A 234,450-nucleotide genomic window follows, 5' to 3' on the forward strand; every position below is an offset into this window, starting at 1 on the left:
TCACCTTGGTAGCAAATGCTATTCATGTGATGAAGTGTTTTTTTCTTGCACTCTGTTGTGGCTCTTGACATAATAATCCACATTCATCCTTTGTGCATCTGTAATGGTTACATTGGAGGACTAGTTAACACACAATAGAAGATACTTCCTGAGATGCTATAGATTTTCCTATATGATTTAGGATTCAATTGTCATTTAGCCAGAGACTTTGGTAAAGTGCAGCTAGGCTGTACCACCTTCTTTGGAGACATGTGCCTAAATGAGTCACCTCAAATCTCTTATTTCTTGGAAAAGAGAGAGCTGTTAAGGACAACTGAAATGCTTTCCTTAAAGTTGAGGCAAGTTCTAGCTTTGCCTACATAGTTTTGCTTGTTAAAACTTTTGGCATGAGATTGGATTGGCTCTGCTTGCAGACAGAAGAGGGCAATGAATGATAAGGCAGACTGAAAAGTGCAAGTATTACCAAAAGCTGCTTCAGCCTCATGTAAATGAAATCTCATGCTGAATCACTATCATATAACAGCATGACTCCTTTGGACATACACGCTTGTAAGATATGGTGATTCAGATGAAAAATATCTGAACTTTTCACTTTCTGGATATCAGCTTTGGATTTTTAGATAGGTTAAAGCATATACTAAAATTTTTTCAAAATTCTCAGTTGTTGTATCCACTTGATTAAAGTGCCCAAATAAATCTATCTTATCACTCACAAACATAGTTCTAAACCACACAAATACTTTTAAGTATATGATTACTTTCTTTGCTTAAATTTTTGGTTTCCATAACAAAATTCATGAATGCAACCAGTTCCAGGCTTCAATTAGGAAATATTTTGCTGGAGACAGATAAAGATACCTGTTTTAGTTAGCTATTTTAAACACAGTTGGTTTAATGTAGTTGTGTGCCACAACTAATCAGCTTAAAGTTTAGGGAATACTCAGTACAGCTACTCTCACATATTTATAAGATTATGTAAGTCTTTCAAGGCCATCTGATAATGTGACATTTAAACTGACTTAAAATGAAATCTCATGAGAAGAAACTTACCTTGTAAGATAGAAAACTAAAGCTTTGAGAACAAAACTAAAGCTTTGAGAACAAAACTAAAGTTCCTAAACTTCAATTAGGAAATATTTTGCTGGAGACAGATAAAGATACCTGTTTTAGTTAGCTATTTTAAACACAGTTGGTTTAATGTAGTTGTGTGCCACAACTAATCAGCTTAAAGTTTAGGGAATACTCAGTACAGCTACTCTCACATATTTATAAGATTATGAAAGTCTTTCAAGGCCATCTGATAATGTGACATTTAAACTGACTTAAAATGAAATCTCATGAGAAGAAACTTACCTTGTAAGATAGAAAACTAAAGCTTTGAGAACAAAACTAAAGAGCTGGACTTATTTTTCATTTGATCTTGAATTAGGCATGGAAATGGCTTGGGGGGAAAATCTCCATTTTTTCTTAGAATTTGAAGGGTTCTAGGGCTATGCAACTACATGGATATTAGGTACTATGGATAGCTGTACGTAATCTGAAGGGACAATGCAGTTCTCAAATGAGTCACCCATAGGTGATCATTCTTACCTATAAGATGGAGAAATGAAGTTCTGACATGGAATGCTTACAAAAGTTTACAGGGGTTATGAGGGCATCAATGTCAGTACTCATTATTGTACATTAAGGCTCATGATTTCTTTGTATATTGAATACTTAGCATTTCTGAACTGGCTCTTTATAAGGTATCCACAACCTGTGCATCTGAAGATTTCAGTAGACCATGTGGTGTATGTGGTATTGTATAAGATTTTTTTTTCCTCTTGTTCAGGAGAATGTTTTGTTTCTACAAATGACAATATCTAGAAGAAAAATGTGCTAATCTCCAGGGCATGCATAATTATTAAACAAACCATGGGCATGTTGACAAGGATGCTAGATAAATAAAAGTACTTTTGAGAGCATCCTTTTTGGGTGACAGCAGTGAATCTGAATTTAATAACTTCATTTTGATAGTTGGTAATAACATTGCCACAGAAGCCTGTTTGGCCCTATGTATTTATCTTCTGAAGCCAGACCAATTCCTAAGAAGAACAGAGGGAAGCAGAGGCAGAAACAGAGGCAACTAAGGTCCTAGGGTGGTACAGTGCGCACACTTGTTTGTCCTCATTCTCATAGGCAGAGCCTGACCTTGCTGCTGCTGGTGTACTCAATAGCTGGAAATGAAAGTAAATAGGGAGTATCTCATAGGCTGCTGCAAAATGCAAACATGAGGCAGAGGCTGGACTTCATTAGTCCAGACTGGACAAAAAGCAGTATTTTGCTGCCCTGCCCAAAGAGCTGCTCTGGCATGGAGGTTTACTCTTTAAGACTGGTGCCTCTTCTCCCACCAAGCATGCACTTACAGTTTCCTGGGGGAGTTGATTATTAAATCATTTTAAATTGGTTTGCCCCTTTCTGTCTGGTTGCAATGAGCACATAAGCAAGGAGGCACAGGCAGGCTACCAGCATCCTTACCCGCTCCTTTATCCCTGCAACCTTAAACATATGTGGGAGGCAAAGAGCAAGACCTGTCATTCCTTCTGTAGCATGCCCCCTGTGGAGGGCTCTATAGTGTGAGTAGGCCCCTTATTTGCTTGAAGTAATTTACAAATGCAGAAAGAAGGAATGAGATATTGGATGCAGCCATCTTGCACACATCTGCCCTAAGCAGAAATCATGCGAAACAGGTCAGGAGTCAAGGGGAATGGTGCAACATCTGGTTGCATTTGGCTTCTTCCATCTGTACTCAGCAGGCAGCCTTGGTACCTTCATCAAAAAATATGAACCTTCACCCATGCCCCATCCTATCTCAGCCCCATTACAACTGCTTCCTGGCAAATCATCTGAATAAAGCAAGATTGCAAGAAAGAGTAGAAAACAAATGTCCTACAAGTAGAAATTCTCAGTGCTGCTGCTCTGTACTCCAAACCTTTAATTACAAATTTTGCTATATGTTTAACATTATTCCACTGGAGTGATGCCTTCCAGGATACAGGAGACAGGAGACAGTGTCATGTTAATGCACAAACATTCTTCTTCAGTTACTTGGGCACTAGGCTGCTCTCCACAGGCACTCTGTCAGATTATTCACTTTTAGAAAGCATATTTAAATCTTCTTAGCAAACACTTTGATATTTGAAAGCCTGATCTGAATGTCTCCCTCTATCCAAAACTTTTGCTACTAATAATAATAACATGGGTGCAGAAGTACCACAGAATTGTCTTCTCACAGACAATGTGCTTCTGGATTCTATTTCAAAAATTGTGGCTGGGTGGTAGACTAATTCCCACTACTAGCTTGTAAAATAAACTCGTAAAATAAAAACATTTATTTGTTTGATTGAAAAAATGCAGGATACATTTTCACAAGTTCTGGTTACAAACCTTTGTCTTTGGAGAACATAAAAAATACAGTCTTCCCTAATTTTTTCCTCGAGGTACCAATTAACCCCTTGCACATGCCAGACTTAGTAATGAGATAAGAAGTCCTTATACTAGCTCCCACTTTGCTGACTTACAAATTTGGTTGTGAACTGTCCCATCAGTTAGTGTTTTAGTTTGCTCTAAAATGCTCTCTTCCCCATTTCCCTGTCCACAAATTCCAGACTCGGTTAGGTCATACCTCAACTTTCCCCACACAGGACCATCCCCAGCTCATTCCCTATGCAGTAGGGACCCTGTGCTTTCCTGCTCATCCCCAGAGGTGATAAGGCAACTTGCTGGTGGTGGCTGCTAAAACAACCCAAAACAAACAAACAAACAAATCCTCACACCCTCTCAAAAAAAAAAAAAAAAAAAAGAAAAGAAAAAAAAAAAAAAAGGAAATCAAGAAGCCAGCCAGCTGGGAGGAAAACACATTGCTGAAGTACTTACTGAGCAGTGTGAGGGGAAGGTGCAGTTTGTTGTCGGGGCTCACTGGAGGATCTTTCTCTACTGGGCCAAAGGAGAGGCAACAAGATGCGTGGGAAACCAGCAGTGCCTCAAGGCTGAGGCATCATTCCTGCCAGATGACCAAGAGCCACAGATGCTGATGCTCTCAAAGAAGAAAGAGAGGATGTGAAAGCTTTGGCACAGAGAGCCAAGAGGTGACCTGCAGCTGCTGTGTCTAGAGCTGCAAGAAAATCACAAGGGCAGGGAGTAAGGCTGATGCCATCAGGGTCCCAGGGGAAAGTTGAGAATAAAAGTGGAGCAAGAAGGCAGGGCATATATCCAGAGCAGTACTATAAGCATAGAAACTGATGGACACTGTCTCCAGAACTGAGATTCAGTGATGACTGCATTTTTTTTGTGTGTATATATAGCACAACTGGTTATACAAATATGGTGTTTATGGGGCCAGGCAGGGAGTCTTCCATGGCTGCCAGTTGTTTGCCAGCAGTGACCATTCTCTCCTATTTTAGCCCATGCCTTTGGATGGAACTGTTATTTCAGCTGAGAGAAAAACATGCCCAACATTGGAAAAGCTCTGGAAGAAATACTCTAGTCTGTGGTGGGACTGTGAACTACCCCTCTCTTAGTGTTCATTTGCAACAAAAATGCCTTTATCTATAAAAACTCTGGTGGCTCACAGTTGTCATTATCTTCTCTTCTTTTCCCCCCACTCAGTGACTGTAATTCAAAAGTGCTGGTGTGCATGGCATACTTTCTTTCATAAACAGTATATTGTACAGAAAGCCCAAACAGGCAAACTGCTAATTGCCAGCCCTGCAAACTATGCTACACCCGTGGGTTCTTTAGGTATCATATGTGGTTCTACAAAATGCCAAGGATGTTAAATGATCTAAAGGAACCACCTAAAAGAACTGTAAGATTTCTTCATCAGTGCCTGGAAGAGACAAGTTCGTTCATTTGCTTGCAAAGTGTAAGTCACCTGTGCTTATGTGTCTCAGTGGCCCACCTTAATAGCAAGTTCATAAAAGCTTAAATTATTCCTGAAAAAAATGGAGCAGAGGTTCCTAAGAATTTTTTTTTGGTGAAGAATAATATTTCTAAATTTAAAAAAACCCCAAAAACTTAAAACCCCAAACCTCCAAGCTCTTCAAATCACACAAAGCCCAACCTTGTTTTTTATGAGTTGCCCACTTCCACCATTGTCCAGACTTCTATGTTGCAGTGAATTTTAAATTTAAAACTCTTTAATTTTCACTGAAATGTATTTTACTTAAACACAATTATTTCATATTTTTCTATGAAGTCAGAAAATCAGAATGAGGTGAATGAAACAAAGTGGTCAAATCAGAAATATATTTTGAAACTCAGCTGAAGATGGCCTTTTTATTGTCCTGATTGAAAAAGTCAGCCAGTCATTTATAGCACTAAAGAATTCCCTGAGGACAAGAAAATAATTTCCTGTTCTAGGCACCAGATCCCAAGGTTGCTTTGGGAATGTTACAAAATAGGTTTAGTCACAAGGAAAACAGCCTATCAGCTATCTCAGCAACATTACACATCCAGCCCTGATCACCTTTTAGGTTTGTTAGGTACCATAATGCCATGAGGCATTTAACTGCACCAGTTGATTTATCCCAGTCTCTATAGGATGTCTGTTGCTTTATCAGTGTGATGGAGGATTTACTGTCAGATGTGGTCTTTTAAATGTTTACAGTTGTTGTCCTGCTTGTAGGAGGGTTGGGACTCCTGCAGTATTTCTAATCTTCTCTGTTCAGTTATTTCACAAACACAACCTGGAAAATAGTCTGAGTTTGTAATAAATCTGCACTTTAGTCCTCTTCACACGTACACAAGCGCTCCCAATCTTGGGAAAAGTAGTTTTTGGAGAACAACTAATGTAATTAAAGATAAGAACATGTCTAAAAGATTCCAGGCTAATGCTTTAGAAGACAAGCAATGCAAAATGAAAGTACACACACACATATATATACAGACATGCACATATGTACATACATACATGCATGTATGTATAAAAACCTATAACCTTACTGTGCATTTGGGCTTGGTCATGGGTGTGGAACAGAGCATCTGATGTTACCTGAAGAGGCTAGAATGAGTCTGCTGGAAAGGAGAGAACCAAGAACACTAGAGATCACCAGGTAAGTCACATCACAGTACCTTCCCATACAAAAACCTGTCTCTAAAGAGTTAAAGGTGAGCATTATTATCAGTACCAGGAAGGTCTGTGGCCTTGAAGATGACATAGTTGTCACCTCTGTATGTTCCATATCCACTGCACATGGCTATGAAAATCTTGCAAAGTAGTATACAACTAATCTTGTGTATGATCCAAGACACTGTGGCTCTGTGGGGGTTTGTTACATTAAGTTTACATTAAGGTAAGATTTTACTATCAATCCTGGCACTACTTTCAGATGAAACAAGAGATGCTGATAAGGTGAAAGTGAAGTGCTATTTTATTTTAACAGATCATAGGTATCAGAAAACTGTTGATATTCAGCCTGAATTTCCTTCACTATGCTGTAGCATGTGGTAACATCCAATATAATACTCACTTCAGGTAAAAAAATTCAGGGCTCACACTCTCCTGAAGTGCTTAAACCCACCTTCAGCCTGTGCTCTTGTTCTGGATTGCAAGGCAGGATGTATTCTATTACCATCTGTATGGCAGTTGTCTAGGTGTTAAGTGGGCAATTTCCCCTTATCTCTCTCCCTGAGAGATCACAATCACTCCTCCCTCAGCAGGGGGCATCCCGTGATAAGAGGCTATTGAATGTCACTGCATGGCTGATAAGAACTGTAACATCCCATTGTGAGATGCTCCGCCCAGAGGGAGGAGCCGAGAATTGCTATCCAGATATAATCAGGAGATTCTGACATACCAGCACAGCTTCTCCGCTGGATTCACCAGAGGAACAGCAGCTGCTTCTACTTCCACGGATCTGCGGAGGAAGAATCACCCTTTTTCTACAGGACCCCCTGCTCCAACAGAACCACACCTGACACCTCAGGAGGACTGCAGCCACTTTTCCAATTGGACTGCTGCCAGCACCCTGACCAACAGGGTGTCAGGTTGAGTTCTGACTCTGTCATTTTAGTGTACTGCATTGTTTTTATTTTATCATTTTATGTTTTTTCCCCCCTTCCCTATTAAAGAACTGTTATTTCCTGCTCCCGTATTTCTTTTGCCTGAGAGCCCCTTAATTTAAAATTCATAGTAATTTGGAGGGGTGGGGAGGGTTTGCATTCTCCATTTCAGGGGAAGCTCCTGCCTTCTTTAGCAGGCACCTGTCTTATCCAAACCAAGACAACTCTTCTTGTGTGTGGAGCAGTACATAAAGTTTGTTCCAGATTTATGCTAACTCATAAGCTGCTGCATGTATGTTCACACCCAAAGTAAATCTATTTGTGGAAAATCAGGGAATTGTACCTTGTAAGGAACAATTTATTAATTTAGCCCCATTATAAATGTTGCCATAGGTATAAAACAGATTAAAAAAAACCCAGTTGATTAAATAAAACAGTTGATTAAATAATTTACTTTGCAGCTGCAACAGTTTGATCAATAGGTCAATGGGCTATGCTGGATTTTTAATCAAACAGATTGCCTCCTGTACTGTCAACACTTGTCTTTGGCAGTTTCCCTTAAAGTGGAGGTTAAATGTGCAGAAGATCAAAACCTGCACTCAGTGCACCTCACTTTTCAGACTTACTGTTATAAACTTTTACATTTCCCCCATATATAATTGTATATCCACACAGGAACACAAGTTGCATTTATCACGGACATAAACATAAAGATATGTCATATTTTTGAAAAAGAAGGCTTGATGAAAATCATTGCCACATCCTGAAAAATGGCATATTTGTCCCAGGTCCAAGAGGGAAAAAATTTGTATTTATTTTACTGCTGAGTAAGGTTTTACTGCACAGTTTACAGCTGTAGCACTAAGGCTCAGAGGAGTCTGGGGTTTGTATCTACCCTGACAGATGACTCTGATGGTAAGGTCTTTCCTGCTGCCCCTAAAAAGGTTAGAGGCATTACCAAGGAAACCTAAAAGTCTGGAAGACAGTAGCCCCATTTGGAGTGCCGAAGGAAATTTCTGCGTCAAGTATGAGGGACATGCCCAGATTCCCTGTGCAAAGCCAAGGGGAAAAACCATCACACTAAGCTGACATGAAAATTATTATAGTTTAACCTGTGCTTCACATTTAGACTAAAAATTAACATTTTCTGATATAACCAGTTTACAACAAAGTCTTCCTTCTTTTTTTTCAGAAGAAGCATGTAGTATTGTCCACAAGGGTCCCAGGATGAAGGAAGAGACGAGAAAGTTGACTCCATGTATCAGCAAGCTAGGTTTATTATTTTATGATAGAAAATATATTAAAACTATACTAAAAGAACAGAGAGAAAAGATTTCATCAGAAGGCTAAGCTAAGAATAGGAAAGGAATGAATAACAAAGGCTTGTCTCGGACCGAGACGGTCTGGACAGGTGAACTGTGGTTGGCCGTTAATTCCAAACAACCAGATGAGACCAATCATAGATTCCCCCTGGTGCATTCCACAGCAGCAGATAAGAATTGTTTACAGTTTGTTCCTGAGGCCTCTCAGCTTCTCAGGAGGGAAAAATCCTAAGGAAAGGATTTTTCCTAAAACATGTCGGTGACATCTCACCCTTTTTATTTTAAATAAATTAAAAGGAAAAAGTGTTTGCAATTTCATCTGCTGGCCCATGCAGAGGAAAGAACAAGCACCTGAGAGGCTTAGTGTTGCCAATCAAAACATCAATCACCGCTGATGTGGAACCGTCAGGGAAATTCTTCACCTGCAAAACACCAAATTACATCACACACCAAAACAATCTTAAGATATAAGAAAATGCAAAAACAATGAAAAGAAAGTTCATTGCTTCAAGTCCAAACAGCTGAGTTTCAGGAAAAGTCCAGACTGAAGATGTTCCTCTCTGACATCGCTGAAAGTCCCTTTTGGTCCTGAAACAGGCTTGCTTGGCTTTTCAACGCTTTTTGAGCTGCTAGCTCTTTCAACTCTTTTTATTTAATTTTTTTTTTTTTTTTTTTGACGAAAGAGCAGCAGCAGAGAGGAGCCACTGAGGCCCTGCGGGGGCCCTGGCCCTCGTGGAAGGAACAGGGACCCCAGACCTGGCTCACAGAACGGTGGTCCAGGTCCTGACGGGGGAAGCAAAGCCCCCAAACCAAACAGCCGCTGGCCGGGCGGAGGCCCTGGCCCAGGGAACCGAGCCAAACGGCCCAGACCCGGCCCGCGGAGCGGGCTCTGTGGTCTCACAACCCGGCACCCTGCTGCCAATGCCTGGGCAGCACGAGTGACCGAACGCTTCATCCCCTCTGAACCGGTGCACACCAGCAGCTGGGGAAAAGAAGCTTTCCCAGGGATCATCACCCCAGATCTGGGGGTGCTTTGTCCCCAGAGCAATTGAGCGACGCTCACTTTCCACTGTTTCTCCTGTCTCTGCAACGCAAATGCAAAAGGTGTTCCTCCTTTCTGCCCCTCGGTACCACCCCCACTCCCTGCGGGCTGGGGACCAGAAGCAGAAGGCTCAGGAGCCACCTCCCCCACGGTGCTGGGGCGCGCAGGGGGAGTCAGGCATTCCACCCCCCAGCGGGAACCTCCGAAGCAAACCCGCGAAAAACGCTGAGTTTGAAAGCAGGCAGACGGGCTGAGCCCGCAATCAGCTGTCGAGCCACAAGCCCTCCACGGAGGGGCAGACCGGCATCCCCTTCCCCTGTCCCAGCTCCCCCCGCAGGGGCAGCCTCGGGACAGCCCGGAAAGCTCGGGGGGGAATCCAGGCTGATCGCAGGCGCCGCGGTGGCCGCCGCGGGGAGCGCGGGGCCACGGGCGGCTCCAATGATGGTTCCGCTTGGTGGTTCTCAACCTCAGCCTCCTCCACTGGCATGGCAGGCAAAGGCAGAGCCGCCACGGTCGGAGCCCTCACGGGCTCTGCTGGAGGGTCGAACGCGGGAAGGGCTGGCGCGGGCGGCGCGGCATCGACCCCCGCCGGGCTGGGGACAGCAGCCGCGTCTTCTCCGGGTACCGGAAGCTGCATCGCGGGCGCAGACAGCAAAGCCGGCGGAGCCGACACGGGAGGCGGCGGGACAGCCGCGGGGGGAGGCAGGGGCGCGGGGCCGGCGCCCACCGGTGCCGCCTGCACTGTTGTCTCACATTGCTCCGGGAGCGGCAGCGCAGTCGCGAGCTCTTGGCGATTGCTGTCGAGTGTGTCGCCTAGCAACTCGGGAGAAACCGCGGGAGGCGGTGCTTCTGCCACGGGAACGCCAACTCCGCTGGAGGCGGCGAGGCCGGTCCGGCTGCGAGCGGTGCCGCGGAAGGGGCCGCGGGGACTGGCACCTCCTGCGGGGCGGGTTGGGGTGGGGCCCGCGGCTCCGGCTCGGGCGGTGGAGCCAACTCACCTCCCCCCTGAGAGCAGCGAGGCGGGGGAGGCGGTTCCGTCGGAGCATGCTCCAAAGGCGCAGAAAAAAACTTTTCTTCTGTCGCGGGCAAAGCTTCGCCCCCCCGCCGCGATTCGGGGGGGCTGGGAACCTGGAGGCTGTGGATTTGCACTGGTTCCCCTCTTGCCAGCGCCAGCGAGAAGGGAGACATACCTCGGCAATCCGCAATCCACTGATATGTAGACGCTTTCCGTTTCAAAACTGGGAAGAGAGTTCTGAATGACGGATAAACCCGAGGAAATCCAAGTCCCCGGTAAAGAAGGTCTCGGATAATGAATTCCATGCATTCCCATATGTATGAATCAAGGGCATACAGCACATCAGTGAAAAAGCCATGGTGCTTTGCCCACCTGAAAAACTCATAGAAATGTATCTTCAGCATAGGAATTCTGTCCTCATGACCCCATTTTTGCCAGAGGCCAATAAGTTTCTCCTCTGAGGGAGAGAATGGAACCTCCGCCTCCGTAGGCACCCTTGTCCAGATCCGAATCTGCCTTGTAAGAAGGGAAGCATTTTCAGGAAGGGAAGTGTAAACTGTACCTTGTGACAGTGTCCTCTCGGCTTCGGCAGACTGCTCTGTGCTGCAAAGACTTCTGGACATCTCGTCTCGGAGACTTTTCAAAAGGTTCTCTTTGGGGGCAGCTAAATTGAAATGAACAGGGCAGGAGATTTTCCTCCTTTTAATGCCTATATTAAAGTAATCAGCTGAAAGCAGGGCTTTTGGCAGATCTGCAGAGCTCTGCTGCCACTCTCAGCACTGACTCAGAAGAGGATTTGTAGCTCTGTCCCCTAGGGTTCATAGCCAGGAGTCCTTTCCTCGCAAGGGCAGTGAGAGTATACCCAGATTTCTCAGTTTGGGTTATCAGTCCAGGGGGTCCTGGGTCCGACTGGCATCATTTTAGTTGGGGCCGGGAGTGACCGAGGTTTTCAAGCGTCTCTGCCGGCTCCGGACCTCGGCTTTGATGTCCAGACACCACACTGACTTCTCAATTCTGCTTTGGCTCGTCTTTTTTGGGGTATTTTCCAGGATTTGGTGAAGGTCCCGTCCCAGTGCAGTTTGGGTTTGAGATAAATTTGCATGTCTCCTGAGATGCAAATTTCTCCCTCTCCCCACCGTCTGAGGGGAGGTGGTCATCCTGCTGGCAACAGGCTAGGGTGGTTCTGAAAAACAAGAATTCTCCACAATAGAGAGTTAAACGGCGGTACTTAAGGATACTTAAGGGGTGATTCCAACATTTCACTAACAAAGAACTCTTGGCCAGCGATCAATTCCTAGCTCAACTGAAAACTCCTCTGCAGCTCCTTCTCTTAAAAAGAAACGGTAACTTTTTTGTTCATAACAGTTCCCCCCTCTTTTTCTTTGATCCAGCTTAAACCTAAGCTCGCATCAACTTAAATTTTTTGTATTGATTATAAATTTCCTGAGCAGTCTTGTAATCATAGTTACTTAACTTTGTTACATTCTTTGGTTTCTTCAGGTTGGCTTGAACAGCAGGTACCACTGTTTTAAAGGCACAGAGACATATGCACAGTAAAAAAAGCAATCCTCCAAGTATACACAGAGTGGGGAAAGTCACCTCTCCCCATAAATCTTTTTTGAAAGTCCATAGGTTATCCTACCAACTGGAATCAAGTGTAGGAGTTTGTTCTTGGTTGTTTACATGTGCTAGTTTCCTTATCTCTTCTGAGAGGTTTCTAATAATTGCATTCTTTATTTCTAATACTGCCTGGAGCTTGATGATTTTATTTAACATAGATATCGGGGTCTGAATTGGGCCCTTACAATTTTGACTTCTCTCAATTTCTATTGTACTTTGCTTCTTCTGTTTGGTTTCTCTTAAACCTTTGTATATAGGAACTCCTAAACTTGATCCAGACTCTTTGTGTAATGAAGAGAAATGTTGTGTTATCATTCCAGTAGTACAACTACCAGATCAATCTTTTGACAATTTAGTGTATGCTGTAATACTAGAGATCAAAACCAGGGGTTTAGGGCCTTCCCAACATTTACACAGTTCTTTCATTTTCCTAAAGGGGTTTATCTCTTTTTCAGTATACTCATATGCTTCATAGTAAATACTCTTGTTTTTTTCTTTTTTCTTAACAGACAAAACTGCTAAATACTCTTTACAAACTATTTTTCTTACCACTTTTACCATCTCTTGTCTTTTTACTAGATTTACCAAGCTTGCTTCAGTAACATCACTTTCAAAGCTCAAACCGGCTTCTCCTATAGGGCACTCTCCCAGGAGTTGCTGCATAAAAGTGGCAGTATTATGGGCCATCCATCTTTTCTCATCTTTTTCACAAAAGACCAATTGGGAGAGGTTAACACATTTAGCGTTAAAACTTGTATGGACTCTCGACAAGGAGCTTATTTCTCCCTCCTCGAGGGGTTGGTAGCACTCACAGCAGACTTTCCTGGGCTCCCCAGAGCACCAGCAATTAAAGCCATCATTACTACCCTTCCCAAGAGTCCGGTATGGGTCATCTTACACAGCATGCCCCCACCCGGTCTTGCCTCTTGAGGATTTCACTTAGATGAAGTTTTCTTTTTAAGCCCTTCAAGAGTCCTTTTTTTTTTTACCCGCTTCTCTGGTTACCTCTCTTGGTCTGTCCTTACTAATTTTTATTTCACCTAGGGAGGGTACTCTGTAGAAGATTACCTTGGTGTCCTTGGTCTCAATTTGGGGGAACTTAACTGAAATTACTCATTAACAGCCGTAACTTTTTGCAACCTTTTTTTCAAACACAGAACTTTTTAAAACACTAAGATTTGTTATGATTCTGATACCAATCTATTTCCTCATACAGTTCAGTCTTTTTGACTCTTCCTTCTGAGAGTCAATTTTAAGTCTTTTGGTCCTTTTATAACAGTATACTCTGCTGAATTGACTTGTGATGTGGTTGACTCTTGTCCTGAGTTAGGGGGTGAGTCATCTAGTCCAATGCTAGAAGGTGAGAGGGAGAAGGTGAATCCCGGTCCAATACCAGAGGAAGACTGTGGTGTAGATTCTGGCCCAATGCCAGAGGGAGAAGCTGATGTTGAATCTTGGTCCAATACCAGAAGAAGCCAGTGGTGCAGATTCTGGCCCAATGCCAGAAGGTGAACCAATGCCTGGAAGGGAGAGTGGTGTGGGATCTGGTGAAGTGGGTCCAACTCTTTCTTCTGGTCTTCGCAGTCGAATTAGCAATGAGGAGTACCTGAAAGGGGCTTGCAAGTATAGCCATTAATGATTTCTTTAAAACTCAAATCTCCTGGGTTAATGTTATGTATAATTGGTTAATTTCTCTTTCTTCTATAGCTTGCATGTTTCTCTCAACTTTTTCATTCCTTGTAATTTGCAAGGAATCATATTCATTTCTGTTAGCTAACTTAACTCCAAGATAATGTTTTGGGAGTTCTCTTCTGGTATGCCTTTTTCTTCTTTTTTTTCTTTTTTTTTTTTTCTCTAACTTACTAGTTTTTTATTCTATTTTCAAGGTCTTATCTACTCATCTTTTGCCTCTGTTTCTCAATTTCACTAACAGCTTAATAACTACCTTTTTAATCACTTACACTCATAACAAACTTTTTTCACACACTACTTTTCAACACAATACACTTCCCTCTAAGGAGATGTGCACAATCCACATTACCCGTACTTTCATTCATCTACATTCACTCAATTTCTCATTCACCTTCCCACATTCCTTCACACTCTCAAGACACATAGTGCATCTCTGCAGGCCATACACACACTCTTTGGCTGAAGCCCCCACCTGCTCGGGGACTAAAACCTGGTTTGCAGGTCACACACACACCTTTGGCTAAAGCCCCTACCTGCCCAGGGACTAAAACCTGGTTTGCGGGTCATGCACTCTTTCCATTGCCCCTCACTTTCCACCCACCCGGGAAGTTGAGGCCGACTTTGTGTGACTTCACTTTCACACACTGCAAGAAAACAATAAGGTACCTTTTGATCTCACACCACTTATTACAAATTTAGGTGTTACTACCCAATCTTGGTGCTATTGGATATCTCTTCACCCAGCTGTTTTGTCCAACCCTAGATGTCTTTGGGCATTGCACTATATCTTTTGCTACATTGTTAAGACAGGCTTTATGTGCTCTTGTATCTACCACAAATTCAAATCCTTCATTTAGGGGTCTCCTAAAGTATACCAAGGGCTCCTTTAGATGTTACATCGGGTCCCCTAAAGTATAAAGCCCTTGACACCCCTAATCGTCACCCCTAAGAATCCTCCCTAAATTGTCTTGTTCCCTGGCTATTGCCTCATCAATACTGAGCTTTCTACATGACTTCCTAATGTGTCCAGTTTCCCCACAGTAATAACAACGCTTTTCACTCAAAGGGACTTGAGGGCTTGTCATTCCTCTAGTCCCTGACTGTACTTGCCTATCCTTGCCTCCTCCTGGTGATGGACCCAACCACTCTTTTGTTTCCCTTATATCGTGGGATGGTATTACTTGCCCCTACACTTTCTCTAGCTGCTGTCACCATGATCTTAGCCTTAGCCTTTGCTCTTTCTTCTTCCCTCCTTAAATACACCTTTAATGCTTCTCTCAGTAACTCATTAATGTCCTTCTCTTGCCAATCTTCAATCTTTTCCAGTTTTCTCCGTATATCAGGCCAAGATTTGGTAACAAATTGGACCTTTAGTAACACTTGGCCTTCCGTGGTGTCTGGGTCTATTTTGGAATACAGCTGGAAATTCTGCTTTAGGCGATTAAGCCAAGTAGCAGGAGTTTCGTCCTTCTCTTGTGCACCCTCAAATGCCAATCTGGTATTAGTTCCTTTGGGGACTGACTCTTTGATCCCCCGAATTATCAAAGACCTATATTCCATCATGGCCTTCCTCCCCTCCTTCTGATTAGGGTTCCAGTTGGGATCTGTTAGTGGCAATTTCTGTTCCCCTGATGGCACCTGGGGTCCAGGACGGTTATCTTTCTCCCAAATTCTTATGCCAGCCACCCTAATCATCTGGATCTCTTCTGGGGAGAATAATATATTCAGAATGGAATTCATCTCCCCCCAAGTGTAGATATTTGGACCTAAGAATTGATCCACTTGGTTAGCTATGCCCACTGGGTCCTCAACTAAATGTCCTAACTCCTTAAATCCTCTCACCTCAGAAGCAGTTAGAGGAGCGTTCACAAAGCCAACACCTCCTGCTACCCCTCCCATAGGAACCTCTCTGAGGGGAAAAAGTCTCTCTACCTTGGATGTCTTAGATCGGGTATTGCAGTATGGCCCATCCTCAGACACTGAACTACCAATTTGAGAGACATCAGGATTCCCCTGAACTCTCTGCAGGTCACCAGGTGTATTTGGTGATAACGGTTTATCAGGCAAGGAGGCATTTGTGTCCCAGCTAGGAGGAGGTAAAGGGACAGCAATAGGAGGGGGAGAAGGGCCTTCATGCATATTAAGTGAAGCTGGAGAAGGGGTGGAGAATGCAGCCTGTGGAGTAGGCGCTTGTGGTGGTGCAGAAGGAACTGAGGGATCTGAAGGGGGTGCCGAGGGAGTGGTTACTAGGGGAGATACTGGGTCTACCGCAGAGGAAGCCAAAGGGATAGAAGGAATACAGGAGGTGGTAATGAGATAGCAACCGGGGGAAAGGCCGAATCTGCTCTTTGAGGTGCCCGAGGAAGAGGATTATAAGGTAAAGGGGCACTCGGCGGTAAATAATCCAGGGGATCCCATCTTTTACTAATTCCAACATTCCCTCCTTCATTCCCCTCTCTCTTCCTCTGAACCTTACAAATTCTCACACTCTCATCCCCGATAGCATTTTTTAACCAACAATCTACATACAATAATTGCTCGGGATCAGTGTCCTCCCGAGCTGTCAGATATTGACTCAGCTGCTGACACATCCACTTGTCCTTTGTCCCACACTAGGGCCATCCTCCCTGCACTTCTAATTCTGGCCAAACTTCTACACAGTAATGGATCATCCTAACCTTATCTAATCCCTCTGTGGCCTCTATAGAATCCCATCTCTCTAACAGTTCTCCTAAGGGACTATTGGGAGGTATATTCCTCAGCCTCTTGCCGGCTTTCTTGCTGTTACATCCTCCCATTTTTCAGGTCTCAACAGAAAAAAATCTCAAGAAAAAATTGCCTGAAGCTCAGGACTTTATATTTATACTACTGCCTGATCTCTTGACTGCCTAACTTAATGTCAGGTCTTATGTCTATCAGGACTTTAAACACGAAACCCCGGCCCAAGAGCCCGATTCGTGCCTGACTTCCTTTGTCAGGAAAAACCACTGCCTGATTTCTCTACGTATCAGGACTTAAAACCCGGCTTCCTTCGCCGAGGCCTGACTTCCTTCGTCAGGACTTAGTTTGCCTGCAGGGCTTTGGGCTTGCTCGAATCCTTCTCGAGACTTACAATCTGCCTAACTTCCTTCGTCAGGACTTAGTTTGCGTGCCACTCACACAAAATTCCTCTGCATGCCCGGGAGGGGGGGGGGGGGGGGGGGGGCCTCTTTCCCCCTTCAGAGGCTCTCACTCACACTAATTCCACACGCTTCCCTCCGTTCCCGGCCGGCCCCCTCGCGGGAGTCCGAAAACGCGGTACAAGGAGGTCCCACTCACTTCGAGGATCTGAGCTACCAGTCCTCGTCTTATTCACACTCCACTCACTCGCCCCCACTCCCGCCGCCGGTATTTTCTCACCAATCAGCGTCACTGGTCCTGAGCTGATCTCCTCTGGTCCTGATAGCCAGCTGTCCCAGAGATCACAGGGTGGGCAGCCGTCCCAGTCCTGGTGTCCTCTTCAGGCGTGGCACTCCCGGACGAGTCCCCAGCTGAAATGAACAGGGCAGGAGATTTTCCTCCTTTTAAGGCCTTTATTAAAGGGATCAGCTCAAAGTGGGGTTTTTGGCAGATCTGCAGAGTTCTGCCGCCGCTCCCATCAGTGACTCAGAAGAGGAGGATTTGCAGCTCTGTCCCCTAGGGGTCATAGCCGGGAGTCCTGTCCTTGCAAGGGCAGCGAGAGTATACCCAGATTTCTCAGTTTGGGTTATCAGTCCAGGGGGTCCTGGGTCCGACTGGCATCATTTTTAGTTGGGGCCGGGAGTGACCGAGGTTTTCAAGCGTCTCTGCCGGCTCCGGACCTCGGCTTTGATGTCCAGACACCACACTGACTTCTCAATTCTGCTTTGGCTTGTCTTTTTTGGGGTATTTTCCAGGATTTGGTGAAGGTCCCGTCCCAGTGCAGTTTGGGTTTGAGATAAATTTGCATGTCTCCTGAGATGCAAATTTCTCCCTCTCCCCACCGTCTGAGGGGAGGTGGTCATCCTGCTGGCAACAGGCTAGGGTGGTTCTGAAAAACAAGAATTCTCCACAATAGAGAGTTAAACGGCGGTACTTAAAGATACTTAAGGGGTGATTCCAACATTTCACTAACAAAGAACTCTTGGCCAGCGATCAATTCCTAGCTCAACTGAAAACTCCTCTGCAGCTCCTTCTCTTAAAAAAAAACGGTAACTTTTTTTTTCATAACACAAATGAAGAATTCTTCCTCACTCAGGGTCCAATTGTGGTGATTTCACTCGAGGCACCATCTGTCAGTTCTGTCCTCGGTGTTCACCTTCTGTGGTGGTGCTCCTTTTTTCACTCGGGGTCACCATTTTTAGTATTGTCCACAAGGGTCCCAGGATGAAGGAAGAGACGAGAAAGTTGACTCCATGTATCAGCAAGCTAGGTTTATTATTTTATGATAGAAAATATATTAAAACTATACTAAAAGAACAGAGAGAAAAGATTTCATCAGAAGGCTAAGCTAAGAATAGGAAAGGAATGAATAACAAAGGCTTGTCTCGGACCGAGACGGTCTGGACAGGTGAACTGTGGTTGGCCGTTAATTCCAAACAACCAGATGAGACCAATCACAGATTCCCCCTGTTGCATTCCACAGCAGCAGATAAGAATTGTTTACAGTTTTTCCTGAGGCCTCTCAGCTTCTCAGGAGGGAAAAATCCTAAGGAAAGGATTTTTCCTAAAACGTGTCGGTGACAGAAGCAGCCCAGGAGAAAACATGGAAAGAATAAGTTGTGGCTTTTCATTAGGGAGAAAGATTTTCAAGTTTGGTGCTTGTAAAGACTCCAGTGCACAGTTTTCATTAATCTTTATGTCAGAGGGTTTTGGGAGAGTTAATTTTAGGGAAAGACAGATGTAAAATCCAGCAAATGGCAGATGGTAGGGAAAAATTATATCCCAGGGAGACTTAGAACAAAGCAGTAGCAGATGACCTCTGACCCATGTAATTTGTGCTTCTCCTTATATCCATCAGTCTTATGCAGCATGGCGCAAGGTGAGAGTTGGTATGAGGTTAAAGCTAGCGTTTACCTCCTAGAGAAGTCTTTCTCCCTCCCTTTCCAGGGGCATTAGATCTGTAGAATTGAACTCCTTTTCCTGGAGTTGCTGTTTCTCACTCTAAGTTCTTGCTCTGGTTAATTATGTGCTGAACCAGTGTCTTCCTGTGTATGGATACAAAGGGGTCTGTCTCCTAAACCACTGTGTGCTTGTCAAGATTACATAATTTCCAACTCTACATCCAAGGATCTTTTTAAATAGCATCACAGTCCTCCTGCATTTAGAACTTAAAATATTAGACCGCTTCTAAAACACCACTGTGTTCACTCTTATTTTTACCACCTTCCACATGGTGTGCTTTATTTTATCAGACTGAGAACCTGGAAAGAAAATAACTTCTCTGACTGGAAATTGCACATATGAATGTGAGAAACATCAGAGCCTACAACATATGCCTATCTCTCAGATTAGAGACAGAAACTCATTGGTGAACTTGGGCTGTTCCTCAGCCTTTTTGTGCCTTGCAGAAGGATGGCAAGAGTTGTGGATGTCTGACACAGTCTCTGAACTTCCCTGGCAAAGAATATTTCTGCATGTGTTATCCAATAAACAATTTATTGAAAGGGGAATACAATAGACATGATTGAAACCACACCAAAACTCTATCAATGCAGGACATGAAACAAAGAATCAAGGAGCAGAGTGATCCACATAAGAGAGTCTTCAAAGAAACTCAGGGAGTTTCTGCCTCCTCTTAGACTTCCCTGAGTTCTAGTTTACTGCAAGCATCTTGAAAAACCCTTACTCTCTGTTCTTAAGATTACAGCAGCACCACAAACATTTTGGTAGTTACTGCCCTGTCATGTAATGAGACTGCATTGCTGTGCTGACACACATCCAGTTTGTGGGTGACAAAGGTCTTGAGAAGGATATAAGGCTTGTTCAGCATTGCTCAGTGGTAAGGCATAAGCTGCATCTTTGCATTTTTCAGCACTTCTCCTCCATAGGAAGAGACAAGAGCATACTTTTCCATTCCCTGAGTGTTTGGTTTTTTCCTTACATCTTGAGAAAAAGACTTAAGTTCTGAAAAATTCAGTAGGTGAAAAACTGAAATAGCTTAATTGTTGCTGGTTAGAGAATATAGAGGATGAGATTTCAAGGGAGAAGTCTTCTACATGTCATGGCCTTGTTACATCATTCTGGGTGTCATCAGGGATTACTCTAAGTCCTCACCTGGTCAACTGGCTGGCCAATTGGAGCCATGATAGCCATCATGTAGTCCTGATTTCTTAGGAGCGTAGCTCCTCTGAAAGCTGTCCAAAGAGGTGAGGGGAAACAAGGGGATATTGCAACCTGTGCTGGATCCTGAGAAATCTTAACTGGTCCAGAGGACAACACTGGAGATATAGCAGTGGTGGAGACATACAGGGCTTTTGCCATTGTCTTCACCCTACATCCCCAGACTTTCAGACCGATGTTCCAGGCCATCCAGCAAAATTGAGGGAAGGAGGAAGGAAGTGTGCTAGTGGTTCTTTCTTGGTTCCTATTGCTAAGCAGATTACTGCCTGCTATTCAGAGCAGGATGGTGTCCTCTGTCTGAGAACATGTCTCCCATTACAAGAGTAATATGAAGTATTTCTAAAGGAGAGAAGAACCCTTCCATTGGGTAGAATTTGAAAGCAAGTCTCAAATGCCCCTAAAATTTCACTGCCTGCATTTCAAGCTTGCAACTGTAATGGCAAAAAGCCGTGTTAGTCTTTAGCATTTTATCATTCTTTTCTATAGTTTCAATAGAAAACCTAGCAAGCTGTTGAGCCCAGCCTGAGTACAACACATTACATTCATTCATGACATACAAGCTCTGCATCATGTGTATTTGTGCAGACAGAAATTTGTGCTCCTATAGTTTCCATTTCAATTATTACAGAGTGCACAACATACTAAATCTACTGCAGTTTAAGACAAAACTTCTACTGGTTTAATAGGGCCAAGATGTCACAAAGTAAATTCTTTAAGACAGCATAAAACCTGAACACTGTTCCAGAACAGTGAGTTCAATGGAGTCTGGGCCTCAGGAAATAAAATGCACAGTTGGCTCAGAAGGGCAAATTTTCTGCCTTACCAGAAAGATGTTCCTAATGACACAGTCGTTAGAATAAGAAACATTGTCATGATACACATAAAACACGCCTGATTAAACAGCTAATGTGATCCTTTTTTTGTTGTGCACACAGAGTTTGGACATCACGAGGATAAACTGGGTAACTTTTCTTTCTCTAAAGGCAGTCACAGATATTTTCAGTTTCAGCAGTACTATTCTGACCCACAAGACATTGAAGAAAGGTCTTTCCTGAAGTAGTATCATAGTGAAAAGTGGCTGTTTAGGTTATGTAGAGAGAACAATGCCAGAGTAATGTCATAGAGAGGGATGTTTGTGAAGCTGATACACAGCTGTTGGTATCTATTTCTATTACATTAATAAAGACTTCAAGCAGTGCCCAGCCATAAAGTACCTCTTTGCCTGTTGTTTAATTAAATGCTTCTTCTTTGGTTAGGTTATTTGAATAACTAATCAATGATGAAACAGCAGAATAATATCTGCTGATATCAGGAAATTTTGAAGAGACAGATAAGAGCTGCCTCTTTTTTTTAATGGTCTAGAGACATCACAAATGACTTATTTTTCTTTGCCAAGGCTAGGAAATAATTAATATAAAACATGAAAGGAAAGGCAGACAGATCTTTCAACAAGTTGCTTTGAAAGCAAGTTTGTTACCAAACATTTGGTAAAATAAATAACTCCTTAACACCAATGTAGCATTAAAAAAGAAGCAGACATTCTTTATTCAGCCAGATGCCCAGGGGGATAGCTCCTCCCAAAAGCCTCCCCATACAGGGTACAAGAAAGTTTCTATTCATATGTTGCATTTTGCATACATATTCATTGATTGTCCTGGACTAAATATACATATGATAAAAATTTTTCCAAAATCATTAACATATTTCCCTCCCCTTTACGCATACATTCTTCTATTCTGGGGATCTCCCTGGTAGACCCCAATATTCCAGACCAGCTGGCTGAGTTGGCAGGACACTGAGGCTGGTGAACTTCCAGTTCTTCTTCAATGGGCATTGTATGATTTCCATGGGCCAGTAGTTTTGGAGAACAAGCATTGTGTTAGCTCACCAGGTGTAGGCCATTTATCATCTGGTAACAAGTTGAACTAAACCCTCTTTTTACTACATAAAGTCTTGTTCATCAAAGGTGTGATGCCTGTTAAAACCAAACATTGGGGGAATTTCCAGCCACAAGCAAACCTCTATAAGGATCTTGCAGAAGAGTAATAGCAGGGTGACCACTTTCTAGAGCCACTTTCAGAAATGCTCTTATATATGTGGAAGGAGGACCAAAGCTACTGTGAAAGCAGCAATGTGGGTTCCTGCTGAAAGTGCTCCAGTGAAAGTAAAGTCAACCTTTCAGTTAAACATTTGGATGCATTTAAAAACCCCAAATAAATGCTCAGGTGCATTTCTGTAAAGCCAGGAGGGAGGAGAAGAGCTTACTCTCCTCCCTGCTCCCTCTGCTGCCCTCCTCTGGAATAGTATTTTTACAGCTTCCCCATTAGAGCAGCAGGAAGAGGAGATGATGGTATTAGAAAGATGCAGGGGAAAAGGGTGGACATATGCCAGTGTGTGTTCCATTTAATATTCAATTATTTATATAAAGTGAAACAGCTCCATCCATTTTGACAGCTTGCATTAATCCAGACCAGTTGTATTACACTAAACCCACTAACCCCTGGGTGTTGGGGTTAACCCCCAAGGCCTTGGGAGCTGTGAGGTGTGGCAGACAGACATCACACACATTCCCAGTTTCAGTCACATGAAATACGTACACGTCAGCATAGATACATACTCAGGTGCGGTTTATGCCTCTGCCCACACAGGGGAAAGGTCTGCGCGTGCTAAACAACACTTGCTGCAAGCCTTTTCAGTATTGGGGGTCCCTAGGCAGATTAAGACTGACAATGGCCCTGTGTATGCCTCCAAGGAGTTCTTGGAGTTTGTCCAGCAGTGGGGAGTGGATCATGAGACAGGCATTCCCCACTCCCCCACAGGTAAAACTGTGATCGAGCATGTCCACCATACACTCAAAGAAGTCCTGGCTAGGAAGGGCAATTCTGCAGCATGGATGACTCCACAACAAAAGCTCTGTAAAGCCTTGTTTACCATCAATTTTCTGAATTGTTCATTTGAAAACATGAATCCTCCAGTAATACGTCATTTCAATAATAACAACCGGTTTAAGTTGTCACAGCGTCCACCAGTTCTCATTAAGGACCCAGAAACTTGGAAAACCAAGAGTCCTTATGAGCTCGTCACCTAGGGGCATGGTTACGCGTGTGTATCCACCCCCTCAGGCCCTCAATGGATATCCCAAAAGTGGGTGAAACCCTTCATCCCTAAAAATCCAGCTCCAGCAGACGGGGATGAGAAGCAAGCAACTGTCGCCTCCAAGAGAAGACGCCGCTGGAAAAAGAAGGAAGAAACATCCTAAAAGAGTTAGCTGCATTCCAGCAGACCCATGAACTTGTATGTGTTTTCTTTAAAAAAAATTGTCTGCTTTCCTTTGTAGAACAGAAAATCTACCTCCCACCTAACCTCATGAAGAGCCCTGTCCGAGTTGTCATCCTGTTTGCGCTGAGCAGTCTGACAGTTGTGTGGATCGTTCCTCAGTCGCGCCAAAACATCTGAGCGACCCTGGCACAGAAGCTCCAACAGGACTGTGCTGCATGAACCTAGCATCAAAAGCATCCAACATCCATGCAGCCCTCCGAGAAGTGAAAAGCCTGATTGGACAAGTCAAGCAGGAATCCGAGGACTGTTCAAGGACTGGGGACTCTTGAGGTGGTGGACAAATACATAATCAGCAGCAGAAATAGTCCAACACATCTCCTTTCAATTTTAGTTAACAGAAAAGGTGGAGGTGTTGTATTGCACTAAATAGTTTATTTAGTTGTTGTTGCACTGGGTGATGGAAAATTTTTACTGAGCATGTTAGGTCAGGTGGATGGGTTTTCCCCCTCCCTCATCACATGGTCTCCCCCTCACACCCCCCCACCCTGTTATACACACCTGGTCTGTCCCATGGATACCTTGCCCCTCCCCAAGGGCATCCCATTGGCCGCAGTCCTCTCTCCCCCGCCCCCATCCCCTAGGGTATAAAACCTCTTTTGTGAGAGTCCCACATTCTCTTTTCTACCTGGGTGGCCTCATCACTTGAGTGTCTTGCACCAAGCCAATAAACAAGAAACTTGCACCCACGTGGAGAAGAGCGCCTTTTACTTTCGTCTATGCAGGTCCGTGTGGGCTAGAGTCTTAAGCTAGCCGGATTGGACTCATATAAGGCCCAGGAAAACCACGGAATACCACACAGACCCTGTCATACTCCACAATCCTGTCTGTAAAATATTTACCAACTTGGTTCAGGATTTGCTGGAGATGGTATGCATAGAATGGAGATGGAACTCCATTTCCTGAGGCCTGTAGGAGCCAAAGAAGAAGAATGTCTCTCTCCATTTCACACACCTTTTTTTTTTTTTTCTTTTCCTAACAATCTTCAACCTATCTCAGAACCAGGCTTTGTGAAATGCTTAGCAGGCACGGTTGACCACCATTTTCTGAACAGCAATACTTGTTCCCCCTCCTCAGCCAGCACAGGCATTGCTCCATTTGGTACAGGCAGCCCCTTTCCTTAATCAGCATGGGGAGATCAGGGAAATCAACCCCATGAGGTAAGTTGAATTGCAGTGAATTTGACTCTGCACATCTGACTCGAGTTATTTATTGCCTCTTGTGGGATAGCAAATGAGTAGTTGCTATGAACTGCACATAGCAATGCACAAAACAGACTGGAAAGTAGCTTTTTGCTTTAACTTAGCTAGGTTGACTTCTGCCAGCAACAGTAGAAAAAGCCATTAAAATTATTTTGGTTGTTAAACTGAGTTTGTCTACTTCTGCAGGGAGCATATGCACTGATTAAGATAAATGCTAATGAGGACCCTCTAAGACCAGAAATAAATACTCAGACATTTGTAAAAATTTGCAAATCCATTTCTCTCCTTTATGAATATTTTTTTTCATTACACACAAAATTTACAGTAGTCTTACATGGTGAATCAGCACTGGAAACATACTAGCCATCCCTTACTTTACGTAAAAGGACTTAATTTTAGCCAAAAGGGGAATGGAGGATTATTTTTGCTAATTAGTTCTGAAAATCATTCACTTAGACAATCACTGACTCTTTTGGGCTTAATGGGCAGTGTGAAAGTGATGCTATATCATTCTTCTTGGATCTCTACAGGATTCATAAGGGCCCAGGTATGAAAAGTCAGCTGGCTGCATTTATGTCATGGTTGGCCTGGTTATGAGCATCTCTTCTTTATACCTTAGCAAGGTATAAATAATAATGTCATCATTGAGAACATCAGGACTTCTTCCATGTTGTAAAATTAGGAAGAGGGAATAGCTTTGTTAGTTATTGAATTCCAGCTGCATAATTAGTGTTTATAGTATCTCTCCTTGAAAATAGCCACATGTATTTCATTCCTTATTTGCTTGTTTAATTTAACTAAATCAATTGTTGCAGACTTGATTCCACTTAATTAAAACAAGCACTAACTTCAACATATAAAATATGAAGTAACATTAAAAGTAATTAATATTTATCCTTTAAATGTTTCTTTCGGAATGATATTATTAAGAGCCTATATAAAATTAATCAGATAGCAGGTTTTGTCCTGGTTTAGGGCAAATTTGGGAGAGAATTCCCAAAGGTGGGCCCTTCCAGAAAACAAACCCACACCGCCCCTCCCCCCAACCAGTTTGGGAAGAATTCCTCGGAGAGAAGTGGAAAGAACCTGTTTATTTAAAAGGCACAGCACCCCCCAGCACACAAAATGAACAATAATGGATGACACCACTTTTCACTGCTCTGGAAAAGATGACAAATTCAGAAAGTCTCTCCTGGGGGTGGTCACTCTGTTATCAGTCCCTCCAGCACTGGGGTAGCTGCTGCAGGCCAGAAGGTGCAAACTCTCAGTGTTTCCCAGGTCCTAGTCTGGAGCAGGTTTGAGTAGGTCCAAACAGGAAAGGAGAAACAGTCCAGGAAGAAATTTGGACTGTTTAGCTAAACTAAGTAATGAGAGGGAGCAAAAAGCAAGAGCAAGCAGAAGCAAAGCAGAAGCAAGAGCAAAGCAAAAAGCAGGGCAAAAAGCAAAGCAGCATTATGCACTGTACTGTCTGTATGTCCCACCGGCCATGGGGGAGGGGCTGATAAGAAGCCAAAACAAAACTTTCACTCTTCAGAGCCTGTCTTGAAGGCACAGAACATAATATCCAGCATAAACAGCACACACGAATGTGAATACAAGCATCCTAACATCACCCTAGGACAAGTTTATACCTTTGAACACCAATAGATGCATAACCTTATTTTGAACAGTACAGGCAAATTTGAACAGGCAGATGCACAGAAACAAGACATCTAGAACATTTCAGAGGAGATTGCAGAAAAACCTTTTCTTTCCCTAAAAACTGATGCACTGTTAATGAGTGCTGGGAAGAAAGCTTCAGAGGACCTCAAACAGGTGTTTTGTAAGCTATAACAAGGAGAGAGAGGCTCATCTTTGGTGGATGGACCTCATGTCCAAGAACATATAAACATGTATGCCACTTATATTCCTAATAAGATACAGAGTGACACTACTAATTAAGTTCCTAGATTTTCTGCTTATTGGAAAAATCTCGAACAAAATCTCGAAAACCATAAGGCAATTAAAAAAACACCAGACATATATTCTCTACCTCCGCCCCCCCAACACCTTTTTCTTTTTTTTCCATTTAATTATCTTTGGGGTGAACTTTAACTAACCTGACATCTGCTGGAGAAGAAACAGAGTCTAGGACATTCCTGTTCCATCAGTTGCCACTGATGACAACTTCCTGACAGAGGTAATGAAGAACCACAGAAGGAATGGTGTGATGCTAGATCTTATACTAACAAACAGGGAAAGCATTGTTGGAAGTTGTAGGCATGTAGGTCTTGGCCTCTTCTCCCAGGCAACTAGCAATAGGACAAGACAATATAGTTTTGAGCTGTGCAAGGGGAGGTTTAGGTTGAACATTAGGAAGAATTTTTTTCACAGAAAGGGTGATGGAATATAGGTATGAGTTGCCTAGGGAGGTGGTGCTGGTGTTTAAGGAAAGACGTTATAGTTGACATGGTGGTGTTTGATTATAGGTTGGACTCAATCTCAGAGATCTTTTCCAACCTAATTGATTCTATTAGATGTGAAAGCTGGGAGCAGCCTAGGCCATAGTGACCATGAGACTGTGGAGTACAGGCAAGGAAGAAACAGACCAGCAAGCAAAATTATGAACATGGCCTTAAAGACATGTTCATACATTAACTTTAAACACTTCTAGGATCTCCTGGGAAGAATCCCATAAAACAAACTCTGGAAGAGAGTAAATGTCACCTCAGCCTTCAAAAAGGGCAAGGAGTACTCAGGGAAATACCAGCCTGTCAGCCTAACTCAATCGCTGGAAAGGTGATGGAGTGCCTCATTCTGAAGGCCATTTCTATCCACATGGATGACAAGAAGGGGATCAGGAGTAGTCAGCATGGATTCACTAAAGGTAAATCATGCTTGACCAACCTCATGGCCTTCTATGATGAGACAACCACCTGGATAGATGAGGGGAGAGCAGTGTGTATTGTCTACCTCAACTTCAACAAGGCTTCTGACACTGCCTCTCACAATGTCCCCATATGCAAATTCAGGAAGTGTGGACTGGATAGGTGGATAGCAAGGTGGATTGAGAGCTGGCTGAATGGCACATGACAGAGGGACGAAATCAACAGAAGAGGGTCTAGCTGGAGGCTTGTCACTAGTGGTGTTTCCGAGGGGTCAATATTGGGTCCAGTATTGTTTAATTTGTTTATCAGTGACTTGGGGAAAGGGGCAGATGCCTCCTCAGCAAGTTCACTCATGACTCAAAGCTGGGAGGAGCAGTCAATCCAAGAGTGTTGTGCTGACATTCAGAAGGATCTTAACAGTTTGGAGAGAAGGGCAGAGAAGAACTATCTGAAGTTCAATGAAAACAAATGCAGAGTCCTGCACCAGTACAGGCTAGAGGCCAAACCACTGGAAAGCATCTCTGCAGAGAAGGACCTGTGGGTCCTGTTGAACAACAAGCTGTCCATGAGCTAACAGTGAGCCCATACCAGTGGCCAAAAAAGCCAATGGTATCCTTGGGTGCATTAGGAAAAATATTGCCAGCAGGTGGAGGGAGGTGATCCTGACCCTCTACTCTGCCCTTGCCATATCTCTAGTGCTATGTCCAGTTCTGGGCTCCTCAGAACAAGAGTGACATGGAGTTCCTGGTGCAGGTTCAGTGGAGAGCAACAAAGGGTTGGGACTCTTCCACCTTGAGAAGATGAGTGAGAAGGGACTTCATCAATGCATATAAGTATTGGAAGGGAGGGTGTCAGGAGGAGGGAGCCAGGCTCTTCTCAGTGGTGCCAAACAATAAGACCAGAGGCAACAGTCAAAAGCTGATGCACAAGAATTTCTACCTGAATATGAAGAAGAACTTTTTTACTGTGCAGATGACCATTCACTGAAACAGATTGCCAAGAGAGGATGTGGAGTCTCCCTCTCTGGAGATACTCAGGAACCCTCTGGATGCAATTCTGTCAATGTGCTCTAGGATGACCCATCTTGAGCAGGGAGGTTGGACCTGATGACTGCTCTGGTGATCTCTTCCAACGTGTCTCATTCTGTGATTTTCAGCTGTTGTTGGTTCCAAGCATATAATTCAGAAGTCAGGCAAAGCCAGGGTTCTGGTCCCAACCACTATCTGCCTTCAGCTGCCCTGGTCTGTGGCATATCTCTCCTACAACTCTCCCAGAGGACATGGTGGACTACCCCAGCACATCCTTACAAAACAGCTTGTAGACTCTTTTTCCCTTCTGGAAAGCATTATGAAAACATTATTAGCCAGTATTTCACTTTAGCTGATAAACTATCAGCAGCATAGGATTAGAGAGCCTGCGAATCCCTGTATTTTACAGAGCCTCTGAGATTCTTCGGCTTTCTTAGACATTTTAAGTTCCTACCTCTCTTCCTCTCAGACTTCATCTTCTTTCCACATACGTTCTAAAGATAGCAATTAATTTTTTTCCTCCAAAGCTCTTCATTGACTGTTTCACACAGTTCATGAACACCCTGGTGAATTGTCACTTTCCTTTCCCCCTGTAGATCCAGTGAAGAAAAGTACAAGTTACTAAAAAATGCAAATTAGGTTAAGATTTTAAAATAAATACTTTTTAATTATATTTTTCTTCCAGATTTGATTTCCTTATTTATTTCTTTCCAAGTGTGAAAATCCCCAGAAAATCTGACATAAATCCTCAACACATTTGTTTATTGCATTACATGACAGTTCATGCTTCACTGACAACATTCTGTCACCTAGCAGTGCTAACTATGGATGAGTGTTTATCTTTACATATATTTTGATAGGTATTTTATTGTTTTGACACATTTCCTTCCATCTTGTTTATCTAGGGATTAGCAGTGACATGTCTAATTCATTCTGAGCCGTTGTATTGAATTTGTTGCTGCCTCACAGTACTAGCTCACTTTTGCCTAGCAGAAGACCAAGATATCCTCTCGCTTAAATAGTCCCACCAAGATTCCCTCATCTTTTGTTGAATGTAAAGCTTTACCTGACAAGTTAACTATGTTCCAACACAGAAAATTACTGATTCTGAGAGTCTACAATTAAAAAAAACCAACCCAACCAACAAAATATCCCCAAAAGCTCTACCAAAACAACACAGTGGAGTTCCCATAGGAGAAGTAAAGGAGTAAAACTATTGTCCTAGGATGAGTGGTGTCCCCATTCGTCTGTGTTATTTATGCTGGATATTATGTTCTGTGCCTTTAAGACTGGCTCTGCAGAATGAAAGTTTTGTTTTGGGCCTCTTATCAGCCACTCGGCGGGACATACAAATAGTACAGTATATAGTGCTGCTTTTTTGCTTTTTACCCTGATTTTTGCTTTTGCTCTTGCTTCTGCTCTGCTTCTGCTTTGCTTTTGCTTGCTCTTGCTTTTTTCCCTCTTCTCATTAGTTAATTTAGTTAAACAGTCCAAATTCCTTCCTGGACTGTTTCCCCTTTCCTGTTTGGACCTACCAACCTCCAGACTAGGACCTGGGAAACACCGAGAGGGAGTTTGCATCTTGTGGCTGCAGCAGCTGCCTCAGCGCCGGAGGGACTGATAACAGTGACCACCCTCAGGAGAGACTTTCTGAATTTGTCATCTTTTTCAGAGCAGTGAAAGAGTGGTGTCATCTGGTATTGTTCATTTTGTGTGTTGGGGGGTGCCGTGCTTGTCAAATAAACAGGTTCTTTCCACTTCTCTCCGAGGAATTCTTCCAAACCGGTTGGGGGGAGGGGTGGTGTGGGTTTGTTTTCTGGGGAAGCTCCTTTTTGGGGATTCTCTCCCAAATTTGCTCTAAACCAGGACAACTATAAACTAAGGAGAAAATAGTAATAGAAAAGTGTCTGTACAGTCATACAGCACATGGGGAGAATCATTTATCTATCTGCCAGTCTTAAAAGGAATCTGCAAACTCTTTCCAACCACGTGTTTTGATGATGTCCATCCCTGTATTTTCTCCACTATAGATAGGTGCCTACTGTCCAGGAAATGCATCAGGTGGGTAAGTATCATGTGTGACCTTCTCTGTAAATTCCCAAGACAGACAGGATTCCTGCTCCCAATAGCAATTCTGGCACAGAAGTGTGGCCCCAAGCAAAGGGACCCAGGCCTTCTGTTTTTCACGTTTGCAGACACCTGTGTGTCTGACTGAGTTCCTCTTTCTTTTATTTCCTCCTCAGTCCTCTCTGTTTCTCACAGTTTTTTTCTCTCTACCTCTTGTCTTCATTCTAAATCCATATTTTTGTCAACTATATGTCTCCTTCTTACATGTTTTTTTTGCATTTTGATAAGACGAAACTGTATGTTTTGCATAACATTTCCAGTGACAATAGAGACTCTTCAGTTTGGAGATGCTAGACTCCTCAGGTTTGCAGAATCCAGAAAGTGATGGAGAAAATAAATGCATACCACTTTTCATTAAATCCTGCTGTTCTAGAGTTAGAGGATATTCATTAGAGGTAAGACATCAGTTTAAAATGGATTAATAAAAAAGTTCACACACCAACTAGCAAATTTTGGGATTTACTCTCCACAGGAAGCAGTGGAAGTTTATGGTAGGACAATACAAAAAGGTATAGACATATTAGGAGAAGGAAAGCTAGTCCCTCTCTTGAGTGGGATGTTGGATTAGCTCAAAATCATAGAATGGGTAAGGTTGGAAGGGACCATCTGTGCAGTCAGCTGGTCCAATCTCCCTGCTCAAGCAGAGTGATCCTAGATCACATCGCACAGAATTGCATCCAGACAGTTCTTGAGTATCTCCAGAGAGGGAGACTCTACATCCTCTCTTGGCAGTCTGTTCCAGTGTATGATCATCTGCACAGTAAAGTTCTTCAAGAGCATTCAAGAGCAACCTTCTGTGTGTCAATTTCTGACCTTTTGCTTGGCACCACTGAGAAGAAAGAAGCCTTACCTGGATCCTTCTCAGCTTGGAGGGTATTAACCTGTTTGTTAATGGCAAATCTTCAGGAGAAATAGGAGCATTTCTCCTTGCAGGCAGTGAGATTGGAGAATGGCAGCATTCTAGCCAGCCTTCCCTCCTACTGACTTCTTGTGAGATAGCGCAGAACTCACCTACATTTCCAATATAAAGAAGGGTTGAGGCTCCTGAGTCTGTAGGGTCTCTGAAAATACACTGTCTCTCATCCTCATGAAAAATATGCAACTTACTAACTCCATCATGTAACTCCTTGATCTGGTGATATAGCTCCTCAACACAAACACACTTTCTGCAGAGCAGAAGACTCTTGATCCCAGCTTCCCAGACAAGCACCAAACACTCTTTACAAGCAGAGAGCTGCAGAGCTTCATCTACTGTTTAGGGGTAAACCTCCAACATCACTCGCGCAGCAACTCCAACTGCCACTGGGGAACAAGATCTACATCATATCATTTGGAACTCAGACTACTTATTCCCCTCAATATTAATTGTGGCTTTTATACATTGCTCTCTGGTTCTGCAACAATGTTGACCTTCTTTAGGAGAGGAACCATTCCTCACAAACTACCACACCACTCACCCTTCTCACTCACACTCCCAGGATGTTTAGATCTGTCACAGTTGCTCCTGGCAACCGCCACCCAAGCTTCAAGCCTTGCTCTTGAGCGCTGTGGGTTCCTGTGGGTACCATAGCTTTTGTTCATGTTTCCCTGACTCTGGGAGCCCCCTACTCAGCCCAGTTTAGTGCTCAACCCCCAGAGTTTCCTGTAGCCACTGCTGCTGCTGAAGCTCACTTTACCAACTGACTCAAGATTTCCAACTCAACCTGTCTTCCTGTGATTCTGTAACATCAAGAGATACTAAATGAGACAGGTAGAAACATACACTCAAATTTTCCTCATCCAGTCGTTGTATCTGATGGGAAAAACATGAGGACAGCAGCCTGCAAAAAATTAATCAGGCTCTCTCTCCCCAAAACCCACCACATTTCCTAGTTTCTCTTGTATGAGACAAACATCTCCCGGTTTCTCATTGTCTTGTCACAGGTGGGCTGGCCCTGTAACCCCTTTCTTACGGTCTTAATCACTGGATGCTATATCAAGGTTTAGGATAGCCTTAAAATGACTGTTCTTTTGAGCTTTCACTTAATCTGACTATTGCCTTAACCCCTCTGCTCATCTGTGATCCTGACATGCTGACAAATGTCCTTGGAAAGATGAACAAGTGAATTTGTTTAACTGGACTTCTGAGCAAGGTTTACACAGGTTATGTATTTAATTGAAGGAACTCTATGTATGGATATCTTTAGGCTACCTTTAATCTGATTAATCTACACATAGAAGAAGAACTGTTGTTGACTTTCAGGCTTCTTATGTCCATTACACCTCCTCAACTGTTGTTCTCTTTCTGCTTTTCTTCCCATGTCTACCCTTTGTTTTCATATTCCTCTGTCCCATCAACAGCTACAACATTACTGCTATGCTGCTTACAGGTCCTTTTCTTCACCTCCTCTCTGGATGGTTGTCAGCCCAGCTTCTACATGCTTTGTGTTGTGGTTTGAGAGGAAATGAGTTTTTTAGGATGGTGTGATCAAACAAATAGGTGTTCAGATTTTAATATTGGTACCTGGTTTGTCCACTGAGGGTATGGATACGCCTCTGAGAACACAGGAGGTTAAAAGCTGTGAACTCCTGGGGAAAGCTCTCTTTGGGTTCTGGTCTTGGAAGAGAGCACAGACCTCCCCTGCCCAGCTCTAGGCTGGGTGGGGGAGGGGAGCCATGCCGGCAGAGGAGGTAGGCCAGGCTGGGAAGAAGGGAAGAGGCCCCTGCGAGACGGAAGGGTGGAGGAGCACAGCAAGGCTTCGGGCAGCCATTCTCCACCCCCACCCCCACCCCCCTCCCCCAGAGGGAGAGAGAGGGAGAGAACCTATGCCTGTGATAGCAGGGCAGCCAGCCGTGGGAGTTCATGGACAGGCAGAGCCTGGGACTTTTAACCCTTCTTGTGGATGATGGAAACCTTGCAAATGTTGATTCCTCCTGGAGTTGATGAGATAGAGTTTGGGATAGCAGGAAACAGGCAAGTGAAAGATGTTGAGAGAAGCTGAGAAGAACCCTAGGTGGAAGGAGATGATGGAGTGGCCTTTGGCTGGACTTTTCTTGGATAGCCATGGGCAGAACCACTTGTGTTCCTGTGACACAGAGACTGCATCTAGGGAGAGGCAATGGCTTAGAGCCAGGAGAGTGCGGTGATGTGAAGGAGCGCCTGAACAGAGACAACAGGTGAGGAGGGTGGTGGTGGTGCCCTCCGTCTTCAGAGAAGAAGAAGAGGAAGATGATCTCTGTTCAGGAGACCCCTCGGCCCCAGGGGGTGAAATCTGGGGGGGGACAGGTGTCCCAAAAGGAGAGAGACTGTGCTCTTTTTGGAACTGGACAAAGCATCCTTAAAAGGGAAAAACCCTAGAAGCAGCTCTGGTCCATGTGCAGTGGTGAGAGCACTGGACATGGAAGGAAGAGGTCACGATGGCAAATGTTCTCCGGGCGGTGCCACATGTGACACGGAAACACGAGAAGTTTCGACTGTTTCCTGGGTGAAGTCTGTGGTGCAAGAGGGACTCCTCTCTTCTCAAGGAATTGTTTATCTGAAGGGTGGTGATGGACTGAGAGTGGGTGATCTACGGGGTAGTAACTGAATTGAAAATCCAAGGTTTTGTTTTACTTTTATGTGTTGGGAATCTGGTGGGGGGAGGAGGAGGAAATTTGGAAGGTTTTCATCCTGTGTTCTGTGTGTTTCTCTTATAGTCTTAGGTTAATAAAGTTTTTTTCCTTTCATTCTTAAGCTGGAGCCTTCTCTGCTCTGTCTCTGATCACATCTCACAGTAGATACCAGGGAAGAAGTATTTTCATGGGGGCACTGGCATTGCGCCAGGTTCAAACTATGACACTTTGGCAGCAATTGCTAACCAGTGCCAGGATGGGCTCACCAGGCAGCAGATGGACACCACCACCTCATGACATCAAAAGGCTATCAGCTCCCAGAATGAGATTTCTTTGGCACTAGCTGCTCCAAGTTTCCCCAGATATTTCATTCCAGCTACCCTCCACCCTCCGCTACACATACACACACACACACACACACACAAAAAAAAAAAAACCAAAAACAAAACAACCAAAAAACAAAACTAACCACCGGAAAAAAAAACCAAAAAAAACCCTTTTACACTCCTGTGGATTAGCTTACCCTGGAACCCAATTCTTAGAAGGGTGGTTGTCACATTTGTCTGGCCTGGTTTGCGATGACTCAGTTGCCCTTGCTTCCACTTCTCTGTTTGTTAAATGGGACAAGGATGTGAGGAATCCAGGCTAATGTGCTTCCAACATACTTTGCTCTGGTTAGAGAAACCATAAATCTGGAATAGCTCTCCTGAGGTAATGAGATCATTATTGCTATTCTTTGTAGATGAAAAAATAAGGACAGTGAAGCCCTTATGCAGGACATTACCAAGGTGTCACTAATACAATTGACTCTAGCTTTCAAATAATTAGGTTTTTCATTTTTCCCCCCAAGTGATTATAACTATTTACTACTCTCCCTAATTTCTTTCTCTGCCAGTATCTTAGAGAAAGCTCTGTTAAGTCCAGGCAGCGTTTAAAAAGCTAATTTACCAGTAAGACAATACTTGACTACAGACTTTCACACCCACCCTTCCCCCCCCCCCCCCCCCCCCAGCCCTTGTTTCACTATAGGTTTACAGTAGCTTGGCTTTTCTGTTGTAAGAGAAACTGTACTTGTTGGGGAAGGTGCACATTATTGTACCTTCACAGACTGGGAACTGACTGAATTTCCCAAAAAATATGTACAGAGGAATGAAAATGGTGAGCACCACAGCTTTCTTCAACACTTAGGACTATAGCTGTTGTTCTTTTCATGATTTCTAGCAGCCTTGTCACCCTTGACAGATTCTTGCATTATCTAAAATACATCTTGTTATGAGTAAAAAGTTGTCTATATTTTTAAAAGTTGCAAAGTTCACAAGTTAAACCAATTGCTGTCAAGTTGGAGTTCTAACTGTTGTTAATAATTTCAGGTTGTAATCTCCTGTTGTTAATAATTTCCTTTTAATTGCTGATTCTTGGTGGTGCCCCAGCCAGCACGCCGCTGCCTTCCCGGCCCCGCGCTGCGGGTTGGGGTGGCCCGGGGGGTCCCGGGAGCCCCGCGGGGACCGACCCGCCCCAGGAGCGGACCCCTCCCCCCTCGGCACAAGTCCTAGCCGTGCCGGGGTGGGCCCCGCGGGGATGGAACAGAAGGTCCTAGGGGCGGGGACTGGCCCGGGTCCCCGTGTCCTGCAAGGGCAGCTGCTGGGCATCGCCCTGCTGTCTCCTGGGAGATGGCACCCCGACGGTGAAAGGATGGGACATCGGAGTGACATGCAAATGAACTCGGAGCCAGAATGCAACAGGAGAGATCTCCCACCAAACCCAGGAAAAATACCCCTAAAAACAACAAGCCAACACAGAATTAAGAGATCAAAGTGATGCCTAGACGTGAGGAACGGAGTCCAGACCCTGCTGGGATGCTCAGACCCTTTTTGCCTCTCGCCCTGGCCACGGGGAATGTCGGCTAGAGGGAGGACCCTGGGGGTCAAGTCAACAGCATGATGGAGGGGTATTCCTAGTGCACTTGTGGAGACAGATCTTCTAGATCTGCTTAGTAGTAGCCAAAGCTGCACTTACCCCCTTCTCTGAGCCACTCGGGGGAGCAGCTGTGGTGTGACTGCAGAGTTAGGCCTTCCCATCTGAGCTGATCACTTTTAATGAAGGCATTGAAAAGGGGAAAAATTTCCTGTCCATTTATTTCACGTCTGATAAATACATACTGCAGTCATTCCTGGAGGCAGCTGGGTTATCAGAGAATACAGAGAAACTGGAATGTTTTAGCTGTCTGTATTTGCAGAAGCCTTTAGCAGGTGACAATGCCAGAGACTTACAGTGATATTCAAGGGAAATATGTGGCAAATCTTCAGGTGAGGTACCAGAGAGCCCTCACACTCCCTTAGGATAAGGGGTGGGGGGATAGAACAGACAACTTAGCTTCCAACTTTTGATCTTGCCTTCTCACTATTTCTGTGATTGTCCTCACAGACTTTTGTATTTCAAGGGGTGGGAGAGAAAGAAATCAGGAAAAGGCTGCCTGTGTTTTGTTACTTGCCATGGTACTAAATGTTTCCCCTATCAATGTTAAATAGCCCAAATGGACTACACCTGTGTACCTCCTACTAGCTGTGATCTGGGGTAGTTGAGAGAGTACTTGAAAAACAATGAAATTAAGATGGATTAATTCAAATGCACCTCTCTAGGGAGGTGTGATCAGTGTTGTTTAATAGTGCTTTAATTCCTGGTAGTCTCAGATGTGATTCTGAATTTTCCCATTTAATAGCAAAATTGCCCTTGTTCAGGCTTTAGCCTCTTTTACCCATATTCATTTCTGCTGGGAAGACTAAAACCTTGTTTCTGTAGCAGAGAGTTAAAACAGTCAACAGCCTTATAAAGTGACAGTGCAGCTGTTTCTTAAGTAGCAATGAATCTTAAAGGAAGTCTGCTCATAAAATTATTATTGCAGCAGAAAGTAAAGGTCCCAACTGATACTAGGACCCTATTGTGCCAGGCACTCTAGGAACATATAAAGAGAGAATAACTTCACTGCAATGAATTTAAAAGTTTGTTAGATAAGACAGAAGGAAGCTGTGCCAAGGATAAGGGTCCCCCCAGGGCAAAGATAAAGACCTCAATCACAGAAAAAACATATGGTACAGCCTGGAGTAAGACAAGGGGTTCTTGTCACCAGGTGTTACAAATGGAGATGGGAGCTTAGATAAGCCCCTGGTTTTTGCCTGGGCCTCCGGCAGCAGGCAGTAGCTTTATTGAGGTGGCCAGCACCTCAAAACCCTCTCTCATACACAAGTTCTTTAATGATAGCAAATTAGGTCTATTACAAAATGAATTATTATTTAATAGACACAAGATTAACAGACATAAGATTTTAAGCAGACTATTTACTACACAGGAATAAAACAAAAAGAGCTACTAGTAGATAACATACACTGCATGATTAAGGTTCCTATATTAGAGCTAGTGAAGAAATAGTATAGATTAGGATTCAATATATCTTACCATCCAATTGCTGATGAAGCACACATCAAAATCCTTTGCTTTCAATTTCTAGAAAAGTAACAACAAAGTTGCATCCATGCTTTGGGCAGAAGCTGCCCCACACATTTCCAGAGTGTGTATGAGACTTCTACCTCTGTTAATTTGTGTGACTTTTATAGTTGTAAAGGACAGTGTCTTTGGTCAATTATATTTATTTTTCTTTTATCTCTTCCCATATCTGCTCTCCATACCAAGATGTTGATTCTTGGTCGGGGCTGCAGACTTTTTGGCACCAGGAGATGACCTCTTGCTGGGCCTTTGACCTGGCCTGCATTATCTCTTCCATCTGCATCAGCCATCTGTGGTAGAGAGAGGGGGAGGACCAAGATAGCCCTAGAGCAGAAAGCCATTCATATCTAGCAGCTCAGAACCAGTTTATTTGTATTGCTTGAGGCCAAGATTTGAGACTTTTTGTTTTTTTTCAAATACAAGTTCCAGCATAGGGGAAGTCCCGGACCTGACCTGGGGCAATGCATCACCATGCATTGGGATGCAAGAGGGGGGCAGTATGTCCAGGTTGAGTAGGGCTGGGCTGTACATTTAGCAGGAGGTCAAAGTTATGTTTAAAATAGCCTATGCCCACAATTTTTTGGCTGTCACATCCCTTCTCATGAACTCTGCCTTCTTCTAAACCTGTGTTAAATCATCTTTGGACTTGAAGTTGAAGGGGCTGAATTCCCAAGATAGTACTTTCCTTGGAAAGTCATGGCAGCATTGACAATAAGGCAACTGATGCATTAACATGCCAGAGAAATTTTGATGTTTATTCACGTGATGGTCTCAAGGGCTGATTGAATTGATGCCTGATACAACAATTAATGGAAGCTCTTGGCAGAGTACCTTAGAATAATGTCGTTATTATCTGACTAGATTTTATACTCTTTAGCAAAATTAATACTGAAGCTGGTGCACAAAGCAGCCTCTTTTAGCTTCAAGGTTTAAAGATTTATGGGGGCCTCAGGGAAAACCTGATGGGTTTTTAAAGGCAAAAGACAATGACGAAAGAAGTAAAATCCAAGTGACACAAATTTCTACTGAACAAGAGTAGGTAAAAGCAATCATTAGGTTTTTAATTTTCTATCTTCATTAGGGAATATTTTTTTTTAATATATATTCCCTTCCTTTTTTTTAATATATATTCCTCCCCCTTCCTGTCTCCTGACTTTCCTCTCCTGCTTTACTGGGGCTGCACGTGGCCTTTGCACTCCTGATACTGAAACCAAAACAAAGAAAATGCTAAACTGTCTCTTTAACAGAGAGTTAAAGGATTTCAGGTGCTTTCTTCAAGTGCTAGTAGAGGTAAAAGATACTGAAAGAGCACCAGAGAGCAAGGATAAGAACACTGCTGCAACGCTATGTGTCTTATCCTTTTCCATACCTGATGTGAAAAACACCAATCACTTGGTTTTAAAATTTTAAAAGTTTAATAGTAATAAAATGGTTATAGAAATAGTAATACAATTACAGTCATAATAAGTTGGACAATTTTAATTAGGACAATATGAGACAATAGAAACAAAGAGGTATGGATGTTTGGGTACCTTTTTCTGGGCCTCACAAGCGCGAAAAAGGACACCTGTTAACAAATTATTAACCCTAAAAACAGTAGCCTGTTGCATATTCATACACTTCATACATGATGCATAGATTCCATTCAAATACAGGAGTCTGTCTGGTCATCCTCAGCTTCTTCCTCTGAATCCTAACAGCACCTTTGAGGCGGGAAGAAGTTCGTTTCTTCTGATAAGAGGACAATAAATTCTTTCTCTCTGAAATATTTAGTTGTCCTGTGGCTGCTATTTCACTGCAAGTCCTTTCTTTAAAAAAAGTATCCTATATAGCATAGTTTTTATTTTAACATTTTTCATAACCTAAAACTATATTTAACACACTACTTAAGAGAATTAATACAGCATTACTTTCTAACACAACACACATAATATTCATTTTAATATTTGCAAAAAGCCAATCATAAAATACGCATTTTTCACATCTGGTCTGATATATATTGTATGGACCTTTATGAAGCCTCACCACTTCTGTAGAAAGAGCCAATGGTTCTACCTGCTTTAGTTTTGGAGAGGTAAAATGGCTAAGAAAGCATAATTTTATTGAAATCCTTCAATTTCTTTCTTTTTTTTTTTTTTTTTTTTTTTTTGTCAGAGGTCCTACAGTGTCACAAGGTCAGTTTTCTTCAGATTTCAAATTTGCACACTGCTTAATGCTAATTAATACTTTTCACAAGTAATGTAGCTTCCCCAAGATATGAGCTTGCAAGCTAATTTGTATTTTAGCTAGCTAGAGCAATTGTGATACTCAATCAGATATATTATTATTTAATCAACTATTTTGCATTGTCATTAAGATTGTCATCATATTTGCATATGACTGCCCAAAAGGGAAATAAATGATGGATTTTAGAATGTTGGTAACACTCTGAGTTTAAATAGGACAGCTGGCTGTCACATTCACCAGCACTACCCCTGCACTTTCCTGATGCCAAAATTAATGTTTGTTTTCTTTTTTCTCCAGTCTTCAACAACAGCATTATAAGACGCAGTCCAGTCCTTGTAACATGCTTGGAGGAGTTATGAAGTGAAATACCACTTGTGCTTTAGGATTATTCAGAAAGAAATACTTTCACATTGCTTAGTATGTTTTTTAATTTTCATAAGATTGTGGCTTAACAATTAAAACAGTACTGAGGGTTTGAAAGGTTTCTCTAGCTATATGTGCAAACACATTCACATTAACAATATTTGCATCTAAGTGTTGCATATGGGGGAACCATACCATTCATATCATGCATGAAATAATTTTATAATGGAATTGAAAGGAGGAGCTGGACTGCACATGCCAATGTAAAGATCATTCAAACACAAAAGTTTTGTTAGCTAGAGTCAGATTCAGTCCTCATCAATATAAAGAGTAGAATTCAAATGACACAAGAGGTCCTGCATGATCTTTTTAATCAAGAACAGCTGCCACCTGCCAGTATCATGTTTTCTACATGTAGGCATAAGACAAGGCAACAGTAATTGCTACATCAAAACCCTACGGTGGTTATATGCATTGGGTTGCAGTGACTCTTGCAAAAATCATCTTATTTCATGGGAGGAATCATGGTATCACTGAGGCAAGGAAGCTTTTAAGCCATCCTTTCTTCCAGGACATCTTCAGCAGTGACATTGTTGTTTGTTCTTCACCATGCTCTTGCTTTTTTCCACAAGATGAGAGACAACAACTGCAAGTGCAGTTTCTAAGCCAATGGAGAGAAAAAACACTATACCATATTTATTGCTTATTTCACAAAACATTTCCATGGAAGATGTTTTGGTCCTGTTTTCATGCTGCCTAAAGATACTCTCACAATCACAAACCTTGACATATAAACTCTTAAAAACCTGATAGTATGGAAGTGGTGTACAAATCCCATGTGGGGTCTCAAGAAAGGGGCAAATTTCAACCAGAAAAATTCATAGCCCAGAAGGCTGCAGAGTATCTTGTTAGTTCCTATGTTATGTACCTCTCTCTTCTAATCATTTCATTACCCTGAACATCTGTGGAAACATAGAGGTGTAAGCACGCACTGCTTTGAAGATGAACCAATTGCATTTCTTTGCTGTGATCTAAACTTGAAGGGATTTTCTGCATAAATACAGGCTCTGTGTATTTCCCAGAAAACCACCAGGATTCTGATTCCAGGCTTATAATGTAGAAAACCATATGTTTCTTATCTCATTTTGGTTTTAGTTGGATTTATATGAAGCAAACATGAAGAATACAGCTAGGTGACTTTGCACAGTAATAGTTTGACAGTTTAACTTTCTATGCACTGTCAGCAAGCTTCTAATTTGATACTGACAGTAATAAATAATCAGAGGCAGTTAGTAGCAAATTAAAATTTAGAATGTGGCTAGGACTATATGAGGTACTTTGCACCTGAAATCAGCATTGGTTGAAGGACTATTAAAATAACTGACTATAAGGAGAATACCTTTAAGCACTATTTCCTGGTCTGTCTGCAAGTTCTTAAGTTTCTTCAGATGAAATAAGCCTTCCCCTCTTCTTTTTAAATGTTTTTGAAAAAGACTGCCCTATGTAATTGCTACTAGGGAGCATTATTAGTTTAGTAATCGCAGAGTAGCAAAATACATAGCACCTCCCTTCAAAACTTCCTTTAAAAATGTCTGCTTTTCTGGTCACTTATCTTGTGGCACATGAAACTGCTATGACCAGAACTTTATATAATGCAAAGTTTCATTCATTTGCTCCTGTCATAGTCCATGCCTTTCACGAAACAGGCCACAACTATTAAAAACAAAATCCATTAGTCTGACATCCATCAGTCTTTTCCTTCTGCTAAATCATTACTTAAAATAGTTTGGAAAGATTTCTTCAACTGGAGGGGAAAAAAAAAAAAGGAAAAATATGCTATTTTCTTTGTATGTTGAAAGAATGACCAAGACCAGACTTAAAAAGAAATGGGTGAAAAAGATAACAAAACATTATTTCAAATATTTCAGTTCCTCACTGTCTGTGTATGAGGAACTGGATTTTGCTTGATAACATCAGTGTTAATATAAACATAAATCAATACAGTAGTATAAGACTACAATGAAGAGCATAATTTAACCCTAATTTTTCATTTAAGAGAATGGTAAGTTCTTTAAAAATTGTACACTTGTTCAGATGGAAGACACTATTAATTCATAAGGCAGCTATTTACGATATTTTCTAGGTTTTTAAAATCAGGCAGCATTTTTTATGGTTACATTGTGGGATACATGCTTATGTGGAATTTGTTCAGAAGAACAACAAACCTTCCAATTCATTGCCCTTACTGCCCTTGTAAAATTGCTTAATTAGGTCTGAAATTTGAAGTCATAAATTACTAATTTCACCAAGAGAGAGAGGATTGAATATTTTAATAAGTCAAACAGTTGTCTTCAAAGTTCAAGCAAGCCAAATACAATCCATGTATTTATATGTTCTTCTCTCTGGAGCATCTAGACCATTGCCAGAGCTTACTGAGAAATATCAAGGCAGATCCAGTCTCAGTTCTGCATGTGTTTTCTATGCAGACTGAAAGCACACCAAAACACTGACTTAATCTCTTCAGATAAATGCATGGCTTAGAAGGAAATGGTCCTGAGCTAGACTGTGGCAATGAGACAGAGAATAGTAAAATTATACTGCTGGTCAACAATCTCTTCCACTTAAAACCTTGATAGTGAGACTGAAACTTTAACATTGTATATGAATATCTTAAACTTCATTTTTGTTTGTGGATGTTCTTTAATTTCCTTGTTACTGTTGGAGAGCTTAGCTGAGTTTGGATCAAGTACTATCCTGGTAGAAAACTACACTGAGGATGTCCCTTGCTGTGGGGCAGAGAGAAAGCCTATTGCTGTCATGTTTTTGCTAGGAACTCATTTGTGCATCATTTTTGAGCACGGACTTCCAGAATGCACAGTGTCAGCAGCATCTGGAAACATTTGCTTATTTTGGGCTTTTCTTTCTTCCTTTTAGTGAGAAAGTCTGAGCTCAGAAAACAGATGGGATTGTTCTGCTAGTAATTGTTCCAGCTGCTGCAAAGAAAATAGAAGGAAAAGCATATTGCAATAATTATAATAAAAGGAATCAGACAAGATACACAAGAGTATAAGAAGCATGCTTGCCTTTGCTTACTCTGAAGAAGACATGCAGTATTTGACTACTGAGATGCTGTTATAAAAAGTAGGTGAAAACCCTAAAGGACATTTCATTTCAACAAATCTAATTGCCTGAGGGACCATTTGCAAACAGACTTCAATCCCTGGCCAATGCAATCTTGTCTGAAGCATCTTACAATTGAGAAACTGCAGGAGTTGGAACTGTTTAGCCTAGAGGGGATCTAATCAATACATACAAATATCTTATAGGAGGGTGTTAAGAGGATGGTGCCAGACTGTTTTCAGTGGAGCTCAGCAACAGGACAAGGAGGAAAGGCCATAGAGTAAAACACAAAGAGTTCCACTTCAATATAAGGAACCCCTCTAATCCAAGCTTGTCAGGAAAGAATCAAAAGACAAGTCCCCTAATCATAATTTCTTTACTCTTCCTTATCAAATTAAGAGATGATCCAGAAAAGAACTAGGCTAGTAACCATTTCCCAATAATTGTGTAGGCTGACTGCATGTCACTGTTTTTCTGGAAATCAAGAACAGGATAGGATACAGACCCTTTTATAAATACTGTCACTTTTCCTGGGTAGTTGAGTTCAAGTAGCGTAGCCAAGGAGAAAGAAGGTCAAGTACATAAACTCTAGGTCTTGTATTTGAAAATCCTCTTCTTGGCTCTGAAAGGATTTTCAGATGTACCTTCTGAGTTAGCAATTCAAATACAAATTAGGACATCCCATGAATGTGGGACATTCAATTCTTCCCACATGACCCAAAGCAGTGGTTGTGCAACATACCATAAGGATGTTCTCTCTGACCTGACATGCTGAATCATTCTGCTGAAATTCCAAATCTGCAACCACCTGACCAATGGCTTGCTGTAACTGCAGATGTCTGCTTTCTTTCCTGTAGGGACAAAAGTGAAAGCACATTAAAGTGAGCCGTGAACATTCTCCTTTTTCTCAGCCCCAGCATAATGCCTTTTGCATTCCTCTGTTGCAGTCTTGTATAAGAATCTGTATCTGGGCAGGCTGTTCAGGTCTACTCCGGCCCACACGATCTGTCATGGACGAAGGGCAAAAGACCAGAAGTGCTCTTCTCCACGTGGGGATGAATGTCCTCTGTTTATTGACGTGAGACAAGCCAACAGACTCAGGCAACCCCTAAGATAGAAAAGATGGGATTCTGTCATGGCGGAAGATTTTTAACCTGGAGGAATGGGGGGAGGAGGAAGAGGAGCACAGCCAATGGGATGCAAGTGAGGAGTGGCAAGGGGAGGGGCTGACCAGGGGAGAGACCACTAGGGGGTATTGGGGAGAGGGGTGGGTGAGGGAAAAACCATGTGATAAGAGGGGGGAAGAACAAACCATGTGATATAACATAATCTATTCAGTGCAATATAAAGACTACTCAGTGCAAATCTCCAATCACCCAGTGCAAAACAACAAATAAATAAACTATTATGTGCAATACAATAGTCTTGTTTTTGTTAACGATGACAGGATACCTTACAAAACAATGAACAAGAGTCCTTGTCTGCTTGATTCTCATTTGCTTGATTATCGCCGTTGCAAAATTTAAAATACAGTTGCAGAGCCATTTTGAGTATGCTAGACCTGCTCTTTGCAAACAGAGATAGACTGGTGGAATATGTGAGGTGGTTGGAGCCTGTCTGGTGCACAGTGATCATGAAATTATTGAGTCTTCAATATTTGGTGAAACAAGGAAAGGCATCAATAAATCTTAATAAATAAACTATTATGTGCAATACAATAGTCTTGTTTTTGTTAACGATGACAGGATACCTTACAAAACAATGAACAAGAGTCCTTGTCTGCTTGATTCTCATTTGCTTGATTATCTCCGTTGCAAAATTTAAAATACAGTTGCAGAGCCATTTTGAGTATGCTAGACCTGCTCTTTGCAAACAGAGATAGACTGGTGGAATATGTGAGGTGGTTGGAGCCTGTCTGGTGCACAGTGATCATGAAATTATTGAGTCTTCAATATTTGGTGAAACAAGGAAAGGCATCAATAAATCTTCCACAATGGACTTCCTGAGGACAGGCTTTGGCCTATTCAAGAGACTTGTCCAGAGAGTTCCTTTCAAAGCAGCACTTAAAAACAAAGGAGTCCAGGAAGGGTGGGCATGCTCCAAAAGAAATCTTGAAGGCACAGGAACAGACTGTTCCTATGTACCAAAAGATGAGCTGACAAGGAAAATGACTGGCCTGGATGGGCAAAGGAACTTTTGAAGGACTAATAGAAAAAACGAGGGTGTATCCCCTTTGGAAGGAGGGTCAGGTATCTCAGGAAATGCTTAAGGATTTGCTACGTCATGTAGGAAAAAATTTAGAGAGACAAAAGCCCAGTTAGAACTCAATCTGGCCACTTCTGTAAAGGATAATAAAAAATATTTTTATAAATATATTAATAGCAAAAGGAAGTACAAGGACAACCTCAATTGTCTTAGATGCAGTAGAGAATTTAGTAACTAAAGATGAGGAAAAAGCAGAGGTACCGAACACCTTCTCATCCTCGATTTTCAACAGAAAGACAGGTTGCCCTCAGGACAACTGGCCTCCTGGGCTGGTAGGTGGTGTATGGGAGCAGAACAGCCACCCTATTATCCAGGAGGATGCAGTCAGAGACCTGCTGAGCCACTTAGATGCTCACAAATCTATGGGACCAGATGGCATCCATCCCAGAGTGATGAGGGAGCTGGCAGATGAGCTTCTGAAGCCACTCTCCACCATTTACAGTCAGTCCTGGCTGAGTGGGGAGGTTACAGATGACTGGAAGCTGGCCAGTGTGGCACCCATCCACAGGAAGGGCTAGAAGGAGGATCTGGGAAACTACAGGCCAGTTAGACTGACCTCAGTGCTGGAAAAGATTATGGAACAGATCATCCTAAGTGCCATCACATAGCACCTACAGGATGGCCAGGGGATCAGACCCAGCCAGCATGGGTTTAGGAGGGGCAGGTCGTGCTGACCAACCTGATCTCCTTTTATGACCAGCTGACCATCCTGGTGGATGTGGGAAAGGTGGTGGTTGTTGTCTACCTGAACTTCAGCAAAGCCTTTTACACTGCCTCCCACAGCATATTCCTGGAAAAGCTGGCCACCATGGCTTGGACAGGTGCATTCTGCTAGGTTAAGAACTGGCTGGATGGCCACACTCAGAGAATGGTGGTGAATTGTGCCGTATCCAGTGGTGTCCACAAGGGGTCAGTGCTGGGCCCAGTCCTATTTAATATCATCATTGATGATCTGGACGAGGGGATTGAGTCAACCATCAGTAAGTTTGCACATGAGACCAAGCTGAGAGCATGAGTTGATTTGTTGGAGGGTGGTAGGGCTCTGCAAAGGGACATGGACAGGCTGGATAGATGGGCCGAGCCAAACAACATGAAGTTTAACAAGTCCAAGTTCCGAGTCCTGCTCTTTGTCCACAACAACCCCCTGCAGTGCTACAGGCTAAGGACAGAGAGGCTGGACAGAGGCCACACAGAAAGGGATCTGGGGGTACTGGTTTACAGCCGACTGAACATAAGCCAGTAGTATGCCAATGTGGCCAAGAAGGCCAATGGCATCCTGGCCTGTATCAGGAATAGCGTGGCCAGCAGGACCAGGTAAGTCATTCTTCGCCTGTACTCAGCACTGGTGAGGCTGCACCTTGAGTGCTGTGTCCAGGGCCTGGGCCCTGCAATTTAGGAAGGATGTTGAGATGCTTCAAGGCATCCAGAGGAGATCAGCAAGGCTGGTGAAGGGTCTGGAACACAAGCCCCATGAAGAACAGCTGAGGGAGCTGGGGTTGTTTAGCTTGGAAAAAGGGAGGCTCAGAGGAGACCTTTTCCCTCTCTACAGCTTTCTCAAAGGAGGTAATGGGCAGGTGGAGGTTGGTCTCTTCTCCCAGACAACCACCGAGAGAACAAGAAGACACAATCTTAAGCTGTGCCAGGGGAAGTTTAGGTTAGATTTCAAGAAAAAATTCTTCACTGAAAAAGTGATTGGGCACTGGAACTCCCAAGGATGTAGTGGAGTCACTGTCCTTGGACATGTTTAAAAAAAGGAATGGCCATGGCACTCAGTGCTGTGGTTTAGTTGATGAGGAAGTGTTAGGCACAGGTTGGACTTTATGATCTCAAAGGTCTTTTCCAACATAGTCCATTCTGTGATTCTGTGATACTGTGATTCTGAGTATGGGCAGGTTTATCACTTCTGATTTATCACAAGCACAAAGACTGTATAAATTCCCTACTTTAAGGCAACTACAGGCTGGAAACCTGTAGTAACTTTTTATAAACTTGAGGCTTCTTGGCAATCACTGTGAACTTGTGCTGAATCCATGAAGAGCTAGTTTAAATTTTCCTGCTTTGTCACTGCATTGATCATGAGCACTGATTACATGGCCTGAACCCAGCATTGGCCTGAGACACCAAGCTCCAGCTGACAGATATCTGTTGCTGCATTCTTAATGCTATTAGAACATAGTATTTCTGTGCTAAAAATCCAGCCAAAATTTATGTAGCAGTCTTCCCTTTCAAAATGCTCATGTTTAAATGCCTTGAATGATGTGGAAAGAATCTTGACTTTCCTCTGAGCAAAAAAACACATCACAAAACATTTCACCTCTGCCTGTGGGACATCCACAGCTGTACCTCACTGACCAGAAGTCATGCAGTAACACAAAGATATGTTTGGATTTAGGTAAGTGTGTTTGTTTGCCATTACCTTTCTTCATCTGACATAGCACCAGAAAACAGTGTCTGCTGTTATCAGGCACTGTTCAATCTCATTCGGCTTCTCCTGGAAGTGCTGACAAGAGCACTTCATCACTTCTATTTCATGAAGGATACACTATACAGAAAACCAAGAAGACATTCCACTTTACCATGTTTATTTGAGCACTCCCATGCTGAGTGCATTTAAAGCTGACATCCTGAATGGAATATGTCCTCCTCTTACACTCACAATAAGATCTCTCTGAGCAGCTGCTGTGAAAATTTAGGTGGCACCTCAAGGGAATTTCCTCTGGGTGCATCACTCACATTCCAGTCACCCTGAGTCATGTAGGTTTAAGTTCTGGCACTATTTGGGCCAATAAGAATGTCATTTTTGCCCTTGAAGGGGAAAAAGGCTTTGATCAAAGATCTGGTACCATGAATTCTGATGTTACTGCACAGATATACTGTCAGACATACTTGAGCAGGATGAGTTACTACGGAGCTAAAGACAGGTTAAATTTCTGTCCACTGGAAATTGAAAACTGTTTTTAAAATGAGAAAATGGGAAAGAAGGAAGAGAGGAAAGAAAAATAAGAACTATGAAAAGGAAAAGCCTCTATCATTATGGATTCTGCTAAATATTACGTTGATAATTTCTCATCTATCACCAGTTAGAAGTGTAGAATTGGATTTATCTGGCCAAGGGCATACATTTACCACAACAGATTTACATGCAAGTATTGCAACACAGCAGTTGGTCTGATCAAGACAGCAGACATCTGTAATAGGTCAGAAGATCTATGCTATAAATGTCAAAATTACTCTTCATTGTAAGAAGGTTTCTAGTATAATGTGTCATCTACATCTGCCCCAGGAATTTCTTGAACAAGGGGAGGTGAATGAGCAAGAACAGACAGGAAAATGTATAGACAAATTTTCTATTTACTACTTTGTAGCACAGGACTAATGCAATGGCAGCCCTCTAGTGACATTTAAATAATTCCTTTAACTGGTATCCAGCAGTGTCTGAGCTCCTAGAAATATTAAAAACTTTTTTTCTAAAAGCTTTTCATACCTTGTTCAGGGTAGTAATGCAAACAGTATTACACAAGTTATTCTGGAGACAGTGCCATCTTCTTTCTGAAAGCATGCTTCCCCATCAAGTTGAAACTGCTCTGAGTGCAAGAAGGTGTTCGACATGTTCCCATTGTAACACTTTTAGGTCTCTTGTAAGCCATGGAAAGACAGTACATAAACCTACACTTCACTGCTGACCATTTTAACTGATAGAAAAAAATGGGCATGTTTGCAAAGCAAAGAAATTCCCAGTCTCTTTGGATTCCTGCCATCACGTCCTTTGATGATTTCTTTATGTTTGTATTTTTGAATGTATCCCTCAGATCCAACAAGGCCTGAAACATGATGAAGCCCTCCCTACTAGGAGATCAGTTTCAGCTAGAGGGCAAAAGATGCTAGCCATGCATTTCAAATTCTCATTTTCAATCTCAATTTCAATTCAACTGCTATACCTGGCACGATCCTGATGTGTGTGATCCTGGAATAAACCATCCCATAGTAGTAAATTAAAAAATCTAGCCCCAACAGTCATGAGACTGCACCACAAACAGCTAATTAGAGACCAGCAATAGTCTGGTAGGGTGTTCTTCACTGCAGTGGAGGTGAGGTATGTCGCTCTGATTTTTTAAGATTTTTCTAAGCGTTCTAATATTGACATTCTGGTAGAGAACTTTCTCACACACTTTCTGTAAATTACTCATTGTTTTGCATTCTTTTGTAGAGGAGGAGAAATTTGATGGACTGTTGGTTTGTCCAGTGTCATTGGAGAGGTGGCACTGTCACCCTCCAACCCACTGCCATTTTTGGAAAACTATAAATGTTGGAGTCAGAAAATAAACTTCCCTTTTTTGTCTTCACCTTGAGAACAGCGATGTGTGCCTGTGTTCTTTCGTGTCCTATAGCGACAGAGGTCTCCTAATAGTGCTTTCCATGTGCAGCACAACTGGTGCTTTTAATCATAGAATTATAGAATTGTTCAGTTTGCAAAAGGTCTTTAAGAACATCAGGTCCGACCATTAAACTAGCACTTACAATTCCACTGCCAAACAACGTCCCTAAGTGACACATCTACACAACTTTTAAATATCGTCAGGGATGGTGAGTCAACACTCAGACTAACTGCCCCTTTGTCACCCACAACAAATTTTTAATCTTGATCCTCAAACAGTTTTCATGTTCTTAGATGGGAGTATATTGGCTGCAAGTAAGCTGTGCTCACCCAGTAAAATTATTTCTACCTATTGCTAAAACTGAGCATCAAAATACAGCCATCAAAAAAATGTGCCCAAATGACCTTGAAGAGCTTCTGTTCTTCAGGTCACTAGGAAGAAGTCAATGGGCCACAGACAACTTTCTGTGTGGTTCCTCAAGGCTAACATAGATGTGGAAAGCACCATGCAAATGGCACTGTGTGGGCAGGTTTGGTAAAAAGTTGTACCAGCCCTTCTAGCTGAGGTACAGGCAGCTCCCCTGGCACTGGTCTTTGAGCATATCACATGGCCCAAGTTTAACATATTAATTCAGTGCTCATGCTCAGCAGGGATGGAGACAGGCACTAACTCTCATCCAAGACTTTGTTTGAAGTAAGGTGATGATAAACAGGACAAATTTTTTGTCTAACAGTTGCTTAATGGGGGTTGTTCCATGCATGTCCTTGGTTAATAGGAAGTGATACCTTGAGTTTTAGCTTTTTATTTTTTTTAAATTCTGTGCTGCTTTGGTGTGTGGGTTGTGGTTTCATATAAGGGGATAGTAAGCTCTCTTCACTGAGTAGGTAGACACAACAATTCCTTCTATAGCCAGGGACCCAAGGACAGCCAATCAAGATCTCAGGCCCTAGAGTATAAACAACAGTGGACTGAAAAGAGAAAAACAAGAAGGATGGGACTTCATGGGCTGGGGCTGTAATTGGACAGTTAGCTCCAATATGCTAATGAACCAAAACTTATAAAAATGTGAGATCTTGTGACCAACCCCTCTTTTTGCTTTCATCTTGGAGCCATCCAGGCAGAGCCACGACTGTGGCTCCGGTATTACCAGGGTGTGGCCTATGAAGGCTCTTCAATAAATATCCTCTTTATTCCCCTTAACTCCATCTAGCCTCCATTCTAGCTGCTTAAGACATCAGATGTAACCTGAAAAACTTCTCCCAGTTAAAGTTATAGATACTGAGACAAAGTAGACATTTTCCAGGTTCCGGGGTAGAAATCCATTTTGATTTAAGTTAAATGTGCATCTTTTAGTTAAGCCTTGAATTTGAACCCTTAGCTGTTTAATTCTGACTGCCTGTTCTTGCAAAAGCCTAACTCAGAGAGACTGTTTCAGTGAAAGACAGAGATAAAAGGGAGACAAGTCAATTTGGCCTAAGAATTCTTTCTGATAACAAAAGAACTAGCGCTAAATGTCACACAAAGTCTGTAAAATGAATATGTATGAACCTATTGTAAAATTGTATGCATATGTATTTGAAGAGAAAGATAAAAAGAGACCTGAAGATCCCAGAGGTACGCATGCCTTTTAAGGAGAGCAATCCCCACATGCGTCCAGTGCTGCAATAAACATACCAGCTTTACAACTTTTACAAAGTTGTGGAGTTTTTGATTTTCTCCACAAAACAATACTACATTACCTGCAATACAAAGTAGACATGGGTGTAATCTCTGTATAATGACTAATATTCAGTAAATTCACTCACTTATTGCACAGTGACTTAGGTGTGAAGCTATATCCCTAAGAACAGATTTTGGATAATGGTACAGTGCAAATCTGTTCCTCACATATTTCCTGTCCGCAGACTAGAGAAGAAATATCCCATTATCCCCCATTAGAAGGGTGATAAAATAGTATGAATAAATGAGAAAGGGCTTCACAGTCCTGCTTAAGCACTGACTCCACTGATAGTGGCGCCCTAGAAAATGCTAAGATAAACTCTGAAATGTTAAGCCTTGTGTTTTACCTGCATAAGTAGTATAATTGCTAGCTGAAATAATTGTTTAGTGATTAAAATAAATATTGTATAATCATAAGAAGAACACTGAGAAACTATGTTCTTAGTCTAAGGTGGCCATGCTTGGCTGAAATCTATGTATACTATAGAACAGTGTAAGTTTAATAATTAACATGAAAGTTATATAACAATAGAATATAAAAGCATATCCATCCCGAACCTATGTCGGAGTCAGATTTGGGTCTTTACCCCTGACACCCAGAGCTCTTCAATGAAAGCACCTGCATATAATCATTTCTCGTGATTATGTGCTCCTGAACGCTAACATTTTTGGCGACCCAAGTGGGACCCTGTGAGTGCTGCTGAGCGAGTTTGCGACTCGATCACGCTCCAGCCGGCACCGAGGGATTCTCGGGGAGCCTATTGGCCACGACCGCCTCTGCCGCCCACAATGTCCCCGGGAGAGAGGTAAGGTGCTTTTATTCTGGTTTGGGTGCCTGCCAGTAAGACGCAGCAAAAGCTATGCTTGGTTGGGCTAAGGAATTCCTGGTGGTATTGCCTAGGCGCCATCCGTAAGACAATCGCGAAATCGTTGCTGGTTCGGCATTTGGTATTCTGGATGGAGAAACTCAAAGGAATTTTGGGCAGCAATGCCTCTATTCCACAAACTTCTCCTTTGGGGTGCTTAATAGCACATTGGAAACAGGGTAATTTTGGGGAAGAATTATGTAAAGCTAAGTTGATTAATTACTGTAATACATGGTGGCCAGAATGTGTCTTGGAGAATGGCGAAAAATGGCCAAAATACAGGACGTTGCAATATAACAGTATTTCACAGTTAATGTCGTTTCGTAAGCAAGAAAGAAAAAAAAAAAAAAAGGAAAAAGAAAAAAAAAAAGAAAAAGAAAAGGAAAAAGGAAAAAAAAAAACCAACAATGGATGAGGTTTCGAATGTTGATTTGTTTTTCTATTTACAGGAAAGCCAGAATGGTGGGATGAATGTAGATTAATGGTGGTTAGAGCATCTGCAAGTGATAAGTGTGGAGTTTGCGAGAAACATTGTCTAAAACGTTTGGCGTTGAATAGGGAAAATTATACAGATATTGATTTACAGGTAGCTCCAATAAGACTAAGAGAACCTAACCCTATCCACCTGCTTCATCTTTCCTTGTCCCACTGCCTGCCCCTACCTCACCTGATCCTAACCCTGTCTGATCTAGTACACCTTTCTATCTTTATCCTCCTCTCCCATAGTCACCTGATTCCTCTTCCTCGAAAGTTGGGCAAAGCCTGGCTATGATAGAAAGGAGGGAGAGGGATGCAGGTGAAAAAGATGGTGGTGGTAATGAATCAGCGACCCCAGTGGCCCACGGAACCCGAAGCCGGTCGGTGCTTGCCCTGGTTGTGGAAGGAAAAGACACAGGCAGACAAAAACGGACTGTGATTGCTCCCTTGCGACAAGGTGTGGGAGTGGAGGGGTCAGTGTTTGTAGAAGTGCCTTTTTTCCTGCAGATTTGATTGTTTAGAGGCGCTCAGCTAGAACTTGTAGAGAAGGTCCTGGTAAGGTGGCACGAGTAGTGAAAATAGTTATGAAAACTCAGAATCCTGGGGGTGGCCTGGAGGGTGTATAATAATTGCGAAAGAGAAGCTGGTGGGGGGCAGCAGCAAAATCTTTGGCAGTGGTAGAAGTTAAAGAGAACCCAAGTTTTGGGGGACGTGGCGGAGGTAGTCGTGGTAGAGGACCAGTTATGCAAAGGTTAAGCCTAAATCAATGTGCATATTGCAAGCGAGAAGAGCATTGGAAACGAGAGTGCCCAGACAAGTTTCACCAGGGCAATCAGTTACAGCAGGAAAACGTTACCAAGGCGATGGTATTGAGAGAATATAGCAGCTGATTAGACATAGAATTTGTAAAATAGGTTAAGACATTATATTTCCAGAAAAGGAACCAAATAGTGAATATAGATTAGTGCAAGATTTGAGAGCAATAAATAAAATAACAAAGCACATTTAGCCAGAGGTAACAAATCCCTACACATTGCTAACATCCATAAAAAGATATATATAAATAGTTTACAGTAATTGATTTAAAAGATGCCTTTTTCTGCATCCCCCTTGACAAAGAAAGTAAAAAACAGTTTGCCTTTGAGTGGAAAACCCAGGGAACGGAAGAAAGACCCAACTCACCTGGACACGACAAGGGACAAGAACTCGCCAACCGTATTCAGAAACCAACCGGCAAAAGAGCTGGAGATTTAGAATGAAAATGGGCAAGTACCAAGAGACCAATACCTATTGTTGCAGTATGTTAATGATATACCAATAGCTACAGAAGAAAAACAACCTGTATAAAGGTAACCATTGAGATTTTAAATTCACTGGGAATGGGAGGTTACAAAGTATCCAGAGGAAAGGCACAAATTGCCCAACAGACTGTGATCTACCTGAGATGTGAAATTTCACAAGGGCAACGAAAACTAGGTACTAACCGTATCCAAGCTATCTGTGCTATTCCAGAGCCCCAGAACTTACATGAGCTGTGAGTCTTCCTCGGGATGGCAGGATGCTGTCGCTTGTGGATCATGGACTATGGACTGATTGCGAAACCCCTGTACGAAGCTCAGAAGATGCAGCCATTCACCTGGGGCAAGCCACAGAAGGAAGCCTTCCTAAAACTAAAAGAGGCACTGACGACTGCTCCAGCATTAGGGTTACCTGATCTGTCTAAAGATTTTCAGCTGTTTGTACATGAAAGGCTATGCCTAGCACTAGGAGTCCTGACCCAACGTCTGGGAAGTTGGAAAAGGCCGGTGGGCTACTTTTCCAAACAACTTGACAACATAAGTGCGGGGTGGCCTCCGTGTCTGCGGGCAGTCGCAGCCACCGTGATGCTGATACAAGAAGCCAGGAAGCTTACTATGGGAAGACACATAGATGTCTATGTACCACACATGGTAACCACTGTCTTAGAACAGAAGGGGGGCCATTGGCTATCTCCAAGCAGGATGATAAAATTCCAGGTAGTCCTGACTGAGCAAGATGATGTCACATTAAAAACAACTAACCTTTTGAATCCAGCTTTGTTCCTAGGTACCACAACTGAAGAAGGCCCATTGGAACATGACTGTGTAGAGGTAATAGAGTACACCTATTCAGCAAGAGAAGACTTGAAAGACATCCCGCTAGAGCAGCCAGAGTGGGAGCTATTTACAAATGGGAGCAGCTTCGTGGAAAACGGAACCAGATACGCTGGATATGCGGTAACAACAGTCAGCACAGTAGTGGAAGCAAAGGCATTACCACCAAATACATCTGCCCAGAAGGCAGAACTGGTTGCTCTAACCAGAGCACTAGAATTAAGTGAAGGAAAAAAGGTAAATATATGGACTGACTCAAAATATGCCTTTGGGGTGGTGCATGTACACGGAGCACTGTGGAAAGAAAGGAGATTATTGTCTTCTCGAGGTACACACATTAAACACCAAGATGCAGTCCTGCAATTGATAAAAGCAGTACAAAAACCTGAGCAAGTGGCAATTATACACTGTAAAGCACACCAATCAGGAAACTCCAAAATCTGTGAAGGAAATCGAAAGGCAGACTAGGCAGCCCGACAAGTTGCTCGAGAGGTACAAACAACAATGGCATTGATACCTTCAAAGCTCAATATATCCCAATTTAATCTGCCCCCAAAACCAAGATATTCAGTAGAAGATGAGAGACTGGCACGTTTACTAAATGCACAAAAGAACTCAGAAGGATAGTATTTAACTGCACAAAGACAAATAGTGGTACCTCCCTTGATAATGAGAGAAGTTCTACAAATTAAACATAACGAATGTCATTGAGGCGCAGAGGCATTGGTAAAATTGCTAAAGCAGAATTTAATTTCGGTACGGATGTTAACAATGGCAAAATCAGTCATGTCAAAATGTGATATCTGCTTGAAAAATAACCCAGTAGCTAGGCAACAGGCACAGCTAGGAAGAATTCGGATAGGAATAGAGCCAAGAGATTATTGGAAGGTAGATTTCATAGAATTGCCAAGAACTCGAAGATACAAATACCTGTTAGTAGGGGTTGACACATTTTCCAGATAGCCAGAAGCCCTTCCCTGACGCACAAACCAAGCAAAGGAAACAGTTAAGTAGTTACTACAGGAAATTATTCCCAGGTTTGGGGTACCCCTAGGGGTATCATCAGATAGGGGGCCCCATTTCATAGCTACAGTAGTAAAAGAAGTAAGTAGATTGCTGGAGATAACTTGGGACCTCCACACACCGTGGAGACCCCAGTCAAGTGAACAGGTAGAGAAGATGAATCAGACACTAAAAAGGCAAATCAGTAAAATATGCCAAGAAGCCAAGCTGCAGTGGCCCAAGGCTTTGCCAATAGCACTGTTGAAGATTAGGATAAAACCTAAGAGCGAGATGTCAGTCAGTCCGTATGAGATATTGTATGGGAAACCATATGAATCTCCTGAGCCTAACCCTAATGTACACGTTACAAGAAAACAAGAAGTGTATAATTATGTTCTGTCTCTTGGGAAAACTTTAGCTCGGCTCCGGAGCATCCTCGTGTGGAATAGACCAATAACTCTCGAGAACCCAGTTCATAACATACTTCCAGGAGACGAGGTGTACATTAAAAACTGGAACGAAGAACCGCTGAAAGAAAAGTAGAATAGACCCTATCAGGTACTGCTGACCACCTTTACAGCAGTGAAAGCAGCTGGTGTGGACCCCTAGGTTCACTATACCCGAGTAAAGAAAGTCCATCCTGGATCACAGACTGTGTAAACTGTAGAACTGAGACTGCAGATAAGATGTGTTTAATTACTTTGAGAATGTTATTAGTAATTGTGCTAATGTTATGGTCATTAACGTCTTTGGGATGTGAGATGCAAAAAGATCAACTAACCACTCTTCATTCTAGAATGAAGAGAGAGGCAGAAACACAAGTAATAAAAATTTCTAACGCAGTTCGAGCTAAGAATGTAATGATTGGATTAGTTAAAGATTTTTGCCAAAATACAAAACACCAGTAGAATAACTGCCTGTCTGCCAATACCTAAGGCAGCAGGAGATCCAGTAAATTGGGGAATCATAACATCAAAACTACCTGAAATACAAAAGAACAAAACAATTGCATGCAAACAGGTACTCGAACCGAGACAGGTGGTCAAGGAAACTTGGGAGAAAGTAAGAACATGGATGAGACCTATGAGCCAGAAAGACTGTATTCTAAGTGATAGCATACTAAGACCCCCTTTAGGACAGTCAAGAGGCAACACACAATGGCAATGCTATTTGCCACATTATAAAAAGATCATAGAAAATGTTACAGAAACTACTCTGGTATAGAAGTGTGAGGCCGAGGATCAGAAAGATCAGATAGAGCCTTGGGACAGTGCGTGGTCTGTGAGTATACTTCAAAAATTCCAATATATTTCAAACACCCCTTGGTGTATTAAGTGGGAAAGTTCTGAGAGTGAAACAGGTCCAGCAGTAACATACACTGCCACTAGTAGCAGAACATGGGCAGACAAAGTAAGTTGGTGGGCATGCAATAAAACTTATGACTGCACTTCTGATGATGCAGAGATAAAACAGATACCACCCCTGGCAATAGCCCTACAGATTGGTTGTGCTTGCAGAGAGATCAAACATAAACAAGGCAAAATGAATTATAAAGTGATTATAAGATGTACCAGGAGTACAATTAAAAGTCCAAGACAATTTGTATGGGCAACAAGGGATGGTACCTGGACAACACATCTGCCTGTAGATGGGAAAGTAAAGGAAATTACTTTGGGCCTCCCAACCTTATGTCCAATTTAGAAAAAGTTCCCATTTAATGGAAAACATGAACTTCTGCAGATAAGAGCAAGACGAGAAGTTTTAGACAACAAAAATCCAGATGACACTTAGCAAGAACCCTCTAGTGGAGTAAAACTTAGGTGGGCCCTAGAGTCTTTACTCAGTCCTATAGCAAACTATCAGAATAGAGAGATGCTGTACAAACTTACAGGCCAAGTAGATAGACTAGCAAGAATCACCCGGGAAAGATTTAAAGAATTAAACGTACAATTACAAGCCACCACAAAAATGACTTTGCAAAATCGATTAGCCTTAGATTTGTTACTCCTGAAGGAGCATAGAGTATGTGGATTTTTAAAGGGACGAGTTGATCATTGCTGCGTTCATATCCCAAATGTAACTGCAGATGTAGAATATTACATCAATCAGTTGAAACAAATAGAGCATGAGGCACAAGAAGAGCAAAAGGATTTGACTACAAGCTGGTTAAGAAAAATCTTTAAAGGGTTAAGGGTAGAATGTGAGTTCATAGATTAAATCTATCATTGAGAGTGGGATAATCTTACTAATTGTATTCTTAGCAATTTGGTTAGTTTACAGCATTTTAAGGAGAGAAATACAGAAGAAAACATCCTGAAACCAGAAAATAATAAAGGCACTGACACGAGATCCACACCCACTATCTTCTAGTTCTCCAGCCCATAATAGCATCCACGACAACTTTTACATCAACCCTGGATTTGAAGAACATCAAACATAAATTGAGAAGTAAAGGACTGTATCAAGTGAAAACATTTACACCTATAGTGAAGTGAAAATGCTTTCAAAGGGGGGATAATGATAGTGGCGCCCTAGAAAATGCTAAGATAAACTCTGAAATGTTAAGCCTTGTGTTCTACCTGCGTAAGTAGTATATTTGCTAGCTGAAATGATTGTTTTGTGATTAAAATAAATATTGTATAATCATAAGAAGAACAATGAGAAACTGTATGTTCCTAGTCTAAGGTGGCCATGCTTGGCTGAAATCTATGTATACTATAGAACAATGTAAGTTTAATAATTAACATGAAAGTTATATAACAATAGAATATAAAAGCATATCCATCCCGAACCTATGTCGGAGTCAGATTTGGGTCTTTACCCCTGACACCCAGAGCTCTTCAATGAAAGCACCTGCATATAATCATTTCTCGTGATTATGTGTTCCTGAACGCTAACACCACCATCTTCTGGAAACTGCAAGATAGTCAACAAAGAGCATCTTTTGAAGATAAATCTGTAATGTCAAATAAAAGACATTACAGATTTATATTTTCAATGAGATAGCAGCTTAAAATTCACCAGTTTCACTTTCTAGAACTTTATCTAATAATTTTCTTCCCCAATTTCTACAACAGTTTTGTTTCATTTTCTTATGAAGAGAGAATTGAAGAGGAAAAATGGAAATGCCTGAAAACTAGCAGGTGGTGATGCTGCTCCTTCAACTCTTTTCAGGATAAAAAGTCACTCCTGATTCCCTTCCTTGCTTTCTTCCCTATCACACCCTGAGTCTTTTACAACTTTGGAGAATACTCAGCATTTCTGAACAAAGAAATGAAATATGTGATGACTTTTTACTATTGGTATTTTTATTGGAATAATTCGTCTTACTGGGACTTTATGTAGGCTTCTTATTGTACCATAGTAGAATAGCTTGAAGTTCTGAGAAGTCAAAATTCATTTTGATTTACAGTAGTTTGGCTTATGGTATATATCTGAATATTCACAGTTAGTCTTGAATAAGCAATAAGGAATATAACCTAAATGAGTTTTATTTTATTCAAAGGATTACACCGAATCATGTAACCTCTCATTTTCTGCAATCCAGTAAGTTATTATTAACTCAGCTGATTCACTGAAACTCATTCTCATTTCTCAGCTCTTCATTTGAGTGCATACTTTACCTCCCTGTTGATTTTTAGCCATTTTAAGATTGAACTGATATATATAAGTTACTAAATGAACTGATATAAGTTACTAAAAGAAGCAGCCTAACAAAACTGAAGGTACAAGGTATCTTGGTTTGAAAAGACAGGCGTCTGGAAAGGAAGGCAGGAGCTTCTCTTGAAATTGAAAATTTCCAGAGAAAACCCCTCCCTCTGAATTATTATAATTTTGAAATTAAGAGGCTCTCAGGCAAAGATATGGGAGTAGGAATACCAATTCTTTATTAGGAAAATAAAAATAAAAGTGCAGTAATACAAAATAATACTGATAGGATCAGAATATAACCTGACACCCTGTTAGTTAGGGTGTTGGTAACAGTCCAATTAAATGGTGGCTGCAGTCCTCCTGGAGTGACAAATGTGGTTTTGTTGAAGCAGTGATCCTGCAGAAGGGTGTAGTTTTCTTCTGAAGATCCAGTGGTGGTGTAGATGGGTCTGGTTTTCCTCTGGGAATCCAGTGGAAAAGAAAGCTGCTCCTCTAGGAATCCAGTAGGAAAAGGCTGGCTGTAGTGTTCCAAATATCAGATTATATCCATGTAGGAATGCTTGGCTCCTTCCCCTGGGTGGAGCATCCCACAATGGGATGACATAATTTTATCAGTCATGCAGTGAGATTTAAAGGCCCATTAACAGAAGATATTTCCCCTAAGGGCGGATGGGTCATGGAAGAGATAAAGAAAACTGCCCCACCTGGTTTTAACAGGTGGCCCAATTAACAGAAGATAACTGCTCCACCTGTAACAGATGGCAACAGAGTGGCAACACACCTCTTGAATTTGCAACCCAAGACACACAGATGTGTTTGCTGTCTTTTTCCAGAAGGGAATATTTATTTCCCTAGCAATTTTCTTGGTTGTTTTCCAAAGATATGTACCACTAAGGAAACAAGCAGTGGGACAGATTAAAGGAAAAGGCAGCTCATAAGTGTGTCAACTGTCCACATCTATGAAGAACTGGCGTATTTCGGCAGAAGCGGCGCTCCGGAGCGCACTGCGACCGGCACAATGCTCTGTGCACAAAAAAGCTGCTTCTTCGCCTCCGGGAGACGGAGAGCTCAGCAGATGCTGAGACGCCAAGAACGAAGCCGCACAGCACCGAAATTGATTGCGCAGCTCTCAAACTGAGACAGGACAGGAACTAACCACCTTCCAGAAGTTTAAACTTACTTTAACGTATGAAGAAAAAAAAAGTTCTTGGACAACTTTGTTTTGCATCCTTCTAAGCCATTTGAAGCACGCCGTGACAAATCTTACTTTTTCTTTTTGTCTCGGAGCTGGTAAGAACTCGACTAGCTTCACGAAAAATGTCGAGGGACGCTTGCTGTGCTAGCACAGTTTCTTCTTGAGAGAAAGCGTGGGAAAGCTTTTCGCTAAGGGTAGGCAGCAAGAGACGCAGAAGACGGGCATACGCAGCTCTCCGAAGGTAGGTGCCGGTCCCCGGCGTCTTTCGGCAGAAGCAGCGCTCCGGAGTGCACCGCGACCGACACAATGCTCTGTGCACAAAAAAGCCGCTTCTTCACCTCCGGCAGCCGGAGAGCTCGGCAGATGCTGAGACGTGAAGAACGAAGCCGCACAGCACCGAATTTGAGTGTGCAGCTCTCAAACTGAGACAGGACAGGAACTAACCACTTTCCAAAAGATTATGCTTACTTTAACATACAAAGGGAAAAAGTTCTTGGACAATTTGTTTTGCATCGTTCTAAGCAATTTGAAGCACGCCGTGGACATTCTTACTTTTTCTTTTTCCCTCCAAACTATTAAGAGCTCGATTAACTTTCTGCAAAATGTCAAGGGACGCTTGCTGTGCTGGCACAGTTTGTTCTAGAGAGACGTACTGTAAAAGCTTTTCACTAAGATGCAGGTGACAAGACACGCAGAAAATGGGCATACGCTGCTCCTAGAACGTAGGTGCCTGTCCCGGGCATCTTTCGGAAGAAGCGGCGCTCCGGAGCGCTCTGTGACCTTCAGAATGGTCTTTGCATGAGGAAGCCACTTCGTCATTTCCGGGAATACCGAGAGAACAAGCAGAAGCTGAAGACGCTATTGCCTCCATTGTGTAGACTTTTGCGCCTTCCAGTAGCAAGACTGCGTCATTCCTTACGCTAGGTGTCGCTGCTTATCAAGGTTTGGCTGCTTTTAATCATTTGGGAGGTTGGATGTTCAAACAACTAAACGTAACATTTTCTATTTTAAATCAGGTGCTCACTGACGTCGATACTATTAGACATAGCACACTGCAAATAAGAGCTGTAATAGATTTATTGTTAGTAGCACATGGGCACGAGTGTAAGGAATTTGAAGGAATGTGTTGTATGAATCTTTTTGACCATTCTGCAGCCATTCATACGAAACTCACACAACTACAAGACAATATGAAGAAATTGACTGGGAATGAGTGGGGTTTTCATGAATGGTTTGAGGGATGGGAGAGAACTGGATGGTTGAAAGATCTCATAAATGGAGCTTTTTTTTTTTTACTAGTAGTTATTATTTCATTGCTTTGTGTTATTCCATGCGTTGTGAAACTGGTGTGCCTCTTGGTAGAAAATACGGTGGAAAGGGTCTGGCTGGTGCAAGAAGAAGGGGGAATTGTGGCAATGTATCTGAACCGCTTAGACTACAGGGTGAACCAGCCATCCAGCTTGGAACGGTTCTTCTCAGAATTTTCTCAGGGCCCTCTGGAATTCATCAAGACATAAGCCGTGCCAAAACAAGAGAGGAGAAGCTGAGAAACCAAATTCCAAGATCACAAGAACTCCAAAACGAGGGGGGGGAGCTGGGCAAAGTACCTGGACTCTAAGGAGACACATCTTCTGAGAGGTGCACGCAGAATGCGTTGACAAGACAAAGGCACCAATAGGAATTGCGTGACTAGCGTGTGCAGAGAGTCAGAATGTGTAAGTGCATCATGTAAACCATAAACGGCTTCTGCTTAATCCTCTCGATTCATTGTGCAGGAGTCCTGAATTTCCCATAAGTGATACTTACTAAAAGGGCTCCGATCTTAATGCTAGAGTTACTGTCTATACGATGATTCATGGGAATGGTTTTTTAAAATCCTTTCTTTGCTGACATCAGTCAATTTCGTCTTTTCTTGATTGTACTGGTGGCTATACATTAGTTATGAATAGACGGGAATGAGTTTTAGGGATATGTTGTAAGGAAATAGATTGGTAGCTCTGCTTCCATTTCCATTGTCTAAGAAGAATTCCAATTATTTTTGGCCCTTTCATAGACCTCTGACTAAATTAGCATTTGTCTTTGATTGACCCCCTAAATTTTAGGTTACTAGGCTTGACCAATGAATGGAAAGGGGAAAGTCACAGAGCTTCGGTGGTTCCCTTGTCAGCAATTTCTCAGGGGCAGGGAGATTTCTGTCCTCAGGTTTGTTACTTCAGCTAGCAGATTATGCTCATACCAAAAGGGGGTGAGAAGGTTGCTTCCTTAAATGGTCAAATAATTCTTCCTGCTATTTGTGACGCTTTTGTATTACTGGAGTTTGTTACAGAAAGTTGGATTAAATTGCATGCATCCGATATTGGGGAAACAGAGTATTTAGCCAATAGCATGTAAGCTTTTATCAACCTGAGATTGTCTTAACGGACCGGAGGCTTAAAACACAGTAATTCCTGCTAGTTCCAATTCCACTTTTAGGCACAACAAACTGAATAGTAAACCTGCATCAGCAGGGAGGGACATTTAATTGTTTTTTCTCCTTTTTAGAGAGAAGCTAACGAAAAAGTTTCACCAGAATCAGAGCAGGCTGTATAACAAGAAGAGCGTCATGAAAAGAGGCCAATCCTATCCTCTTCGTATTGCTAGCTGTGATTGGGCTTAAATGAAATATGTCAACTCTGTGTTCCTGGGTATCGCATCAGTAATAGGTACTGCAGCTGCTGTACGTCTCTCCTAAAGCTAAGAACAGAATCCCAAATAATCTTAATTCCAAGGTCCCAATTCACCCTGTGATGCTGACAGGTGAAAAAGGAGTGGAAGGTGCACCAGTAAATGAACTTGAATGGCCTGTCTAAATCAGCGGCCACTGATTTCCTGAAGGCCTAAACAGGTCAGTTGCCCCTATTTTTCTTGGGATTCTTTTAGTCTTTGGTCATGTTTTTCTTGGGATTCTTTAAATCCTTCCCCATGAGTTCAGCCTCTGCTCTCAAATCTTTTGCTGCCATTTAAAGTATCTCGATAGCCTGGAAACGTGTTGTCTTTATTTTTCACCTCATTATTCCCTTCAAAAGGTTGTTTGCCTCAAGTCTCATTTTTGCTGTTTTTCTGCTAGTTCATTGTCAGATGGCAGCAGGTGTTTTGTAAGAGCAAGTACACAATCCCATAGCTTGCTTTTCTTTGGATTTGGCCTGTCTAGAAAATGGAATGACTGAACATCTCTGACAGGATTTTCTCTCCCCATTATGTTTCACCAGAAGGGCAGATGCAAATCCTCTACCTAAACTCTTGCCGCAGAAGAAACTAGTAGTTTGCTGTTTCATATAGGTAGAACCTTCAAAAAGGAAGGCCTTGTAAAACCATGGCCGAGGCCCATTACTTTGGCTAAGTAGAAAAGGACTATGGGAAAGTGAGGCAGCTGAATTAGAGGTAGATCAACAAGTTCTAGAACCATTGCGTGTTCACAGCGTGGTGTATGTCGCTTGGTTGAATTATGTTTGTTATGGCTTAAAGCTATGCAACTGATAAAGGCCTGACTGCTTCAAAAGCCTAGCTTTTGCCATAAAGCAGCTCTCCTTTGCACCTGCCTGGGGACTCTGCATCACTACGGACCCTCATGCCCAGTTTGCCAAGGAGATGATGAGTAGGAATGTTGCAGAGCTGCTGTGTGCATATTAAAGGAACGGCAGAGAGTGAAGCGGTGGACATTTCTGGGCTTTAGTACAATGCTGCTGCATTGGTGCCAGTTTAGTCGGTTTTCCATCAGTAGCATTTCTGCCTAGAAGTACACTGCCCAGATTCTTTCTAGTATTTGATGCCATTTCCTTACTGCCGTTTTAATACCTTCCTTCAGTTTAAAGGATGATGCAATCTTTACATTTTGAAGATCCCTCTTAGGAAACACTATGCCAGAGGCGTCATCACTCCCTTTTCTTTTGCCTCCTTTGTAATTTTGATAGACTCATTTCACATTTCTGCTAATGTCAATAAGAATACTGAGACTACTTAGCAGGGTTGACACTCTCAGCTGCTTTCCTCTTTCGTACTGCTTCATACCGGATGTGACTTAATGGCCTTGTTTTGCAATCAGAATTTTGCTGTGGTTTGCTAAAACCTGGCATGCACTGCCAACTCACAGCTTGTGTGTTGGCATTTCAGGGGCTTTGATGGGTTCCTTTCTGAAATTGCCATGCACTGGACTTTCACAGTCACAAAGACTTCATCTACCATTGCTCGAATTTCAGTATTTAATACTCTTTCCTGGAATGTAGGCAACCTAGCAGCAAGTACTAAATTCGCTGCAAGCCCTGTCTTCCCAAAGGACCATTCAAAAAGATTGCTTTTCCCCTCTGACCAATCTGCCCGTATTTCGATGGAGAATTTGGTACCTTAAATGAACCTCTTAGAAGTGATCTCATCACAGACAATATTTCAGGCTTTCTTGAAATACTGGCTCCTTTGGATCTCAATTCCATTCAGAGTGCATTTAAGCATTTTTTTCACTTAAGCCATTCAACAATGCCTCTTCTCTTATAAAACGTGATGCACCTGACAAAGATGGATCCCTGTGAAAGGTTCTACAGGTATCAAAGTTCATCGTACGAATGGTGGCTCCCTCCTGCAGTTCCATTTGTAACCGAGTTGATATTCCAAAGTTAAATATGCCAGGCCTGTGAACACAAAAGGCAGTCTTTTTGTCTTTTGCAAGAATTACCCCTAGGAGGATTTGTGTTAATTTTGATTTCTACGGTGTTAGCCCTGTTGCAGAAAAAAGTAGATTGTACTCTCTTCTTGTATACTCTCTTCTCGTGCTCTCATTCCCCTCTCTCTGCTTTGCATGCCCTAGTTGATCTACCGGCCTGACTTATTTGGCATCATCTCATAGTGCAAATTCTGCATAGTTTCATGTACTTACAAATGCTAGTTGCCAGGGAGCTTATATAACCATTCAAGGGGTAAAGAATTGTAGGGCTGGGCAACTTCAGGTGCTGAACCTGGAAGTGGTTAAGTCATGCCATATTAAAACGACAGAGCAAATCAGTAGCTATAGGACTTTCAGCTGGACACCTCTGAGAATGGCAGCCTGTCAGCAATGACACTGCCAATGGTGATCTTCCAAGCTGTATTCCAGAAAGAGAAAACGGACACCTTCAATGGTTAAGATTTTTGGCATGAGAAAACAGCAAAGAACGTACCACAAAATACTTGAGCCAGAAAAAGCGCATTTTCCTAGTGAGAATTTTGCAGTTGTTTTTTCTTGTCTGTGCCTTTAAATTTCACAGAAAATTGGGGGGGGGGGTGTTAATTGGTATTGTTCTTTTGTTTAGTTTTGTTGGCATCCCTCTTTCAACCTGCAGTTAACAATTTTGCCTTTCTTTACTGGCTTCTCTCTCTTCTATATCCAATCGTGTCATAAACATTCCTATACACTGGAAAGAAGGAGAAGGTACATCTAAATGGTTAAAGCAAACCCACAAAAATAGAGGTTTATTTACAGACGTCTGTGAGAACATTAGGACAAAGATATCTTGAACTGAGATATGCAGAATTGCTTTAACTTTTAGTCCACACATTATTATTATTACAAGTGTTTGGACATTAGTACATAGCCTTTGAAATCATCCAGCCCAATATTTTGGTTACTTTTATTTCTAGTGAGACCCTGACAATTAACATAAGCCCTTTTCCCTGGGAAAACAAAACTCACCTGCCCAGGTTTCCAGATGGCAAATTGCAGGAGCCTCTTGGCACTCTCAAACCAGCCCGAGTTAGCACTGGTGCCAGCATGGGTCTGGGAGGCATCCTGCGCAATGTGGAATTTCAGAAGCCAGCCAGCCACTCCGGGCCACAGGCCCTCAAAAAAAACACCGGTCCTTTTCCCTGGGGAACCAATCTAACCCGCCCAGGTTTCCAATGGCAGATTGCAGGAGCCACCTGGCACTGTCAAACAAAACAATTTGCAAGTGGTGCCAGCTTGGGTCTGGGAGGCATCCTGTGCAATACGGAATTTCCGAAGCCAGCAGGCTACTCCTGGCTACAGCCCCCTGGACATGAATGCCAGTCCTTTTCCCTGGGAAACAAACCTCATCTGACCGCCATCCTGATGGTAGATTGCATGAGCCACTTGGCTCTGTCAAACAAGCCCTAGCTGCAAATGGTGCCAGTTTGGGTCTGGCAGGCATCCTGCACAATGCGGAATTTCAGGAGCTAGCCGGCCACGCTGGGCCTCAGGCGCCGGAACAAAAATACCGGCCCTTTCCATGGGAAAGAAAACTCAGCGCCCGGGTTTCTGATGTCAGATTGAAGGAGCCACTTGGCACTGTCAAACAAGTCCGAGTTGCAAGAGGTGCCAGCTTGGGTCTGGGAGGCATCCTGCACATGGTGTAATTTTAGGAGCCAGCCGGCCACTCTGGGCCTCAGGCCCCGGAACACAAACGCTTGTCCATTTCTCTGGGAAACCAAACTCACCCGCCCACATTCCTGATGGCAGATTGCATGAGCCACCTGGCAATGTCAAACCAGACCAAGTTTGTGCTGGTTCCAGCTTGAGTCTGGGAGACATACTGCCCAATGTGGAAATTTAGGAGCCAGCCAGCCACTCCGGGCCGCAGGTCTTCAAACTGCAACGCCACCTATTTTCCCTGGCAAACAAAACTCACCTGCCCAGGTTCCTGATGGCAGATTGCTGGAGCCACCCTGGACTGTCAAACCAGACCAAATTGCAAGTGGTGCCAGCTTGGGTCTGGGAGGCATCCTGCGCAATGCAGAATTTCAGGAGCCAGCCAGCTACTCAGGGCCACAGGCCCCGAACACCAACAGCAGCCCTTTTCCCTGGGAAACAAAACTCAACTGCCTTGTGTCCTGATGGCAGATATCAAGAGCCACCTGGCACTGTCAAACCAGACCGAGTTACAAGTGGTGTCAGCTTGGGTCTGAGACACAATGCGGAATTTCAGGAGCCAGCCGGCCACTCTGGGCAACAGGCTCCTGAAAACAAGCGCCTGCCCTTTTAACCGGGAAACAAAACTCACCCGCCTGCATTCCTGACGGCAGATTGCAAGAGCCACCTGGCATTGTCAAAGCTGTCCAAGTTGCAAGTGGTGTCAGCATGGGTCTGGGAGGAATCCTGTGCAATGTGGAATTTTAGGAGCCAGCCGGCCACTCTGGGCCACAGGCTTTCAATCACAGAAGCCAGCCTTTTTCCCTGAGAAACGAAGCACACCCACCCACCTTCCTGATGGCAGATTGCAGGAGCCACCTGGGATTTTTAAACTAGCCCGAGTTTCAAGTGGTGCCAGCTTGGGTCTGGGAGGAATACCGCGCAATGTAGAATTTCAGGAGCAAGCCGGCCACTCTGGGCCACAGGCCCCCAAACCCTAACGCCGGCCCTTTTCTCTGGGAAACAAATCTCAGGCGTCCGGGTTTCTGATGGCACATGGCAGGAGGCACTTGGCACTGTGAAACCAGCCAGAGGTGGTGCTGGTGCCAGCTCGGGTCTGGCAGGCATCCTGCGCAATGCAGAATTTCAGGAGCCAGCCAGCCACGCTGGGCCACAGGTCCTCGAACACAAACACGGCCCTTTTCCCTGGGAAACAAAACTCAACTGCCTGGCTACCTGATGGCAGATATCAAGAGCCACTCCGGGCCTAATGAATAGTCTAGAGCAAGACCGTTCACGGTAGAGTGATGAAAAGCGTCTTAACTTCTGGTATAGTTTGTGTTGGTAATATGTATAGAAATGAAAGGTTTCAGATTTTTTTTGCTTGCAAATGTAACCATTTTTTGAAATAGTTGAGTTAGGTGTTCCACCCCCTCCACCCCCCCCTTATACTTCTCTCTGAAATGTTACTCAGGGATTACAGACAAAAGCTCACCCTGTAAAATATGTTGCAGATAGTGCCCGCACTTCTGCAGGAAGTGCCGCTTAGCAGCTAGAGATGATAATGTGGGTTAAATGGCATTCCTTCTGCAGTGATGGAAACTCTGTCTACGCAGACATACTCAACAAAGCTTATGATGTCTTAGCTTCTGTCCTAAAGTTAATGTGCATTTTAAAACTTCCCCAGAAGTTGAATTCAAGCAATTTCAAGTTGAAATCGCTTACACAAGATATAATTTTCCTAGAATAATGAAGCAATTTCCACACGTCACACTTCGTAATTCAGCTCCCAAATCTATTTATGTTTCACATTCAAAGTTCAAGGAGGCTTCCTATGTGTCTGCTAAGAGTGTATATCTAAGTCCCTTGTTTCTGTAAATATGTCTTGTTTGTGCTTGACTTTGATAAATATACCACAGCTTAGCATCTTCTCCCAGCTGCTTATTAATTGTGTGGCTTACCTTGCATAATTTAACAGCCTTAGAGGGAGGAGTCAACAGCCTAGGGAGGGACAGACAGCATAGGACAAAGTAGGATACTTGTACTATACTAGTTAATGATACCTCTCATTAACTCTAGGAAAGACTGCACTTGTATTGAATTGCTCTGGAGTAGCAAGGGAGGGCTGCAGCAGACCGTGCTATGTGGCTCCTATTATAGCCCCTTGGAAATCATAGGTATATGCAGTCCCTTCTGTCTCCGGTCCAGGTCTTCAGCTGGAGATAGTTTGGGAAAGACTCTCAGTTACATGTGGGTTTCTCTCATAAGGATTCCCCAGCATTTACTTCGCCTTCCCAATTCACACCTGGACATCATTTTCTTCTTCCATTTCTCTGGGTTTTGCATCTATAAAGTTGTTTATCCTGGGGTAAAACTTGGAAACTGCCACAGGACATGTAAACTCAGCAATTTCATCCAAAATTCCCTCTTTCCCCTTTGTCATTTAGGATTGCTCTTCTCCCTTCCTCCTTTCCCCCATCTTGGATGTCCCCAGTTTCCTAACAAGCACTTCCTGACATTTCTGGCTTCTGTTTTCCCATGTGTAGACAAAGAAGTTGGCAAGTCTCCATGCAAAAATTTCATGTCATTTTTTGATCATTCTTCTGCAAACACATTACAGCTGCAGTAAATGACTGAGGTTGAGGGAATGGTTGTGGGTGCAGTCCCACACCATGCAGTGAGTGATAACACTTGCTGAGTTGGTTGTCCAGCTCATGCACCGGCAGCATGCAGGCCTCTGTGTGGGTAGATACTTCTTTTGGAGGAAATCTATGATTCCAATTAATATCAGACCCAGAAAGCGTGATACAGACCAATCTCTGTGTATATGTAGAGGGGGTCCCAGGTGACATTTGGTACCAGTGGATGTAGGTGAACTGTGACCACCAGTTACTTTGCAGATAAACTTGACAGTGTCCTCTGGGAGTGACTGGGCTGGCTCCTAGTAAAGGGCTGGTAAAGGGCCCAGAACACATCTGAAGGGAGAGCACAGAGAAAGCAGCAGTGATGAAGTTGCATTAAGAAATCCCCATCGCTGGCTTCAAGGAGGCATCCTCAAATAACAGGCAGCCCATCCATGAGGAAGAGAGTTTGACCTTTACTCTGTGCTTGTGCTGGTAAAGACAGAGAGTGCTGCACAATATAAGGAGGAAGAGAAAGCAAAAGCTTTTCTCCACCTTTTGGCTTATATTGCTCACATTTCTCAACCATCACATAGGGTAATCAAAGTATTTGTGCTCAAGTTATCTGTCAACTGTAATTTGAACTTGAGACTTGGGTAATAGGACATTGTGGATATTAAAATATGCAAGTAGGCTGGGTGACAATGGAAGTGTGATATAAACCCAAGAAGAAATATCTGACACCCTTAAGAATAGCTAATAAATACCATATACTTACAAGGCCAGAGACAAGATTGGAAGGTTTTAAAGAAGCCTGTAATTTTATCTACTTCTGCTGTGGCTCCTCAGAAAAGGAAGTTCAGAGATACTGAGATCAACATGTCTGGGTTGAACTGTGATGAGATAAAAACCCCCCCAGATATATACCCCCTCAAAAAAAAAAAAAATTAATTGTTGAAGAGACAAGTGATTTTTAAATCATGTTAGCGTAATTTCCTGTTAAAAAAGAGGCACAGAGGTGTGTGTTGATGTGAAAACTAGATGATGTCATTCACAAATGCTGCCTGTGCGTGGAAGACTCTAACCAAAGCAAGTCACCATGCTGTTGTTTTGCCTGTTTGGCTCCTGCATCTTTCTCTTCTTTGCCTCTCTCTCCCAGGTTATGGCAACTTCTGAGCTCCCTCATGGCTCTTCTGGATAATAACAGAGAATTGACTGAGGATTTTTGAGAGCTGAGAAGCACCCACAGAGGTCTTACTGGGCAGAGATGTGCTTTTTTCTCCTGACATCCAGCCAGCACACCTTCCCAAACCCAAACCGGCTACATGTACCTTTGTATGAGCATGTCCTCCTTCCTGTCCTCTGTCCTTAGCTTGTTGCACTGCCCAAGATTGTTAGTGCTCAGATATCTATGTATTTAGACGGCTAGCCTAGGCATTTTTTAACATACTTAACATAGTTAACATGCTTGCTGGTTAGTCTGATATTGTGTGACAACATAACAGTGGTAAGGCGTTCAGTGTACTAGGATATGAGTAGGAGATCGTAAATAAAAATAGGCACAACGTCCTTATATCATGGGAGAAATACTTTGTGCCCAGGGTCTTTTCTTTCTCCACTATACCGTTTCACTTCTTCCTGTGCATACTTCCTCTCATCATGGGCAGAGAGAGCACAGCTCCTGGTGGCCAATACTGATGTCTTAAGTTTTAGCTTTCATATTTTTCAGATTCTGAGCTGCCTAGGGGTGTAGCTCTTAGCATCTTAGTAGGCTCTCTTCACAGGGCAGGTAGACAAAACAATCCTTTTCCATCTTGAGACCGAGGACAACTGTTACAGACTTCAAGCCAAAAGGTATAAACAATGGGGAACTGAAGAAGAGGCAAGCAAGGAGGATGGGATTTCATAACCTGAAGCTATAATTGGACAACTAACTCCAATATGCAAATGCACCAAAACTTATTAAAGTTGTGACTGGTCATCCATTTTGTGACCATTTTGGATCCATCTTGGGTGTAGCCCTTGCCAGGCTCTTGTACTGCCCAAGGTATATCCTTTAAGGCCTTTCAATACATACCTACTCTACTCCTTTAGCTCTGTCTAGTCCCTGTTCCAGGTTCAGCCTCTCAAGGCATCAATACTCCTCCCATTTTATCTTATAAAGCATAACACAATAAGCAACATGCCTTCACCCTCACCCTATTAAATCTCCTGCACCACCCAGTGTCTGGGACATAATCAGTGAACACATCAGTTATGTTTTAGTGAGAAGTGATACAGTTTTGACAAATCAAGGGGTATTTAAAATTTTACAGTAAAACAATGGTGGAGGAGGGTCATGCACACTATGCAGCTGTGGTCTCATCAGACCATGTATTGAATAGGGATGTATCTCCAGACATCTCCCTCCTCCTGAGGAAGGGCTTAATGATCTGGCTCTTTCCTCCCTGCTGGCACAGGCATGCCCATGAACAAACTAGTGAAAGAGCTGGCTGCAGCTCTCTTCACAGAGAGCAGCAGGCACAAGTTTCCCAGGATTTTTCCTGGGGAAGGCTGTGAAAAAGCTTAGAGAGAGAAGAAAAACAGTTCTTATCTTAATTTCTGTGTCTGTTTTTGTGCACATGTGGAATGTGTTATGGGGATTGTTTACCAAAAGGTAGTTTTCTAATTGGACAGTGGTGATGGTGGTTTTGATTGATTGACCGATTAGGTCAAAGCTGTGTCATGACTGTAAGGGTCACGGGTTTTTCTTTAGTACAGTATTAATGTAGTATGTAGTATAGTATAGCATAGCATAGCATAGCATAGCATAGCATAGCATAGCATAGCATAGCATAGCATAGTATAGTATCGTATAGTATAGTATAGTATAGTATAGTATTGTGTAGTATAGCTTAATAATGCAATTTTTCAGCTTTCTGCAATCACGGAGTCAAGGCTCATTATTCCCCACATTAGGGACACGTTGCCGCAATAAAAGAGCCCTGCTGGAGCCTGACCTCAGCCCCCTCTCCCTCTCTGCTAACTCCCAGGTCAGTTGCAAAGTCTCGGACTTGTGGCAGTGGAGAAGGCTGCAGTGAGCTCAGCTGGGCTTGATGATACCCTGCCAGAAACTTCTCGGTGTTGAAGTGCCACACTTGAAAAAAAGAGTAATTCTGCATCCTTTCCCTAGTCTTCATCTGTTTTCTTATTGACTGGGAGCATAACTCCCCAGAGGTAGGGATGGTTTTACAGAGATTACTTCTGAAGCACCAAACACAGCAGTGGGCCCACTGCTCACAGTGGACCCACTGTCACTTACAGACGGACATAGCCATGACAGCAAAGACAATAACTGAACTAAGTTCCTGCTAAATATTCCTTTTATGACACAGGGGATTTTGTTTAAGATAGTTGGTTCTCTGTTTTGTTTGGAGAGCAGTGTGGTTCCTGCCTGGAGTACTACTAATGAGATTGTATCTAGCAGGCTAATGAGAAAGGGTCAGATTGAACATAAAGAAAACCCTATTTTCATTGAATGATAAAATCAATAGGAGAGCAAAGTTTGGACCTTTTCATGACTAAAGCAAAATATCTGAGCAGTGCAGGCACTACACGGCACTTACTCACTTGGATGTAGGAAAAATATTATTACACCTTAAAGCATATGGAAAGGTGTACCAAAAGCATATGCACATATCTCTAGCCACATTCATAGTTACAGGGAAAGACGTCCTGTGTTAACCTGGGCATATTAACGACCATGAGCAATCGTGACTATAGTATGACTGCCAGCTTTTCCATCAGCACTGAAAGCAAAGATATTTAATTCTATCCTCTTCAAAGTGAGTACAAACTGTATGAAAGAAAACACTCACTTTGGAAACCTGTCATGTTAATCAACTATTACAGCTTTTGCTAAGGTGTCACCCCCTGCACCCACCTTTAGAGTCATTGCATTTTGTGGCCATTTGGTAACAGACTCAGAGCAACTGACCACAAAAATAAATCTTTCAGTAGTTTTACAGGGTGTGAGGGTTTGCTCAAAAGGTAATTTCTAAAGAGTAAAATCTTTGAATAGATGAAGAAAAGTTATGTAAAGCAGATGTTGTTTTCATCTGATCATTCATGATGAGAACATAATTACATTAAACTTCAAACTCATTTCCCTGCCATTTTATTAGGGAGAGTTTTAAGTCTGTCAAAAAATGGTGGAAACTTGCAAATCACTAAACCTGCTAAGCTCTGCTCAAAGTGTTTAACACTGGAAGCCAAGTTACTTCATCAGTCCATTCTTTACTGTGCTGATAGAACTTGCTGCCCACTACCTACCAATATCTCCAGAGTTGATGCAAAGAGAACTGCTGTCAGGCCTGACAACCTTAAGGGAAGCCGTCTGGAAATACGTTTCTAGAATTTCATCTTCTTACCAGTCTCAGCAGCAGTGCTTTTCTTAGCTTGGAGAGGCCAGGATGGCTGGGATGCCTGTCACGACAGCAGCACTGAGGCTCCAGCATGGAGGTTGTGAGCCAGGAGGAAATGGGGGTAAATGGTTGTTGAGCTGCCACAATGAGGCTGCTGATGATAGGATGATGATAGCTTATGCTGAACAGAAGACTTGCACAGGCATCCAGAGAGGCATCCCTTTGGGAACCAGCCCCTAAGGATATTTTTGGGGGGATCTCTTCTGGCTTGTTTGGCCCCTCTTGATCTTTCCATCCTTTGTATAAAGTGCCCTTGGGCACAATTTTAAATATTCCTAGGACTTTCTGCAATGGCAGGGCATGTTACATAATACTGAAAGATAACTTTTCTTGGTTGTTTTAAAATACTTTCCTGCAACTAATAATTTAGCTATTTACTCAGCCACAGGTAGATTATAAAACTATTTAAAGCAGAAATAGCATGTAATTTTTTTTTTCCTCTTAAACCAACATTGTCACTTTGAATTGAACCAGCTGAACAAATAATTTGGTGCAGATTTACCATGTTTGGTATACAACATGTTTCAACATGTATGAAATTCAAGGATATGTTGCTCTAATTACTTGAGCTGCAGCTTGATAAAGTAGTTTTCTGTCTTTGTTTGCCTGCAGATTGAAGAAGCCAGTTAGCATGCATAAAACTGTTTGTTTTTTCTGGTATGGCACTGAATTTGCTGTATGTGGCTGCAGACATTAGCCATCTTCAGATAATGAGAGATATTAATGAAACAAACTCATAGTTGAAGATTGAGCCAAATGACAGTTTATTTGGCCAATGCAAATTCTAGCAATCTACTACCCTCTGCTGGGTATAAAGGAGTAAAACTCTCAGAAGCTCTTTGTGAGCAGCTGCACAATCCATAGGCATGGATGGGTGCCAAGAATTCCTACTCTAAGATTTTTAAGCAAAACTATTTAACATCTGTCTTTTAAATTTGCATGAGTTTATTTTTTAGGTGGACACTAGTGTGATATTCTTTCTTGGGCTAGGAGATACCTAAAGATCCTCAGTATTTGCACAGCCTCTCATGTGAAACATCTTACAGACTTAAAATACAGTGTTCTGAATCTCTGCCAAAGACTATTGACAACCTCCACTATTGTGTATATTTCTATGACACCATGGGAGTTACAGAACCCTGACAGGTCTGTCAGATTTTAGCCACTCAGAGAATTTTGCATGACCTTGTGTGGTGGAGGCTGGCTGGATGCCAGGTACCCACCAAATCTGGTCTCTCACTCCCCTCCACAAACTGGAAAAGGAAGAGAAAATTTAAACAAAAAAATTTAACAAAATTTATTAAATTTATCTTATGGCTTGAGATAACAACAGGGAGAGATCATTCACTGAATAGGGCAATGGACAAAACGGACTCAACATAGAGATTTGGATTAAATTTATTACTAAATAAAATCAGACCAGGATAATGAGAAGTAAAATAAAACCTTAAAAACACCTTTCCCCTACCCTCCCTCCCTCCCTCCCTGCTCTACCTCCTTCCCCAGTAGGGGAGGAAGACAGAGAATAGGGGTTATGGTCAGTTCACCCACTGCTCAGGTAGAGGAGTCCTTCCTGTGCTCTGCAGTAGGGTCCTCCCACAGGACACAGTTCTCTAAGAACTTCTCCAGCATGAGTCCAACTCATGAGCAGCAGCTCCCTGTGAACTGCTGCAACATGAGCCCATGCCACAGGCAACAGTCCTTGCCAAACTTCTACAGCGTGGGTCACTCTTCCACAGGGTGCAGTTTTTGAAGGACAAGCTACTCCAGAGTGGACTTCTCTCTCCATGGGTCTCCCACAGAGTCACAGTGTCCTCTCAGGCATCCACCTGCTCTGGCAAGGGTTCCTCCATGGGCTGCAGGTAGATCTCTCCATCCCCTTGGTCCTCCATGGGCTGCAGGGGCACAGCTGTTTCACCATGGTCTGCACCACAGTATGCAGTAGAATTCCAGTTTTGGTGCCTGGAGCACCTCCTTCCCCTCCTTCTCCACTGACCTTGGTGTCTGCAGAGTTTTTCCTCTCCCATATTGTAACCCCTCTCTTCTCTGGCCACAATTAACAGTTCTGCAATAACTTTTCTCCTTTCTTCTTAAATCTATAATTACAGAGACATCACCATCATTTCCAGCTGGCCCAGTCTTGACCAGCAGCATGTCCCTCTTTGGAGCCACCAGGGATTGGCACTACCAAACATGAAGGAAGCTTCCAGCAGCTTCTCACAGAAGCCTGTAGGCCCTGCTACCAAAAACCAGGCCATGCAACCCCCATACACATCATCATTTGGCAATTATGTGTTAACCTGCACAGTTAATTCTTCAAAATTACATGTTTTGTTTCTTTTTTCATTCTCTGGCACACAGCCAGATTCTTCCTTCCATTGCAGGTCATTTAATTTTAAAAGCTTTAATACAGAAATGCTGACTTTCTTTTGAATTAAGTTTGGAAATCTGGACTATCTTAACCTTCTCCTTTGCAGCATGTACCTTGGAAATGTAATAATTTAAGTATATAACTACTTACCTTTCCAGTGCTTTGATGTTCTTGGTCCAATTATACCTTGTACCTGAAGCAGTCTGTCTAGGCAAATAAGGGCACTACTAGTGACCGGGGCTTTATCTGCTTCACACCAAAGCCTACACTCTGATAGTACCAAAAGAAACCCCAGCCTCTTTTCTACTCTGAAACCAGGCTGAGGACATATAGGATTTTGCATTTGTGGACTGTCTTCAGCAGATATGAGTACTATTGGCTCTTGAAGACTCAAGTTTTGGTGGCTACACAGTACTTTGTTGTTATCTGCATTGCATTTAGTGCCTGTGGCTGGATAGAAAGCCTGCATATACACAGAGTGGTACTTCTACTACTGTCTGGGTATTTTCTTTCATGAAAGTTTCCTTTAACTGCATTTTTCCCTGTGTGATGCTTCTGTGCTGATTAAGCAGGCCAGAATGAAAAGAGGGAAAGATATAGTTGAGATGCTGGCAGAGACAAGATGCACAAAGCATCAGAGATGAAATCACATGGATGATGACTGTTGGGACAAAAAGGTTAGAAGTCAAAGAATGGTGAAGATGGTAGATTCGCTCAAGTGAACTTGCAGCTGGGAAAAGACAGATATTTCAAATCTACTTTAAAAACTGACAATAAAATATGTTTTTGTACTTCAAACAGCAAACTGTGGTGGGTTTGAGGCTACTGTGGTACTTATACCTGCTACTTGCTTATGCTCTGCCTGCACAGAGCAGAGGTGACAACCTTGTAAAGTGTTCTTCAGCCAATGGTTGCTCCTTCCCAACCCCATCCATCTAAACTACCCATCACAGTGGCTTTCTTTTGATGCCTTTTTCTCTGTGTCAGCAAGACATTACAAAATTTTTGTTAAGAATGAGCTTAATGAGACTTTGATTTATTTAACATCTCTCTGACATTGGGGCATCAGGAATCAGAGCATCCTGAAATTGAACACCATGCTATTTGAGTAGGACTGTACCCCTCCTCAGTCTCCCCTCCTTCTTCTGTGTCAGGGACAGATGCACCTAGAGGAAGAGATGAAGCAAGATAGGGAGAGAAGGAGGAGAGAAAGGACAGAAGTGTTGCTCAGCTTATGCAGTTTTCATTATTCGGGAAAGGTTGTAAACCAGATAGATGAGCTGCAAATACACAATTTATATGTTTACTCACACAACATGTTCCATGTTCCTCTATCTTCAGTTACTTTGTCTTTCTTTACAGACTATACCATGAATAATCAGTCTCTAGGATCAGGACACTGGATCCCTAAATCTTTCAAGGGTTTATTTTATGTAGAATTATAAATTTCATCTGCTTAAAAAGGTTAGTAGTGTATGCTCTCTTAGGCATAAAAAAGCCTTTAGAGAAACCAAGAAACAATGAGTTTTACAATCATTCTGAAAGTACTAAATTCAGTAATTTGCCAAATGCAACACTGTGTAAATAAAAAAAAAATCCAAATAAAGGGAGAAATAATTTTGGGGTAATATAATTTCAGATGGAGTGTAACTCCAGTTAATGCAGTGTAACACAAGTGTATCATGTATGTAACAGGAGGACATAGTGGAAAGTATTTCCCTTGCTTGTCCTAGAATAAAGTATTATAGATCACAGAGAAATACACTTACTGCACAGGACTCACCTCATGAGCTGCAGATATAAGAGTGTATCATCGTAGTATATGGAATTTTGCAAACAATAATTTTCCTCATCCTTTCTGCAAGACACTTGTGGCTCTGGGTTGTATATGTGAAATGTGAAGACATACTAAATGTCAGAATGGTATGCCATATACACAGTAACCTGCAGCATTTAAATGACACATCATGAGCAATACCACAGCTTTTGGAACATTATCAGTACATCTTGTTGCCAACAAATAATGACAGTACCATGAAAGCTCTTTGCTGTAGACCAGAGATCTTTCCTATCTATGTACAATCTTAAGTGTACTTGAAAACCCTCTGTGAATCTGTCCCATTGTGCTGTACCAAGGAGATTAGAAGAGTCAAGACCAAGGGTGTTTGACTTTGACATCAATACTTCTAAAACCAAGAGGGCCCCTAATAATAGTAACTGCATATGATGGACACCTGGTAAAAGAATACATTTGGCTGATCATAGTAATGCTTTGGTCTGATCATAATGCCCTTAGGATTGGGACTGTCACACATAACGATCTCACTTGACAGTAGGTCCCTTTCAAAGAGGTGGTGACATGGTGTCCACAGGGAAACTGATGCTCCATTGTACAGTGCTGGGCTTTTCCAGTGATATGTAGAGCAGCCATTACTGAAATGCAAGTGTTGAGAAGCAGTTAAGCAAGAAACTAGCCTGGAGGTTATCACTGTATCACTGTAAACCAAGTGTAATAGGTTATTATGACCATCTCAAAATAGCGTGCTGAAGCCTGGAATTTTTTGTAATGAGAAAACCAAAAGTTTTCTCCAAGTTTTGTCCTTGGAGAGATTCTTGGCCCGAGATCAAACCTGTGGAAGGAATGCACAGAAAACCAGAGTGCTTTCCTGTAACCTCCTTAGACTCACTGGATATTTCAAATCCAAATCCCAGCTATCACAAGTGAGCCATCCAGCTTCTTCACAAAACACAGCTATCATTAGACTTACCTTTGAAACCTACTAAGAGAGACCCCAAAAAACAGAAAAATCAACTCTCCTCTTCTTCAAGAGGTACAAATCCCCTGTTTCTTCAACAGAGATTTAGGAAATTAGGAATGGAGTAGAAACAGATACTGTTTGCATACGAGATGACAAATGTTTAATGAAAAATAACTGAATTCCTAGGAAAAGATAGATATCCCTAAATATTTGCAGCTTCCGTGCCTCGGCAAACACAATGGAGCAGATTTATAGAAAACTTACTTGCCACATGAAAAAAGTGGACAAGTGAAAAATCAGTAAGAGACAGAGACCTTCAGCTGAGTGATGGTAAAATACAGACAAGCTCCCTTTCTTACTGGACAGATATTAGCTGGTGGTCAGAGAGAGAATAGGAAGAGAAGCAGAGAGATGTGCTGAGCTGGGGTTCAGACCTTTTGGAACTCTAGCCACAACTTGGGTTGAGAACAAGAATTTAAAGCTTGCACCTGTTATGCTATATTCCTTTGGAAAAAGAGGTATTAAATTGAGTTTAGATTATATAATACAATGTATAAATTATATGGACTTCTTACAAAACTTCAAAAGTACCACAGAAGAAACAGCTTCTTTGGACCAAAGGTTTATTTTTAATGACACAGCACTGGAAAACATAAGTTACAGATGACTTTTTGATACAGGATATATATATATATCTTACTTTAAAAGGTTCTGTGAAGGTATGCTGCATAAATACATATAGTGAAAATATATTGTGTTTATTTATTCTCAGAGATTAGTTCTTTTTCTTTTTGAAAATGTATCCAGCCAATTAAATAAAAAAGTATAGATTAGCATCATAACAACTCCTCCCTCTAGGTTATCTCATTTTAACTACTGCAGCTGGAAGAGGAGACCGAGCCATGCCTTCTCAAAGGTTAGCGGCTTTGAACATGATGTTATTCATCATCTAAGAACGAAAATTTCACATTACAAACACAGATATTGTACCATGTTTTGGCAATGGAGTAGTTAGTTTTGCTTTGAGCAAAACTGTTTCCTGTAATGCCAGACAATGAAAAAGCAATGCATGTACTGGATGATACTACACAGCCAAAGAGCTACAATGAAGTTGTGAAAATGCATATAGCCATATGCACTTATATATACACATATAAACTCTTGTGTATATATATTATGCATGTCCAAAAATAACACTGAAAAACGTTGCAGTAGTTAACTATCTTTTTAACACATGGAACTTGTAATAGTTTGACCTTATAACTACAGGATAATTAATTAAATCTTCTGCAGTGCAATGGAATACAATACACTTAGTGCAGAGAAGTTAAGGTTTTGGTATTGAGGAAGCTAATTTCAGATTTCTTGGGAAAGGATCAAATACAGGATCACCATAGCTCTGACGAAGCACAAACAAACCTGTCGCCACATACTCATGAACAAATAAGGACATTTCATTTTTATCTGGTTTTTTTTTTTTTTTCATGTACTGTTCCAGAAATTACAGCTTAACTGTTTGCATTCATGCTCATTTGATATGTTTCAAGTAGCTTTGTCTGGCACCAGTCTGTAAACCATTAGCAGCTTAAACAACAAAAAGGTGGGCTCCTGTGTTTCAAAGAGGTTAAAAACCTACTGACTGAGCTTCATACTACATTTGTCTGCCTGGGAGAACTACTCCAGATGGCGTGTGAAATTCTCTGGGAAAAGTCCTTTATAACTATTTGCATCTCTGTACTGAAGCCACTCGGATTCCTTAATGCCAGTCAACCAGCCAGCCTCCTGCAAAGAAAAAGACAGAGTCTCTTAAATTTTACGTCTCCCATTCCTCACTATAATCTTCAGACCTGAAGATGTTTCAGAATAACATAGCTAAAGGATTTGGTGTTTTGGTTAAAAAGCTGCCTCTAATTTTGCACAGACCATTTTCTCTGTTCTACCAGACTACAATTTTGTGAGACCAAGTGACTGCAAGCACACAATACAGCCTTTAGCCCAACTAGGTGGGGGAAGAATAGTTCTGAATCCTAATTTTTTTCCTCTGAGGTATTTTTTCTTTCATTCATGTATCAACAGTCAGAAGAAAAAACAGTTCTTCCAGTCTCACGAGTTACTATCTCTAGAAAATATGTAATTCTTTTTCAAAAAACTCCTGGAAACCTAAATCAGGACTTGATAAGCAAAATATCAACAAATCACCAGCTGTCCAAGCAAACAAAAGAGAGATTTCTTATTGGAAAGTACTGGATTCTCTCAAGTGTGATAAATTCTACCTAGAATAAAATAATTTGGTATTTTAAAAAATGACCAATCTACTCTCATCTCACTAGGAAACTCTGTATCTCTTTCCTTTAAAGAAAAGGAACTGAAGCAAAGCCATGGCAAACAGAACTTCTAATGTTGTCATATTATTATTGTACAGACAGTACATATGCAGATAGAACAGTTTGAACAGATCATCACATACACCATAAAATCATGATAGTGGGGTGGCTGTGTGTGCTGGTGGGGGCTCTCTGCAGCATTAAAGCAGATCCAGCTTCTCTGTGACATTGACTGCGTACATTTAAGTGAGGCATGTGGAATATCTAAGAGATAGAGGAACTGTAGCTCTTTAGCATAGGCAGTATAGACTGTCAAAAGGAATACACAGTTTTACTGGATAATAACTTCAACACAAGTCTAATGGAAAAAGCCACTGGGTAGGACTGGTTTGCTTCAAATGGAGGTTGATGTTGCCAGGTATATTGGAATTATGGCTTTAGACAGGTCATTTCTGAAGGAGAATAAAAAATAACAAAGATAAGCCTTTATAAAAATCAACAAAGTACCTGGCAAAAGACAAAAGTATTGAGCTTTATGGTGATGTTAAACATGAAGGGGAAATATGTAATGTGCAATAAATACATGAAAATAATGGCTTCAGAAACATGAATACATAAAGGTTTATTTTCTCCATCACTGCACACAATTTACTTCAGTTAATGCTAATGGGAATTTCAGTGCACACCAGAAGAAGAATTACTCTTCATGGACTCACCAAGCATTATCATGTATTTAACACCTAAGATTCTAGCAAAAAACAGACTAAAGTTAGAGACCATATTTTACTATCCTTAGAGTAGTGTCCTATTCTGCAAACACTGACAGTGAAATCAGTTGAACTTCCCATGAGGTAAGACAGCAAAATTTGAGTAGGGATAATAGATTTAATTCCAATAAAAAGAGGTATGTATCTGCTGTAGTGTAAACATTTTGCTCTGAAATAAGTAAAAAAACCCACTCACAAAAGCCAAGAATTCGTATCTTCGATTAAAGAAAGCACAGCTGAGGGGACTGATAATTACCTAACTTTGAACAGCATCAACCAGCAAAACAATTTCAAACACAGTTCTCAGGGCTCATATATGCTTAGGGCATAGTATTTAGGCCTATTTTAAGACATATTCTTCTTTCAGAGCAGTGGTCTTGCCTACCTGGTCAGGCAGGATCCACTTCTCAAACCCCAAATCAACTGGAAGACTTCTCACCAACACTACAGGCACTAACAGATGGCCATGGAATGGCTGGTGCTAATAGTGTACAGTACATCCTTCTCTTTTAAAGCAGAAGCCAAAATCAACATACTTCACTATTTAACATATGAAGTACAATTGTTTGAAAATTCACCTGAAATGCAATGTTAGACCAAAATTAAACACCTTAAATTAAATTAAAGTATTGTTCGATTCAGGCTTCCGAGGGGCAAAGTTACCTTTATCAGAGCCATCTAACACAGAGCAGCATCTCTATACCTCTAGGCTATAGGACACCCCAATTTGTGTGCATTCTCAGTGCTCTCTGTGGGTGACTTAGCATCATTTCTACAAATCACACATAAAAACTGAACATTTAGGAAGCATGTAATCAATTCTACTGGAATGCTGACAAGATGATAGAGAACAATGTAACGGAGTTTGCAGGTCATCCTCTGCATGAAACCTTTGTGTACCTGTGTGTCAGTATAAAATACAATGTAGCACAAAAACCCCCTAAAAATAGGTAGATAACATGTATCTGTGATTTCAGATATAGTCAACTGTGCCATTTAGTCTCAAATGAAACTACATACAAAGGCATAAGGAAAATCTTTGTGGTTTCTTACAGTAACATATTTTTTAATACATATTTCCATTAACTATAACCTGTAAGAAAAAGAGTTGAGACAAAGAAAAATGTCAACAAAAGCAAGAACCATGTTTTTACCTGATCAGCTGTAGTCTCAGAAGGAATCACTAGCACAACATCTCCTCGTTTTAAATTAAGCTCATCACTGTTAGCTGCCTCGAAATCATGTAGAACTTCAACCTAAAGAAAAAAACCCACACATATATAGATGTGATCTAAATGAAGACATTTTCTCAACAAAATTACCTGTTAAATCTGGACTGAAAAAAAAATCATCTTTATGCAAATATATGGCTATAGACAAGTACATTCAAATTATCATAGATTCATGGAATGCTAACAAGTTGTAATGGACCTTAAAGGTCATCTAGTCCCAACCTCTCCTGCCATGGCCAGGGACACTTTCCCCTACACCAGGTTGTTCAAGGTCTTATCCAACCTGTCTTTGAAGGCTACCAGGGCTGGGGCATCCACAACTAGCTCCCTGGGCAACCTGTTCAACTGTCTCAACACCCTCCCAGTAAAAATTTCTTCCTAATATCTAATCCAAATTTTCCCTCTTTCAATTTGTACACATTACTCCTTGTCCTACAAGGAACTACAGTTCCGGATGAAGAGTCCCTCTCCAGGTTCCCTGTAGGTCCCCTTCAGATACTGGAAGGTTGCTATGAGTTCTGCATGGAACCTTCCCTTCTCCAGGCTGAACAGCCCCAATTTTCTCAGCCTGTGTTCAAGGTGGCACTGTTCCAGTCCTTTTATCAACCTTGGCCCTCCTCTGGATTTGTTCCAACAATTCCATGTCCTTCTTATGCTGAGGACATCAGAACTGTATGCAGCACTCCAGGTGGAATCTCACAATAACAGAACCACCTCCTTTGATCTGGCATAAATTAGTAAGGCACTGATTCATGTCAATTTTTTATGCATTTCCTTAGAAACAGGGACAACTTAAGGGTAGTTTCCTTCCTGAGACTATCAGAAGAAACTTAAGATCCTTTCCCAAGATTACAAGATCTCAAGGACAGATGATAATGCAACATTCCACAAGTCCTGCCTCTTGGACAAGGCCTGCCACTGTCATTTTTCCCATGTAAGGAACTTCCTTTCATTCTCCATTATCATTACAAGATCTGTGACAGGGGTGGCAGGATTTTACAAATAAAATTGAGAAATATTCTCAGGAACTTTATATTCTCTCATTCTCTTGTTGTGGCCATTTTTGCTTTATTCGTCTTGTGAACATCAATAAACATTTGAGTCAGATATACAGTACCTGTTGCAATAGATGATCAAAGAGGTGAGCAATGGGAACTCTACTTAATGATTGCCTTGGAACTCCCACTTACCAGCAGATGGGTATGCCCATAATATGCCCAAAAATATCTGCCTTTCAACGGGATGAGCATTCAAACATTGGCAAGATCAGCATATCATTGTAAACAGACCATTTTAAGTAAAAGGTTTATCTCCTTAAAAGATAGCTAGTCTAATTTTCTCAATGCAAAGACAGCTGCATGATAACTCTGCAATTATGAAAGAAAGTGGCATTGGGAACCAGATTGAAAGCACATATTCTGCTTCTCCCTCTCTATGTCTGACCCTAGAGACTGGGATGAAAAGCGAAAGATTAACTATGACAGCATGTTTGAGTTGCATGATAGTGTTTACCTTTACCCTATTGTTATCCACAAAGTTTGCAGAAAATATTGAGCAATGAGAATAGACCAAAAAGATGGGCATGCTTAGAGTGCTATGGGACTAATTAATCTGAACTATGCAAATTATAGTAGGAAGCTTGTAAAGTTCATCCATCCTCAAGGAGCTTTTCTGCTGCTCAGTGATTCTAAATGAAAAGTATTTTCAAAGAACCTTGTGAACCAGGAAACCCTGGGGGTTTCGCCAGCCAAGTACAGAACTTTCTTATGCCTCATTACATTTTTCTGTTTGATTACCCTAAAAGTTTATATTATTACTAAAGTTACTGAATGACATTTTGGCTTCATTACCATTAATAGTAGCCATGAGTTTCAATAGAATCAGTACTTCCATTAAACAGATTTTCAGGCCAGAAAAAAAGCCATTTTTAAAATGATCATAGAATCATAGAATGCTTCGGATTTGCAAGAGACCTTAGAGATCAAATATATTGTTAGCATATCAGATATATAATTAGCATATATCAACAATATTCCTGATTAACTATGTAGCAGTGAAGTTTTTTCCATATATTAATTTTCAGCAGTCATTTGATGAGATTCAAGTGTTTTTGCACCTCAAGGAATCTTACAGCTACATAAGGATATGCACAGCAACAAGCGTGCAGCAAATGTATCTTAGACTTTATTTATGAAGCAACAACACAATATTACACTTGTAGTTGCATGTATTTGTGTGTTCACGCGGCTGATAAACTAAGAATCCTTTGTCCCTGACATATCATGATACTACCTGTGCATACAAGACACATCCAGGGATATCTAAAAGAAGAATGGAAAAGCAGACCTTATAGAGAAAACCAGGGGGCATTGCTGAAGTTGCATCTTCTGCTGGAACAGGCTGATCCTGAGAAAGTACAGCCTGGACTTCTTCAGCAGGTTTCTGATCATTTCCAGATTGGGAAGTTTCACTGAGAGAAGTGTCAGTGACCTGAGTGCCCATCTCTGTTGTGGCATCTTTGAACTCATTCATGATGACTTCGTGTTCTCCCTCCCCCTCGTTGTTTGATGCTGGATCTATTACTACTGCAGGGATGCTGCTGACCTTTTCCTGGGGGAAAAAACCCAAAAAACAACCCCCCTGTAAGAAATACAAAACTATTTAGTACTTTATTTCAAGCAGAAAAACACTATTGCTTGTTTATTGCACAGGGCATATATGGGATGAGAATTTCTTTTTTTCTCTACTATGAATTCTTAAGACAGGAAACAATATTTGTGCAAGAATATCAAGGAATAATCCTCTCCCTTTTATCACTGCTCCCCTTAGTCCTCCTAAACCTACTTTACACATTATTGCACTAAACAATAAAAATTCTCTGTAGGTAGCTTGGGCTTCATTTTCAGCATTCCTGGAAATTACTAGACCTTTTTCCTTCACTCTGCTCTTTAGTTTCAGCAGTGAAGCCAATAGTTCCAGTAATCACTGTACTGTTTTTATTTGGAAATTGAAGTCAGCAGGTTAATAGTAATAGAAGGTGATGAAAGTAGGAAATATGACCTATTTCTTTGACTGAAGGGATCTCTCCTGATTTACAACAATGTAACTGGGAACAGAGAAAGCAAAAAATCTAAGCAGCATCTGACCAATCATGAATCCCAGTAAAAAAGCATTTAACAAAACTTTTTGTAGCACCCAACCTGAAAAAAGCATGTTCACAGACCGTCTTCCAAACCATCTTATCCTGGAGCACAGATGAAATAGAATATGCAGTGAAATCAGGTGGTAACTGGTTGCCCAGCTATAGGGTCTGCTCTAGCAGGTGTCTGCCAGCTCCTCAGAGGTTGCAGAGAAAAAGGCAGCAGGCCAGATATGGATGCATGGCTTGACCACCATGACTTACAGGAAACAAAGTAATACTATTGATAGGACATGATGCCAGGATATAAGAAAAATACAATTGTTTCTCTATTTCTCCAGAAAGCCCTGTTATGTTATGTGATAAATGTTATCTCCACAGAGGAGCACAGAGAGAAAACAGTGGGGGATAGCCCAAACAATACGATGTCCATGCTGCTCACAGGGCCAGGAGAGGACCATCAAGTCCCATCTCCACCAGCCTAGGGGAGTACAGAGACACAAAGGCAGGCACAACCCAAAGCAAGGACTTAGAAGAAAGGATACCCTGTGTGAGACCTTCCTAGGGCCATACCAAGAGAACATCAATCTTGCTGTACAGGTTGAACCTGGACTGGTTGAACCTGGGGGCACAGAGCCGCAGTAGCCCTGCCTCTCTTGGGCTGTTTAATCTGTCCTGATTCCCCTAACACACTCTCCCATTCATTGACAAGAGTTACCTGAGACATATCAGTCTCTTTTTCTTCTCCCTGAGGTTTGTCACCTTCAGCAACATCCTCCTGCTCAGTGGTGGCAGCTCCTGTTTCCACAGCTGCACTGTCTTCTGATGCTGCAGTCCTCTCACCAACAGGTACCACCTAAAAACAACAGAAGGGAGGGATCTTTCAGGATACAAGTTAGAGATACTTGCTGGAGAGAACATGGGCCAGCCTCTGCTCTGTGACCTCCCTGTGTGATGCTGACCTATGTCTTGAGTTCACTGGTGTTCCTCTTGATTTATGGAGAAGAGCAGGGCTGGGGACAAGCTTGTTCAGAAAAAACTGATTAAAAGGTGGGAGAGAGACATTTACGAAACCTCACCAGGCAATATCTAGCAGAGTCCTCAGGTGTTATGAGTGGAGTAACTGTTTGTCAAAGCTGTTTTCCTTCCTTTGTCTTCCAGCTGTATTGTGGAGGAAATTTACCACTGATTTCTGCAGAGGAGGAGGAGCATGCAAACTGTCTAGGGGTCCACTGTCCAGGACCCCGCTAATGGAGTCTGTTCTTAGGAAGCGCTTTCAAGCCTTTTCTAGCTAGTCACCTACCTCACCACAGACCTTGCCTGGCTTCAAAAAGCCTGTAATCTTAACTTACACATTCCTTTCTAACAGAGAGACTTACAAATAAGGTCATGTCAGGAGAAGTAAATATATTCTATGTCGGGGTAAGTATTAGAATAAAATTAACCACAAAGATCTATAGTTATGTCAGCACAAAAAGATACATAAAAGCCTATTCAGTCTGGCTGCGACTAAATAATTTCTCATCAGTTTGTGTTAAGAAGTTAATGAATGATTTATTCCAACTCATGAAAAGCACATAGAAAAGTACCTGCCTACTACTAGATCAATGTTTAATCCTTCATGAAGCAGAAACTGTTACTTGCTGTTGTGGGTAACTCAAAAGGTTATTGAATTCCCTATCTACTCCCCAAATTGTTACTGTCTCTTTAAGACCCTGAAGCTGGAAAAACTGGGGCAGCGGGATGTTATGGTGGGCATTGTTACAGTCTGCCCTATCAGGCAGGTTGTCTCCCTCTTGCTGTGTGGTTTTTGCTTTGTTAGCTGCTTGGTCTTTGCTTAAGCAGAGGCTTCTCCCTTTTTGGGTTCTCTTTTTGTATTTTTGTCTTCTTCCTTGTCTTGGAGAGACTGAAGTTGGAGGCTTTAAGCTGCCTTGGGATGAATTCCACAGGTGCTCATCTGCTGTCAAAGTATTGCTCCGACACCAGCGGAGCAGCCCTGGCTCTGGCCCAGGCTGCTGTCAGCCGTGAGACGCCCTGGCCCAGTTGCTTTGCCTGGCCCTGCCTGCCCTGCTGTCTCCTGCTGTGAGAAGGGCACTGACGCCAGAGCGGCTGTCAGGTCTTCATCTACCACTGGAATTGCTCCATGAGCTCCTGCCTTCCTGGGAGGGATCGGACCCCATCTTGTCCCTTTGTCTTTCCCATGTAGTCGCCCCTGTTGGGCGCTATCTCAGGAAAGGGTGTTTCCTGGCATTTTGGATCACTCTTTGTTCTCATGGGTTCATAAGATTTAGTTATTTTGTATCTAGCAGTTATTTATTGTTAGTTTTTGCCTATTGCTGTTTCATTTATTAATAAACTGTTATTTTTCACTCGTATCTACTCATATTCGTTCCTTAGTGGTGGAAAGGGATTGGTTGAACCTATAAAGGGAGGTAACTCATTCCAGAGTGTTCTCCTTTTTAACTGTCTTAAACCAAGACACTTGTAATTCATGCATTCCCCTAACACTTGCATTGCTATATACTGCTTACGGTAGCATATTGGGGATATACTTAAAATGGATTGATCTTAAGGTTTGGACTGCTGAAGGTAAATGACAAAAGTCATTGTTTTAATCTAATTAACTTCAAGACAGAAGTTTTACCTTACAGCAGATGGCTCAAGGATAAAGAAAAACACTGAAGGAAAACTCTTTTCGAAGTACCAATGTCAATGTTAGCAGTAATCTCTCTGATCTCCAGTGAACAGTCTGATGCTATTTATTTCCTCAGTTTGATCATTACCCTGTGGATGAAGCTAACTTCCCTACCTGAACTCAGCAACTGTTCAAGGGCACTGTTCAGGCATTGTTTTTTAGCAACATTAAATATTCACCACTACTCCTATTTGCTGCTATAAATTGATGTGAAAAAGAAATCCTCCTGGAATCCATGAAGACATAAGATATTGTATGGATTTATAGAAATCACTGGGAAACTTTAATTTTAATTGAAACTGCTGCTCCTGAAGCATGCTCTACTGTAAGAGGAAATAACATCAACAGAGAAGCTCAGATGTTGACATTTTCTCCTATAAGGCATGCAAGTCTGCCACTCATATAGTATTACCAATTTTAGCAGTCTTGATCCAAGAAGATACAAAAATAAATGATGAATGTTAAAGTCCTGGAAGAGGCTAGTAAGAAAGTGTAGGAATAAAGTGCACATCAGATTGATTTGACACCATGCATTTCCAAGAGCATGCTGCAGAAATTGGTCTTGCTGTCTATTCTGATTAAGATAAACAACTTCTTTTCTACTTATTGGATTTCTATGGACCATTTTGTTTTACTAAGGAGGAGAATACTAATTTACATGCATTGGCTCACAAATGCCCCACAGTGAAAGAGTGACACTGTGCAGTCATGAGTCACTAAATGTATACCACAGTTCACAATCACAATCATTTTTCTTGTGTCTTAGAGTACAAAACCATTAAAAGCTAGATGATTAGAAAAAGCTTTTATAAAAAGGCATATGAGGTAGCACAGAATGAACCTCACTATCAGCCTCAAATATTTGATTAGTACAGAAAAAAAAAGGGCAGGAGGTTGAATTCATAACCAGCTGTGTTGAACCACATCCTTGCAGATTCAGCTACTTGCATTACCTTACTTCATTCTGAAAACCAATCCTACAAATCTCTTTTATATAGGTAATTAATAACATTAGGCAGTCTAATAGTACTCCAAATTAGCTATCTCTAGCTGTCCAAATTTCAAATTATTGAAATTTGGACAGCTGTCCCATTACACCAAGCACACAGGGGCAAAAAAAAGGATCATCCAGTATAATGAGGGGTGCGATAGAACCACTCAACTGTTTTAATTGCACAGATGTGAAATTTTCTTTAGCCAGGATGCAGCTTATCCACACAGCTGTACTCTCATAACATTACTGTCAGGTCAACACAATGCCACAGATTCAGCAGCAGCAATAATGAGTCCAGGAAGAGAAGGGATACCAAGCCTGTTGCTAGGGCCTGTCAGAGGAGCTCCCTCAGATACACTCATCTTCCAGAGGTGAAGTTCTTGCCCCATGGCTGGATTTAGAACAGGAATGGGTAATTTTTATGACAGCTGGTTATAATCACAGCTAAGCTATCTAATGTCAAGAGAGACCAATCATCAAGCTTTAGGGAATGCATCAGTTGCAAAGTCTTGGAAAATTCTGAAGTAGTACTGAATAATTTGTTAAGCAAATTACAGAGTATCAAAGGGACCATGCTCCATTAACAGTCAAATACTGGCTTAGCAAATAACTTAATCTCTTATGGCAGCTCTTCTGCATACAGTAATACTGTTTTAAACAGCTGTTTTAAACAGAAGACCTGCAAAATCACTCTCAGAGAGTGAACAAATAGTATTAGAATAAACTATGAGGCATTTCTTGCATATTTCTTCTTGAACCAGACTTGTTGGGAGTGACAAGGCAATGCTTGAGGAACAACACAACACTCTCTTGCACTGAGTCCACACCAAGCTGGGCTTGATCTACTACTCCCACTCTGCACTTTCTTCCAATGCAATTCCACTGGCTTCCATGTGGATGTGGCAGTGCTGGTGAGGAATACAGCACCAGTGAGTCCCAAATTCACTTCCAAGTGACACTGGTATGCCCTACAGACACAGATATATCCTTGGCTCTAGCAGACCTAATGCAGTTTTGCAGCAGAACAATGAACCTAAGCCTGGACAGCTGAACTTTGCACGTTCTGAAACCAGTTCATTACCTTTTTGTATATACCATGGCACCAAAATGAGTAACAACAAAAAAACCAGATTGCTAGCACCTTGAGATACAAATCCTGAGTGATTAATAACTAGGAGTTATTTCCAGTCTCTATTTCTATTCCTGAGTTTAATATGCAGCCAATCCTCTTGTGCTGCTGTCTGTGCACGTTTGAACACAGTGCAGTTTCACTTCAGTATACAAGGATTCAGAGTAAGTACTTTTATCACTCCTAAAGTAATATAAGCAATATGCAATCATTCAAGTCCACATATGCACAGCCTAAAGTATGTCACTGAGCTTTTAATTTGCTTTGTAATTTGATTTTAACTGTATCTAATAATGCCAGATTATGCTTTAGCGAACTAACTCATGATTATTTCCAAGTATCTGTTTTAGCTCAGGGCATATTGTGCTAGGAAAAATAAATTATTAATCACAGGGATTTTTTAATAAAGAAATTTACAAAAAGGCTAGGTAAACAAATATACAGAAATTTGTAGAAGCTACTGGGAATCTATGCAGCGTATTTCCAAATGTCAATAGAAACAGCATTATACCTCCTTTAGCCATGAAGTTGCTTTGTTTGCTGCCCTGAAATATTTATCACTCTATACTGCTGCAACAGGCAGCTTCTAAGATAAATCCCGCATTGAATGAGAGGTGATATGTTAGAATATATGCCATGGGTGCAGATATACCTGTGCAGTGTTAGACTTAGATATCACAGCTAGGTCGCAGTTGCATGGTATTGGCCTGCTTATTGATGACGTGAAAATGACAAATTTTTTACCATGGTTGAAAATATTAAAGCACAACCATACTCGAGTCTATTCATATATACCTCACTTTCCTTCTCGGCAGCTCCAGTTGTCTCCTTATCTCCTGCCTCAACATTCTCCTGTATAAAAAGGAAATATAGTCATCACCTTACACATGCTGAAGCAATGGGTACAGAGAAATTGGTATTAATCAAGCTAATGGGAGCATGTCATGTATGGGATGCAATGATATGAATGGATAAATGAGCTAGCATATACTATTGACCAGAAAGATACTGCCGCATGCAATCGAAGTAGAAGCACTTATGTGCTAAAACAAACCCTCTGCGTATGTTATCATCATCCCACTGGAACTGTTAAGGACAATTTTTCTTTTACTACTAGTATTCACATAACAGGACCAGCTTTGAAGAACTGTTTAGTAAGGAACCTTGCAGTCTCCACCAAGCTCAAATTTCTGCCACTGGTGACTCAAACTGCTTCCATTATCACCTGCTGCTGCTTCTGTAATTCACCAGGGCCTTCGTGTAAACTTCATAAAATACTACTTCCACTCATGTTGGACTGCAGCTCACTTAAAGGGGCTGTTCAAAAGATGTGGGTCACAAAGTTTGGATTTTTTTTTTCTCTTTTTTTAGAATCACACACATTCAGTGGTACATGCAGCAGGTGCCTGACATTAAAAAAATTAGACATCAGTGGTTTTCAAAATCTGACACCCATTTAGGTGTTCAAATGATTGAATACACTGACCAGTAACAAGCTCGTCCCAAATAGTACTTGCTACCAACAATAGGTCCTTTTCTACAAAAGGTCAACAGTCAAAACCACTAAAATTCAGGTGGAATAGTTGGAAGTGCTTTTTTAGCTGTTCAGGTTTGACTCTCTGCAGACATGGCTATTTCTAAAGATATTCTGCTAAGTAAAACCAAGTCAGAGCCCTGTTATGGAAATCAATTTTGGTAATAAATTTTGACAGAGCTAGGTCAGATTTTTCTACAGGGCTGTAAAGGTGAAGAGAAGTTATGCAAGCATACTTGGGGGCATGGTATATTGGAGTGTCTGCTTTGGCAGTCAGAAGCCAGGAAACCTCACATACTCAGGCTTCAGCTACCTGCCTTCACACACAACTGTCATGCCAAAATTCCTTAAAGTTTCAGCTGAAATGGTTGCATATTTCTTTTTTAATAAAAGAATGGTGAGTTACAAGCAAACTTCATATCACTCTTTTTTTTCCTACTCTAACCTAGCATTGCTTGCAGTCAGTCATAAGCCCCAAACATACCCAGATGCCAGGAGAGGGCAGCTGCTGACAGTCGTGTTGCCAAAGAAACCTCTTACAGCCTTATCCCTGTTAAAATTGCAGTGTTATACAACCTTTTAAAAAAATTATAATTTCCTTTTTTTCTTAACTTGCCAAGCCTCTGCTATGAGGTCTTCAATTTTATAGTAAGTTTGAGGAGGCTGTAGAGGGTCTTAAATAGAAAAAAAACAAGTATCAGCAGCAAAATATAAATATTTCACACTCTAGTAATGTATGTATACACAGAGCCACCCAGAGAAATATTTTTTTCTAGAGCAGAGAAAACTGTTGCCCATAAAAGTATTATGTCCAACTGCAAGTCAGTATATAGATTACTTCCCTAATTGTACTACTAAAAAGTGCTGAATTTCTGCCAGCAGCTGTATTTACAATTTGCCTTCAGAAATTAGTATAATCTTGCACTTCAAAGTCAGGAATGTGTTGGCCTTTTAAATTTTCTTAGTAATTCCCTAGCAATATTCTCTGGTAAGAATCCCATCAGCCCAGCTTTGGGTATCTTTGCAGAAACATTTAATATACACACATGCATTTTTTAATATAAGAACTGTTTTCTTATTAACTAAAAGCACAATTTTGGTTGGAAAGGTGAAAGTAAGGCGACCTTCTTTTATTTCCCAAAGCAAGAGCTTTCCTGAAGCTAATTTGACTATTGTGTACTAGTCACTTTAGTAGCATTTTGCTTTTCTGATTAGCTGGAAGTTGGGATTTTGTGGATAATGGAGTTTGAGAAGAGAGGCGTGATAAACTGTATTGCTTTTAGAGCATGAAGCCCTAGAAAAAAGGATGACTGGAATAACATTAGGAAACTAACACCTGGTTCCAGAGAGAAAAATCTGCTTCTGGAGACTTCAACAGAAAGACACTATTCTACATCAGTTTTCTCCCGTGAAAGAGAGCCATATATTTTTAATGGCCTTATGCTCCTATTTTTCACCAGCGCTTAGCTTCATGCTCAGAATCTGGGCACAGCTGACTGCTCTTCTGTATCTAATCATTGTATTGATCTCCCAAACTACACATTCCACCATTTGGGCACTATGAATAGTACCTAAAGTGGGACTGAACCCTAATTAGATACGCTTGGTTGCAGGCTGTTCCCTGGCCTCTGCTGTACTCACTCTGTCTGCAAAGAGCTTATCAGAAGGTAGCTTCACGTATGCTTATATACTACTCTGAAAGCCACAGCATTTAGCTGAGCATCTGACTGCTTTAATGGGAGAACATCAGAGTCCAGCCAGGCATCAGACCCAAAGCACTGAGAAGCTTTTTCCAAACTAATAAGTGCCGTGGAAGTAGAAAAGCTATCTCAAGCATTATGTCTTACATGCAGGAAAAGAAGAAAGGGAAATAGCAACATTTCATAAGCATTCGCTTTATTATGATGTCCTCGTGACATCTTTGCTTGAATGTGAAAAATTGATGTGGTGAGAGGGGCAGTATTATTTGAAAAAGAAAGAAGCCAGTGGCTAAGGCATTATATGCTTCAGACTATCCTTTGGATTGATAGCTGCCTTTGGGGATGTTTTAGAAACAGAAAAACAACTCTTTCTGTGTGGAGAATTCCATGCATAAACCTGTTTACCTTGGTTAACTTTTCTTCTGTTGGTATACATGGTCATCCTGTCCCTTTAATTACCATTTTATACCCTACCCAAAAAGGATCAACTGTTGAGAGCTACTAATAAAAACTTTATTTGTTCTATGGCACTGGAGATCTGAAGGACCAAGATAAAGATATGTAGAGATCCTAGGCAACAATTCTGATGAGCTCTTCTAATGAGGGTTTGCCACTCTGGATCAGGCAGACTATGAAACAGTAAGTAACTGAATCCAAAATGCCCAGACGGGCAAGTAGTACCCTATCCCCTGGACCATTCTATCCATAATTTAAATGAACACCCTACCAGAAAATTTACTGTGAAGTTCCTATAATGCCATAAATCTATACCATAAATTTTCTGGGTTAACAGGATGTGACCAGAAACTTATCACAGAAAAACTCAACAGAGGACTGGCTGTCACTCAAAACTGGAAGCAATTAAACTCAATAAAAGATTAATATTTTACAATTAATATTTTACAATTCTACTTTTAAATTAAACTGTCACTCATAAAACAAATGAATATAGAAGTGCTGCTGGGAAATTACATGTTTTCATCTTTTGCAATTCCATGTATTTTTCCATAGCTTTGAACATATTTGTCATTAATCCTAATCTTCAAAACTCTTCTATGCAAGTCTTGGAAAATCCCCTCTGAAATAAAAACCTTTCAGAAACAAATGCAGTCACTCCATTTCAGGCATTTTTAAAACCAACACTTCGGGTTTTTTCCCAAATTAGTAAGGACAACATGATTTTGAATTAGCAACAAAACACCAAGAACAAACCTAATCAAAACTGTTTAACTTCTATTTAATGCCTATGCTCCTCCTCTTGGATTGCTCTTAAATCATCTGTCTCTTGCATTGTTTATCTCTGCCTCTCTTCCAATAGCTCTGCACTCCTGTGACTCAGCCAGAGCAGCTGACAACAGACCACGGACCCAGAACTCCTCAGGAGTAAAATGGATCAATTGAGAAGGTCATGCCAGCCAGCAAGCAAATGCATGGTACTGCAGACAGAGACTGTTTAATTAGTGCTTGAGATGTGCAATAGGCTTCAGAGTATAGCTTTGTCTTAGTGCAGGACAAAAATATTTCCTTTTGGAAAAATGGGGATTGTCACCGACATGTTTTAGGAAAAATCCTTTCCTTAGGATTTTTCCCTCCTGAGAAGCTGAGAGGCCTCAGGAACAAACTGTAAACAATTCTTATCTGCTGCTGTGGAATGCACCAGGGGGAATCTGTGATTGGTCTCATCTGGTTGTTTGGAATTAACGGCCAACCACAGTTCACCTGTCCAGACCGTCTCGGTCCGAGACAAGCCTTTGTTATTCATTCCTTTCCTATTCTTAGCTTAGCCTTCTGATGAAATCTTTTCTCTCTGTTCTTTTAGTATAGTTTTAATATATTTTCTATCATAAAATAATAAACCTAGCTTGCTGATACATGAAGTCAACTTTCTCGTCTCTTCCCTCATCCTGGGACCCTTGTGGACATTACTACAGGGGATGTCTTTTACTTTTTTTTTTTTCCAAAATAAAACCACTTTTCTGGCTTAATTAATATCTGTTCTTCCACATTATTCCCTGCCATGCACTCATGGGAAGAGAAGAGCTCCAGATCAATGACTAATTTTCCATTTCTTCTCTGGGTGGTGGGAGGGAAGGTGGAGACCTTCCCTCCCACTTTCTTTTTCCAAACCATCACATTTACATGAGGCATTTTTATCAACAGTCTGACAAAACAATGTGCCTCAGATAGGTAATTTCATTTTTTGCCTTCCTATAGAGTTGACAATATGAACTGAAAACACACAGAAGGGGAGAGCCTGGTCTAGACAGACCATGAAGCTTTCTTCATCTGGCTATGTTAGTAGAAGAGGATGATCCTGAAATAATTTCCTCCAGTGTGAACCATGGAACCAAGCAAACGTGAATTAAAATATGAAACAAATACTCAAAATTCACGCAAGTGTAATCAGAACTAAACCTGAATGTACTTCTGGGGAAGACACTGTGACCGCTTCCTTCCATAGGTCCAATGCTGCTACGTACCCCCAGAGAATGGGTAAGGCTGGACAGAGCCAGGAATTATCTGCCCTTTCCCCCAAAGTCCAGCAGAACAGCCCATCTAGTCCTGCCCAACTTTCCTCACAAAATAAATTCTTTTTCCTCTGTTAGGAAGAGCTTGGTAGCTTGATATCTGATAATTAGATATCTATCCATGCTCTTTGCTGCCACACTTATAGGTGCATCTACAGACACTTGCACTTTCTTCAGCTAATTTGCATCTACATTAGCTTAATATTGATATCCATAGGGGAGTTATCAAGGGCTTACTGAAAACCACCTAATTTTATGGTCATTTGGATATCATCAACCCTGCTTAGCAGCAGAAGACACACAGGGTCTTCCCCAAGTCCAAGCGCAGCTCAGCAAGCTCAAACCTTCTTTTCTAAGAACACTTTTAAAACCAAACTATGCTTGATAGACAAAGAGCATAGTTATATATCTTCCACCAGCTTCTGTGGCAGAGGAACTGACACACAAAACAACCACTTTTTTCCATCCAGTTTTTCAGTAGTAATCTTCATATTCTACCAGCAACTCATTAGAGCCTCTGAACATGTTGCTGTCTTCAGGAAAGCATGAAAGATGTCAGACTACAAAAACAGATGCAGTTTTCCTCCAGGGTTTCTTAGCATGTGAGTATCATTCACCACAAAGACCTTCTGACACTGGTGTGCTGGATAAAAAGAATATCCACTGAGATACCTCTTTAAAAAGGGATGCTAGTTGGCAGGAAAACTCCATGCCTACTGTCTCAGAACACCTCTTAATTTTCAGTGATATTGGATGCCTTGCTTTGTTCCTCATGCAGAGCTGTAACTTCTTCTTCATCTCCTGAATTCTGACATGTAAAAAGTCTCCCAACTGGTGTTCAGTGTCCTCTCTTTGGCTCACAACTGGCTTCTAAAACTGTGAGCCTTGTAGACCGACTACAATAGCTTTTTAATGGAATTTTCCTGTTCTTGTAAGGACCATACAAGATATACATTATCCTAGTGCTTGAAATGAAATGAGAAAATTGCTAATAATGCAATTTAAAAATGGCATCAATTCTTTCCCATTCTGAAGTTCATCTGACATCAAACAACTTGTGAAACCACAACCACTCAGCCAAATTTGAGTCTAAGATGCCCAGGGTAAGAGGAATGACATTTTAGGGCTGGAAGGGACACATGCTGGAGAGGCATGCTGTGCCACATGGAGGATGACAGTGGAAAGGATGGCTGAAATGCAGCAAGCACATCACCGTAACAAAAAGTGGCTCCAATGAGGCCTGAGAGATGGCATGGAGGACAGATCACTTACCACAGCCCGCTCTGCTGGCTCAGCAGGGATGGCCTCCTTTTCTACAACAGCAGCAGCAGCAGGGGTTTCCTCAGCCTTAGATTCCCCAGGTGGAGTTTCTTCAGCCTCAGTCTTCTGTTATTGATATTTAAGTAGATAGTGGAAAAATTGTTGAGGAGCATATGATGTTGGGGAGGAAGAGGGAGAAAGGGGACTATGCCTGGCACAGAGCTGCTTCAAGCTCGGCCATGCCAGGCTTTGTCCTCATAAAAGACAGCATGTAAAGGGCATTTTCATCATCAGTGTTCCCTATGTAAAATGAGCCAGTCCTACATGCTTCCCTCACGAGGAAAGCTTCCTGAGTTATAGTGAGAGGTAATGGAAGTGGGGGGAAAGCAGTTTGCTCAAAAATGCTCCAAAAACTGCTGGCAAGGCCAGAAATTGAAACTGGCACCCATGTGTACCAACCCTAGTCTTCAAACATGAGTTTTAAAAATTACCTCCTCCTCCCTGGTTCTGTCTGTTCTCAGACAATATACCCTCCTCCAGTGAGGGTAAGAAGCAATGAACAGAGAGTGAGATTCAAACAGTTTTTATATGCACAAACAATGACTGATTGAATACTAGCAATGAATTCTAGCAATCACCTCTGTTTTCTTATTAAAATGCATTCTCTCTTGAGCTCTTAATCACCTACGAGGCACTCATTTGTCAACCTACTATTGGGATTTCCACCCTTTTAAATTCTGGCCTCAGGTTGTTTTCCAACAAGAGAACCTATAAAATATCACCAGCCTTGCAACATGTTCAGTCTTGTGGCAAAACAGCTCACAGCAGAAGAGTGATCTCCAATAGAGACATTCCTCTGCAAATACATGCACCTAACAAGAGGAGAGCTCCAAGCTGTGCTCAGCAGATTTGATTTATAAAGATGGCTGACTCAACCAGATTATCATAAACCAAAATGATTAATTTGCCATGAACAAATTGCTCAGCATAATATGAAGATCAAAAGCAATTGCTTTGCAGTTGATAACAGGTTGCTGGCTAGAATGTGGTATCTCCTGTGATGAGGAGACAGCTTCTATGAAATTCTTTAACATCTTAAAGACCTTCTCCTCCTGATATTTTTCAGGGAAAAAAAAAAACCCATAGCCTCTCAATTCTTTGCATATACTCCTTAAGCAGGCTGATTTTTAATGAAGTACAGAGAAGTTTGCCTGAGAAGACCTTCAGGATTTGGCAAAGCATTAAGGAGGATTCACTCATATATTATACAATACTATGAAAAAATTTCTCTGTGTAGTGCATTAATGACAACTCTAGAGAATTTCATAAGAAATAGGACTGAAATGAGAAATATAAAGTAGATTTATCCCAGCTAATGTGTTTCCTGACATTTAATGCTGGAAAATTCTTTCAGACTTAAAATCACAAGTCTGAAAGAGCAGACTACATTGATGTGCTCCTAGTCACTCATTGAAAAGCGTATTTCAGATGACTTACCACATTGCAGCTATGAATAAAAATACTCTCAGGATATCCAGTAACCATCATGAGCACAAACACCACATTAAATAACATTAAATATCACCCTGCTACTATTAAGTAACTATAGCACTCACCCAGCAATGCTGTTATTCTCATCCTTGCTCCAGGCTAAGCGAAGACTGTAAGAGGAGCTAAGAAACTGCCCAGGTATGATCACTTCTGAGAAGATTGTGCCCTCCTTAGAAGCAGACTGTGTCCACTATTGATATGGTGGTGAGTTGATAAAATTACAGCAACTTTTGAGATATTTATCAGCTCCTTGCTGTACACTGGACCATAGTAGTCATTCTAGTAATTTCTTAAATGCAATAAATGAACAAACTGTTTGACTACACCTTTATAAAATAAACATACCTTACAATGTTCTCGTTTTCTTTTATTTTGCTCTGTGCTATCCTTGTGAAAGATTGTTTCAGTGAATATGGATTTACAACTACAATGATATCATCAACTCTCCCAAATGGAAGACTTGCATAAGGTGGTGTGATTTAAAGGACTGAAAACAAAAAAAATAAAACAAAAACCCAACACAACTTACCAAAGGCTCTTCCACATTCTCATTTGATTGCACTGTAAATGCAGAGATATCCTAGACATAGAAATGAAAAAAAAAAATGTAAAAATATTTGAGACAGTATATTTGCAGGTGTCCATTAAAGACCTGATTTTTTAATGGTTTACTCAGATAAAATCACTAAGTATATTTAAATAGAATAAAATGGCAAATTAATGGAACTAAAATTATATTTATATTTATTTAGATTATCTGAGTACCATTAATATTAAAACCATTATTTTATCAGTTTTATATTCAATGTTTCTAAACCAGCATTTTTCACCTCACTAAAAGTAGTAAATACATGTGATTCACACCCTTCATTAAATACATGTGATTCACAAGGACTTCATTTAAGGTGCAATGCACTTCTAAGTTGTAGAACTCTGAATTAGTAGATTACACATGGCTGCGCCTGCAGAGTATGCCAGCTGTCAGGTACTTCCCTCTTGATCATGGGCTTTTATTTGAATAATAACTATAGCAATTACAAATACAAAATTTTACCTGTACTAAGTAGAAAAATGGAGATGTTCCCCAACATCTTGCTCACTCAGAACCAATTAATTTGCATAATATTGCTGGGCCAAATTATTTTCCTAACACAGAGGAGAGAGAAAATACGTATTTTCTCCAGATAAAAATTTTGTCTTAATTATCAGATCCTTGTCCTTTGCCCCTTCCATCTGGATCCTTTACAACACTAAATGTCCTGGAACAGAACGGTTAATCATAGGAAGACTCATTTCCATTCTCGTATAAGCTGAGCCTTTTTGGGTACTTTTAAAATTTGGTGTACAGGGTGTGCTGTGGTTGAGTCAGTCTCTAAGAGAATGCTGGAAAAAAATGAGACCCTAGGTATTCCACCTAAAATTTGGGATTTTAATACAGCCCGGGAATCTGAAAGCATAAACACAGTGTGTTTATGTGCTGTATCTCTGCGATGCATACCACAGACTCACCATCTGCACCACAGGAGAAAAATAACTTAGATTAAACTTTGAGAGTAAAATGTATCTTAAGTGAAAATGAAGAAAAAAATAAAACTCATTACATATTTACACAGAGAGTTACTGAAAATAGGTGAAACTGAAAATGTGCTTAACAAGATTTTGGGATTGTGAGAAAAATACTCCACAAAAGAGCACAATAAAACAGCTAGACTAGCCATTTTAGGAGAAAATAGCTGTCCCACTAAGGCAGTCAGATGTTTCTCTTTAGACTCAGTCAGGCCAAGAGTCTTAAGGGTATTAGAATCTTTCTAGCAACATCTAAGAATTTCTGACAACAGACAAGGTCTGGATTTGAGACAATATGATGTTTCAATGCAGCTTGTCTGTAGAACAGATTTCCTGAATTTTTATAGCCAGTTCTAGTGCCTTCTTAATAGCACAGAAAAAAATTATCTCAAAACCTGTTTATTTCTTACCTGTGCAAATCCATTAAATGCTATGGTGGATGCCTAAGTAGAAGTGAAGATCAAAACAAATTATAATTTGTTTACTAAATCTGAACATGAGTTAAAACATTTTTATTTGCAAAATAAAAATGTAGGTCAGACATAAAAAGAAGGAACAAAAAAGAAAAAAGAGAAAAAAGATATAAAATGAAGGGTAAGGCAGCAAGAAATTTTTACAACAGCGGTATTTGGTGACAGACATCACAGACTTAAAGAAAATGAGAAAAAGAAAAAACAGAATACTTTAAATATTTTTAAAAAACAATAATTAAAAAAAATACCAGGTGCATTTAAAGATCTACGGATAAAACAAAAAAGCTGCCAGACACAATTTGTCTTCACAGTTCAATGCTTCATTCACCATTTTGAAATGCATTTTAGTCAGCCTGCTTGAAGGGCTGAAGGACACCACACCATGAAGAGTCGCATGGCAATTTTTCAAAAAAAGAAATAGCATGGACTTAGGAAGGGCGGTAGGAAACACACAAATGGAATGTTCATAAACAACAAGCTTATGCATGGCCTAAGGAACTCTTTGTCTAGACTACACTACACACTGGGGTAGGTACCTCTTCTTTATCAGCCTCAATTTCCTGGTACAACAATCCATATCTCCGGTTAGCAATTTCATCTTCAGATAAATCTGAGTTGTTGGTCTCATTGTCTTTAGGACTAGTTGAACTCTCGGTGCTAGCATTTCTGGAATTTCCCATTTGAAACAGAGACAAGGGTCTAGCTATCTCCTTGCTTGGTCCAGGATTGCTACTACCCGCCTGCTCCCTGGGCAAATCTTGTTTTACTAGTGTCTCCTGAATTATGTGGCCTGTGCTTGCACCTACTTCCCCCCAGCTGTTATCAGTACCTCCTAGGTCTTCTGTAGACCATTTATTACTAATGCCTAACCAAACATTTTCCATGTTACCTTCCTCTGAGTTTTGCTGCTTGGGGAAAAAGGGCCAATTATCCAGTCCATTGGCTTGGCTATCTGACAGACTAGAAAAACCCCAGGAATCATTAGTAACTGTTGGATCCCAGTTTGCCAGCCAGGGCTCTGTTTCCAAGGCTTCAGGGACACCACTGCTAATCACTTCAGTGACTGCTGTTGCTGTCCTACCTGTCATTTGGTCATCTGCATTATCTAGACAAGGATTATCACAGCTTGTGCCAGCAGCATCAGCTGCCTTGGGTAGCAATGCCCACTGTTCTTCAGCAGCAGCTTGACCTTTAGTACCAGTACTACCATTTGGGAGGTGGCTGATGCTATTATCTTCAGTTCCTTTACCAGACTCTTCTGTACTGAATAATTCAGCATCACATAGATCCCTTCCAGTATCTGGAGGGTACTTGCCCGTGTGGTCTAGGTCAATATGTGCCCTCGTGTTTATACACTCCATGGATGTACTCTGTCCAGTACCACTGTCAGTTTGATCTAAGGCCTCCTCAAATGTATTTTCGTGGTCCTCATCCCAGATACCAAGGACTCTCTCAGGTTCAGAGCCAGTGCTTTCTATAGTCTTACAGTTGTACCCCGCTATTTTGTCCCTACTTTCCAGTCCTGTGCTCAACAATGGTATTTCTCTATCCATCTTCTCAATGGCCTTGACCTGTTTGAATTCTTCTTCTGTAAAGTTTTCTAGGTTACCACCACTAGCTCGCCCAGTATCCCCATAATTATCTTCAAACTCATGTAAATTTTCTACCTTTGTGCTGACTAAAATTTCAGGATCTGATTTTGCTAAACCGTTATGAAATTCTGCCTCACTGTTTCCTTTGGTTTCACAGCTTTGCTCTTCCAGTTCCTCTGTACTTTCTACCTCCTTGTAGTTAGCTCCAGTCTCTACCTTTTCACTTGGCTTGACACCTGCCCACTCGTCTTCCTCATGCTCTTCCTCTGCATTTTGCACATCACATGCGAGTGGTTCATCCAACAAACTATCAGTTCCCAGGATGGGTGCCTCAAAACTGGTTACATTCTCTAAAGGCTGATTGGTCACCACATCTTTCCACACGACACTTTTGGCATCCAACTGGTCCTCCAGTGAAGTCCTCTGGTTTTCGCTTACAGAAGCTGGCCCTGGTGCAGCATCCTCCTGCTCACCTACTGCAGGCCAAACATTAGCAGGCAGAGTACCCGGGGATTCACTTGAGGTTTGCTCTGCCCTGGGGAAAAGCAAAGAACTGCCTGCAGTAATTTCCTGGCTGATACTGGGTGTGCTAACATCTAGGCCCCAGTTGAGTGAACCTAGATCAGTTTGAGATCTGTTAGTATCTTCTGATGACACACTGTTTGGGGTTTCCTCCATGATCAGGTTACACAAGGAAAGACTTTTTGAAGAATCAGGCTTTAAGCAGACAGAAAAGCAAAGAAAAAACACAAGATGAAAAAGATAAAGGCGGACTTGATGAGAAAACACAACATTTATATTTTACAAGAGCAATTTCAATCTAAAGAATGAAGTGACTACATTAAGCAATTTTAGGAAAAGCTATGTGATTTGCAATATCTGAAGGCAATAAATTGTAATGCAAAAGAGCAGCACTGATGCACAAAAAAAGAAAACTATGCATTACACCACAGTGATTAAATAAGTCTCTAGAGTGGTTGTCATTTTGGGGGGAGTTTTGCTTACCGGCTGTACCAATTCGCTGCTTGTCTGTATAGAACGAAGTCATACACATAAAACACAGAAAAGAAGAACATGATTTACTTTGATACAGCAGCAGTTCATTAATTAGCAGCTCTCTAACCAGCTGCAGTTACCAAATCAGAGTGGGGAAGGAGCAGCGGGTCCTTTCCCACCACTCCACCCAAGACTAATTCCAGGCCTCTGAATTTCAAATCTCTGAATTACATTATAAAAAAAGTTCTTCATGTACCTTGAATATTGGTCACCTCTTGCTTTCCCCTGTGAGTCACTAACATTTTTATTTCAAATGTTTAGCTATGAAGTACACTGTCATTTTTTTAAAAAAGAACAAAGATGAAAAAAATGATAATACAGAATAAATACATAACATTAAAAGGCTATAAATAAAACTGTGCAAAAAGAAGACATTAATAAAACTATCTAATCTAAGTTTAGAGCAATACATTCTCAATATTTCTAGGTTATTTCATGTAGTCCAAATATTTGCAGCCTTGAAATTTTGGCTAGCCTACATACATGACTGTTTTTATCAGCTCTTATTTAACTTCACTCAATGTAAGGACATACACGTTTAATGTACATCATACATGGAATGTGAAAAAGACTGTGCTGTGAATCTGAATACATGACAAGCATTCACAGATTTCTGTGCTGGCTGAAGCTACAAAAGGTCAAACATGGACATACCAGGCTCCATGTCAAGTCAACCTAGCTAACTCCATTACATACAGTCAAAAGAATGCTCACAAAAAGGGTTGTTTTCTTCCTGTAGATCATTTAATGTGATTTGGCACCAGGAAGAAGAAGGAAGGATTCATTCAGTTTCCTACAGCAGTGGTTTCTTTTGTGAGTAACTCCAGTTCACTGTATTGCCCACAAAGACAAGCTAAATTCTGTCTTTACTCCTAGTTTTGAGAAAATGGTTGTCCACTGGGTTAATGGACACTGTCAGGTATTTAAAACAAGTGACTTATATCCATTATTACCTTCTAATAGCTGTACTTCGGCCATATTAAAAGCAATACACTTAGCTGTAAAGACTGTGAATCTTTTAGCCTAGATTTCTGAGATAATTTAGGTTTTGTAGGCTAAGCAACAGAGATTATTTTCTGTTGTTAGTTTTAAAAGACACCCAGTGGCTTCATATACTTGAAAGAGTTTTTTCATGGTCTGTGAATTCTTTATCTCGGCTTTTGGTAAAAGAATTGTAAATCTGAGTTTAACTTACAAAATCAGAGGCACAGAAATACTATTACGTATGTCAGGCTTACCGTCCATAGGTCCCATGGCAATGTCTGGAAAAAGTAGCGAAAGAAAGAGCTTGTTAGAAAAATACCATTCCAGAACAGTATGTCCAACATGCTTCATAACAATGCCCATTAAATGAGGAGAGAACTTATTTATAAGCATGCTTATAGTACATACATATTTTCTATATTAGCACATGTCCATGTGTGCGTCTCTACGTATCTGCACAATACTTTTGGTTATAAAGGATGGGAAGTATGCAACGCATTGTGGTATTTCCCACTTCAAAGTAGTTGTTGCTTTCCAGCAAACTCACATGTGTGCATGAGTAATGGCCAGGTTTGGAGCTGGGGACTAAGGCACTTCCAATAGGTATACATGCCTCTGCAAGGTGTCAGCTTTAAAGAGATTACAGTTGGGGTTTTCTAGCCAGTTAAAAATGACACAGATAACCACTGAAAATTAGTGGCCTTCCTCACAACACTGACACTAGAAAGGAAAATGGCATACTATTTGGGAAAGGAAATAAGAAAGCTGACTAATATTTTCTTTTTCTTCTCCAGTCTGTTAATTAATGCTAGTGGCCTCTCAACAGAAGAGCTAAACAGACAAATGAAAGAAAAGCAGCAGACTTCATGCCAAATATTTATAGCCCACCACATGAGACGGAACTCTGCTGGTTCGTATCAAAAGAGAAGAGAACCAGACAGGTTTAGAAAGGTCCTTTCTAATGCAGCCATAGAAACAGAAAAGCAACTGAAGGAAGGACAGACCAGGGCTCACCTACTGTGGTTGGATCACCCTGGCAGAGCAGTGGAGGGAGGTAATTAATTAAATTAACAACAGACAAGTCATGCCAGGCCTTCCAAGGAATCATGCACAGATGACTACTCCTGTCTTCACATTCCTACCTCAGCTGTTTCCTGAATGGAAAATATCCATGACTGAAGCAAAAACTATACACATATGGAAATACCATATAAGGCTCTCCTCTTAATCTCCCTGCAAGCACAGGGCTCTCCAGCCACAAGTTTCAGTCTCTCTATAATGCCATAGTAATGACCCTGTCACCTCCACAGAAAACAAGACCCAGACTGCAGGGCTGTCCTCCCTTCTAAAATCATGGTGTTCTGACTCATCCACAGCTCTTGTAGATGTGGGCCATTTTTTCTCATATGCCTTTGTTCTGCAGAAAGGTGAAAGGAGTGAGTAAAACTGCTCAGCGAATTCTTCCTATGCCCCTATATGAAAAGTTACTATGTTACTTTTTTAAAACAAATTTTCTACAAAAAATTATATTCTGTATTTTATGGCATAGTTGAATATAAAATAACTGCTTTTCACTAAAGTAATAAACTTTTCTACAATCTATACAATATGATGTCAGAACAAATATGTTCTGTCATAAGAGTTAAGTATCTTTTGTTTAATGATCCCACTGCTCTAATCAGCATGATTATAAAACAAGCTGAAAGAGTAGTTAGCAAAGTCCCACTTAGTCTTTTCTGTCACTGCTGAATGCTAGGGAATGTCATTTGCCTTCCCCTTCCTTTTCTCTGTTAAAAAGCAGAAAAAACATAACAAGTAAAATGCACAAAGCTTTTGCTAGAATGGAACACTTCTCATAGCAAATCTCAATGAGAAAATTCAGCTAATGTTCAGAGTGTTGACAGTGCATTCTTTTTCTGACAGCACATACCTTGTCAAAGATCACTACAGATCTCATTATATAACTAGGGCTTCACACTGAATAAGAAATTAATTAACTGAGGTAGAGATCAGCAGAGAATCAGGACCATCTCAGCCTTAAAGCTTCTTGTCTTCTCAATCCCTTCCCAGTGCTGCATTTCTGAACAGCTGACAAGTCTTCTCACGTCTCAGAGAACAAGCCAGATAATTGATAGGTCTTGCTAACAGTGTATTAACATTGTTTCTTTGTGTACAAAACAGGGATACAGACACGTGGGCCATGAGATCTTCTCTACTTTGCTACAGGCTCTCTGGGTAGTGAGGTGAATTCTCGATTTTAAAATTGTAGGATAAGCCAATGAATATCAGCAACTTGATATATTAGCATTTTCTTTCTTTTTTTTTTTTTTAATTTTAGTTTTCATCTTTTTTTTTTTCCATATTGCTGCAAAAAGCTACCATTACAAATATTACTATTGAATGTAGACTTTCAATAACACAACATTCTATAAGAAAACACCCTATTCCATACTCTAATTTTCCTTAAGGTTAGGTCTAAAGTAGATCAATAGCAAAAACCACTCAGATCATACCACTGCTTGATACAGAAACTCCATCACAGTAAAGCAACTGCATGCTGACTCCATGAGACCTAGGTCCTCTAAGGCATCTTTCCAGACATGAAGAATCAAAGTCAGGTCAGAAAAGTTGTCAGAAAAACAGGCACTGGAGACTAATAATGTTTACACTAAGAGTTATTCTAACGATGGAAAATAATAGCTTGCTAAAGTCAAGGTCAAGGTACCAACAACCATTCTCATCAGCAGACATCTCATTTTACCACATAACAATTTCCTCTCCTTCTAGTACATCATCAAGTACATGGTTACTGATGGGGAAGGCTGGCTTGTGCTTCTCAGGAAGATAAAGTTTTTCAGATACTCCTTATTAATACATGAGGCAAACCTTTTCTACCAAACACAGTATATTGCATTCATACGCTTTGACTATGTCAAGGCAAAGAGATACCTGAGACATGGGTGAATGACTAACTCCTGTTGATACAGCTTCTGGCTTGAAAGGGTCGAAGTCCAAATCCAGTAATGATTCCTCTTTCTTAGCTTCAGGTACTTCATTCTTTTAGAAGAGAAATACAACTCTTGAAAAACTTAACTTTTAAAAGCTGCCCTGTGCAGTAAAATATTAAAATGATCAAGAAAAAAAACCAAACACCCCACAGATTTACTAGCTGTGGTGCACACCAGAAGGGGAGGAAGCTCTGAAGATTTTCCTGAGGTTGGTATAAGTTTTACTTTTATGAGATTCACTCTTATGATGTCTTTAGTTTCTCTGTAATAGAGGTTTGCCTTTTCAGGCTAAACAGTCACAGCCCTCTCAAAGAAGTGTTGAGTGTCCATCACTTGATGGTGAAGGCCCTTTTAAAGTGCTTTGAGACACACATCAAAGTTAAAAACTACATAAATGACACCCAATGTCCATACATTCTAATAAGTTAATCTCTTCCCAAACACAAACATTAGTAAAAAGCCAATACAGAAGGATCTGAATGCATTTGAATTAAATTTTAATTCTGAACATGGTATACCAATTTACAATTAATGTTGTCTATAGCTCTAAACTTTAGGAAACATCTAATAGTAAGGAAGGTTGCCCAGAGCAACTGGAAGGGTGCCCAGTAAGGTTGTCCACTGGAAGGCTGCAAGTAAGGTTGCCCAGAGTAGTAGTCATGGATGCTCCATCCTTAAAAGTGTTCAAAGCCAAGTTGGATGGGGCTTTGATCAACCTGGTCTTGTGAGGGCTATCCCTGTCCATGGCAGGGGGAAGAAACTAGATGATCTTTAAGGTCTCTTTCAAATAAAAACATTTTATGATTCTATGATATGGTCTTACTAAACTGGATTACCAGGGTTGAGTCTTTTTGGTTTGCAATTAATAAATTAGCCAAGGCCTCTGAGGTCACTATAAAAATATATACACATATATATGTTCAATGGGCTACAGATCTTTTCTGCTGTAAATCAACCTGAAAAAACTATCAGTGTGTTTCAACATTCTAATTAGTGTGAAACTATAGCTGAGATTTAATTATCATTAATTGTAAGTATTCTAGGCAAGCATCTTGATCTTGCTAACAAGGCTAGTACTGCCTACTGCTAGTTGTTCAGTTAAACAGTAAGAGAGCTTGTATGACTGGGCAAGTCTACTGCAATATGGCACGTATAAACCCAGCAAAACCAGGAGATAATAATAATAAAGATGATGACAATGATAGTAAAATTAATGAGCAAAGACCTTCTGTTATTCAAACATTTAAGAGTATAAATGTTCCAAATTACTGTAACTATTGGTAAACAGATGTTCAAAGTTAGGTAATGGCTAATGGCCATTAGTTAGGTTTGTGGCATAATGGCTTCCATTATGCCACAAAACACCTTAACTCTGTGTCACCTGCAAACATGGTCAAAAGAGCTACTCAGCTCCCATATTAGGAATGACAGAGTGACCTAAAACTCTTCAGTCTGTAAGAGGTGCTAAGCGTGATGTCTATACCAGTGTGAGAGGCACAGGGGTTTGGCTACCCCCTGATTCTTCAGGGAGGCAGGAAAGCAGTTGGCAGCAAAGGTCATGAGGGCAAATGTAAAATAAAGAAGTGGTGCTGCTCCATGCAGCACAGAGTCCAGCTGGGGACCTTCTCAGCTTCAGGTAGTGTGAATGTGAAAAATGTACACATGCTGAAAGAGTGAATAAATTTGTGGCAAAGTAGTCTGCTGAGGCTTACTAAATTGGTAGAAATCATGTTGAGCAAGCCCCAGAGCAGCAAAAGAATGGAGGCTAAGAGACTCTGGTAGAAGAGGGTGTCAGGAGTACCAACATTGCTTGCCTTGATTTACTCTGGTAGAAGAGGGTGTCAGGAGTACCAACATTGCTTGCCTTGATTTACTCTGGTAGAAGAGGGTGTCAGGAGTACCAACATTGCTTGCCTTGATTTATCTTCTTAGGCCATAGACCAGATAAGGTATCGAAAGTCACAGGGTACTGATCACTGATAGCCAAGTTACCCATGCCACTCAGACCAAAATGAAGAGAACACTCATCTTAACTTCAGTGACAAAGCCCCAAATAAACATACAGAGTACCTAAGATACCACATTACCGGGATATGCAGGAGAAACAGGGACCTCAGGAAATCCCTCAATAAGGGACAAAGCTATGACAAGAACGTCTGCCAAATATACTGTATTTATTTCACCAGAGCATAATGAAGCATGAATAAATTAAACATTCGAAAGAGGCAGCTGTGGCAGAGGCAAGGCCGTATCTCCTAGAGGTATGTACAAGGAATGAAGAAGGCACAAGAAACCTTCAAGGACTACCAGAACTGTTACCCTCTCTCTGTACACAGTCTGTACAAGCCTTAAAATAGCCTTAGCATTTATGGACCATTCACTTTAGAACTGTCAGGCACACTCAGACACATTATGTATCTGTAGGGGGCATATAAAGGCCTACAATGTCCAAGTTAGTAACTGGACAGCAGGGAGAAATGTGATGTGAAGAAAAGAAGAAATTAAGCAAGGAACACACATTTCTGAATGATCCTTTCATCTGGTCAACCAGATATTTCATCTTCTCACCTCCTTCTTTTACTAGACAGTAATTAAGTCCATTTTTAATGAATAACCTGGATGTGTAAGACACTGTTGAATCAGTGCACAAATATTCAACAGCATCAAGCAGAACTGTCTTTCACCATTGTGCACTAATGCAGCGAATGCATCAGTACTGCTTAGTAAAGAAGGAGGAACAACAACAATTACAGGATAATTGTGTTTCAAGAAACAAAAGTTTGGCCTGTTTGTAATCCCCTCCAAAACACTGTACTAAAGCAGCAAAGCTCTTCTCATCAGTCTGTTGGTTTTGTGCCTCTGCAGGAGCAGGGTCTGGGACACCAGTGGTGGTCCCTTGGGAAGTCCTGCAGGTTCTGCAGGCCTAATAGCTTTCTCCATACTGCTCAACAAGGGCTTTGGGAATTTAGGAGGAGCCCTAAACATCAAGAGAAGCAAGTTCCTATTTCCTGTAGATTTCATGCTATATTTTCCTTAACTGGTTCACATACACAAGGATACAAAATCTATACGTCACGTTATTTGGGTATATCCGAACATGCTCAGAGATCTCAAATACAGTAAAGATGCTTTAGTGATGCAGGTGGGTTTCGTGGATGCAGAAGGGCAAATGATTGATGGCCAGGGAATAGCTTAGGATACCCCCAGGTCATTGACTGTGGAGGAGGGAAGGACATAAATCACTCACTAAAGGGAGATCCATTTTCTTTGAGAGATGAGGAAAATATTTCAGTTCTCAGAAGCATGCCCACTTTTATTATGCCATTCCATTTCTATGCGAATCTCACAGAAAGGTTATAAGGATTCTGGAAATGTGACTTACACTAATTTAAAGCCTTGTTCTGATGTCATCTCTTAATGGAAAAGCAAACCAGTTTCATTTCTGCTTCCCTGGATGGCTTGATGTATGCATGTTAGTTAGATACAGTATTTAATACAAGGGACCATATCTAGCACAGGTTACACCAACTCTTACCAGTGATAACAAGGCTTATGCTCCTAAAGTAATTAATTGCTATTAAGGCAGGGTAGAGTGATACAAAAGACCTGACATCTGCCTTCAGAAAGAGTGCCTACCAGCAGCTGCATTCTGGGAGTAGCCTTTAAGTCTTTACTTGTATGGAGACTTAACTATAAATAAATCCTTTCCAAATAGATCTCTATACACAGCAATGCCTCTTTCTCCCTACCACAAGAAAACAAAGCATCACATGCTCAAATTGTATAAAATACATTTTTCATTGCTCTGCCTTTGTTCTCCTGTGTTGTCAAATGAGTTAGAAGAAACAAACGATTCAAATGAAAACAGACATTCCTAAACATTCTGTAAAAGCTTCAGATCTACATACTTCTCTCCAATCTACCAGATGCAGGCTTGGATTTCTGAGTTGCAGTTACCGTGAAAGAAAGGGTCTATTATTGAAAAAAAATGGTAATCACTCTAACAATATAAAAACTGAATAGCTGAATACAAATTTTATGGACTTATTTTGCACAATTCTGGCTTTTCTGTTTATTATATGCAACTTAAAAATACCATAATAATAAGATAAAATGAATTTTGAACCCTTCTCTGCTGTGCAGCTACTGTTTCTATGAGCAAAGCCAAGTGAATGAAACATCCAGCTGGTTTTTATAACCATAAAAACCAGCCAAGTTTCATTTTTTAAAAATTACTCAACAGAAAGACAGAATATTTTTAAATGAAGGAAAATGAAGAGATTTTGATGAAGGAAACAGAAGTAATGAAGGAGCTTTATAAAGTTCCACTTGAGACACTTAGCATTAACAAAAACCATCTTAGATTAACTCTCAGCTAGTAATGCAACCTGAATGCATTTAAATCTCAAACATAACTGTATCACAGTATTTTCAGTCAGACCTCTCAGGAAATTGCTCTTTTTTTCAATATGTATCAGTGTTAGCCCTTTTGAGTGATTATGTGTGACCTATTCAAAGGCAAAACACCATATGTGCAACTCTTTCATGATAAAAGAAAGTGGTAATTGTGCCTCTGCCTTGTACCTTCACCCTCATCCTCCCTCCCCATGAAGGTCAGTCCCCGGGGCACTATCTTGGAGAACTTAGGGTGATTACATGGCTGGACCTCTACACAATTCACTGAAGCTTACCTGTGATGGGGTTGTCACATTGATTTCTGGGACAAAGTTGTCGTCAAATAAGTTTATGATGTTCTCCGGTTGCAACTCCTTCGTGGGTGTGAGTTTAGGCAGTGGTGGGACTGGCGGACCTTTCCTCAGCTAGGCAGACAGCAAAAATGTCACAGACTAGTTCAGGGATAAAAGAAAATCTTTAAACTAGACCTAAACAAATTGTCTTAGGTTTTTACTTTTTACTACTGGCTGTTTCACCCTAAATAAGCCATGGGAATAAACCATGTATTGAATGGAACTGTTCAGCTGTTCACCACCAAGTACTTGGAAATAAACATTATGGGAAGAGCAAAACAACCCTATTTGAACTCAAGGTTTCAGATTTGATACAAAAGCAACTCTCGGTTATTTTTTTTCTGCTGTGACAGGCACACAGCACAAGACACTAGCTCTTCCAGGTGGCCCATAGCTGGAAGGGTGATACTGCACAGAAACAATGCCTCTGCAGCTTTTTGGCTTCTTGAGTTCATTTGTGTTTAGCTTTGGGATTTTGTCACTGCCCACCTGTTGCTAGCCTTAGAGTGTACTTAATGCTAAGACCATATAACCTCTGGGACCTATAGTACTTCAAAGGTGTCTAGTTCACTATATTCCTCCTGCTCTCCAGAGATTCACATAACTATGACAAATTAGTTGCTTGGAATAATACCAAATAGTATTGGATAATTTTTAAATCTACCAAAAACCCAAGAAAATAAATCCTCAGGTGGTATAGTGATATAACACCATCAGCACCAATGAGGCTGAGTCCTACCAGGTGAATACTCAGGCAGTGAGCTGTCACATTTTGGGAGACCAGAGAAAATAAGCATGCTCACTAGATACAAAATTAATTTTTATCTGATGTGCAGACAGCATAGAAACAATCAGCACAGAAGGTATCCCAATTCAAAAACATCTAGAACATCAACACAAGTCCTTGATATGCACATGAAGCATCATATACAACTCATGCTACAAATGGAACTGATGAATTAAACCAATTCTTATTTTACCAATACTAGTGAGAATAGAAGTTGCTCCATTGATTACAACAGTGTCAAACTTCCCAAACAGTGTTTAAAACAACCAATAAGACTTTAACTATCAGTAATTAGCAGAGCAGTATTTCAACTAGCTTTATTTTCATTGTTTTAGAGATTGGCCAGATCAGTGATATTCACTGGCTAATTTTTCCCAAGGTAAGCATAAATTTGAAGATGAATGAAGAGCAGAAATATATAATGTACAAAAATTCACAAGGAAGTTTTAGAAATAGGCTTTTGAAACTGTCATTGCTGGTATATGGGTCCTTAGAGACAATGCAACTTTTTAAGAAGTATTTTGGTTTGTTACTGCAAGTCTCATCAATTCACCAATCACCTAACATTTTCTTAATTTCCCTAATATAAAAAACCATTTTCTATTAATGTTGTGACACAGGGATGAACAACTGATGAACAGAACAGATGGCAACAGAACCAGTAGCCTCCCAGCCACTACTCAGTCACAGCCTAGATGAAAAACCCACCATGTACATCATCTCAGCTATCTTTCACTGCACAACAGGTAAGGTCCCTGTGCTAGGTATCTCCTTACCTGTGTAGGTGACTTAGGTCGGGCTGGTGCCAGAGACGCTGGTGCCAGCATATGATTGGGACTAGCAGTAGGGCTAGGTAGTGGAGAGACCTCCTCTGGTGGAGACGGTGTTTTTGCAAAGCGGAGTGGACCTGAATCACTAGACAGAAGCAAAGGAATGGCAAGGACATATATATCTTGCTGACTTATCACCTTGCAACAGCTGAACTGCATCCGTGATGTAATGTCAGTGACCACAAAAGAGAGTACACATTGGAGATGAATGAAGCCATTATATAGTGACTAAAACTGAAATTCCAATTAAAGACAATTAAAATTCAGTGTTAAAGGAAGTTTTAATTTTGAATTATCTTGATTTTTGGAACATTTGTTTACCTGAGCATTGTAACTTGAAGAAAACAAGAGTACCTGCATTTTTTCAGATTCTGCACTTGAAATACCTCTTCATTTATAAATTTATAACTATTATAAAATGTGAAATGGATTTACTGTCTTTATTTCACAAGCTTCTTGGAACAGAACACTCTGAAAAAACCATGGGAAGGCATAACAATGAATACTGCAAATAATTTTAAAAGCTCGGCAACTTCAGAAAGGTTTCAATAAAACAGAACACAGTCAAGATTATTATAAAGATATCACTATTTAGAAGGACAAATTGCAACAATTTTAAGCAAGCAGCAGTCTAGTGACTTCAACAGAGCTCTGCTGATACTAAGAAAAGATCTGATGAAGTCAGAGAAAGCACCTGCACTTCCCATGAAAGGACCTGGTGCAAACACTGAGAAAATATCCAGCTACCTAGATATGCTTAAAGCTTACAGTGAGGGAGGCTATGAACTACAGTACTCAACAACCACAGTACTCAGTAGAAGCAACTCGTACACATCCTCAGGGGGAGCAGAAGCACTACCTGATTGAGACCACAGCATAAACATGATCCTAATGCTAACACAAGAAAAACTGGTCTTTGGAAGGACAAACTCAGCTCACACTCACCACCTCTTTCTGTGGAAATATTAAAAGAGAAAAAAATAAGCAGTCATTAAGAAATTTATGTTCCAGGGTATAATCTTTGCCTTCAGGACAGAGTATTGAGTAGCACACAAGTTCTTAAGATGTTTCTTTTTATGCAGTTCTTTAAAAGAAAGATTAGATATTGTACTTGTCTTGTATCAACTTCTCATGCATCTAAAATGGAAAGCTATTATCTCATGAAGACCCACTTAGTAGTCTTTATCATCACTAATAAGGGAAGTCAAAATCTATCCAGATTTTCACACAAGGCTCTGCAAATAGGACAGCAAAAGACAGTAACAAAGTAACTGAAAAAATGGATTTTCAGAAAGCTTTTTTAAAGTAAGTTCACACTACATCAAATGACATGTAGTAATTTGCAGCAAAAATAATTTTGTTACATAATTCTTTTTCTTCCAGTGATGGAATGAATAATTCAGTGGGAACGAGCATGTGCATGTTGGACATGGGTGTAAAAGACACAGGTGGATAAAATACCTGCTGTTTACAAAATGCGCTGGAAATCTTCCAACACTACATTATTTTACATCACATTAAAGTGTTTTACAAATCCTTTATGGGAACATAGTCCAAATTATGAGTCCATCCTAAATGGGCCAAAGTTAACAGCTCCGAAGGCAATATGTAATATACGAGCACATGGATTATCACTGAAATAATCTAAAATACAAATTCTAGTGAGGTGCTTATAAAGCAGTTCTGAACTTTGCATTACGTCAGAAGTTTCAGATTTCATTCTTTGTTCTTCCAAAGTGAGATTAAAGCAAATTAATATCTTCCATATTTTTGAGGCAGACGTTATGTTGTTTGGTTAGTCTTAATTGTTGCTAATCTACCTCCATCTTGAGGGCAAATTAGCAGTAGCTACGTGAGGAACCAATTTAATTCTTATTTATGCCTCAACATTATCTGGCTTTTGTGTTATAAACCGATTTTCTAACATTGGGTGGAAAATTTCTACATGGGCTGAGCAGTAAGACGTGCAGAAGGTGGCTAGCACACATAAGGAGGTAGAGACCGCTGACATTAAAGTACCTAAGCAGGCAACCCCTTTAAAGAATGGAAACTTCGCCTGACAGAGAGTCAGGACAGACACATCTTCCACCACGGCACTGCAAGAGCCTCCCTCTGCAAGCAGGGAAACCCGCGCCGTCCAGCGCAAATTCCCCTGACTAGCCAATAGTCGTCCCACAAGGAGCGGACTGTAGGAGGAGTCTGAGCACATAAAAGCATTTAACCGCGCTCCAACCAAACCCCGCTGTCTCAGTTTCTGAGCTGAGAGGCTCCTCTAGAGGTTTGCCTCGGTCGGCCCGTGCTCCCTTCTTCTTCCCTGACTCTCCGCCCTGTCCTCATGTGTTCCGTCTACTCTTCTAAGCGTCACCGCTTCCCGCAGCAGCCTGCCCGCCGCTCCGCCCCAGCGCCTGCTCCCCGCATTGCGCCGCCCTCAACGCAGCACCGTCCTGGCTGCCGCCATGGAAGCCGCGCTCTCGCGAGAGCTGCACGGTCTCCCCCCAGCAGGGAGTGCGGGCTCCACCTGCTGGTGGATGCTGGCGGTGCAGGCTGGGGCTCTGGCGGTCGCCTTCTGACGCTGGCCTGCTTTCTGTCTCTCCGTCTTTGTTTTCCCTTCTCTGCTTAACTTTCTGTCCCTCTCCAGTAGGGACACGTATCCTTCTTTATCATTAAATAGTTCTCAGATATAATAATTGCCTCGTTTGTGCTTGATTTTGTCCAAGAAATCCATTAAAAAAAATCCCCTACGGTTTCCCTTAGAGTGGGATGTGAAAAGCCATAAAACATTGTTCAGATTGCTTCTGACTAGCTGGGATTAAATGGAAATTCAGGCTTTGTATATTAACTCTAAATATCATTGTGTCTTTATAAGTCTCACTGTTTTACATTTCAACCTTTTCTGCACATCAGTATTAGAAATAAAATTATGGCAGAAAGACTACATTTGTTGAAAGTACAGAAAGTACATCTCTGGTGCCAGTACAGAAATACTGTACTGGCATCTACTGACCTTTAGAAAGCACCATCTGATTTTAAACTCCTTTTGGTTTTGTGCTTTAAAACAAGATTTTGCCTGGAAGTCCTTAAAAAATGGTATTTTGCGACATTCTCTTTATTTCAGCTTTTTTTGCTTTTATGATGTACCCTCAGATCTTTACTTATCCCCGTAAGTAGAAAAGATAAAAGCTGACATTCAAAGTTTGGGATTCTCACCTAATAATAGGAGCTAAAAATATATCTCATTATTTCAAGGCTTTAAACAAGTTATGAGAGTTAGCAACATAGCAGTAAACTAAGCATCTAAGAATAAATGAGCTATACACTTGGTGCAAATTGATGTAACAGTCTACTATGAGCTTAGCTAAATTGAAACAGCCTTCATTCTTTTTTGTTTTTGAAAGGACTTTCTAGAAAAATAGTCAGTGAAGAAGGAAACTTGGCATTTACTCCTGTTGAGAAGAATTTCATCCCAGATACCTTCATCTACCATCCTGAACAAATAATGCCTGTTACCACGTGTAGGTGTTACACATGGTATAGGTGATTACTACCTGTGCTGAAACCCACAAAGCCTAGAGCAATGCAATTCATTAAGAAGGCAATAAATTCACCTTGGTGCCCCTTGAATGGTGAAGGCCTTGTCTGCATGCTGATCCCCCAGCTTTGTCATCACTTCATATAGCTTGTGACATAACTGTGAAAACAAAACAGTTGCCTGAGTTTATGTGAACAACTATAGTAATGATTAAAAGAACATTATTAAAATGATAAATCTGCTTTGATAAATGATAACTTGATAACTTTATGTTACAATATAAACGCCTTCCAAAAATTCTCAGTGCCACAAAAGCCTAAACAGAAACCCATTAAAATCCACAGAATCAACGATAATAGCAATTCTTAAAAAACATGAGCTGTTTTTAAGAGAACAAGTTCATAAGTATAGCTGACTGCTATGTGAGCTCTGATGAAGGAGGTCATCTGAAGTTAAAAAGAAACATGGGCAACCAAGAAGATCCATGTTTTCCCCTGAAAAATCTAATCCAAATTTTCAGAGATTCAGTAAAGTGAGTTTTCAAAAAAATTTTGCTTCCAATTTGAAGATTGTTATAGATAATACACTCCTATTTAGCCAGGTGCATTCACAAGATCCTCAGTGAAACTGCTTGATTTGCCTAACAGTCACTGATAAAATGTTGCATTGCTGACAATGCATATAGCAGACTTGAAGGGAATGTTTGACATGTTTTTTTTCTACTGATTAAAGCAAAGAGGTGCTTAACAATTGGACACAGCAAAAATACTGAAGGCAACAGTAAACTATAAAAATAGAAAGTGAATTTAGTGCTACAACTGATAATGAACTGCAGTCCAAAATTGTAGGGGTTGCTCCTTCCTTAAGGAGAGAAAAAATATGGCAAGTAGAAATTAATATTATGATTATAGCACAAATCTGGATCTATGGCAAATTCTCATGTGTGCCTCTGCTAAATTTTTACTATAAGGTATTTTTTATCTGTCATGCATATCATAATCCATTATACATTAGATAGTCAGTTTTACTCACTAAAGCTATTTCCTTGTGAAACTTGGCTTCAAGGCTGGATACATTTTTGAAGGTGTTCACATAGAAGCCAATTCGTCTACGAAGGATTGCACAAAGAAAGGAAAGAGAGAATAAAAGGTATGTGTGGGAGGGACACAAAGGCAGAATAATTATCTGTTTTCTGGACTACAAAAAACATTCATGAATATTATTCTCAGCAAAGCAAATGATGAAATGTCAAAATTTCAGACTAATTTGTTCATGATTATTTCCATTAGTGTTAAGATATGTGTTTCACACCATCCAGTCAACCAAGCTGAGACTACTTCACATCAGATGTCCTCAGCTTTTTTTAAAGAAGAGTGGAAAAGGATGGTCTCAACTACAGCACAAGCACAGGGAAGGCAAGATGCTCTGGGCTTCCATCTCCCGCCAGACTGCACACAACCATTTCCTGAAAGGAGAAAGGTACATTCCAGCACTGTGCCCAAATTTTATCACAGCATCAAGGGGAACCAGTTGCATCTTGGGTCAGCTTTAATGTATACAGCTCAATACAGCCCAGGCGTGGGCATCCCAAGCTCAGCTCTGAAACACATGCACATGTATATAAAAGAAAAGAATTTAATATAGACTAGACATTTCTGTGCATGCCATCAAGAATCTGCTTACTTGGGGTGAATTATTACATACCTCTCCATTTCAAAAGCAGAAGCTATTGTTTTACGTTTTGTTTTATTCTTTTTCCTATTTAAAACTTCCATAATTTCTCCCAACTTTGATTAACAAAAATTGTCTTTGGAATAAGAATAAGCCTGCAAATGTCAACTCAATAGATGATTTTCTTTCTGAAGAATTTTAATAACTAAAGGACTCTGAAAGCAATTACTGACTAAATTATGCGTATTGCTCAAATTAAATTCTACCTTTCCCTGAGACTAGCTACTGCTTCTTTATACAAAATTTACTGAAGTAAAAGAGCCCTCACACTAAATCATTCATATGCAGTTTTACTTTTAGTAGGCCCATAAAACAAATATCCATAAGTGCTAAGAAGGTTTACACTGAAATAGGCAGAAACACAGCAAGGAAATCCTCTGCTGGTCTGAAATTAACAGGATTTAATTTAGAAAGCAGAGAAGACAAAGGATACTTCACATTTTCACTCCAGATTGTCAAATGTTAAAGAACATAACACACTAATGAGATGCTTATTTTTCTACTTCTTTTGTTCTCCCATTCATATTGCCTGCATTTTCTGTATAAACACAATTCATGATTAAACATCTTGACTGAATGACCTATGCCATCAAATCATTTAACATTACAACCATTTAACATCAGTGCAGAACTATAAAATCTGTCTTCTGGTGTAGTTATAATAAAAAATGACCTATAAGTAGATCCAAATCACCACAGACTACTCTGTGCTCTAGCATAATTATTTACTCACTAAATGGAAATATTTTTGCATCTCAGAATGGAGATATGCTAATGAATCTTAAGTGCCAACATACATTGAAAAAAATAAGCATAAATACACTTACATTACATATATTTTTGGAGCACTTGCATACATTTTTCCTTTTAATATTTCAGAATGAAATGGAGTGGAATGGATTCAGGATGGAATCTTCAAGAATCCAGCAATCCATTTTCTGTCAGCTCATTAAAATCCCCTGATTCCCTTTCCTTACTCCCCATTTAAAGCCTTGCAAACAGTATCTCTCTAGGCTTACCGTGACCACAGAGATGGCAACTCTTCTTGTAAGTCAGTGTTAAACTCTTCAAACACTTTCTGTGCTTTTTGAAATTCTTCTTCTGCCTAAACCAAAATGAAACAGATGACTTCTAAAATCACTACAACATAAAAAAACCAAAATTATTTTTGTGTTGTTTTCTTGGTGGGTCTTTTATAATTTTTATTAACAAAGGATATTACTCAGTCTTACACCGTCGAGACCAATACAGGATTTGCTGTCCCCTCAGTCTCATCAAGAGAGCAAGTTAGGTCCCAAACAGGACTCCTTAGTGAAAGAGGCTGAGCCTGCCTATCACATGAACCAAAGTACTCAAAACACATTTTTGCTTAGAGTTATCATGATTTCTAAGGGAGTAAAAGAAAGAGAAATTTTGTGCTCTGTCTCTGTACAGAAAAAAATACCACCCAATCTCCCCAGGTCTTCTGCCAGCATGTTTCTGATTGTGCTACCTTGGTGATTCTGCCCTCATCTTTTCTTTTTGAGCTCTGCAGGGCTTCTAGATGATGCCTTGCACTGTCGTAGTCCACTAGCTTTCTGCTTCGTTTTGCAATGCGAGTCTGCACAGAGATAGAAATGAAAGTAAATATGAGGAGCAGTTTTAAAAAAGCCATTTAACTTATGTATTAATTTAGTTTTTGATATATTTTTATTCTTCGTTCTCTGTTGTTCATATATGAATTATTATATCATGTAGGAGAAACATGGAAATGGTAAAAATTACAAACAAATCACATTATTTAAATAAGAAATCAATTTACTAATACTTTGGAAAGGGTTTTCATGGGTATAGGGTTTACGGGCCTTAGAATTGAGGTATCAGTGTTACATAAGACTTTTCACATTCTCTAGAACCTGTTAAACTCATGGTAACACTATATTTTCCCCTTATGTATAGTGTGAAAACTCAGCAATTAATGCATTTTTCCTAGAGTTGGAAAAATGCTAATATATACTTCTCTTTATAGTTTTTCTGACATGTACCTAAAATACTGGAGTTCAAGACAGAGATACAGATATAGATATAGATATAGATATACTTTGATATAGACTTTACAAAGCTATGTAATCCACATGCTGAGAGGGGATAATTACAGCTTGATTTAAAAGTGAGTTTAGGACTGTGCCTCACTAATGTTGGTATTCTTAGATTATTTTTTCTTTAGTCCTTGATGTAAATTACAAAGGGGATGACTGTGTGTTACCTGCTCAGTTATTAAACCCTCACAGAAAAAATCCAGTTATGCCCATACAGTCATATTCAAATATAAAAGTATCTCCTCTCAACTATAGTGCTTCTTTATCCTCACACATTTAATTTATCTGTCATTTCTCTGGACTGTACACTAGATGGGCATGTGGCAGAAGCTAGAATCTGTATAACATTCTCTCGTGATGTATATTACAAAATCTTTTTATAACTAATTAAAAGACAGGAACCATGGCTTAGATAAGATACTCATGAGTGCATCCATCTAGCCAATAACAGAAAGCCTGCTTTGCATGTAATTTGTCTGGCATTTTAACAGCTGAAGAGCTTAATGTGTCCTTATTGAAATCGGTTAAAATTAACTCATACCAAAGAAACAGGAGCAGAAAAAAGCATAAAAGTTGCCCCTACAAAGGCTAATTTACTTCCATGTACTACTGCATGAAAAATATTTTTGTTCACTTGGAAAATCAGTCCTGCCTAATGTCAGGAATTTATTTACAGAACAATATCTTGTGCATTACAGGAGAGCATGACTTTTACCTCCCACCCTCTTAAAATTTTTTTTGCTTGTAATCTAATTTTCAATTTATTTGGCAACTCAAGAGAACTTTAAAACTTGTCCTTTATAGAAAATCATTACTCTACTTTGATATCAGGAAATTGTCCTAGATATGTATCCAGCGTTAACAGTGACCCATCCACCAGTTTTTGATGGAAGTCTTCCCAAAGTTCATCACATTTCTGAAAAGGCAGAAAGAAGAAAAATGTACTTAGTAGTTTAATGCCACTCTATACATAGGAGAAATACAAATGTAATTGGCAAAGAATCATCTTTCTGAAGTTTTAAAATGTTCTTTATGGAATTAAATCAGAGCATAAACATAAGGTGAATGAAAAGGAATACCTTGATATTGCAAGTTTAATTCACAACAAATTAATCTTAAACTTAATTATTAGTTTGTGTTTTCATTATTTCAAATACTAAGTGCTATGTGAAAATAAGGATGTCATGGATTCAAGGTGCTTCTTGGAGTTTTATGTCCCTGAGTGTCAGTAACACAGGATCTGTACCTGGCTTAGCTCTTGTGTCTAAGTATGTTCCCTGATGATGAACCTTGCTTATAGAGAAAGGAAGTACAACAAAAAATTAGAAGAGAAAATAAAGGGAAAGGTCTTTCTATCTCATTCTTTTTGTGCCATTAAGGTACATTTGATGGAATGGCTGATGCAGACAAGAGCTCTGCCTCGTGCTGCTGGAGAACTGGAATGACATATAGGAAACATCTCAACATCAGCTGGCAAAATAAACAAAATCTGCACCCCTGCCACCCTTCTCTGCCCTGAAGGTACAGTGCTTTTCCCCAGTCCTCTTTGGAGCTCTGGTCTAGTCACCAGAAGAAACCCCTGTAGTTTTCTGATTTTCATGAACATATTAATGCAGCTCATGTGACAAGGACTCAATGGGTAAGATTCCTTATTGTTATTCCTAACAAGCAAATCCTGTTACATAGACAAAGCGCTTGAGGTCCTGGATTCTCCACTGAACTAATTATTAGCACATGTTAAACATCCTGACTCCCCCTTTCTTTGTACATTTCAAAAGTCACTTAACATCCTTCCCTTTGATGGGAGGGAGGTTAATGGGTGTGAGCACTGCTCTGCAGGGCTGTTATCCTCACTGACAAATCTGGAAAACTTCACATTTTGTCACACTACAAGCTGGCTTGTACTGGGCAATTAATTTAGCTATAAATAAGAAATCCAGCCGACTCAGCCAACCTGCCCTTGGGTTGACAGACAGGAACTTCAACCTCAGTCACGTTCCATCCTAACCTGTAGTCATATCCCTGGTCCAGGAGCTGGGCGGTATCAAAGATCAGACCAATGATCTTTGATACCGCCCCAATGACCCTATCCAGACAGGGTTTTTCAAACCCCCTTTATAAAGAGTGGTTCATATAATAAACTCTCTCTATTGCCACATGGACATCAGAGTGTGTGTTGTCCCTGTCTCCGACCATTGACCCATGAAACACGTGGCTGTCCCGTGTCATAGCAGACTATTCCCAAGTGTTTGTTTTATCATAACCTACTGTATGGCTTATTATAAGTGCTGTGTGATGCCAGCTTTCGGTTCATTCATTTCCTACTCTGAGTCCCTAGTGAATGATTAGAATCTATTAAACATGTTTAAAGGGAATACCTAGTTTATTAACACAGCATTTAATCACAGTGGTCTACAAAGCATCACAACGTTAGATCATAGCAAGCAACAGCCAGTCTTTCTATCTCGCTGATACGTATTTTGAACAAATTAAAATAATGGAGATTCTGAAAGCTAATGGACTCAAACAATATTGCTGAAGGATTCTTTAGGCCATCATCTTTCCTACCATACAGAAGAAGGTCTTTTAAGGTGATCACTTTTGAAATGATCATTTATAACCTAAACTGAACAGATACGTAATTATTTTTTACTTTAGGCTGAGATCACAGAATTACAGAATCACAGAATTAACTAGGTTGGGAAAGATCTTTGAGATCATCAAGTCTAACCTATGACCTAACACCACCTTATCAATTACAACATGGCACTAAGTGCCACATGCAGTCTTTTCTTAAACACCTCCAGAGATGGTAACACTACCATTCCCTGGGCAGGTGATTCCAATGCCAAATCACTCCTGTGCAAAAATCCTTCTTAATGTCCAGCCTAAACTTCCTCTGACATAGTTTAAGGCTGTGTCCTCTTGTCCTGTTGCTGGTTTCCTGGGAGAAAAGACTGACCCCCACTTGGCTACAACCTCCTTTCAAGCAGTTGTAGAGAGTGAAAAGATCTCCCGAGACTCCTTTTCTCCAGGCTAAACAACCCAAGCTCCCTCACCTGCTTGTAGTATATGATGTAGATAATTCATGCTTTAGAAATTGTATAAAAATTATAAAGATCCAACCATGCATCTGACCCCCATGGCCAGAAGCAGGGCTTTTCATTTCCAAAATATTTCCCGGACTCACCCAGATAAAATCATGACCATTAACGAATGAATAAGCCTTTCCTGGGTGATCAGCGACCATTTCCCAAGAACGTCCAGAACATTCATTGAACAACACCTGGGAGAGATTACATCGAAAAGCGGGGACGTCCTGGCTACAGCTGAAAGGAAAACCATTTCGAGGAGCCCAGACAGCCATCCAAACCTATGGACTGACTTTTGTATAAGACTGCATCTGTATAGTTCCCGTTATACATATGTAGGAATTTACAGAAATCGTCAGTCATTTCTGCTCCAGGCAGAATAAACTGTATATCAGCTGGCTACCTGGAGCAGTCGGGTGACACTCTGGGGAGACGCTGACACTACGTCGGTCTGTCCCAAGTTCACCCAGCGCCAAAGTCCGGGGTTGACGCTGTCTTGGCTGTGGCGGTTTTATAACATTTTATTTTTTGGTTGTCAATCTAATAAATTTATAAATTTTTTTTTAAAATTTGGCTGCAGAATTGATCATTTATAATATGCTCCTCATAGGACTTTAGTTCCAGACCCTTCACCAGCCTTGTCGCCCTTCTCTGGGCATGTTGACATGCTCCAGCATCTCAACATCCTTTCTAAATTGAAGGGCCCAGACCTGAACACAGTGCTCAAGCTGTGGCCTCACCAGTGCCGAGTCTAGGAGAAGAATCACTTCCCAGGTCTGGCTGGCCACACTATTGCTGATACAGACCAAGATCCCATTGGCTTTCTTGGCCATTTGGGCACACTGCTGGATCACGTTCAGTCTGCCATCAGTCAGTACCCCCACGTCCCTTTCTGCCTGGCCTCTGTCCAGCCTCTCTGTCCTCAGCCTGTAGTGCTGGAGGGGGTCGTTGTGGCCACAGTGCAAGACCTGACACTTGGTCTGGTTAAACCTTATATTGTTGGATTCAGCCCGTTGTTCCAGACCATCCAGGTTGTTCCTGCAGAGCTCTCCTACCCTCCAGCAGATTGAGATTCACACCCAACTTGGTGTCATCTGCAAATTTGCTAGTGATACGCTCCATCCCCTCATCCAGATCATCAGTAAAGATCTTAAACAGGGCTGGTCCCATACAAAGATCTCTGGGGGATACCACTAGTGATGGGCCACCAACTGGAGACAGCACCATTCACCACCACTTCTCTGGGCCCAGCCATCCAGCCAGTTCTTAAGCCACTGAAGAGTTCACTTCAGTGAACTTCAGTCCAAGCCATGGGCTGCCAGCTTTTCCAGGATTATTCCATCGGAGACAGTGTCAAAGGCTTTGCTCAGTCCAAGTAGACAATATCTACAGCCTTCCCCACATCCACCAGGTGGGTCACCTGGTCATAAAAGGAGATCAGGTTGGTTAGGCTGGGCCTGCCTCTTCTAAATTCTTCTGTGTGGATGCCATGGAACAGAGAGAGAGAAAACAGCAAGCATTTCTCACAGCAGCTTGTGAGAACTTCCAAGAAGTTGTAAGGATGTGATAACTTGTTAGTATAAACAATCTGCAAGTGATGTTTTTCTACTTTGTCTTTCTGTTCTTCTCAAGGACAGTGTAAAAGAAAAGTGTTTTTATTAACTAGCCAATCAAATAGAATGTATTTTATCATTCGATATAAACCACACAGTTCTCTTGAATAAAACCTTCTTTTACTCTTTCTACAATACTGCCTCTTGCCTGTTCCTTTGTCATTCTCGGTGCAAGAGTGACACATCTGGCTGGGTCTGATCCCCAGGCCATCCCTGTAGGTCCTGTGTAATCACACTCAAGATGATCTGTTCCATAACGGTGCCAGGCATCGATGTCAGGTTGCGAGATCTGTAGTTTCCTGGATCCTCCTTTCAGTCCTTACAGATGGGTATTACATTGGCCAGCTTCCAGTCATCTGGGACCTCCCAAATAACCAAGACTGATGATAAATGATGAAAAACAGCTTAGTGAGCTCTTCTGCCAGCTCCCTCATCACTCAGGATGGATCCTATCTGATCCCACAGGCTCGTAAACATCGAAGTGGCTCATCACTGCTTCTGGCAGTTAGGATCTTACAGGAGATCTATTCTCCTCCCAGTCCCAACCTACTAGCTTTAGAGGCCATCTGTCCTGAGGATGACCTGTCTTATTCTTGACAATTGAGGCAAAGAAGGTGTTAAGTACCTCAGCCATTTTCTCATCTTTGGTAACTATATTCCCCACCACGTCCAAGAAAGAATGCAAGTTTTTCTTGGTCCTTCTTTTGATAGTAATATATTTATAAAACCACTTTTTATTATCCTTTACAGAAGTGGCCAGGTTTAAGTTCTAACCGAGCTTTTGCTACTCTAATTGATGCATAAATCTACCTTTGTGGTTATATACCAAAAAAATTCAGGAGATTTTGTAATATTGCCCATAAGTCTATTGCCCATAAAAGAATTTTAAAAACCTAAATCGATCAAACAAAAAAGTATGTATCTTAAATTAGGCAGTTTGGAAGTTGGGTGCTTTTAAAATCAAAACCCTTTGCAACAGGGAAGTGTAGAAGAAGGCATCGATAGAGAAGAAAAGCAATCTGTACACTGCTCTGTATTCAGGTTTACTGTTAACTGTATTATCAAGGAGGCCTTGCAAACTGAATCCCAGGTGATTAAAAACTTCATTGACAACCATTTGCACTTCCTTGTCACCACCATCATATTTGCTGACAGACTTCCGCCAGAACTGAGGCTCTTTAAGCAGGCAATTCAGAGCACCTCAAGGTAAATTCCTGCTGTGTTGTCTAAAAAAGCCTATTCTTCTCTAATCACTGGAGGAAGGTAAAAAGCAAAAATAAACAGTGTCCTGAACTCTAATTTACCTTTAAATTCCATATTCTTCTCAGAGAGAGGTGAGTGTCTCATAAGATATCCTGTTTAGTATGACTGGCTTAACAGTTGTTACACAGCACAAAAGGATAAGCAGCTTTGATAACTTTTTAGCATTCTTTTGAGCTGACAATCCTGACTATAAAACTGCATGTAAGATACCTTTGTACAAACTTGTCAGTCAGATGCTGTCAGGACCAATTCTGCTCACACTAAGTTATCTCAGTGGGAGCTTTTATCAGCTAGTTCATTCAACAGACACTGCAAGTGCTGCATCTGGCCAGCAGGAGCTGTATTTCACAAGATCCATAATTTATAATGCTGAGAAAACAGGATTTAACATGACATGAAGGATTAAGGTCAATTTTGAATGCACACTTCTCCTCAACAGCTCAGATTAATCCATTTGGATCCAAAATACTTTTTCCCTCTTTCCATACATCTTACCTCTCCAATCATTTTCACATCTTCACGTCCATACCAGTCTGGCTCATACACTTCATGGAGAGACTCTGTAAGCTTCTTTGAGGCATCTTGCATTCCTGCAGTTAGATAAAAAGAGGAATATGTAAGTGCAAACTACAAGAAGTAGTTGCTAAATGTCTTCATTTTCAGCCACATGTAGCCACTATGCTCTTCCCTCTGGCAAATTTAGAAAAGAGATACCTGAACTTGGGGACAGCACTGTAATGGACGTGGTTTTATGAAGTCTTGTATGGTCACCCAGTAGGTTTAAAAGTTTGTGGAGCCCAGTGCCTATTTATGTTTGCAACAGAGTGGTGCATGCAGAGTGTGAAGCCAAACTGATCAGTCACTATTTAAGTGACTTGCTTTGGCTCTTTCTTTGATAGATGGAACAAGAACAGGGACTATTGATGCTTATCACTCTGTTTTAAATGTAAAATAGCTTCAGTGACATTATGAGAAAGGGCCTAAATCTATCTTCATTGAGATCAGTTTGACCCCAATGAATAAATAAACACCCTCAGTGAAGGCATTGGGGTTTGCATTTTGATACAGCATGAATCCATTAGATTCTGAATATGGTTCTGAATCCAGTGAAACTCATCTCACCTAACATTCTAAGAGTTCAGAATAAGCAATTTTAAAATTACAACTTTTATTTCAACTTCTTTGGAAAATCACAATACTTGAATCTCTTACTCAGCATTAACTTTTTTCCTTAAAAAAGCACTTTTTTTTTTCTAGTCAAAATGTGTTTGCTATCTTGAAAATATCTCTAAGTATGATCTTCAGATTTAACTGCTCAGAAAATTAATTTAGGAATAACATCAATATTTTTGTTTTCTGCACAAGGAAACATTCACAAGTAGAAAAGGAAAACTAGTTTGAAACTTGAATGTGTAGAAGACCAGACTTGATCTAGTCAGTTGCTATTCCATCATGCACTCCCAAAACACATGCTGTTAATATGAGAATAAAAGAAATACAGGGATGCACACTTAAAAGAAAATAGTAGTCTATGGAATGGACAGGATAGAAAACAGATACTAAAAAAGCTGAAAGTACATGCTTGTTCTCAGTCCTTGAGTCCAAAAGAGAGAATGGCATGGGGGAGAACAAGTACAAAGGAAATACTGGTGTTTAGAGGGTACAAGCTTTCACCCTTAAATCAAAAGGTACGAAGCCAAAACAGAATATCTGATCTCTTCAGAAATTGTCTTGGGGGTGGTTTTTAATGACAGAACTCATCTTAGACTATTAGGATAGCACAAGAATTAAAATGTATTTCTTCCTATTCTTCTTCATAGTTAATTCTTAGGATGATGTATCTCCAGCTAAGTAAGTGTTCTCCTGAATAAAAAGGACTTTTTTTTTTTTTTTTTTTGCCTTAGAAGTTACCAAATTACAATAAAATACAGATGATCTTCACATATATTTTCAGGCAGGACTCATTTAAAATCTTTACTGTCGCTGCAAATTAATCAACTCAAGTGGTAAGGCAAAACCAATAGAGTATCTCTTTGCTGAAGAAGGTTGCTTCTCTCCACTCAGGGTGAACAAACAAACCAGGAGGGTTTGTTCATCCCTGCTCTCACTTAATCCTTTCTGATACCTGAACTTTTGCCCTAAAGCACTCTGAGTGTAAACCTGTGGCAGAGGTTCCTGCGGCAGGCAGGCTAGCATAGCTGCTAGATAATCCCTCCTGCAGCTTGCACTCAGCTTGGTCACAGACCATGTTGTAGTATATGATGTAAATAATTCATGCTTTAGAAATTGTGTAAAAATTATAAAGACCCAACCATGCATCTGACCCCCATGGCCAGAAGCAGGGCTTTTCATTTCCAAAATATTTCCCAGACTTGGCCACTAACGAGTGAATGAGTCTTTCCTGGGTGATCAGCGACCATTTCCCAAGAACGTCCAGAACATTCATCGAACAACACCTGGGAGAGATTACATTGAAAAGCGGGGACGTTCTGGCTACAGCTGAAAGGAAGACCATTTCGAGGAGCCCAGACAGCCATCCAAACCTATGGACTGACTTTTGTATAAGACTGCATCTGTATAGTTCCCGTTATACATATGTAGGAATTTACAGAAATCGTCAGTCATTTCTGCTCCAGGCAGAATAAACTGTATATCAGCTGGCTACCTGGAGCAGTCGGGTGACACTCTGGGGAGACGCTGACACTACGTCGGTCTGTCCCTAGTTCACCCAGCGCCAAAGTCCGGGGTTGACGCTGTCTTGGCTGTGGCGGTTTTATAACATTTTATTTTTTGGTTGTCGATCTAATAAATTTATAAAATATTTTTTATAAATTTGGCTGCAGTATTGATCATTTATAACAATGTTGACACCTTTTCCTACACTTTCTTTCTTAAGTACTACAGTACTCAGGCATATATCTGCTTAAGAGAATAAATAAAACGCACCTAATGTGCCATGTTTGAGTTATATCAAAACTGCACCAACTTTTACACTATTTTTCTGTTCTGAGAATTGGATAATCCTTCATTTCACAACATTCCTGTAAAAAACATCAGTCAAGTCCAGCTGCAGTGTCAGGCAAGTGGGCAGTAAAGTATTTGGCTTTTTCAGTCAGGGGCTTCAATCTGAAACTTCCAAGCTAATATCATCCATCCTACTCCCTCTGACAGCATCTATACCAGGTTTACTGCAATACATCAAATGACGAAAAAGGTAAATACCAATCCAGTGAATTCCCATTCTTTTTCATACCTCTGGACATAAACTTACAGTGTCCAATGATTTTTTGTTTGGCAGGTTTTCACATAGAGTTATTCCTTACACATTGATACCTTTTATGCGTTATTCAGCACTAAATTTAAGAGGATTAGTGTCTTAGTCATAGACTCCAGGCTGTCTCTCTTGACTGTTTTTAACTGCTATCACTGAGAAAGATAAATTGTTAAAAGTAAGTCAATAAAGTACTAAGAAATATGAAAAGTACTAAGAAATGTGAAAAGATTTTTTATTGCTGATGAACTGTTTGAAATTTATATTTAGTATAAATTGTTTCATTCAATAGTACTTTTTGGTAATTGGGTCCTTTATTTAATAGCTAAAAGTGCCAAAATATTTGAATCACTTAGGAAAAATTTTGCTAAATCATCCAGTTACTGAAGATTGAGCTTCTCAGATTAAATGATTCCTATTTCTATGGGAAAGAGTCCCTGTCCCTGGAACCTCCAAAAAATTCTAGAGGCCTCCTTGTGATAGGGATCCTGGGGGTGGCAATGCAGAGACATTCCCATTAAGCACACCAGAGAAGGGGGAGTGTAGGAGACTCTTTACCGTCATAGTTCCAATGTACTCAAGCTCTCATGGAGAGACCTGAAAAAGCATGTTGGCTGTAAAACTCATATACTGTGGGGTCTCCTCACTCCCCTGCAGGGTAATCTAGCCTGAATGATGGAAAAATTTCCATTTTCGTGATCGGGTGAAACATCTTGGTCTGACTCTTAATATTACTTACGTGGTTCTTCGGGGAAATGACCTGCCCTGCCATAAGGGTTGTATTTGTTATTGCTAGTAATCCATTAGATTTTCCACTGGAACAAGTCAAATTTCATTATTCATGAATAAATTTTGCAGAAAGATGATGAATAGTTTTATGGCTTTTAAGAAATTACATGACTGATTTTAAGATTTCTGTGTCTGAAGGATATGTGCAGTTCTGTCAGCCACAGACTGACAACTAGGCAACAGAACTGCTTACAGACCTGAAAACTCTCCCCTTCCCTTACTGTACACCAGTTATTCTTTATCACTACATTAAGCCACCTAAAGTGTATGATGCTTTCTTTTCCTCATGCAGGACTACTTGTTACCTCTGTCACCTTGCCATCTGCATGGAGATCCAGGTTTATTCTTCCCCATCTGCACTGGTACTTGCAAAGAGCTTGGGATAGAGAATGGGTGACTGATTTAGGGTTTCTATAACAATTGGCCCATAAAACCATTCAAGTGCCTCACAGCTCTCACAAGCTTAAAAAATAAACCATGAAGTATAAAACCCAGATACATAGTGCCAAGGAATCTGGAAGACACACAAGACTGAGGCATGAGTTGACTAAAGCTATGGGGGATATCACACAGTCTCATCAGTACAAACACCACTGATACACTGCAGACATTAAACTATCTTGCAGGTGAAATAAAATGGCACATAAAAGCCATTCACAGGTTCAACAGCTTTATGGCATGGTTCCTCTGAGTCCCTGAATAGCCAAAAAGAAAGATTATGGTCCAGCTAAGACTAAGAAACTAAGAAGTGTCAGTGATCAAGAGAAGGAGTCTGAATACAGCAAAAATTCTTTTAAGAATGTGTGATACTAAACCTCAAATAGTGAAGTATAATAAAATGAAGGGATAGAGGGTCATAATAAGGCTTAATTTACTCTTCCTTGCTTAAATCTCCACCTGTGATTGTGTCTACATCTGGAGTCCACAGCACAAGAAAGATGTGGACCTGTTAGAGTTGGTCCAGAGAAGGCCACAAAGATGTTCAGAGAAATGGAGAACCTCTCCTCCAAAGACAGACTGAAATAGCTGGGATTGTTCAGCCTGGAGATAAGGCTCTGAGGAGACTTCCTTTTGGCTTGACAGTACTTAATGGGAGCTTATTGAAAAAGAGGGAGAACAACTTTTTACACAGGTGGACAGTGGTAGGACAAAGGGGAATGAATGGTTTGAAACTAGAAGAGGAGAGGTTTAGATTAGATGTTAGGAGGAAATCCTTTACTCAGAGGGTAGTGAAACACTGGAACAGGTAGCCCAAAAAAGTGGATGCCCCATCCTTGGAAGTGTTCAAGGTCAGGTTGGATGGAGTTCTGAGTAACCTGATCTAGAGAGTGGCATCCCTGACTATGGCAGAGGGATTTCAACTAGATAATCTTCCAACCCAAACCATTCTACGATTCTATGAAATCATACCTGGATTTGTACTTTGTACTTCCAATATCAAGTCACTCAGAAGTCATGCAGCAAAATGAAACTTATTATTGAAGTTAAAATCCCAAAATCCTTTAAAATGAACTGCTTCTCTGATACATCCAAGAGTATTAGGATGTCAAGTGCGTTATTTTCCAATAATTCCAATATATGCGGTTATATGATTGACCTTTTTATCTACAAAATGAGCGCCCGATGACAGCATGACTCCAAGTCTCTGACATCTTTGGTGCAAAAATCCCACTCAAGTTCCTAAATATGAGGGTTACCATGTTTTTGTGCACAGATACCTCAAAAATCTTTTAATGATAGCAGTCATTCAAAGAATTGCAACAAAGACACTGTAGCAGGTGCTTCAATCATCCAAAATCTGGTCTTTGGCACTACTGACCTAGTCATTTTTGAGGAAGCCTCAGCCAGAGCTGAGTACTGTGCTCTACTATCTCACTCCACAGTAGCAATATGTGCCAATATGTGTGCCAAGGACACCCACTGCTGGCTTGCTGTCTTTGCCATTTTTAAGGCTCTCATGAATGCTTTTGACTGGCTCTTTTTTAAGACATGTAGATAATAAAGTGCTATCAAACACTTCTCATTCTGAGTAAGAAAGTCAGTCCAAGTTACTTAAAGGCAGCAACAAGAAAACAATGCTTAACAGAAAAGCTTTGCTAAAAAGGCAAAACTAAAACAATGGAAAATTTTACACCAAGATAAACACAAAACTTGGTGAAAAAAGTAGTCCATTAGAAAGTAGAGAGCAAAAGGACCATGAGTGTAGAGTACTAGGAAAAGAAGAGAAGGATGGAGAAAGAAGATGAAACAGAGAGGAGTGTTATCACCAATACAGAAATCAAGTCAGCATGTAAACAGTCAGTTTATGTGACAGATAAGACATCTAGCAAACAAACAGCATCATCCTACTGCTTCTGAATAACCACCATACAATGTGTGTGGGGAAGAGTAAAAACTGTGAAAGCAAAATTAGCATTCAGTGTGTTCCCTGCAGAACACCGATGCTATAATTTCCTCTAAGAACAAAAGACAAATTTGTCTGGTATGGAATTTTCCTTGGGCAGCCCATCCAGAAAACAATAAATGGTCAAAGACAGTAAGCTACTGCTTTGCTTCCCATTTTATAATTTGCGTCAAAAAGAGCTTTCTTACTTGCCTGTGAACAGCTGATGAAGTTACTATGACAGTGAGTTTCAGGGATATTAATACTCATTTGCAAAATTTTCCCTACTGGACTGGAGCTGGCTAAAAAATATACACACACACATATTTATATTTATCTCAAGAAGCTACTGTCTCTCAATCTGTCACCAACTCTTATTCCTTTTCCTTTAGCCTCCAGTTCCTCCAAAGAGCGGTGGCATGAGAAAGAGAACACTTTGCATACAGTGCTCTGTTGAGTGTGCTGGATTTACAAATGTCTAGTAGGATTTAAATGATTGTTCATGTGTCTCTGATGTTTAAGCACTAGTTAGTGACTTCTGTTACTTAGGTATTCAGTGCAGTATCAAGAGACATCACATTTAACTTTTGAACTTAAAAAAAATTAATTAAGCAGCCAGAAATAGATGAGAAATCACATTATCACAGGGAGTGTGGTTTTGGAGGAAGCTCGTCATCCAACTAGTAATAACCTAGAAATGTTACATTTGTGGAGATCAAGCAATCCCTTGCCTTGCAAGAGATCCTTCATATTCTAGCATTTGCTAGGTGTGTAGACTTTGTGGGTGCTAAAAATGCATGCAACATGAGAATCTGGGGAGCGGCGGATGCACACAAATGTAATATGTAATATAAAGTAATTCATGCTTAAGGGGAAAAATGTCTAAAATAAAAATAGTAAAATGGATTTAACATCTAATGAGCCTCGAACCATGGACAACCTGGAGACAGATTGCCACACTGGAATTAAGAAACTCCTGGTGACAGCATGAGAAGACTGCCTCATTAACTAATAAATGAATGTGGCTGGCGCGGAGATGGGCTTCCCCCAGAACCATCAGGGAACACCCAAGGACAATCAGCACTTGGTAGATACCATCAATCAAGATAACCGAAGTTGCCAAGAACATGCATCTGAATACACAACTTCCTCTGACATGATCAGTGCCTGCCACTACTCAGGAAACAGCAATTGTCCAGCCCTGCACAGTGAAAGAAACCTTCATACATATGTGGGGTTACAAAAGAAATTGAGGCACCTCTGCCTCAGGCATAAAAAACTGTATAAAACAGCCCCACTGGAAATAGCATTGGTGAACAGAGGGAGATCTGATGCAATAGAGGTCAGATCTAGGTTCACCCAGTGTCGATCCTGGGCTCGACGCTGTCTGTTTGACTGTAGATTTGAGGACTGTATTTTGGTTGCAAAAATAAAATCTTTCACATTTATTAATTTGGCTTTCTAGCTGATCATTTATTACACAAAGGACAGTCGAGGATGCAATACATGAGTCTACATTGAAGGTGCAGAATCCCTAGCATTAGGTTAAAGAGAATCTTACTGTATTTGTCTTTGTATACTTTAAACAAGCTTACTTGTCTCAATTTTAAAAAAAAGTTTGCTTTATGAAGGCAAGATATAAAACTTAAAAATCACCTTTAATGGCTGCTAAATATCCTCTCAGTTCTCTCTGGAGTCTGGAACCCTCAGCCTGAAAAAGAAGAAAAAAAAAAGCATGGAACTGAAAACACATGTCAGTTGTGTTTAATGCCTTGAAATATGCATGCAGTATGTCTAACAACAAACAAAGGCAATTTCAGGATGGATATAATTAATAGTGTCACATGTTGCAAGCATGCGTATAAAAATAAGGCCTTGCAAAGGAGGTTTGCGTAGTGTACTCTCTAGGCTAGAATTTCTGAGTTTATTTTATCAATCATCTGTACAGGGAAGAACTCTACCCAAAGAAAGACAGGTATATTTTACAGCTAAGGTGCAGTTCAAGTTAGCTGGGCCTATGGCCTAATCTGAAACACAAAGAAGTATAATCAAAACAGGTGAACTTCCACTGGAAACCACTCAAATGAGGCCAGTCTAGACCTGAAGAAAGTTCTACCCTTACACAAGTTGTTTACCATATTTGCAAACAATTTCCAAGTATTCTAAAATTTTAACATTTTGTAAGCAAATAACTATTAAAATATAATAATGTTAGTTACTTTGTTTTGCTTGATTAGTGCATATTGCAGTCTACTGTGAAATCTAGACTCTTTCTTTGGCAAATACATCAAAATTATTGTTCTTTCTCTTATACCAACAACCTTCTCAGAACAGAATAAACAATGGATTTTGGTACTTTATCTCTGACTGTACCACAAGTTGGACTTCACAGTTCCTAGGATTTGCAAAGAAACCTGTGCTACACACATATTTATTGCTAAAAAGATGCTGTCCAGGACACCTTCAATAGCCTGAAGATTTTTGAAAGAGTCCGCATCTGCCAGTTTCCAATATTTTTCAAATAATTTATTTAAGCAGTTGGAAACGACAGGAGTATCAGCTTGCAGTCACATTTTCTCACATACAGCTACACCATATGGAAAAATCAGAAGCAAAATATGACTGAGGGCTTCAGAATATGACTGACTGCTTTGGAGTTTCATATTTTCCGTGTGAAAAACAGAATCTAAAGGGTGCATGTGAATAATGTGAATATTTTAGAAGGCAGAAGGTATAAGCTGTTATAACTTCTCTAAACTCAAAGGTTGTCTGATATCAGTAAAGGATTTGCCATCAGCAACTTCAATGCTCAGAGAATTCAGACACAGAGGATCATAAGAAATTCAGTTTGATAGGGGCTATCTGATGTTTAAAATCCATCATAGCTGCAGCCATGTTAAGTCAAAATTGTGGTTCTGAAAAAATACTTGTCTCACCAGTACATAGAATACAATGCAGGTCACACCCACCAAACTCACTTCTCTCAGCTTCTTGAAGGGAACTGTAGGCCTTTAGAAAGGGATCATCAACAGCCTCCACCCCCATCTCTCAAATTGTAGTGCACTTTAAGAAGAGAGCAACTGTTTAACCTCCTGGAAATATTAAAGAATTTTTAGGTAAAAATGCCTGTGTGGGCCTAGAAAGCTGACTGAATTCACTTTATGAATTCAACAAACAGAAGCTTGGTTTTACACCAATTTGATCTGAAACAAGTCATGTACAGCTCTCAAATCCATTAATTGACTAAAGTCTGAGCACAGGAATAGACCCACCAAGGTGGTATCTGAAAAGCTGCTGGGTAACAGCAGGTATGAAGGAGCAGCTAGCCCACGAACCATTCTCTGGTTTGGGACCATATTTGATGCTCCAAGGAAAGGCAACATCTTCCCCTGCTTTGGAAGCAAAGCTGCCTATCAAAACATGGGCCAGACAAGTGCAGGGTGAGTATCAGTGGATTTAACCTCAGATTTAATTACTTATAGAACAACAGAAAGTTCTCGAGTAGTAGCTTGATGTTGTGTCCTTTAAGAAAATATTATGCATATGTTTTAATAATTTTGTATTTAAATACTTTTAATACTTCTGTATTTTATTTATTACACTTTAAGCAAAAGACACTACCCTAAAGTGTCATTAAAACACATTTTTTCATGATACATAACACAACAGAAGCTAACTTCATTCTGTGCTCAAGTGGTAGGCACTGGGATATGAGAAGTTGTCTGTTTTCCATGGACCAAGGCATTAAGTGATCAGTGCTTCCACAGAGGAAAGGACATTGTACCCAGGAGCAAATTTCTTGATCTCATGTCTGAAGAGGAGGATCAGCAAATACTCGGCAAAAACTAGATGGAAGTTGCCCTTTCATGCATGCCACTCTCCTCCTCTGAGGATCCCTTGTACTGTGAGAAGTCACATGAAGGCACAGTAGTTATCTTTTAATTTCATACCTTCTTTGTCTGAGCTATTGTGGTAAAAATGGAAGGTACAGAAATGTGGTTCTTCAACATGGTCCAGCTGAATAGGTGACCATATAGTAACAATTTTTAGTTGTTAAAAAATCTCTGGTGTTCCAGGAGCAGCAAACCGCAGTTGGAAGGGTGAGAGCCTCCGTAGCTGATTTCATGTCCAGTTTTATTCATACACATGATGTTTTGTCACTAGGACTAAGCAGCACACCACAAATGTCAGGGAAACACATTGCTCAAACACTATGTTTATAAGTATACTGCTGTGCAGCTTTACAACTCCTACCCTAAACCACTATTAGATCGTTGTGCTTGGTTAGCACTGTCCATCATCAGGAACTGCTGTTCAGGGAAATGTGTAAGAAAAAGTCAAAGCAGTAAAACATGATATAAATACTTTGCCAAACAGGCTGTTATGAGTTCTGACACTTTATTCAAAATAATAATTTTAATATGGATCTCCCTCAGTCTAGGTTATTAACAGGCCACAAACACCTGAAATATCTAAACGTGACAGAGTCATATGACTTTTCCCTCATTATCAATTGTGTGATGTGACTGAAAAATCCATGGCCAAGGGCCAGTTCCTACTGAATCTGAGAAATATTCTCTCAGTTTCAATGGCAATAAAATTAGACCTTTCTAAAAATGCCAGAAAAAAAATTAGCATTAAAAGCCCTCAGCCCTGTGAATTCTGAAAAATGTGCATTTGGTCTACACATTTTCTATAGTAAACTCATTATTAGTGAAGACAGATATACTTTTGTCACCTAACAGATTAATGAAAATTCATAAGGTGAAAATACTGTATTGTTGACTATGCACATCTTGCAAACTGTTACATACAGGTTTTAAAAAGTACTTTTTAAAAGACTGTCATATATTTAATGTTGTCCCTTTACAGTGTTTACTGGTACACTCCATCTACTTTCTGGTCTATCAAATGAAAACATCCAGTGGCTCTGAAACCACTGTTCCAAGTATCTTCATTAAAGCCATGAATTTTATTACATGAGATGCAGCTTCTTGGAGGAGAATGAAAGGTAGCTGTCCTTTCACCAATGCTGTATCCCTCTGAAATGAAGTTTCCAAAGGCAGTGCTGATGCTTCCTTTATAATTTCAAAATTTCTTTCATTTATTCTACATAAGTCAGCAAAATGAGTGAGAGTTTTATAGGATATAAGAAACTCCAAAGAAAAGTGTTAATAGCAAACTTTTTACAACCAGATTGTTTGATAACACTATGCATGTTCTACCAGACTCCAGCACCAAAAATCAGTGCTCTTAGCTCACCTGATCAAACTCAGTACACAAATCACCAAAAATCTAGTACATAATCCTGTTTAACTTTACACAAGAGCAAGGGAGGCATGCCAACAACCCAAACCAACATCCATTTCTGGGAAAGTCAAAACAGCTCTTCACAACAGTGTCCTAAATAATAGTTTGTTGTTTTGAACAATGTAGCCTATCACCTTTCTACTCTCTGGTCTCATTGTATAGTCAGTATTATATAGCTGGTAAAGACACATGCACTCAGTGAGATAAGAAGGTTCAGTTTTTAAGGATCTAGCAAGCTACAACCACAGGCCTCACAAAGCCTGACAGCAGCATTAGGCCTTTTCAGTACTACTGATTCTTGGGTATGTTTAGTTTCGGTTTTGTTTTGAATTTGTAGCATTTAAGCATATCTTAGCACTGGAAGTAAGAAAAAGAACAACACTGTTTGCTGTGAGACTAATGAGACCTAAAGAAAGTTAATGATGGAAACTAAAACCCCATAGTTTCCGTCTGACCAACACTTGCTTCCTGATGGATTAGGAAATCTGTTGCATCCACTCAGAAATTAAAGACCACCTTGCCTCCACAAAAGTTGTAGTTGGATGTCTTGTTTGTGAGGAATCATGAATTTACAGCTTTCCAGTCAGACCAGAAGAGTTTGATTTTTCTATGATGTCACATATAGGATGTAAACACAATACATCTTTCCAGGGAAGGTCAGCACATGAATGACATACAAAACCCAAATATATCACTCCAATTTAGTGAGAGGAAAGAGGATTAAAAATATTAAAACTGGAGCACAGGGTAATTAATAATAATAATAATAATAATAATAATAATAATAATAATAATTACAATAATTAATGCAAGTCTAATTAATACCCAAATTTCGTCATTCTATTGTTAAGACATCAGAGAAATAGCTGAAAAGAAAACATTTTTTGTATCACCTGGAAGATATTCCTTATTGTAATGTGTTGCTATTTGTCACAGTGTTGAGCAGTGCTGTCTCTTGTTCATGAACACTTTAGGTTCTGTTTACTGCCAGGTCTTTCACAGAACTGTGTAGTATGAATGAAAATAACTATTAAATTAAGAGAAGCTTAACATAATAAAAGGCTACTTGGACAAATCTGTAATTCAATATAAAATATATCTTCTTTCCAGAGTACTCTATTTTACCACTTATCAATGTCTTGGTTTAAAAGACAGGTGTCTGCTAAGGAAGGTGGGAACCTCCCTTGCAATGGAGAATATGACCCCCTTCCCTCCGAATTCTTAGAATTTTGGAATTAAGAGGCTTTCAGGCAAAGACATGAGAAAAGAAATAACAGTTCTTTACTATGTAGTACTATGTACTATGTATGTATATGGAAAACAATGCAACAGTGGGAGTGACGACAAACAGAACCAGAACCCATTAAGAGCCTTCTCTCAGTTGAGGCATTTTCCCCTTCGGTGCAGTTACAGTCACGGCCGGCAGGGGCGCTGGTGCCTCCCGTACGGGCGGGGCAGGCGCGATGAGCCCCCGGGCTGCAGGGGGCGCTGTGGCGCGAGTTTCGGCCGCCTCTCTCCACATGGTAATGGCGGACACAGCCAGCAGAAAGGGATGGAGAGGGGGCTTCCCTTACAAACTCACTGAGCCGATCTCTCTACCTCTTCTGGATAGCAAAAGGAGCTGTAGCAGGGGCTTCAAAAGCAGCAAGGTGGAACAGCAGGGACAAGCAAGATCCCAGAGTAGGAAGTGAGACGTATCAGAAGCTCTGCAGCTGTAGCTGGAAGTGCAGGGCGTTCCACCAGGCAAGGGGATGTGGGGCCACGGCAGAAGAAGCAGGACAGGGCTGGGCTCCAGTGGTGGCAGCAAACTCTGACCCCCACCAGTAAACAGCAACTCAACGGTTCTCCTCCAATGCCGAGGCTAAGACAGCTAGGAGCTGTGCCCAGCCCCATTTTCCCCAGCCCAATTCTTGTGGTATCTCTGACCCTCTAAGAGAAACCTCCCAGCTGAGAGGGTTGCCAGCCGCACCCTTCTTGTGGCAACTCCTTTTGTCTCTCTTAAGCATCAGTCATGATGGCTTTTTAGTGAGAGATGGGACACAATTTCATCGGAGAAAGAAACAAAAGAAAAAATCCAAAACCCCAACAATCAGGTTCCTTATAGTCCCTAGAATTGTCTCCTAAATTCTGGCATCTTTTTCTTAAAAAATTCTGGCATCTTTTTTCTTTTTAAGCTTTAATATTTGAAATATTTATCTAGTGCATCACTTGAAAAAACTGGGTTTGCAACCTTCTCTGGAAGCACCAAGGCTTTAGGCATAACAGTATCTTCCAGGAGAGCACCAAATTTGTGGCCCAGATACTAAGAAGGCTCAAAAATAAGATTTTTGTTCTTCTAGTTATTAAGTCGCATGTTGAATTGAAGTAAACTGCATCAAATGAAACAGGCTTCTCAGATGATTTACACTAATCCAAAAAACCCAGTCAACTCTAAAGGCAAGAACCAGGGAGCTCTGCCTTGTGTTAGTAGCAATGCCCAGTAGGCAGGTGAGAAAGCTCTGTGCCTTCAGAGACACTAAACCAACCCTTTTACTGAGCCATTTTGGTTTCAGATGAGGACTGAACAGAAAAATATGTGGCACTCACCTTAAGTGAAATTCCAACCTTCCCTCAAAACTAAACCTCCCTCTCCCTAATCATTCTACCTTCACAGTTACTACCTTCACATCCTCCTTTAAGTATACTCATGGCCTCAAAATAGGGCCCAAAATAACAGTTTTAATTAAAAATTGGGGTCTGTAGAGGAAGCAAGAATCTACAAGTCCATGGCTAAAAGTAACGTATACACATTTCATGTCAAGCTAGATTTCCTGAACATCTACTTGTGCCTCTCTTTATGCCTATAGCTGCATACCCATAACAACATTTGTAAATAATGTACATAAGCTATGTATTAATAGATCACATAGAAAACTGTCTGGAACTGTTTGCTGTGAACTGCATCATGTTCAGTCCATGTCTTAGATCTCTGAGCTGGGCTGTTAACTATCCCCACGGTCAGTAATCCCAAAGGGGTCCTGAAGAAATATATAAACGTCTCCTTGAAAAATAGCCAGAAATACCTTTGAACATTCAACTGCACTGGGGAGAAAACAGTGCAGTTATTAAAGCTGCAGAGGCATAATAGTTTATATCCAAGGGGCAATCAAAACTCAGTGTGACAATGGTTTGGACTCTGAATTTGGAGCAATCAATGGTCAGAATCAAGAAAAAAAACATTGCATCAGCTGCTCGCTCTTTTTATACTGAGGAATCAGTTGAAATGCATCTGAGCTGTCCACGCAGAGATAATTTTATAGCATAAAACAGAGGGCCTCACCTTCCTGAATATCTTGCCTGATTGGAAATTAATGAGGTTCAGATGAGATTTAATGGTACACTATATTTCTTCTTATCTTGGGAAAAACGGCCCTTAAGACATAAGATAATTACTAAATACACATTTCAGGATGGAATGGAATCAGCAGAGAAATCCCTCCCATGGTCTTAAAATACAATGTACCTTTCTATGGATTGTATATATACATTGTATAGAGTGTATTTGACTTAGAGATCATCCAGTATCTGAAGTACACTTCTGGTTTACTCCAAATGCTTGCCAGACTCAGTCTCCCTGAATGTAAAGACTTATTGGCTCACAGAAAAAAGCCCTCTCCCTCTAGTCTAAATTGTGTTTTTCTACATGTGGTTTATTTGGAATACCAGAGACACTTGATATCACTTTTATTTAGCAAAGGAGTCTCGTATGGACAGAACTGTACTGAACACATAATAGTTGCAGCTTAATAAGTACCAAGAATCCCCTGCACTTAAGGATTAGATTCTACAACCAAGAAAATTTGAGTGTCAGCTAAGGAGAAAAAGTGTTACCCATTCAGAGTAACTTTTAAGTTTGCACTTTTTGTTTACTACCTGGATTCTTTAATCCATCTCAACACCATGTACAAGACCTTTAAAATGATGGGGTGTCTAAATGGGGGACATAAGATAGGTTTAAAGATGGTCAGACAGATATATGAGATAATTACTAATTCCTAGAGAAAATAAGATTTTGCAAAACACAGATTGAATTGTGTTATTTGTAATACATATTGAAGCTCCTCGTATTAATCATGTCCTTCATCCAACTCTAGATTAAGACACTTATCACTGTCTCCACGAGTTGGGTTTTTGTCCTTGTCATAGAACCAATGTAGACATCTTAAGAGCAACCTGTGGAGTCACGAAAACAATTAAGAAAATCGAATAGTCAAAACCATTCACTCCAATATAGTTATCTAGTGGTGTTTGTGATACATCCACAAGTAGCAAACACAGCTGGTCCTTAGAGACCTACCAGCTTTGCTGAACAGCAACTGGAAATCAGGGAGGACACACTAGGGCCTTGCAAGTGGCAAAAGATGCCAACATTTAGACAACTTACCCAGAACCCTCACAACAGTTGGGTGGGGGTTGTACCAGGAGCCACAAAACCACAAGTGACCCCAGTGGAGGCTATGCCCTCACTGATGAGTGCCATCCTGCAGGGTCTGGGACAGGTGGGCAGAGACAGGGACTGGTAAGAGGTTTCACTGACAACCCACAACCTGGTGAGGGTTTGAACCAGGATTTGTCTGGGAGATCCAGATGGGAGCAGCAGGTCATGCAGCTGAAACATGGGTTCCCTAGGCATGGGAATGAGTCTATGGTGTAACTTATGCCAAGGGCTGAGCTAAAATGGGACTTCTAGGTCCACATGCAGGATTAGTGGACCCAGACAGGGCTGATCAGAGACAATAAGGCCCACAGATGTCCCTGGGAAACTGATGGGGTTTTGCCTTGCTCTCCCAGACCCTGCTGCCCAGTTGAGCACAAGCATCAAGGGCATACCCAACTCCTGGAAACACAGACACCCACATTCAGGTGTTGCAATCTGGAACTGGATCACTCTCCAGGCACCAGGTTCAGCTGCCAAAACACGTGTCTGTTGCAGCTGGAGATGCCACATGGTAGTCAAGATAATAATATGGTACTGTGGTCAAAGACATATGTCTTTTTCTGAAGCAATGTCTGGGGGCCAGGTGGGACACTGTGAGGCACATCTGGCACCTGTATGTAGGTGATGAATCTCATCTTTGGTATCTTAATTCATGAGTAAGTTTTAAAAAATCAGTGGCACAGCTAATGCAAAAAAAGCACTTTAGAAAGTGTTAATTGCCTCACAAACCAAGTTTCAGACAATGTTTTGACACAGCTGTAAGGCAGCCAAGCATGCTTGTGTGAAAGAAGATTTTGACAGGATAAGCCTTTTCAGGAACCATAACAATTACACCCAATGAGCAGCTCTTACTACTAGGTGCACATTTAGTAAAACAGTCCACAGAAGCAGGTTCTGATCACTCAACAACAAAAAAAAAAAGGTTCTTCTTTTTCACCTAATCCTATAAACTGTCAACAACAGCCATTGACATTTTGCTTTTTTTCTGACAACATGCAATGGGAAGCTGCTTTTGTAGTAGCAACTGTTATATCTCCTGTGTGTACATACACAGTACATAATATTTATGGGTTTAAGCAGTTAAATATTTTTAAACTGTAGTATGTAAAGTAAAAGAAGTCTCATAACTACATGTAGAGAAATAAAGAGAGGCAAATATGCATATACATGAAATAGAATATTGCTCTCTTAGAACAATAAAGTGTGACTTCTAATGACTGTGAGTCAATAAAATATACAATATGGGGATAAAGGTAATTGCTACTGTAGTCCCTGTAAAAAAAAGAACATGTAAGATGCAATTGCTTGAAAAACAGAATACAGATGGAATTTCTGGTAAATCCTTTGGCCTTTGATGATAATTTCATGATAGAAATGAGAGAATTATGCAGAAATTGTCTTCTTTTCCCCCTCATTCTGAACTCTAGAGTCGATTAGGAGGCTGAGCATATTTACAATTAGCTGTGCAGAGATAAATGTTTAAATCTCAAGAAATTTCTTACAATAAAATGAAAATCTGTGTCATACTGTCATATATGAGTTTATATGTTCCACAAGCTTTGATTTAGAGTGGGAATTTTCAGTTTACAGCTTAAGTAGAAGATGAAAACCAGCTGTATTCATTGTTTAAAATCTAAATGTTTTTCTGTTGTCATCAGCTGCAGGAGCTTAATGGTTTTGATAGAGAAAGTCCTGGGACTCTGCAAAGCAACTGTGCTCTGTTCTCTCTGGACATGGGATGACTCAGTTTCTCCACAGTGATTCATCTGGGTAATTCAACTCTGGGCTGTCAAGTCCAGAAGAGGCTCTTATCCAACTGTATTCAGAAAGAGATGGGAATGGATGACTGGGGAATCTAAATGACCATTTCCTCCAGATAGATCTGCTGCACTGCATTGGTTTTGCATGGCCTGGTTTTTGGCAGCCAGAGGTGGCTTCTGTGAGAAGCCGCTAGAAGCTTTCACTATGTCCTGCAGAGCCAATCCCTGATGGCTCTGAAGATGGACATGCTGCTGGCCAAGGCTGGGCCAATTAGAGATGTTGGTAATGCCTCTGTGATAACATATTTAAGGAAAAAATGTTTAGAAAGTGTGCATGCACAGTTTTTTCCTAGCCATCGAAGAGGAGGAGGAGGTGAGAACATGTGAAGGAAACAACATGGAGACACCAAGGTCAGTGGAGAAGGAGGGGCAGGAGGTGCTCCAAGCGCCAGAGCCGAGATTCTTCTGTGGTTAAGACCATGGTGAAGCAGCCATGCCCCTGCAGCCCATGGGGGTCCATGGGGGGTGCAGAGATCCACCCACACCCCATGGGGGAGGCGCTCACACTGGAGCAGGTGGATGCCCTGGAGGAGGCTGTGATCCAGTGGGAGACACGGTGGAGAGAGGGGGCCCCTGCTTCCAGGCTGGAGCAGGCTGTCCTTGAAGGACTGCACCCCGTGGAAGAGTGGCCTACACTGCAGCAGTTTTGGGAGGACTGTTTGCCCATGGGAAGGAGTCAAGTTGCAGTAGTTTTGGAAGGACTGCTGCTCATGAGATTTGGAGCCATGTTGGAGAAGTTCACAGAGAACTGTCTCCATGAGAAGGGACCCCGTGGTGTAGCAGGGGAAGGATTACTCTCCCTGAGTAGTGGAGGAAAACCTCAGGTGACAAACTGACCAAAACCCTCAGCCCCCTGTCTCCCTGCACTGGTGGGAAGGAGGGGAGGGGTTGGGGGAAAAAGGTGTTTTAAAGGGCTTATTTTACTTCTCATTTTCCTCATCTGACTCTGATAGTAATAAATTCACTTTGTACCTTTAAGCTCAGCCTGTTCTGTCCTTGGAGTGTTTTCTTCCGGTCCTTATCTCAACACATGAAGCCTTCATTAAATTTTTCTCTCCTCTGCCCAACTGTTGCAAGGGAGGGTGAGTGAGTGGCTTTTGTGGGTGCCTGGTCTTTAGCCAGTATCAAACCACGACATGCTATCCTTACAAATAACCTTCTTCTGAGTTTGGTACAAGCCCACCATCTAATCTACTATTCAGGCAAAGATTTCAGGTTTTCAATTTTCTGTTTCCTGGATAATGAGCACTATGCTCTGTCCTTTATCCTTTCAGTGGGCTGAACTGGGAGTCCTCATTTATTATCTTTGGAGAGTAGTAATAAAAAGATCATTCTATACCTAAGGTTAGTTTACCTCTCAAGGTTGCATGCTCAGTAATGCAGGCAAACAAGACAGACCATTTTCACAGCTTTCAGCTTACCAGGATCCCCAGGGCACACACAGCACCAACTGCAATTAGGAACTTGCAAAGAGACATGGAACTGAAGTGATAATGCTCCTCAGAATGAACTGACGGTAGGTGAGGCGGCTAGGGAACAGACAAGTCATTGGTAAGTGAGATTGCAAGAAACAAAATAAAGCTTGGACCTCCTCTCAAACTTCCTCTGCCACAGCCTTGTTAGGTCAGTGACCATCACAGAGACAAATAATCCTGGAGGAAACTGAAAAAGATGGCACAGCATCTAATAGGGTTGGTTGCTCTTGCAAGCTTCCTGAATGGCCCACAGCAACAGTTTGGTGAGCTTCAGCACAGAGATACATCCACCAGATTGCCTTTTTATACTTTAATATCTAGAAATTGACTTTTCTTTATCTAAAGCCTCTAGAGTTGCAGAATGAACTTGAAAGCAGGACTGAATGTAAACCAAGAAGAGATGGCTGCCTGAGTTCACAGAAGAAAGCAGTTCTGCATGGCAATAATCAGTGTGAGTGATAATTCAGATGCACATTGTAATGCTTCATATCTTTGCATTGCTATTAAATTGTAGATCAAAGCATGAACAAACTTAGAAAATTTAAACTATTTATATGCTTCTTATTGGTGAACATGGCAGAAACAGTGCTTTTGCAACATTTTCCCTGCTGTATTTGAAGAATTGAGCACAACAGAACTTCTTGAAAGCACAGTAAGCATGTGTGGCTAGTTCAGTAAACAGAGACTCTCTCATTTGGTGTGTCATGCACCTAGCCTAATCTGCTTGTGACTGTCGTGACAATTGTAGTAGTTCCCTTTGCAGTCACCCCTCCCTACCCAATTCTCTCTCTGGCCCTAACTCACATTTGTATTTAGGATTTAGCATCATGAAGTTCCTGCAGAGTCCTTTACTGTTTGTTACTGCCTCTATGTACATCAAACAATGAGGAAATAAAAAGAAAGTAATGCTAATATCCTCCTTAGATCTAAGCAAGATTTTCAGCTTAAAACCATCATTACAGAAAATTCTTGGTAATGGACAGAAAAAACCCAATACTTGAAATATCATTTTGCTTAAAAGGATTTTTTTCCTCTTTCCTCTCTTTTTTGTCTCAGAATTTCGAACTAAAAGAGAAAAGTACCACAAATTCAGTTTCTTCATGAAGATGCTCCATTTGCTCCTACACTGAAGAAACCCCTCAGAGATGTACCGTATTTCTACAAACACAGTTACTAGCTGTGAAACAGCTGGGATATGGACAACAAGGATAAGCAACAACATTGAATAATCAAAAGGTCAATTCAAGAAGACTTGGAAAATTGGTAAGGGAAGAAAAGGGAAAATATAGCATCTCTGTAGGGTTTCAACACTTCTATTAAAATCCCACCATCTTCCTGACCTCAAGAAATTTGAGGAAAGAATTACCCATCTCAGAGATACAGATTCTTTTACTTCCCAGTATTTTTCTCTTTGGTGAAAAGGAAAGCTCAATAGCTTTTGAAATCTCCCTCTCTTCTACACTGAGAGGAAAATAAAGGCAAAGTGACAATAAGATGCAGAAGAATTAATAAGCATTCTAGCAGTCAGGATGCAGGCTTTGTGTTTACATGGAAAGGAGGAAAGTGCATTTGGTAGAATAGGACTGATTCAGAGCAGAAACTGCAAACACTGACATGAGCCAAATTTTAGATTGTGTAAAATGTGTGGGAGTAGTTCTCACTCTCCAGTTCCTTTCTATAGGAGCTCTAAATAACAGCTCACAATGACTACAGATATGTCAGTTCATACTTATGTAACAAGACTATTTTCTTGGTGGTATTACCAGAGTTCATGGGAGGTATTAATTTGTGCTAGAAAGGTACTATATAATAAACTGCAATTCATCACCTCAGAGCGAAAATGTCTGTCCAATGAAGGAACAAGTAATTGGGGTTAGAATTTAGGATTGCACTGGGAGTAAATTATAAACTCCTTGGAGCACCTTTGGTTTCCTGTGTTGTGTTTATAACACTAAGAGTAATTGAGCATTTCTGCCTAGTTATGCTTCATCAGCACTGCCACCACAGACATCAGCACCCATGGGAAACTTCACAACACATATGCAGTCTGAAATGAATAATCTCCTCACTCTTATAAAACCAGCATTATTATATAGCACTGATGAAAGTAATCCACAAAATGAAACCATGTAAATACTTCCTTTATAACAAAGCTGCATTTAATTGAGGTTGGGTTCTGTTCTTAATTACTGGTGAAATTGTACTGTCACTCTGATCTCAAGCAGTTTAAGCATGATGATGTTACATATGACAACAATTGTCCTTCTATTTTCAGCCCATATTTTAGCACTTGGCATGGACAAATGCGACTGTTATCTCTGTTTGAAAACTGCAGAACAAAATTTTGTACCCACAGAAAAATAGAATCTTACCTGTTCCCTGCAACACCTTCAAAAACAGCAAGTTAAATATATTGCATTCTTAAAACACAATTAAAGAAAGTGAAAAACTGACCTCTTGCCGTTTGAAATTTTGAACATATTCTTCAAACTGTTCATCTTTAGTTTCATCTGCTTTTCCTAGTTTTTGAAGAACCTATAATGAAAGGAATAAGGAATAATTTAATATTTATGACACAAATCAAAACATCTGCTACTTTTAACATTCTGTTCTTGCAGTTAGACATAAATAGCATTTTTCTCTTGGGAGTGTTTTGTGCTCTACAATTTCCAAAATTTTCACACAAGAAACTATTCTGTCAAAAAAAAGAAAAAAATAATTAAAAAAAGAAAGCAGGAGTTATGTGGGGTGTGTGTGTGTAAATATACTTCCAGGTATGGAGTCCTTGGGGGAATGGTTCTTGTTTTTTCAAAGCAAGAAAGAATGAGAGAATTCTGCTAGCACTACAAATTGTCCTCCAGTTCAGACAAATAAAGAAAAAAACCTCATCAGGTTTTTCTTCTCATTACATTGAACAGTATTAACATTATTCTTATCTGCATGATTTTCAACATAAAGTCATAAAAATTAAAGAACTGCAAGGCTGATGCCTATTTAAAACATAGCGTTCATTTTGCTCCCCTCATTGATTCATAAGTAGATTGTCATCCACTAGATAATAAGCATTCTACAATAGTTCAGCAATAAAGGCTATTCAATCAGGAATCTCAAAAGTAATTTGACGCAGCTACACTTTGCACTGCATTTAACCGCAATAAATGCATCCTATTATTAAATCCCATTGCTATCCATTCATTATAATACTGAAGACTTAAACATAGCTGCAAATAGACTTCACCCTACTTTTAAAGCAATCTCCAAATCTTTACAGAGTACTTGCTTATAGGAGTGAACCATCCCACAGTTTGATTGCTCTCCCATTACAAATTGATCAAACGATCTATTTGCACAGTTTATAACAAAACCAAACTAATTAAAACAAAACCAAAACAAAACCCAGAAGCCCCACAAAATTGAAACAGTAGCAATTAGCAGATGCTATGAATACACATATAAACATTATAACCTATTCTTCTCAAAACAAAGAATGTACAGCTCCAGTACTACTATATTCTTTCTCAGACCACCTTCTTCTCCCAAGTCCAGCCAGCCTCACAGCACAAAATCAGGCTGCACAAAGGGGTGATGAGCATTGCTACTGTGGAAACCAGAGGTCAAGATAATAATGAAGGTGACGCAATGCCATCTGTGGACATGGATTTGACATAATTACAGCAGAAAGAATGAAAGAAAGATATCAGAGAAGAAAAAAAATATATAGACTACCCTTTTGCTGCCAATAGCTATGTTCATTTTCTGGCACGTGGGCATTTTTAGTTGCCTTTAAGACAGTTAACGAGTCCCAAAAGCCTCATACACTCTTATCACCAACCTCTTCATAAAATATTAATAAGTGACACAGAGAATTATAAAGAAAAGTCATTTAACATTTTGAATCACCACAGGCCTTCACATTGCTCCTTGTTACCAATGAGCCAAACAGGCTGCCCACAACTGTGGCACAGCTCTGATCTTCACCAGGGGGCTTTCTGAAAATCCAACATGTTTTTTTCAAAGAGGTGGTGGCCAGGTTAGCCTCCTGGTCATGGCAATGCATTCAAACCACATTTGAAGCAAGAAGCATGTTATCTGTAGTATGAGCATTCATAACACAGATAACAAACTACAGCATCAAAAGTTGTCATGATAGACTCTTTTTTTTTTTTTTTCATATCAATGGCACACATCCACATTTTCAAATGTGCACTCAGGCCCAATAGTGCAAGGCTCAGAAGGGAACAACCTCCCACAGCACCTACCTCCTACGGTTTGGGGTTTTTTTATCCTGTCTCCAACTTTCCATTTACATACAGTTATTTAGCTGAACCAAGATGCAGTGTTACAATTTAGCCTCTACAAACACCAACCCTAATCTAAATACAGATCATTTATAACATAGTTTCTCAATTTTCCCAATGCAAATCAGAACTATAGATACGTCATATAGTTGGATCTAAAAGTTCCAAGCCCGAGACTAAAGAAACTTTCCCTCATGGAAGTCCTGCAGCTTATGCCATGTACATAGATAACTAGAGTTCACTTACTCTTTTGCTAAAAGCAATCCTAATCCCATCCCCATATAGAGATGGTGGAGCAGACTGGGGCTAAAGTAAACTATTCCTCATAGGTTCTTATAGATCCCACCCATATAACTCCATGGACTAATGAATGTGTAGCTCAGCCTTTTACAACCAACATATTCACAAGTTTACCATTGGTAGTCTAAACAGAAAAGTGACAGGTTGACAGTTGTAGAACTGATCTACCTTTCAGCTCTTGTTTGTGCACTTCTGTCTCAAAGTGGAAGTCGCTTGCCAAAAGAAGTCTTTAGTTTATAGTTTATTTTTGCTCAGTTATGTCAGCACCTATAGGGTGTTTTTGGGGTAGGGCTAAAGGTGGATGAAGGCTTGTCTGCCTTACCTGTGGGTTACTCTAACTCCACCACCCCCACCTCATGGACAGGCTGAAATAAATGTTAAGCATCTTGTTCATCTTGTTCTGTGGAATATCTGGGTTAAAGTCAGGGCTTGGTCTATGGCTAAGGTTAGGAAACGGCAAGTAGCACTAGGTTTAGAACAACAGAAAATAGACTTGAAACACACAGGTCATTGGAAAGCATCTAATGGTTCTTAATGGTAAAGGCTGTGCTCAGGAGCAGCAAGTGCTTAACCTCCTCCTTAAGCTTTAGTTTGACCACCCTTCTAGATAAGAATTAACTTTAGTAACAGGAATAGCTCAGTTTATTTATTGGTGGTCCGTGTGGACAGGTGAAGGATAGATGGATTGTGTTTCACAGAGGACTTGGAGGGCTCTGCGACATGCTAAAGAATGGAAATCTAGACTGATAAGTGGCTAATATTTTACTTTAGGCCCAAGTGGTAAGTAATCCATATTATGGATTTGAATTCAGGTTATTAGGAATTAAAAAAAAAAAAAAAAGCAGAGGAATAAAAGATCTTGAACATGTGGTGGCCTGAAGGGCTTGAGTGAATCTAGAACTTAGTGAAGGCAAGTGGCTAGCATTTTTTTTTCCTAGTATACCCATACAGAGAAATAAAATTTGAGGTTGAGAACATCTTTCAATGTATATGTAAAGTCTGTATCATTTACAATAAAATAAATTTTAAAAATTAAAGAAATGGACACAAACTGAATCTCAATAAATGTTCTATACTCAAGTTTTTTGTAATCTTCTGAAGACTGTATAAAATAGTTGATGAATATGTTCACCCTAATAAAATAAAACAGGATAAAAGCTACCTAATTTAATATAATTAAAATAACTCAGCTATCACTAAACTTTCTCTTAAAATGACTAAGAATGATTTTTTAAAAAGTATCTAAAATGAGTGTCGGTGTTAATCCAACATGTTGCTAAGAATACATGAACTAAATAGTTAAGTCCAATTAGCATTGAGAATGAAGTAAAAGCTAAATTTAGTAAAAATTAAATTTAGATATGGTCAAGTAAAAACATGTAGAGAGGAATTGCCAGGGAATGTGGTACTGACATAAGATATGGCAGATTCTACACTAAGACACAAAATTTGTGTAAGAACATCAATCATGTCTGATGTAATTTATAAATGTCATCAAGAGTTCTTTCATTTGGGGCTGCTGAATCTTCAAAAAACTTTCAGGTGATGTAAGATTAAGCAATATGCCTTTAGTTATTTAAGTGCCTTTATTTACCGTATATTACATTCAGTTTTATGAGGATCTTGAATTCAACTGACGAATTTTAGAATTATTATAATGTGAATGCTGTTAAGTGTATGCAACATACTGAAGAAACTAATATAGTAAAATAAACTACAGATTAGCTTGAGAAAGCTTGATTACACTGAAAACTCTTGTCTTGAGGCAAGAATTTGAGGCAAGTAAGTTTTACTGCTTACTGAGACTACCACCCTGAGAGGCCTAGCCATCATCTCCTAAAAAAGTTTTTAAGACTATGGCAATTCAAGGAAAGAAAAAAAAAGGAAGAAAAAACCCCAATGCTGAAACTGATTCTTTGATGTAAACTGTGGCCACCCAGGAGCTGCCTCAAGGGCAGCTCAGCTTCTTGCAGAGCAGCAGCAGGGTGGACGGGAACTGACCTCATCAGACATCCCAAGATACATCACCTCCAGGCACACATCAGTATTCTTAAAGAACAACCAACATCTTTAAAACCACTCAGGGCAGGAAGACTTGACTGCTTAGACAGACCTACACAGGAGAAGACTTCATCAGAAATTCACAGGATCATTAAAATACTGAAAAAAATTAAGCTAAGCTAATTTGCCAAAAGTAGTACAATTTAGGGTATAACAGAATAACCCCAGAAAATCAAGACAAACACTTATGGGAGTTCAAAACCATTGTCATAGACTCTCTGTCCAAATTTTTTTTGAGAACAGGAAAGTGCTCTGGATCTCAAGAAATGCAGACTCATGCATCCGTAACACTGTTCCACAACAGTTTACGACACCATTCCACAACACTTTTTTTTAACCTAATACCATACTCTTCTACAACCTGCAAAGGAAATACTAGGGCTGCATGACTAATATGTGTAATTTTCCAGAGGAGTTTCAAGATGGTACTTCTGGGCAGAAATTGGTTAAAATGAAAACCATCCATGCAGGAGAAATAATTTTAGAGTTATCGTAGTGCAAAACATCATATGGATATCAGCAAATGCTCAAAAAATTTAAAGAAGTATTTGGCCAATATAAAATAGAAGCTTTGAAAGGAGCTTCTTATGATACACACCAATGCTTATCTGGCATTTAAAAAAACCAGAAACACAAAGGGTTAAGTTTAAAGTAAGCATGACTGCATTTTAATTTAACCAACTATGAAGTAGTATATGTCAACTCATAAAGCAAAAATACAAGGCCCTGTTATAAATAACTATGTAGTTATTATCTTTTGCTATAATTAGCTTTTGTAAATTATTTTGATATAGTACAGTTTGTAATCTCTTTTCAACTGCTTCTGATATAGTATAATTTGTCAGCCTTTTTTGGTTAATACCCTAATCCCTGTGTAGATTGTATATCTTAGTATGATAAATATATATTATAGTTTAAGCTTTTGCAAAATATTAAAATAGAGGATATGTACTGTGTATTATAACATTAACTTTTTCAGAAGCAATTGTATTTGTAAAGTAATAATGAATGCCTTTATTTTTGTAACTAACTGGCAATAGTGAAATAGCTAATGTTGATTGAAAGTACTTGTAAAGATAGGTAGAATGTCTGTATGGTAAGATAACATTGAACAAACTAGGCAAACAACACCCAAAGAGCAAAAAGGAATCTACCACTGACCCTTCGGCTATCAATAACTGTCAAACAACAGACCAGGGGGCCTTGTGAGGAAATAAAATACAAGACTCTCAAAATCACACCTGCATTGCAGCATGTACTCTAAGAAGATAAGGTCAGGGGTCAAACTAAGATAAAGAATTCTCAGAACATGTAAACTCAAAGGAATGTTTGAATATGTATAATCGCCATTAATATGCATTTGACCAATGCAATAAGAAAGTACATAAGAAGAGTTGTTATAGTTAGTGGTGTGCTTCTGACAGCTTCCTGAGCACCCCAGTGCTGGATACTGTCCCTCTTATACCTTATTAAACTTTCAAAAACTTCATAGAGTGAGCCTTGTTTCTCACAGACCCAAGCTTACCAGAGCCTGACAGCAATTCCAGACAGACAAAAAACTCCATCCACCAATCATCTTGCCACAAGCCAGCCATCTCCTCTCACCAAAAAACCCTACACAAGCACCTCCATGTTTAAAAAGACAATTATTTTCATTCAGTGGGATGCTATACAAAGTGACCAATATCAAAACTATAAAACAGTGTCAAAGTAGGAATCTTAAGCATGGTCCATGATTCCCAGCTGGTATTTAAGAAGGGTAGGAACAAAGTTTAAGAAACCCTCTTTGTTCCAGAAATAAAAGCTATCTAGGAAGATAACATAGAAGTCTTAACCCCAGTACAGAAATAATTTCAAAACTTATATACTGACTCCCACTCAAGCATGACAGCAAGGTGTTAAACACAAGAAACAGAATACTCAAGAGTCATTGAAGCCACACAAGATTCTGATCTCCTCGAAGTCACCAGAAGGCGGTGCTGAAGTGAAAACAGGGAGAATCATTATAAAGATGCTGCTTAGTTGTTCTGCTGCAAAGAGGGGCAGGAAGAGACAGTGCAGTAGATTACAAATATGTAAGTATTAAGCTTATGGACCTGTTTGTTTAGTCCAGCTAATAACAAGCCTCCTCTCCAAAGAGGTAAAATTCATATCTATCTACTCAAGATCTAGTTGGGTGGCATTTAATAATAAATAATAAAACCAGTCTTTCTGTCATGATGTCAAAGTCTATGGCCTCCATTTCACTTCAGCACTGAAATCTCAAAATATGGTCAGTAAAAAAAGATTGGCATTAATATGGGCATTAAGATGGGCATTTTCAATACTGTTTCCTTGTAGGATTAAAAATTGGATGGATTTTCATTATTAGAAAAATGGTAAGATTTTTTTAAAAACCTGTTAATTTTTTCTCTAGTGCTGAACACACCTAGTAAGTATAAATTACCATTTTATGCACAGTTAAGATTCCTGTGTCTGAAATAGCATAGTGTATTGTGCAGTTTCAGATCTGCTATGAATATTTTGATTTCTGCATAGGTTTAATGCAACAAGCTCAATGGCTTTTCTTCTCTAAGTGGTTGACTGTAGCAGGCACAGGGCTTGCTAGGGCCCCGTGGAGGGCCAAGGCCTAAAGAAAGGAAATGCCAAGTCACTGTGAAAAGGCCAGAAGCCCCTCTCTTCCACCTTTCTTACCTCTCTGTGACCCCATGGGTTACTTCTCCTTAACCCCTGCTACTGGACAATTTCTGATCCCTTCTAACCCTATATAAGGGGCTGTTTTAGCCCATCATGGAGAGAAGAGCCATCACTGGAACCCTTCACAGACCCCCCAATAAAACCATTGCTGTGGAACTCCAAGGCTGCCTTCTCCTCTCTCTGCGTTTGCTTACTGACTAGCTAGCGAGGCTCCTTACCAAGCAAAGAGCTGGAATCCTAAGAGAGCTGAATCACTAAGAGCTGACATCACTTGAGCTTGCTAAGGTTGCCTGAAGCTAAGAGCAGCTTGGGTATTCGGACAGTCAGTCTCCAAAGCACTGAGATATCTGGCCTGTGCTAGCCTGCCTACTTGGGGGCAAACGAATCTGGCAGGAAGCTGGCTACCAGCATAGTTGACTGAATTTCATACTCTCCATACTATACAGTCACATGCTTTCCAAAAACACAGCCTTGCCCTTTTACTCCTGCTCCTATTTCACCATTGCATCCCTGCAAAAACAACAGCTGACAGTGAAATGTTTGCTGAACCCTCTGTTCTCAATAATATCTGCTGCAAAGTTGTGGAAAAAAATCCCTTTGCCATTGACAGACTCTCAAAAGCCTGAAAACCTGATTAATACAGAACAATGGACATTTTCAGATGAAATTTTTACCAAAGAAAATGCAGAAAGACACTACAATAAAGCTCTTCACTTATAATCAATTACTTTGTGAGGTGCTGGTTTCTGTTACTAATCTTAATTAATGAACATAGCTCAGGTTTCCAGATCAGTTTTAGGCCATCTGTGGTTACCAGTTTTGTTTTCTGTACACAGTGGCACTACTAATGACATGCAGAACAACTGAATATTCATCAAATTACAGAAAATCTTCACTGTCCTATATTATTACTGTACTGGCAATGGTTCCCCAGACACCTCCTAGACCTTCTCTTACACTGGGTACAATAATGCTAATTTGTCCACCATTTACAGTTGAGTTTTATTGCTCAGGTTTGACACAGTGCATCATATTCTAGAAGAAAGGACATCACAGTAAACTGCATTTGGGAATGTATCATTTAGTGGCATAATGCAGCCCCACAATTGCTATCCTAATGTATAACATAGGCAATTTCTGCTGTACAAAGTTAAAAAGAAGTCGTATCCTGAACTGCATGAATGCATGAAATATGACCCAAGTAATGGAAGAGGGAAGCTGCTAGATACCAGGCACTCTCCAGTATGGAAGAGCATAAAGACAACTCTACTGGTCAGACTAATTGTCCATGTAATATGGATCTAACCTCTAACAAATCTCTTTCCAAACCCCCTCAAAAGAAGATGACAAGGGAAGATACATGACAACTGTACAGTGATGCTACTTCAGAACCTTCTCCTAACCTCCTCTCTCTCACTAAAGCTGAATTTCAATGAATTGATGTTGTGTCTTCACATTTTATAGACCCATTTATTAGATTTTTCTTATTGAAGGACTGTTCTGCTGTTTGTGAAATTCTGATAAGGTATTCACTGCTTAAAGAAGCAGAAAGGGGTACTTCTCTTACAAATGCTTTTCTTTTGTTAATTTATTGTAAGCTTTTGCTTGCTGGTGCTTTGAGTATTGTAAAATACCATGATGCACTGGAACAGTTTGCTTAAAAAATGAGAAGAGTACTGAATAATATCCAGACAAGCATCATCCACTATGATAAGCTACATTCTCATAATCAAAATTCAAGAGGGAAATGCAGCCTAAAGGACAAATGTGAACCTTATGCAATGAGAAATGATCATAGTAATCTTTCTGAAAATCACAGAATCTAATTGTTCATCATTGCCCAGATAATATAAAAATTCTCTAAAGAGATCCACAAAATAAACAAGATTATGATTATTTCTGGAATGAAGCCACAGACTTCTACCTTAGTCCTTGGTCATTTGGTTAAAACCAGAAAGAACTTTACAGAGGACACTGACCTGCATATTGCAGTGTACTACAATATTTTCTTTGCAACATCCAGCAAATTTTTTTTACTGGAAGTATGCACCTTTGCAAAATTTAACACAATTGCAGATGGTTACTGTTCAGCATTAAGTGTGACCCTAAGAGATCCAGCAGTAAAACTTAGCTGGGCAGTAGAAGTACAAGGAGACTGAAGGATGAGCTTTTAAGTTTACAAAGGCCTCATTTTGCTTATAAGAAGGGAAGGAATACTAACAGCTATGTCAGTATACTGTTAGGGACTTCTGCTTTTCTTTTAAGAACTTAACAAGACGTAATGCTGTGGGGTCCCATGTGATAAGATGGCTCATCAGATACTCTGTATTCTGAACAGTGCTTATCTCCAATGGATGTGAAAACCCATACAGGTTCAAACAATAAAGAAGCAGTTCCCTAGACTGTGTGCGAGGCTAGCCTGTATAACAGAGGACAGCATCATGGTAGAGATGCTGGAATGGTGCATGGCAGGTGATTTTCATAAATTGTAGCTTAAACAGGAAAACAAAATGGAAGGAAACAATAAACAACATAGATCAAGATATAGAGAGAAAAAAAGAGTGAGAAATCAAAGAAGGAATTAAGTGGGAGTGAAACAATTATGAGAGAATAGAGACCAAGCTGAAAACAAAGAATCAGCTTTGAGAAATCACTGGTTTGATTCATTTGCCTTCCCACGGTCATCTCAGATCACACAGGATATCTCAAACAGCTCTGTGCAGGTGGCAAACATGACATGGGATAGGAGCTTGAGGCAAGGCAGGATATAACTCAAGCAGCCTATGTGTGGGCTGCTGAAGTGAACTATTAATAGCATAGCAACACCTATGCTCCTCAAACTTTTGGGTTTTCCGTTTCCTCACAAAATTGCTTAATGCAATAATAGTGCATTTTTTGGTCACTTTATCATTGGGCAAAAAATGTACAGAAAAGGCAAGGAACTTCTACACCAAGTTCAGAGAATTATACTCATGGCAAAATCTGATTATTCTAGATTAGCATCTTGACCTCTGGGCCATTCTCCTGTGAATAGCAGTACAGAAATCTGCTGTGTTCAGAATATCTGCACTAAAGCAATACAGAACAGAAAGAATGAGACAAAAAGGAATCTCAAAGAACTGCAAAGACAATCTCTTTGCCCTACTCTGCTTATATGAGTTGCTTTCACACTTCTTGAAAAGATTGATTACTTCTTATAATTGAACAAGGTCAAAATTTAACTGTCAGAATAATTAGCAGTGATATCCTTGGCTGAATTTCTGTGTCCTTTACTACATCCCAAATAAAGCAAAACTCTGCTGACTTTAAAAAAAAAAAAAAAAGAAAAGAAAAAAAAAGAAAAATAAAAAATACTGTCATCTGTTTTTTCTGCCTGTACTTACTAATGTAGCTGAAAAGTAACTGGATAGCTTTCTAAAAGTGATCAGTGTGTCTCAGCCTTTGGTGTACTAGCTGTGCACTCAGATTCACACTCTCCTCATTACTTCTTATTTTGCTCCCTCTTACCAGTTCCTCCACTTTCTTACTACCCTTTGGTTTATCCTCTACCCTTACTGTTGAGCAGACACTTTCCTTAAAACTGCTTCCTCCAAAAAACATCAACAATAGAAGAAATGCTTTATTTACTGCCTTTGATAGCATTTCAGTTTGTTCATGTGACAATTTCATTTACCTGATCTACTAACTTTTGAGCTGCAAGCTTTTCAAAGTAAGAGACTATCTGAACTTCTGCCCCTTATAGTACTGAAGACAAGGGGACCATCCTCTCAACTTTTTTGAAGATCCTACCAAAAAACATCAATTATAATTTAACTTCTGATGGCTATATTTACTTGGTGACCAGATAGTTCTTTTGCTGTCTATTTACTTGATACTTCTAGTCCTTAGGAATGAGGGAAAAAAAAGGCTTAAGCAGCCACTTGATAAACTTTCTTCCACTATATTTCCAAGGAATAAAAAGCACAGAATTAAAAACAAAACAACTGCCATTGACAAAACTTCAATTTGAAACTTTTCAAATTAGATTTGGATTGTTATTTAAAAATTAAGTAATTGCCTATATAGAACTTTTTAAAAATATGCTTCTGAGATCTTGTCAGAGGAACATAAAAATCAACTACAAAAACACTTAGCACAAAAATCTTTTTAAGCTGGATGCAGCCACAATGCAATAAACAATTAGTTCTCCTGTACAGAAGGACTGCTAAGGCTCATCCTTGAGCAAGTCAACTAAGACAATTTATTGTACCAAAGACCTCTGCAGTGATATCTAACAAACAGTGTGGTAATTCTAAATTAAAATTTCTTTTTCTGAGCAAAGAAGAGATATATATAAGTTACATTTCTAATTTATCTGTAGCTAACACATTTCTTAATCAAACATTCAAATTCTACCTAGAAAAAGACAACTTTGTCCTTTACAGACTGTCTCTTTAGATTTATCACAGCACTATGTGTTGTTCTTGGCTGTTGGCAGTTTAAAAAAAAAAAATCAAACAAAAAGCTTTTCAGTGACATGGCCAAATAAAAAGATCTCATTCAATAATTCAGTATAACAGGCCTTTAAGTGCACATGGATCCTCCCACTGTTTAGTTCCACAGGATATATATAGCAGAGTCTCATTTATTCAGCTCTGATGATACCATGTCAGAGGATAACAGAATTTAAGGAAACTAGGCTTTCATTTTCAATAGTGATGCTTTTTCAGGCTATTTCCCCTTTTCTCAGTTCCAAGATTAGTGAAAATATTTCCTATTGCTCTTGGTTAAAATAAAACAGAATCGATTTTTAATAAAATAGATGGATTTTGGTATAAGTAGGTAAGAAACATTCCTGGCAAAATATGTTCTTTCAGTAGAATGATATGAAGTTGGTAAGTCTTATTGATAGCATTATATGTATCTCTTGATTACTTCTCATCACAGAAGGCAGATAGAGGTAATTTATGAATGACAACAATTTCTTCAATGTAGAGGAAGAACCAGATACTATTTTTAAAGAAATTTTCAGAATGGCTGGAAAAAAATTATAAAATATATATTTTGATTTGATATAATACATTTTTCTAATGATTGCCTGTAAGACTATAATTAAACACAAAATTACATTACATCAGTAACTATGCAGAAGTGATGCCAACTAGAGACAAGATTACAGCCATTCATGGCATGGGTAAATTAACAGAGCTCACTTATTTCTCATCTCACAGTGTCAGTCAAAAGCTAACAGGTTAATTTATTTTCCTTCCACTTACATCACTATTTCTACAAGAAAGGCTACCAGTGTTTTTTTGTCCTATCAGTTTGGCTTCTGAATTAGTCCATATGCTCAAAGTAGCAACTCAGATGCCTGATCTTGACTGCCTCCTCCAGTCTGATCTGTGACATTTCCACAGATACTTCTTGGAAATGAATTAGCTGAGGCTAGAGACACCCACATTTGATCCAGCATGCACTGAAGTGAAGATGCTGCTCACCCAGAGGCTACTTCATGTCCAGCAAGGATGGAATTTCTCACTGAAGACTCAGGTCAACCTTCATAACAGAACTGATATAGTGGAGCTCTGGGGAAACAAAACCAAATGTTTCCAGCATGGTTTGGTAGCTTGCCAACAACATATTTCACCACCTGTTAAGACACTCTCATGTTATGCCACATATAGCAATGCAGTAAATGAAGATATCTTTGTCTAGTGCTTTGTGAAACATTTTCCAGATTGACGCTCATCTATGGAGGAATTTACTGTTTCATGACAGATCATGAAAATATTGCACATTAAATATCAGTGATGTGCCTGACATGGCAAATGTTGCTGATGAGGTACTTTTTACCACTGGGATGCTCGAAAACCCCCTCCTCTTTCCTCATCTGAAGGAAGGCAGTGACACTGATGGAACACTCCCAGATAACTTTCATTCTTCTCTAGATGGAATGATAAATAAGTATTTTTCAAAAAATTGAACTCCCAAAAGTATGAAAATTTAGATAGAACATATATACTTGGTTCAGAAAATCTAACAACTTGGGAAACCTTTGAAGCCAGCCAGGTGTCTCTTCCTTTTTTAAAAACAGCTTTGTCAGAAATGCATTGATCCAAAAGAGATTTATTTCAGACTGATTAGAAGAATTTGTGAAGGCATAGTCTCCTAACAATCACAAATTTCCCAAGATCATCTCCATAAACTGGCATTATCTGCTAGCTAGCCAGGTATTTCTGAAGAAAGTTACCATATTTCCTTCTCATTGCTTTTCAGAATTATTCAGCATTTTTGCATTACTGAAGGTCAAACATTGTAATGTTAAAGTATTCTAAGGCTGTTCAGCAAACATACTATATTTCTACTTTTCTTGTTAAGTTCTATTAAGGATAAGCTTGCCTGTTCTTAGGAGTTTATGTGTATCATTTCTTCATGCTGACCCCAGGTCATGGACTTTTAGTTATCAGAAAGGAAAAAAGCACTGAAGTGATGCTGAGATCATCAAGGACTACCAGCAGTGGAGGTGCCAGTGCTCCAGCTTTGACCTTTGAGACACTGTAGACAAGTAGGATTTCATCCTCTCCCATGGAGCTTGGGGAATGAAACTCCAGAATTAGCCTTCAGAGCTGCTGAACATGGAAGTAGATGCTCAGATCAGCGGCATGCACAGTACATATAGGGTCCCCTTTTTAGAGAAGTCTTTTCTTTGCAACATCAGTCCCCTTCTACTTAGCGTGCTGCTGTGAAAACAACCCATTTAGGAGCTCTCTAACAGTCAAGCTTTCCAGGCAAAAAGAGCTCCAGAAAAGGAGCCTATCTGTCAATGATGGAAAATAAATGGTAGGAGGAACACTGTTTTACTGCAAGAGAAGCAATGTTCTTCTGATGATACTGTTCATCTGGAGCAATATTCTGATGCCTTTTAATGGTCCTTATTAAGACAAACAGCAAGTCAGAGGAACATACCACAGTGAGAGCAAGATGAACAAGGAGAAAAATTCAGGTTCTGGACAAAAAACATTTTAAATACAGAAAGAGGACTAGAACAGGTAAGAAAAAAAATATCACAAATTCAGTTAGGTGTAGGAGATTTGGAAAACATCACTTCCATAATTGAGAGAAAATAAAATAACAGTGGGAAGCTGTGGCCTTATAACCTGTTAGTGCAGTCACCAAGGCATGCTGGAGAGAGAGCAGCAGCAAAGACAAGCCTTAGCAACCCTTATCAGCAAGTCTGGTGCTGCAAGTCCAGTTATGCTCTTCAAAAGCAAACTCTGTCCACTGACACTGAAGCTATGTGTCAATGAACAGCACAACAGAAATGTCTCACCACACGTAAGATGGAAGGAAATTGGCACATGCTACAGACTATGAAAGTCACTGGTACATAGTGAATTCAGCTGCAGGGAAGAGAATGCTAAGCAGATAATCATTGGCACATTAAGTGTCATGGACCAGCATGGGAGCGTGGCAAAAAATTCTAGTCTTTCTCTTGTTCTCCTGTCCTACATCCAGTGGCAAATAATTGGAAAAAGTGATGACCATTCTTTTTTAAAGAGTGTTTTCATTTCTGCCTTTGGTCAATGCTTTTCTATACTAGCCAAATGCTCTGACTTCAACCTTCCATTGTGGCCAAGTTTACTTATGTTCAACTCTTTTCTTGGCTTTTGTCTAGACTCTTTCCAACTTCTCTTATAATAATATGCCTAAAAATGCTTGATATATTTTAAAATCAGAGGTAGAAAAAATTTGTTAAGCACTGAAAATCAGCTTACATGTGAAAATGGATCAGAAAATGCTCCCTGACCTGAAAAAAATATTAAACTACAGCAGTTTGATATTCAGGACTAAATCCTATGAAAAAAAACACTGCACATGTCTAATGAAAAAGTTACACATTCCACAGTGTCTTGTTCATTTGGAGCTCAAATATACAGTCAGTCTTAATACTCCTATCCACCATGATCACTAGAATAAATAACATTTGTCCAAGCACCTTTAAAAATCACTTCAGGATTGGATTGTAACACCCTAATTTCTGGAGGAGAAAACTGAGGTACAGGAATTGATTAAGCAGCTGCGCCAGCCTTTAATTAATCGTGCCATATACCAAAGGGACAGCTTTAATGTAGATGTTGTGCATCAACACTGTCCCTAAACAACTACTGAACAACACAACTACAAAAGCAAATATAATAAATATATAAATGTCCACATCTCATTTATTTCACTCAAATAATTAAATTTGTGGATCTGAATGTGTGAGAAAGAGAAGCAGGATTAGTTTCTTTACCACTTCCCAAAATAAACCAATACATATGGCAACTATTGCCTAATATTATCTATCATACCTACTTAAGCTGTCATATTTCATGTAGCAAAAAGTTAAAATTTAAAGATGCTGGTTCAAAACCAACTTAATCAAAGCTTACTGGAAATTCTCTAAGTGTAAAATCTGATTTTTTTTTTCCTTCGTCTCTGAAACTTTCAGCTGTGTAAAATAGCTCCTGCAGCAAGTAATTTCTGAACAAAGACATGTTTTAAGTGATTTTTATTAAATGCTTTCATAAAAGATGCTTTTCACATAATGAACTATAATGACTTTAAAAGGCAAGTAGAATTGTAGGCATTTATAAATATAAATTAAATTCTGCCACCTAATAAAACATTAGAAAAGCATCACAGTCATAACAATTTGTCCATTTATATAAATATAAATGAGTTTCTCTAGGAATACAGAAGTACCCCACAGGTGCTGAAGAGGAGCACTAGGAAACTCATGATGATTTTAGGTGACTTTAAAAACCTACTCGTTTTGTTATTTTAACACATGCATTGTTTCTGACTAACAAAGATGACTGACTTCATGCATGGTAAGAGCACAGAATCTGGTTGAATAACATGACTGAAGTTGCAGGGATAAATTGCGTCTGGAGGTATTTATCTCAGGTAGCTTCTGGATTCTCTTGACCAAGGAGATGAACCGTGTAGAGAGAAATGGTGTTTAGGCCTCAACCCATGTGCAGAAGAATCACAGTCTGACAGTCTTGTAGGAGGGGCATCTAGAAAATCAAGTCTTATACCAAAGACTTCATAGTATTCACATTCAGGGTGAATATTCTGATTTTCAGATAACTTATGCTGGTGCAAGTTAAGAGGAAAATAAACTACTTTATACAAAAGGAAAGAAACTTCCTTCTAAAACCCGCAAAACACAAACTGAAACAAGATCAGAGCCATTAATCATGGGACCATGGGATACTCTTTGCAAATCCTGTTTATGTGAGGAAAAAAGGTCATCTAGGTATTTGCAGTGATACAGTTGCTTACTCTGGAGGCAGTTTACATTCTTAAGATCATGGATCAGAGATCTCAAAAAGTTGTCAGGCCAGCTCTTTCCTCATGGGGTAAAGGTGCAAAGTGTTGGATTTAATTTTCTCCAATTAACTAATCCCTGCCTTGCTCATGAAATGAAACTGTTGCAGCAGTACTCTGACACCCAGTCTCCTTCAAAATGAGCAGATGTGGTGTTGCGTGTTTTAAAAGATTGTTAATGCTTGTTCTGTTAATTGTTTTCTGTTTGCAAATGGTTTGGTCCTTGGTTCCCCCTATGTGATCCCCTCACGATGGTTCCTTCCCAGTTGTTTACCACCTACCTTTCCTGCCAGTGGCCTGTCCCTCAGTGATTGCTCCTCTGCTCCTCCCCCTTCTGCCCTTATAAGGCTCTTCCCCTCCCTATGGTGCTGCCCACTCCCCCTGCCAGTTATTGTAACCACCCCCCATTTATTTCAAGCATTTTCTGTATCAATCCCTACCCTGTTATATGATTTGCCTCTGGGGCTTCTCCCCTCCTCTGTGCAATCCTCATAGATTCAGCTCCCCCACCCTTAGCTTATTGGTTGTTCTGTATCTCCTCCCTTAACACCCACTCCCTTTATCAGTGCCTCCTCAAGCCCTCCTCCTCTGACACTTGTCCCTGGACCTATCCGGGAATAAAGCTTCCTTGACACCCACACAAGTGTCCACTCTTTCCTTCCTTTACCTTGGGACTTTGTAGCCTCGCTCTCGCCTGCGCCACCCAAGCTGCAGATGGCACCACTACCAGGGGTCCACGAGGAGGACCCAGAATGGCCAATCTTGTAGCACCTCCAGCCAAGCTCTGAGAACAGCTAGCCAGCTTTGCCCAGCTCCTGTGGCTGCAGAGAAGGCTACAAGCAGCATTTGCTGCCATCTGAGAAGATGCAAAGACTGCATCTTCTCAACAAAACAACAGGTACTTTAGATAGCTAAAAGTTTGCAAACTTTAGAATGGGGTCATTACTCAGATTTCTTGTCACAGGAGCAGTTTGAATATCAAACAGTGAACTTTTATACTTTACAGCAAGTCCTGTTCTATATCAAGCTTCTGGGATCACCCCTGCTCTGATCTTGCATGTGGGATGCCCTCTGTAATCACAAGGCTATAAATCTGCAAGGACTGGACTGCTGCAAAGGATGTTTATAAGCTCTTCAGAAGGAACAGGTGAGGAAGGAGATGGCTCTGTAGATTAGGAAGAGCTTTGACTGGATAGAGCTCAAGGATAGTGAGGATAATATTGAGTGTCCCTGGGTAAGAATCAGGGAGAAGTCCAGCAAGGCAGACTTCCTAATGAGAGTCTGTTATAGACCACCCAACCAGGATGAAGAGGCAGATGAAGCATTTTATAAACAGCTGGCTGAAATTGCACTATCACTAGCCCTAGTTCTTTTGGGAGGTTGCAGAAGGTTCCTGGATTGTGTGGAAGATAACTTTCTGGCACAGCCTGGTAAGTGAACCTAACAAGGGGTGGTGCTCTGCTAAACCAGAGAAGATGGCTGGTGACAAATGTGGTGGTTGGAGGTGTCTTGGGCACAGTGGCTATGAAATGATGCTTTTTCATTCTCTGTGAAGTAAGGAAGGGGTCAACAAAACCTCTACCTTGGTCTTCCAGAGGGCAGACTTCAGCCTGTTCAGGACACTGGTTCTGAGATTCCCTAGTGAAACACCTTTAAAAACAAAGGGATCCAGGAAAGTTGGACATAAGAAAAGCATTGCAGAGGTGCAGGAGCAAGCTGTCTCTATGTGCCAGAAGGCAAGCTCTCAGGGAAGACTGGCCTGCCTGAATAGGGAGCTTTTGCTAGAACTCAGGAAAAAAAAACCCAAAAGGGCAGGCAAGTTAGGAAGACTACAAGGATGTCATTAGGTCATGCAGAGAGGAAATTAAAAAGGTGAAGGCTCAGCTAGAACTCGTTCTAGCCACTGCTGTGAAAGATAAAAAAAAAGTGGTTTTTCAAAATTAACAACAAAGTGATGGCCAAGAAAATTCTCCATCCTTTATTGTATGCAAAGTGGAATATTGTAATCAAGGATAAGGCTGAGACACTTAATGCCTTTGTTTGCCTCAGTCTTCAACGGAAAGATGGATTATCAGCCAGCTCCCTGAGCTGGTAGACAGGGACAGGAGCAGAACAGGCTGCCTGTAATCCAGGAGGAATTAGTAAAGTGACTTGCTGTGCCACTTAGGCACTCAGAAATATAAAGGGCTGGATGAAATCCACGTGAAGATACTGAAGGAGCTGACAGAAGAGCTTGCCAAGACACTCTCCATCCTTTGTCATCAGTCCTGTTTAACCAGGGGGTTTCCAGATGTTTGGAGGTTAAGCAGTGTGATGCCCACCTACAAGAAGGGTCTGAAGGAGGATCCAGGGAACTACAGGCCTGTCAGCCTGACTGTGGTGTCTGGGAAGGTTATGGAACAGATCTTGAATGCGATCACACCACACATGCAGGACAACCAGGGAGCAGGGCTGGTTTAGCACAGGCGTAGGAAAGGCAGGTCCTGCCTTACCAGCCTGATCTCCTTTTATCACCTGGTGACCTGCCTGGTGGATGAAGAGAAGGCTGTGGGTGGACCTGGACTACAGCAAGTACTGTAGTAGTCTGTCTTCCACAGCATTCTCCTGGAGACAACCCATGGCTTGGACAGGAGCACTCTTTGCTGGGTTAAGAACTAGCTGGATGGCTGGGCCCAGAGAGATGTGGTGAATGGTGCTGGCTCCAGTTGGTGGCCAGTCACTAGCAGGGTTTTTGAAGACTCATTATTTAGGCGAATCCTGTTTAATATCTTTATCAATGATTTGGATGAGGGGATTGACTGCACTTAACTGTAAGTTAGCAGATGACTCTAAACTGGGCAGCAGTGTAGATCTGCAGAGGGACACGGACAGGCTGGATAGAGAAAGCTAATTCAACAATATGAGCTTCAACAAGGCCAAGTACTGGGTCCTGCACTTGGGCCACAACAACTCCCTGCAGGCTGAGGACAGAGTGGCTGAAAAGCTCCCTGATGGGAAAGGACTTGGGAGATGCTGATTGACAGCAACTGAACATGACCCAGCAGAGTGCCCAGGTGGCCAAGAACACCAACGGCATCCTGACCTGTTTCAGCAATAGTGTGGCTAGCAGGACCAGGGTAGTGATTGTCCCCCTGTACTTGGCATTGGTGAGGCTGAGTCTTGAGTACTGTGTCCAGTTCTGGGCCTCTTGCTTCAAAAAAGACATTGAGATGCTGGAGAGAGTCCAGAGAAAGGCAATGGAGCTGATGAAGGGTCTAGAGAGTAAGTCATATGAGGAGTGGCTGAGAGATCTGGGGTTGTTTAGCCTGGAGAAAAAAGACGGACACTTCCTTTTACAATGCTAAGAACTCCATTCGTACTGAAATCGGAACTCTGACATTAAGGAAATGTAACTTCATGAAGGACCACACGAAAGCCTCATCTGACTCCATTAATAAATTAAAATGGGGGAAAAGCTTTATTTAATACACATTATAAACTGAAGGAATCAGCTGTTGGTAAATGTAATTTTAGAGATGTAATTTCCTAATTCTTAATAATAATCACAGAGCTAGGAGACAGAGAACTTGACTCATGATCAGATTTGTTGTGATATGAAATAGAAACACACCTTAAAATCTGATCCTTCTTTTAGACTTAATGCTGCTGAGTGATAAACCTTTAGGACAAGACTTTTATATCAGTAGTCCAGGTCTATTTATGCCCCCTCCACTGTAATTTCAATGTGACTCACACTAATGTAATCCATGCAATGCTCTTTACTGTTATGATTCCTATAGGCCGGCAGGCAGATCAATGAAAATAAGGGCAGGTGATTCTGTGAGATATTCCCAAACTGTGACAGTATTAAGGAAATTAAAGCTGAAAACATGCACCCTAAAGGAAAGGTTGCCTGAATGACACTATTTCTCTAAGCATCATCCTTGCCAAGTTACTCCCGTGCTCCTCTTTATAAAATCCCAGAGTTATACGTCAAAAGCTCATAGAATGCAAAGTAATAAAATTTATTACTTGTAGCTTTGTGTCTTTTTATAACTTTTATCTTTCTGTTTTCCTTGTGAGAGGAATTTTATGAACAAGATACCTACTAAGGTTGATAACTACAATGGAAATTCTGGATACTGCAAGAAATCATGTTAGCTGTTGGTTAGATGTTTGGCTATTGCTTCCTCAAATTTTAATTAATCTCAGCAGATTGTTAGGAGGCAATCAGAGATGTCTCTCTATAAAAGTAGCGAAACTAAATCTTGATAATCTCAGGTTCACAGCATATTTTTTTCAGCAGTGAGAATAAAATGGTTCTGTGAGAATAAAATGGAAGTTCTATTCTACCTTTCTTAACTTCGTCCTCTTCCTGCCCTCAGCCACTGTCAGCAGCACTATGGGCTGTGATACATTTGCCACATCCTTCAAAAGGAAGTTGCATTTCAGTCGTGCCTGAAGTGGTGTCTGCATAAAGCACTGCAGTCCTTACAGACAGTAAAACAATATAAATGCAATGCTAGTGATAATTGTAAAACTAAATTGTGTAATTAAGTGCTAGTACCTGTGATTAACAGGGCTACAAATATGAGTCCCAATGCTTTATCTTCCCATAGCTAACTAATTTGTTTCTAAATCTGCTCTGAATTTAGGATGAAATTACCTTATTTAAGTAAGTTTTTCAGATTCAAAGTAGCATGCTGATAGAGAACTTCTTATTCTAACCTTCAGCCACTTATACTTTTGTTTCAGAACAAATATGCATCTGTGATTGCCTGAAGATCTCTCTCAGTGTCACAGTGGCAGACTGCTGGGAAAAATCACTGTACATGGATTACAAAGCTGGTCTAAATATAAATATTCTGGTCTAAATAGAAACATTTCAGGGTCATGTTTGGGTAAGAAAAAAATAGACAGTTTTTCCACAGTGATACTGTGGTAGTACTCCTTATGAATATGGACAAGGAATATTTTTCCTTACCAGCTATGAAAGCAGCATTTGAAAGTATATGAAATCTATTAAAAATTACAGACCAGAGCAAGAATTTCTCAACCCCTTGAAAAAGACAGGGAAGAATCCAGCTTGAGTGTTCAGAAATCATATAAATAGACAGACTTATACTGCTCAAAGCAGTCTACCTTCCTACATGCACCAGGCTTTCCACAGAGAGAAAAAACACTGACAGTTTCACTAAAAGGTTATGTGCTGCTGCAGGCAACACTGGGCACCACTCTGGGCTCTGCATTTACATGACGTAAGTCAGAGGCAGCTTTGCAGAGCACAAATCGCTGTGGATTCAGCACCTTATGTAACAGCATCAAGTGACCTTCCCATCGCTACCTGCTCCCCTCACCCTGCTGAGCAGGAGTGCTCATCACAGCAGCCACAGTCAAGTATTAATCGCCCATAGAAAATCCATAGAAAGGATCAGTGGAATGCAGAGAGATCCCAGGAGCTGCTGCCTTCCCCCATGCCCCTCCCCCCTGTTTCCCCCCTTTTTTGTGCTTTTTCCTTTCTCTTTTCTCTCTTTTTTTCTTTATTTTTTTTTCTTTGCTTCTTTTGGGAAAAGAAATGTGTAAATAAGAACAATTTACTGTAGAATTTGGGTTCCAAAATCAAGCACTCTACATCCAAAACATCTAGAGTAAATTACCTGTCTCAGATTCAGCCTAAGCATGGTACCCACATGGGCACTTTCTTATGAGAAGTGGCTCTTGTGCTACCCTGCATCCTGTAGGATGGCTCTTGTGCTGTTCAGGAGCAGTTGGAAAGTGCTGGGCAAATTCTAGGATATGATAATACCTAGGAAATCTACTAGTCTCTGGTCAGAAAAGATTTTTCCAACAATTCCACACCTCCCCTTCCTAGTATGCAGTTCACGCTCAACACTATTATGCTTTGGAGTTCTTGTCTATGTATACCCTTTCAGAAGGAAAAAAGTAGTTAAAAATACTTTTTTTCATAACAGTGAGTCTGTTTATTCCAACAAAGAACAAAACCAAACAAACAAAACACAAAACTCCCAAGCCAAACCAAACCAACAAACAAACAAAAAGAAAAAAACAACAAGAAAAAAAACCACCCAAAAACCCCAAAAGGAAAAAAAAACCCTCTGGGGAATACTGTTTAAATTTAAAAGAAAATACAAAATGCCTGCAAATGTATTTTTAGCACAGAGTGGACCCTGCAAGACTTCACCTCCACATCAGGACAACTTTGAAAGCCATCATTATTGCATTTAAGGGATATCATAAGAGAATCAATCAATCAAGCAATCAAAGAGATTAGGAATATGAATGCAATTCTGCCTACATGGTAATTTAGAGAAGAATTTGAAGCAGCAGCAGGGGAATTTACCCTGTTACAGGATAGAAAGTCCAGGAAGGAGTAGAGAGATTAGGTGAAAGAATTAAATATGTTTTCCTCAACATGTCAAAATGTTGAGCTTTAACTTTCCATCACTTTACCTCATCTAATTTCTGCCCAAACAACCATGCAATCACTGCCAGAAAATTTCAATGCAATTATTTCTCCTGTGAGCAGATTTTACATTATAAAAAGATGCCAGTAAAGACACCAACAGAAAGAGATGAGGACTGAAACATAATTAGACACTTACACAGCCACACTTCTGTGACTTGAAGTTGAGTCGCATTAATAAATATTTAGACACTAAACTGGAAGGTAGCTTAATGTCTAGTAATTGACAGAAAAACTTGACCTTCAGATAAACTGGAACTCTTTACCTGTCCAAAAGGTGTAACATGTTCTGCCAGTTTTCTCTGTTGTGAGGTGAATTAATACTCAAAAGGATTTTTCTATCAGTTTCAATCCAGAACATACTTCAGTAAGACTTACTGTAGATAACTAGCTATGAAGAAAGTGAATAGTCTGTGAACAGAGATTTTTCAAAAGGTTTAATCTGAAATAACAGAGCCATTCTAAACATTCACCTTCAAGAAACGTATTATCTGAGGAATTTTCTTTCCTTTTCACCATATCATTCCAAATCACAAAACCGGAAACTCATACACAGCTTTTAAATAGTTGAAGAACCTTAGCAATAGCTGTGATATAAAAGGTAATGAACATTCAACTCTCAGAGTTCACTTTTTAACTTGTCTAATTTAAAGGAAATAGATATTCCTCAAAAGAGTCACAAGATGTCCACGTCAGGAGAATACATTGTACCCTATACACAGCAAGGAATGGGGCAGGAGAAACTCTATCTTGCCCCTTGTTTACCAACAGCACTGTCATTTCTTCCAAGCTTGCAGGATCTTGATCTCCTTTTGCAGTCAGAGTTCCTCCTTTCTCTTTTTGCAAAGTACTGTAGTGTACATAGATCAGATATAAATATGTTGCTACATATCAAGCAAATTACAGTCTTAAAAAGACCCCTTAAGCCCAAGGATAGAACAACTTTTATTAAGTGAGAGAGACATGATGGATATGGTACTGTCCTGAAGTACGAACTCACACTGCTTTATTGCTGTGTGTTATAATCTTTTTCCATTGGATTCAGAGAGGTTGATCTTTGTATAGTGCACAGAGGTCATTACAGTGACATATACAAATCTTAACTGTAATTTGAGATTAGAGCTGAGTAATTCAGGAATGACATTCTTTTGAGAACAACAAATCTATTCAGTCAACCAATATAATATAGTTTAGTAATCTACAAAAAACTGAGCAAGAGTCCATAATGAAGAATAATCAGGATTCCCCTATTCAATGCCGGATATTATTTTCTTTCCTATCTACAACGTTTGCACTTTTTAAGTCCACTTTTATTCAAATTGACCTTTTAGTCAGTAAGTGCAGCTTCCATGTGATTAAAACCCATTATCATAAAGGACTTCCTTACTTAGAACAATTTCCAATGCATTTCAAGAAGCATGTCTAATGTTGGCCTTTAAAATATAATTATTATACCTCATTTTATTAGAACTGCTGTGCCAATAGGGAACTGCATTATATTTTACATTTAAATTCCCCATAGGCTTCAAAAGATAAACTCTGGTTGAAAAGACTATTTTATCATCAATGAGTATGACAACAAGAACTTAATTTCTATAGTTTGGGTTGTGTGTATCAATATATTAGTCCTGGAAAGTTTTGGTGCTTTTGTTTTCTTGTTTGGTTTTGCCTTTTTTTAAATTTTAAATTGAGACAGGTTACATTGAGAAATATGATGAAAGACTTTGAAAGACTTTCTAGAATTTCTTCAGATTAGTTCAAATTGATGAGCTTTTCACATGTAGAGGGAGAAAACAGGTACAGGAGAATGTTACTGGAAAACTGAAAACACATCTGGACATACAGTGAGACCTCTGTTATGTATTCTCAACATTTACTGGGTAATTTATAGGACTGTTCTTGTAGACCCCAGGTTAGAAGGGTCTTCTGATACATCTGTAGTGGTTGAGCCGGTATCAGAACAATATATCTTAATTGTCTTTATCTTTTCTTTAGATAATCACTTCCCAGATGATAATACAGTCTCTGACAGGAAGATGTAAGTCAAATGTACTCCTGAAAAAGAAATTTTGTTGGACTGAAGCATCTCTTCAGTTCTTTCTTGAAAAATAAGAGGGCTTTTTGTAAATAAACATATTTTCCACAACCATGCTTACACAGTGTTTGCTGCTCTGGTTCATCTCCTCTGCGCCAAGCTGTTCTGCTGACTCACCGTGTCCCTGGGCAAGGTGAGTCCCCTCAGTGCCAGCTCAGGAAAAGGCTGAGTATGGAAATGGAAATTTACTAACTGTCACTGATTATGGAATCTGTGGGAAGGAGGATGCTTTCAGAAAGAAAATTTATGAGCAGCTGAGCTTAGCTCGAAGCCCTCTCTGAAGGTTACCTGCATCTTAGTTACATTTAATAAAGCATAGGGGAGCACAAATACATACATATATTGAGAGCCTTTGTGCACAATGGTATACCAGTGACTCACAGGCTGAAATATTCACACTGATTTTTGTCAAGAACATAAGAGCATTTTCTTCCTGAAAAAAGGTACTGACTATACTACTAGCAATATGCAGCATTCAATTGATACTCATCTGTAAAGGGAGCCCTTGTTTTTCTTATAAAATAAATCCCCTGATTTCTGTCACTGGAAAGACCAGATTGCTTCAGAAAATTACAATAAAAATATATAATTTTTCTTTAATTGCTTATAAATTGATGTTTCAATTGTCCTGTTGTCACTGTTGTTTGACTTAGAGGATTGGAAGCTGCTGCAGCTGAGGCAGATATAACAGCTAAATGAATACTAGATGGCTGATCAAAAAGCGTACATGCAAGGGTGCACAGAGACACCAGACTTGGGCGGGTTTTTGTAACTCTGCAAGAGCTGAAGCTCCATCCTGACTAATGAAATCCCTCTTCAGCTCTGGTGGGCTTGCTTCATGGCTATACAGCTCTCTGAAACATAGTTTTGGTATCACTGCATTGAGTTTATTTTACTACACAGGCACTCTTGGTTACAAATTTGGTTAAATGCTAGCAATAGAAGCACTTATAGAAAGGAGTAGCGAGTGTAAAAATAAAGGCAACTGTAACCAGATACAAAAAGTCCTTCAGAAATTTTCTGTTACAACAGGCTTTAAGGAAACTATGATGACTGGGGTGTTAGCAAAGTAACCTTTGCTAACTCAGAAAATTATATTTCAAGGAGCCCTTAACAATACAGCATACCAATTGTTCCTGTGAGTTTTTTAGAAGGCTTATTGATGGCAAACAGGTAGTATACAAGGTTACATCAGGATTTTCTGGAGTATTTCTTATAAATACTTATATTATATTTCTTATAAATACTCCTACGCAAGAGGGAAATACTGAATCAAGCTCCTAATAAAGTATAACGTGAAAAAAACTTGAAGCTAGTGAGCATTTCTGAGAGAAAGCAACTGTCACCCTGCCAAATTAAACATGCATACAGATATTAATCAGTGATGGACAAGGGATGTATAGTTCTGCTCTCTGCCCCTTTCTCTCCATCTACAGCTCCACTAACAGTTTCCCTTGAAACATTCCCTTTAGGTTTTGTTATAGATGAATAATGAGATGGTTGGCTCTCACAATTAAGAGATAGATATTATGCATATGTTAAGAGAAGTTTTGTAGATGTATAGTGATGCTATTGTAGTATGTCCTCCCATAGTCCTCTTTCCCCTCCCCCTTGTAATAGCCTTGGTAGTCAGGGCATTTGGGGAGGGCTGGCTTGTTACCAGGAGGCGCAGTATAACAACACCTGACCTCCAATCAAGATGTAAGAAAGTAATCTTCACCAACCGACAGCAGAGAAAGAGTTGACTGACAAAACTTTGGGAGGGGCTAAGGGTATAAAAGGTAGAGTGTCCATTTTATAAATGAGCTTGTGGCTGCTGGTCATGGAGATTTCCAGTGCTGTAATTTTTCCTTATTCAGTTCTTTTTTGTATTTTTGTTAAGGTTTAATAAACCTTTTAAAAAAACCTTTTAAATTTTAAAAGTGAGTGTTGTTTCTTACAGGTTTTCATTTTATTCCTTGTTTTACCCTTTTATTTTGTATCAGCATTCCCAAGATTTCTGTTTTTGTGCTCTGTCCTTAGTCCACCCCTTCTTCCTTTCTCTCCAAAGAAGTTGTTTTCTCAGCTTCTTTTCCTTTTTCCTACATTGAATTACCTCTTCTTTTAGGATAAGTGCTCTTGACCTCCAACTAAAAATCTACTGCACAATCTACCTTGGTACTACTTCTTAGATCCATTGCTTCAATTAAACAAAAAGCTCCTCTCATGATCAGAGACATAACTTTTTAGCTCTTAATTACACATCCAGCTCAATAAACATCTCCTTCCAGTTTAATTACAGTATATTTTTTCCCACTGGTAATTTATTCTTAATAAATATTTTAAAGTTGCATGACTAGCTAAACTATTTATTTTTTAAATTGATTTTTTTAAAAACTATTGTCTGTTTATAGCGAGCAAGGGACCCTGGAATAGAAGAACAGAGAGATTCAATTTGGAGGTTAGCAACCCTGAATGAAAAATAACTGAAGATCTTTTTTAAAAGTGCACTAGAGCAATAACTACTTTACAATCAGTTCTAAAACACAAAAGATCAAGAAAATCAGATTAAATTCAGAAATATACATTATTTCCACATGAATAATTCCTTCAACTGTAACTAGACATGTGCTCATGCTCTGATATCATCTCCTGCTACATGGAGACCTCCCTGTGCAATCACAGCAGCCCTAGCCAGCCTCTCATGACTGAGAATCACTTCCATACTGATGCAAGAGTTAAACAGTTTCATATTACTAAGGCCTCTCTTGGGAATAAGTCACAAGAGGCTTGCATCTTTCAATAGCCTGCTACTGTTTGATCCAGTTAACTTTAAGGAGCAAATCTGGCTTTAGTGCTTTTCTTGCTGTGCATCTCTCACCACACAGTGGAACAACAAAGAAGTTTTTGGGAAGGACAGTGAAGACAACTCTAAAAGGAAAAGCTTCAGCATCAATCCGCCCCCAGTAATGATCAATACGTTTGATTCTTAATAGAATCAAATAACAACTGCCTGATCTGGGAATTGCATTACAAACTGTGGTGAAAACTTTATCCAAGAATGGCTTTGCATTATTTTTCATTTCCTGCACCACTCCTTTTTTTTTTTTCCTCCTCCTTTGAAGTAGAGGCTATGAGTACAAGAATCAAAGCTTCAGGCTCTTTATCTGACCTAAGCAGACCTCAGAATGATCAAGGCACAATGCTTTCAAATCCTTGGTAGCAATATACAGCTTCTATTCTTCATTAACAAGTTATGAAACACTAATTGCTAATTAATCACATAAAGTGTTTATTAGCAGTGCATAAATCAGTGAGGAGGAATTTAGAAAAAGTAAATAATAATAAATTTTTAAAAATGTTTCATTTAACTTATCTGTTTTCCTGGCTTATCTCAACATTTTACTGTCTCACTGCTAAATAGTCTAAGTTGCTTCTCAAAAAAAATTTATTCCTTTAAATATAACCTCAAACCCAAGTAACACAGAGGAATACTTAAATCTATTTAAAACAGAATTTAAAAATACTGCTATTTGTTAGTAAGGTGAATAGTTTGTCTATACATTAGCCTTTCATATACTACATTTTTATGAATATTTTTCATGTAATTACATCCAGGGGGCAAGTGATCAGTCTTTTCTGTGAAATGCAGGTATGATTTCCTGGCAAGTTTTCTACCCTCATGTAAGCTAAAATTTACCAACAAACCCAACAGGAACACAGCATGGTGAGAGGAGTGTCTCACAGGGCAATGCACATCTGTCGTAGATAATCCAAAATATTATATTCCATATCTATCCGTGCCGAAAAATCGTTACTGTCTCTTTAAGACCCTGTTGCTGAAAATCGAAAACGGGGCAGGGGGAGGGGTGGTATTCCACGCTCTCTGAAAGTGGAGGCACCCGGGCAGAATCTCTTGGGTTGCCTCTGGTTTCTTCTTGCCTGTGCTCGCAACAGCAGCACGGCGAGCAGAAGCTGCGTGGCCATCAAACCTGTGTCAGAGCGCACTTGGCTAACAGCGTCTGCAGCGGCCCCGCGGAGCGCACGGCCCCATCCCGCGCCGAGCCTGGGGCACCCGGCCGGCTGCTTCTCTTTGGCTGCCGACAGGAAGGCCAAGTCCTAACCAGTCCTAGCCCCCATCTGAGCTCCAGCCACTAGAGAGTGCCAGTCGCATTTGCTGATGGAATTGCCGCTGCTGGTGGTCACCTGCGAAGGTCGCAGTCTTGGAAGGGAGGGATACTGCAGCATTTTAAGTTTCTTTTCGTTCCCGCAGTGTTTGGGAGATTTAAATTTAGCAGTTTTGAATACAACAATTATTTACTGTTATTTTTTTGCCTGCTGCTGTTTCTGCTGCTTAAAGTGTTTTCACTTATATCTACTGGGATTTTGTTTCCCCTTATTGGTGGAAAGGGATTGGTTTGAAAAATAGGGGCATAACTCATTGTAGAGTGTTTATTCCCCTTGGACTCTCTTAAACCAAGACAACATCAGAATCCAAAGTTTTGAGGCAGCATGGAAGAGAGGGTATGGAAGACAGACTTGTGACTCAAATTTATATACTTTCAGAGATTATAGTTTTGCTTTCTAGGAATTTATGGAGGATGTGAGCCAACACTCTAAAAATATAAGCCTTTTCTCATCAGTGATGGATTATACTAAGCAGAATATATGGGCAGCTGTGTAACTCCACTCTGATGTACTTTAGAGTAGAGACTCTCTCTACTCTAGAGAGTCAGTAGCTGGGGTCTCATCGTCATAGCACAGTGGGTTCCCAGACACTGGTAAAAGAGAGCTGGATAGCACCATGCAATGCTGCACAGCACACAGCAGATATCCCCAAACGGCCTAGTTAACATGCTCTTCCAGTGCAGATGCTACCTCAATGAAACCTAGAGATAAAATCACTGCTTTATCTTAAAACTCACTGAACAATATGATAAGAGCCTTAGGAAAAATAATCAAACTGAAATGCAATCCCAAACAGGTACTAGGAACACATTCCTGAAATAGCAGGCTTGGACTCCGGTGTTTGGTAGACACATACCAGCAAGGACCACTTTGGATATGTGAGGATATTGAAGAAAGACTGCCATGAAATAATTTGAATACAATTTTACAAATTTTATTTCCAGCCTACTAGAAATGCTTTGACACATACAGCACCCTGGATGGTTTTGAGCTTCTGGAAAAATAGTGATGACAAGTTGCCAGATAATGCAACTTCAGGATGCCAATTGGAAAGAACACGCAAAATGAGGAGATAGATTGTAGGAGGTGATACTTTTCTCTTCTGTTTAATTCCACCAGCTTTAGTCTTTGTGTTTTACACCTCTGATTTCAGGTGCAGGAGAACCACAGTGCTCCAGACAGAGCCATACTGCTCAGCCAGAATTCACTAGAGGCTCAGTGCTGATTCAAGAGTGTGTATCTGTACATTAAATGCATCCCACCAATGAATTGTTATTCCTCCTTATTTTCTATTGGAGTCTGAATAATTTTGTTTAAAAACAGAGAAAAGAAAATCCACATGAATCAAATCAATAAAGACCTGGGCATTTGAAGAGAGGCATACAAAATTCTTCAAACTAGTGGAAAATGAAGTAACAAATATCGTTACAGGTAGTTGTTTCAAGATTACAAGATTTTCTTCATATGAACTCTTTCAATTTGACTCACTTCCCTTTGACATTTACAAGAAGGGGGAGAATGTGGTAAGTACTGTAAACTACAGTGAAAATTAACACTTTCAATTATATTTCACTTCAGAAAATATATATACAGTAACATAAGACTCACAGTGTTTTTATACAAACTACTGCTCAAGGCATAGTTGTTCCAGTTATGTTTACTATTTCCACCTGTCTTCTATCATGGCACTTTTATTCAACTCCTTTTCCCATTCAAGTGGAGGACAACAGGGTTACAGGAATGCTGGAAAAATATAAATAACAAGGAGCTGTGAAATAATCCTCATTTGTAAGGGGCCTGACTTAGCAAGACATAGTGGGGTCAGCAAGCAAGCATACCTAGTCCTTAAGTAAGTTAGTACTGGGAAAACATGTTAGTTTAATGTCTAGAGCATGTTTTCTATTTAAGATCACAGCCATTTAACAGCTTTCAGCATGGGGTTATCAGCTGGATAGGGTGGTTCCCCCATAACCACATCACACCAGTGTGCTATAGTGAAGCAGCATAGATATGTCAGAGCAACGTGAGACTCATTACGGGCATGTATTTAGAATCCCATCACACGCTTTTCCTCAGCTTATTCCATGGTCTTTACAACAAAGATAGTATTTATTCAATAAATACCTCACTCCTCTGGCTGTGTCTATAGGTTAGGCATTTAGGTTCATCCTGTTACTGATGCCCACACACTTCTCTCTGGGAATTACACATTCACTGAAATTAAAATATGCTCCCTGGATTCAGACATCATAATCAAAGCTTGAGAGCAAAGCTGTGAGCAATCAACACATGAAATCATTCCAGCCTTGGCAGAAGACAATAGTGCTCAATTCAATAAATAATTCATGCTCAAAATAAATAATTAAGGGCTATATTGTGCTTTGAGACAGAGTCCTATCCTTGGAGTAGCTCACAGATAAACCACCAAGCCTGGCACCTTCTGCAGCCTCCAAGGACTATCAGAGCAGGGCAAGTGATACCAGGCTCGAAGAAGTCCTTTTCTCCTCATTATTGGTGTGAAAGCTAGAATCTCACCCACAGTCCAGACATTGCAAACAAACAGCCATTTGAAGTGTCACACTGTTCTGTGAAAAAGAAACCAAGTGTATGCCACCTGCAAACTACTGAGGCTGGTTGTAACTGAAGACAGCACTTGTAGAAAATCTTAAGGTTGGAAATTTCCATTTGGATCCTACCACTTCCACCCCTGAATAAACCTTGACAACATTATTATGCCATGTCACAATAGATCAAGGTGTGTTACATGTTCTCTAGCTTTGTATGTGACAAGAAGTGAGAGATACTATTATAGCCCAACTGAGCAAAATTTAGGGAGAAATAAATTTAATACGTGTTACAGTCTGTCTCTAAATGACAAAAAATATCATAAATGACAGGGTTTGTTTTATCCCTCTCCCTTCTACGGGAGCAAGGAAAGATACAGCCTCCTTGTGGATGCTCAAAAATCCAATCTAGCAAGAATGAGCATTGCATCCAAGGAAGAAAAGAGTTCAGCAAAAGTCAAAGAACTTGAACAATATTTTAAAATGTTTCCCTTCAGGCATTAGCAATTCCAATGGCTCACATTTTGCCTAAAACTAACAAAAATTTAATTTTGTTCGTAAACGAATTCATGCCAGCATTCAGATTCAAGATTGTGCAAGATAAATATTTATAAACTAGCTTTTGCAACCTGCAATATTGTAAAACAGACCTTCATTAGCAAACCATGACAGTGGTTTAGAGAATGAAAAATCTGAAGTTTAGGAAGACAGAGAAATTATGGGATTTTCTCTATTTTCTATATTAAATCCATCAAATGCACAAAATGGTTCATGATATGAATGAACTTTAATTTTATTTCAGTCTCAAACTGATGAGATTTAATTCCTTCCTTCCCATTTAAAATCACCTCAGTGAATACCATCCTTGAGCCACAACTTATGGACCAAAATTTCAACTTTTTGTGAAGATATTAAATTTTACATATAGAGTTCCCATGGTTTGAATGGATACTGAGCTGTATTCTGAAAGACCCATTAGCTTGTAAAAAGAGTACAATCAAGATGCCAAACTTTGGGGAGGATAGGTCTGTCATTTTTATTCTGGTTTAAAAATTGCTTCTGTAAGAAAACCAGAAGACTTCTGAGAAAATACCATAATCAGAAAAACTATTAAGTTAAAATAGTCTGAAACTCATTGTGACAGGAGACACAAATTTTACTGTGCTCCTAAGGGAGTAAAGATCATGTGCAACTGTGCCTCTTAGAAACAGCAAAGAATCAACACTCAACATAGAGAAACTCCCTTACCAATATCCCTATTGCTTCAATTAATAGATATCACATTAGGTTGGAGACAGACAGGACTCACCTGAAGTCACTGACAACTAGCCTGGTCTATTGTTTCTAACCTCTTTTTATAGGGGGTTCTAAATTCCTGTGCCTGTACAACTGATTGGTTGGGGTCTCTGAACTGCCCAGCTCTCTGGCCAGTGATACACCTGCATTCATTGGCTGAGGTTCCCTGTTTGAGCTCAAATCTATCCGATCATTGCTCACCCAGGGACTTGTTTACTACTGAACTAGGCGAGCCAAATTGGATTTCTGTTTAGCGCCAGATTTATCTGTCCAGATACAAGCCAGCCAGAACTGCTCTATTTGCTATGACAAATAGAGCAATTCCTTTTCAGTCAAGGTCTTTTGTACAAGTGGACTCACTGGACTCCTGGGTGGCGCAAATGAAGATTTTCTTGCAGGCTGAACTTTGGCATAATCCATCACAACACAGACCAATCCATTGGAACAAGAGACACAAGCCCACTGGAAAAGAAGCTTCAGTATTTCTGGTGACTGTGAGACCCCAGAGGTCCAAAAACTTCCACAGAAAATGTTTTCATGTGCATTAAAAGCTACAATGCAGCTTTGATCCTACCTACATGAGGATGCATTTCTTCAGGCTTTGCTATTACCAAATCACACACTACTAAGCAATAATACATAATTTGATTTTTCTCCCCTGGCTATATGTAAGTATAAATATACATATGTGTGTATATATATATGTGTATGTGTATGTGTGTTTATATATATGTGTGTATATAAACATCTGAGGTATGTGCAGAACTGTGGAGCCACTGGTGCAAGGCTACCATCTGTGGCATTATGACAGAACGCACTTCTGTGCCTGAACTAAATGGTTTGTTTTGTCCTATGTCCTACTGATCCCATTTTGCTTTTTTCCCTGCTTGGTCAAAAGCTGTATTTTCAGGCAATTTTCCCTTCCCAGGGAAAACTACTTATATTTTAATGAAATTTTGAGACATTTTATCTGGTCACGCTAGCTCACTTTTGCTTCGTGTCATCAAGGTGGCTTAGAGTTTGCAGGTATGATGCTTTGAAGAAAATAAAATAGCAGGCTGCCAGAGCACATTTATCTTACCTACAACTTTGCCTCACAACACCTTTTCCAACAGAAAACAATACTGATATTTCAAGAAAAATAATGAAATAAGTAAAAAAATTATTCTCTTAAATAAAACATACAATCACAGAGAATTCAAAGATTTTGACCCACTTCCCAAATCTTGTCCTGAACTGAGGCAGAGTCCAGTGGTATCTGCCATCCCTCATGTATGTCCACTAGCCTGATTTTCTTGCCACTGGTAAATATGAAGAATCTGATTTTTGCCGCTAATACGCTTTTTATACTTTATATTATGTAGTAGGTTACAGCATTTAGAGAGACTCACTTTGGAAGAGGTTCTGTTCTACCTTCCTATATGGGACCTTGATCCATCTTGACAGACTGTAAGAAAGGTTTGGTCTTCTAAATTAAATAGTATAAAGCTGTGAAAAGACTTATGTTTCAATTACCTTTATTGCTCTCTGAGTTTTCCCTTCAGTTAAAGATTATTTTTTACCTCAAAATCATATAGAATTATAGACCTAAAGATATCAATTTTTTCCATATTTCTGCACTGAAACAGGAAACACATATCCATACCAACTCTGACACCTTGGCCAGGCTTATTCTACAAAACACAAGTAAATAAAACACAATCTAAATATTTCATGACTCAATAGCCCATTTCAGTGCTTTGTTATCATTAAAGGCAATATTTTTTCTAATAATCAGTCCAAGTCTTTCTTCACAGTAAGCTGTTTACACCTTGTCCTACAGCCACATGAAGACAATTGATCACCACCATCTTTAAAAGCAAGCAAAAGCAAGTAGTTTCACACTTGAGACTTACCATATCTGCACTTGGTATTTTCCATTCTAAGACAACTCAATATCCTGAACCTTTACTATGTATCATTTTTCTCTCTGAACATTTCTGCACATCTTCTGTGTATTTTCAAAGAATTGTTGCCAAAAGCTAAACAAAGGACAATAACTGAGATGTCAATATCTCTGGCTTGAATAATTTATCTCCTATATTTCCACAAACATTTCTCCACTAGCTCTTGGATGTGACAAAGTGAAATTCTTCCTTGGCATCGCCTTGTACTGCTGTTGGCTTTGGCTCATTTTTACTGAATTTGACGTTGTTGGTTCTGTTTGTGAGATTACCTTGGATTCTCATCCCATCCTCCATTCTGCCTTGGGAAACCTGCAGCAGTGTGAAGTCAGTCAAACAGGTTGCTTATTCCATCAAGGACTGATATTTGCAAAGCCAAGCTGGCATGATGTTGGAGATATCAGCCACATGTTAGCCAGAGACAGATCTATCTGCATCTTATCAGAAGTGGCAATGTTTGCACAAAGCTTTTCTTTACACAGATGTCCTCTTTGATTCTGCTGTCTCCCCTCCTTAAAACAATGTTTTTCTGATATCCCTGAGTTTACTCTCCTCCCTGTAATGCAGCTGATGCTTTCTTTACGGTTTAGTAACCAACACTCTTTCTTATTCTTTTGGGCTTCCATTTCACAGGTACAGGATGTAAATATTGTTTATTTCATTGAGCTTTTGCATTCACAACAAACACAAATTCTTGGTCAGTTGTTTTGAGATATGTTCAATACTTCTATACATAGGTGGCTTTCAAAGATACTGAAGTGATATTCAGACTCTGTTCTCCTATACCACCCCACCTATCCCTTGTAACTCATAACTTGAGGCAATTTAAAGTCATCTTCTGAGTATTCATGTCAAAAGTGCTCTAGCAGAAGCATGTGTTTTGCCCAAGTTACTATATACCATACCTAAGCTATATGCCATCTAACCCAGCATACATTAAAACCTTTGTTCGATTCATAATGTTGCAACTCAGCATTTGGTTAATTTTTTTTTTTTTCCTGCTTGAAACTCCCTATTCATATCTACACTTTTTTATTAACTTCCCTCAAAGTTGTACCTGGATTCCTCTATAGGGCAGCTGTGATGGGCAAGCCTCCTGCCTGAACACTACTCAGAACCCTTTCCTAAATCAAGCACTCTGAAGTTTCATTGGATGTGTCAGACAACAGTAATGACTGAGGAGCTAACGAAATTACAAAGAAAACATAGAATTAATTTTTTTAATGTAAGACAAATAATCAATAGGGGTAGAATCGCAGACCCTGTTTTACAAAATTACATAAGACAGCAAAGAAAGGAGAGCTACCTATATTTTGAAGTAGGCCTTTGTTGAGCTTTTACTACTTACCTAACAATATCTCTTACTTGAAAAGATCAGCAGCCTTCACCTGAAACTTTCTTACTTAAAAGGGGAAAATAATATTTTTGTTAGTTTTGAAAATAGATGTTATTCTGGACTTACATAAATTATGCTGCTGAAGTATTTTGTTTAATGCATAGAAGTTAAATGGAAGATTAACTTCCAGTAGAAATGTTTAATTAAAGTTAGAAAAATTAAATACCTGACTTTATGCTGGAGACTCAGACTTTTTAAATAAGGGTAAGGGTTAGGCTCACAGAACAGTGGGAAGTAAAATTAGTTTGTTGATTTTGCTGTGAATTAATAGTATAATGAATATAATTTTAGGACAGGATGAAATTAATTAAAACAAATATTCTCAATGCTTTATGCATTAAGGGCATTTTTCAGTTGAAAACACAGTCTGTTCTCAACTTAGAAAAGAGTTTCAGTGGGAAAAGGTGTGCCACCCATAATAATTTTGTACTCCTCACAATATATACCACAGGAACTACTTGTAGAATATTCAGTTTACTTTGTCACTCTGCTGTGATTTGAAATTGCAATTAAAAATAAAAAAATTTTGCACATCTCAAAAGATGACCTGCAGAATGCTAGAAAAATAGGGATTGGAACTGGGGGGAAAAGAAGTGGTAATGAAGATGGAAGTCTTTTTAAAGCTGGTGACAGCTAAAGACTTCCTGACATGTCTGCCCTGTAAGGGCGAAATTGCTGACACTAGCTTTTTATCATGTGAGCTGCGTACGGTTAACAATTTTCTGTTACCTCTTTTGTTCTGTCCACAGAGAAAAACATTGACTCCCTAATGAAAAATGCATGCAAGCACACAATATCAAAGGCATTTTTTGATTGTCACTGGAATCAACCTTAGCTTTTCATATGAAACTTCACCAAAGGATTGATGGCGCTACTCAAGAAAGGAATAAAAATCATTGTTTTTTGAGGTGCTCTAGCCTTAAGGGTCTCACGCTCACTCTTTCCCATCCATGTATTTTGAGAGTGGAAAAAATAACTTAAGATAAATATGACATGCCCAAGAAAAAACAGTTGTATGCTATGTACTCTTTTATGCTTTGATCAAAGGGACAAAAACATATATTGCATGCTCTTAATATTTCAAAATATTCCAGTAGTTTTAAAAAATCTTTGAAACTGTTTCAAAGATAATGTATAGCCATTTCATTTGCTAACATTCTGAAGGTGAAAGGATGCCACCAACTACTTAAATGCAGATCTCCAGACTTCTATGCTGCAGCAGAAGAGAACTTTACCAGTAGATTTACAGTTGGTCTCCATTTTGGCATTCAATATGTTAACTGCATATTAAACACTAAAAAGAACAGAAATTGCAAAGTACATGCTGCTTGCAAAGTCAGTAAAAAAATATTAGGTAAAGAACATATGGGGGTCTGTCTTGGGCTTTAGAGTATCTGTTTGGTCAGGAAAATAAACAAAACCAAAAGAAAATAAAAGTAAAATAAAACTGAGAGCAAAATACATTGCAAAAGCATGAATATATTAAAAATCTAGATATGTAAATAGTTTAAAATCTATCAAGGTTTATTGAACATGAAGTCATACTATCTGTCAAAAGGGAAAAGTGAAAGGGGAAGTACAAGCCTTCTAATGCCCTTGGCATGTGTTTGCTCTGACATCAAGATCCTCTTAAAGACACAGGTATTGTGAGCCATAGGGTCTTGGTTCAGCCAAACTCTTCGGTTTGCACTTAGCTTTAAACTCATTGGACATGAGCATAAATAGTTTTGGGTTTTTTCAGTATTTTGATTTATTATTTCTAATTTGAAGCAAAGTACATCTTATTAAGGCTATGCTTGGGATCCCTATAAGAAACCAGACCAATACGAATTTTTGCTGCCTCAAATTCATTCTTGATCATGGACTGCAGCCCTTCCTGAGAATGGCCCTTTCCAGAGAAGACTACAGGTATATCAATAGCAGCTAGAGTCCTCTGTATGACAATTTTAAGTAACATTCCCTCCTTAGACAGCTGAAGTTACAAGCAATCCACTGCTATATTGTAAAATATAATCAGTCATGTATCAAGTACCATGGCAACTGCATGAAATATTGTAAATGCCTTGTCAACAAAGAAGCCAGTGAAGAGATGGCCCAGAGCCCATATGGGTAAGGTGAAAATAATCCAAGTAGTGGTAGCCACAGATGAAAGATTGATAAAAATGTTTCCAAAATCTTTACTCAGATCTGACTTTGTGAATTACTCTGAAACAATTAAATTTTTTGTTTGGATGCCTACTTTTTGCATTTCCCTTTTTTTCACCTGATGCTTTTGGAATCAGTGCCTGCCCCAAGCAACTGAACATCTTAGTTCACCTCTGAAGGCAGCATGATTCTTAGAAATCAGGTAAGCAGGTCATACATATAATGATACATGCTGTATTTACCTCTGTGATGCTTAAATAAATTTTCAACAAGACTCCACATGTCTGTTGGACTCTCCCAGGGCACAGAAGTTGCTGCAGCAAGAACATTACACTTAATGTAGGTAAAGTCACCAGCAGTCAGCCAGGTTTTCACCTGTGTAAGATAACCAGCATAAAGCAAATGAAGCCACCAGGCTGACATGAGCTTTCAGCATTTGAGAATATATCCCTTTATTTCCACTTCAGGTTGCAACATGTTACCTTCAAATTATTAATTTTGATATATAACATACACAGGAAATGTTTCCATAGCAGAAATCTAGCATCACAGCAGGTAAGGGCAAGGTCTAAAGAAACAATCTTTCTGGATCCAGAGTTCCCAGGAAGGAAAGTATGTGCTCCTGAACTGAATACATCAATACAGCTTACACTTATCAATCAGCCATACAGTACACATAGAAAAAAAATCTAGCCTAAAATTACTCCCACACAGTAACTGGTTTCAGGAAACTTCAAATAAAATGTAAAATATCTCTAGCTCTCCATATAAAGTATGTCGTTGTGAAAAAGAAGTCTGTGTAGGGAGAGCCTTTTCTCCCTGCCGTGGGAAACAATAACATTTCCACCTGGTATATCATATGTGCAAGGATGTTACTTCTTTTTATTGAACTCTCCAGAAAACTTATGAGACCATAGATACTGCAAAGTTGATAAGTGCTGCAAATACCTTGAAGTAATTCCTAAGTTTTCTTAATGTCCTGGAGTGACTTTGTGATGCTCATATCGTCGTTTTCTCATGAATTTGCCCTACACTTAGTGTGCAAAGTGGGGTCCCAGTATTTACTGACCCACTCCATATGGTCCCTCTACTAATTTGCCCTGCAGGCTGACTAATAAGGGGATCTGGGTCTGAATCCTGACCTTCTCCACAGAGGCACTGCTATTTCCTTGCCTCTCAACAGAACTGTTCATGAAGCCATTAATAAAGAAGGACCAACTCAGGCCCTGATTAAGCAAAAGCTGTTGTTGAGATGAATTGACATGTTAAAAAATAAGCAAACAAACAGCCCAACAAGAAACCCAACAGAAAATAAAAGAACAACAACAAAAAAATAGACAAACTCAAGAAGTGTGACAGCTGAATTAATTTCTGTTGTCTCAAAATTATTCCAGAGAACTGGCATACCTGAGCCAAAAGCTGAGAAAGGGGCAGCACAGACCCTGAGTTTCATGTAGGCATTTCCGGGATCTTTCTCAGTAAGCCAGCCCGAAAAAAATGAATGACAAAGAGATACTGAGGCACCCAGTAGCTTTTTCCCTCCTCAGTATTTGTCTCTCCTTACTCTAAGATCTTCCAATCAACAATCCCACTGCTGAGGATCGTGCCCTGAGAATCATGTGCTGCCTTGCAAGGATGAAACTCAGAACTACAGTGTAGACAAGGGTCAATGGCAACAGTTCCCCTTCACTGTCTGGAGTTCATGAGCTTGAACTGAGAGTACTGTTGCTTTCATTTCTGGGTTACCCAGTGAAAGAAAGGCATGGGAAAACTAGAAGGAAGCCAGCAGAAGACCACTGAAATGCTCAGTAGGCTGGAGCAGAGCATTGGGCATGGGAAGGGAGCTGGGCTTCTTCAGCCAGGAAAAGACAAAAATAAGGGAAGGAAACCTGGTTTCTATTTTCAAGTACCTACTAGCCACTACAGAGCCAAGCCCTACTCAGAGGCTCACAAGAGAAGGGGATAGAGGAACAGTCATAAGCTGCAACAAAGGAAATTTTGAGCCGATATGAGGGGATAAAACAAATCACCATGAGATAGGCAAATATTGCAACAGACTCTTCAGAGAGGCTGGGCAACCTCCAACCTCAGAGATAGTGAAGACAAAACTAGACACAGCTGTTAGCAACCTACCCAAGCCTTGAGACTGTCCCTCCTCTGAGTTGGAGGTGGATGAGTCACCATCCACTGATCTCATCCAACATACTTTATTCTACATACTACTCTGTTTTGAAATAAAGGATCACTTGCTTGTCTTAATTCAAATAAGAGGAAGAGGCAGGAATTGGAATGGGGACTGTACAGTGATTGAGGAATGCACTGAGAAATGCTCATCAAGGGGAAAGGAGAAGAAACTAATTGCTCTCATTTTTAAAAAGCCCATGTAAGGTCATTTTATTTTGTAATATTAAAAATTCCAACATTACTTTTTTTCCCCCCTCAAATATGAAAAAAACAGCTTGGTACATTGTCCTTTATTGAATCTTGTGACAATGCTGGGAGGTTTTGTGGGTTTTCTATTGTGTTTAATTGAACAAATCAACATAAGCACTTTACATTTATCCTGAAAAAAAAGCAAAGGAGGGGAAAAAAGATTTTTACCAGTCTTTTAGGCTGGTAACTGTTTGGGTCTAGCCTACATATTGCAGACATTCAGCCATGACTCAAGGGAAGTCGAACAGATAAAATAAGGTGTTGATGTGCACTAGAAAGAAAGGGAGCAATCAAACTGCATGGTACAAACAGGCAAGGAAAAATTAGCGAAATTAAAACCAGTGACAGACAGCCCCAGACTGATCTATTAAGCCTTCTGTATTTGTGCAAAGGTGGTTGTTGTAACGGGAGCAAGAAAAAAGCTTGAACAAGTGAACCCCTGCAAAACATTGGCACAAGTTAGTGTCAGGCATCTCCCCTCAAGTGGATGCAGCAGTTTGCAGCTTTACTCAAATTTGCTGAAGGAGTTATAATTAGCTACAAAATTCAAAGTGTCAGCAAATTAAAAGTATTGATTTATGCAGGCCATGGGTAGGTGAAACAGAGAAGGTCAACCAAGAAATTTATGATCCCTGAATAGATTCGCTGCTGGCATAGCCAGGCAAACTCTCTCAAAGCAATGAGAAACCCCAGCTTATAACTGCTTAAGATGCCACAACATCTTCTTACATCCTCAAAGTAAAAATTCCTCTTGCCTCAGAATATACACACTACTGCACCTATAAGTGGGAATTTCACAAGTGTGATTTTCAGAAAGCTATATAATGAGCTACAACTTAAATCCAGGCCCATGCAGAGCCAGTACAGAGCGTATATGTAGTATTAAATCTTGTGTTAGCACAGTGAACTGGATTATATTTAACCTGCAGAGCCTCACCCTGCTACAAATGAAACTGGCATGAGTGGAATCAGATCTTTAAAAGCAATGCTACTACTACTACTGCAATTTGATATCAAGTTCATCACAATTTGCAATAGGCATAAATCCTAAAATATTATGATGGATGTAATTGACATTTCTTAATACATGGCTCTGATCTGAATTCTTTAAAAATAAAAATGTTTTGTATTGAAACAACTTAAAAACATTAAAAAATGTAAATGGAATAAACGGAGCCTTAGTGGAAAGCTGGTTGACACTGTTTTTTGCACATTTCTTCCTGCTACGTGTAGATGGGAATAATCCACATAGTTCCATATATCTCCATAAGATCACTGATAGAGTAAAATACCTCTTAGTATAAGTATGAATCACAAGCACACAAATAAATGAAGGATCATCCCCCAGATTTATCAAATACAAATCAACCACTGCCTTTTCTTTTGAGGGGTGAGGAAGGAAGAGCTTTATCACTCCTATGTTTGTCAGAGACCAAAAGACCAGTCAGATTCCCAGATGAGAGTACAGGCATTTTCTCATGTCTCTGGTAAAATTAGCTACTGCAGAGATTATGGACCAAGCAACAATACAAACTCACATATCTAGGTTTAGACAAAAAAAAAAGGTTTTGAAATTATTATCCCCTTTAGTATAGCTCAGGTTTACATAACATGGAGTAACTGGGCTTGATATTCTAGAATAGACAAACTCTTCTGAAAAATATGACACACTAATTGTAAATCTTAACAATTTTTTCTTTTTTCTGATACAGCTATAAAATATTTTATGTCAAACACATCAGTGTTGATTTTTATACATATTTGAACCACCAGTCCTTTCGTATTTTTTAGAGCGTGGAAAGACACTAAGACACTTTCCCTTTAATTTTAAACAGGTAGTCCCACTAGAAATAAAATTCTCATATGGAAGCACTGGCCCTTGTTAACCATTCTGTCACTTTAGTCCTGTATCAGCAGTATCATGTGGGTATCACACACAGGTTCTTCATTGTGTAATAAATTATAAGTGCTTTAAGGCTGAGTTCTTTAATTCTCATAGCATCCAACATCTATCCAGTCATCTGTTTGGATTCAATTCATATTAAATATGAGTGTGCTTACTCTCCATATTGGCATAAAATTATGTGAAAGACTTTTTTTTTTATCATAGAACCTAAGTAATATGGAAAAGGTCATTGTAGAGGATGTGAAATGTTTTACTAAAACTTTGGATAGGAGCTGTATTTTGTTGTGGGACAACCTACAAAGAAAAGTCTATGTGTGTCCCATGACAGAAAGAAGCTCAAGCAAATGTGGTAAAAGCAGGGAACTTACCTAATGGCTTTTTATCCTAACCATATATTGCTTGTCTGACAGCTTCCCATTGTAACCAACATCCCTTGGCAGAGCAGTATTCAGTTAGTTTCCCAATGATTCCAATGACTACTCTCACTTCAATGGATGCACAGTCTGACCATGTGTCAGTATCAAGTGTTCAACTTTTAGGTGTCCCAGATTTGTAACTGTTAACAATGTTGTTGTTGTGCATCAAACTAGACTGGCCCTAAAGTCTTTGTGCACAAAAGCATTAGGTAAGGGATAAGAAAATTATGTGCTCTCAACAACTTACTTTGCTAATACCATAAGGACCAGACTAACTTTATTCAGGGTGCAGATCAGGGTGAATACAAGTGTAACCCACTGTCCTGCAGAGCACAGAGATATACACCTGCTCAGGCATGGCACTTTCCATCCTTCATGGGACCCTCCACCAAATGAAGGCTTGGAGAACACCTGTTTCACTAGGGGAGACACTGGATGGAGATAACATGCTGACAACAGAACATGCTTTCCCTGAGGAACCTAAACCTGTACTCTTTGTACCTGTCTCCCCAGAGTCATGATTTCTAGATAACTGAAGGGTATAATGTGGAAACTCCAAATCACATTTGAGTAGGTGCTAGCAGCACAGAAAGGCATGCTCATGAATAAGGAACTGACTTACCAACAACTTGAAATTAAATGAGAAAGGCACTGAGAACTGAGCTCTGTTGAAAATCCTAGAGCTAAAAACCTTGGTTGAAACTTGCTGTATTTTTAACACTTCTATTAGTACAGCAAGTAATTTTGGTGTGATTGGAAACATCCTGTTCACTACTGGCGAAGCTGGTTTAGATGTAGACATAACCTGTTGGTATGTGATGGTATACATATCTTAGGGTAGAAATGAGTTTGTGACACTTTCAGAAAGCCTTTCTACAACCCTTTTCTATTTTCACTTTTTTTCAGAAGACTTAACAAAAAAAGACAGAGATCCATCACAATCCATCAGAGGTGATCTTGATTATTTTTTTGTTCAACACGTAATGATAACACCCCCTCTGAAGAACTGAAAATATTCTGTGCTTCAGAGTGAGAGAGGAGGAATAGCAAGCGCACTGCCTTCTTTTTTAGATCCACTCAATGTGCAAAAAATTCCAAAATGCATTAATATTTAATAAAATTTGCTTGATTGGTGACTGCTTATATGCAAGTAAGGAATCTTTCTGTATAAAAGAGTGCAAAAAATATCCTTTGAGTCAGAGAAGGGAAAAGTCTGAGTCAGGTTGATATGACTACTTTGAATCCCACTAACAGTCCTGATAACAGATGCTACTGAGCAATCCAACACCAGTATTAATCACATACTTCATGGTAAGCCTTTGGCAGGAAGGGCTACTGATGGGCATTAGCAAAACAATATTGGTGTAAGTACTTTGAGACAAACTGGAAATGGGATACTAGAGGGAAAAAAGTTATTTATTGCTCACAAAAACAGGGCCTTCAGAGAAGTGACTTAGCAATCTCAGTACTGCACAGTGCCTCTTTTAAAATATCATTTTTCACGGGGTATACTTTTTTATTTCTTTTCCAGATAAACACTCCATGCAGAAAACAGCCCTCACTATAGAAACCAGCATGATCTGAGTTGAAATGCTGAGAAAAACACACCGTACTCAAGTTTGCATTTGTCCTTCAGTGTGTAAACATGTGTTCTTGATCCAAAATATTTTTCAGTCCATATTTGAACCACATTTGATGGAACTTGTTCCTTTCCATCTTCCTTCAGAAAGTGCTAAGTCATGGCTTTTGGAAGAGTGACCTGTTTAGGAGTTAAGATGCCATTCAAATGGCATGTGTGTGTTTGCCATCTAAGGGTTGCCTGAATTTCTTCCTGATTTGCTTATCAGCTTGGCTGTCAAATCAATGTACATTCTCTCAGCCAGCTTCTGAATTACTGTTTATTTTTACCCTAATATGAAACTTTGCATAAGAGATGGTGGCACTATGCTTACAACAACTATCTTCTTGGATTGATACTACAGGAAAACATAATGCCAGGGTGGTGTTAAGAATAAAACCCTGTTCAGCTCTGCAAAATATCAATGAAGTTCATCTTCTCTGAAACAGGCTTTTCAGACCCTGGAAGCACAAATCTCATATGAGGGATTTTTTTTTTTTTAGTGCAAGAATAGGGAGCAGGAGTAAGTTGAAAAGCCCTGGGATACAAACACCACCTTGACTTCACTGAATCTGGAGTGACAGCACTGCTGGACTTAACCTTAGGGCTACAAGTTGGGTGAAGTTCCTGTGAAGTCAGTTGGAGGTCCTGATAACAACAAAGCCTTCGAATGTAGCCCATTGCAGGCTCCTTCAGCTTGTACATTTGTAGTTCACAGAGTGCCTAATTACTGTCTTAATTACTCAGCAACTTAGCTCTCCATTTCACCTTTCCCGTCTTTTACTTTTTCTCCAGATACTCAGCACTGCCTGTGTGAGGCGCTGTCACTTTATTCCCAGCTTTCCCCCCTTACAGGGAGGACCTTGTTTAGCCCTGCAGACCCTGAGGGAATAGAGCCCTGTTCCAGCAGCACCATCTGTCCCTCCTCTCATGCACAACAGGAGACAAATAAAACAAAATGAACATTCAGTATTCTTTCATAGCCTACAACTTTCGGAGGCTCAGTACTGATTTTTAAACAATCTGAAGTGTGCAACTGGGCTTACCTATCAAGTAACAGAAGTCAAATCATTTTCTAAATGGCTTTGGTGGTTATGTCTGCAACAACTTGTTTGGTGACATGTACAAGAGAAAGGGAAAGAGCAAGCAGTAAGGAAAGGATGACAGAAGAAAAGAAAGAGAGATAAGGAAGGAAAAGGGAAATTTAACAAACATGAAGATATAACTTTCCTGATACTAACTCTGCCTGCACATTTTGGCTGAAAATTAAACAGAACAATGTTTAGAGATGTACTATCAATAAAATCACATTTTAGCAGTTTGCAAGACTGTCACATCATAAGGAGTATTTCTTTACTAATTAATCCAGAAGCCATTAAAGAATAGAGAAGGAGGTCTGTGCTATTTTTTAAAATCAAAGAAATTTCCTTGCAGTGTTAGATTTCCACATTTCTTTAAATCCAAATTCCATGTTTCCAATTCATATCACATCTCCAAAAGCACTGCTTATTTTTGGCCTTCAGCTAACCATGGACACTAACCTTATTCTGTTGTGTTTGCTTTCCATTCACTGCTTCACATAGTATGAATCCACTCCTTTACCATTTCCTGAATGTGTCCTGCAGTGACCATGCTGTGGCAGCAGCAGCTAACCATCCTTTGCTTGTCTTCTGTTGCTACTGTGTACTTTTCCCCTGACTAGTTTCTCTCCTGAGCAAGATAAACCATGGGAATACCTGCCCTAAGCCTGCCCCAGACCAATCTGCCTCTAGACTGAGCCATACCCTTGTGCCTCTCTTCAGGCCTCAGTATTCCTATGAACTTTTGCTTCTGTTTTGTCTGTGTTCTGCCTTTCATCTACAGCCTCTGTCTCCCCTGTGATAAGAGTTTTGTTAGTACAGATTTGAAAAACACGAGGCAATCAATTAAATTATTTCCCTTCTGATGACCCTTATTAACCACTCCTTATGATTTTTACAGGATTAAAATTTGTCCTATAGTTAAAATTACTGGCAACATTATTTTGAAAAAAAAAAAAATATCATACTCTTCAGATCCATTACAGCAGTTTCTCTTCTGTACTTAAAAAGTTCATTTAAACTGCAGAGGGTGGCTTTATCAGTGTGAAAAGATAACACCTACAAAAACTAACAAGGATTTAGGTTACAATAGCAAGTTGAACAACAGGAAGCCCAGTTTAAATATAAGCAACAGCATCCACACACAGATCTGTGCAGGTTTAAAAGGAATATAATATTTTAATTTATTCCTCTGCATGTCCTACATGCAAATAAGTCTTTAAACCTTTTCCGGGATCTAAAAACTAATACATGCATTTTATGAGAAAAATCAGGGTCATTTTTCAGATCTCAAAGACTGATTATTCTCCTCAGGAAATAGACCGCCTACATTTAATCAAGCTTCTTCTCTGTATGCAGTGTTTCATCTCTTTCTACTTCATGCTAAATATGTATTAACCCCTGTACATTTGGGTCCTTTAACTGGGCTTTGGTGAGCCATAAAGCATGAATCATCAGTATAAATAACTTTCTCATGGCATTACAGACCACCACCTACCTCTGCTACATACTGCTAGCCCCCAATACTTTTGTAAAGACACAACTAAATGCTTACCAATGATCACAATCTAGAAAGAAAATTCAGATAATCTGTGTTCTTTAGCAACTTTTATTTTCTCAAACCTCTACTTCATTAAAAATAAAACATCAACCTAACTCCTAGCATGTTTTTCAATTTATCCTGGGGAAAGCAGGATAGTCAGTGTCTTTCCAGCATATGCAGGTTCATATGTACATATTCTCCTCCCTCATATCATAGATAAAGAGGATAGACTGCAGTTCATAGACTGTAGCATTGGCCTCTGTATCACAAATCACAGATTTAGCAAGATTATGGGTACAAAGAAGTTGGGTTAGAAAGTGAGAAAGCTGAGACTTCAAGGGAGCATCAAAGGAATTAATATGCTACAGAAACAGGGAAAACAAAGCAGAGGATCTTATCGGGGGGTAAGCAGGAGCTTTTTGTCAGAAAAGAAGTGGTAAGAAAAAGAAAGCACAACAATAAGTACTAGTAGCAGGGCACTGGGAGTTTGAGCCCAGAGCCTTGAAGTGTGGTACAGTCTGACTTTTTTTGTCACCCTGCCCACTGAAAGGCCTCTGAGCATTCCCACTACCCTATCAACATTCTGAGAAATTGTCTATACAGAATTTCACCAAGTACTTGTCCACACCATTATTTACTTGTAATTGCTTTTGTCCCTAATTCTGCAGAATCACACACGTGCTAATGTCCTACAAATAATTTTTGAGACAACAGAAAGAAAGGCAGAACCACCAGGAAGAGGAACAGGGTATTTCCTACTTAGCTTTCTCACAGCACAAGCAGAAAAGTGTTCCATGTGTCCTTATGGCAGCCTAAGTTTTACCATGCTCTCTTAAACAGATTAATAAACTCCAATTAGCAGAGACTCAACATGACCAAACATGACACAATTGCTTTCCTGAGTTGGTCATTGGTTTATCATTCTGACAACTGCTGACTAACTAGCTACTCATTCAGTCTGGAATAAATGATTTTGTGTTCGAATACAGCAAAGATTCAGTGTCCCACAGCACTGATGCCACAGAACATTTAGGGAAGAGTCACCCAGCACTTGAAACACTCTGGATTGGAGGTTCCTAGCAGCTGAGTTTGCAGCAGAGCCCAGTGAACTAAACCAAACAACTGCTCCTTAGAGAAAATGACCTCTGTATTGAAGCAGCACAGCCACCTTCTTCTACTCCTTCTCCCGGCACACTGCAATCCTTGAGGCAAGTGAGAGTACTGGCACAGCAGGCAGTAACTGCTGCTGATCAGGGTCTGGGTGGGGGTGGATCTCCCTGCGTATATTTTAGGCAAGTGAAAAATCCCCCTGCCATCTTCAGGCGAGTTCAGGGAGCTACAATCCTATTCATATAGGCAACCGCAAAAAATGTGTTAAAGGGCATTTTTCACCCTGTATTTTTGCTTTCTCCCAAGGTCCATCATCCCACACAGGCTTGACAAGCCACAGCTTGGACAGGTGTGTTGCAGGAAAGATGAGCACAGGCATGCTGCTCTCCGCTCCATGCTCACTCCTACCTTATACCTAGCCTGCTTTTCTCTGCCATTTATCTCCACTGAAATATCCTGCTATGACAGATTTTCATCCTGCTGGCCAGTTTTCTTCACTGTTCCTCCTAGCCAGTGCATAAAACTTGCGCCACTGAGGCAAAAAGCAACTTGTATTCTCCTTTCCTGCCCTCATCTACTGCTCTCTCACCCTTTGCCATCTACAACATCTGGTTGCACCAGAGTTCAGAGCACATCCTAAAGGCAGACTGGTGATCAATCCAGACCAGAAATTACAGCAATTTCTAGATACACAGGTTATCACCACCTCAGCATTTCTCCTCTATGTGCCCATAAAGTCTCACTCTTAATAGTGTCACAACAGGAAGGTGGCATGCACAGTGAGGTGTCTGCAGACCACTGACAGCTACCATGGGGCAGTCCTTGTCAGAAACATTAAGTCTTAGATAATGCAACAAAGCCAAATAGATGATCTGCTAGATGGGAAAAATGTAGTGTGGAAGGCAGCCCAGAACCAAATCCAACGATTTAGTAGATTTAAAAATTTTTGACTTTATTTTTAAGAGAGGATTTAAGTGAAGTGTAGAGAGAACAGTAGAGGAAGGGACCCATGCTAAAGAACTAAAAAGGAAATGGGAAAGAATAAGAGAGAAAAGAAAAAGATGAAATTGTCAAGCAAGAGCAGATGAGGTCACCTTGATACTAATAATGCTTCAGCCAATGAACACAGAGCTGTGGACCCCCTTAACACTTAAGAATCAGCACTTGTCTTGTGGAAACTGAGTGACAATGAGAAAGAATGTATTATGTAACAACTTACAGGATCATGGTTAATACTACATATATGGGGAAAAACTGGGAAAGGAGAAACAGATTAACCTTTACAAAGGTTACAAAGTAGGGAAAATATCATATGAGAGCCTCACAGGAAGGAGCCTTGGGGGTTTTTGTCCCTTTTCTTCCATGCCTCTCACCCAGAAAACCAAAATCTGCCTCTACCTTTTAACCTGTATATTAGAAATTAAAATAAGTGAAAGCAATCAATATTTTATTAAGAGCTACTGTTTCACCTGATTGAAAGAGTCATGTGATAAGTCCAGTTAGATCAGAGGGAATGCTGACAAAAGATGAAAAACACTTCTAAATTTTGAGGCAATAAGAAAGAACACATTCCTCTACAACAAGGAAACTGAACAGCAAAAAAAGACATTTACATTCTATGAGAAGAGAACTTTCTGACTGCAGGTGCCTAAGCAAAGCTACATATCAATTTAGGGAACCTGAGAAATCTCCACCATTACAAACTTAAAAAGGCTGGCAAGCAAATCATTCTTGAGGAATACTTTTAAGTGCAGTTGATTCCACTTTTGTTTAGTAGGATGGGCCAGATGACCACTTGCACTCCATTTTTTCTATAAGTTCTATTTAAAAAGAGAATGTTAAAAAAAGAAAATTCAAGTTTTCATTATACTTGAACCTGAGGATATAAAAATATTGTCTGCATGGTTTAGAACACACTATCCAGATGAGAAATTATTGACTTATTATTGGTTTTGTTTATAAACTCAGAGATTAAGAATTAGCTCTTCAGAGGTGGAGTTGCCTCATCATTGTGTGTGCTTGTGCCAGCAGGGCCCTAAATGTCAAGGACTGTCATAATACTGTAAAGACTTCAGTACAATACATTTTACAATATCTGTGCGGCCAACATTTTAAATCATTAGACAGTAGTTTGCTGTTATGAACCTGAGGCTGCTAGAACCATGTCATCACATTGCAAGCAGGTCAGCACAGCTCTAATAGATGTAGTATGCCTTTCACAATAATATTCTTCCACATACTTGTCTCCTGCCTCAGAGCAGATATTATTAGTTACAGAACAGATCTTGTACAGAACCACAAAATTCCCTTCCAGATGGAAGTTTACTGTTTCCTTCATAGAATCTCCTCCTTTACAACCCTTGTAATGCTGCCAAAGTCCCCAGAAACTGGAGTATGTACTGGTTTAAATTTCAGATGAAACCACATATATTACTGACTTAGAAGTTAAACATCAAAAACACATTCACTTGATTTTCAGAAGCTACACAAGAAATGCCCAGGAACAAACGTTACTGAAACTGAATTTCGGAAATGTTGTGACAGCACCAGGTGGGTTTATTATGAGACGGTGTCAAACACTGGAAGAGACCTCTTGGAGAGGTGGTCAATGAACCCACGTCTATGAGTGTTGAAAAGGCATTTGGACAGTGATCTTAAGGCCATGCTTTCACTTTTGGTCAGCCCTGAAGTGGTCAGGTAGTGGGACTGGATGATTATTGTAGGTCTGTTTAAATTGAATTATTTTATTCTACTCAAATCTATCTTCTCCTACCTGCTCCTTTCCCTCCCAGTACACACTGGGGAAATCTCTGAAGACAATTCTTCCCAGCCCTGCACTAGCAGAAGGCACTGAATACCCATCACCATCTCCCAGCCTAGGCACTGGCTCTGTCACCTTGTGGGAAGGAGGTGTATATCTTCTGAGAGGGGTCAGGGCTGTGGATCATCTCAAGACAAAGGGACCATCTACACAAATTTGCAAAAAAGCAAGTGGCATGTGTTTTTTTGAAATTCATGAGTGCTCAACTGAGATAGGTTTTCACAGGATGGCAAACCACCACATCTCTGACACCAGCAAGGCTAAAAGATCAAGCCTTCAGTCTGGTGCAGGATGTGCTTCTCACCTAAATGGTTGCAAATGTCTCAAGAGCTGAGCAATACCTGTTGATGGTGGATTGTTTTTCCTCACTTTGTATTCATTTTTAGAGTTGTCTGAGCTGTTTCCCTTGCAAAAACATGCTAAAACACAAGAGCCTGAGGACAGCAGCACTCCCTCAGAGGGAAGGTCCATCTTGCCCAATACTGTATCTCCAAAGCGTCCCACCACCAGTGTCTGAAGAAGAGCACAGGAGCACTGAAGTTTAGTCCTGACAGGGTCCTGGTGGTGCTCACAGGGCTCAGTGGCTGGAACTGGCCTGCCCTGGGACCCCCAGCCCCACCACCTCCTGGCAAGGGCCCAGGGACATGTCCCACCTCTGCCTGGGACCTTCAGTCCCTGCCTGAGCTCCCTGCCTGAGCCCTGCTGTGGGTGTGCCCATCTCTGCCCCTGTCTCCTGGGTGGGCCTGGGACCTGCACTGCAGAGCTGCTCTCTGGGGTGGAGCCCTCAGACGTGGTCAGACCTTGTCATGCAGAGCTCTGGGTTTAACATGGCTCAACTGCTCTGTCCTGCACTCACCTTGAGTCAAATGATGGTGAGACTGTTATTTGCGTGATGTTCCAGGGAGTTTCTGATCCAAAAATACATTCAAGGACACATAACACACAGGTTATAACTGGAAGCAGAATATAATTTCAATTTTTATTTTCTCCATCTGTTTCAGAGCTGATGCTCACAAGCACTAACACAACATGCACGTGTAGCCAGAAGCAGGCTAATGCATTTCTTACTTGAAAATACATCCTTTGTAGTCTGGAAAAGGATGAGCTACAGAAAGCAGCAGCAGGCATATAGATCAGAAGAAAAGATGTGTGGTACCATGAGGCATTTTCCAAAGTATGACACATATCAATGATGGGCACATTGCAATCTTGCCTTCCAAAACTTGCTTCATTGCTGTCCTTCCCAGCAAGGGCAGGGATGCATGAAAAGCACTCTTGTGCCTGTCCTGTGCTAATGTTGCAGGCGAAAAACTGAAAAGTGTCAGGTCTGGATGGGGAAGCAAGCCTGGAACCCTTCCAAGCACATGCTGTTTTGAACATGCAAGAACCCCTGGGAAAATAGAGCCAAGGGAAGAGCAGAGCTCAGCCCCACTCCAAGCTTGCAATGGGCAATAGAGCCAGAGAGAGCCAGGGCACAAGTGGTGCCTTGGAGGTGTGAGGGCAGCAGGCAAGAATGGAGTTGCAGAGGAGGAGCCCTGACACGGGGCTGTGCCCAGTGCTACAGGAGGACAAGAAGCAACCCCCAGGCCACCCTTGGGGCCCACCCTGGGAGTCTGGAAAGCTTCTTGCCCACAGCTGCAGGGCATGACAGGCCATCTTCATGGGGCATGAGCAGCAGGCAGCAACTGAGCAACCGAGCTGAAGGAGCCCTGAACAGTGGTCATGCTCAGTGCTGCAGAGGAAGACAACCCCATCTCTCCCCCTTCCCCCCATGAACTAGTGCCAATCTGACCCAAGGGAAAATTCTTTCCTGATGCCATTGCTGGTAATCAGCTATTCCCTAAGCATGTGAGCAAGGCCTCGCTCCTCATCCCACTATCTGGTCATGCCTTCCAGGATATGCCTAAACCCTATTCTCCCTCAACCTGGAGCCATCTTGGGGCTTCCAAGAGTGGCCAAATGTCCTCAGCCTGATCAGCCTGAGGGTCAAGAATCCTGGCAGGGCACCAGTGGATGCTAAAAAGCCCTAGGACCCCTGACAACCTCTCTGCATCCCATTTCTTTCAGCAGCTGCCCCTGGCTCCACCAGGGGCTGAGGACAGAGCTGTGCAGTGCTCCTCAGGAAGGTGTTCACTTGAACTTAGTAGTGCTATCCAGCTGAATAGGCCAGACAGCTTCAGGCAACTACAGGTCTTGGTGGTTCTTCTCCTCTGAAGGGCTTGCATCTGTTCCCCAAAGGCTGAGTGCTACTGGCAGCTGGCCTTGCCTCAAGTTTTCCACCCCTAGCCTCCTCAGGGACTTCCTTTTGGATGTCTGTGGGCTGGCTCCAGGCCAGCTTTGACAGTGGAACATGGGAGGATGCTCCCTCTTCTCCTGCCCCTCCAAGGCACTGCTGCACTGCAGGGTGATGACACTGTGACATGAGGGTGTCCCCTGTGAACAGCCTTGCCTGTCACAGATCAGCCATCACCCTCCCCCCCCCCCCCCAGCATTCTTTGGACAAAGGCCACCCATAAGAGCTGTCTCTGTGATGGAACTAATGTCCATGTTGCTACCTTGGGTTGTCCAATTCTCAGAGGACAATGACTGCAGGAACACCAGCTTTCCATTTATGGACATTGGAATTGAAAGGGACCAATTGTTATCAGCTGAATATTAATAAGTCCATTGGGCCTGATGGGATTCACCCCAGAGTACTGTGAGTAACTGTAGCAGACATTACAACACGACCACACTCAATCATCTACAAAAGGTCTTAGGAGGCCTCAGCAACTAAAAATTAGCCCAGGTTACACCAGTTTCCAAGAAAGGCAAGACAGAAGACCAAGGAAACTACAGACATGTTACTCTAACCTCAGTACCTAGAAAAAATTATGGAGAAAATCACACTGGGTTTTATTAAAAGACATTTGAAAAACAATGCAATCATCAGACACAGACAACATGGGTTCACAAAGGGAAAGTCCTGTTTCATTTAATAACCTTCTACAATAAGGTTCTCTACCTGGATGAAGTGAAGACACTGAATTTAAACCCCCAGTTTTAATGGGGTTTAGAAAGGCTTTTTATACCCTCCCTCAAAGCCTCCTTCCAGACAAGTTTTCCAACAGTGGGATAAGCAGGTATGCAGTGCCCTGGATGAAGAACTGGTTGAAGAGCAGGGCTCAAATTATTGCAGCAAACAGGACATCTGGCTGGTGACCAGTTACCAGTGGTGTTCCTCAGGGCTCAGGTCTAGAGGCAGCTCTGTTCAGACTCTTCATCAGTGATCTGGAGGCTGCAGTTGAATGTGCAGATAGTTAGGTGATGATACCAAACCGGGAAGTGCTGCCGACTCTCCCATGGGACAAGAGGCTTTGCCTTGCAGAGGGATCTGGATTGATTGGAATATTGAGTAGTCACCAATGATAGGAAGCTGAGCAAGACCAACCAAATGCTGGATTCTGCACCTGGATGGAGTAATTCCAGGCACAAGTCTGAACTAGGAGAGGAGTGGCTGGAGAGCAGCCCTGCAGAAGGGGGTTTGGGGGTGCTGGTTGCCAGGAAGCTCAATGGGATCAGCAGTGTGTGTGCCAAGGGGGCAAACCTCATCCTAGAGTGCATCAAACACAGCATCACCAGCCAGCCAAGAGGGGTGGTTATGCTGCTGAATTCAGCACTGGTGCAGCCTCACCTCGAGTACTGCGTGCAGTTCTGGGCCCCACTATTAAAAAGGGATGTGAAGGTCCTTGAGCATGTCCTTGAGAAGGGCACCAAAGCAGGGGAAGGGGCTGGCAGGAATGTGCTCTGGGGAGCGCTGAGGGCACTGGGCTTGTCTGGTTTGGAGAGGAGGAGTCTGAGGGATGACCACCTCACTGCCCCCTACAGCTTCCTGAGGAGGGAAGCAGAAAAGGAGGTGTTGAGCTCTTCTTTCTTTCCCAGTGCCAGGACACGTGGGGAACGGCTCCAAGTTGTGCCCATTGGGGGAAGTTCAGACTTGACATGAGGAAACATTTCATGACTCCAAGGGTGGCCAAAACATGGAGCAGGCTTCCTAGAGAGGTAGTTGATGCCTCCCCCAGCCATGCCTGTCAGTGTTGAAGAGGCATTTGGACAGTGCCCTTAAAGCCATACTTTAATTTTGGTCAGCCTGGAAATGGTCAAGCACTGGGACTAGATGGTCATTTTAGGTCTCTTCCAGCTGTTCTGTGCTATTCAGTTAGAGTGGCTGGGTTTGTCTTAGGTTGCAATGCAAGATGTAACCAAAAGTATGTATTCTATTACCATCTGTTAAAATCAGGTAGGTTTTTTATCTCTTCCATGACACATCCTCCCTCCAGGGGGATATCTTCTCTTAATGGGCCATTGAACCTCACTGCCGGACTGATAAAATAACATCATTCCATTGTGAGATGCTCCACCCAGGGGGAGGAGCAATCCTACCAGGATAAAATCTGAGATTTGGAACACCAGTCAGCCTTCTCCCACTGGATTCCCAGAGGAAGACCAAATCCATCTACACCACCACTGAACCTTCAGAAGAAAACTACATCCTTTGACAGGATCACTGCTTCAACAGAACCACATCTGTCACTCCAGGAGGACTGCAGCCACCATTTAATGAGACTACTACCAGTACCCTGACCAAACCAGTCAGGTTGTATATTGACTCTAATAGTGTTTTTGTACTACTGCATTTTTTTTTAATTTTCCTATTAAATTGCAGTTCTTTGCTTTCAAACCAGCACAGGGTTATAGAAGAGAGGACAAGGAGATAACTAGTGTTATACACTGGGTTATAGGCTTAAATGGAATTTTCCTAGAGAAACCTGGGGACACAAATTCAGCCTTTTCATTCAAGTAACCTTGTCCTTAGAATTGACTCAGTCAACCTTGGTTACCAAAACATCTACTCTGGTTTCATTTTAAACACACTGGCATTTCTTTAATTTTTATGGCTGGGATGTAGTCTCCTAAATCAATCTGGTCCTTTTAAAACTTTAATCCAGTTTTTTCAGCTGACTTTTGGCAGATTTTAACAGATGCTGCAAGCTCAGCATGTCCACACTTCCTGCATTTTGGGGCAAAAGTAATTGAAGAAATGTGATGGCCAGAGGATTTTAACAGATGGCACACTCATTGATTCAAAATCAGGGTGCCAGGGCATATATGCTACCACATAAAGCACCATCACCCGGATGATGTGAAAAATAGAGTGGCCAATTATTATTTCCATATAACTCCCAGATTACCACTTCTAATGCAAGACCGAGATCTGCCCAATATGAGATTTTGCAGTTATCTTTTGTCGTATAAATAGTGACTAGACACAGACACTACCTACACTGTACACATAAAATTTCTCCTAGACAGCAAGAAACTGAAGATAATGGTGGCATTATTAGAAAAATAGTTTACATAAATGAATCAGAGAATCTCAGAATAAACTGAATTCAAAGAGATCCACAAGGATCGAGTCCAACTCTCAGGTCTGCAAAGAACCATCCCCAAGAGTCACACCATGTGTCCAAGAGCATTGTCCAAACACTTCTTGAACTCTGTCAGGCTTGGTGTGGTGACACTTCCCTGGGGAGCCTGCTCCAGTGCCCAACCACCACCCTCTGGGGAAGAACCTTTTTCTAGTATCCAACCTGACACAACTTCAGGCCATTCTGTCAGGTCCTGTCACTGGTCACCACAAGAGAAAAGATCAGTGTCTGCCCCTTCTCCCCATTATGAGTAAGTTGTAGACTAGTATAAGATCTCCCCTCAGTCTCCTCTTCTGGAGAGACCGAGTGACCTCATCCACTCCTCATACTTGAAGTTTCCCCTCAAGGTCCTTCATGATCTTTGTTAACTCTCTTTTAGGGTGTTCTCTAATAGCTTAATATTTTTCTTATATTGTGGCACCCAAAACTGCACACAGGACTCGAGGTGAGGCTGCAGCAGTGCAGAGCAGAGCAGGACAATGCCCTCCCTTGTCCAGCTGGTGATGCTGTGCCTGATGTACCCAGGACACGCTTGGCTCTCCTGGCTGCCAGGGCACTGCTGACTCACACTGAACTTCCTGTCGACCAGGACTCACAGGTCCCTTTCCTCTGGGCTGCTATCCAGCTTCATGTTCCCCAGTCTGTCCATACATCCAGGGTTGTCCTATCCCAGTTGCAGAATCTGGCACTTTCTGAACTTCATATGGTTGGTGATTGCCCAGCCTTCCCATTTGTGAAGCTCTCTCTTCAGGGCCTCTCTGCCTTCATGGGAGCCAACATCTCCTGCCAGTTTTCTAGCATCTGCAAACTTGCTTAGTATCCCTTATAGTCCTACGTCCAAGTAATTTGTGAAGACGTTGAAGAGCACTGGGCTGAGGATGAAGCCCCACTAGTGACAGCTCACCAGTCTGATGTCACCCCTTTGACTGTAACTGTTACATAGCAGCCTGTGAGACAGTTGCTCACCCACTGCACAATGTGTTTATCCAGCTGTGGGCTGGACATTTTATCCAGCAAGATCATGTGAGAAACAGTATCAAAAGCTTTACTGAAATCCAAAATGAAGGTCTATGTTTTAAAGCCACTCCATATTTTTAATATATATGTTGCATGAATAAATAATAGAAAGCAATGCAAAAATGCTTTATAAAAGCGATATATAAGAACAGATTCAGTAAACTGAAGGTGCACAAATCCAATATAAGCATCAAGATAAAAACAACTCAATGTATTTAAAATCTCTTTAGGCCAGTGTGATATTACACACCTGTCACAATGCCACCCTACTCACACCATCAAGAATCAGACACATCATACATTTTCAACTCCTAGACAAAATTTACTTGTTGTCATCAAGTACCCAAAACAAATAAACAAAACTCATTTGGGGCCTGTTTTCTTTTTTCTTTTTTTTTGGGGGGGTAAAGTTTTGGCAAAAATAATGAAGGAATTTATGCTGCATAGACATACATAAACTCAAAGCTAACTAGAAACATGGACATGAAACAGCACACATGCACAGCTTATGCAGTAACAACACACAGGCCAGGAAGGAGGAGGCAAGTATCCAGAGCTACATGGTACTGACCTGCTCTGTAAACTATGGTACTGGTACTACTGGTACTATGACTGTGTAAGGCCACTAATATCTTGTAAATAACCCTGTAAATTAGCAACTTGCAGGCCACTGACATAAGAAATTACCACCACAGATACTATAAGGAAGCCAAAATTGCCAGATGCCTGACTGATACATGAAAATCAAACCTGACAAATTTCCCCCTTGTTAGCATGTTCACCAAAGTGGAGGTGGAGCAGACCATCTGTCAGAGCCCAACAGCATCTTTGATTTGCACCCAAGGCACCCATCAGACTCAAGGCACCTGTCCTGGGGCTGGCGCATGAACAGTCTTTGGGAAGTATGGGGTATCTCAGGTATTCACATTAAGGTGTTCTCTCTAGTATGCCCAGAGATTTCTGTGAGCAGGACCCCCACTTTGGAACAGACACAGCTTGAAGCAGTACACGTGATTACAACTTGCACCACTGCTTTTCCAGATGGTTAATCATAGCCATACTGACAAAAACACAAGAAAACAAACAGTATTTTTAGACTTCAACTCCAGTTATGAACTCAAGGCAATTCAACTCACACCATAAAGTGATCAGATCTCTCCAAACTATTAAAGAGGATTTACGTGTTTTACCTGAAAACAGTTACAGTCCAAACCTGCAAGAATGGAAACGCATCATGACTTTGGTGTTGAAAAGTCTAGTACTTTATAACCTGGTGAGCTAGACAGGAGTATTTGAAAGGGAAAATTAATCACTAGTCTGTGACAGCCTCTATTAGATTCTTAAATAATAATGCAATTATGTATAAGACCTATTAATTGTTGCATTTTTTTCTGCTGCTGGAGCTCCAAAGAATTCAATGTGAGGCCAAAAAGAAAGTGCAGATTTATAGGCAGTAAAGTATAAGAAATATGCTCATAAAATAATCTTTCTTAACTCACAAGAGCCCTATTCCCTAAGCTGCATAACAATACAAGATATATGCTAAAGGGCTATAAAGGTTTTATTAACCCTCAAAAGAGATGACTTGCAACACATAGTGATAACTATGTCTGCAAAATTCATGCTGGCAACATCTTTATTGCGAACTGTACTAACAGCAGACACAGCTGCTACACATAGTCATACACAAATGCTTTTCTGTTGGGCCTAATATCTGTATCTATGATCCTGTTTTGAGACACCCAACAGCTACACAGGAGCTATTTGTGCGAACCATGTATACCTATCAGCTTTCATTAATGAAGATGAACAAAACAAACAGTGGCCCATAAGGCCTTCGTCTTTGGTCAGGAACTCCTGCAAATTGCCCCCAACTTCGTCCGTTGTTCATTTCCAGGGTACAATAACGCTAGAATCGGTACCGACTTTCCTAAGCAGCACAACCTGTCAGCTGCAGAACATTTCGACCAGCCTCATGACATCCCGAGAAGCGCCCCAAAACAGCAGCAGCCACTGAAGAAGGCGCGGGCTGCGTCAGCACCCCGGCCCCCGCGGGCTCCTGTCATCACACGCAGCGGTGTCTGTCACGCCGCGGCTGCAGCAAGGCGGATCGCCGCAGCCGGGGATGAGCCGGCGCGGATATTAAAGGAAAGGCAATCCTCTTAGGAGGGCTGGCGGCAGGCGGTGAGGCGAGGCGAGCCGAACCCGCGTTCCCCGCGCGGGCCGGGGCAGCACCGCGGCCACGCCGGGTGCGGAGCGGTGCCTCCCCCGCGGGCAGCCCCAGGGTCGGGGAGCGGCGGCCGCCCGGGGCCTGCGGCAGGTGCCACCGGCAGCGCCCGTAGCGCCGCAGCCCCGCGCTCGGGGAGCGAGCGGCCGGCGGGGCCGGGGCAGCGCGGTGAAATGGGTCATTTACGTAACAGGGCCGGCGGCCCCGGCCCCCGCTCGGCGCCCCGCGGAACGGAGAGGGGAAGCTGCAGCAGCGGGCGCTGGGGGCGAGCGGCGCCGCATCCTCTCGTGAACCCTGGGCACCGCTGCCGCACTCTTCATCCCCATCCGCCCCTTCCCAGCGGTTCCCCCGCCCCGGAGCGCACCTTCTCCTGGGCGCGATTGAGGCGTTTCTGGACGTTTTTGGCGAAGATGCCGGTCTTCATGTCGGCCATGGCTGGTGGCGGGGATTGGGAGGGTGGGGAGAGAAGGCGGGCGAGGCAGACCCCGGCAGCTACGAGCGGCAGCGGCGAGGCAGGAATGGAGGGATGGAGAAGAGGAGGAGGAAGAGGAGGAGGAGGGCTTTAAAGACACAGCAGGGAGAGGCGTGGCCACCGCCGCCGCCTCAGGTGAGCCGCGGGTCCCCTGCCTTCGTCCGTCCCCGGCCCCCGGGGAGGCGGCTGTCGGGACCCCTCAGGATGGGTAGCGTTGTCTTCTGGAGATGAGGCAATTCCTCTAGATAATAAAACATATCCCGAGGGGTAATGAGGACGATGATTTCTAGAAGCACAGCTGATGGTTGCGTCCACTACTGGCACAAGCCTCCTTGTACAGCCGGAGAACCTTAGGCACCTACTTACTCCCCTAGAAGTTTCCACCAACTCAGAGTCACTCCCAGGTCCAAGCTCCTTTAACACTTTTCACTGGTTTGGGGGCTGCAGCATCACGTGCAGTAAATGGGTGCTGCGGTTGAGGGACATGCACCCCCCAGCTCAGCCTGGACTGGGCTTCCTGGCACAGTCATCAGCTAATCTGGGGTTACCATGCCCGTGCTGCTGAATGTGCTACACTTGACTTGCCATTCACCTGCTCTCGACATCCTCCTCCCATCCATTCCTCACTCCTGTCTCAGTGTAGCAACCAACAGCAGTGAACTGGTTCCAGACTGGTTTCATGGTTTTGATCTTATTTCTGAAATTACAACTTCAAGTCAAAACTGAAGGGCAGTCTTAACAAAAATCTCTGTCCTCCCCTGACACTCAAGCATCCCAAAATCTTCTAGGGATCATGCAGCACCAGTCACTCAAGGTTGACAAAGTCATCCTTCCTGGATACCAAGCCCCAAATTCACTCCTGGAATTTATTTCTGTTGTTTGCCCAAGTGTGGAGTTCCCTGATAGGAAGAGTAGAAATCCAGCAGCAAACATAGCAAAGCAAGAAAAGCAAAACACTGGAACTCAACTCTCTTACCCTAAGCCTGTATCCTTCTATAGGGAGCTGTCCTATTTTCATAATGCTTTTCATTGATTTTTCAAAACACAGATCAGAAGATCTACTGCCAAAAGAAAATGTCTCATACATTTAGTAAGTCCAGCTGTGTTTCCTGAGACTATGTATTTCTGACATGTGCTCAGTCCCACATGTGCCTGACACATTTTCCTGTACTATTAAGAAGCTGATTTAACATGCCAACTGCAGCAGTAGTAATGTTTAGTAAGAGTAGGTACTTACTTAATTCTCATGTAAATATTATTTAGAAAGAAAAAAGTAATCAAAGAAAACATAACACAGCAACCAAGGAAATTATTTTGTCTAAAAGATTACGATAGTGTCTTACAATGCTGTTAAACTGGTGAAAGATCAAAACAAAATCTCAGTGTGCATAGGGCTCCCAAATTCTTTTAAGTATTTTTTCACATCTTCAGAGTATCTCTTTGTGGCCAGTTTGGCTTCTGATTCCACCACTTTAAGAGTGATTTAAAAAAAATAAAAATGAAAAGAGGTGTTCTTAACTGATTACTCATGCATTTTCTTCACCAAAGAGTAACAAAGGTAGGAAGTTTTGGCAGAACAGAGTGCATTTGGTTTCCTTTGGGTTAGGAGAGGGAGGGAGGAAACTCTCTCGTGCCTTTTAGATCCCTGTTGTCTGATAGAGTAGTACAAGCCTCATCACCAAGCGCAAAAATTCTTTTTCACGCCAGTGGGTGAGGAAAATGAAGAAGTGTACTTAGACAGCCAGTCTCTTCCTCCTCAGTCAGTTGACCTGCACTGGCTTTGCCCCATTTAATGGCCTTTGACAACAGCCAGTGCTTTTTCATTGGCTGGTTTATCAATGTGTGTGTTGCTCTCCATCAAATAGATTTTGGAAAGTAATTATCAGCAAATGATCAGGCTGTTCTCTCCATACTCTCTGTCTGTTGCATATAACATTTATTGTAATTGATACTTCAGAGAAAATTTCTCCATTAAGATGTGTTTCAAAGCAAATTTTTCTCTACTTATTGTTCATACTTTAATCTGAAATAGATGATATCTAAAAATGAATAATCCTTTGTTGGGGAAGATGAAACAAGAAAGCCTTACAAATATGATTGCCTGGCAAAAGATTTTGAGAATATAGAAACTATAAGCGAGATTGAAATGAAAGCAAACTTTGACATCCCTTAGTTACTGAACAACAGGAAAACAATGGTGTGGCCGGCTGAAGGTAATCCCCTTTTGATGAAACAATACCCTCTGCAAGCAGGCAGGTCCAAGGGTCAGAGCAGACCCTGCCAGCTTGGCAGAAGGGGTCCGAAGAGTAGTTTTTAGAGTTTAAAATGTAGCACAATATGGTAATGTAGTGATTCTTATAGGCTGTATGTAAATGCTATAGGATTTGTATGCTGTACTAGATTGGTTAGTGAGAATCAGAATATTCAACACAGAAGATAATATATCGTATTGTAACGGGAACTTCGCTCTCTTATGCTCTTGCTTTTGCTCTTGTGCTCTTGCTTTTGCTCTTATGCTCTTGCTTTTGCTCTTGTTCTCTTACTTTTACTCTTGCGCTCTTACTTTTCTATGCTCTTAGCTCTTGCCTTTTTACGTTATTACCCTCTCATCCTTTCTCTTCTCTCGGGCCTGCTCCGAGCTGCAGCTGGCAGCTCCCAGCAGGGCCCTGTACCCACGCCCTTTGCAATAAACCGCAAGTTCCACGACTTGGCTTCAGAGATCTCTCGTCTCCATCCGTCCCGACCATGCTACCCCCAGTCTCGCCTACAATCCTTTACTACAATTTACCCCATTTTCTCCCTATTTTCTTGTTATTGTTTATTTGGTGCTATTGTAAAATGAGATTTCACTTTAGCTTCCCTCCTGAATAGCAGTCATTCATAGAAAAATGCTCCTAAGGGAGTGGTGATTTTTCAACATAAAATCTTTAAAAGGGAAAGGAGAAAGTAAATATAAGTACAACTGCTATGTCACCACTTTTTCCAGCTGTTTATTCCCATTCAACCAAAAATGCTAGTCAGAAAAAGAAGAAATCTGCATAATATCTGGCTCATCAACAACATGGTTTCTCATCACACATTTTGTCACTTAGACCTCACATTGGAGGTAGAAATGAGATGGGACCCTTGTTTCTTCAAGCGTCCTGTCCCTTCTACAACCACCTGACCCTTCCTCACAGCACAGCCAGCAGACTCTCACCAGCAGACACTGACTGTCCTCACAACAAACCCTTCTCTCAAGTGGCAAACCCACTCTTTTATAAAACCCATCCATACTGGACATAGCTGTGACCCATTAAGGGCAAGGCTGTTCCTCCTCTTTGGTAATTAGTACAGCTGCAGTTCCTCTGGGGCAAAGTTGCTTGCAATCCATTCTGCAACATTTCTGCTACTCTGATCACTCTTCATTTGTGTAAAGCAGTAAAATTAAAAGATACTGCTCCATAGGAGTTAATGTTACAATATTAATGGTAGAAAAAATGGGCAGGTATCTTGCAGCCGTCTCCATTGCAATAATAATTAAAATATACATATCAACTGCTACAGAGTAACAAGAGACTTGCACCTTTAGAAATAACAGCATATGGACACTCACAATTCACACTACAGACATGGCATATAAAAGACATCCCCATTACAAGCACACCACTTTAATATTCAGTGAAGTGGAAAACTGGAGTGGGAAATGAAACTGCAGGGCAGCCTGGGAGTTGAAGTCACACTGTAGTATGGATTTGGGGAGGCAGAATGTTTGGACAAAAATACAAGGCGAGATGGGACTAATAGATTAGCAAACATGGGAAAACAATATGAGAAAATGAAAGGTTTTGGTGTACAGGACTTGAATTTTAAATCTTCTTTTACATGTGACAACTTGGTACTATACTTGCGGTTTAGGTCAGCATGTAATGGGCAGCAAAAGACTAAGTTATCTGGGCAGTTTTTGTAGGACTTGCTGACTATTGAATGTGAGTCAGAGAGGGCAGATCTGTCTGTCTCACTGAAAAAGAAAGTAAGGAACACATGCATCAAAAGAAATAGATTTCATAAAACAAATGTAGTTCTAAACCCTGTAAAAATCTAGGAAAATTTTAATAAACATCCTAAATTAAAACCCATACACATTCTATATTTTAATATTTAGACCCTTATTTTTAATTAAAATTCTTCTTATTGAAGAATTTTTTTTTATTTATTGAAGACAGATTTTTTTTTTTTTTCCACATTTTCCTTCATTACCATACCTTCAGATCAACACCTCTCATCCGTTAAAGTGCTAACATATGTTGAACTGGTACTTACCTTCTGGCACAAAACACCAGTTCCATCATGGGGAAGCATTTTATCTGAAAGGTGCCCTTTGCTTTCAGCTTCATTATTTGAATCTGTATCTGGCTTCACAGAGCTACATACAGGTAGGTTGTGTTCAGCAATGGCCTCACTTTGTTACCCTGGAAAGTCTGTCCTGCTGACTTCAATCAGCAGATTTCTGGGTTGACACCCCAGGCTCTGAAACTACATAAAATGAGCTTTACATGGGAAAGTATGACTAACGAAGGGCTGCAGAGCTCGCTGACAGAACAAGCACCAGTGATGTTTCCACAAGAAATTAATTCCATGACATGGATGTCCATGCTGGACTTCTGGGGTTATGTTCCTTGCCTCCTCCAAGTCCTATTCCCTGAAATCACAGGAAGTAGATAAATTAACTTCAAATAGAAAAAAAAAAAAAACTTCTGGAGAGATAATTCCTGGAATTACTGCTGCCTTCAGGTGAAACTTTTCAGGTATGAGGCAGTGCAAGTAGATAAGACATGACAAGAAATCCAAAATCCTTTAGGACTGGCAGGTGGGGTTAGGAGGAGTGAATAATTAAACATCACTTAGTTAATACCAGCCTATTTTACTTTTTACACAGTTGGTGTGATGTCAATAAAATACAAACTTAAGGAAAAGACTTGGGTGATAAGAAGGATAAGATTTCTTGAGATCCAAGAATTAGTTTCATCATGGACAGGGCTGCAAGGGTCCACAGTTCCCTCCCTCCCTCAGCGAGGTTAACTGGCAGTTTGGACCTGTTGCAAAGGGGTTTGTGCCAAGAAATTGGCTTTCTAGTCATCATTTAGATGGCAACAGTGCCTTGATAGGCTGTGTATACAGTACTGATTCCAGCATTAGCAATGAAGATACTTGTGCTCTGGTTGGCCTTCTCCTGATGCTCTTTGTGATTAAAAGTACAGTGAGCTGCACAGAAGATGAATTTCGGAGAATTATACTGATAACATGAGCTGTTCCACCTAAATAGGAAAGACACCCACCACATAATAAGTACCAATCACTTTTAGTCAAAATTCAAGCTTCCTTAATCTTTCTGAGGTCAGCATCAAAAGATCATTGAAAATTGCTTTTGAAAAATTAGAACTTAAATGTGCTTGGCACATTTTATCTTCTCAGTCTGAAGAACACAGGCCAGAACCCAAAATATCTTCCTTTTTAACTGTCAGGTAAAAGGGACAGACTTTTTGTAGAATATCCTTTGGACCTTTCCTGAAAGAAAAGTCAGTCTCAGTTAAAAAGTATATTTGTCCATGTGCAATTTTCCATACCCTTCTTTTTCTCTTTCCCATCAAGTATATTAACAAAATTCCTAATATTTACAGTATTATCTAGAAATGCACCCCTTTTGGTTTGGATAACAATAAAAATTAATATCGTAACAGTCTCTCTCTTTCTTCATTTTTCGTTAAAGCCATTCCAGCACAATCTTGCCTTTTTTTTGGGGAATGCCTCACCAGTGGTGAGTTTCTCTCTCAGGTTAGGCACTTGTGAGGGAGTCTTGGCATGCATGGCACCAATATGATTCCCTAAGCTACTCTTTGTTCATGAATTGGCTGCTTATGGCATCAGCACACATCACATAGCATAATCTAGCCTCTATGCTTTTATTCCTAGTGTTAATATACATTTACACAGTGCTATTCCTTCCACCACTTATATGGGCTAAAAGGAGGGATGTAGCAAAAATTTGTGCAGACCTAATACTGAAATTTTTAAAATTTGGAGAAAAGTGACTAGCTGTATCTATTCTGTGTGTGCCCCTAATTTAGAGAGGCCATGAAAAGGTAATATATACATGAAAAATAATGAATACATTTATGTCATCATGAAGGTCATACATATTTTTTTGTTCTTCAAGAAGATAGATGCATGCAAACCACTGTGAGTTGATTGTGCTGGCTTAGCATCTGACATGTCATTTTCTAAGTATCAGGAAATTTTTCTTCCTAGTCAGTTGAAGCTAGACTGTGGAGGTTGGAGGCCTCCCCTCCTGCAGCAGTTCTTCTTGCCTTGACACTCACTGCTTTCAAGAAAGCAATAACTTTTTAGAGCAACCAGGGACCTGCCTGCATGGATACAGAAGATGGCTTGCAAAAGCAGCACTGCCCAACTCTTGCTACTAGTCCTAGATGCACCAGGCCTGTCCCAAAAAGCCACAATCTGCAGGGAATAATGTGACTTCTGGCTACAGGAGAGGTACTTTCATCATGAATATCATATAACATAGCAAGGAGTTATTCCAAACTTCAGAAAGGCACCCCTCGAGTGCCTGTCTGGACACTCTGTCAAGTTGTAGGTTCTGCTGCTTTAAATCATGGAGTCAAAAGTCAGGTTTTAAACCTATGCATTCTCCAAAGATGATCCCAGGTATTGATTATCAAGGATCCTTATTCAGCTATCCCCACTCTTCTTTTTCAGTGCATTGTTTGCTCCTGATTGAGTTAGATTTGTCCTGACTTCTCTTACAACAATCCACACATTTTTCTAAGGAATCTGTCATGGTTTGAGAGGAAATGAGTTTTTTTGGGATGGTGTGGTCAGACCAATTGGTGTTCAGATTTTAATATTGGCACCTGGTTTGTCCACTGAGGACATGGATATGCCTCTGAGAACACAGGGGGTTAAAAGCTGTGAACTCCCAGGGGAAATTCTCTTTGGGTTCCAGTCCTGGAAGAGAATAGGTCTCACCCCTGCCCAGCTCCAAGCTGGGGGGGGGGGGGGGGGGGGAGCCTATGTGGCCGGAGGTAAGCCAGGCCTGGGACAGAAGCGAGATTCGAAAGGTGGAGGAGCACTGTGAGGGCTTCGGGCAGCCATCCCCCATCCTCCACCATTCGCCCCCTACCCCGGAGGGAAAGGGAGAGAACCTGTGCCTGTGATAGCGCGGCCGCGGCCGGCGTGAAGGAGAAGGGGGGGTGCCCGGCAGGGCAGCCAGCCGTGGGAGTTCTGGACAGGCAGAGCCTGGGACTTTTAACCCTTCTTGCGGATGATGGAAACCTGCCAAATGCTGATATTCCTGGAGTTAGTGAAAGGTGTTGAGAGAGGCTCAGAAGAATCCTAGGTGGGAGATGATGGAGTGGCCTTTGGCTGGACTTTTCTTGTATAGCCATGGCAGAAACACTTGAGTTCCTGTGACACAGAGACTGCATTCTAGGGGGAGGCAAGGGCTCAGAGCCAGGAGAGTGCGGTGATCTGAAGGAGCGCAGAGACGACGGGTGAGGAGGGTGGGGTGGTGCCCTCCGTCTTCAGAGAAGAAGAAGAGGAAGATGATCTCTGTTCAAGAGACCCCTCAGCCCCAGAGGGTGAAACATGGTGGGGGGGGACAGGTGTCCCAAAAGGAGAGGGACTGTGCTCTTTTTTTGGAACTGGACAAAACATCCTTAAAGGGAAAAACCCCAGAAGCAGCTCTGGTCCATGTGTAGTAGTGAGAGCACTGGACATGGAAGGAAGAGGTCACGATGGCAAATGTTCTCCGGGCGGTGCCACACGTGACACGGAAACACGAGAAGTTTCAACTGTTTCCTGGGGAAGTCTGTGGTGCAAGAGGGACTCCTCTCTTCTCGAGGAATTGAGAATTGATTATCTAAAGGGTGGTGATGGACTGAGAGTGGGTGATCTAAGGGGTGGTAACTGAATTGGAATTTGGTGGGGGGAGGAAAAGGAAATTTGGAAGGTTTTCATCCTGTGTTCTCTGTGTTTCTCTTGTAGTTTTATGTTAATGAAGTTTTTCTCCTTTCAGTCATAAGTTGGAGCCTGCTCTGCTCTGTCTCTGATCACCTCTCACAGTAGATACCAGGGAAGAGATACTCTCATGGGGGCACTGGCATTGCGCCAGGCTCAAACCATGACAAATCCCAAACTGAATTTGGTGCCTCTCCTCCATCAGGACTTTGGGAATGCCAGCACTTCCCTTATCAAAATTAGGGAGAGCAGCACACTGAAAAGTTGCAACATACATTTCTCTCTACATAAAGAAAATCTATCATTTACAATGGCTCCAGCTATATTATTATTATTCATTCCAGTGGTGTCCTAAACAGATGCTGGAATCCTAGACAGTCCCTGGAATCAGGTAAAATAGTCTTACCTGTAAGTGGCCTGACTTGCTTAAGAGATTCTTATATAGCTGTAGTTAGTATATTCCTCAGCATGTATGAAAAGTTGTGTTCCACACCTGTTCTTTTTCTAGTGGGGTTTTTTGTGTGTGGGTTTTTTGTTGGTTTTATTTTTTAAATTCTTTGCTTTGTTTTGTTCTTTTTCACCAGAAAGGTTTCTGCAGCATTTAAAAGAGCTACAAACAAACAGCAGGGATTGGAGGAAAAATAGTCTTCGCATCAAGATTACAGCAGAACTTTCTTTGGTCCTCCCCCAGTCTCCATTTCTGATCTGTTTCACCTCTGTAATGTATGCATGACAATAAACACTCCACTCATCAGTGACTGTCTCTAGAAAGAAATTTGAACTATTTCTATCATTAGATGAAGAGACACTTTGGATGTTAACAGTCACCATAGAAACCAAACTCTTCCTAGTCCTTGGCATGCAAGACTGATTTTTCTCACACTGCTGGGGAAAAGAAGTCTTTAGCTAATAATTTTACGCTAGTCTTATTTTAGAGGCACCTTTTTGCAGCTTCTTGCAGCTTTTATCAGAGACAGCCTTGGTAAAAATGAAAATTGAATTTCACCACCTTCTCTCTTCCTTTTCCCCTCTTCAAAACAGTGTTGAGAAATGTTCACGCATTGCTACTCTTCTCTCTGTTGTATCTCAGAAATGACATACAGAAGATGAGAGAGCTAACTACACAATAATATCTCCTGACTGTAGGTTTCAAAAATGTGCTTTCAGAAGAAAAGCCTTTGGTAAATCTTAACTACCAATGAATTAATAACTTTAACATACCAATTAATTTTTTTAAACTGCAAATGCCTTTAGCTGAATGCATCTTATGTAATCAATAATGAATGCATTACTGTGTAAAGAGAGGTCATGGACTTCATATACTACTCTGTAGTCCCTGAACACGTGTAAAACAGGGAAACTAAAATAAAATCTGTTATGCCAAGGAAAATGAGGATCGAGGTTAGAAAGCAGACTGAAGGTTCAGGCAGCTCTTCTTGGTGCTGTTCTAGAATAAGGGTTTTCTGTAGATGGGATAAGGATTTGCAGAAAATACATGAGCAGAACCTGCTGGAATAGTTTTCACTGTGCCCAGCTTTCTCTTCCCCTCAGTGTAGCTTTGTTCAAACCCAGTATTTTAAGTACCATCCTACATTTCTTTTGAAGCAAAAGATATAATAATGTCCCCTTCAATGTCAAGGGAAGAATTTTTGATTAAGGTTAGTGGAATAGTAAGAGCAATAATTAAATTTAAGCGTGTTAGTAGACTGCCAGTAGTCACTACATCACAGCTGACATGCACCAGTTGACATGCACCTTAACAAGGAGAACAAAAGGACTGCTGAGAAATGGTGCAGAGGCATGGGTCAAAGCAGTGAAACCCACAAAGATAACTGTTGCAATATAGTTTGTAGTCTACCTAAGAACGAGTCTTTGAAGCCTTCATCTATTCTGTATATCAAGGGAGAAACAAGTTTCTTCTGATTTTTCTCTACATGTCTGTGAAAAAAAACCCCTTCCTTCTCTTAGCTGGTATCTGCTAAAATAAAATCCAAAAGGAAGCGTAAAAGTGAAGGGTATTTTTGACAAGGAAGAAGTCTTCTTGGGAAATCTGTTTTCTCATTACATCACCTCAGACTGGTGTAAAGTTGACTTTGTGTTACTCCACCTTGCTGGCAGCAGAAAGAACTGAACCGAACTGTCTGGAGTTCCATTTTGCAGGTAGAAGTCAAGTGCCTGAACCTGCCATGAGACCCATGTTGAGGTGCTCATGGGAAGAAATCCATGGCATGACCAGGCACTTCTGTCCCTTCAGTTTAAACCCTGGGGCAAAAATAGGACTAAAAACTTGGAGGAAGTATTTTAAGAATGTCTTAAGAATTCATGGGAAGGTTAAGGATACCAATTTTCTTCATGAGGACTAAAGCTGTTAACCGTTCATATTGAGTTTCCCCCAAAATGATCCCTCCAACCTTCGTCAAATAGACTTGGAAGGCCGACATACTCAGATTTCTCAATATGTAAAACTTAAACTGTAAAACTCAAGAAATTCCAGCCTGATTGCGTATTTTTGGTCTATTTGTAGGATTTCCCTGGGACTGTGGGGAAGTAAGATCTACCTAATGACAAGAGATTCCGCCATAGTCTTCACCATAGTCCTGTAGAGAGCAATACTGGGGCATGGGTTGTTTCAAAGCTGTTTATTAGCTCTGTCAGGCAGCCCTATGTGTGCAGGCTCCTGCTGAAAATCTGAAAATCCAGGAATGACTGTTGCCACAGACTGCAGAATAACTGCCCTCCAGACTGGCGCTTACAGCACTCACATGGGATTTGAGACACAAGGCTTTAAGCAAGTCCCAGACCTCATACTACCCTTCGCAGGGTAGATGCTCCAAATGCTAGACTATTACTAGACAAGTGGGTGGTAGCAATCTCACCTCCTGCTCTTCCCACCCAGAGAAGAAAAGTCATGATTTAAGGCATCAGGTGCTGAGTCCTGGTTTCACAAAGACGTCTATCTACACCCATGCTCACATGAGAAAAACATCCTGGTCTTCAGAATTTCTTAGCAACTGGCAGAAGTGCATCCACAGTCAGAGCTTCTCTGAGGAGCCTACTTTCAATCCTCATTCCCAGGCTGGGGCTGTGCATGACCTGAAGGCTGAATATGATGAAGTCCAGCTGCACAATCTGGGCTCAGGCTCTTGAGATGTGAAGAGATATTGTGAGAAAGCACATTGGCTAGAGATATGCAAAAGAAGACATCAGGCAAAGACAACTTTGAGCCTAGGGGTAAGCAGCAAATAAGGAAATTTCACTGGAAAAACTGTGGCCTGGAAAGATATTAAATAGAAGGGAAAAACAAGGACTCAGAAAAGCAAAGTGAAGGTACAGCCCCTCACAAGGTGGAATGGAGGCCGGTCCTTGCCCTGCTGAGATTCATCCAGTGCTTTATTGGGGTGGTGGCTCAGCAACTCCCCAGACAATTAGACAACAGTGAATTGTTTTGCTATTTGTCCTCTGTGTGTGGGATATTCTGTGTAAACCTTGCTATTAATTTCCATCTGCTTATGGTAAAATCTGCCTGAACAAAGTGAGGAGTCTGGGCTGCATAGTTGTTGGGTGTTTTCTCCCTTTTCCACACATCAGGGCTCAGGAAATTTCAGAAACTGTCTCACTCCCTCTAGACCCAACTTTGCAATGCAGTGTAGGATTTGCAGGACTGAGTGCTGAGGTTTTATTTGCATTTGGGCCTAATGAAAGGTGAGGGCAACATACGGAGATGCAGGATTTTTCAGGGAGAAATGGAACATGATAAAGATTAGCAGACGTAGACTGAAGCAGATTGGTGTAATGTAGATTTGAAAAGATATTTTAAGTCATGTTTTATATTATATGACTCATCAATATATTGCTCAACATGTAGAATTTACATGACACATTCCCACATGCTTTGAGATATAACTCAAACCTTGATCCAAAAATGCTACCAATTCCAGGGCTCTAAATTTAGCCTGTGGATGTCAGAAGGGCAGTAAGATGGTATCATTTATCATTTAGCACAAACCAACAAAACTTCTCTGCTTGACATAATCTTTTGCAACATCATTACTTTGGAAAATCTCCCCTACGTAAAGAGTTTGGGGAAGGTTAACAGCACTCCACCAGAAAGAGGGAAAAGTTGTCTATGCTATCATTGAAGCATATCACAATGCAATTGAACATGATCTGCTTTCTATATCGATGATAATTTTTCTAAATAAGATACACAGCTTTGGCACAGTGTGAATATTGTTTTAGAAAAAAATTAAAATGAGAGGAAAAAAACTTTCCCAGGGAGTGAAAATTACAGGATCACATGAATGAGCATTAAGAGTGTCAAACCTACTGAGTGATTCCCAAAGCCAAATCAATACCCTGTTAATGTTGGTCTCTTTTGTAATCTGAAATGATCAAGGGCAGCTCTTGGTAGAGGACCAGGTGGAATTGCTGACACATTTCATGATTTTTTAATTTCAGTCATAGGGAACTACAAAACTTCTTCGAAGTTCTGGGGCTTCGAGGCCTGTCCCAGTTGCTATCAAAGTACATAAAAACTTCTGTTTACCTTGAATATGCTTTGGTTTAGGATCTCATTCTCTGAGGCAGAGGATGCATCTATCCATGTGTCGCCGCAGGCCCCCAGCCGGGCAATGATTAGCATGGACTCCATGATTGTAGAAGGCTGATCCATTGCTTTATTATGCTATAGCATACTACACTTATTAATAAACTCATCACCCTTACAGACAGTCGGATACAGCTGGATCCAATTGGTCAATCAATCAAAACATCAGCGCCAGTGTCCAATTAAGAAACCACCCTTTGGTAAACAAATCTCCGTAACACATTTCACATGTGCACAATAACAGGTACAGCAAGTGGAGATAAGAACTGCTTTTCATTCTTTTCTCTGATCTTCTTACAGCCTTCCCCAGGAAAATGCCAGGGAAAATTGTCTGTTGCTGTCTGTGGCCAGAGAGCAGCTGCCACAGCCACATGTTTTGGCTCTGTGCAACACAACTCCACTTTATTTTAACATAGGCTTTGGTACTATCCAACATTAGTGCAGTTGCCTTTGCAAATACAATGAACAGTTTTGCTTTGAAGTTTCTTTGCAATTGGTACTTTTAATTTGTCTTTAATGTGAATTTAAAGACACATCTTAGTGAAACAGTGTCACTAAATAAAAGTGAAACATGATCCTTTTGAAATGGAAGAAGTACAAACCTAATCCCTCTAATGTTATCATATCCTAGAGGGAACAAAATTAAAGTGCAAGGCCAGGGTTTAAGATTGTTGAAAAAATCAAATTCCTTTTGTAAGCCTTTACACAAATTGTTAAGGGTGGGTCTCATTTCCCCTCCCTGCAGCCCTCTGAATAGAAATTAAACTCTATTTAGACAAATGGATGGGTGGACAGTCCTAAAGCAAATGACAGCAATTGCCTATGGCATATGTGCTGTGAACTTTAAAGCCAACATTTTTAAATGGCGAGTGAAAGCCATTACCAAGAAAAGTCACCAATTCAGAGTAAAAGGCAGGTAGATGCTTAGTGCCCGAGAGACCAGAGGATGAAAGGGAAGAAAGAGGAGAGGTTGGGATGCATATCAGATGAGGCTATGGTATCTAGTTCAGTCAGCACAGTTCAGGCAGATGGTCGCAATGAATATTTAAAGAGGTGTAGCAGGTGAACTGTAATGGAAGCAGAAGTAAAGCTGATGTCAACATGAAACCATAGAAATTTTGTAGAAGACCAGCAGTTCAGAAGTTTTAAATTTTTAAAATATTTTTCATTGTCCCAGGATCTCCAACATAGTTTTGATGCCATGGTTTTTACATTGGTGATCCATCACATATGTTACACCACTGCCTTTACAAATTCCAGATACTTTATGCATCCCTTGTAAAGTAGTCATAGAAGCAGTCTCAATATATTACTGTAATATCTTAATAAATCAGGTCATAACTATATATAAATCAGATTATGACTATACTGGAACATCAGAAATGAGAGGAACATACTAGGAACAGCTGTGATTAATCCTGAGAGATGCTGTGCATGACTTACCACAGAAAAAGGAAAGGCAGCTGACTGAGAACTGGTACTATGTCGGAATAGACAAGACAAAAAAAGGCAGCAAGCTGATCAGTGTTATTTTTCCTATCCCTACAGAGATCCTTCTAAAGTGTGTAATTAACTTCATGAGGAAAATCTTCTTACCAGTCTTTGGTAATTCATCCATCTATGGAGAAATTGAAAATTTGAATGACAGAAAGATTTTATTAGTTATCTAAAATTGTGTGAATTTGATCTGAGGTTTACTGGCAGTGAGACTCTTGGAACTACCTTGTCAATGATCCCGTGATTTTTTGGAGTATTGTGCAGATGAGAACACAAGGCATGTGCTGATAAGAACTACTGATGTCAATATATTTAGTGCACTGTAGCACTGGTCAGCAGATAACAGAGGAGAGGATTTGACTGACGGGATAAACTAGAGAAAACAAGTACACTTTGGAACACACCCTTTGCTCTGAAAAGAGCACATTATGCATTCATTAATGCTAGCAGTTGAAACTGCAGAAGTCAGAAGTATCACTTGAGGGAGGATCTCCAGATCCGAACATTTGGTTACAACCTGAATTGTACTGAGCATTGAGAAATATAAGATAAAACTAAAACCCTGGAAACAATGACAATGCCTGTACAATGCTATTTCCCTGCCCATTTCTGTTTTAATTGAGAAGCTAAAAGGTAACTAAAAGAAAAATGGATTTATGTGGGAATAAAAACATATCATATAAAAGATGCATCCCGAGAATATTTTTACACATTTTTATTTTTATTTTCTCAAACGTGCTGTCTAAGATATTCAAGTGAAACTGATTTAATTTGCAAATCAGGGCTAATTCTGCGCTCCAGCTGAATACTCACCGGCAGCTTGGGGTGGAAGTGTATTGCAGACACAAGGAGGTAATCTTATAAACAGATTAACATTAAGAGGAGGTGCTATAGCTGGTTTTGTGCCACCCTTTTGCTTCTTAAAATACATAACGCAGAAAAGTAATCAAATATATTTTGAGTAAGACAGTATACTTTTTTCTGTTGCTTTTCGCAGTTAAACTAGGCTTAAATATTGTATTGAAAATAAGGATTAAAGCTTGAATATGAAAATTACTACAGTGAATTTAACTATTGCCTTATTGCAGTTCTGCTTTCATAATTCTTGCTTTACACAGTCAATCCAAATGGAGTCCAGAAAAACAACAAACTGCAGATGTAAATCTGAATACATCTGAGGCATCGCATCTATAAAAACAAAATTAACTATGTTACCGTATAAGGTATGAATCTACACTTACCATTTTTTCCTAAAAAAATATTACAAATCAACCAAATCAAGTTTCCACACAGTTCTGGCTGAGTTTTGTTGTCTTGTCCTCATAGGTGGAGAATTCAACCACAGATTGTCATTCATCTGTGTTAGTTTTGTAGCTTAGGCTATTCTTCAATCATGCCCATTCACAATGCTTCAGTTCATGCCTCTAGCAGTCACAACATGCAAACTGGATTCCTTTTGTATGTAACTAAACCAGAAAATGTGCTTCCAGAGTTGACTTTTTCTTGCTCCAGTTGACTGCTGGAGCACAGCCCAAATGACCAAACTAGACTGATTCTAAAGCAAGACAGGTAAGACAGCGTCTGTAAGGTAGACACTGAATCGTCAGTTCTGGTTGCTTTGCTCCACTCACACTATGCTGCTGTCTGATGCCAGCCTAGCTGTTCTCTGTTTTTCAGTAATAAGAAATCACTCCAAAATATGGATTTCTGCCACCTCACTCTGGTATGGCTGCTCCAAGGTCAGAGTGCAAGACAGATTTTGCTTTCACCCCAGTAATGTTCTGTGTTACACATTTTAACCTGCATTTTAACAAATTTTTTTAAAATTACTTTTAGTTGATTCCTGATTTTAGATTTATAGTTCAATCGCATGATAGAAAGAAACTGAACACATAAACAAGGTTGCAATGAGTTATATTAACTTTGAAAAAAGTACATGAAGAGGACCTAAGGCCTACATACTGGCTGGACCCTCTACACTTTTCATGCATTTATTTTAATCCGAACAGCAAGCCATCATTTATGAGGTCATCTTGGCCTTACATGTGTATCAAGCTGATGCCAAATTGATTTTTGCCTTTTTTGCATTTATATATTCTCTATATTCTTTACACATAAATTTGTAGCTCTGTAGCCTATTATTGTAGTTATAGCTAGCCCCAGAACTTTTCCCTACCCTGATAGGCAGAAAGACAAAATACATTTTAGAGGCTCCAAGCTGGGGTTTCCAAGGCCCCTATCCTATCTTGGTTCTTACTGGGAGCCAAGGTTGAAACCAGCTCTTTGAGACACATTTTCATAAACTAAGTTTAGTTCCTGTCTGATGGGGGAGGATTTTGAAAAGGGTTGAACCGTGTGGGAATTGCCTCACCACTTATGTCTCCAATTGGGGATTTTTGTTAATTATGCAAATTTGTTAAGCTTTTAAAGCTATGTTTTCTGTATTTGCCCCTGGAGGCCTCCAATAAAAACCAGCCTTTATATTACCTCCTACATTAATATTATCTCAAAAATGTGTTGTTTCATTTCTAGGTCTCTAGGGCATCAAAACTGTTTTGGTGTCCAGGGTTCTTAGAATTAGCATCAGCTAATTTTCCTTTCACCATCCTTCTGAAACCTATCCATCTATCATTTAGTGAGTTTTATTGGCCATTTGAAGAGAAGCAGGAATTGAACAGTTGACTTCTCAGGATTGCAGCTATATTAGGTACGGGCTTCTGTTGTACCGCCCAGTAGTCTGAGGAGGTGAAAGTGTTGCAGTGACATTCTCAATGAGAGATTTTGGCTGAATGAAATTATTAATTCTATTTGCTCCCAATTCAATGACATTTCTCATGCCAATGAAAAATTAAAAACAGTGGCACAATGATGGTTGTCTCAGAAGGACTGCAATGCTCCCTTCTAGTGCATCACCTCCACCCTCCATGCCCAAAACCAAGTAGCAGTCAGCCAGATGCCTGCTACAGTGAGATGCAGTGGGGGGGTAGAAAAGAAACAAACCCAGGGACAAATCTTGGCATGAGAGAAATAAGGATCCAAATTTTCTACACTGAGTAAATGAAACAAGGATTGTGCTTCACTTCTCCTTCATGCTTAGAGTAGGAACGCTAAATTGCTTTTACTGGCTCCTTCATTGGTGAGAGTTTAGCATCCTGGCACAGCTGGTACCAAATGAAGCAGATCAAACAGCTTAAGGTAGGGGACCTTGTGCACAGGCAAGGCTGGCATGTGTCCCTTAAGCGAGCTGTCATTGCAGTACATGGGGCAGAATCTGACATCATGGGGAGGGAAGGGGAGCCTGCTGCCATGAGCTCATGCAGAGCATGTCAGAGACACACACAAATGCTGGTTTTCTGCTGACACACCAGCCTGACACCAGTCACTACCACAGAATCCCTGCGGACTTCATGCCTAAACACAGGACACTCACCCCCATGTAGAAATCACTGAGGTTCCACTGAGGAGTTATTTCAGATCACCTTTCTGCTTCTTCAAAGCATTTTAATTGGCTTCAAATCAACATCAAAATAGATCTGCTACCTTAGAACAAATTTGATTGGAAAAATGTTTCCTCTGATTCATTAACCCCAAACACTCTTTCATTTCAGGGACCATGGGAAAAGTGACTGTACCTGATGAACACGTATCAGAAGAGGAGTCATGAATGCAACCTTGGTGTGAAATTTACCAAAATTTGTCTTTTTGCTTTATGGAGGTTTTGGAGTTTCACCCTTTGAGTCTTCTGGGTAAAGATTAACAAAGTTCCTTGCTAGTTTTGGGTTTAAAACACCTTTAATTTATTTCAGTGCCAGAAACTTAATTCCATACCAGCTTAGGCAGAACCCACCGCCTCATAATCACAGAATCCCTTTTTGCCACACAGTTTTCTCAAGAATCTTTTGGGGCTTTGCCTTTCTAATTTTCATACTGCATCTACTGGGAATATTCAGAAGTGTTAGACCTAAGTGTTAGACCTGTTCAATATTTCAAACTCCATATAGGTTATTTATCATATGATCATGTCCTGGCAAGTTACTGTGACTACTCTTGAGACAACAATGCCATCATCACAATAGATAAAAAGGGAAATAGAAATTTTTTTTTGTCTTAGTTTTCCTTTTCTTCCCCCACCCACCAAAGATATCCAGAATTTTGCTATACACCAGAATCAAATTATAAGAATGAATCACACCATAAATGACTGACCAGTTTTGGATTTCATTTGCTGGGATTCATCCCTGTTGGGGGTTGACACTGGCCAAACGTCAGTGCTATAATTGAGCAGAGGAGGGGGAAAGAACAATTAAAAAGTTCATGGGATGAGATAAGGATTAGGAGAAAAACATTTTAGGGGCAAAACAAGCTCAAAACATTAAAAGGCATACAGAAAAATTTATAAATAGAATTAAAAGAGGATGAGAACTAAAACCTTTCATTTTCATTTCCTTCCCTCGCCCCTAGCCCTTCTTTCTTTCCCACTGACAGCACAGGGAGACAAAAACTTGGGGTTTTTAGTCAGCTGATAATTTCTAAAAATTCTTCTTTAGTTCACTTAGGGAGAAGAGTCTCTTTTGCTACGCCATGGGGTCCTTCCCATGGGAGACAGTTCTCTGTGAACTTTTCCAACGTGGTTCTAATTTTCATAAGTAGCAGTCCTGCCCAAATCTGCTGCAACGTGAAGTCCCTCCCACGGGCAAAGCAGTCTTCCCACAACTGCTTTTTTTCATGGGCCATTTAGTTCATGGTGTTATAAATAACAAATATAGTTATTGGCTTTTGCATTTATGTATTAACTTTTGTTTTGCAAGTGATTATTGATCACAAAAATTCTGATATAGTACAATTTGTAATTACTGCTTTTGATGTAGTATAATCGGTCAGTTTATGTATGCACCATATAGTTTTTATAAATAGCAGTTCAAGATATAGTATTTTAGACCATAGCATAATGGTCACTGTGAAATGCTGAAATGCTTTTTTTGTGTAACTAACTCAGAAAATGGTATAAAATAATTAGGTGATTTCCCACATTCGGGGACTATCTTATCTGGAAGACAAGATAACAGAAACAGAAACCAGAGGAGAAAAAACAAAATTATTAACCCTCGTTATCAGGGAGTGAAAATACAACAGGATGGAACCACAAGAAAAAATAAAATATATTAGTTTAATATACAAGACGGCATGAAGACAAGTCAAAGGTTAAAACCAAGCAAAAGAACATCTAAACTCAAAAGAATGTTTGAATATGTATAAACTCTTATGAATATGCATGTACCCCCTGTAATGTAACAGTATATAGGAACACGGTTTAAGTTAATGGGGTGCTATTGGCAAATAGCCAAGCACCCCAGCACTGGATTTTATCCCTTTTATCCCTTAATAAACTTTCATAAAAATTTTAAAAAGGAAGCCATATTTCTCACAATGGGTTTTATTTTAATAAGGATGAGCTGTTGCAGTGTAAAAGCAAGGGTCTTCTTCTATCTCTAGAAGCAAGGGTTCTCTCTCTGTTCAAGCCTCCCACCTGATCACAGCTTTTCCTTTTTCTCATGGGCTGTGGGTGAATGCTGCACTCCCTCATGCACTTCATAAATTACAGGGAAACAGTTTGTTGTATTATATCCTCACTATGGCTTGCAGAATGTGAGAAATGGCTACTCACTTTTTATAATTTTAGAACAGTTTATTAAACCTTATCAAGAATACAACAGAAGACAGAATAGAGAAAATGTTATGGCACCGGGAGCAAAGGATTTTTCCCACCATGTGCTCGGCCACACAATGGAGGTTTCACTTTTCAACCCTTTAACCCCTCCCAAAGTTCTGTCCATCGACCCCTTCTTCGCTGCCCAGTGGTGGAGATCTCTTCCTCAAATCCTGATTGGAGGTCAGATGTCCCCATAGTGACAAGTCGACTCTCCCAGATGTCCCAACTCCAGCTCTCTCTTGGTAACAACATGAGGGGGTAAAACATAACTATAAATCTATAAAACTTGTCTTAACCTATATACATATTTGTCCATTAATTGTGAGAGCCAACCATCGCTTTACTCATCTATCACAATCCCCCCTTTTCCTTTTCCACAGATTATTTGGCTCAAACAATTTAACTCAATGAGTCATACTAGCATCTGTTGATGTGGGCAAGGACAGAAGGAACCAAAGGGAAAAGAAACAGAAACTTCCTTAGACAGCCTTATCCAGAATGAACAAAAGGACATTACAGAGGTCCAGTATGGCTTTTACCCCCATCTACCTTGCCTATGGGGCTGCTACTCATAGGAGGTGCCTTAGTAGTGAGTACAGAGGCCAACTCGGTCTTGCCATCTAGTCCCTTTGTATTCAAAGAGAGTTGGGGAATTACAGAGGTCTGGCATGGCCTTTTGTCCCCACCTTACCATGCCTACGGCGTTGCTACCTGCAGCCAGGCTATGGAGTCTTCTCAGTAGCAAACAAAGGGGCCCAGTCTTGCCCTCCTCCCTTTGTCTTATTTTCTTAAGGAAGCTGCCCCATTACTTTTTATGGTCCCTTGTTTACTTTCCCTCAAGAGACGCTCGCAATTCTTCCTCATTAAAACATGAAAACAAACAAACAAACAAAACCAACAGTTTTTGGGCGGGCTGGTGAAATCTTGATTCTACTTTTTGGGCACCTTGTTATTTTTCTTGTTGTCTCTCGGTCTCTGCTTGAGAGTCAATCTCGTTTCACCCAGCCTGGATGTTATAGTCCATTCTCTGGGTTCTTCTCCTGGGCCACTACTCTATTGGCATGAGTCCATCCCTGCTCTGCAGTCCAACAGCCAATTTGGTGGTGAGCAGTACCTGAAAGGGACCTTTCCACTGAGGAGTTAGAGGCTGATCTCTCCATGACTTAATAATCACTCAATTCCCGGGATTAATGTTATGGATTCTGAAATCCAGGGTGGTCTTTTGAGGAATTGCCCCTTTATATTTTAGCCCTTCTAAGGTTCATGCTATAGACATATTTCTTGGCGTTGGCTTCCCCTTCCTTATAGGTGACAACCTTCTGGGCTGAGGTTAGGAAGGGTAACCCAAACAACATCTCATAGGGTGACACCCCCAAATATGACCAGGGTTGGGTTCTAATTCCTAATAAGGCCAAAGGGAGACATTTTATCCATGACATTTGAGTTTCAATCATTAGTTTAACTAGAACTCTTTTAAGAGTTTGACTCATTCTCTCAACCGACCGGAACTCTATGGATGCCATGGAGTGTGTAACACCCATTTCATTCCCAGGGCTTGAACAACTTTCTGCAATATCTTTGATGTGAAATGAGTTCCCCAGTCTGAATCAATCCTGTTTACCATCCCATATCAGGGAATGACTGATTCTAAGAGTGTTTAACTCACAACATTGGCATTGGCTTTAACAATGGGTACTGCCTCTACCCAATGAGTCAAGTGATCTACTGTCACTAGAAAAAACTTCCACTGTTGTACCTGGGGAAGCTCAGTAAAGTCTACTTGGATGTTTTGAAAGGGCCATAAGGCTAGTTCTTGCCCTCCCATGGGTGTTTTCCTCATGACTTTCTTATTCACTTGTTGACATATCATACACCGTTCAGCCACCTGCTTAACTATCCCAAAAATTCCTATGCAGCTCCAATCCCTTAGAAATTGATCACTTGGTGCTTGCGTACCCCAGTGTGTTGTCTCATGTGTGCCTTCCAGCATTTTCCTTGGTAAGGTGCTTACTCAGCATTTGTCTCCCATCTGCTAATCTCTATTTCCCTTTTTAATTTTTCTTGGTTCCTATTTTAAGGAATTCTTCCTCTTCTGCCCCACTAAACACCGGGCATTCTTGTATTTTTCCCACGGGGGTTAACACCATCAGCAATTTTTCTGTCCCTGCTTCCACTGCATTTTTAGGTTCTAAATCCACTAAATTGTTCCCTTGCGCCTCGAGTCACCCCTTTTTGATTCCCTTTAACATATACCACTGCTACTTCCTCTGGTAATTACAGGTTTCTAACACTTCTAAAACAAGTTTTTCATGAATCAGTCCCTTTCCCTTTGAATTTAATAGCCCCCTCTCTTCCCAAATTTTTCCAAAGGTATGCACTATGCCAAAAGCATGTTTTGAGTCTGTGTATATTGTTCCCCTTTCTGTGCTAGTATTTCCAGAGCTCGTTTTAGGGCATATAGCTCACATGCTTGGGCTGACCCGTTGGAAGGTAACTTTCCATTTTCTATGGCTACCAACCCTTCCTCCACTATAGCGCACCCCGATACCCGGTGCCCCTGGATTACCTGTGAAGATCCATCGATGTACAATTGTTTCCCTCCTTGGAGTGGTTGATCTGTTAGGTTCTCTCTTACTCTGGTTTGATAGTTTATAACTTATAGGCAATTATGTATTAATTCCTCACCTTGTTCTCCATACAAAAACTGGGCAGGGTTGAGTTGGTTACTCATGATCAGCTCTAAATCACTATTTATTAAGATGGCTTCATATTTCAGCACTCAGGAAGCAGAGAGTAATTTCTCAGCCTTAGGATACTTCTGAGTGAGGAGTATATACTTTCAATTTTTTGGTTTCCTCTACGAGTACGGTGGTTGCCATCATGTCCTGAATGCAGGTTGGCCACCCCCGGCTGACAGGGTCTAGTAGTTTTGATAAACAGGCCACCGGTTTCCTGGATCCTCGCCAGTCCTGGGCTAGTACTCCATGTGCTAGCCCAGGACTCCTCTTTGTACATCTACAAACAGGTAGAAGGGTTCGTCTAAGGCAGGAAGACTCAGTGCTGGTGCACTAATTTTTGCTTTAAAGATTCAAACTTTTGTTCATCATCTTCTTCCCACCTAACCTCTTCTTCTACAAGAACTTGAGGGCCTACATGTATCCTTCAATCCATAGCCTACAATATCTCAACAAGCCTGGAAACCTTCTAACTTAGCTCTTAGTTTTTGGCCGTGGGCGAGAGGCTATCCCTGCGATTCTGTCAGGGTTCAGCCACCAGCTCCCTTGACAAATCACATGTCCTAGGTA

At 40.6% G+C, this 234,450-nt stretch overlaps 1 protein-coding gene across 1 annotated transcript; it reads right to left on the minus strand.

The window, feature by feature from the left end:
- Positions 1–80,305: 80,305 nt before the first annotated feature.
- Positions 80,306–211,363, minus strand: AMPH (amphiphysin). The gene is made up of 23 exons (XM_059849584.1): positions 211,209–211,363; positions 150,882–150,962; positions 137,002–137,056; positions 129,398–129,492; positions 123,755–123,850; positions 122,349–122,456; positions 121,876–121,961; positions 120,158–120,233; positions 119,202–119,284; positions 115,543–115,681; positions 113,923–114,051; positions 109,173–109,280; positions 106,478–106,501; positions 105,189–105,212; positions 104,400–104,900; positions 102,529–102,561; positions 101,082–101,132; positions 99,014–99,127; positions 92,775–92,831; positions 87,880–88,017; positions 86,369–86,632; positions 83,945–84,046; positions 80,306–81,481 (listed from the first exon to the last, which is right to left on the minus strand). Exons 1-23 carry the CDS (start codon positions 211,275–211,277, stop codon positions 81,374–81,376), a joined length of 2,541 nt encoding a protein of 846 aa, XP_059705567.1. The 5' UTR covers positions 211,278–211,363; the 3' UTR covers positions 80,306–81,373.
- Positions 211,364–234,450: the final 23,087 nt, after the last annotated feature.

This window comes from Haemorhous mexicanus, chromosome 1 (assembly GCF_027477595.1).
Source record: "Haemorhous mexicanus isolate bHaeMex1 chromosome 1, bHaeMex1.pri, whole genome shotgun sequence".
Lineage (NCBI taxonomy): Eukaryota > Metazoa > Chordata > Aves > Passeriformes > Fringillidae > Haemorhous > Haemorhous mexicanus.

Bases quoted from the DNA above. Each gene is read 5' to 3' on its own strand.
- AMPH (XM_059849584.1), bottom strand. From the start codon at position 211,277: ATGGCCGACATGAAGACCGGCATCTTCGCCAAAAACGTCCAGAAACGC. The intron at 114,052-115,542 runs GTAAGGAGATAC...CTGTCTGCCTAG, and splicing joins GACCTAAGTCACCTACACAG to CTGAGGAAAGGTCCGCCAGT. The intron at 92,832-99,013 runs GTAAGTGATCTG...CTTTTTATACAG, and splicing joins AGCCAGCAGAGCGGGCTGTG to GAGAATGTTGAGGCAGGAGA.